The following is a 259,618-nucleotide window of genomic DNA, read 5'->3' as shown; positions in this document are numbered from 1 at the left end:
ATGCAAGGCGAATAACTCCATCACACCTTAAAGGTTCTTTTGTGCTCGGTCCCACCCCTCTCCCCTCCTCCCACAGCTAGAGAAACAATGTTTACCTTTTTGCCTTGTACTTTTGTCTATTGTAGAATTTCATAGGAATAGGAAATACTATGTACTCTTTTTGTATCTCCGTTTGCTTTTCACCTTTGGGCTTTTGTGATTCCGATCGTTTTCTTTTGTTAGTGGGTAGAATTTCCCAGTAGCCATTCTTTCAGCCTGGCTTAATTTGTGTTTTTGTTATGAATGAAAATGATTATATTTTCTTTTCTTATTAATTTATTCTTGTTACATCTCAATGGTTATCCCATCCCTTGTATCCTCCCATTCTTCCCTCCCACTCAGTTTCCCCTTATTCCCTTCCCCTATGACTGTTCCTGAGGGGGATTACCTCCCCCTGTATATGCTCATAGGGTATCAAGTCTCTTCTTGGTAAATGATTATATTTTCATGCGGTTTTTTTTTTTTGGGGGGGTGTTTGTTTGTTTGTTTGTTTGTTGAGGCAGGGTTTCCCTGGGTAGCCCTGGCTGTCCTGGACTTGCTTTGTAGACCAGGCTGGCTAGGAACTCACAGCGATCCCCCTGCCTCTGCTTCCCCAGTGCTGAGATTAAAGGCGTGGGCCACCATGCCCAGTTATATTTTTATGTGTTTAGGGACCGGTTTTTGCTGTTGTTCGGTTTTGGTTTTTCGAGACAGGGTTTCTCTGTGTAACCACTCTGGCTCTCCTGAACTTGCTTTGTAGACCAGGTTGGCCACGAACTCTCAGCGATCCGCCTGCCTCTGCTTACCCAGTGCTGGGATTAAAGGCAAGGGTCACAACTGCCCAGTTTAAGGACCAGTTTAGTGTGTGTGTGTGTGTGTGTGTGTGTGTGTGTGTGTGTGTGTGTGTGTGTGTTGCTGGAGACCAACCCAAATGTAGGCTCAATTTCCTTAACAATTACACTTTATTATGAACTTATTAAATGAGCATACCTCCCTTATAACCTGGCTAGCCTAAACAAGAGGAAAAGAAGATTAAAGAAAACAATGAAACTTTCTGGGTATCAGTTCCTAGGAAGGATTCTCCTGGCATTGTCAGCAAGATTTCAGCAGACCAGCAATTCAATGAAAGTTGCTGCTGGAACCCAGAGCCTTCGCTGGAGCGGTTCTCTCAAGGAATGACTCAAAGCGGAGCAATGAACAGCCAAACAATACCAACTCCCCCAAAGCCCTGCCTCTTGTTTTGGATATATATATATATATATATATATGCACATCCATCCATCCATCCATGCATACATATAGAGTCTGTTCAAGGTTGTTTTTCAGCTGGCAACAATCAAGCTCCCCCAGGAAGTGGTTCAACTTCTAAGTGCATAAGCATCACCTGTTCTCTCACAAGTCTGTTTCCCATCCCACACTTGGGATCATAACAAAAATGGGTTTATCTCTCCTTCACCCAAGACTTTTTTTTTTTTTTTTTTGGTTTTGCCAGACAGGGTTTCTCTGTGTAGCTCAGGGTATCCTGGACTCACTCTGTAGACCAGGCTGGCCTGGAACTCACAGAGATCCATCTGCCTCTGCCTCCCGAGTGCTGGGATTAAAGGTGTGCGCCACTACACCCGGCTGCAATACTGCTTTTGATTCACTGTTTTCCCTGGTAAAGACAACAGCAATGGCTTCTATTTAGCGTTTCCAACCATAATAGCCTTCACTCTTTGCTGCAGAACCAATGTGGGAATTTTGCCAACTTCTAAATATACCCATCCCAATTATATGTTCTAGGACTGGGAAAATAACCACAGGGTGAGTTCTGAGACCCACTGGACCTACTGTGAGTCAGACTTCAGTCAAAAAAAAATCCATTAATCACCTGACCTCGATAAGTGCCTACTTTAACTGGAAGGGCACAGTGTTGCTTGGGGTCTCCTGGAATCATCATCAGTTCAGAACCAGTATCCAAAAGACCCCAGAAAATCTGACTGTTTCCTTTCCTGCAGTGTACAGTTACTCTTGTAACCCTCTGGAGAAAGACTAGAAAAAGGCTAACAGTAAAATTCTATGGTATTTTATCAAGGTCCTTCCTCAGGGAACCTGGCTGTCCCTTCATTCAAGGAGTTCTGAGTCTGAAAACTGGCTCAAGCCTGGAAATTGGTTCATAAACCAAGATTTCCTTTTGCCATTATTCAATGAAGCCTTTTATTTGTTTGAGAAATTTCCCACATATACAGATACAACAAAAATGCAATAGGTTTATCTATTTCATGGCATGATTGATTAGCCAGTACCAAAGGTTCATACGAGCTGTGCCACCATGATATTCACTTTGCCTGTGCTGCTCGTTGCAGGTCGGGCCATCATGGACATTGCCTCGTCTGTGCTGCCCACTATGATACTACAATCATCTTGCCTTTGGCGATCCAGTGCTGCCAACTGGCTCCTGATACCTCGGGACCCAATTAAACCCGCTGCATTTAATTCATCCAATGGAGCAGCAGAGTCTCCTACCTCAGCATCTGACACGAAGGAAGGGGATGTGTCTTACAATGTGTGGGTATCCACCTCACCATTTTATGTCTAGTGAATGGTGCCAGGCGCAGTGGTGCACGCCTGTAATCCCAGCACTCGGGAGACAAACAAACAAACAAACAAAGAATTCATGATGGGCATGCCATCTGGGCTTTCCCTTGTGGAAGATTAGGTTTTACAGAGAAATTAGCAATATAATTTCACTGAGTCCTAAAATCCATTACTTGATGCTAAGCTAAGGGATAACAGGGCATCCAACTCCTTTTCAGTCAGATATCTTTTTGCAGTTATTGTATCCTTTTGGGGTTTTGTTTGTTTGTTTGTTTGTTTGTTTGTTTCTTTCCAGACAGGGTTTCTCTGTGTAGTCTTGGCTGTCCTGGACTCACTCTGTAGACCAGGCTGGCCTCAAACTCAGCAATTCACCCGCCTCTGCTTCCCAAGTTCTGGGATTAAAGGTGTGCACCGCCGCCGCCGCCGCCGCCACCACCACCACCACCACCCGGCTTGTTTTGGTTTTTCCAAACAGGGTTTCTCTGTGTAGCCTTGGCTGTCCTGGACTCACTCTGTAGACCAGGCTGGCCTCGAACTCACAGAGATCCACCTGCCTCTGCCTCCCGAGTGCTGGGATTAAAGGCGTGCGCCACCACGCCAGGCTAAAACCGTTTCTTAATAAACTCCAATTTTTCCAGGTGGTGGTATACGCCTGTAATCCCAGCACTCAGGGGGCAAAGACAGGTGGGTCCCTGTGAGTTGGAGGCCAGGCTGGTGTACAAAGCAAGTCCAGGGCAGCCAGGGCCACACAGAGAAACCCTATCTGGAAACCTTCCTCCCCCCCAAAAAAATTACCATGGGTGGTGGTTATTTACAGGATCAAGAGCCTCTTATCTGTGGCCACCACTGAAGAAAATGTCTCTCACTCCTACCAGCCGTCATGAACTGCCTAAGCTCCTCAGAGATGGTAGAGGCTTATGTTCAAGAGACCTCCCCACTAGCAACAGTTAACTGCCTACAAATCCTTAGGCTTGGGAAAAGTGGTGACACACGGTTTTATCCTGAAGCTGTGGTTGACCTCAAACCTCCAGAGGTCTGTCTAGCTAACCTCCTGAGTGTCTACAAAAGTGAGCCAGCAGACCTAGCCTCATCATTTTCAAAACTGTGGCCGGGCGGTGGTGGTGCACGCTTTTAATCCCAGCACTTGGGAGGCAGAGGCTGGTGGATTGCTGTGAGTTCGAGGCTAGCTTGGTCTACAAAGTGAGTCCAGGACAGTCAAGGCTACACAGAGAGACCCTGTCTCGAAAAACCAAAATAAATAAATAAATAAAATAAAAACTGTATGTGTTGGGGGGGGGGCGGCGCTGGAGAGATGGCTCAGTGGTTAGGGGCACTGTCTGCTCTTCTAAAGGACCTGGGTTCAATTCCCAGCCACCACATGGCTGCTCACGACAGTCTGTAATTCCAGTTCTAAAGGCTCTGGCACCCTCAAGCTAAAATAAAATTAAATAAAAAAATTTTTTAAATCTGTGTGTGTGCGTGTATGTGTATAACACACCTTTAATCCCAGCACTTTGGAGACAGAAAAAGGCAGATCTGTGAGTTCAAGGCCAGCCTGGTCTACAGAGAGTTCCAGGACAGCCAGGGCTACACAGAGAAACCCTGTTTCAGAAAACCAGAAAAACAAAACAATGAAAGACAAACAAAAAGTTGTGTGGGCAGGAGTGGAAGAGTTGGGTCAGCTGTTAGGCTGTTGCTCAGCTGGGCGTGGTTGTGGATGCCTTTAATCACAGTACTCAGGAGGCAGAAGCAAGCAGAGCTCTGTGAGTTCCAGGACAGCTTGTTCCAGGATAGCCTGGGCTGCATAGAGAAACCCAGGTTTTAGTCCCAAGCCCCACATGTAGCTCACAACTGTCTAGAACTCCAGTCCCAGGGGATCTGATGTCGTTTTGATGTCAGAGGGCACCCAACGTGCATATGGTGCACGTACATACATGGCAGCCAAATTCTCATATACACAAAATAATAAATAGCTGTGTGTAGTGACGCATCTCCATCACTTGGGAGGCAGAGGCAGGTAGATCTGGAAGTTTGAGCCTAGCTTCATCTACAGACTGAATTCCAGGCCAGCCAGAACTCTATAGTGAGATCTTGTCTCAAAAACCTTTCCTCTGGGCTGGAGAGATGGCTCAGAGGTTAAGAGCACTGGCTGCTCTTCCAGAGATCATGAGTTCAATTCTCAGCAACCACATGGTGGCTCACAATCATCTGTAATGTGATCTAGTGCCCTCTTCTGGCCTGCAGGTGTACATGCAGCTGTATACATAATTAATAAATAAATATTTTTTAAAACCCTTTCCTCTAACAAAAGTTACCATTTTTATCATTTTTGAAGGTGAAAATTAGCAGCATTAAGTACATTTGCAATGCTTAGCTATACCCACTATACTATATATCTGCTGAACTTTTTCTTTTAGTATCCCAAACAGAAATTGTACCCTTCAAACAAGCTATCATCCTGAACTCCCAGCCTCTGGTAACCTCTGTTATACTTTCTATCTTTGTAAATTGCATATTCTAGATACCTCACCTATGTGTATTTTTTAAAGATTTACCTATTTATGCCAGGTGGTGGGGGCACACGCCTTTAATCCCAGTACTCGGGAGGCAGAGGCAGGCAGATCTCTGGGAGTTCAAGGCCAGCATGGTCTACAAACTGAGTCTAGGACAGCCAAGGCTACACAGAAAAACCGTCTTGAAACGCCCCCCCAAAAAAGATTTACCTATTTATTATTATTTACACAATATCCTACCCACATGTATGCAGCACGCCAGAAGAGGACACCAGATCACATTATAGATGGTTGTGAGCCACCATGTGGTTGCTGGGAATTGAACTCAGGACCTTTAGAAGAGCAGTCAGTCTTCCTACCCTCTGAGCCAGCTCTCCGGCCCCACATAAGTGTATTATACAGTGTATGCCCTGTGTCTAGGTCACATCACTTGAAAGAAACAGGGCAATCACCATGCTCACTTTGTTTCTCACTTGTCAGGGATCACTTACCTAATCCTGTTGTCTGGTTTGGTTGTGAGCTGTAGCCTTTAGTGGCTTGAATATTGTGGGTTTTTTTTTTAAAGATTTTTTTATTATGTGTACAGTGCTCTACCTGTATGTAGTGCCTACACACCTGAAGTGGGCACCAGATCTCACTATAGATGGCTGTGAGCCACCATGTGGTTGCTGGGAATTGAACTCAGGACCTCTGGAGGAGCAAACAGTGCTCTTAACCTCTGAGCCATCTCTCCAGGCCCCGCCCCCCCTTTTTTTGTTGTTTTTGTTTTTTTGAGACAGGGTTTCTCTGTGTAGCCTTGACTGTCCTAGACTCACTTTTGTTGACCAGACTGACCTCGAACTCACAGAGATCCACCTGTCTCTGCTTCCTGAGTGCTGGGGTCAAAGGTGTGTGCCACCAGCGCCCGGCCATCATCTCATCTTAATCATAAAAATACTTGCTTTTAAATCATCTCCTAGGCCCAGTTCATTTCTCCTGATGTTCCCCTCTTTTCTCCTCATGGCGCCATCCTGTCCTTCCTCTTATCTCTACACTTGAATTCATATCAGAAGGTTACTAACGTTTGGAACATTTGCCACGAGCTCAGTTTTGCAATATTACCAGCTTAAAGTCAGAAAACAAGATATGCTAGGATCTGTGCTCTCCAAGAGGGTAGCATTCACAAAGAGGTGGCAACAGGGTATCAAATATGAGGCTAACCTGGGCTATAATATATGGAGAGACCCAGCTGGGGCTACGGGTTCAGTTGGTAGAATGCTTGCCTGGAATATATGGGTTCCATCCCCAGCCTTGTATAAGCTGAATGTGGTGACACGCCCTGTGGGGCTGAGTTTTTCTATCTTGAAACGTATGCTTCGACATATCTTTATAGATCGGTTGTTCTGGAGTTTTAGAGACAAATCCTATGCTATGTAGCCCTGTAGGAGCGGGGCCTGGAACTGGCTGTGTTGAACATGCTCACCTCAAAGTTGTGATCCTGCTGCTGCTGCTGCTGCTGCACAAGCTCTTAGATTACAGATGTGCGCTCCTATGCCTTGCTCCGTTTGTTTTCCTCCTTCCCCTCTTCTTCTTCTTCTTCTTCTTTTTTTTTTTGTAGCCTGTACTGGCCTCAAACTCACAGAGATTCATCTGCCCATGTTTCTCAAGCATCAGGATGAAAAATATATACCAACATGCCTTTGTTCTTTATTTTCATAATTATCTCTGTTTTTCTTTAGTGTAGGGATGCTTTGTACGGCAAGTATGCTGTGTGCATGCAGTGCCCTAGAAGGCCAGAAGAGGGCATCCAATCCCCTGGAACCAGAGTTCCAGATGCTTGTGAGCCACCATGAAGGGCCTGGAAATCTGGGAATTGAACCTACTAGGTTCTATGTAAGTGCTCTTTACAGCTGAGCTATCTTTCTAGAGCCCATTTTATTTTTTTTTAAAAGATTTATTTATTGTATATGAGTGCTTTATCTGCAGAAGAGGGCATCAGATCACATTATAGATGGGTTGTGAGCCACCATGTGGTTGCTGGGAATTGAACTCAGGAGCTCTGGAAGAGCAGGTGGCGCTCTTAACCACTGAGTCATCTCTCCAGCCCCCTATTTTATTGTTATAATATCACTGTTTTGTTGCATTTTTTTGTTTGGTTTTTCTAGACAGGGCTTCTCTGTGTAACCTTGGTTGTCCTGGACTCACTTTGTAGACCAGGCTGGCCTTGAACTCACAGAGATCTTGCCTGTCTCTGCCTCCAGAGTGCTGGGATTACAGGCATGTGCCACCATGCCTGGCTTGTTTTCTTTCTTTTTCTTTTGATTTAGGAGATACAGTTTCTGCGTGTGTAGTCCTGGGTGTCCTGGACTTACTCTGTAGACCAGGTTAGCCTTGAACTCAGAGATCCACATGTCTCTGCCTCCTCAGTGCTTGGATTAAAGGCATGTGCCAACCACAGCCTGGCAACATCACTGTTTTTGAGATAAGGTCTCACACAGCCCAGACTGGCTTCAGGCTTGCAATGTACTAGAGGTGAAAACTGACCTTCTGATCTGGTGTTTGTTTTACCCAGCTGGCTACTTTTTGTTGTCGTATTATTGTGCGTGGGTTATATGAGAACACCTTGTCATGGCCCACGTGTAATGTCAAAAGACAACTCCAAGGAGTTTTTCTCTACTTCCACCCTTATGTGAGTTCAAAGGATAGAAGATGGTCAGGTTCGGTGGCAAATGCTTTTACCACTGTGCTGAGCCATTATCACCTACCCACTGAAGTCTTTTTTTTTTTTTAAGATTTATTTATGTATTATTATGTATATAGTGCTCTGCTTGCAGGTACTCCTGCAAGCCAGAAGAGGGCGCCATATCACATTACAGATGGTTATGAGCTACCATGTGGTTGCTGGGAATTGAACTCAGGACTTCTGGGCGCTCTTAACCACTGAGCCATCTCTCCAGCCCCCCCCCCCCCACTGAAGTCTTGAGACAAAAAGCTCACACTATACCACAGCCTAGCCTTGAACTCTGTCTGACTATCTCTCTGCCTCAACCTCAGGAGTGCTGGACATGGTACAGCATGTCTAATTTGGTGTGGGACCCTTACCATTCTCGCTTCAGCCTCCTAAGTACCATGTTTACTCTCCTGCAGGATGATGCAGTAACCAGGACTGGCCATTCATAGGGGCTGGTCTGTTGGTGATGTTAAGATTAAGATGCTTGTCCTGGGTCTGTCTGCAGGGGTGAGCCAGGTGTGTAATTCCACTTCTCAGGAGGCAGAGGATCCAGAATTCTAAGCTAGGTTGGACTACCTGAGACCTCGGCTTTTTCGTTTGTTTTGTTTTTGTTTTTCGAGAAAGGGTTTCTCTGGCACCCTTGGGTGTCCTGGACTCGCTTTGTAGACCAGGCTGGCCTCGAACTCACAGTGATCTGCCTGCCTCTGCCTCCCGAGAGACCTTGTCTTAAACAGGCTGCGTATGTGTATGTGTACTTACCTTCATTTACATGCCCCAGAATGTCAAACTAATGTGCTCCTTTATTTTTGTTTTGTTTTGTTTTGATGTTGTTAGGGTCTGTGTAGCCTAGGCTGTCCTTAAATTTGCAAACTCTTGCCCTTAACCTCCTCAGTGCTGGAATTCCAGGCATGGTGGCAATGCTTGCCCTCCCCACCATCCATCCCCTTTGGTCTTTGTCGGGCCACCAGCATGAACATTCACCTTTGAAGCTCTCACATACCTTATCACTGAGCCCACAGGCTGTGACTAGGTGCTGGAGGGCTAGTTGGATTTCATGTTCAGTTCTGCAAGGAGAGGACTATCCTCTCTCTCACGTCCCCATGCATAGCATTCAGGCTTGACGCACTTACATTCTGCCTGTCTAGAAAAGTTACCGATTCTCCTCCTGGCTTCTCTGACAAAGCAAATGTGAGGAAGCAGCAGCATACAGACCAATACTGCCCCCCTCCTGCCCCCCAATAAATCTGGGGGAAAGCACAGCAATTGGGCTGATGCGTGGCAGGCCCTTAGGAAGGTTTATTGCTTTTGCTTGCAGGCGGTTTCTCTCCAGGCTCTCGTTTTAACTAAAAAGTCTCGCTCTGGCCCTCTTGAAATCTGTTGTTTCTCCTAAAATTGTTCTTTCTCCTGGCCTGCAGGGGCCCTGGTCACTGCCCAGCCAAAAACAAGAACAAGAGACTCGGTGCCAAAGTTAAAAGCGCATCAAACACGCCTAGCGTTTATTATTTTAGTCACAAACCTACAGACCCCTCAGTAAAGCCTCCTTGGGGCCTGGCCCCAGCTTTTAAAGCTGGGGACCTTGGATGTAGGTGGCAGGGATGGGACTTGGTGGGGACTGGCTCTGAAACAGGGGTAGTCCCCCAAATGGAGAACTGTGTGGGTGGAGGCAGAGGTCAGGGATGACCTAGCTTCTGAGTAGGTGGGTTCAATTTAAAAAATCACATAAACAAATTAATGGTAAAATAGATTTTTGCTACCTTTCCTCCAGGCCCCTGCCTTTTAGGGGAGACTTCTATTTTTCCCTGGGCTGGGAAATGGGCTGGTCATGCCTTTGCCATTTAGTACAAGTTGAAGAGAAGTATTGGGATGGTATTTTGGGGTGCCTAGGCTGGGTCCACACTAATCCCTATCCATTTCCCCAAACTGGCCCCCAAGGCAGAAAAGGCAAGGTCTTCCCCAAAGGTGAGGGTTTAAGTCTCATCTGATCTAGGTCTAGAAATTCAAGCCACAAGATTTCAAAAATGTGTTCCCTTCCCCAAGAACGAGGTCAGCACAGGGCCTGCATAGGTCAGGTCCCAGGTTGGTCCCAGGGTAAGGCAGGGAGCTTAGGGACCGCTGCTCCCTGCTCAGTGGAATGCTTGCATGGGATGTTGCTAAGGGCCAGGGCCTGGGCCTCTACAAGGGTGATCTGAGCCTGGTGATTCCTCCATACCTGAAGTACCTGTGCTAGGCTTTTTCTACAGATAAGGGATGGGTCCCAGAGGAACAGGCTGGATCACACCCTGACTTCTGTTAATTGCCAGAGCAAGGCAGGGATAAGGAAGGGACAGGGCTTTAACCCTCCAGGGCTGAGACTTTGTCCTTTTCATACGTCTTCCACTGCCAGAAAAAAAATGGACTGGAAATTCCCAGGGAAGGAATGGAGCAGAATCCAGACATCTCCTTCCCTTGGGAAACCTGTCCCTTAGTGGCCAGGGGCGTAACATTATCCTGCCTCCCTCCCTAGGCAGGAACGAGTGGGGCCTGGGGCAAGGATGTGTTGTTGCTCAAGAGACAACTGAGTTTCCACAGCTGTCTCCTGCTTTCTCCCTCAGAAATACTGGGCAGGGCGGTTCCTTTGGGAAAGGGGCGGGGCCTCACCTGATTGCTCCTCCTTGCCTATCACAGGGGTGGGGCCTGATTGGAACTTGGTTTCCCCCAGAGTTCCTGGACTGGGCAGTCTCACAGGAGGGTAGGGAAAAAGGCAGGGGGGTTCTCATCCAGGCTTTCCTCCTTCCCTGGGTGGGGAAGTCCAAGGGGGGGGGGAAGAGCGAGACCTGATCAGGACTCCTCCTCCATGCTGAAGCTGCTGCGCCTGCTGCTGGCCTTGGAGACAGCCGGGGATACTGAAGAAAGCAGGGGGTCAGAGGTAGCCCGCAGTGGAGACAGGGCTCCCCCTGACAGTCCTCCCACCACCCCCTCCTCCTCCATCAGAATGTCCTCTAGGCCCAGGTGGAAGGGGTCCCCCAGATCCCCCAAGTGCTCGCTGGGAAAATGCAGGTCCAGAAGGGCATCCGAGGGCGGTGCAGGAGGCTGCTGCTGAGGAGCACTCTGGGTAGGTCCCCCTGATACATGGAACGTTGTGCTTGGCCTGCCCTCCTCCTCAATGTCCAGCTGCTCTGCCTTGAGGCTGTCAGAGATTGAACTAGTGGCTAGGGAGAGCAGTCCTGGGGTAGGGGGTACCGGCAGACCATGGATCTGGGCCTGCAGCTCTAGCTCCTGCAAAAAGGAAAAGGTAGGTACAAAGTAAGATGAGGTTCAAAGGCCCTCCTAGGTAGAGAAGGGTATTCACGTAAAAGGGCAGGGTACAGCTGGGCGTGGTGGGGTGGCGCACGCCTTTAATCCCAACCTTTAATCCAGAGGCAGAGGCAGGCAGATCTCTGTGAGTTCGAGGTCAGCCTGGTCTACAAAGCTAGTCCAGGACAGTCAAGGCTACACAGAGAGACCTTGCCTAGAAAAGCCAAACCAATAAATAAATAAATAAATAAATAAATAAATAAATAAATAAGAAAAGAAAGAAAGGAAAAGAAAAACACCAGCACTGGGGAGGCAGAGACAGGTGGATTGCTGTGAGTTCGAGGCCAGCCTGGTCTAAAAAGCGAGTCCAGGACAGCCCAGGCTACACAGAGAAACCCTGTCTCAGAAAAAGAAAAACAAAAAAAAAGGGCAAGCAACTAGGTTCCAATGCAGCCTCTGGCCCTCTCTATTTGCAATATTTCATGTTTACTCTCTGAGCTCCAGAGACCCAGTCTCCCCATCTGTAAAATGGTAAAATAATGCTGGGTCATCTCACATGGCTGTTTCTGGGAATTAAATAAGTTAATAGGTGGGGGCTGGAGAGATGGTTCAGCAATTAAGAGCACTTTTCTGCTCTTCCAGAGGTCATGAGTTCAATTCCCAGCAACCACATGGTGGCTCATATCCATCTACAATGAGATCTGCTGCCCTCTTCTAGTGTACAGGCCTATATCTAGGCAGAATGCTGTATACATTATAAATAAATAAATAAATAAGTTTAAAATGAGTTAATAGGCATACAGCTTTTTTTTTCTTTTGAGACAAGGTTTCTCTGTGTAGCCTTGGTTGTCCTGGACTCACTATGTAGACCAGGCTAGCCTCGAACTCAGTGATCTGCCTGCCTCTGACTCCCTGGGATTAAAGGCGTGTGCCACTGTGCTCAGCAGGGCACACAGCTCTTTTTACAGTATACTGGACAAGATAAGTGCCATGCATGCTAGCAAATACTCATACTACTTTTTATTTAGAGACTCTTCCTCTCTTTTTTTCCTTAGATAACTCACTACATAGCTCTGGCCATCCTGGAACTCACTATGCAGACTAGGCTAGCCTTGAATTCAGAGATATGCCCTTCCTCTGCCTCCCTGCGATCAAACGAATGTGCAGGCACACCCAGATAAGACTCTTTGTCTATTTCTAAAGACTCATTTTTGTATGTATAAGTGCTTTGCCTGCATGTACGTGCATCATGTGCGCCGTGAATGTGGATGCAAGGAAAGGGCATCAGATCTCCTGGAACTGCAGTTACAGAGTGTTGTTGAATGTTGTAGATGCTTTAAAAAAAATCAAACAGCCAGGCGGTGGTGGCACACGCCTTTAATCTCAGTAGAGGGAGGTGGATCTCTGTGACTTGGAGGCCAGCCTGGTCTACTGAGTGAGTTCCATCCAGGACACTCAAGACTACAGAGAAAAACCCTGTATTAAACACCAAAAGCCGCCAGCACTCTGGAGGCAGAGGCAGGTGGATCGCTGTGAGTTCGAGGCCAGCCTGGTCTACAAATCGAGACTAGGACAGCCAAGGCTAAACAAAGAAACCCTGTCTCGAAAACCAAAAACAAACAAACAAAAAATCAAAAGCCATGGCCGCGTGTGGTGGCCCATGCCTTTAATCCCAGCACTTGGATCTCTGGGAGTTCAAGGACTGCCTGGTGGACAAAGCGTGTCCAGGACAGAGAGGGCTGTTACACAGAGAAACCCTGTCTCAAAAACAAGACAAACAATAACAACAACCAAAGCAAAAAAAAACCAAAAAAAAAAAACCCCAAAAAAAAAAACCCAAAAGCCCTGTAATCCAAGACAGGCAAGGCTACACAGAGAAACCCTGCCTCGGGAAAAAAAAAAAAAAAAAAAACACAAGCCAGGCAGTGGTGGCGCACGAGGCAGAGGCAAGCGGATTGCTGTGAGTTCAAGGCCAAGGCCAGCCTGCTCTGCAAAGTTAGTCCAGGACAGCCAAGGCTACACAGAGAAACTTTGTCTTGAAAAACCAAAAAAAAAAAAAAAAAAAAAAAAAAAAGACAACCCCCCCAGCTCCCCCTTACCCCAACAGCCAGGCATGGTGCGGCATGCCTTTAACCCCAGCACTTGAAGAGATAGGCAGGCCGATCTCTGTGAGTTTAAGGCCAGCCTAGTCTACAAAGAGTCCAGGACAGCCAAGGCTACAGAGAGAAACCCTATCTCGAAAAACAAACAAATAAAAAAAAATCCTCTGGAAGAGCAGCCAGTGAGCCATCTGTTTCTCATTTCTAGTTTTTAATGACCGAGGCTGGCCCTGGCCCTCCGTTCTACCTGCCTGTGCCTCCTGAATGGCAGGGTTTAAAGGCGCAGGAGCCCACCATGACAGATGTCCTTACCACTCCTGTTAATGCTGTGCTAATTACTTATCTCCACCATCATTTGAATTGGGTTGCCTAAAGGGAAAGCTGGCCAGTTCTTTCTTCGCCTCCACCTGCAGGAAGTTACTTCTAGTCATCCTTCCCATTTGCTGCCCCCACACCTGAATTCGGAGCTGCAGGCTTCGGTTGGCTTGCTCCAGGGATCGCTGCCGGCTCTCCAGGTCTTTGGAGCGTTGCTGTTCCTTCTGTAACTTGCGGATGTAATCCACAGATGCCTTCAGGATGGTGCCCTTGTTCCAACGCATCTCCCTGTGGAGCCCAAGAGGGAAGGGCAGGGAAAAGGCCGAGTGCTGCATATGAAGTCTCTGGGGGGTTGGGGGGGGGCTGTACCAGGTAGGCTACCTGACCACATGTCAGAACTTGAGGTAAATCAAAGGGTTAGAATGCTTACAAAATCCAAAAAAAAAAACCAAACCCCTATGCTTGCAATCTTCCAGTGGTGGCCGTTATACCCCGAAACCTGGAAGCCCTACATCTTCTGGCCTCTCAGTGTTAACATGAGAAACTATTTTCATCTCGGCTCCTGTACTCAGATACAACCCTGCACCTTAGAGCAGCGCCCCGCCCCCCCGCCCCCCAACATGTGGCCTCCTTAATCTTGTCTACTCCTGCTCTGCACACGGCACTTTTGTCTTCATCATTCTAACACCCTCTCATCTCCCTTCTGTGGTCCCCCCCGCCCCCCCCCGCCTCCTTTTCTGTGTATGGGTGTTTTGCTTGCATGTATGTATGTGCACCCTGCCTGATGCCCACGGAGGTCAGAAAAGGGTAACGGATCCCCTGGAACTGGAGTCAGAGGCACTAGACCCAAAGCCAGGGCTTCTGGAACAGCGGTCAGTGCTGTCAACCACTAAGCCACCCCTCGGTTCCCCTGTGGTTTGGGCTGCTGTTTGGAGGCTGCTCACACTTAGATCCTCCTGCCTCAAGACTGCTGAGTGCTAGGATGATAGGCAGACACCGCCATGCCCAGTTCCCTTCTGTTCTTTATGTTCCACAACCCCCATTAAAACATGTATCATGGATTTTCTTGGTCTTAACTGTCTACTTGCCCCAACGAAAGCATCAGACCCAAGAGGATAAGGGTATTTTTCTTTTTTGTCCCCTCTGATGCCCTCAGAGCCTAGCAGAGTACCTGGGACGAAGCAAAAAACCCAACCACTAACCCCCCCCCCCGAGGCATCAAAAGTGCTAAATGAATAGAACACTTGTGTTTGTGTTCCACGGGGTGCAGATAGGGCAAACATTGCTCATTCAAAAGTTGAGGCTCTATAGTCCTCCAGCTAAGAAAAGATAGAGAGCTCTTTTGGGGGGGGGGGAAGAGGTATTGTTTTTTTGATGCAGAGTCTCACTCTGTAGCCCAGGATAGCCTTGAACTTACTATGTAGCCCAGGCTGGTCTTGAACTCATGGCAAGCCTCCTGCCCCAGCCTCCCCAGTGCTGTGATTACAGGTATGAGCCTCGGCATCCAGCTCAGAGAACTTTTGTCTGGGCAAGACTACATGGCAGACACACCAAGGAATAACTTTCCTAGTTCAGTGTGCTCGGTCCACCTCCCATTGGCCTGGGGTCCCCAGCCCAGACTCACGGATCATTGGACTTGGGGATGAGGGTGCCCAGCTCTTTGATCCTATCGTTAATGTTGAATCGCCTGCGTCGTTCAACTTTCAAGAGACGGGGAGAAAAAGAAAAGAGTAGGAAAAGAGTCATCAATGGGTGAAGAAAGAGGGAGAACAGGGGTGCTGGGAGGCTCCCCATGGAAGGTGGCCCTTGAAGCAAGGAGCACGGCAGGGCTGTGTGGCAGGTGGGCAAGTGCACCTGCTCACGGGCTTACTTAGGTTGTGATTGTCTTTCTTCTGTCGCTCCTTCAAAAGGGCCTTTGCCTCGGTTTCTGGAAGAGAGTGAGGGTGGATATCAGGGCCTCTGGGTAGAGGAAGCGGAGTCCCTGCAGATGCAGAGGTAGGGGCTAGTGGGAGAGGGGACAGAAGGTGCGACTTTCTTAGAGATGGGCTCTTGCTTTGTTGTCCAGGCTGGCCTTGAACACCTGACTTAAGCCTTCTCAAGTCTCCAAATTAGCTGCAAACTACAAAGGTTGGCCACAGAGCCAGACTTGGAGTGATTAAAAAAAAAAAAAAAAAGGATTTGTTTTTATTTTCTGTGTATGGATGTTTGGTCTTCATGTGTGAATGCACACCATGTGTGTGCCTGGTATCCAAGGAACTCAGAAGAGGGCATAGGAGCCCCTGGAAACCAAATAACAGAGAGTTATGAGCCACCATGTGGTTGCTGGGAATCAAACCCAGGACAGCTGGAAGAGCAGCAAGTGTTTTTAACTGCTGAGCCATCTCTCCAGTCCCTTTGTCATCATTGTCATCCTCATCCTCATCATCTTCTGGTGCTGCTTCTCTTTAACTTCCTTCTCCTCCTCTTCTTCTTTCTCTTCTTCCTTCTTTTCGTCTTCTCATCTGTCGTCGTCGTCTTCTTTTTTTTTTTTTTTTAAGACAGGGTCTCAATATGTAGCCCATACTGGCCTTAAACCTTCCAAGTGCTGGGAGCACAATCATGCCCCACCATACCTGTTGACTCTTTTTAAAAACGTCTCGAGGCAGGCATGGTAGTTCATGCCTGTCATCCCAGCATTGTGAAGGAGAGACAGGAAAATCGCTCCAAGTTCAGTGCCAGCCTGGGCTATATAAGGGAGTTCCAGAGTTGGGCATTCGGGCATAGCTCTGTAATTTCAGCACTCGGGAAGCCAAGGCAAGAGGGCTGCTGGGAATTTGAGGTCAGCCTAGGCTACAGAGTGAAACTGTGTTTCAAAAAAATAAACAAAATGTCTCTCTTTGCTATTTTTTTTTTTAATGAAACTATGGTGGCACGGGCCTTCTGTTATACTCAGTATAAGAGGAAGTCAGAGAAAACGAGGTGAAAGTAGGACCAAGGGCCATATGAGGAAAAAAACAAAAAAAAGGGGGGGGGGGGGAGGAAGCAGTTGGCTTTGTTTCTCTTCTCTGTGGTGATTGGCAAGGGACCTAGGGTCTTGCAGACACGGAGCTACACTCCCAGCCCCAGCCACGACCTGTTTCTGAAAGGCTCAAACCCTCTGCCTAGAACTAGGTCTAGCCCCAGACCTGACAGTGACAGGGCTTGGCTCAGGGACAGAGTGGGGTAAAGGGCCAAGAGCCTAGCACTTACCAGAGAGCTCCCGTTTGATGTTCGGTAGCTCAGCTGGACAGGAATTGCTGACAGTGATAGCCGGCGTGGCCACTCCCTGACCGCTGTACACATCAAGCAGGTTTCCTGACACAGGCAGCTGTGGACAGCAAAGGCATACAACAGCCTCCTCAAATTCAGGCCCCTGACCCTCATGTATTAAAAGCCAGAGCCCAGCCCAGCCAGGTGTGGTGGCGCATGCCTTTAATCCTAGCACTTGAGAGGCAGAGGCAGGTGGATCGCTGTGAGTTCAAAGCCAGCCTGGTCTACAAAGTGAGTCCAAGACAGCCAGGGCTACACAGAGAAACCCTATCTCCAAAAAAAAAAAAAAAAAAAAAAAAAGAAAAGAAAAGAAAAGAAAAGAAAAAAGCAGCAGGCAGATAGATCACTGTGAGTTCGAGGCCAGCCTGGTCTACAGAGTGAGTCCAGGACAACCAAGGATACACAGAGAAACCCTGTCTCGAAAAAACAGCAACAACAAACAAAACAAAACAAAACAAGCCACAGCCCTCTAAGACAGGCGCAATGGTACACGCCTATAATCCCAGCACTCAGGGAGGCAGAGGCAGGCGGATCTCTGAGTTTGAGGCCAGCCTGGTCTACAAAGTGAGTCCAGGACAGCCAGGGCTACACAGAGAAACCCTGTATCAAAAAACTAACAAAACAAAACCAAAATGAATTAAAAAAAAAAAAAAAAGGCGCCAGCCCCTCTAATACAGGGCCAAAGGATTCCAGGCCTTCCCTCTGCCTTCAGGGAAGTTTCATGTTGTACTTAATTAACAGCAGGAACCAGAACCAAGTGAACTCTCCCTGGTTTGTGGGAACTAAGGTCCACCCACCCAGCCACTCAAATTATCTCAGTAGCCTCTGAAGCCCTTCCCTAAAACTCCAAGGCTGCCTCGGAAAAGAAGAATGCTGGTGGTGGTGGGGGGGGAAGTCACAAGTCTGAGGTCTCTGTCAGTTGAGACCTGACATTCCAGGCTGTTAGCTGTTCCCAGCACAGCATTCCAAAGCAGCATTCTTGGAACATTGCAACTGAAGCTTCTCAGACCTAGGTAAGCTATCGTGGCAACACAACACCATCCCAAGTCTGGCTTTCTAGAGAGTTCCAGCCTAATCCCCAGCCCTTTAGTAATGATCCCTTCTTTAAAAACCATGAACTCCTACTGATCATTGACCCAGGTCTTGACTCCGCGCCTACTCACACGTTCTGCTATCTCGGGATCTCTCGTCTAACTGTTTCCCAGCCAGTTGCTGCTTTTCCAGCAGCCTAATTTGGGTCTCGCTCTCACTATCCTGGTTACGGTCTGGTACAACAAACACACTTGTAGAGCGGGGCACCCTGTCCTAGCCTTTGATGAGCTGCCATCCTCTGAAACCCTCTGAGGCTTTCAGATCTGGCTTGCGCACCCTCTAGTTGTGTCCAAACCAGTGAAGTTTTGATAAAGGGGAACTTTTTTTGTGTGTGCCTGGCACTGAGAATAGAACTTAGGACCTCACACATTCTAGGCAACTCTACTTAGCTTCACCCCTAGCCCCGCCCCCCCCCAACTTCTACCATTCCCCTACAAGGTTCTATCCTTTTGGTCCGTCGGGAAAAGCTATGCAGTAACTTGCCAAAGCAAGTCAGGAGAGTCTCTGAATGCTCCAGACTCAGACTGTTATAATGGCAGATCTCTTGCGCTGGCAAGTTGCAACCACTCTTTACAAGGATCCATCCAGCCTCTTCCCCCCCAAATTCATTGCAAGGGGCTTGGTCCATTCTGACCGCGTGTTATAAGCAAAGTCTTTGGTTCTGATTAGTACACTACTACCCTGTGGTACCCAAATCTCTCGGGATGTTCAAACTGCTACATGACTTCCATCTCTTACTACTTAGCAGAGCACAACCCGGGTGCCCAGGTACTACTCTAAACTCCCCATAGTATATATACCCTAAGTTTACCAGGGCCACCTCTCCGTGAAGTCCGACAACGGCCCAAGGGCAGCAGTGGCCTAAGCTCCTTTCTCACTATAAGGCCTTTCTCTCTACCTTAGTACAATGTATGGCAAGGGTCACTCATAAACACACAACAGCCGGTGTGGGTGTGGTCTTAGTGACAGAGGAATGCCATAACTTTCAGACCACCTCCCTTCTTAGGGCCTCACCGTGCTGGGGAGCTGCAGCCCTGCGGTGCCTCCGGGAAGATAGCTGAGCATCTCATCGTTGTAACTGGACTCCAGGCTAATGATCTCATCAATGACATCATCAATCTGGGGGAAGAAGTAAATACTGTACAGGATTAGAAGAATTGGAAGGGGGAGGCTGGGGGTGGGAGCAGCTTAATGGTAGAATTGCTGCTGGCCCTAGCAATGTGCAAGGCCCTGGATTCCAGTCCCAGCACCACAAGCATTCACACACACACACACACACACACACACACACACACACACACGCCCGCCCGCGCGCGCGCCGCAAACGGAGCAGTAATAAACAACTGGACAGACGGACAGACGGACGGACGGACGGACAGACAGACGGACGGACAGACGGACGGACGGACAGACGGACGGACGGACGGAGGGAGGGCGTAAGATTATCTACAACCTCTTACCTCCTTCTCGGAGCTGGATCCGATGGTGAGTAGCGCCATGGGGCTGTTAGGAGCACTGCCTGTGGGGCCGCTGGCGTGGGCCGTTTCAGGGGCAGGAAGCGGCTGAGCAGTGGCAGGCCCTGGTGGCGGGGTAAGAGCCTGGGAAGCCAGCTTGGGTCCAAGCGTGGTAGATAAATACTGTTTCACTTGCTGCCGGCGAGCTTGCTGCAGGTGGTAGCGTGTGGGGTTCTCCAGGTGGGTCTGAACCTGTGAAATAAAAGACAGCGGGGAAGGAGAGCGACACACGCAGAAGCTCAGAGGAGTAACTCTGAGCCTTAGCCCCGTAACTCGCCGATTTTTAGGCACGAGCGGACAAACGGGACCTGAAATTTGAGAAGATCTCCAAAGTATTAGTCCATCTCCCCGAGACCCCAAAACCTCTTTCCCCAGAAAAACCTTTTAGCGCCTCCAAAATCCAATCACCTTGTCGGAGACCTCAGGGATTTAGTCCTCGCTCAGTCTCTGACACCACCCAACAGAATCAGGAACTAACTCACTTACACCTCCCCCTGTACGCCTCCCCCTGTACGCCTCCCCCCCCCCCCCCGTACGCCTCCCAGGTATGCCTCCCAGGTACGCCTCCCAGGTACGCCAGAAAGCACAGGGGGTACAACCGCACATCATTAAACACTACCACGAACTGTCCTTAGACCCACCTGAACCCTGTCTAAAAGCCAGTGGGACCCCAGGCCACCCCTTAGCTCCTAGAACTACCTCTCAGCCACTGCTTGCAGCGCTTCTAGGTCTGTGCTTACCTTCAGCACCTCTCTGGGCACCTGAGCAGGGGGTGGACGGTTCAGCGCGTGGCCACCAGCAGATACACCAATCACAGAGATGGCTGGTGAGGCAGGTGCAGGATTGGGGAAGGGAGCGGCCGCTGCCTGTTCCCGCCTCTCACGCCTCTCCTGTTCCTGGGCCTGGGCTCTCATAAGCTGCTGACGCAGCAGGACCCGTGATGATGACGATGATGACATGGCAGGGGTCCGGGAGCCCCCTGCAGAAGACGATGCAGAGTGTGTAGCTGGGGTGGTTGGTGTGGCCTGCAGTGATATTGGGAGGCTGTGGAACGGGAGATACGGGGCCACAGGTAAGCTACAAGTCTCTTTTCAAGCCTAAGGGTCTGAGAGTGCTGGACGAGAGCCAGAAACAGGCTGTGGTCTCGGAACAGAGACCACAGTGTGTGGGTGGGAGACAGAGGTACCAGGCCTGGATGTGGGGGCTCAGGAGCCGCCGGGACCAGACATTATTCCATCAACAGAGAGAGGTCACAGTCTGGCCAGTTCCTCGAGGGGAAATAGATTGTAGCCCTCGGCTTTAATGGTGAAACCTCGGTTTTAAGTAGTGTGTGCGCAGAGAGTGTGCGCAGGTGCCGGAGAAGTTTTTCCTGACTAAGAAGGTGAGCTCAAGTGGAACTGAAGCTGAAGGGTGACCCGTGAACCCCAAGGGTTGGTAAGACTAATCGGGAGCTCCTGGAGGTGGACATGGAGCTCCGGCGACGCTCCAGACTCCATTTCCTCCCTGGCCGGGATTCTGCTGCTAGCAGCTAGTTAGTCTTGAAAAATCTCAGAGGTTTCACAATCCTCTCTCTTCCTGCCCCTCTTCCCAGGTCCCCTCCCCTCTCTTAGAGCCCAGGCCGATGACTCAGCACATTTAGGCTTCCACCCACTAGCCTGGACGCTCCCGGGCTGAGGGGGGGGGTGTGGGTGGGTTTACCAGGTGTGAGAGGGCTGAGCAGGGGCTGCACGGCCCCACCCACAGGAGGGCGGGAGTTTAGGAAGGCCACGCCTATCCGGGTAGCCAGGTTTCCAAGAGGATCTGTTGTCTGAATTCGAGTTGGGAGGCAAGAAGACAAGAGGACCGGCAAGCCAGAGAGACACCCTGACTTGTCCACCTGGCTTCCTCCTTCGTGCCTCTAATTTCAGCACCCGGGAAACCTAGGCTACTGAGAAGGGGAGAAGGGGTTGGCTGGGCTCGCCGGGCCCCCCAGCAAGTGGGGAGGAGGACTGGTAGAAGGGTCAGCTAGGCCAGTCCTACCTGGAGCGGAGGGGTAGGGGCTGGCTTTTGAGCTCGTAGAAACTGTCAGGGTCTAGGATGTTTTCTAATTCGATGTCAGCAACAATCCCAGATTCCGGAAGCAAAGAATTCAGGCTGAGGGTGGGAGGGAGGAAGGAGTGGTGATCAGTGACCTCCGGGAGCTCTTAATACCCTCCCTTCCCCAGCCACTGAGGCGGGCTCAGACCCAGAAGGGCACTGCCACGAAGCCGTCCCAGGTCCTTTCTTCCTACTCCATACTGCTACCCACAGGCTCTTAAGGGGCAGAACAATAAAAATGCTTGAAACCCAACTCCCTCCCTCAGAACAATCACAATAACCTGGAGGTTTTTTTTTGGGGGGGGGTGACAAGGACTTTGGGAATGGCAATTCACTTTGTATAAGGATTCCAGGCTTGGCATTCAGAGTTCGCCCAGCCCCCACACCCCCTACTGTTTTGCGGACAGCTGAAAGTGAACCCACAGTCAGTACACTTACATACCGAGCAAGTGAGGGCACCCCTCAGCCCAACAGCCCATTGTAATAGAAACCGAATGCATCACAAAGAGACCTGGGCTCCTTGGTTCCCTTGGCATCAGGACTTAACACTTTGCAAATGAATTCTTCCAGCCCCAGCCAGAGTTCAGAGGCCACTGATAGCCACCCAAATAGAAGCATGGAAACAGGGTGGGTCCCCTCACTCCACCAGTGAGCATCCTCAAGAGACTCTGAGGGCATCATCGGCCTTGCAGGAGGAGCATCTTTCTTAGCTAGAAGAAACTGCCCAGCCTCCTCCTCCTACTTTTTAGATAGATCTAACAACACACACCTGTTTTCAGTATCAACAGCCACTGGCATACAAAACAAGCCATACCTGGGATAAAGAAGGCTGAGACCAGCCTAGACTACATAAACGGACTTTATCTCAAATTCAAAAACAAAAAACAAAAACCCACAGGAGCTGGGGCTTGCACTGCAGCAACAAAACAAAACAACATCCCTCCCCTTCAACTGTGCCCACTACTGTGATGAGCCAGGTTGCTAGAAGCAATCGAAGACAGTTCTCCTCAGTCCTCCCTGTTGAGTATAAAAGACCCTAGAGGCCAGGCAAAAAAACCACACAGGAGGGTGAATATGCATCCTTGCTGGAGGTGTTATAGCTCAGTGGTACAGCACTTGCCTAGCAAGTATGAAGCACTGGGTTCCACCCGCCGCATCTCCAAATAATATGCACCCTTGAATTTAGGCAAGTTTAAGATCCATAGAGCTTGTGACTCCTCTTGGTTAAAAAAAAAAAGTCTCTCCCCGCCCCAACGATGGTCTTCCTTCCTCTCCTGGCCCACAGATGGGGCTCTAAAACCACCCAGGAAGTTGGGAAGAGGAAGCTCGGAGAGTAGCTGAGTTCAGCACAACCCCTCCCATACTCACGCACCAGTGCACATAAGTTGGAAAGGACGGGTGTTGGGGAGGACAGGGATATGGACAGGCAAGAGCCGAAGCTTCAGAGCAAGGGCGGTGGGCGTGAGGATGAGGAGGAACGGAGGACCCACCCAGACGGGGATGGTGCAGTCGGTACTCACTCCAGCTCTATAGACTGATTCAAGATTACACCCGGGAACTGAGAGACAGGCTTGGGAGGGCGAAATAAAAGGAAGAGCGGGTGTGTGGGTAAGGAGTGGGCAGGGTTGGCTGACAGGCTAGGGTGAGTGGCAGCGGAAACAAGACCCTCCCCTGGGTTCCCAAATAAGGTTTGAGGCCTCTCTCTCCTCCCCACACCCCGGCCCCCCGCAACCCCGCGCCTAAAAGTGAACTGTAGCTTTCCAGTCTGCCCCGCCGCCTCACATTTTAAGCACCTACTCCACGAGGCAATCGGGGTTTCCACAATGCCGGTGTTTTTCTACACAGACGCGGGGTGGGGAGGGAGATGGAGGGTGGCACCAGTGCCATGACCGGGCCCATCAAGTTGTTTCGCTCGATTATTCACACGCACACTGTTGGCATATCCGAGACCTTTCCCTAACCCCCTCCAAATTCATGTTATCCCCAAACACGGCACCGGGTACAAGGAGTCACTAGGTGCCCCAAATAGCACCTCTGCCTCCCAGGATCCTTTTTCCCCACACTGAAGGGGGGGGACCCCAAGATTTCCTTAAAATCAGTGCCTCACCTAACAGTGAAATTCATCTTCTGCTACCGACTCAACAATTCCAAATTCTGCTTCTAACCAGTTTCCCAAGTTAAACTACCTCAGACCAGTTTCTGTATACTCCACAACCGGCCCCGCTAGACCCAGTAAAGAGCCCCCCATATATGACTCCCAGCTTTAGTCTAAGCGGGTCAGCACCAGATATCTGAGGTGCCCACCCAAGATGGGGCACCCCGACGTCCTTCAAGCATAGGCCAAAAGTCTCCAAACCCAATCTGGGGTCCCCAATGTCCTGAGATGAGTTCCCAGGGAACCTCAGCTGTCATTCCCGGCCCCAGGTGGTCCCGCACCTGAGCAGCTGGGCCGAGTCGGCTGGCCTGCGCTCTTCCAACAGCACGAACACGGCTCGAGGGCCCTCCTCGCTAGTCTCTACGCCGTCCCGAGCTGGCTCGGCTGCATGAGACATGACGCCCGGCCCCGGGCGAGCCCTGCCAGGCCGGTCGGGCCTTGGCCCGGTCCCCCTAACAAAATAAGAGTCCCCCTCCCCCCACTCGCCACTGCCTCCTCCGTTAAGCCATGGAGCTAGCTCTGCGCGGGCGGGCGGCGTCGGGAAGATGGGATGGGCCGTGAGTCATCACCCGCCCTGAACGGACCGACACCCCCCAACCTAACCCCGAACGACCGCTCGCCTCCCCCTCGTCCTCTTCCCCCTCCTCCCCAGGCTGGGGAAACTCCACAGGAAGTGACCACACTGGGGATGGAAGTCTGGTTGGGCCATACCTCCTAAGCAAGGCAGCCAATTGCTGCGGGGAGATTCGAGGGCCCGCCCTAAGCCACGACTTGTAGGCGTAGGAAACACCGGGTTTGGCCCTCCCTTTGAAGAAGGGACCCTTTAGGCCACGCCCCGGGTGTCGGAAGCAAATAGGCGAGAAGTGATTTGGCTGAGACACGCCTTTATTTTTGCGTAGCTTCCTGAGCCACACCCCCTCTCCTCAATTTATCCACACCATCCTTCTATTCCCCCCGCCCCAGCCCCAACCCCCAACCCCCAGCAAGATATTAAGCCGGGTCTTGGGGTTTCTGCGCCTGCGTGGAAAGTATCCACGGCGAGCTTTTAGAGGAACCGTGCGGGCTCTTAGCCCTGGGTCATCCCAGACCGCGCGCACTCCAACTTCTCAGTACCCACGTCTTCTCAAGCCACGCTGTGACTGAGGCCGAAGCAAGAACTTTCCTAGAAGGTGGTGCTGAAACTTGCCCTTTCGCTGTCCGCAGTCCAGCCACGGAGTTGGTCTTCTTGAGAGAGCTCAGCCTGTTTTGTTATCTAAAGTATTTATTGTACTGTGCTCATTATACTACGCAATAGATGGTTAATGAATCTTTTGACCAATGGATGAATGCGTGGACGGGAGGTAATTAGATCTGGTTTCCAGTGAATGACTTCTGTAATCATAAAGAACTATTTGAACAATGCAGAGGACCTGCTCCACTCCACGCCTCCACTTTCCTGCCCTGTCAAACGGGGGGCCATGATGTGCGTTGGCAGAGTTATGAGGAGCTATTGATAAATGGTGAAAAAAAAATCTAGCCAGCTGTTTTGCATACAATAAATCCCCGCCCCAAATTAATTGATTTTGCTCATTTGTTCACTTGGTTCAACATTTAGGAGGTGCCTGTATGTGGCAAATAAATGCCGGGTGGCATAGACACAGCAGTTCCATCCATACCCTTCAGGTACATAACATATATAGCTCACAAACCACCTGAGCCCACCACTTCCGCTTCCTGCTTCCCAACGTTTGCAAGACCATCAGTTGGATCACCACGAGAAACTTCATTAAAGCAGGTGTGGGAGCGTGGTGGGATAAGTCTGTAATCACAGTATGAGGGGAGAGAAATCCAGAAGGAGTGGATGCTCAGTGCTACCCAGTGAGTTGCAGAATGGTCTGAGATACAGCAGTCCTCAAAGAAAAAGACAAGAAAGCTCAAAGCTCACTGTGCTTGCACTTGGTGATACTGCTAATCTCACTTCCCAGGTACCTCACTTGGTACTGAAAACTTGCACATTTCTGCACACACATACCATCTCACAATGGGGACTTTCTACTGAAGGAAAATTATGGGGGCTGGAGAGATGGCTCAGAGGTTAAGAGCACTGACTGCTCTTCCAAAGGTCATGAGTTCAATTCCGAGCAACCACATGGTGGCTCACAACCATCTTTGAAGATTTTGCTTTGCTTTGTTTGAGACAGGATCCACTTTTGTAGCCCCAGCTGGCCTGGAACTCACTATATTAAAACCACATTGGCCTTGAATTCACAGAGATCTGCCTACCCCTGCCTCCCCAGAACTGGGATTGAAGGCTATGCCACATCACCACTACTCTAGGCTACTATTTTTAAATACATACTTATTTATTTATTTATTTATTTATTTATTTATTTATTGTATATGTGTGTATGCAAGAGCAAGCAAAAGTCAGAAGAGGGCACTGGATGTCCTGAAACTGGAGTTTCAGGTGACTATAAGCCTTCATGTGGATTCTGAGAATCAGAGCCTGGGTCCTCTACAAGAGCAGCAAATGCTTCTAACCACTGGTTGACTTCTCCATCTTTTATTATTATTATTCCCTTAGATATATATAATTTCTGTGTGTGAGTGTTTTCCCTGCATATGGGTATGTGTACTGCACGCATGCCTAGTGCTAGAACCTAAGTCCTCTGGAAGACAAAGCATGTTCTTAACTGCTAAACCATCTTCTCCAACCCCAAGAAGAAACATTGTAATTTTTTTTCCCCCAAGACAGGGTTTCTCTGTGTAGCCTTCCTTGGCTGTCCTGGACTCACTTTGTAGACCAGGCTGGCCTAGAACTCCCAGTGATCCACCTGCCTCTGCCTCCCAAATGCTGGGAATAACAGGCGTGCGCCACCGTGCCAAGCTCTATGTGTCTTGAAACAGTCAATCTGAACACTATGCCAGGCATAGTGGTGCACTTCTACAATCCCAGCACTCAGGAGGACCAGCCAGGTGGAGCAGCAGTTTGAGGTCAACCTAGCTTGCAGAGCAGTGTCCTGTTGCAAGAGTTCCTTATGCTGGCCTCAGTGGACATAGATGCAGGCAAAACACCCAGTCACATAAACTCAGGAGGCAGAGGCAAGTAGATGTCTGTAAGTTCAAGACCAGCCTGGTCTACAAAGTGAGTCCAGGACAGCCAGGGCTACACAGAGAGAAACTGTGTCATAAAACAAAACAAAAACAAAAAAACAAAACAGTGGACATCTCTTTTGTTTTCTTAAAAAATATTGGAACAGGGGCTGTAGAGATGGCTCAGAGGTTAAGAGCACTGTCTGCTCTTCCAGAGGTCCTGAGTTCAATTCCCAGCAACCACATGGTGGCTCACAACCATCTATAGTGAAATCTGGTGCGCTGTACTGGCCTGCAGGTGTACATGCAGGCAGAATACTGTGTACATAATAATAAATTTTAAAATATTAGAACACAATTTTAGGGGGAGGGAGAGAAAAAGTAGAGTCAAGGTCTCACTACATAACTCTGGCTGTCCTAGAACTTGTATTTAGACCAGGCTGGCCTTGAACTCATAGAGAGCCACCTACCCACTGTCTTCTCAGTGCTCAGATCATGCCTCTCTAGGACAGTTTTTGAAGAATACGCTTAAAGAAAAAAGTAACATCGGAGCCAGACGGTGGTGGCACATGCCTTGGGAGACAGAAGCAGGCAGATCTCTGTAATTTGAGGGCAGCCTGATCTACAAAGAGAGTCCAGGACAGGCAAGACTACACAGAGAAACCCTGTCTCAAAAAAACAAAACAATGGTCTGCAAAGCGAGTCCAGGACAGCCAAGGCTACACAGAGAAACCCTGTCTCGAAAAACCAAAAACAAACAAACAAAAAAAACAAAAAAGAGCCGGGCATGGTGGTGCATGCCTTTAATCCCAGCACTCCGGCCAGCACTCCAGAGGCAGAGGCAGGTGGATTGTTGTGAGTTTGAGGCCAGCCTGGTCTACAAAGCGAGTCCAGGACAGCCAGGGCCACACAGGGAGACCCTGTCGCGGGAAGAAAAAAAAAAAGGAACATGGGGCCTTGTGTGTGAAGGCTGCTAAAAGTAGCCTCCTTGGGAGTGCATGTAGCCTGTTGCCTATACAGGTTGCCCTAAGAGACCTTAGAGACAATTTTGCCACTGGATATTCATGTTTCTGATGTCAATGGCTGCCCAGTGAATGCAGGACCTCTGCAAGAACAGACAGGCTCTTAACCTCTGAGCCAGCTCTCCAGCCTGAGTAATAGACCTTACATCCAGTCTGGAAAAAGAAAAGGAAAAAGAGCCTGGCAATAGTGGTGGCAGTGGCAGCAGCAGCAGCACTCACCTGTAATCCCAGCACTCAGGTGGCAGAGGCAGGTGGATCTCTGAGTTGGAGGCCAGCCTGGTCTACACAGCAAGTTCCAGGACAAGCGAAGGCTACACAGAGAAACCATGCCTCGAAAACCCAACTAACCAAAACAAAAAAACCCAAAATAAAATAAAATAAAAAATAAAGCATAACATTAAAAAAAAAAGATGTAAAGAAAAGCAACAAGGCCAGGCATGGTGGCGCACGCCTTTAATCCCAGCACTCGGGAGGCACAGGCAGGTGGATCTCTGTGAGTTCGTGGCCAGCCTGGCCCACAGAGTGAGTCCAGGACAGCCAAGGCTACACAGAGAAACTGTGTCTCAGAAAAGCAAAACAAAACAAACAAAAAAACAAAACAAAACAAAAAGCCTGGCTGAGCATAGTGGCACATGCCTGTAATCTCAGCATTCCCAGCACTCGGGAGGCAGAGGCAAGCAGATTGCTTTGAGTTAGAGGCCAGCCTGGTCTACAAAGTGAGTCCAGGACAGCTAGGGCTACACAGAGAAATCCTGTCTTGAAAAAACAAAAATAGCCGGGCATAGCCGGGCATGGTGGCGCACGCCTTTAATCCCAGCACTCGGGAGGCAGAGGCAGGTGGATCGCTGTGAGTTCAAAGACAGCCTGGTCTACAAAGGGAGTCCAGGACAGCCAAGTCCAGGACAGCCAAGGCCACACAGCGAAACCCTGTCTCAAAAAACCAAAAAAAAAAAAAAAAAAAAGCCCGGCATGGTGGCGCACACCTTTAATCCCAGCACTCGGAAGGCAGAGGCAGGCAGATCTCTGTGAGTTTGAGGCCAGCCTGGTCTACAAAGCGAGTCTAGGACAGCCAAGGCTACACAGAGAAACCCTATTGTTTTAAAAACCCCATCTCAGAAAAAGAAAGAAAGAAAAAGAAAATATGCAATAGCCCAACGATGGTGGCACAAACCTTTACCGTATTTTTCAGATCATAAGACCCACACAGTTTTTAGAGCAGTAAAACAAGAAAAACAGTAAAAATAGCAATTGGACCATAAGGTGAATCTTTTTTTTTCTTGGTTTTTGAAGACAGAGTTTCTCTGTGTGTAGTCTTGGCTGTACTCGCTTTGTAGACCAGGCTGGCCTCGAACTCACAGAGATCTGCCTGCCTCTGCCTCCTAAATGTTGGGATTAAAGGCGTGTGCCACCACGCCTGGCCTTTATCTCTTTTTTTGAGATAGGGTCTCACTATGTATACCTGGCCTGGAACTAATAATAGATCCTCCTGCCTCTGCGTCCTCAATGGACTAGAGATGGTGTCATCACACTCTGCTGCTTTTGAAAAAATATTTATTTTTATTTAGTGTGTGTGTGTGTGTGTGTGTGTGTGTGTGTGTGTGTGTGTTGTATGTGTTTTTGTGTGCAAGCTCAGAGGAGAACTTGAAGGACTCAGTTCTCTCCTTCTACCTTTCTGTGGATTCAGGGGATTGAACTCAGGTCTTCAGGCTTGGTGGCGAGGGCTGTCAGTCACCAGTCACTGACCCATCCTACTTGCCCTCATGAGTGTCATATAACAAAGGAGGGAGCAAGTGGGAGTGTGAGCTCGAGAAGGACTTTGCAGATGTGACGAAACGGCAGGGTTGCTTTGTTTATTTAATGTGTTTGCTTGTTTGTTCGAGACAGAGTCTTACTGCACAGCGCTGGCTGGAACACTCTGTAGACCAGGTTGGCCTCAGACTTTCAGAGATCTCCTTATCTCTGCCTTTCCAGGGCTGGGATTGGAGGTGTGCAGTCCCACACCTGCTTTAGAGAAATCAGGCTCTTGCTATGTTACCAGGGCGGCCTTCAACTCCTGTGCTTAAGAGATCTATACCAGTGGACTGGAGAGATGGCTCAGAGGTTAAGGACATTGATTGCTCCTCCAGAGGTCCTGAGTTCAATTCCCAACAACCACATGGCAGCTCACAACCATCTATAATATGATCTGTTGCCCTCTTCTGACCTGCAGGTGTAAATGCAGGCAGAGCACTGTATACATAATAATAAATAAATAAATTATTTTTCTTTAAGAGAGAGAGAGAGAGAGAGAGAGAGAGAGAGAGAGAGAGAGAGAGAGAGAGAGAGAGATCGAGATCTATACCATCAGTCTCCTGAGTACCTAGGACTAAAGGCATACACCAGCACTCCTAGGCTCTAAGTGAGGGCTTTGAAATGTGGAGATTATTCTGGTTTATCCAAGTAGACCTTAATTGTAGCCACAAGTGTTCTTATGAAAAGTAGGTGAAGCATGCCTGACTGACAGACAGGGTGGAAGTAATGCGAGAGGTGGTGGGGGCGGGGCTACAAGCCATGGGGTGGCAGCCGCCGCCTGAAGCTGAAGAGACAAAGACTACATTTCTCTTACAGAAGTCTAGGAAATCTGCTTTGGTGACACCTTGATTTTGGCTCAGTGAAACTGATTTTAGACTTCTAGGTCCCAGAACTGTGAAAGAACAGATTTCTACGAACACTCAGGAGGCAGAGGCAGGAGGATCTCTGTGAGTTCAAGGCCAATCTGGTCTACAAAGAGAGTCGAGGACAGCCAAGGCTAACACAGAGAAATCTTGTCTCTATTACACAACAAACAAAAGCAAAGAACAGATTTTCACATTTCTGTTGTCTTAAACCACCAAGTTAATAGTGACGGGTCATAGCCGGGCGTAGTGGTGCACGCCTTTAACCCCAGCACTTGGGAGGCAGAGGCAGGCAGATTACTGTGAGTTTGAGGCCAGCCTGGTCTACGAAAGCAAGTCCAGGAGTGGGGGTGGAGTTGGAGGCTACCGTAGGGCACTTGGATATGCTTGGGAGTCAGTGGTGGAAAATTAAGATCATAATTGGGGACTACTGGAAAGTACTTGGGTGTTGTTGGAACATCAAAGGGATGTGGGGTCACTGGAGCATGGTTTGAGAACAGTTGGGAGAGTGGGACTGTCAAAGTAGCATTAGGAGATGCTTAGTGTGGCTGGGGGGTAGTTGGGGATTCTTTGGGCCTCATGAAGATGGTACAGTTGAGAAAAAGTGGTTTTAGGGTTTAAAGTTTTTCAGTGTGAGCCGGGTATAGTGGCACACGCCTATAATCCCAGCACTCGGGAGGCAAAAGCAGGTAGATAGCTGTGAGTTCGAGGCCAGCCTGGTCTACAAAGTGAGTCCAGGACAGCCAAGGCTGTTATCCAGAGAAACCTTGTCTCAAAATAACAACAACAACAACAAAAAACCAAACCAAACAAACCAAAATACCCCCAAACAACCTCTGTGTATGTGTATGTGTGTATGTGAATGTGTGAGGCCTCAGGGCAGTGGGGGGGATGGGGGGGCAAGGGGGGGGACACAGAGACAGAGACAGAGACAGAGAGAGGCGTTCAGATGACAGCTTGTGGACTGTTGTTGCTTTTCTTTCTAGCATGTGGGTTCCAGGGCTAGAACAGTGTCACTGACCACTGACCCTTTTTCTTTTGTTCTTTTAGGACAGTGCTTCTCAGCCTTTCTAATGCTGCAGCCCTTTAACACTGGGCCTCATGTTGTGGTGACCCCAAACCAGAACATTATTCCGTTGCTACTTCATAACTGTAATTTTGCTACTGTTATGAATTGATTTTTTGTTTTGTTTTGTTTTAGTTTTAGTCTTTCTTTCTTTCTTTCTTTCTTTCTTTCTTTCTTTCTTTCTTTCTTTCTTTTTTCTTCGAGACAGGGTTTATGTTATCTTAGCTGTCCTGGACTCGCTTTGTAGACCAGGCTGGCCTTGAACTTACAGCAATCCGCCTGCCTCTGCCTCCTGAGTGCTGGGATTAAAGGCATGTGCCACCACACCTGGCTCTTGTTTTTCTTTAAGACAGGGTTTCTCTGTGTAGCCTTGCCTATCTTGGACTCACTTTGTAGACCAGGCTGGTACTGTTATGAATTGTAATATAAATAGCTGTTGTTTTTGTTTTGGGTTTTTGATTTTTCAAAACGGGGTTTCTCTGTGTAGCCTTGGCTATCCTGGACTTGATTTGTAGACCAGGCTGGCCTCGAACTCACAGACATCCCCCTGCCTCTGCTTCTAAGTGCTGGAATTAAAGGGGTGCACCACCGTGTCCAGCATAATATAAATTGATGTGCAAGACATCTGATATATGACCCAGCCAAAGGGGTCGAGACCCATAGATTGAGAACCACTGTTTCAGCCAGGTGTGGTGGCGCATGCCTTTAACCCCAGCACTCGGGAGGCAGAGGCAGGTGGATCTCTGTGAGTTCGAGGCCAGCCTGGTCTACAAAGTGAGTCCAGGACAGCTAAGGCTACATAGAGAAACCCTGTCTCGAAAAACCAAAAAAAAAAAAAAAGAAAAGAAAAAGAAAAAGAAAAAGAAAGAAAGAAAGAAAGAACCACTGTTTTAAGACACTGTCATATTTGCCTAGGCTCTTTCAAACTTGCTATGTAGCCAAGGACAGCTATATAGCAAGACTCCCTCTGCCTCTGTCTCCCAGCTGCTAGAATTACAGACATGTGCTGCTATGCTCTACTCTTTTTAAAAAGAGGATGAGTCAGCCGCGCGGTGGTGGCGCACACCTTTAATCCCAGCACTTGGGAGGCAGAGGTAGGCGGATCGCTGTGAGTTTGAGGCCAGCCTGGTCTACAAAGTGAGTCCAGGACAGCCAAGGCTAAGGCTACACAGAGAGACTCTGTCTCGAAAAACCAAAAAAAAAAAAAAAAAAAGAGGAGGAGTCTTACTGCCTTTCCCAGGCTGGCCTCAAACCTCTGGGCTTAAGGATCTGTCTTAATTACTATGGGTATCCTATACTTGTCATTGCTTTCTTTCTTTCTTTCTTTTCTTTTTGTTTTATTTTGTTGTTGTTGTTGTTTTGTTTTTTGAGACAGGTTTTCTCTGTGTAGCCTTGACTATCCTGGACTCCCTTTGTAGACACGGCTGGCCTCGAACTCAGGTCGATCTGCCTGCCTCAGCCTCCCCAGTGCTAGGATTAAAGGCGTGGGCCACCACACCTGGCCCTTGTCATTGCTTTCATGTGAGCTGATAGAGGGACGTTTAAGGGTGCAGTGGGCCACTGGAGGTAGTTCTGGAGTAAAGATGAGGCTGTGGGAGGGCAGTTTAGTAGTGACTGAAAGTTAATGGAGTTGGTTGGGAGTATGACTGACGGTTGATGGGTGTGGTGTGGGGGTGTTGTTTAGGAACTTGTTCTGAAGTTTAGATTTCAGGGAGTTATTCTGATTTGTAGCTGTAAGCTAATAGCGAGTGATTTGGGGAACAATTAATAGATCTTTAACTAGGCGCACCCCTTTAATCCCAGAGGCACGCAGATCTCTGTGAGTTCTACGGTAGCCTGGTCTACAAAGTGAGTCCAGGACAGCCAAGGCTATACAGAGAAACCCTGTCTCAAAAAACAAACAAACAAATAAACAAACAAAAAGAACAAAGAACAGACTACTTTTTTTGTTTTGTTTTGTTGTTTTTTAGAGACGGGGTCTCTCTGTGTAGCCTTGGCTATCCTGGACTCACTTTGTAAACCAAGCTGGCCTCGAATTCACAGCGATCCACCTGCCTCTGCCTCCCAAGTGCTGGGATTAAAGGCGTGCGCCACCACGCCCAGCAGAACAGACTACTTTTTTAAAAAATTATTATGTAAACAATATTCTGCCTGCATGTACACCTGCACACCAGAAGAGGGCACCAGATCTCATTACAGATGGGTGTGAGCCACCATGTGGTTGCTGGGAATTGAACTCAGGACCTCTGGAAGTGCACCCAGTGCTCTTAACCTCTGAGCCATCTCTCTAGCCCAATAGACTACTTTTTACACGGTACATTATGTATAAACCTTTAAAATCTATGCTGTGGTAAAAGCACTCTTGGGAGGTGGAGGCAGAAGCGTCACAGAGTTCAGGCTAGCCTGGGATACTGTGTGAGACCATATCTCACAAACTGATCACCACCACCCAAAACTTTACACTAAAATAAACATTAAAACACCTATAGGCAGGGCTGGAGAGATGGCACAAGCTGCTCTTCCAGATGATCCGAGTTCAATTCCTAGCACTCCCATGACAGCTCACAACTGTCTGTAACTCCTGTTCCAGGGATTGGACATCCTCATATAGACATGTGTGCAACACCAGTGTAGATAAAACAAAAACAAAAACAAAAAGCATCTACAGGTGGGGCTGGGGTGAGGGCTGTGGTGGCAGTGCAGGCTTTTAATCCCAGCACTCAGGAGGCAGAGACAGGAGGATCACTGTGAATTCAAAACCAGCCTGGTCTACAAAGTGAGTCCAGGCCAACCAGGGCTATTACACAGAGAAACCCTGTCTCAAAACAACAACAACAACAACATCAACATCTGTTAAGAACAAACAAACAACCCCCCTAAATCTACATATTGGAGCTAGAGAGATGACTCCATAGTTAAGAGCACTTGCTGTTCTTATAGAGAACCCACATGGTGGCTCATAGCCGTGTATATCTCCAATTCTCAGGACGCTGATGCCCTCTTCTGGCGTCCACAGTCACTGAAGGAATGTGGTACACACATATACATACATGCAGGTGCAACACTCATGCACATAAATAAAAATAAATATTAAAAATCTACATATTACAGCCGGGCATGGTAGCACACGCCTTTAATCCCAGCACTAGGGAGGCAGAAGGCAGGTGGATCTCTGTGAGTTCGAGGCCAGCCTGGTCTACAAAGTGAGTCCAGGACAGCCAAAGCTACACAGAGAAACCCCGTCTCAACAAAACCAAAAAAATAAACAAACAAATAAATAAAAATCTACATATTACATTTACATAAAATGATAACATAAGGAAATCTATAGACAGTTGGATTTGTGGTTGTGTAAGCGTGGGAATGGGACCTTACTGGGATGGTGGAGGCAAAGTTGATTTTGATTTCTTCTTGTTTTCTTTTGGATTTTCATGTATGAGTGTTTTGCCTGCATGTATGCGTAAGCACTACTTAGATGGACTGCCATGTGAGTGCTAGGAGCCAAAGTCTGTCCTCTTGGAATAGCAAGAGCAGCCACTGTTCTTTTTTTTTCTTTTGTTTTTTTGAGACAGGGTTTCTCTCCATAGCCTTAACTGTCCTGGACTTGCTTTGTAGGCCAGGCTGCCCTCGAACTCACAGTGATCCGCCTGCCTCTGCCTCCCAAGTGCTGGGATTAAAGGGGTGCGCTACCACATCACTGTTCTTTTTTGGTTTGTTTTTTTTTTTTTGTTTTGGTTTTGGTTTTTTGGTTTTTTTTTTTGTTTTTCCAGACAGGGTTTCTCTGTGTAACAGCCTTGGCTGTCCTGGACTCACTTTGTAGACCAGGCTGGCCTCGAACTCACAGAGATCCACGTGTCTCTGCTTTCTGAGTGCTGGGATTACAGGCACCTGCCCATGCCTGGCTTCCAGCCATTGTTCTTTTTTTTGAGACAGGGTTTCTCTGTGTAGCCTTGGCTGTCCTGGACTCACTTTGTAGACCAGGCTGGCCTCGAACTCACAGGGATCCGCCTGCCTCTGCCTCCCAAGTGCTGGGAATAGGGCTTCCTCAAGATCCAGCTATTCCACTCCTTGGAATATACCCAGAAGATGCTCCAGCACACAGCAAGAAAATTTGCTCAACCATGTTCATAGCAGCCTTATTCATAATAGCCAGAACATGGAAACAGCCTAAGTGTCCCTCAATAGAAGAATGGATAAAGAAACTGTGGTACATATACACTATGGAATACTATTCAGCTATTAAAAACAAGGAATTCCCGAAATTTGTGGATAAATGGATTGAGCTAGAAATGATCATAATGAGTGAGTTAACCCAGAAGCAGAAAGACTCAAATGGTATATACTCACTTATATCTGCATATTAGCCCAAGGGGCATGTCCCACGAAAGCCTTCACTTACCAGGAAACTGAGACAGAGGGGAGGACATTCTAGTGGGACTCTAGATGAGAGAATCATGGGAGAATGGCAAAGTAGAAGGATCCAGAGGGTCCTAGAAGCCTACAAGTAGAACATTATGATAGGCAGATTTGGGCTCAGGGGTCCCGCTAAAACTAAGGCACCAGCCAAGGACAATACAGGCGGTAAACCTTAAACCCCTACCCAGATCTAGACAATGGACAGAACACTCTCCACAGTAGAGTGGAGAGTGGGATATTACTTTCTCACATATTCTGGTGCCTCACCTTTGACCATGTCCCCTGGTGGCACTCAGAGGAAGTTACCAAGAAGAGACTTGATACCCTATGAACATATACAAGGGGAGGTAATCCCCCTCAGGAACAGTCATAGGGGAGGGGAATAAGGGGAAAATGGGAGGGAGGGAAGAATGGGAGGATACAAGGGATAGGATAACCATTGAGATGTAACATGAATAAATTAATAAAGGAGAAAAAAATAAAGGCGTGCGCCACCTCGCCTGGCTCATTGTTCTTTTTTTTTTTTTTTTTAAAGATTTATTGCCAGGTGGTGGTGCCTTTCCCAGCACTCGGGAGGGAGGCAGAGGCAGGTGGATCGCTGTGAGTTCGAGGCCAGCCTGGTCTACAGATAAAATCCAGGACAGCCAAGGCTACACAGAGAAACCTTGTCTCGGAAAAAAAAAAGATTTATTTGTTTATAATGTATACAGTTTTGTTTTGTTTTTTTACCTGCCTGTTCCCCTGCACACCAGAAGAGGGCACCAGATCTCATTCTAGATGGCTGTGAGCCACCATGTGTTTGCTGGGAATTGAACTCAGGACCTCAGGAAGAACAGTCAGTGATCTCAACCTCTCAGCCATCTCCCTAGCCCCCAGCCACTGTTCTCAATCATCTGTGCCATCTCTCTAGCCTCATGGATCGGGAGCTGGATATCATCCTTGGTCATACAGCGATGTCCAGGCCAACCTGGGCCACATAAAGTTGTTTCAAAAAAAAATAAGGAAGAGGCCAGGGATATAGCTCAGGAGATGGAGGCAGGAGGATCAGAACTTCAAGACGATCTTCGACTACTTAGAGTTGAGGATCAGCCTGTACCCCCATGGGATCTCATTCCCCAAATAAACAAGCCAAGCACAACAGAACAGAAAAAAACAAAACACACACACACATACACACACACACACACACACACAACGAAGGAAGTTTTGTACATATAGCATGGTCTGTTACTAGAAGGTGGTTTGTTGGTGGGGTGTCCATGGAGCACGGTTTGCAGTTAAACAGGTGACAGTTGGAAGCAATTTGAGGTGTAGCTGGAGCCTACATTGAATGTAGCTGGTTTTTCACTTACAATGAATTTAAGATTTAGGAGTGGGGGGCTAGAGCGATGGCTCAGAGGTTAAGAGCACTGATTGCTCTTCCAAACGTCCTGAGTTCAATTCCCAGCAACCATATGGTGGCTCACAGCCATCTATAATGTGATCTGGTGCCCTCTTCTGGTGGCATGTGTACATGCAGGCAGAGCACTGTATACTTAATTAATAAATTAATTTTAAAAAAGATTTAGGACTGATATCTGGAGTTCAGCATTTTTCTCATTGATAGAGCACTTGTGTATTATGTATGAGGCTCTGGGTTTTGGAAATCCCTGGGACTGCAAATGAATGAGTGAATAATATAACTGCTGTTTAGAAGTTATTGGCTCCAAGGGTCAATTGAGGATGGTGAAAGAGGAATGACTTGGAAGTTAATGGAAGGCAGTTTATTCGTGCAGACTTGAATTTTGCTGAAGAACAGATTGTGGGCTCTGCCTGGGATTAACAGTTGGGGGGAACTTTAAGAAGTGATTTGGGGAGTGCAACTCAGATGTAAAGAGTCATCTGGAGGCCGCTGGAGTGTAACTTGAAGCACACACTCCAACGCTGTGCTAAGAAAAACAATTGCGCATGCAGTTTTGACAGCCATGGAGGGTAACTTGCCGGTCTAGCCTAGGGCCAACAAATGATTTCTGCATGCTGGATCAATAGAGTTGTGTGCTGGTGCAGGTCAATGACAGCAAAGAATGCCTGAGAGGTGCTGCTTGGGATCAAGACAATACTTTGGAGATATAATTTGGAGGCTGATGGAAGGTCGTTTGGGGAAGCATCTAGGAGATGTCAGTGGGAGTCGAGGGCTGCAAAAAAGCCTTACGGATAGCATTTGGGATACTGTCTTGGGAAAGAGTGACTAGGAGTCAGGAGATCAGGGCGGCTCACCTAGGGGGCGTGGCTTAGGGCTCTGCCGCCCAAAAAAGCGCGTGCGCACGCGCTCCCGGTTTCATCTTCGTTCCAGGCGCTCCCAAAGCAGGGGGGTGGGGGGGGAAGAAAAAAAAAATCAAGACTCAAACTGGCGCCTGCGCACTTCGTCTCTGCCGCTGCTGTGGTCTCGCGCCCCGCCCCCTCGTCCTCCAGCCCCTTAGGTTCGCGCTCAGCAGCGGAGATGGCTGTGTAGCCACGAACGGACGTCCAGAGTTAAAGGTGAGGGGCGCGGGGCCGCCGCACCTCTCCCACCATCCAGGGGTTCCCCCCATCTGCCCCTGAAGGCTAAGGGTTGTGCGTGTGGTCGAACGCGGCCCAGAGGTAGGGAGCAGAAGGCGAGGAAGCGCGCGCCCAGGGACGAGCGGGAGCACTGCGAGGGAAGGCGCGCCACTGCTAGGGAAGGCGCGCCCACTAGATCCCTGTCTGCTTCTACCGACCCCACCTGCGTGGCATTGAGAGGACCCTAGGTGAGTAACGGTTCCGGCTAGAAGAAGGGTGGGGACAGGGCGGGAGGAGGCCTGGAAACGCCCACAAGGATGGCCCTGCGTGCGCACCTATACCCTCTGACCCTATGCCCCCATCCTTGACCCCTGTCTGACCTGAGGACATCCCTTTTAAACCCCAAAGTCCTGGCAACCTTGGCCCAGAACCTTCAGCCCTATCCCTGATCTAACTATATTTTGGCGTGGTGTGATCTTGAACCCCTTCTTTGTCCGCCAAGCCCATTGCTGATCCCCAACCCCATCCAGGTTTGTCTTTGGTCCAGATCCTTGTGTGACCCTATCCTATCTCTGAAGCTGTTGTTTTGATGCCCAACAACTAACTCCGGTTCTGATCTGATGCTTGACCACACTGTTCTCAAAATGCTTATCCAGTCTCTGAATCCCTTCCAATGAAAGGTTCTGACTCTATAACCCTAATTTGTTCAGTTCTATCCTCATTGCTGAGTCTGACTTCTGTACCCCCCTGTACTGTGCCCCACCACCACCACCACCACTCTTGCTCTCTGTCATGGCTCACTCCTTTTATACATCCCCTTCTGTCTCCTGCAGTTTCCCCCTTTCTCTCACATCACCACCTCATGCCCGTCTTCATTCTGTCCTGGTCTTTTCCTGTCCCTGACCTCCACTTGAACCTGCCTTTTTCCCTCCCTTGATCCCTGCCTCGGCTTATCCCAGTCTTGGCTTCTATTGTTCTATACTGTTTGTCTCCTTGTACTTTTTCTTCTCTTCAGAATCTTAGTCTTTTTTTTTTACTCCCTCAGTATCTTGTCTTGGCTCTATTATCCTTTTTAGGCAGGATCTGTTGATGCAGCCTTGACTGTCCTGGAACTTGCTATGTAGTCCATGGTGGCCTCAAATTTGTGATGTGATGCTCTTGCCTCTGGCTCCTGAGGGCTGGGAATATAGGCATGTCCCTCCACCATGCCCGCTCTTTGTTTTTAGACAGGGTCTCAACTATGTAGCCCAGGCTGGCCTGGAATTTGCAGTCATTCTGTCTGCACCTCCAGACAGAAGTAACCCACTGTACGTGGCCCCTGCTTTGCCTCTTAATCTCCATCCTATAATGACTTTTCTATTTTCTGCCCTGCCACTCATTCTTGTCCTAACCTCCTATACACACCCCCAAACCAGGCCCCCTGTTTTACCTGTTGTTGTAACCTTCCAATTTGTTCAGTCCTTCCTAACATCCATTTCCCATCCCCTTTGCTCTCTGAATCCCTTTATACCTTGCCTCAGCACTTGAAGGCTCTCTGTTGTCCCCAGGGCTCCTAAAGTATGTTCCTTATACTGCCTTTTACGGGCACAGGTAGGCTTGTGTCCTCTTTGTGGCAGGTGGAGTTTTTGTAAGGGACCCCCACCCCTTCCCCCATCTCCATCCTAATGATCTCACTCGGAGCTTGCGGTTCTCTTACTGCCCAGGAGTGCATGGAAATGTCCCTACACCCTTTGCTCTCCCCAAATGTGAAAGAACACCCTAAATTATTCATTGCCTCCTGGGAGTCTGAGAGGTCTGGATCCTGTTTCCAGCCCTTCTGTATTGGGGGCTGGACCGTGTTGGGTGTTGGGGGCTATGGAGGTTGAAAAGATATTAGGTTAAGAGACACAGGCTATGTATGAATCTTTGAAGTCTTATTATCTGCCTCACCTAAATTGGATCCCAGGGCTATGATCTCTGAGAACAAAACAAAACAAAACATTTGTAGGTCAGAGACTTCAGGACTTGGTAGGGATGGGATGAGAGGAGGGGTGTGTCCCTTTCTCTCATGAAGTTATCAGTGAACATTTTGGTGCTAAACCCATCCCATCCATAGGGGTCTCCTTGTGAGTGTGTTGTATGTAGGGGCATAGGCAGTGGCTGTTGCTGGATGTTGTTAGCATCAGGCACATTCAGCCTGGTCGTGCCATGAACATGTATCTCTAGTTATGCAAGAAGCAAATATGGGAGGGTCGCTTGAGCCCAGAAGTCCTTGGTCAGGGAATAACAAGGCCCACTATTTATCTATTTGGCAGGGTCTCACTATGTAGTCCTAGTTGGCCTAGAACTCACTATATAGACCAGGTTGGCCTTGAACTCACAGAGATCCACCTGCCTCTGCCTCCTGAGGGCTGGGATTAAAGGTGTGTGCTACCTGGCAAGTGCTAGGGTTACAGGCATGCACTACTGTGCCCAGTTTACACACACACACACACACACACACACTATATATATATATATATATATATATATATATATATATATATATACTATATATATGCTGTTCTGACTACATATTTGCCTGAACACCAGAAGAGGGCACCAGGTTTTATTACAGATGGCTGTGAGCCACCATGTGGTTGCTGGGAATTGAACTCAGGACCTCTGGAAGAGCAGACAGTGCTCTAAACCTCTGAGCCATCTCTCCAGCCCCCACTCATATTTTTTGACAAAATAAAGTATAATAGCTGGGCGGTGGTGGCACATACCTTTAATCCCAGTACGTGGGAGGCAGAGGCAGGTGGATCTCTGTGAGTTCGAGGCCAGCCTGGTCTACAAAGCGAGTCCAGGACAGCCAGGGTAACACAGAGAAATCCTGTCTCAAAACACAAAACAAAACAAAACAAAACAAAAAACTCCAAACAACACCATATTAATAGATAGATAGAAAATAACATCACAGCCAGGCATGGTGGTGCACACCTTTAATCCCAGCACTTGGGAGGCAGAGGTGGACAAAACAAACCAACAGAAGGAAAAGAGCCCAAGAGAAAGCACAAGACTCAGAGACCCACCCATTCATACACTCAGCAATCCCATAAAAATACTAAACTGAGAGGCAGGTGGATCACTGTGAGTTCGAGGCCAGCCTGGTCTACAGAGTGAGTCCAGGACAGCCAAGGCTACACAGAGAAACCCTACCTTGAAAAAAAATGAACGAATAAATAAAGAAAGAAAGAAAGCGTGGGAAGACAAGCCAGGTGCTGGCATGCCTTTAATCCCAGCACTGGAGAAACAGAGGCAGGCAGATCTCTGAGTTTGAGGCCAGCCTGGTCTACAGAGTGAGTTCCAGGGCAGCCAGAGATACACAGTGAGACCCTGTTCAGAGAAAACACAAATGATAAACACACAAAATGGGCCAGGGATATAGCTGGGTAAGGCTCCAAGTTTCATCCCTCCTGCTGTGGAGAGAGTAAATAAAAACTCAGGCTCATCCAGTAGTAACAATAGGATGAGATTCCTCTGTGGTCCAAATCCTTGATTTTGAGGATAAACATGGATAACAGGAAGATGCTACTGTGTTAGTCTCACAGAACGGTGAGTTTGAATAAGGAATGTCAGACTCATTTTATTTTTTAAAGATTTATTTATTTATTATACATATGGTACCTTGCCTGCATGTGTACCTGGCTGCCAGAAGAGGGCACCAGATCCCATTATATATGGCTGGGAGCCACCCTGTGGTTACTGGGAATTGAACTCAGGACCTCCTGAACAGCAGTCAGTGCTTTTAACCTCTGAGCCATCTCTCCAGCCCAGGACCCATTTTATTTATCCAAAACATTTATATAGATCTACTACCCACTCAGGTCACTCCCAGTCCCTATCTATTTCGTAGGAAAGTTATGAGTGAAGAGGACTTCTAGGAGCTCAGACAGGGAAAAGTCCTAAGTTATCTGAAGGTATTTTGTCTCTGCAGTTTATATGGGAAGATGGGTTCAGGTGCTAAGCGATAATGACTGGCTACAAACTACGTTCAGGGCCTAGGGATATTGTTCAGAAGTAGATACCCGGCCACACGTGCTTCATCACTAGCCAACACTGATTCTTTTCATCAGCTAGAGTTGGAGCAATGTATCTGAAATGTAATTGATTCCTGCATTGTTGTTGGGCTTTTTTGTTTCTCTCTCTCTCTCTCTCTTTTTTTTTTTTTTAAAACAAGACAGGGTTTCTCTGTGTAGCCTTGGCTGTCCTGGACTCACTTTGTAGACCAGGCTGGCCTTGAACTCACAGCGATCCGCCTCCCTCTGCCTCCCGAGTGCTGGGATTAAAGGTGTGCGCCACCACGCCCCCGCACTTCTCTCTCTTTTTTGAAACAGAGTTTCACTATGGAGCCCAGACTGGCTTGGAACTCTTTTTATTTATTTATATATTTTTTGATTTTTTAAAGACAGGAGTCCTCTGTGTAGCCTTGGCTGTCCTGAACTCACTTTGTAGACCAGGCTGACCTCGAACTCAAAACGATCCACCTACCTCTGCCTCCCAAGTGCTGGGATCACAGACATGTGCCACCACATCCGGCTAAGGCTTGGAACTCTTGATCCTCCTCTTTTATCCTCCCTGATGCTGGATTACAGGCATGCATCATCCCTATCCCAGTTGGTGCACTTTAAAATCAAAATTTATTTACTTTTATTTTATCTACGTTGCTGTTCTGCCTGCATGTATGGCTGTGTGAGGGTGTCAGATTCCCTGGAACTGGAATTAGACAGTTGTGAGCTCCCATGTCGGTGCTGAGAATTGAACCCCGGTCCTTTGGAAGAGTAGTCCTCAGCCTTAAGTGCTGAGCCAGCTCTCTAGCCCCATTTTTAATGATGAGTTAGACAATAGGGGTGGGGGGACACACCTGTTTCAAATATGTCTACTTGTGGCAAGGAAGGCGAATTTAGAGGCTGAGGTAGCAGCTCTGTCTATCTCCAGTGCATCTGAATAGGTTTAGTTCTTTGTAGAAAACTTTTATGTAAATTTGTGCAAATTTTAATGTTTATTTCATATGTGGAAGTCAGGGACGCTTGTGCTTGTGTGTATAAGTTTCAGAACTCAGCTGGCTGCTTTTGTTTTTTGTTTTTTTTGTTTTGTTTTTTGAGACAGGGTTTTTCTGTGTAGCCTTGGCTGTCCTGGACTTGCTTTGTAGACCAGGCTGGCCTTGAACTCACAGTTATCTTCCTGCCTTTGCCTCCCAGTGCTGAGATTAATGACGTGGGCTGAGCCACAGACCCTGCAAACTAGAGACATTGTATCCGGCTTTAACATGAGTTCTGGGGATCCCAACTTACATTTGCCAGGCTTCTTCCATGCTGAGACACTTCCGGTTCTTCATTTTGGATAGTGAGAATTCAGACAATGTGCCCCGAGAAAAGACAAACCAAAGCAAAAAGCAAACATCTGTTTCAGATTGATTCAGTGCCGCTTAATAAACTGGCTCTGTCTCAAAAGCAAGCACCCAAACATATCCATTTGATTTACTGGGGAGGACTAGTCATGATTATGACAGTACTGATACCCAGCCAGTTGCTGTGTCCTAGCAAGCTTTAAGTGAATGAAGTCAGTAGCTTGCAACAGCTCTGTGAGCATGCCAGGTGTGGTGGCGCACGCCTTTAATCCCAGCACTTGGAAGGCAGAGGCAGGCGGATCTCTGTGAGTTCGAGACCAGCGTGGTCTACAGGTCTACAGAGTGAGTCCAGGACAGCCAGAGCTACACAGAGAAACCGTGTCTCAAAAAACTAAAACCAAAACAAAGAAACAAACAAACAAACAAAGACTCTATAATTGTCTGTTAGTTGTTTTTTTTTTTTTTTGGTTTTTTGAGACAAGGTTTGGCTATTCTGGAGGCTGGCCTTGAACTCACAGAGATCCGCCTGCCACTGCCTCCTTGAGCGCTGGTATTAAAGGTCACCATGCCTGGCAACTAGGTTGTTTTATAATTTAACATTGAGGACTCTGAGTCCCTGTAATGTTCCCACCACTACCTCAGTTTCCCTCTTTAACAGATGAGGACATAGAGGGACAGAAAAGTGAGTTTTCTAAGCAGTCATATAGCCAGTAAGTGACAGTAGAATTACACACTTGACTCACCATTTACTGTCTGTGCAGGGTCCATGTATAAACATACATGGGCTTAGACCATCTTCTTGTCTGTTTAAACTGCGGGGCTAGGGCTGTAGCCAGTGGGAGAGAGCTTGCTTAGCATACACAAGGTCCTGGGTTCAATTTCCAGGACTGAGAAAAGAAAATCATGAATGGGACAATGATCTTGTAGGTGACTCAGCCCTACTTGTCTACTTGGCCCAGGAATTTTTCCCACTTTCTCCTAAAGTAGTTTACTTCGGTAGATTTATTATATATATATATTGGGTTTGTGGAGACAGGATTTCTCTATGTAGCTCTGGCTGTCCTGGAACTCACTTTGTAGACCAGGCTGGCCTCAAACTAAGAGATCGCCCCTGCCTCTGCCTCCCAAGTGCTAGGATTAAAGGAAGGTGTGTGCCATCATAGCCCAGCATTAATATTTATTTTTATTTATGTGTACGTATCTATGTCAGTGTTTGTGACATGTGTACTGGTAGCCACAGATGCCAGAAAAGGGTGTTGGGTTCCCTAGAGCTGGAGTTGAAGGTGGTTGGAAACCACCTGATATGGGCACTGGGCATCAAAGCCCAGTCCTCCAGAAGAGCAGCCTGTGCTCTTCATCACGTTCATCTTTCAAGCATCATATTTTTTGTTCTCTAAAAACAAGCAAGCAAGCAAACAAACGAACAAACAAAATTGTTGGGGCTGGAGAGATGGCTCAACAATTAAAAACACTGGTTCCTCTTCCAGAGGAACCATAATAAATTCCCAAAATCCACATGATGGTTCACAACCATCTTTTGCTCCAGTCTTGGGGGGGGGGTCTGTTGCCCTCTTCTGGCCTCTACAGGCACTGCAGGTACATGGTATCCAGACATACATCCTGGACCCTCATACACATACTATAAGAATGATAAACTGAAGGCAGGCAGTGGTGGCTCATGCCTTTAATCCCAGCACTTGGGAGGCAGAGGCAGGCAGATCGCTGTGAGTTCGAGGCCAGCCTGGTCTACAGAGTGAGTCCAGGACAGCCAAGGCTACACAGAGAGACTCTCTTGAAAAAACAAACCAAACCAAATGAAACAAAACAAAACAAAAACCAAAAAATAAACCAAACAACAACAACAACAAAATCCCACCCCCAAAAAAAACAACAAAAAGAATGATAAACTGGGCATGATGGCATATGCCTCTTTAGTCCCAGAATTTGAGAGGCAGAGGCAGGCATATTTCTAAGAGCCTGAGACTATCATGGTCTGTGCAGTGAGTTCCAGGACACCTAAGGCTATATAGTGAGACCCTTTCTCAAAAAAAGAAAAAGAAAAAAAAAGAGGGGGAGCTGGAGAGATGGCTCAGAGGTTAAGAGCATCGTCTGCTCTTCCGAAGGTCCCGAGTTCAATTCCCAGTAACCACATGGTGGCTCACAACCACCTGTAATGAGATCCGGTGCCTTCTTGTGGTGGGCAGGCACACGTGTGGGCAGAATACTATATAAATAATAAATAAATCTTTAAAAAAAGAAAAAAAAAGTAAACAGGGCAAGGCGGTGTATGCCTTTAATCCCAGCACTGGAAAGGCAGAGGCAGGCAGCTCTCCAGCCTGGTCTACAAAACGAGTGAGTCCAGGATAGCCAAGGCTGTTACACAGAGAAACCCTGCCTCAGAAAAAAGAAAGTAAATAAATAAAATCTTAAATTTTTAAAAAAGAAGCCAGGCGTGGTGGCGCACGCCTTTTAATCCCAGCACTCAGGAGGCAGAGGCAGGTGGATCGCTGTGAGTTCGAGGCCAGCCTGGTCTACAAAGTGAGTCCAGGACAGCCAAGGCTACACAGAGAGACCCTGTCTCGAAAAACCAAAAAAAAATTTTTTTAAAGATTTAATTTTCAAGTGTGTGTGTGTGTGTGTGTGTGTGTGTGTGTGTGTGTGTGTGTGTATGCGCGCATGCGCACACTTGCATGCAAAGGTACCCTTAGAGGCAAGAGGGTTTTAGAACCTCTGAAACTGGAGTTAGAGGAAGTTATGAACCACTTGACATAGATGCTTGGAACCGAACTCAGGTCCTCTGGAAGAACAGTATAGATTCTTTAACTATTGAGCCATCTCTTCATCTCCAAATTTGTTGTTCTTTTATGAATGGTCATTAGTGATTTGGTGTGAGTTACATGTACTATGAAATCCCTTCTAAAGTTTTTTTGGCCTCTGTTGTCTATTTTGTCCGTTTTACAGCTGAGGTAACTTCAACCCGGAGGCTCCATCAGCATGATTTTCTCATCTCTCTTGTCCCTGTTTATAACCATCCATTTTTCCCAGCGTGCTTGGCGGCCTGTGAAGGGAGAGAGGGAGGCCATGGCCAAGAGGACAGTCCCCACCAGTATATAGCTAGCTGCTCATCTGCCTGCTGCTTGCCTTCACACTGGCACCCCAAAAGGGGGGAAAAGGGAGGAAAGAGACAAAAGGGTCCTTTGTGCTCCCCACCATATCATAAGCAGGAAGAACGGTGGGCAGCAGGGGCAGCAGTTCTTCGTAGCATGTGACTGAGGGGCCTTTTTTCTAGGTTCTCCTGCCCAGCGTGAGGGGGAACACCCCTGACAGCCCTCCTCCCTGTTGTAGGCTCAGGTTTGGGTTCTGAGGGCACAAAGTAGACTGTCTTACCTGGAGGACAGGATGTTTAGTATGTGCCGGGGACATGCTCCGAGCCCAGATAGGGCTGTGTTTGAGGGACATTATAGGGACTCAAGAGTTGTCAATTTCCTTGTCTGGTGTAAAGCTTGATTCTAGGCCAGAAAGGTAACGGGGGGTGGGGGGGCAGGGGGGCAGGGAGGGAGTAGGGAAGGCTATGGCAGGAGAAAGAAGGCTGAGCCATCTTCTTTCTCCTTTTGGGAGTAGGCACTGGCTAGTCCGAGATCCAGTCCTAGCATTCTGATTTTTTTTTTTTTGCATGGTGGTGGTGGTGGCGGCGGTGGCAGTGTGGTTTGATTTTTGGAGACAGGGTTTCTTTGTATAGCCTTGGCTGTCCTAGACTCACTCTGTAGACCAGGCTGGCCTCGAACTCATAGACATCCGCCTGCCTCTGCCTCCTGAATGCTGACATGAAAGGAAGTTTTGCCACCACCGCCCGGTTCCTTCTTCCGCTTTGACATCGTTGTGTGCTCACTCAGGCCTCTTTACCTTGCCAAGCCTTGGCCTTCGCATCTGTAGCCTGCTTCAGAGGGTGCTATGTCTGTGCCATCCATCCCCTCGGGTTTCTGAAAGGGCATAACTTAGGGTCTACTTACTAGTATTTCCTTCCGGACTGTGGAAAGTGGTAGTGTCTTGAGATCTGGGCTCTCCTTAGAAAGGGTAGCTTCTCTCTGCAACATAGAAAACCATTATCTTAATTATGGGAGAAATTGCCCCAAGACCTTCTCTTATCCCTGCCTTGCTCTGGGAGGGGCTTGGAGACTATGATTCACCCTCTTCAGGGTAAAACAACAACAACAACAACAACAACAACAACAACAACCCAGGTGTGTGTGTGCGCGCACGCGCGCGCCTACCTGTGTGCATGCACACACACTACAGTTTCCTAGCCCCATACCTCCCCTCCCCAGGTGCTACCTTGTATAGGCAGGCTCCAGTGGCCTGAGGATCTGGGCAGAAGGACAGGCAGTGGCTCCTCCCACAACTCTTTTCCAATTCTCTCCCGAGGTGTCTGCAGCCAGGAGAGAGTTCTATGCTTTCTTCTGGGCCCCCTGAGGCCCCTGGCCCCCTGAGATTGCCTTTCCAGGGGGTGGCCCTAGCTCTGGAAGCAGGCAGGTAAGGGTTAAAAGGTATGGACCAGCCCAGTTCCTGTCCAGGTAGGTTGGGCTTTTACCTAGTGGGAAGCAGCCAGGACAGCAGTCACTGCTGCTCAAGGCTACTGCCAGGAAAGCTAGGGCCTGGATGAGACAACTATTGTTTTTGAGATTTTCGAGGCTGCCGTACAGTTACTCTGGCATTGGTGAGTACTTGGGACCCGTGGGCCAGGGCTGTGAGACAGTGAAGGCACAGGAACTGAGGGCTGAGGGAGACTGGACTGAAGTTCTCTTTCAGAGACCCTGGTCTGAGGAGAAGGTACCCCGACAGGATATAGGGTGTGATAGGAGGGGTGGTGTTCAGTACAGGAGGGGCTGGGGAGCACGGCAAGTCCCCACAAGGCCATTTTCCTCTCTTGATGCAAAGCAGTTCTTGCTTGGAAATGGAGGAGGAGGGATGGGGCAGAGAGACTCATCTTCCGGCTTCCCAGGCCCTCGCCCTGGCTTCCTCTCCCCTTTTCAGAGCAGCCTCTTTCTCAGGACTAGTGCGTCAGAAAAGACTAGCTGAACTATTTAGAACCTACTGTTGTTCGGACCCCTGTGTCCACTTTTTGCCTCCATTTGTTCACCCTGAGTGATACAAGTGGGTGTGCTGTATGTTTGGGGGGAGCCCTGGGGAGCGGTCCACACTGTGTGTACATTTGCTCAAGTGGCGGGCGGGCGGCAGAATGTGGAAATGGGGCTCTCATTGACAGGGTTGGAGTGCCACCCAGGTGAAGTATCTTGGTTGTAAACAGTCATTACGGCCAGGAATTTTTCTCAGCTATGGTGTCAGAAGGGCAGACCTGAAAAACCTGCTGGGCCTGCCGCTGTGTGTGTGTGTGTGTGTGTGTGTGTGTGTGTGTGTGTGTGTGTGTGTGTGTCCCCACATGTGCCCTCTGGAGCTCTTTTGCTGCAGCCTATCCCTACAACAGGATGATAGGACAAGGCCCTGGGGTTGATGGGAGGGTCTCAGAGGTTTGTGTGATGCAGGAATTGTGGAAGATTGCCTTCTGATGCTCTCTGCTTGGTGTCAGGTGGCCCTAAATCCCAAGGCAAGTGTGCAGAGCATAAAAATAGGAGCAAAGGTCCCTGAGTCAGGTATGGAGGTGTGGGGCGTTGATCCATGTCTAGCCGGCCCAGTGACCCAATGACTCATGCCCTCACTATGTCCCTGAGGTCAGGCTGACAGGGTGGAGTTGGGGTTCCCGTCTGGACCCTGTGTTGCCTTCCAGGATGCTCTTAATTTTTTCTAACGAAAAATTGAGGCGCTGTGATGTGGCCCATGAGACTAATGTCGGTAAATGGGGTAAATGGTCCCAAGGGCGGAGGAGTTAGGTTCCTGTTGGGGTGGAGGGGCGCAGCCAGGTCTTGTGAAAGTTTTCGAAACGAAAATAGTTCTGGGAAGGGAGGAGTTCCAGGGGCTGAGGGACAGAGGAGGCTGGGACATCAAAGAAGCCCTACCATGCTGGAGGTGCTGGACTTGTGGGGACCTCTGCAGGTGGGATTGCCTCACCATTGATACTGAGGCTAGACCATGAGTCCTTTGAGGGAGGGGTACAGACCCTGTAGGACAGGCAGGAAGACTACAGAGAACCTGGGGGTTACCTTATAGGCAGTTTGAGCACACCCCGTGGGGGGAAAATGGGGAAGGAGCTTATAACCAGACTTCCTTGGTTGCCCGGATCTTCTCCAGCACATCATGGCAAGCCGTGAGTGTCAAGATAGGTTAAAATGAGAACGCTGTTGGTACGTGGGGGTGGGGGTGAGTTAGGCCTTCCTGGTCACCTGCCTTGGAGGCTTAGGACAGGTGGCAGGAGGTGATGTCACCTGGTTGCCCAGCTGGGGACTGAACAGGATGTGGGAGGGAGGGAATAAACTCCAGAGAAGCAGCAGAAGGAGGGCGGGCAGCTAGCCAGAGCAGGCTCCATGGGCAGCCCGGGCTTCTGGGGACCCGAGCAAGAGGCAGGTACTGTGTTTTCTATGGCTGCGGGTGGTGCTTCTTGAGCAGCCCGGCAGGGTCACCTCTGTATGCTAGTCTCAGTCTAGGGCGGGCGGGAGGGAAGAGGGCCGGAGGGACCCTGGGGCAAAGGCAGCAGGGTGGACTAGGGACAGATATAGAGGAGGCTCGGCCCTTGGTGTCTGTCTCAGCTAGCTTGCATTTATTGCCTCATCCCTTGTTCAAGCAGCTACTATACTGTGTGTAACAAGGTTTGGGGTGCTAGAGCTACTGAGACACTGGGGTAGACATGTCCTGTCCAAATGGCAGGACAGGGATGTCCAGTCCCTTGGTCAACAGCACTTGCAGGAGGCCACCTCTGAAAGGGACATCTAAGCCCCAAGAAAGCCCTAGACCTTGCTAGTGTCTCCTTGGAATCCTAGAATGTGGGAGGCTAAGGCAGGAGGATTGCCATGAGTTCGAGACCAGCTCGGGCTACACAGTGACTCTGCAGGCCAGCCTAGGCTATAGAGTGAGACTCTGGGTCAAAAACCAAAGCAGCGCCTTACGGAGAAGTGAGAAACAAGACTCGGGTGGTAAGAGGCTGAAAACTGCGCCCCAGACTGCGGCCAGAGCCTGGGCAAAGGCCTAAAGCCGTGACCGAGGCGCTCCAGAGGAAATTGTTGGGCTTGGAGCTGTTTTCATGAGGGAGTGCATAGGACCAGAGGGGGTGCTTCTAGGATATGCCCTTTACGGGGAACTTATTTCACCTCTGTGTGCTTTCCACCCCTCTGTGGAGCTCCTGCCTGAGGGCTTCAAAGAGTCATTGTGACTTAGCAGGTAAGTGTTCCAGGCACCCAAGGCTGGCTAAGTGCTCAACTGTTGTTATCCCTCATTAAATCTGTGCCATTAATTCTCTCCCTAGGTGAGACTCCTGGCTGTGACCTATGGGCCTCTGAGGAGGCGTTGTAAGTCTGCCCAGCGTCCCACTTACTGTGGTAACAGTCAATGGGAAGGGAACCAAGGTACCAGGCCAAGTGGGTCCACACATTGACACAGAATCTGAGCAGGCAGGCCAGGTAGGCGGGCGGGGCCCAGGGTGCTATTATATTCCTAGCTGGAGCATGGGAAGTGGGGGGGGGGGGCTGGGCTAGGGACCTGGGGATGCTGTAGGGTATCTTTCCTTAATGCCTTCTGTGCTGCTGCAACCCCTGCCAGGCTTTGTGGAGCCATCAGCCACAAGGTCCAAACAGTCCAAGGATGGAAGTCAAAGGTCAGCTGATCAGCTCTCCTACCTTCAATGCCCCAGGTCAGTTTGGTGGCTGCTTCCATTTCCTGCTGCCCCCTCCCTGCCCCCCAGCCCAGTCTCCATGTGCCTGTTTGGGAAGGGTTGGTCCCTGCCCCCACAGTTGCTCCAGGATGTCCTAGCTGTCCTGATCTTTGCTCCTTTGTACAGCTGCCCTGTTTGGAGAGGCTACCCCCCAGGTGAAGTCAGAGCGTCTTCGAGGGCTGCTTGACCGCCAGCGGGCCCTGCAAGAGGCCCTGAGCCTGAAGCTTCAAGAGCTTAGGAAAGTGTGTCTGCAGGAGGCGGTGAGGGCATGACCCCGGGACTATGAGGCCAGAGGGGTTGGGGTCGGCCAGGGTGCCCAGGCGGGCATGCTGCAGTGATGGGTGCCTATACACTTGTCTGGGCGTAAGTAGTTTTTTGTCACTCTGAATGTGGCGATTCTGATCCATCGTCATGTGTGAGAATTAAAAACCTCCCAAGCCCCCCAAGAGGGAAAACTCTGCAAAAGTGGGCAAGAAAGTCCATCCTAACTGATGTAGGGTAAATTTTTTTTCCTTCCCTTCGCTCGTCCATCTATCCACCTATTCATCTGGTGGGGTTTTTTTTTTTTTTTTGCTACAGGGTCTCACTCTGTAGCCCAGGCTGGCCTAGACCTCACACCATAGCTTAGGATAGTCTCTGGCCCGTGCCTCAGCCTCCCAAGAACTGGAAGTGTAGGCATGACCCACCACGCCCAACTGTTGGCTCTGATTTTACCCTTCTTAGTGTGGGTGTCCACATACTTGGCCTGAGATAATAATAGGGTTCAGGGGCCAGCCGGGGTAGTAGCCCCGTTGGCCACAGAAGCATAAGGACCTGAGGATTCAACTCATAGAACCTATGTGAGAAAGAAAAGCCAGGTGTGGTAGCAGGCTCTTGTAATCCTCATGCTGGGGAAGTGGAGACCAGGTGGTTTCCCTGGGCCTTGCTGACCTGCCAGGCTAGCCCAGTCAGTAAGTTCCCAGCTAGCAAGAGAGGAACCTGGTCTCAGGGTGGGGGTGAGGGGCGGGGTAGAGGGGACAAGGTAGGTGGCATCCTGAGGAACAACAGCCAAGTTTGCCCCGCCTCCTCTGAGAGACAGCGTTTCTCTGTGTAACCCTGGCTGGCCTGGACTCACTTTGTAGACCAGGCTGGCCTCGGACTCACAGCCATCCGCCTGCCTCTGCCTCCCTGAGTCCTGGGATTAAAGGCGTGCACTACCACACCCAGATTGTTTAAGAAGGCCAAGCTCCTTGGGAGGTATAGTTTCTGAGACCTTTACTACTTTATGCCATCCATCCAACTAACCCTTGTAGTCTCTGTGTCCGTCCCCTCCAGGAGCTAACTGGTCAGCTGCCCCCTGAGTGCCCTCTGGAGCCTGGGGAAAGACCTCAGTTGGTACGCCGGAGGCCCCCCACTGCACGTGCCTACCCTCCCCCACACCCAAACCCAGCACATCACTCCTTGTGTCCTGCTGAGGTGAGCAGTTGGGTGTGGAGAGCAAGATGGTGCTGGTGAGGGGCAGGGACAAGCAAGGGCAGAAAGAATGAGGCTTATGGCCAGGGGAGGGAAAAGCTAAGGAGGGAAAGGGTTTGAACAGGTGGGTTCCCCCATGTGATATTGGATGATCCCAGCTCTGTCAAGACAGACTTCCAGTCCCTAGGCCCAGCTCCTCACCCTGTCCCCTGAGGATGGGTGAGCTCCTTCCATAGGTAAACAGGCCTGCCCCTAGGAAGAACAGACCCCACTTCCAGTGTAGATGGGCTCTGGCAACTTCCCGGTACTACTATGCCTAGTCGTTTCTATTTATTTAGCTCTGTCCCACCCTCTTGGGTTGTGTAGGAACTGGCTCTTGAGGCCCTGGAGCGTGAGGTGTCAGTACAACAGCAGATTGCAGCTGCTGCCCGCCGCCTGGCCCTGGCCCCTGATCTCAGTGGGGAGCAGAGACGTCGCCGGCGCCAGGTACAGGTTGATGCACTTCGAAGGCTGCATGAGCTGGAGGAGCAGCTCAGGGACTTCCGGGCCCGTCTTGGCCTCCCAGCGCTCCAGCCACTGCCAGGGGCTGCAGGAGCAGTTGTCAATGCCCACTGCCTGGGTACACGCCTGGCTCAGCTCAGCCAAGGTAAGCCAGCTCCCAGCGTCTCTCCAGTGAGGAAAAATGGGCCTGGGAATGGACTGTGGCTGATGCCTGTGGGAGGGGTGGAAGGCAGACAAGTGAGCAACACTGAAGGGACTCCCCCCATCAAGGAGAGTTGTAATAGCCTGACTTGAGGTTCTAAGAAGGCTGGAACAGCAGGCAACAGGAAGATGAATACTCAAGCTCCTGGTAGTCTTGATTTTAGGTAACAGTGGATATTCTTTTTGTGTGTGTGGTTTTTCTTTTCTTTTCTTTTTCTTTTCTTTTTCTGTTTTTTTGAGACAGGATTTCCCTGTGTAGCCTTGGCTGTGGCTGTCCTGGACTCAACTTTATAGACCAGGTTGGCCTCGAACTCACAGCCTGCCTCTGCCTCCCGAGTGCTGGGATTAAAGGCATAGTGCCACGATGCCCGGAACTCGCTTTGTAGGCCAGGCTGGCCTTGAACTCATAGAGATCCACCTGCCTCTGCCTCCCAAATTCTGGGATTAAAGACATGCGTCACCACCACCCAGCTTGTTTTTTGTTTTTTCAGAAGATTTATTCATATTTATTTAGATATATGTATTCTTATATGAATTTATGTTTACCACATGCACACAGGCGCTTATGGAGGATAAGGGCTTTAGAAGCATTGGAACTGGAGTTGTAGACTATTGTGAGATGCCTAATGTGGGGACTGAACCCAGGTCCTCCGCAAGGGAAGCGACTGCTCTTAACCACTGAGCCATCTCTCCAGGACCCTGTTATGGTTTTACTTTTTATTTTTTAATTTTTAAATTTATTCTTATTTTACATGCACTGGTGTTTGCTTGCATATTTATCTGTGTGAGGGGTGTCAGATCCCCTGGAACTGGAGTTATATAGACAGTTGTCAGCTGCCATGTGGGTACTGGGAATTGAACTCAGGTCTTCTGGAAGAGCAGCCAGTAAATGCTCTTCATTGCTGAGCCATCTCTCCGGCTGACTTTTACTTTTTATTTCAAAACAGGATTTTGGTAAGTTGTCCAGGCTGGCCCTGAACTACCTGTACAGTCCACAATGGCCTTGAACTTGTGGCACATACACACACACACACACACACACACACACACACACACACACACACCACTTCATGAAGCCTCTTACATAGCTGGTTTTATAGGCCTGTGTCTGGCAAAGATGTGATTCTTGGGGAGGGGTCAGAGGCAGGAGGCAGGAGGCAGGCTCCATAGAGATGCCTATCCAGTGGTGTAAAAGGATGGATCCCATACTTTGGAGTAACAGGCTGCTTCTTCCTTTCTCACCTGTAGAGGATGTAGTTCTGCACTCGGAGAGCAGCTCCCTCTCAGAGTCAGGGGCCAGCCACGATAACGGTGAGAACTAACCCGGAGCCCCTCCTACTTTAGCTCCCCTTTAGCCACGCCCATGTCCCCATCGCTGCCTTCCCTGCCCCTAGACCCTACAGGTCAGCCTTTACACTACCCTTTTGCCTTGTTTCATCCTTCAGTTTGCTTAATCCTGTCCCAGCACATGCCCCTCCCCTTGAAACTTGCCCCCCCCCCCCGCCCGGTCCCTTCTGGGCCATCTCTTGTTGAATTTTACCTTATTTTCCTTACCCCAGAGGAGCCTCATAGCTGCTTCCCTCTAACGGAGCGCCCCTCACCACCAAAGGCCTGGGACCAGTTTCGGGCAGTATCTGGGGGGAGCCCCGAGCCGCGAGCCCCATGGAAACCACCCCCATCAGATATTTATGGGGACCTGAAGAGCCGGCGCAACTCAGTGGCCAGCCCCACCAGGTAAAGAAGAATTGTGTTTTCCCTTTTCCCGGGACCAGGAGTGGGATCCTGAGCCTGGGTTGGCAGGAGGGCCCACTGGTGGATGCAGTTTCTAACCTGGGTCCCGATGTGGGCCTGCCATCTTTGTCTAGCCCCACACGCTCGCTGCCCAGGAGTGCCTCCAGTTTTGAGGGGCGAAGTGTACCTGCCACCCCTGTCCTCACCCGGGGCACTGGCCCCCGGCTCTGCAAGTAAGGGGACTCTTGAGGGTGGGTCTGAGTGTCAGAGGAGGAAACCGTTAGTTCTAACTGTAGTTGTTGACTACAAAGGACTGAAGGATGCGGGACATGGGCAGCTGGCCTTTGAAATGATGGAGTGGGAGTTGGAGGCAGAGGCATGAGAGTGTGGGCTTTCCTGTGCTTTCTTGCATAAGTCGTTTTCTTTCCTCATTTGTGGGGTGTAATATCTGCCTTTGAAAGACACAGGTAGAGTGCATGTCGGGTAGCATGGACCAATGGCTACTGTCTGCTAATAGCCTCTGTGCTGGATAGCAAACTCCTTCAACCATCCTAAGAGCCCTCTGGGGAGACACTATTATTTGCATTTTATAAATGTAGAACCTGAAGAGCAGAAAGGTTAATTAGGTAATGTGAGAGTAAACCGAAGCTCGGATGTTTGAACCCATGCAAAATGTTGGGCTCTAGAGTTAGCCTCGAGACACTATGCGGTAATGTGTCTTAAATGCTTCAACGCCTGTTTTTCCCACGCTGTGAACAGAAGGCCTTGCTGTTTGAGGGCCTCCGTTCTGTGCGTGGTGGGGTGATCGTTTGGGGATGGGACATAGATACTGTGGGTTAGAGCTCAGCAAGGCAGAAAGCCTAGAACTTCCTTCAGGAGGCACCACGGAGCCACAAGGATAGCCTTAGCAGGAGACTAGGTGCTCCGGTAACAGACTTGCCTCTGTGTGTCCTTCCGAAGCCAGTGCCTCCATCCCAGGAAACACTGACATCACCCTCAGAGCTTGCAGCCCTCTCCCGGTGCACATCACCACACCTTACCCTCCAGCCTCCCTGTGTGGGACTGGACCTCACTGGCTCATTACTTGTACTACCGAATACCTACACCTACACAACGTCTAAATTCCCCATCCCATTTTAGAGCTAGTGGAGGAGGTTCAGAGAGAGAGAGAGAGAGAGAGAGAGAGAGAGAGAGAGGCGGAGAGAGACGGGACAGTCAGGGAACTTACCATCTGTCTTCTTTGTCTGACCTTGCTCTTGTTACCTCACCTCTGCTCTCCAGACCCGAAGGCCTTCATTCTCGCCAGTGGTCCGGTAGTCAGGACTCCCAGATGGGCTTCCCTCGGCCTGACCCTTCTTCGGATCGGGCCTCCCTCTTCGCAGCTCGCACCCGCCGCAGTAATAGCTCTGAGGCCCTGCTGGTGGACCGGGCAGCTGCTGGGGGAACTGGATCTCCACCTGCTCCCCTGGCTCCCCCTGCTTCTGGTCCCCCAGTTTGCAAGAGCAGTGAGGTGCTGTATGAGCGCCCCCAACCAGTCCCCTCCTTCTCTTCCCGTACTGCTGGTCCCCCAGACCCTCCTCGGGCTGCCAGGCCCAGCTCAGCTGCCCCTGCATCCCGTGGGGCTCCCCGGCTCCCACCTGTGTGTGGAGACTTCCTCTTGGACTATTCGTTGGACCGGGGCTTGCCCCGCGGTGCTGGTGGGGCAGGTTGGGGGGAGCTGCTGGCTGCTCCTGAAGTCCCAGGACCTATTTCCCGCAGAGATGGGCTCCTTGCCATGCTTCCGGGTCCTCCGCCCATATATGTAGCTGACGGCAGCAGCCCCCTCCTCCGCAGCAAGGACCCCACCAGCCGTGCCGTCCGTTCCAAGCCCTGTGGCCTGCCCCCAGAAGCTGTGGAGGGTCTGGACGTGCATCCAAACCCATTGCTCTGGATGCCCCCACCCACCCGGATACCTCCAGGTGGTGAACGAGGTGGCCACAAGAACCTTGCCCTGGAGGGGCTGCGGGACTGGTACATCCGGAATTCGGGACTGGCCGTGGGTCCCCAGCGCCGGCCAATGCTGCCGCATGTGGGCTCAACACACGCACCCTTCCTCCATGCCCGCTGCTATGAGGTGGGCCAGACACTGTACGGCCCTCCCAGCCAGGCACCGCTTCCGCACTCGAGGAGTTTCACAGCACCCCCTGTCTCCGGCAGGTATGGGGGTGCTTTTACTGATGGGTAGGGGTATTGAGTCAAGTGCTGAAGGTATCCTGACCAGGGAGTACTTTGTCACCAGAGCTGCTGAGTGGGACCACAAGGAAATTAGCTGTAGTCTTGGCATGGGGTGGTCACTGTATCCCCCATAACCTGCATTAGTCCTCGGGGTCCTGGTGAGGAGGAGTTCGTTCCCAAGCTTGAGAAGGGTTTTTCTGTTCTCCCTAGTGTGTGACAGCTGGCGATAAGCCTTGAAGTCGGGGTGCTGGGAGGAAGGGATATGACTGCCCCCTGGCTTTCTCTTCCAAGCTCAGCCTATGCGTGAGAGCTTGAAGGCCTGTGCCTGTCTCCATGTCTTTAACAAGCTTCTCTTCCTCTCTGTGTGTGTGTCCTGTCTGTCTTTTCCTCTTTGCCATGTCTTCCCTACCTGTCTTCCGGAATTCTGCTGTCCTTTCCAAAGATACTACACGGATTTCCTGTATCCCCCGGAGCTGAGCGCTCGGTTAAGTGACCTGTCACTAGAGGGGGAGCAGTCTTCCAGCTCTGATCCCCAGACCCCAGGGACACTGGTCTGACCCTAAACCCTTTGTTGGTCTGGACATACTTCAGTCTGGGGAGCATACAGTCGACCTCGCTGAGCCCTGGGATGTGGTTGCTCTTGGTCCCCGAGGGACAACTGCCTGATCTCACAGGGCCCCTGGCTTCTTTTTGGCCCTGGAAGATGTCTGATGCCCCCCCACGCCCCCAGCTTCTCTTCTCATCCTGTGCTGGGAGACTGGAGGGCCCCAGCTAGCTTCAAAGAGGGGGATAATGGTATGGCGACTCTGCCCCTTCCTCCATTTCTGTTTACAGTTGTGATTTAGTATTCACTGTCTTTGCCCGACACTAGGTGTTTTATACAAGGGAAACTGTGAGCTCATTCCTGGTTGGGCTCATCCCTGTCCCCATGCCCAACCCATTCCATTCCAGAGCCACCGCCCTGCCTCAGCAAACTGGACCATATAGAGTCTCGGCTGGGAGACTGCTGTGAACCGAGCTCCCTGCCTCCTCCCTCTAGAGCTCTTGGACAGATGGCTTCTGTTCACATTTGGAAGGATGGAAGGCTAGGTGGGGTACCTGAAGGAGCTATTGTCTTCTGTCTCTGCCCATGGCCTCTGTGTGTGACGACCTGCCCCAATCGAGAGGCCACACAAGAGGTTGTAAAGAAGCAGAGCCATTGGATTATGTCGCATCCTGGGATGCTGCAGTGGTTAAACCTGGCAACTGGTAAACGCCAGTAAAACCCTCAGGTGACATCTGGCCACGGGCCACAGGCCACATCATGTCCTCCTTGGCAATTCCTTCTATTTACCACTTTTTAAACAAATCCACATAAGCTGTGTTTTCTATATTGTCTGTGACTTTCTGGAGCTGGGGGTTCCCCTGCCCCCTTTACCTGGTGTTAAACTTTTTTCTTTTTGTACCAATGGATCTGGGCCCAAGACACTACTCACACTGGAAGGGGATTTCTATAATAAATGTATAAACTGAACTGGATTGCTTCTTTGACCTCACCTCAGGAACTCACACCTCTAGTTAAGTCCCGATTATACATGGGTTTGGTGAGAGCAGGGACTCAAGAGTGGAACCCTGGCTTGCCTGGTACTCCATAGACCATACTGGCCTGGTATTCAGAATGCCATCTGTACTGGACAAAGGGCATGCATAGTCATGCCCAGCCAGAAACAATATTTTTACGGGAAAAAGAAACACTGGAAATAGCTTATAACAGTGTCATGTGTTTTGTTTCCTTGAAATAGATTATATGGAGCCAGGGCATAGTCCTCTTGCCTCAGCCTTCCCAGAGCTGGGATCACAGGTGTCTCCGTGTCCGGTTGCCATGTTTTGACTGTACTGGCTGCGGGACATGGGGCAGCTTCTTTGCCTCCCTGGACTTACATTCCTGGTCTACTTGTGTTTTTGTTGATTTGGTTTTTTGAGACAGGGTTTCTTTATGTGTAGCCTTGGCTGTCCTAGACTCATGTTATAGACCAGGCTGGCCTCGTACTCCCAAAAGATCCACCTGCCTCTGCCTCCACTTGTGCTGGGATTAAAGGCGTGCGCCACCACTGCCTGGCTACAAGTCCACTTGTAACAAGAGAATATCCAAAATGACAGTACACATAGCTGCCTCCCTAGGTTTTAACGCTAATTCAGAGGTAGCAGCTTTGAAGAACACAGTAGTCACTACTGCAGCACACAGGCCTAAACTCACTCAGGTAGGATCCAGCAGAACTGAAGACAGCCATTGGGTTGTTCACTGAAAAGAACAAAGACTTCACAGAGGAAGGCCAAACAAGCTTGAGATTCAAAGTATTTATTGTGACAGCAGCACTAATATATGAGCCCCTGTTCCCAGTGGGGACTATCCCTAGGCAGCCCCACACCTTGGTCCTGGATACTGAGAACACTGGGAGAAGGAAGAAAACCTCAAACAAAACAAAACAAAACAAAACAGAGTTGGAAAGAGGCTGTTGGGAATGCTGAGGGGTAGGGTCATCTGGGTTCAAGGGTCCAGTGGGGTCAAGGCTGAGGACACTTGGGAACAGTTAGGCTCAAGATTTGGCCATGTCTTAACCTGGGTTCCAAGCTGGGTGGGGTTGGAAAAAAAAATCCTTAGTCTAGAGCTCAAGATCTGAGTATGGCCTGCCTCAAGCCTTCCCTTTGAAGTAAGGGAGTATGGGAATATCTCCAGGTCTAGTTTGGAGATGGGCTGTAGACGGTCTGGCTTTAAAACTCCAGTTTCAAGGCTGGATGTAGGTGACTGAGTCTCAAATTCAGGACTGAGGAAGACTTTGGTCTCTAGGAAATAGGGACTAGGGGCTAAGAAATGACTGGAGTGAGCAGACCCAGGTGGTTTCTTGCACAGAGGGCTCTAGGCTCCGATTTTAATGGCTGGGAAAAGGCTCGGTCTTAGGTATGGGGTCGGGGTGGGGTCCTCTAGATCCAGGGTGTAGATGCCGGGTTCCTAGGATCCAGCTTCCTGTTCTTGTCCCAGTGCCTCGAGAAGCAGTCCCATTGGCGTCCTCTTTAGACCAATGCTCTCGATCTTGTTCTCAATCTTGTTTTTAAGGTTTCTCAGGCGCAGGGAAGCGTGCAGCAGGATCACTGTAGGCAATACCAAGAGTGGGTCAGGGGGGGCCTTAGCTTGCAGCCCACAATGGGGAATTCCCCCAGAAGCAGGCTACTGGAGTCCTCAAAGCCATCTATGGGGGGATGTGGCCAGGAAAGACATCCCAGTGAATTGACACTCGGACACTTTAAGGCACTTAACACTGGAAGACCTAATAATAATAATAATAATAATAATAATAATAATAATAATAATAATAAAGAGGGATGCTCCCAGAAGAGAGGGAGCAACACCAAGGAGGACACATTTAATGGAGGCATGCCTGTCCTCCAGGGTGTCTAGCCCCCTCTTAACCCAGGAACTAGTGCAGGCCAGGCCTACTGTTCCAGCATGAGATGGCCATTTCCCCAGCTGTAGCAGGGAGAAGAGAGACTCACAAAGCACCGGCAAGGTGATGCAGAGCAGGAAGGTGAAAGCGCCGCCCACGGCCCAGAGAATGAGGAGGCTAAAGGCAAGCACCGCAGCCAGGCAGGCAGCAGGGTGGCTGCGACGGCAGCGGCGCACAGCTGCACGGGTTTCAGCAGCCCACACCAGGATCCCGAGGACCACCACCACTACCAGTGCACTCAGGAGGGTGTGCAGTGGACGCATGTACCTGCAGGAACAAGAGCACTCAGCCTCACCCAATCCTGGACCCCAAGAGTTTTGTTTCCAGAATCAGCATCCCAGCACAGTCTCACCAGTCCTGTCTCCAACAAGTCCATCCTCCAAGGATTCTTTTGAACTCTCAATTCCTTGGCACTACAGTCCTATTAGATCCTCATATCATCTGCTAGAGGTCCTGGGCTCCCAACACTTCTCTGGTCTTTGACTACAGACGTGCATGCAGGATTTCTTTCTAGTATTCCGTTATCTGCTCCCACCTTCCTCTACTTGACCTTAACCCTTGCAGATCCCTCTTCCGGGCCTTCAGTCACTACATATTTCTCTTCACGGACATAGACATCTTTCAGATGTCGTTTCCCTCAAAAGGCCCCTCCACTCACTACCTTGCTTTTCATGTATAGCCACCGTCCCACAATTCTAGATTGTCTGTCCTTGGCCTTAAGCTTCCAACAGTAGGTCTTTCCTCTGGACCCAATATGAGCAGGTCCTCTACAAGCTCCCCCTGTCTTAAACCCTCCAAAGCTCCCTTAATCTGCCCCATCACTGACCCTCTTAGGTACTCTCGCATCCCCATATTAGGCCTTCCTTAAATCCGGGTCCACCTCCTAGGCCACATTCCTCTTCAGCGCCCCCACCCCCACCCTGTTGTCTTACCCAGGTTTTCCCTCCAGACCCACCCCCATCCACCCTCCTTACAACAAAGATCTGCCTCTTCCAACCCTTCCGTCCATGTCCCTCCGATCTCCCTATTCTGCCGAATTCACACTTCCCAATCTAGCATTTCCCCCTTAGGTTCCGCTCTTCTCATCCTCAAAGACCCCCCAATTCTACCCTGTGTCCCGCTTGTATCTTCAGCCAATCGCTACCTCCCTCCCTCACCCGGCCAGAGCGAGGCTGATACAGAAGCAGAGAAGGTAATTGGTTTGGTAGTAGAGGAGATTGTTGATGACGCGGTGACACCATCGCTGTGGATCCCCTGGATCAGGAGCCGCCAGGCGCGCAGACCCCAAGACAAAGTCGTCTAGGGTGCGCAGCGGTGGCAGCCGCACCTCCGACATCCTGCCGCTTGATGGACCAGCCCGAAGTGCGACGAGACTACATCACCCAGTTATCCCTAGCAGTACCGCAAGGCACGTTGGGAAACAGAGTCTAGGTAAGCTATAGCTAACAATGCCGGCATACTGCGCAGCCGCAACATGCACGTGACCAGAAACCACGCAGCATGGTAGCGTAGCAGAGGCTGCCGGGAAACCCAGCCGCCTCGCCACGCGGCGAGTAGCTCATAGCTCGAACTTCTCTTCACCCCTGGGCGGGGCACTTTGCAGGCTGTGTGTTGACTCAATGCTGAACAGACTAAAAAAGAATAGGAAGTCGAATCCCAAACTAGATTCCACTTCCTGTCAAGATCCTAGCCTAGAAGGTCGCTGCTGCTCCTGAAAAAGTATTCCCCACCAATTGAGGTCAGGTCATAAATGCCATTTAAAGGCCTTTTATTCATATACATGACAGAGATTTTCTCCTGGTAACCACTTTTTTTTTTTAATCCCCAGGTTGGATTAAGACAATCCCTTTGGGCCTCTGAATGTTTTCCAGACTAGGTGGCCCAGGGACTCTGTCCTTGGCCTTCTAGCACACAGTCACCAAAAAAGTGCGTGGAGGAGGTGAACAGTTTCTATTTAGACACAGCTGTGCTTGAAGGGAGAGCGAGAGGCCTCATTTAATGCTTGCTGGCTGGGTCCAAGGCCCTCCAGACTCAGTTTGGCCATCGGCTGCTACTGCAGGTTCCTAGTACAGCTGCCAGGGCTCTTAAAAGTCATCATCGTCACAGATGTCAAGGTACACGTCAAAGGCCTCTCTGTTGCAGTTTCCGTCAGGAGTGAAGACGTATTTGTGGAAGGTCCCATCTACGCAGATGGCTGAGGATTGAGGTGTTGCGAGAGAGGTTAGGCGATGCCCCAGCCACTTAATTCCAGTCCTCTCAGGGGTCCCACTGCGTCTACCTCCAGGCCCTTGCCCCGCCCCCGTGCCATACCCCCTTCCTAATTATGAGGTGGAGCCACACACTTCTGTTTCCTCCAGCTTCTGATGAGCCGTAAGTTCCTTTTAGGTGCCACCCTGCAGCCCTTTATCCACTTTAGTACCACAAACCAAGGCGCCGCTGTCACTCACCAATTACAGAATTGACATTCTTGGAAGTATTTCGGCCAAAGGCGCAGATGCACGCTGACTCCGCGGGCACGGTGAAGCTGGCCAGGCTCCACTGGGAGTCCACGTACTGCCCGATCATAGGTCCCACTTTGCCCACACGAGCCAGCCTGCAGGCAGCATGGGGTAAGCCCAGGCGTGGCACATGGCCAGGGGGACAGGGACAAGAGAGGATGAGGATACTCACGCAGAGCGGCGGTTAAGCCGGGTGTCTTTAAGAGCAAAGATATGCACAGTGCCCTTATCGCTGGAGGCGCAGAGGAAGGAGGAGTCGTGACTAAAGTTAATGCTGCAAGACAGAGCAATAATAAGGCCCAACAGGATGACTTGGGCTGTAAGGTCACCAGCCCACCACACACATCCTGCGCTCACCAGTACAGGGTAGCAGGGTCAGTGCCTCTTCGAAGCTCCACCAGTTTTTCCTTGGACTGGGTGTCAAAGAGACGAATAAGGGTACCTTTCTGGGAGGCTGAGGCCACTACAGTGCCTGGCTGGTTCAGGGACACACAGGCCACGTCACTCTGATGTGCATTGATGGTGAACGGAGCTGAGGAAGTACCAGGCTTTGTGCTTGCCAGATCCTGGAGTAGGAGGGAACAGTTTGGGTTTTGGGGGGTGATACGGAGGAGAGAGAGGGAACACCAGCTCAGACAGAGACAGCTCGCCCACCTCTCCACCCTTGCCCGGCGGTTGGCTCACCACAAGTTGTAGACTTCCACACTTGTGCCCAGGAAACACAAGCAGTTGCTTCTCCAGGCTTGGGCAGAGGTCACACAGCCCTAAGTTGTGAGGATAAAGCAGGGATGGGCAGGTGAAGAGGAGGCCAGGGCAAGTCTCAGAATGGACAGAGCCGGATGGCGGAGGGCCAGGCTTTAACCCTCTGTGCCATTTGCCCCACAGCAACCTCCTGGGCAGGGGCAGGCTTTGCATTAAAGCTGCACTCTCCATGGTTTGAACAGAGCCTACGTTGCCAGGAGATCCTTGGAGGCCCGGGGCTCACTGCTACCCCTCCCCATGGTCTCAGTGAGTGCTTTCTGCTGTCATGTGGGGCAGGAGGGGAGGGGAGGGGTAAGGAGCTAACTGTGGGCCTGACAGGGTTGCGTCTCTTGCGTAGAGCCCCTCCCCCAACACCCCTGAGTATGTGTCCCTTCTTTCACCTCCTCCTCTTTGCCTCTTCCACAAGCCTCACATCCTTACACCTTACACATGTAGGCCCTCTCACCCTTGGGGTTGTCCCGAGTGTCAAACTCAAACAGCTTTCGGGGATTGTCAGGGAAGGAGTACACGTAGATCCGGTTCCTCAGCACAATCACAATCCTGCAGACAGCACACAGAGCACAAGGCCGTGAGATGGCAACTGCCAGGACAGGGGGGTAACCTTACTGTGACAAACTCCTGCCCCCCACCCCCCCACCCCCCAGTCTTCATCAAGCTCACTTGTCATGGCGCATGCGCACAGCCAGCACTGGCTTGGTGAAGGTGAATTCCAGCACCAGTTTGTCCTTGGAGTCCTTGCCTTCTCGAGCATCGTCCCAGATCAGCACTGCTAAGGCAGAGGGGGTGGGTTGGCAAGGGCGTGGCTTAGGATGAGGCGACTGGGTAACACAAGGCCCCTCCCTACTCCACATGGGACCTCAACCTTCGCCTTTCACTAAATAGTCAACGTGAGCCTCACACAACATAAGCACTTATGAACAAGGGGAAGCAGGCTATCTGAATGAGACCTGATAGGCTGTGGTCATGGTGGGGGGACGGGGTCCCCTTCTGTCAGAGGTCTAGGAGAGGGGAATAGGGCAGAAGAGGGAACGAGGATGGGAATGGGGAGATACAAGAGAGGAGTTAAGGATGCAATTAAAAAAAAAACCACACGGGTGGTGGTGTCACACACCCTGTCTGAAAAAAACAAGCAAAAGAAAAAAAAAAGAAAGAAAGAAAGAAAAAAAGAAAACACATTCAGAATCATTATGCTCATTTGGAGATAAGGAAATCAAGGCTCAAATGAGCTGAATGTGATCAAAGATCTTATAGACAAGGAATAGTTAAGGACTCTCATTCTCTCCCTCTCCCCCGCCCCCTCCCTTTTGGTTTTTCCAGTCAGGGTTTCTCTGTGTAGCCTGAGTTCCGCCCTGAGTGCTGGGATTCAAGGCGTGCGCCACCACGCCCGGCTCAGATAAGGGTTTTCATACCCAGGCCCACAACTTCCCGTCTGTAATACTTCAGTCTTCAGTTCATACCCTCAGGAGATCTCTGGGATGATTTCTAGGTTTCTGTGACTAACCTATGACAACTCTTGCCATGTCGTGGTGGGATCAACAAGAAAAAACACCTGAAAACAAGATGGTACTTGAGAGTCAAGCTGAGAGGGTGTAGGAAGAGAAGAGAAGGCTCTAAGATTTGAATACCTTTTTTTTTTTTTTTTTTGGTATATCCTTGGCTGTCCTGGAACAAGCTTGTTTTCTGTCTGGCTTTCAACTCACAAAGATCCACCACGCCTGGCTCTTGAATACCTATTAATTGTGTGACCTAGGATAAGTCAATTAACTGAGCCTCAGTTTCCAATAAAAATGAAGGTAGGGAGGCTGGAGATATATAGGGCTCAGATATAGAATACTTGCTAAGCCCTGGGGTCACCCTTAGCATAACAAAAAAGGAAAGACAGGCTAATGGCATTTCCTACCACACAGAATTAGCTGGGTGTGGTAGTGCACGCCTTTAACCCCAGCACTCGGGAGGCAAAGGCAGGCAGATCTCTGTGAGTTGAGGCCAGCCTGGCCTACAAAATCCAGGACAGCCAAGGCTACACAAGACTGTGTCTCAAATTAATGTGTTTGCGTGTAAAGGGCTTAGAACAGCTATTAGGTTCCCAGTAAGGGCCCCATTGTTAGAACATGGCAAAAGAAGAGATGGGCAGTAAGTGTTTTTACAGTGCTGGGGATGGAAGCCAGGTTCCTGTGCGTACCAGGCAACTGTTCTGCCCCTGCGCTACCCCTCCAGGCCCAGCAAATGTTCCCTTTCTTCAATAAAAAGGAAAGACTAAAGCCAGGTGTGGTGGCACACATCTGTAATCCCAGCACGCTGTGAGTTTGAGACCAGCCTGGTCTACAAAGTGAGTCCAGGCAAAGTTACACAGGAAAACCCTGTCTTGAAAAACTAACCCTCCCCCTAAAAACAAAAAACAACAAAACAAAACAAAAACACACTAAATAGTGAGACTCTACCTCAATAAATTATAACAGACCAAACTTTTCAAGCTGTAAGTTAAGATCCATGACTTACAAACTGTGCCTCACCGTGGGACTCTGAGGTGCTGACAACTTCATCTGTCAGTGCCTCAGGGTGCACGTGGGAAGGGAGGAATTTGGGAAATCTGGGTCAAGTACAGGATGAAAGCACTTACCTGAGATCTCTGAGAACTTGGGGCTGCTGCCACCGCCCACCAGGGCCAGCAGGTTGGATCGGTGCAGCATCTCTACCAGGCCCACGCTGCCTACCTGCTCGTGGTCTGGACAAGGACCAGAGTGTAAGTAGAGGCAGATGCCAATGCCCACATCAGCCCTTCTGCCCGCTGCCCCCCCACTACAGCCACTCACCCAGATGCCCCTTCTCCATCAGTGGCTCCACATTATAGATCCGAACACCCGTCTCCATGGCACAGCAAAAGCAACCTAGGGACGGAAGACATCAGTCTGACTCAGAAACCTGCAGCTCATAGCCCGGTCTGACTCTTCTTTTCCCTCTTTCCCATAAAGATACAATCATGAGCTTACTTTGGTCTTGGTTGAAACGTAGGCTGGTCACACCTCGAAGTGGTTGCTGGGTCATGGTCCAAGGCTGCCTCCCTAGGCCCAAAAAAGACAGCATTGTGGAAGAGTCCTGGAGTGTCCTCTCTGAAGTCCTACACCTTCTGACCCCCAGACAATTTCTTCTTCCTCACCACTCTGTCATTCTGTTTTGAGATAGGATCTTTTTTTGGGCGGGGTTGGTTTTTCAAGACAGGGTCTCTCTGTATTAGCCCTGGCTGTCCTAGACTCGCTTTGTAGACCAGGATGGCCTCAAACTCAAGGTGATCCAGCTGCCTCTGCCTCCCAAGTGCTGGGATTAAAGGCGTGCGCCACCACGCCCGGCTTGAGATAGGATCTTGCTATGTATCCCTGGCTGTCCTGGAACTCCCTAGAAGCATAGGCTGGCCTTGAGTTCCCAGCAATCCTCTAGCCTCTACCTCCTGAGTGATGGGATTATAGGTGTGTGCCATAACGCCTGCCTTCCTCCCCATTTTGATACTTTTCCTTGCCAGACTGCAAAAACCAAAAACAAGTGGAGGCTACTTCAGAGTATCTGTTCAAACCAAGACCACTGGCCTATAATGACATGGAGTCACCACTGCCACAAACAGCAACCATTCCGAAACCTGTCAGAAAGTCATGGGGTGGGGCATATCCTGTGATCCCTCCTCACTCCCAGCCCATTCTTGACTCTAATGTGTCACATGACCTCAAACTTCGTTTTACTAGCATTTCATCGTCACGCCTACACACAACTCCACTGTCCGTAAATAGGGGCACAAGGGCTAAGGCACTTGCATCTCTGTGAGTCCCCTCCTCATGCTTTTCTAACTCTTCCCCCTCCCCAAGACAGGGTTTCTCTGTGTAGCCCTGGCTGTCCTGGACTCACTTTGTAGACGAGGCTGGCCTCGAACTCACAGAGATCTGCCTGCCTCTGTCTCCCAAGGGCTGGGATTAAAGGGGTGTGCCGCCACGTCCGGCTGCTTTTCTGCCTCCAGGACCTCTCGTTTATACCTTCCCAAGAAACACACTTTCTCCAAACTCTTCTCTCATATTGCTAACTCTGATCACTAAGGCAAGCCTGGGAAGTCCCTCCACTCCCTCTACTTAAGTCCTGAAAACGCCCTGCCATTCCTTTGACATTCGAAATTCTTCACACTTGAGGCATTCCATTCTCAGTACTCTCTTCCCATGACTCCTGAGCTGACCCAATACCACTCAGGAGCCCCCTCTCCCTACAAACTGTTCCTTTCGTTGCCACATCATCTCCTGAAGCTCCTGCCCCAGGGCACAGCTCCCCTCTAAAGACCTGCTCTCAGGACACACCACCCAACACCCGCTTAGGAACACCCCAATCTACCAATGTAGCTGCTGTCTTCCTGCTCTAGAACCTTCAGCCTCTTCCTAAACCCCACCCTCCAAGACCTCTGTCTAGGCGCACCTCTTACCCATCCCCTAAGATCTCAAATCTACATCCTCTGGCATAAGATCTGGGTCTTGCTTCTATATGAGCCATACTTTGAATAGCACTAGCTTCCAAGACCCCTTTTGAGATCTCCGATCCAGATGCCCACAGTAACCAAGAACACTTGCTGAAATGCCTCACCCTCTCCCAAAAGTCAAGTTCCTTTCCATGACAGCACCCAGCCACCCATCACCTGTCAAGACCTCTAGTAGAAACACCCACCGCATGACCCTGACCAACCCTTGGATCGTGATCCAGGTGCACGCCGCCTTTGCAGACTTGATCTTCACCCCTCCCCGACCCCTTCCCTAGCCTTTGGTGCCGCTGGCGGCACGAATTTCTGACCTCCGGGCTTTGGTGCCCGGTTCGGCTGTTTACATCAGGTCTTACTTCCGGAGGAGGAAGCCTGTGACCGGAAGTGACTCGTCCTGGGCAGAAAACCTCGCCACGGTTTTCTTCGCCCAGTTCGGGGACCTGTGGAGCATCCCGAGCAATAGTAGAGTCCTCCAAGGGAAGTTCCGGAAGGAGAATGAGGGCCGATTGAGGGACTGGAGGCACAAGAGACAGCCTAAAGGCAGGACTATCTGATGGAACCCGGAAGAGAGGACCTGCCCCTCCCTAAACGGAAGCAGGCCAAGTGTTGAGCTCGTTACTCCGCCGAGAGATAGAGGGGTGAACCTCCCAGGCTAACGAGTTAGTCCTCTGAGTTGGGCTAGAGTGGCTGTCAGATGTTTGTTTACTTTGTGGCTCTGGGCCGGGCGTGGTGGCGCACACCTTTAATCCCAGCACTTGGGAGGCAGAGGCGGATGGCTATCTGAGTTCAGAGGCCAGCCTGGTCTATAACACGAGTCCAGTACAGCCAAGAGCCAAGGCTACATAGAGAAACCCTGTCTCGAAAAACAAAAACCAAATACCTTGTGGTTCTGGAAGTTCCTAGCAGGAGGATAAAAGAGCTTGAAAATTGAGTTCTCTTTGGGCGCGGGAAGATGCAGTGGGATTTTAGTGTGTGTGAGTGTCTCCTAAATGCTGAGATTAAAGGCGTGCACGGCCACCCCCGGCTGGGATTTTACTTTCTTTTCCCCACCCCATCCCTAGCTCTGTTTATTTACAAAATGATAAATACGTTTTACGGTAAAACATGAGTCCTCCGGGCATTTTTGCGCACACCTGTAGTCCTAATACTTGGCTAGCAAGAGGAATAGGAGTTCAGGGTTATCTTGTGCTACATGAGAGCCTGCCTTTTTAAAAATGGCACAAGTGGAGAAAGCTTATCATAGAAACACAAAAGGCCCCAAATTACACTCTGGGAACATTAGAGTTTTGAGGTAAGTATATATGCATGTACAGTTGTGAAAAACAATAAATGATTTGGGCCTGATTGCTGAGACAGGATCCAAGATCGGAGAATTTGCGCCACCCTCGGTTAAAAAAAATCCATAAAAGGAAAAAGAACAGAGGCCATCTTGCATTTACCATAACCAGTTAAGGCTCTGGTTTTGTTTGCTTTTTTTTTTAATATTTAATTTTAATTTATGTGCATTAGTGTGAGGGTATCAGATCTTTTGGAACATGAGTTATAGACAGTTGTGAGCTGAGCTGTCATGTGGGTGCTGGGAATTGAACCCAGGTCCTTTGGAAGAGTAGACTGTGCTCTTAACCACTGAGCCATCTCCTCAGTCCCTTGTTTGCTTTTTTAGTGCTTTATTTTATTTTATTTTTTGTTTTTATTTTATGTGCATTGATGTTTTGCCCACATGTATGTCTGTGTGAAGGTGTCAGGTGCCCTGGAACTGAGATTACAGACAGCTGTGAGTGGGTGCCATGTGGGTGCTGGGAATTGAGCCCTCTAGGAAGAGTAACTAGTGTTCTTAACTGCTGAGCTATCTCTCCAGGCCTGAAATTCTGTTTTTTATTTTTCCCTTAATCAACTGCAATGTGTTATCCTTCACTGTTTTTTGTGTTGTTGTTGTTCATTTTTAGCACAGGCTAGAGCCAAACTCTATGTATCACAGAATTGGGACTTGCTGGCAGGTGGGCATCCATGTAAGAACTAACCAGATCTGACCTGCTTAGCTACCAAGATCAAACCAGGTTGAGCAGTTCAGGGAGGCAGGACCATAGATTGTCACTACTTCTTTTTTTGCGGGGGGGGGGGGGTTCGAGACAGGGTCTCTCTGTGTAGCCATGGCTGTCCCGGACTCGCTTTGTAGACCAGGCTGGCCTGGAACTCACAGCGATCCACCTGCCCCTGCCTCCTGAGTGCTGGGATTAAAGGTGTGTGCCACCACGCCCAGCCTGTCACTACTTCTTACTGTTTTGTTTTTTTTGAGATAGGGTTTCTCTGTGTAGTAGCCCTGGCTGTCCTGGAACTCACTTTATAGACCAGGCTGGCCTGGAAATCAGAGACCCACCTGCCTCTGCCTTCCCCCCAAATCAGAGTTGGGAGGAAGGAAATGTCTCCATGATGGCTGGGCCAGTGATACGTTCATGCTGGGTCACTGCTTGTTGCCTCTCTTCAGCCTTGCATCCACAGGCAAGCTGCTGAATCCTTCTGAGCCCTGGCTGCCTAATCTATCAAATGCATGTCAAACAACAGTCCAACACTCTCTTTCTTTTATTTCTTCTATCTTGAACAGTGTGTGTGTGTGTGTGTGTGTGTGTGTGTGTGTGTGTGTGTGTACCTGTATATGTATATGTGTGGGGACCTGAGGTTGACATTAGGAACTATTCTAAGTCACTCCTGTATTGTGTTCATTGAAGTGAAAGATACCAGGCCAAATTTAATGCTTTATTAATGAAAGGAGAAGTATTGGCTCTGGACCCTAAATAATACTATATAAATAATAATAATAAATAAAGGAGATTTATTTACCCCAGATGGGCAAAGGCCAGGAATAAAAGGCAGCCAGATAGAGGAGGAGGGAGAAGGGGAAGGGAGAAGGGGAGGGGAAGGAGGGGTATTTGCCCTGGAGGGACAAAGGACCACCTGTGGATAGAGGAGACACATGTCGCCCAGATTCAAATGTTGGTTTATAAAGGTACAAGGGGAAACCCTTTGTTAGGACAAGGGGACTTTTTGGTTGTTGTTGTTTTTGAGACAGGGTTTCTCTGTGTAATCCTAGCTGTCCCGGACTCGCTTTGTAGACCAGGCTGGCCTCGAACTCACAGCGATCCACCTTCCTCTGCCTCCCAAATGCTGGGATTAAAGGCGTGTGCCACCATACCCAGTTTGACAAGGGACTTTTGATGGCTGGATTTTAACGCCTTGTTTTTGTTTTTCTAGACAAGGTTTCCTTTTGTTGTTGTTGTTTGTTTGTTTTGTATTTGGTTTCTCTGTGTAGCCTTGGCTGTCCTAGACTTGCTTTGTAGACCAGGCTGGCCTCGAACTCACAGTGTTCTGCCTGCCTCTGCCTCCTGAGTGCTGGGATTAAAGGCGTCCGCCACCACCGCCTGGCTCAATTTTGACATTTTTGACAGTTTCGTTTATATGATGAATGTTAGTTGCTCAATCCCTTCCTCATGTCCCTCTCTCTCTTGCTGGAACCCCTTTCCTCAACAAGTCCCCCTTCTACTTCCAGGTCTTCTTTGTGTGTGTGTGTGTGTGTGTGTATGTGTGTGTGTGTGTGTGTGTATGTGTGTGTGTGTGTGTGCATAGACTCTACCGATCTAGACTTTCTTACCTGAATAGGGGTGAGAGACGACTTGCCAAGGGCAACTTATCAGTGTCTATATCACTGGAGCAAACCACATCCCTCCTCCCCAACCAGTTAATTGCCGGAAAGGAGGCCTAGTGCCCCTTCTCCTGCTCATGAGGAGATGCTGAGGAGCTCACCTGTGCCAGTCCTATGCAGATGAGCACAGCTTCAGTTATGAGCGCACAGGCAATGTCCTGCGCAGGAGACATCTTTCAGACAGGTCTCCCCATTCTCTGACTCTCACGCTCTTCCTGCCTCTTCTTCCTTGATGCTTCCTGAGTCTTGGAGGAGGTGATACCGCAGTCCCGTTTTGGGCCAAGCACGCCACCATCACTTCTCCACCAGCTGTGGGGTCTGCATACGAAGCTGCTTGGAGGGAAGCTGGGAATGGCAGTGACCTCAGCTGGCTGAACTGTGGGCAAGCTTAGTTCTCCTTTGAGGCCTTAAACTCCTGATCCTCATGCTGCCGAAACAGGAGGAAAAATAAGAAGGCTTGGGAAAGAAAAAAAGCCCTTTTAGGGGCTGGAGAGATACTTGGTGGTTAAGACACTTGCTGCTAGCCGGGCAGTGGTGGTGCACACCTTTAATCCCAGCACTCGGGGAGGCAGAGGCAGGTGGATCCCTGTGAGTTCAAGGCCAATCTGGTCTACAAAGTGAGTCCAGGACAGCCAAGGCTACACAGAGAGACCCTGTCTTGAAAAAACAAAAACAAACAAACAAAGAAACACAAAGGGCTGGAGAGATGGCTCAGAGTTAAGAGTGCTGCCTGCTCTTCCAAAGGTCCTGAGTTCAATTCCCAGCAACCACATGGTGGCTCACAACCATCTATAATGAGATCTGGTGCCCTTTCATATACAATAAATAAATAAAATAAAAACCACAAAAAAGTCTTTTTTTAAAAATTGGTTTTTCGAGACAGGGTTTCTCTGTGTAGCCTTGGCTGTCCTGGACTCACTTTGTAGACCAGGCTGGCCTCGAACTCACATGGATCCGCCTGCCTCTGCCTCCTGAGCGCTGGGATTAAAGGTGTGCGCCACCACCGCCCGGCTTCACACACAAAAGTCTTAAACACAACTTCAGGCTGAGAGATGGCTCAGCAGTTAAGACTGCTTGTTTTAGCTGGCCGTGGTGGCACATGCCTTTAATCCCAGCACTTGGGATTAAAAACTAAAGGGGCAAAAAAAGGGGGGGGGGGCTGGTGATATAAACAGTAGTAGAGATTTTGTGTTAGCACGGGACAGGAACTAACTTCAATATCCAGTCATATAAAACAGTGAAACCAAAACAAATTTTGTTTTAGGTATTGACATATTTTTTCAGATTTATTTTATGCTTATGCATGAATGTCTGCATGTATATACGTGCACCGTATGCATGCCTAGTGCCTTCAGAGCTAAGAAGGGGTCAGATCCCCTTGAACTGGGGTTACAGATGGTTGTGAGCCACTATGTGGATGCTGGGAAGAGAACTCATCCTCTGAAAGAGCAACAAATACTCACCCCAACCATGTTTTGAGACAGAGGTTCACTGTGTTATCTTAGCTGTCCAGGAATGGCTTTGTAGACGAGGCTGGCCTTGAACTCACAGCGATCCACTTGCCTCTCCCTCCCAGTGGAATTAGTTTGTATCTATCTAGCTGTCAAGTTATTATTTATTTACTTCACATCCCAATTGCAGCTCTCCTTCCCTCCTCCCAGTCCCTCCCTCTCACCTCATCTCCCCTCCCCTTCTCCTCAGAAAAGGGGAGGCCTACCACGGATCAGTTTTACCACCATGCTTATACTTAGTTTATGTGTATGGGTGTTTCGTTGGCACGTATGTGTGTGCACCATGTGCATGCACTGCTAGAGTAAAGAGGGTGAGGGTGCCACTTTGTCGGCTTAGTGAGTTCCAGGCCAGCCAAGCATACATAATAAAACCTTGTTTCAAACGACCACCACCAGCAACAAAAATCTGTTAAATAATTAAGCTGATGGAAAGGCACCTGGAGCTGGTGCAGCCCATTCTCTACGAATTCATGGCTTCCTGTGCAGAGTGAAAGAGGTCTGACACAACCAGGCATGGTGGCGCACGCCTTTAATCCCAGCACTCAGGAGGCAGAGGCAGGTGGATCTCTTTATGAGTGAGGCCAGCCTGGTCTACGAAGCAAGTCCAGGACAGCCAAGGCTACACAGAGAAACCCTGTCTTGAAAAAAAAAACCAACCAAACAAAAACGAGGGCGGACGCCAGAAAGCGTTTGCTTAAACTGAAGTGTCATATCTTCTCCTTGAATGAATGTTTTAAGGCTAAAAAAAAAAAAACAAACCAAAAAAACCGTGGCTCAGTCAGAGAGGCAGAGGCAGGCAGATCTCTGAGTTCGAAGCCAAGCCTGGTCTACAAAGCAGTCCAGGACGGCCAAGGCTACACAGAGTTTTTGTCTCAAAAAACCAAAGGGGGAGTAAAAAAAAAAAAAACCCTAGGTATGTTGTCCTATGCCTTTAATTTCAGCACTCCAGGAACAAGGGAGGGTGGATCTCTGAGAATTTCAGTTCAACCTGGATAATTAAGGAGTAACCAGCCAGAGATAAATGATTTTTTTTTTTTTGGTTTTTAGTTGTTTTCTTTTCCTCTTGGAGACATGGTTTCTCTGTGTAGCCTTGGCTGTCCTGGACTTGCTTTGTAGACCAGGCTGGCCTCGAACTCACAAAGATTCTCTTGCCTCTGCCTCCAGGAGCCTGAGATTAATGGTGTGTGTCACTGTGCCCCACTTAAAAATATATTTTTAAAAGATTTATTTATAATGTATACAGTGCTCTGCCTGCATGTTCACCTGCGCACCAGGAGAGGGCACCAGATCTCATTATAGATGGTTGTGAGCCACCATGTGGTTGCTGGGAATTGAACTCAGGATCTCTGGAAGAGCAGTCAGTGCTCTTAACCTCCGAGCCATCTTTCCAGTAGCCCCCCCCTTTTTAAAAATATTCAAAAAATATTTTAAAGAGTTAAAAACAATCTAATGGCCTCCTGTTTCTCCTGGCCCCTACCCAGGAGGTACAGGAGGCTTTTACTGACCATTTGTTTACTTATCTATAATTTACAATTATTAATATTGAGAAATTGTGGAAGGGGAGTGCTTTCAGATCATGTCAACTATCCCGTCCCAGCTTCCTAAGTATTACAATCACAGGTTTAAGGACCTGACCCAACACATCTTCTGATAGTACTCTACAGAAACCATAAAGCAGTGGGTCTCAACCTGTGGGTCGCAACGCTTTGGCAGCAATCTCCAACCCCCGCCCCAGACAGGGTTTCTCTGTGTAGACCTGGCCGTCCTGGAGCTCACTCTGTAGACCAGGCTGGCCTCGAACTCACAGGGATCCACCTGCCTCTGCCTCTGCCTCCTGAATGCTGGGATTAAAGGCGTGCGCCACCACATCCAGCAGCAAAAGTCTTATCACCAAAATACTTACATTATGATTCACAACAGCAAATTTACAGGTATGAAGTAGCAATGAAATGATTTTATGGTTTGGGGTTCACCGTATGTGTAGTAAAGGGCCCCAGCATTAGCAAGGTTGAGAACCACTGCACATGTGGAATGCCCTAGAATAGCCTAAGGTTGCACCTCCTCCTAAGCCTTCTGTCGTGAAGTACGCCCACTGGGCCCCCGCTAAGAACCTAACTGTCAGAATTGGGCCTTTATCCCCTCAGAACCCTGTCTTTGCTAACCCCAGTAAATGGGCTGACTTTTTAAAAAATAAGCGGCACATCAATTTACCAGAACTCTTGGCCTCCCCTCCTGCCAGCAGAGGGCGCCCATCCACTAGAGTCTGGAGCTCCCGGAGTTTAAGCCTATGCAGGCTCTAGGTCCCCAGCCAGGGAGAATGCTCCAGATTCCACATTTCGAAGACCTAGAGATGTTCCTCAAGATGGCAGGAGTGGCCACGCATGATGTCTCATGCTTATAATTCCAGCACAGGAAACAGAGAGACATTTAGCCAGGCATGGCTACACATGGAAGCTGGGCATGATGGCTCAAGCTACAAACCCAGCATTTAGGAGATGGAGTCAGAAAGGATCGACAGTTCCAGGCCAGTCTCAGTTATATAGCAAGGGCAAGGCAAGCTGGACTTCATTGAGACCCTGTTGAAAAAAAAAAGGGGGGGGGGGGTTGTTGGGCTGGAGAAATGGCTTAGCAGTTCCCGAGCATTGGTTCCTCTATCAGAGGGCTCTGGTTTCAGTCCCAGCACCAAGGAATCTTCCAATTGCCTATAACGTTGGTTCCAGGGCATCCAGTGACCTAGTTTCTCAGCGAGTTCGAGGACAGCCAGGGCTAAAACGGAGAAACCCTGTCTCGAAAAGCCTAAATAAATAATTTTTAAACAAAAGAAGAAAAAAGCGAGTCGGGCCCAGGAAATTGGACCCGGTCCTTCGGAAGAACAATCAGTGCTCTTAAGTGCTGAGCCATCTCTCTAGCCCTTATTGTTATTATTTTTGGTATTCCTTTTCTTCTGGAGGAAGGCAGGGCCAAGACAGGGTCTTACTATGCCGTTCTGGATGACCTAAAATTCACTATATAGACCAGGATATCCTGAAACTCACAGAGATCTGCCTGCCTCTGTTTTCCGAGTGCTGGGATTAAAGGCGTGGACCACTATGACCGGCTTCGATTTTTTGTTTTTTTGTTTTTCAAAACAAAGTTTCTCTGTGCAACAGACCTGGCTGTATTCGAATCCGCCTGCCTCTGCTTCCTGAGTGCTGAGATTAAAGGAGTGCGCCATCGCCCCCCCCCCCCGGCCCTGGGTGGGCTATTACTTGTTATTTTTATGGAACATCTGAGTAACGTCCAGTACGCCCCAAATCCCCTTCCCACCCCCGTCGGGCCCCGCTGTAAGCCCAGCGCTCAGCAGGTCAGGCGGGAGGATCTCCCTGACTTTTAGGCCAATCAGGCCAGTGCAGTATGTTCGAAACCAGCCTGGACCCTGTCTCAAAAATAAGAACCAGGTCGCCACACTAAGTCTTCCCTCTCACGCAGCTTTGTGGTCTCGGGACCTGTCCACGGTAAGAATTTGTGCATCCATTCGCAAACCTGCGACGCCAGCACCGCCCACACCACCGCGCGGGACCCGAGGGGGGGCGGGCTGGGAGCGGCGCGGCGGCCCTGACGGAACCACGTGGTGTTGGGGGGGGGGATCGGGAGCGGAGCCGCCCCCCGGGCTCGCGCCACCATCTTGGGCGGTCCCACTTGCCCACGGCGGAGGGGTGAGGAAAACGGCGAAGCGGCTTCTGTCCCCAAACGGCCACCGTCCCCAGACCCCGTGCTGGCCCGCCCTAGAATACCAGCCTCTGGCGGATGGCAGGGTGGAGTCGCCGGAAGCCCCCTTCCCTCCCACCACGTCCGCCCGCTTCCCGACCCCTCTAATCCTCCCGTGTGGAACCGGCTCCCACGGCTGTCGCGCTCGCCATTGGCCGAGGAGCTGCGCCGGTGGCTCTGATTGGCCCCTGGCCGGGTCCCTTCCTTTCCGGGGCTGCCGGGCCCTGGGAACAACGTGGCTCCGCCTCCATCCTTGCGCCAGGCCCCGCTTCGAGGCATGCGCAGTGCGTGTAGCTAGTGACTGGGCGGGTTGCCAAAGCCAGGCTTTAGGGACTTTGGGTCGTGGGTTCAAATACCTCCCCGGTCTGTAAAATTTGGTCTTGGATAAAAGGTCAGCAGAGGGTATTTGTTTACTGTCTGAGATTAGTAGATCGGACATCAGGCTATGGGGCTCACTGTAACCATTTTTTGAGGTAACACATTCAAAGTTATCAATGCAGCCGGGCAGTGGTGGCGCACGCCTTTAATCTCAGCACTGGGGAGGCAGAGGCAGGTGTATCACTGTGAGTTCGAGGCCAGCCTGATCTACAATGTGAGTCCAGGACAGCCAAGGCTACACAGAGAAACCCTGTATCGAAAAACAAACAACAAGCCGGGCATGGTGGCACATGCCTTTAATCCCAGCACTCGGGAGGCAGAGGCAGGTGGATCTCTGTGAGTTTGAGGCCAGCCTGGTCTACAAAATCGAGTCCAGGACAACCAAGGCTACACAGAGAGACCCTGCCTCGAAAAACCTTTTTTTAAAAAAGGAAAAGAAAAACAAGAGCCGGGCGTGGTGGCGCACGCCTTTAATCCCAGCACTCGGGAGGCAGAGGCAGGCGGATCGCTGTGAGTTCAAGGCCAGCCTGGTCTACAAAGTGAGTCCAGGACAGCCAAGGCTACACAGAGAGACCCTGTCTCGAAAAACCAAAAAAAAGAAAAAAAGAAAAAAAAAGAAAAAAGAAAAAAAAAAAAACAAAAAACAAAAACAAACAACAAAAAGTTATCAATGCTATTGTGTGTGTAGTGGAATACACCTTTACTCCCAGCAATTAGGGAGGCAGAGGCAGGCTGATATTTTTAGTTCAGGGTCATCTTGGTCTATAGTTCCAAGCCAAACAGGTGCACGGTGTTAGAAACAAACAATAAATAATCTCAGCCTTACCCAAAGGGAACATTCAAATGTAAAGTAGCTAGGCAAGGTATTTTTTTTTTAAAAAGCTTTATTTTATGTATATGAGTGCTCTGCTTGAGAAGAGAGCCCCAGATCTCATTATAGATAGCTGTGAGCCACCATGTGGTTGTAAGAAATTGAACTCAGGGCCTTTGGAAGAGCAGCCAGGTCTCTTAACCTCAGAACCACCTCTCCAGCCCTAGGCAATGTAATTCTTTGGAGGAGAGGCTGTAAAGGAGTTCTAGAACACAAACCTGGAACAACATAACTACTCCGTATACTTAATAAATATTTTTTTAAAAAAGAAGGGAAAACGACAGATCAATTTATTTGATGAACACAGATGCAAAAATTCCAAGGCAGCATGGTGGAAGCCAGCCACAGGGCCCATGTTACCATCCAGGGCTATTCAGGCACCCAGTCTGTGCTGCAGCCTGAAACCATGTTGATGTCTGTGGGCCATACTGATTTTAGTGGCTTGCATTGCCATCGGAGGTCCATGGTGATGTCTGGCACATGCTGCTGCAAAGGGCTGTCTGGACCCATGGTCCTACTGCAGCCAGGGTCTGTGTTGATGTCCATGGCCCACGTTACCACTGAAGGCCATGGGGATGTGTTCTGGGCTGCCACCTTAAGGTAAGCTGACATCTGAGGGCCATACTGGCCTGAGTGGCTTGTGCTGCCACCCAAAGCCATGTTGTCTGAGGTCTGGGCTGCATCCAAGGGCCTTACCTTGGTCCTATTGCAGCCTCGGGCCATGTTCATTGTCTGTTCTGTCATTAGAAATCTTGTGGGGGGGCCATGATCTGTGCTCCCACTGATTATGAAGAACATCGAGGCTACTTTTGCTGTGATACTGATTACTACAGACACATAGTTGAGAGGGACATAGAAGGCTTCTGTGACAGTCCCTAATCCTTCCCCTACCCCTTCCAAAGCAATAGACTAGACAAGATCCCACCAAAGTCTTTTTTTTTTTCAAGACAAGACAGGGTTTCTCTGTGTAGCCTTGGCTGTCCTGGACTCACTTTGTAGACCAGGTTGGCCTCAAACTCACAGTGATCCGCCTGCCTCTGCCTCCTGAGTGCTGGAATTAAAGGCGTGCGCCACCATCGCCCGGCTCCAAAGTAAGTCTTTTGCCTGCACGTACACTTGCAGCTCAGAAGAGGGCATCAGATCACATTATAGATGTTTGCGAACCACCATGTGGTTGCTGGGAATTGAACTCAGGACCTCTGGAGGAGCAGTCAGTGCCCTTAACCTCTGAGCCACATCTGAGCCATCTCTCCAGCCTCCTCCAAAGTAAGTCTTAAATGACCCTTTAAAAAAAATGTATGATTGGGCCGGGCGTGGTGGCGCACGCCTTTAATCCCAGCACTCGGGAGGCAGAGGCAGGTGGATCGCTGTGAGTTCGAGGCCAGCCTGGTCTACAGAGTAAGTTCCTGGACAGCCAGGGCTAAAACAGAGAAGCCCTGTCTTAGGGGGAAAAAAAAGATTAAGATGCTGAAGTCAGCTCTCCACAATTGATGGCGTCTGGCCGAGGGGCAGGCCACCCCTCCCCCATGCTCCAGTGAGTATACAGATAACACAAAATTGGCTTAGGTATTTTTGGTCTATATTTATTTATTTACTTATTTATTTATTATTACTTTTTTATGGGGTCACAAGGTTGGGGGCCAGCCATGGAAGGTAGGAGATATGAGTGTAATCAGGTGAATGAAGTTATATTCCCAGAGAACCAATAAAAATGTTATGTTAAAAAAATTCCTAACAAAACGCTTATAAACTGAATTCAGGAACACATTCAGAAGAATACACATTACAACCAAGTGGGCTTCATTCATCCCAGAAAGGCAAAGTTGTTTCAACATACATAAACCAGTAAATGGAATACATCATATAAACAAACTTGAGGTCAGAAACCACATTAATTATTTCAGTTGATGCTGAAAACCCATTTGACAAAGTTCAACATAGTTTTATAATAAAAGCTCTGGAAACTGTAGGAATAGATGGAAAAGACATCAAAATGGTAAAGGCTATATACAAGAAACCTATAGCCAACATTATAAACAGGACACAGTGAGCATTTCCTCTAAAATCAGGAATGAGGTAGGGAAGAATCCCCACTCTCCCTTATTTTACTTGATACAGTGTCGAAGTCTTAGCTATATCAATTAAACCAGAGAGAGACATAAAGGGATGGTAGGAAGGGGAAAAGCCACATCATCCTTATTTCTGTTTTTGAGACAAGTTCTTACTAGGTAGCCCTGGCTGTCCTGGAACCTGTGATGTAGACCAGGCTGGCTCCACACTCATAGAGATCTGTCTGCCTGCTTCTGCCTTCTGAATACTAGGATCAAAGGTGCGTGCATTGTACATTTCCTGGTTTGTTTTTTTTTAAGTTTTTGAAGAAAGGGTCTTTCAGTGAAGCTCAGACTATCCTGGGACTCATGGAAATCTTCCTGTTTCAGCATCTCAAGTACCAGCTTACAGATACGGGCCACCACACTCGGTGACTCGTGTCTTTTTATGTCTGTTCATTTTGGCTCAGTTTGCCTTTGTTCAACAGAGACAGCGGTTTCTTTTTTCCCATGGTGGTCCTGGGAATGGAAGCAGGCCCTAGCCACATTTACCTGTATCATCACGGCTGGGGGGTTTGATTCTTTACAGTGTATGCCATAGGTTCACACATTAGGTATTTTTACCTGTGGCCCAGATCTAAGTCAAATACCATTTATTGCACGAATGACTTACGCTTCAGGGATGATTTAGAAATAATTGTGTCTAAGGCCCTGACTTCTCTTGTTGAGTTTTATCTCAGGCCACCAAGCAGGAAAAAGGCTCAGGATTCTTAACTGGATGAGTCAGAAGTACCTTTTAACTTCTAGGCCAATGTTTTGGGACTGAAAGTGACTGGCTTCTTTATAAATTAGAACTAGCCCATCCCATTTGTGGGCCTAAGTCCCCATTTCTCTTCGGGGTATCAGCAGCTCACAGACATTCCTGGAGGTCTGCCCTGGACCAAGGATGCAACAGATGACCCTACTAGAGTTGTCAATGGGAGCAGCAGTCAGTTTTTCCTTACTCAAACAACTAAATTATAAGGCAGGAAAAGTCTAATTTGGTTCAGGTTTGGCGGTTCTAAGTCCTGACTTAAGGACTCTCTGCCAGGTCTTTATTTTTTAAAGGTCAGAAGTACGTGCTACTAGGATAACCCTGGGCAAGAATCCTTTATGACATGGGCATACGGGCTGGAGAGATGCTCAGTGGTTAAGAGTGCTTGCTGCTCTTCCAGAGGACCCAAGTTTGGTTCCCAGGCCCCATGTTGGGCAGCTTAAATTGCCTATACCTTCCAGGGGGACTCAACACTCATGGTCTCTGAAAAGCATTTGTACTCACAATCATAAACCCTCACACTGACACGCACACACACACAAACATATATAATTAAAAATACAATAAATCTTTATAAAAAAAAAAGAGCTATGGCCTTCAAAGGCCTTTCAAGATCCAAACTGAGGAAGCTGTTCTGAGATGCGGCACTGGAGATTTGTATAGTGTTTGTCTGGGGACAGAGTCCATAGTTTCTATGTTCTTAGAGCGAGCTCTATATTGAATGGGTAATTGAACTTGTCCTGCACCCTCAGCATGGAAATGAGGCTAAGAAATGAAGTATTTCCACCTCAGGCATCTCAGTTCCCACCTGCATTCGCAGCTCGAGAACTGGTTTTGATGTTATCTTTCCACTATTTAAAATGGTTTTCTACTATACTATAAATTTTGGTAAATAGCCTGGTCTATCTACTCAGGTCCCTGAACTTGCACTTCAAAGGAGAACAGAACAATCTCCCCATCTTCTCCATGGCATCTGCTATAGATTGCTATACAGCCAGTGACAGTCTGAGTGATGGTCCACATGTCAGTCTTCATCCGAGTCACTGGGGCCCACGTACTGGCAGATGGCGTCATAGTGGAGCTCCACCACCCGATTCTCTCTCCTAAGTTGTACCAAAGCCCGACTCTGCATTCTGTCCCGACTCAGAAGAAGTCCCACCTGAGGAGGGATGGGATAGAGTCAGCCCGGCTCCTCAGTGCTCCCCAGACTCTCGTTGCCAGGCATGGCACTCACCTTTCCAGCATGTGGTCCCAGCACCACCATCACTCGGTGGCCCTCTCCCTTGGGAACCAGGGTCTCCAGCATGTTTTCTCTCACACCTGCAGATGAGGGCAAGGGGAATGAGGCCACGTCCTGTCAGGAGGCTGTCCTAGACCCTGAGTGGATAGATGGAGTCCTATTCTACCTATTTCACAGGTCTAGGAGGCCACAGAAGTAACCGCCGCACAGGAGCAGTTTCCCACAGAACTGTTTACTCGGCATGTTCTTAGCCTGCCCTGCAGAGTGAGCTCAGCACACTCCTTCCTGTAAACGGAGCAGTTTTGGCGGGGACAGATAGTCATTTTCATGCTAACTGACATAGAAAATAGATAGGGCTTAGGTAATCCCTCTCAAGGAACTATCTGCTCTCAAAGAGCCTTGCAAAGAGCCTGAATCCAGCCGGGCGTGGTGGCGCACGCCTTTTAATCCCAGCACTCAGGAGGCAGAGGCAGGCAGATCGCTGTGAGTTCGAGGCCAGCCTGGTCTACAAAGCGAGTCCAGGACAGCCAAGGCTACACAGAGAAACCCTGTCTCAAAAAAACAAAACAAAACAAAGACCCTGAACCCTGCCAACTTCCTAGCTCTTGGCCTCAGGTACCACTCTTTTCTTTCAGTTTTGTTATTTTGTTGTTTGATTGTTTTTGAGACAGGGTTTCTCTGTGTAGCCCTGGCTGTCCTGGACTCGCTTTGTAGACCAGGCTGGCCTTGAACTCACAGTGATCCGCCTGCCTCTGCCTCTTCAGTGCTGGGATTAGTTTTGAGCCACCATGTGGTTGCTGGGAATTGAACTTGATTGAGTCCTCTGGAAGAGACCCTTTCTTTTTTTTTTTTTAAACATTTATTTATTTATTTATTACTATGTACACAGTGCTCTGCCTCCATGTACACCTGCAGGCCAGAAGAGGGTATCAGATCACATTATAGATGGTTGTGAGGCACCATGTGGTTGCTGGGAATTGAACTCAGGACCTCTGGAACAGCAGGCAGTGCTCTTAACCTCTGAGCCATCTCTCCAGCCCCGAGACCCTTTCCTTATCATCCTCTAGGACAGGGACATCCCAGGTACAGTGGCCCACACTTACCTTCCAGAACTCGGCCTTCATCTGTCCGACATACACAAGTATCTGGGCTCAGGACATCTTCAATTGTCATCTAGAGAGATGAGCAGGAGGAAGTACGATGTTAGAAAGTTAAAGAGCCCAGTCCCTAGGTGAGGAAGGGGACTGACTCAGGCTGTGGGCTTCATACCTTGGTGTTGTAATAGCGGCCACCCTTGTGCACTTTGTCAATGAAGCGCACACGTAAGTCCCTGTGCAGCCAGTGCTTGTTCTTCGGGGCCGCTTTCTCACTCTTGGCCACAGGTCCATCCTGTCTGTGGAGAAAGCCAGCACCTGGTTTAGCTTTTGTCGCAGCCATGTTGCAGCCAGCCTATCGTTAAAAGCCATGCTGTAAAACCCACCCCTACTCATGTTTCCAACTCTTTCTATACCCCACCTTGTCTTGGAAGTTTCCCTGACTGCTTGAGCCACCCACACGTTGCCTTCTTCTGCAAGGCCAGAGGCCCAGGCTCCTACCGGTCTGGAGGGTGTTCCCGCTTCCTCTCTGAATCCTTGTGCCTCTTCTTTGAGTCCTCCTGATTCTGGAGGGCCTTCAGTGACAAGGCTGTTCCACTTGTTCTGTTGTGCTGCTCTGTGGAAGTTTTGCTCCCGTGCCCTGTTTAAGGGGGCATAGGGAGAGCAGGAAGAAAGGCTCGCTGTCTCACTGGCATTTCCTCTCAAGGGCCACTGTCCTGCCAAAGGCCCCATTCCCTCTCCACCTCCTTCAGGAAGTTCCTCTCAACCACCCAGCCACAGTGGAGACGCCCGAGCCAACAGCCTAGCGTTCCTAACAGAGTGGAAGAGCTGCCCCCCCACCACAACCACTACGGCTCTGTCTGCCTCTCCTTTGCTCACACCCCAACCCTACTCTCATATTTCACAAAGGAGAGACCATCACCTCAGGACCTCCTGGGGGTGGGAACTGGTTTCCAGCCCCATTTCTTGCTGCTTACAGAGGATGAAGATGGGGAGGGTATTAGATCAGGCTAGGTGAGGCAAGGCATGGCTCCTTGCTGGAGCCCACTCAGCATTGTCAAGGCTCTGGATTCTAACCTTAGCACCACCAAACACAAAAATGAATAAACCCCTCTTGCCCCTTCTCATCCCTGACCTCTGACTGGGAGTCACACACAGCCCGTCCTCCCTACAGATCTGGAGAGAGCCTGCCTGTCGCCATGCTTCTCGAAGTCTCCAGCTAGAGGATCTCACCTGGCTGTGAGGCGTGGCTGTCGAACTCCTTCTGGGAAACAGGCCGCAGGCAATACTCACTAACAGTCACAACACAGTTGCCTGCCGCCAGCCGAACCATGGCCCGGACATTGTCAGGATCAAGGCCTTCTATCTAAGGAGGAGGTAGGGATAAGGCAGAGGGTGAATGGCTGCCACTGCTAGGCCCCAAATGTCCTGCCTCCAACAGGTTTGACCTCCTTCTGTCTCTCCCACGCTCACCACGCTGTGACCTTTTCATTTGTTTTGCTTTGCTTTTGAATAGTTCTCAGCTACGTAATCCTGGCTGGCCTCTAACTCAAGAGATCCACCAGTCTCTGAGTGCTGTGATTCAAGTTGTACACCACCACGCCCAAATGCATGATGGCTAGGACGGTGCATGGTACTTTTGTCTCCTCTCCTAAACAATGACTCCTGAAAAGTGGGACCGCGCACTGTGTTCGTGTGCCTCCCTTAGCCACATGTAAAATGAAGACCTGTGTATATATGTATTGTACATACATGTACTTACTGTTTGTATGGCGTGTGCATGTGTATGGAGGACTGAAGTCGACATCAGGTGTCTTCCTTGAATGTTTATCACTGTTTACTTTTTCCTCCCCATGCCCTTTTTTTTTTTTTTTAACAGACAGGGTTTCTCTGTGTAGCCCTGGCTGCCCTGGACTCGCTTTGTAGACTAGGCTGGCCTTGAACTCACAGGGATCTGCCTGGCTCTGCCTCCCGAGTGCTGGATTTAAAGGTGTGCGCCACCACACCTGGCTTCCTTTTTTTTTTTTTTTTTTTTTTTGCTTTTTAGAGACTTTGTAGCTAGCCCTGGTTGGCCTGGAACTCACTATATTACCAGGCCAGCTTTAAAGTTACAGAGATCTGCCTTAATTCTTTGAAATTTTAATTTATGTGTGCACGTATTTTGCCTGCATGTATGTCTTGGCACACCATGTCATGTACATGCCTGGTACGTGCGGAGCCCAGGAGAGGGTGCTGATGTCCTGGGACTGGAGTTGCACAGCTGTGAGCTGCAATGCAGATGTTGGAAATTGAACTCAGGTCCTTTAGAAGAGCAGCCAGTATTCTTAACCGCTGAGCCATCTCTCCAGCCCCCAGCATCTTTTTTAGAGACAGTGATCCTGGAGCTCATTGATTCAGCTATGCTGGCTGTCCAATGAGCTCCAGAGATCTGCCTAGAGTCTCTACTGCCCGGTTCTGGGTTACAGATGTATCTGTGTCCAGCTTTTATGTGACTGCTAGGGATCCAAACTCATGTCCTCATGCTTGCACACTAGTCAGTCACTTTATACCCAGAGACATCTCCCTGGATCTCAGTTTTTTCAAGATAGGGTCCAGGCTAGACCTAATATTTGTCATATAGCCCAGGCTGGCTTTAAACTTGCAGCAAGTTTCCTGTTTGAGCTTCCTAGGTACTAGGAAGTTTTGTGGAAGTTGTGGGATGTGGCATTTTCTCCCTTTTGGTTGATAACTGAGGCTCAAAAAGGCCCTGCAAACCATTTTGGAGCACCCACTGAAGCAGGGAGCCAGGCAGGCCTGCAGGACTAGGACTTAGAGGGCAGGAGAGACAGCTTAGCAGTTAAGACAAATATCGCTCTAGCAGACCTGAGCTTGGTTCCCAGCACCCATACCAGAGAGCTCACAACTACTAGAAAGAGATTCTCTGTGTAGCCTTGGCTGTGCTGGACTCGCTTTGTAGATCAGGCTGGCCTTGAACTCACAGCGATCCGCCTGCCTCTGCCTCCCAAGTGCTGAGATTAAAGGCGTGAGTCACCATTGCCCGGCTAATTCTGATATTCTCAGAAGCATGCCAGAATAAATGGAGGAAAACTAAACCAGAAAAGCTCCTTTTTAAAAACAAAACAAAACAAAACACAACAGGGTTTCTCTGTATAATAGCCTTGGCTGTCCTGGACTCACTTTGTAGACCAGGTTGGCCTTAAACTCTCAGAGATCTGCCTGCCTCTGCCTCTCTGAGTGCTGGGATGTGTGTGCCATTGTACCAGGTTAGAAAAGCTCTTAAATAAAACTGCCAGAGAGTGTTAAAAAAAAAAACACCAACTTTTTTTTGCTATGTTTCTGTGTCTGCATGTACATAAAGGCTCAAAGTTGGTATCAGGTGTCTTCCTCGATGGCTCTGCCCTGGAGCTGGCCAGTCCAGCCTTCTCTAGCAGCTGGATTGCTCTGGGGACTTTATCACTTCCTCCTGAATACTGGAACTAGGTAAACCAAGCAGGTCTTGAATTTGTCATCTCCCTGCCTCAATTTCTGGAGTGTTGGGATTACAGGCATGTACCAGCTCCTGGCTTGACTGGCAGCCTTTCTGGCCTTCAAATTCGTCTCCCCTGCTACCTGACATGGCTTTGGGAATGTGGTTTCTTACCTTCCCATAGAGGCCCCGGTGAGGGCCCGAAAGGACGAGCACAGCTCCTCCAGGCACCAACCCTTGCGGCTGGTCTTCCTTCTCTCGGCCCCCACGCTTCTTCTTCTCTCGGTCCCCATGTGGTCTTGGCGGGTGGTGAGAGGCACTGGAGGCCAAGGCCTGGGCTTCCATCAGGTTGGCACCCAGCCCTAAGCCCTTGGGTCTTAGAGAGTTGATCCTGGGCTTCACTACCCTGCAGAGAAGATCACAGGCTTATGCGGGTACAAATCTTCAGCACACCCTGCCGGCATGCAAGCCCACCTCCGAAATACTTAGTTTAAATGTCTTTATTTACTTGTGTATGCTTATGCACCGCGATGCACATGTGAAAACCGGAGGCTGACTTGTGGGAGTCTACTCTCTCTCAACCACACGAATCCTGAGGTCGACAGGTTTACAGGCCCTCACCTGCCCAGCCATCACCAGCTCCACATCTAGATTTAGACTACCATTTCTAATATCGTTTTTCTGAGCTATAAAAATGCCGTTTTCTTTTCTTGTGGTGCTAGGGGTCGAATATAAGGCCTCAATGCATACTCTACCACTGAGTTACACTTTTAACCCCCTCACCCCCCATAGCAATTTCATTTCTTTCAACTGCACTAACTTGTCTATGTACTAGCTATTGTATCCTATCCATAAGTGCCAAAGGTAGGTCCATATAAACAAATATACCAATATCTTCACAGAAGAAACCCTATGATCTGTGACAGAGCAAGGAGAACAGCACAGAATGTCAAATACCAATCACAACCATATCTGGGTACCAAAGGACTCTGGAATTCTTTGAGATTTACAAGTGCAAAGGGATTTTGCTTTGGAGTTCTAGGGATGGAACTCTGGACCTTTCACATGCTAGGCAAGCCTGTATCACAGGGCTACACACCAGCCCAACAAAGGGATTATCAGTCTATGAAATAAGAGTCAAGATGCTTAGTTTCTCCTTACTAGGGACTAAACCCTACCACTTAACCCTTGCAACAAGCCTGTGAGGTCAGTACTACCGCCTGCATTCTTTTGCAATAACAAGGCTTGAACCTACGGTCAGTGGTTTAAAACCAGAGTTTGAAAGAGTACTGGGCCACTACTGAGCTGGTGAGGAGGATAATGTCGTCCCTCACCACCTGGATGGTTCTAGGGGTCCTGTTTATAGCCACAGTCCCCCCCATCCCCCCCAAACTCACTGACTGAAAGTATTGCCGATGCCCTTGTCCGGTTTCCATCCCATGCCCTGCAGCAAGGCCAGCGCGTAGGCCTCCACAGGGACTGTCTCATAGTCGGCTTCCTCTGGCACCTATTGGTCAGGCAGGAGAAGGAAGTCAGGCTTCGCTTGGGATGGGCCCTCTGTCTGCAGGACATGTGCTGCCAGCCACGCCGTGACTTTCTACAGCGGTGACTTCTTCTCTCACCGCTCCTCACTTTGCTCCTCTACCCCTCCGTTCTTCAATAACAACAAAACCCTTTGAGACTGATCTTCCTCTCTGTGTGTGAGTGCTTTGCTCACATACATGCATGGCTGCCATGCGTGCTGTGCCTGCTTTCAGTAGAGGCCAGAAGCAAGTGCTGGCTGCCCTGAAAGAATGTGAGCCTTGTGGGTGCTGGGATGGAAGCCAGGCTCTCTCCAGGAGCAACAAGTGCTCTGAACTGAGCCATTGCTATAGGACCCCCGCTCCCCAGTGTTTGTTGGAGACAGGATCTCACTATGTAGTTCTGGCTGTCCTGGACCTCTCTATGTTTACCAGACAGGCTAGCATCAAAGTCACAGCGCTCTGCCTGCCTCTGCCTCTTAAGTACTGAGATTAAAGGTGTGCGCCACCACTGCACCCAGATTCAACAAGTATTTATAAAGAACCTATTATAGAGACAGCATAGTGGTCAAGAGGCATGGTGCACATACAAACATGTAGGCAAAAGTCATACACATGAAATAAAAATAAACATGCCTTAATTTTTTTTAAAAGAACCTATTCTGTGGAGAATGCTATTCTGTATTTTAGGTGCTGAAAGCAAGGAACTAATAAAATAGAAAACCTCGGTGGGGCTTATGTTCTAACTGTCAAGGCATATAATGTATCAGGTCCTGAAAAAACACGACATAGCAGGTGATGATACATTTTATAAAGAAAAATAAAGCACTACTGTGCCCAGGGGCACTGTCCAGTAGTCCCAGCCATGTATGAGGTGAGTGTAACTTCAACCCAAGAACAACAAACCAGCCTGGGCAACATGGGGAGACTGCCATCTTAAAATCAAAACCAAAAAACTGCCTAAAGGAGTGGCAAAGAGAGCGGGGTTCCACTGATACGACATTTAATCGGGTAAATGAGAGAGGGGATGAGAAGAAGAGCGCTCCAAACAGCCTCAGGTGGAAAAAGAAAGGCTCACTGGGCCAGGAGGCACACGCCATATTTGGGGAGTTGGACAGCATATACCCATCAGCTCAAGGCCAGCCACAGCTACACAGTGAGAGCCTGTCTCAAAACAAAACCAACCAACTAACCAACCAAGGCCTAGGGGTAAGGTAAGACTTTGCATATATGATAAGCACCATGAAAATCAACATGATTGAAATGGAGAGGTGGAAGCAGAGATGGTAAGAAATTAATGAGGAGCCATGGTGGCGCACGCCTATAATCCCAACACTCAAGAGGGGCAGGTGGATCGCTGTGAGTTCGAGGCCAGCCCGGTCTACAGAGTGAGTCCAGGGCAGCCAGGGCTACACAGAGAAACCCTGTCTCGAAAAACCAAATCCGACCAACCAACCAAAGGGAGCACCCACTCTGATCTTCCTTCTCTCACCAGCTCCTAAGCATGCTTCCAGGCCTCGCTCCTGCCACTTCCATCAGGGCCCTTCCCACCTGTTTGCTTTCCTCCTCAGCCTCACTTACTAGTCATTTTGGGGTATGGCAGCCAGCGGGGCCCTGGTTACAACCTCTGTCTGCTCATGATTTCCCCCCCAAGTCCATCCCGCCCCGCTCCATGGCTCAGAAGGGCCCTTTTGATCTGGCCCCCAAGGCAAGACCCCTCATTCATTCCAATCCAATAATACCGGCTTCTTTCATTCTTTTTTTCTCCCCCCACAGCAGATAGGGTTTCTCTGTGTAGCCTTGGCTGTTCTAGCTTTGTAGACCAGACTGGCCTCGAACTCACAGAGATCCACCTGCCTCCCGAGTGCTAGGACCACGACCAGCTAATGCTGGTTTCATTGGTGTTCATCAAGCACTGCAGGCTAAAAAAGAACAAAGAAAGGAAGAAAGAAGAAAAGAGGAAACAAACAAATGTGGCTCCAAATACTGTGCAGCCTTATAGCATTTGTACTTCCCATCTACTTCATTGTCCACCTCATTCAGATAATCCCAGAATTCAAGCACTTTAAAAAAAAACCACACATTCAAAGCCGGGCGTGGTGGCGCATGCCTTTAATCCCAGCACTCGGGAGGCAGAGGCAGGCGGATCGCTGTGAGTTCGAGGCCAGCCTGGTCTACAAAGCGAGTCCAGGACAGCCAAGGCTACACAGAGAAACCCTGTCTCGAAAAACCAAAAAAACAAAACAAAACAAAAAAACACATCCACGCGGTCCCTGCTATGTGCAAGGCGGCGAGGAAGACAGGGGACAGGGAATGGTGCGGGAGGGAGGCAAAGGGTCAGCTCACTGGCTCAGCCTGGGCATCGCTGTCTGTTCCTTCCCCTTTCTGCATCATGGGGATAGTGAGCGTGGGGTCAACACCTGCATTCTCCCTCTCCTCCAGTGACTTCTTGGATTCTAAGGAAGAATGGGAGGAATCAATGAGGCCACACCCTCTCCTTCCAACAGCTTTCCCTTCTAGCCGCACTGGGGCACAGCAAAGGGGGGGAGGAGACTTCACTTACCCTCAATGAGTTCCTTCACAGCCAGGGACAACACACCATCGGACATCAACCCAGTGCTACTTTCTGAGGATGGCTTAGGGTTCTTGGACAGTGGTTGTCTTCGAGAGCCATCCTGAATCAATGGGATGGCCAGTTCCTTCGGGGCTTCTGTGGGGTTCACACTGATGTGGATAGAGCAAAAAGGTTGAGAAAGTAGTCATATTAGAAAGTAGACCCGGGTGTGCTGGAGCACGCCTGTAATCCCAGCACTCAGGGAGGCAGAGGCAGGCGGATCTCTGTGAGTTCGAGGCCAGCCTGGTCTACAAAGTGAGTCTAGGACAGCCAAGGCTACACAGAGAGACCATGTCTCAAAAAAAAAAAACAAAACAAAACCAAAAAACAAAAAAACAAAGTAAGTAGAACTATCAGCCAGGCAGTGGTAGCACAGGCCTGTAATCCCAGCCCTTGGGAGGCAAACGCAGGTGGGATCTCTGAGTTCAAGGCCAGCCTGGTCTACAGACTGTGTGCCAGGACAGCCAGGGCCACACAGAGAAACCCTGCCTCAAACAAACAAACAAACAACAAATAGATATCAAGAAAGAAAGAATAGAACTGGGCTGGTGGTGCACGCCTTTAATTCCAGCTCTTGGGAGGCAGAGGCAGGTGGATCCCTGTGAGTTCGAGGCCAGCCTGGTCTACAATGCCAAGGACAGCCAGGGATACATACAGAGAAACTCTTTCTTGAAAATCCAAAACAAAAAAACCAAACACCTACCCCCCCCCAAAAAAAGAATAAATATCAATGTCTGTCACTATGAACCACGCATGTCCCACAGGTTATTTTTCACAGGTCCCCCCATTTTGGTTTTTTTTTTGTGGGGGGGCACTATCTCACAATGTAGCCCAGGCTGGTGTTCTAACCTCTCAGTCCTCTTGGTGCAACCTCCTAGTGCTGGAATGACAAACACTAATTCTCTCTCTTCCGGTCCCGAGCTGTAAATGTCTCCTGTGAATCACTCATAGATTCTCCACCAGAATGCCCTAAAATCACCATCTTTATTCCAGATTCTCCCCAGCTCCAAGGTGGCAAACTGCCTTCTGGACAGCCAGCTTCTGTAAGTCCCGCATTCAGGCTGCCTTTCTTAATTATACTGATGATGGCCTCCCTAGAGCTGAATTTGCCTTTCTCCAAATTGGAGATAACTCCACCATTTCAGTTGAGACACAGAGTCCTGACATTCTGCCTCCTTTCTGTGTCTCAAAAAACAAACAAACAAACAAACAAACAAACAAAAAACCGCACAAGTCCTCAAGTCCCAGCGACTTTCTCTCTGAGGAATCTGTACCTCTGGTCATTAGACCATTTCACCCACATCTCTGACAAACCTCCCTCTTCTTGCCCTCATTTTTTCTTCCTGCTTATTATGATTTTTTAAATATAGGCTCTCATATAGCCCCGGCTAGCGTTCTACTTTTGATCCGCCTGCACCAGCCTCCCAGAAGTTCCCATTATAGGCATTAGCCGCCACTCTTCGATACCTCCATAAATTTTTTCTTTTGGTTTTTTTTGAGACAGGGTCTCTCTGTGTAGCCTTGGCTGTCCTGGACTCGCTTTGTAGACCGGGCTGGCCTCGAACTCACAGAGACCCGCCTGCCTCTGTCTCCCGAGTGCTGGGATTCAAGGAGTGCGCCACCACCGCCCGGCTTCCTCCATAAATTTCCTGAGGCTGTGTTTCAGGCTTTCCAGGCCACTGTCATCAGGACAAACTACTGCCCTCCCGCTTACTCTCACCGCACCGATTTCCAAAACATGAAAGACCCGGCGTGTCACCTATGCAGCTCTCTCCCTTCCACGCTCTTCAGGAAATCTTTCTGCTCTGAGACCGGTCCTTCGCTGTCTCTGGGGTCTGCTAGTCGCCTCCGGGAGGACGTGCGAGTGAAACAGAAAGAAATCGGGGCTGTTGACGCGCCAGCCGGCTTCACATTTTCTGGGTCCGCCATCTTGTCTCGATTCCCAGGGAAACGCACTGCTTGCTGGGAAGTTTAGTTTAGTTCAAGTCGCTAGGGGCGGGCCAAGGAGCGCAAGAACAACCTATCCCATAAAGCAATGCCTCAAGGACAGGCGCCTTGAAGACGTGGGAAACCACTTAACCCGCCTTTAACGTCATCAGAACGTGCCGCACCAAGCATTCTGGGAAATGCAGTTCTCAGTGATATACCAATGAAGGAAGGATTGATTCGGTTCTTCCTAGGTATTCAAACCTTTTAGATTCAGTTCTGGGGATCCGATACCCTCTTCCGACCTCCGCAGGCACCATGCTCGCACGCGATGCACATACATAAACGCAGACAAAATGTTTATATACACAAAATAAAATAAAAGTTGTTTGACAAGTGCGTAATAAGCATTCACAATGTGTGACTTACTGTGCATTACTGATGTAGGAAGTGTCCCTAAGGTGAAAAATCAGGACTGTGCCATGGATGTGGTTCAATTTGCAGTGCTGGTAATTTTACTTGACTTAGGGCCTTGCCTAGGCAAGCATTGTACCACTAAAATCTATTCCTTTAATTTCTTTTTTCTTTTTTGTTGTTTTTGTGTTTCAAGACCACGTTTCTTTGTGTAACTATCTACTCTTTCAAATTCCTACTCCGCTTTTTAGACAAGATCTCCTTGTAAGCTCTGAGTAGACGAGAACTCACAAAAATTTGCCTGCTTCTGCCTCCCTCCTATGTGCTGGGATTAAAGGCATGTGCCACCACTCCCAGCTAACACTACGCTTTTTTTTCTTTTTTTCTTTTTGTTTTTCGAGACAGGGTTTCTCTGTGTAGCCTTGGCTGTCCTGGACTCACTTTGTAGACCAGGCTGGCCTCGAACTTACAGTGATCCACCTGCCTCTGCCTCTTGAGTGCTGGCATTAAATAGTGTGTTCTTTAAAATAACTGAGCTATGCCGGGCATGGTGGCACACGCCTTTAATACCAGCACTCGGGAGGCAGAGACAGGTGGATCTCTGTGAATTCGAGGCCAGCCTGGTCTAGAAAGAGAGTCCAGGACAGCCAAGGGTAAACCAAGAAACCATGACTTGAAGAAGGAAAAAAAAAAAAAAAGAACATAATGTCAATATGCGTTGGTATGATGACTTCTTTATTTTTTTATTTTTATTTTTGGTTTTTCGAGACAGGGTTTCTCTGTGTAGCCTTGGCTGTCCTGGACTCACGTGGTAGACCAGGCTGGCCTCGAACTCAGAGATCCTCCTGCCTCTGCCTCCCTAGTGCTGGTATTTAAGGCGTGAGCCACCATGCCTGGCTGATGACTTCTTATAATTAGTCTGAGGTTATGAGTTTGGGATAAGAATTTCAGAGATGGGGCTGGAGAGACTGTTAAGTGGTTGAGAGCACTTGTTGCTCTCACAGAGGACGAGGTTCAATTCCCAGCACCACACGGTGACTCATAAGCATCCTAATTCCAATTCTAGGAGATACAATGTCCTCTTCTGAGCTCCACTAGCTCCAGACGCATACATGGTACACGTGCATACTAATTACACATATAAAATTAAATTTTAAAAGAATTTCACTAGCTGGGCAGTGGTGGCACACACCCTTAATCCCAGCACTTGGGAGGCAGAGGCAAGCAGATTGCTGTGAGTTGGAGGCCAGCCTGGTCTACAAAAAAGAGTTCAGGCCAGCCAAGGCTACACAGAGACATCCTGTTTCGAACAAAATAAAACAAAACAAAGCAAATTTTAATGATGACATGCTCTTCTTATCATGAATCAGCATTATTTCAAAATTAATATGTTTTACTACTTTTTTTTGGATTAAAAAAACCACAACTTTTTTGGAGACAGGATCTCTTTTAGCCTAGGTTGGCCTTGAACTCATTATATAGCTGAGGCTTACCTTGAACTCTTGGTTCTTCTGTGTCCAATAGTGAGATTATAAACATGCATCACCAGGCCCCAATCCTGAACTATTTTTTGGTGGTTGCTAATGAGCTTTACTTATTTGCCCAACATGTGAACACTGCAAATACCTGAACACTACACTCTCTAAACATGTACAATTATCATGTAACACCTAAAATCAAAAGTAAATAAACTAACCTTACTAAAAAAAGTATTGCTTTGATTTTGATCCTAAAATTAATCACTTTTTCATTTTGTTTTATTTTTTATTTCTTTGTTTTTTTCAAGGCAGGGTTTCCTCTGGGTAGCCTTGGCTGCCCTGGACTCACTCTGTAGACCAGGCTGGCCTTGAACTCACATTGGTTCACCTGCCTCTGCCTTGAGAGTGCTGAGATCACAGTCGTGCACCACCACACCCAGCGACCTTTTTCTTTTTCTTGAAGACACTGGTTCTTACTATATTTGTCCAATTTGGCTTGGAGCGCCTAGGCTCAATTTGTTCGCTCAGCCTTCTGTGTTGTTTGGACTATAGGTGGCGCCACTTCACTACCCTGATTGTTTTTTTTTTTTTACTTCTACCAGTGCTTACATGGATGATTGAAAGATGGTATCTGATTATTCTCAATGATGGTCATTGTCTTTGAGGTAACTTGTCACAGCTGAAGTGCTACCTACTTCCAGAGGCAGCCTAGGCAAAAAGAGCAAGCTTCCTTCTTCATGTTCTTCTTCTTTTTTTTTAAGATTTATTTATTCTTTATACAGTGTTCTGCCCACATGTGCACCTGCCCCCCACAAGAAGGCACTGGATCTCATTATAGATGGTCGTTAGCCACCATGTGGTTGCTGGGAATTGAACTCAGGACCTCTGGAAGAGCAGTCAGTGCTCTTAACCTCTGAGCCATCTCTCCAGCCCTTTCTTCATGTTCTTTATATAAATTGCCAGCAGAAGGTGGGGCCCAGAATAAAGGTGAATCTTCCCATCTCAAAGATCAGGATTAGAAGAAGGTGGTCTTCCTACTTCAAATGATTTAAGAAACACCCCCCTCGGGAGGTGGTAGCTGACACCTTTAATCCCAGCACTCAGGAGGCAGAGGCAGGCAGATCTCTGTGAGTTCCAGGCCAGCCTGGTCTACAGAGTGAGTCTAGGACAGCCAAGGTGACACAGAGAAACCCTGTCTCCAAAAACAAACAAACAAAACAAAACATTAAAAAAAAAACAAAACAAAAAAACCCAAAAACCCAAGTGCTCACAAGTGTAGCCAGCTGCTTGTGCTTGAGTTAATTCCAGATGTGCTTAAGTTGAGAAATAAGGACAGCCATCACACAGGGGACCAGATACTGTCTTCTGGCTTCCCTTCCAGCCACCAGGCACACAATTAGTGCAAAACATCCATACATATAAAATGCTTTTAAAATTTATTTTTTTATGGTAAGTGAAGACTTTCATGGGACATATCTCTTGGGCTAGTGTCCAGATATAAGTGAGTATATACCCTTTGCCTCTTTCTGCTTCTGGGTTAATTCACTCATTATGATCATTTCTAGTTACCAGGGAAGTGGGACAGAGGGGAGGACATCCTATTGGGACTCTAGGTGAGAGAACCATGGGAGAATGGGGAAATAGAAGGATCCAGAGGGTCCTAGAAACCTACAAGAAGAACATTATGATGGGCAGATCTGGGCCCAGGGGTCTGGTTCAAACTATGGCACCAGCCAAGGACAATACAGGCCGTAAACTTCGAACCCCTACCTAGATCTAGCCAATGGACAGGACATTCTTCACAGTTGAGTGGAGAGTGAGGTATGACTTTCACACGAACTCTGGTGCCCCATATTTGACCATGTCCCCTGGATAGGGAGGCCTGGTGGCACTCAGAGGAAAATAGCAGGCTACCAAGAAGAGACTTGATACCCTATGAGCATATACAGAGGGAAGAAGTCCCCCTCAGGCACAGTCATAGGAGAGGGGAGTAAGGGGAAAATGGGAGGGAGGGAGGAATGGGAGGATACAAGGGATGGGATAACAATTGAGATGTAATATGAATAAATTAATAAAATAAAAAAATAAAAAAGTAAATTTATAGCCAATTGCGGTGGTGCATGTTTTTAATCCCAGCACTTGGGAGGCAGAGGCAGGTGGATCACTGTGAGGTCAAGGCCAGCCTGGTCTACAAAGTGAGTCCAGGACAGCCGAGGCTACACAGAGAAACCGTGTCTCGAAAAAAAGGTATTTATTTATTTATTTATTTATTTATTGTCTTCTGACACAGATTGCTTTTGTGGTCCAGGCTGCCCTCCAACTTTTGATAATTCTCCCAGCTGAGTTTCTGAGGGCTGGGGTTACAGGCTTGCACCAGCATACGTGACTATCTGAGTCTTGTGCATTCAGGGCTCCTGCTGGATTTCCAGCCTGGCCAGGTCCTGGACCTTCTTTGCACTCCCATCCTCTTCCATCACTCTTCTCCGGCATCATGAACCACTGCAGAACAGCTCCCCCAAATAATCAAGGTTTTCATGCCTTAGGGGCATTAGCATTCACCATTCTAGAACCTCTGCCTTGGAATAGGCCATTATCCAAGCTACTAATGTCCTTCAGAGTCCAGCCTGAAGTCCAGTCTGGAGTAGCAATAGAGACCAGGGAAGCCTTTGCCAGGTCCCATGTCAAATTAGCATTCTCCTTTCAGCTTCCCCGCCCCCTTCTGTGGGTGTGTCTTTCTTTCTTTCTATATCTTCTTTGCATTCTTACTTTATTTGTTGTTTGTTTGCTCACATCCGGGTCACTTACACTAGTTAACTCTCTCAGCACTGCTGCTAGATACTCCTCAAAGCTCCTCCTCTTTCTTCCTTTACTTTTTTGTTGTTCTTGTTTTTCTTCTTTTTCTTTTTCTTTCTTTCTTTCTTTTGAGACAGGGTCTCACCTGGGACTCATTACGTAACATAACCTGGCATGGAAATTGCACTGATTTTCCTGCCTGAGCCTCCCCAGGGCTAGGTTTACAGGTGTGAGTGAGGCACAGTTCCTAGCTGCTCCCTCCTCCTCCTCCTCCTCCTCCTCCTCCTCCTCCTCCTCCTCTTTTGGTTTTTTGAGACAGGGTCTCTGTGTAGCCTTGGCCGTTCTGTAGACCAGGGTGGCCTCGAACTCACAGAGATCTGCCTGCCTGTGCCTCCCGAGTGCTGGGATTAAAGGCATGTGGCAGTGGCACCATACCTAGCTTGCTCCCTCTTCTTAAGAAATAATCCTGGGTCAGCTATTTGAACTTCCTGACCCTAGTAATACCCAGACCCCCTCCCTCAAACCGTACCCAGGAACAACTCTGGAGGAGGTTTTAGCTCCTGAATATCTAGGCTAGCCCTCTAACTTCTAACTGTCACCCCAATTCTCATATTTCTTTTTAATTAATTAATTAATTAATTAATTAATTATGAATGCTCTATTTGCATGTACACCTGCCCACCAGAAGAGGGCATCGGATCACATTATAGATGGTTGTGAGCCACCATGTGGCTGTCAGGAATTGAACTCAGGACCTCTAGAAGAGCAGTGAGTGCTCTTTATTTTTCTCCTAGACAGGGTTTTTCTGTGTGTACCCTTGGCTGTCCTGGATTCCCTTTGTAGACCAGGCTGGCCTCAAACTCACAGAGATCTACCTGCCTCTGCCTCCTGAGTGCTGGTATTCAAGGCATGTGCCACCACGCCTGTCACACAGTGCTCTTAACTTCTGAGCCATCTCTCCAGCCCCAAATTCTCATATTTCAAGCTCTGACCATAACGCAGTCAAAGCCACTAAACTACACTGGCATTTCAAGCCAAGTACCCACCCCTGTCACATTTCCAGGTTCTACCTCTCAGAAATTACATTTGAAGCATCTCTCCCTTTAAAAAAATCTATCTATCTATCTATCTATCTATCTATCTATCTATCTATCTATCATGTGTATATGGATGTGTGCATGTGTATCTTCATAGGCATATGCCACAATATGTGTATTCTCCTTCTTCTGCCTTCTGAGTCCTGGCAACCAAACTCAGGTCGCCAGGCTTGGTGGCAAGTGCCTTTTGTGGTTTAGCCATCTTGCTGCTCACACTTTCTTCTTTAAAAAAATATTAATTTGTTTGTTTATTTATTGTGTATGAGTGCCTTATCTGCAGAAGAGGGCGTCAGATCACATTATAGATGGCTGTGAGCCACCATGTGGTTGCTGGGAATTCAACCCAGGACCTTTGGAAGAGCAGGCGGTGCTCTTAACCACTGAGCCATCTCTCCAGCCCGAAGCTCACTATCTTGCTCAGGCTGGTCTTGAACTCAGGAACCTCCTGATTCATCCTCCCAAGTGCTGAGATAATAGGAGAGTGGGCACAACACAGGACTCTGAAGCTACACTGGCCTGATTACCATGCAGAGCAGCGCCCCCAACAGATTACTCTCCTCCTCTTTCTGCCCCGGCTCCAGTTTATGTGACAGGGATCTCATTGTAACCCAGGCTGCCTTGGAACTAGGGGCAATCTTCCTGCAACAGCTTTTTTGAGGATTAGAATCACAGCTTTGAGCATCCAGCTCGACAAATAATTCTGAGGATTCTCCTATCACAGAAACCCTAAAGGAATATGTGGAATACACTAGGATAACCCCAAGGTCTTGCCACTTTAAAGCCCCGCCCCCAAGCCTTTTCTTCTCCCTTGGCCGCATCTCGGGACCTAACAACCCTGGCCTTTCATTTACTGAATCCCCCTCCACTCTGACCCAAGCCCAGGAGAGGTTCTGATCCCCGTGACGGTGCTTCTCTGAGGCTTGGGTGCAACACAGCGTCTAACAGCATGTTGGCCCCTAAAACCTGTGACCACCAGACAGCAGGTGGGCAAGGCATGCAGTAGAGCCGGAAGCTACTGGGGGCTGGATTGGCCTCCTGCTCTGAAGCGTGCTCACTTAGCAAGCACAATACTAGGGGTTCAGTCTCTAAAACTGGATACAACTGGGTGTATTGGGTGCACTGGTATTGCGTGTAATGCTGCCACTCAAGATGCACAGGCAGAGGGGTCAGAAGGTCTTCCTCAGCTATTACAGTAAGTTGGAGGACAGCCTGGGCAGTATGAAATGTCTCCCAAAAAGTCCTGGACAAGCAGGGCGTGGTGGCACACACATTTAATCCCAGCACTTGGGAAGCACAGGCAGGCAGATCTCTGTGAGTTCGAGGCCAGCCTGGTCTACAGATTGAGTCCAGGACAGCCAAGGCTACACAGAGAAACCCTGTCTTGAAAAACCAAAAAAAGCCGGGCGTGGTGGCGCACGCCTTTAATCCCAGCACTCGGGAGGCAGAGGTAGGCGGATCGCTGTGAGTTCGAGGCCAGCCTGGTCTACAAAGGGAGTCCAGGACGGCCAAGGCTACACAGAGAGACCCTGTCTCGAAAAACCAAAAAAAAAAAAAAAAAAAAAAAAAGAAGAAGGAAAAAAAAAAAGAAAAACCAGAAAAAAAAAAGCCGGGTGTGGTGGCGCATGCCTATAATCCCAGCACTCGGGAGGCAGAGGCAAGTGGATCGCTGTGAGTTAGAGGCCAGCCTGGTCTACAAAGCGGGTCCAGGACAGCCAAGGCTACACAGAGAAACCCTGTCTCGAAAAAAAAAAAAGTCCTGGACAACTTTAAGATTCAGTGAATTCTTTCTGGAGCTCCTTCTTTGTCCCTTAATAACTAGAGATGTCAGGTTTCTGTCATCATGTCTTGGGGAACCTGCTTCTCCCAGATATTCCCAGAAAACAGGGTCCATCTACCTCCATCCTCTCCAAGTCTGGGAATCTCTGAGTTACCCTTCAGATGGATTTTGTTTTGTTTCCTTTTGTTTTCCAAGACAGGGTTTCTCTGTGTGGCCTTGGCTGTCCTGGAACTAGCTCTGTAGACCAGGCTGGCCTTGAACTTTGACATGTACCTGTCTCTGCCACCCTAGTGCTGAGATTAAAGGATTAAAGGATTAAAGGAGTGTGCCACCATACCTGGCTCCTTCAGATTTTTTTTTTTTTTTTTTGGTTTTTCAAGACAGGGTCTCTCTCTGTGTAACCCTGGCTGTCCTGGACTCGCTTTGTAGACCAGGCTGGCCTCGAATTTACAGCGATTCACCTGCCTCTGCCTCCCGAGTGCTGGGTTAAAGGCGTACGCCACCACGCCCTGCTTGTCCAGGACTTTTTGGGAGACATTTCATACTGCCCAGGCTGTCCTCCAACTTACTTAATAAGCCTTGCTTACCCAGCCCCGGAAGTTCCCTAAAAAGCCCGCCCCCCCCCCACCTGCAAACCAGAATATTTCCAGATTTTCCCTCCACAGAATCCCTGAGGCCCTCAGTTTTTTCACCAATCCACTCTAGACCTTACATGCCCTGACAACCAGAGTGACCTGGGCAGGCCTCTCCCTGAATTATCCATCTCCCAGAAGATTCCCTAGAGCCTGTTCCCCATCCTCTCTGGTCTTGTGAAGCATCCCTTCGGCTTGGGGTGGGTTCTGGTGTGGTTAAGAGGCCTGGAGCTCAGCAGCTGATGCTGGACAGCTGCCCTTGCCTTTGTTGCTTGGCCAACAGAACCGCTCTATCAGCACCTGTAGGACAGAAAAGGTGATAGCATACAGATCTTGGCAGGGGTGGGAGGGGACATGTAGGAACCAGGCCCAACTGGGCTGCCTGCCTGTCTTGCTGTTTCATATCCTGTTTCTAGCAGCTTCCATGTCTGTGTTTATCTTGGTTAGTTTGGTCATGTTTACTGCTCTGAGAACGCGCCCCTCCCTTCCTTGAGACTTTTCCTCCTGTGTGCAATCACCTCTTGAGGGATTTCACCTGGGAGGAGGATTCCTGTTTTGCTGCCTATAAGAAGGCTCTTTGGAACACTGAAGGAAAACGAGAATAATAAACTGTTGCCGCGGCTGCTGCTGCGGCTGCTGCTCTCTTAGCATGAAGGACCCGCTGTGTTAGTGTGTGTGTGTGTGTGTGCATGAGTTAAATCCGCAGTTCCTCGCCCTCGACTCGGTACCGCGGTGGCATGGGCGCCACAGGGACAGATCCTTTTCTTTCCCTGGCCCACATAGTTACCTCCTCTGCTCATCATAGGCACTTGGCTACATGGCTAGTAGTCTACCCAGTGGACATATGACTACCTGTACCATGTTTTGAGCATGTTTAGAGCAATCACCTGGTGGTCTAATTAGATCTAGACACTGAGGCTGCCCTGTTGCATGCCCAGCATCGGAACCCATGGCCTACTTGGCTAGCAGCAAGGAGAGCTGGGTGAGAGCCAGGAATATTGGGACTTATTTAGCCTCAGGTGCTGCCCCCATTAACTGAGGAGCCTGGATTAGGCTCCTCTTTCCACTGTTTTTCCAGGCACCGGAAGCAGGATTTGGGATACAGAGAAGTTAGAGCACACGCTGAGCTTTGACAAGCAAAGATTGGTGTGTAAAATTGGAGACCAGGCTTATTAGGACATTCTGCAACTTCCACTAGATCCTTGTATATGGTAGGCACTTAGTAAATGTTTGCTTACCACGGTCTCAACTTGGGAATTGGGATGATATGGTAGGGTTGGGCTGGGGAGTAGCCTTGGAGTTTAGGAGGCCACCAGATGTTCAGGAGTCTTGAGCATCATGGGGCTGGAGGATTCAAAAAGGAAGTAGGGCAGGTCCCCGGAAGAATAAGGTAATAGTAGTGACCCAGAAGCTCCGAAGGCACTGGGGTGGGATAAAATATCACCAGTGGAGGAACAAGTACCCTTCACAGAGCTGCAGGAAGATGGCCTGACCAGTGCTGGAGAGATGGCTCAGAGGTTAAGAGCACTGTTTGTTCTTCCAGAGGTCCTGAGTTCAATTCTCAGTAACTACATGGTGGCTTATAATCATCCATACTGAGATCTGCTGGCCTCTTCTGGTGTGCAGGCATATATGTAGTCAGAACACTATATATATGTGCAGAAAATAAATAAATCTTAAAAAAAGAAAGATCAGGCATTGTGGCACTCACCTGTAATCCCAGCACTCGGGAGGCAGAGGCAGGTGGATCGTTGCAAGTTTGAGGCCAGTTTGGTCTACAAAATGAGTCCAGGATAGGCAAGGCTATACAGAGAAACCTTGTCTCAAAATACAAAACAAGAGCTGGGCATGGTGGGGCATGCCTTTAATCCCAGCACTTGGGAAGCAGAGGCAGGTGGATCACTGTGAGTTCAAAGCCAGCCTATTCTACAAAGCGAGTCCAGGACAGCCAAGATAACATAGAGAAAAACCAAAGAACAAACAAACAAGAAACCAAACCAAACCAAAAATATGACCTACGACAATAACTAGGAGTCTCAGAGGCTCATAGACCTGCTCAGGACATCAGCACCAAAGAACTATGCTGGGCTTTGTCAGCTTACACCCATGGGCCAGCGACTATTTCATTATATGGCATGGACAGATTGTGTCCCAACATGAGCCATCTCTCCATATTTTGGTTGAAATATTAAGGCCTAGGTGATGCATAGAGCTCTCCAAAGGATTTGTAGAAAGTACTAATGATGCCTGGGCTAGTGAGCTAGCTCAGTTGCTCAGACATCTGGCGACTAGCCTGACAACCTGAGTTTGGTGGGAGAAACCGGAACTCACAGTTTTCCTCTGAACTCATGCTTGCTATGTATGGCATGTATACCAGACCTCTCACCCCGCCACACAAATGATTTTAAAATTGTAGAATTGCTGGCGTAGAGAGGGATGAGCTATTTTTACTATATTTTATTTGTGTTTGTATGTGAATATGTGTGGAGGTCAGAGGACAACTGGCAGGATTCAGTTCTCTCCTTAAATCACGTAGGTCACAGGACTATAACTCAGGGCCTGTGCCTTGGCAGCAATTGCCTTTATCCCAAGAGATATGTTGTTGACCCCCTTATAAGAGCACCCAGCTCTTTAAGATTTTATTTTAATTTTTATTTATTTATTTATTTATTTATTTATTTTTGGTTTTTCGAGACAGGGTCTCTCTGTGTTAGCATTGGCTGTCCTGGACTCACTTTTTAGACTAGGCTGACCTCGAACTCACAGAGATCAGCCCGCCTCTGCCTCCCAAGTGCTGGGATTAAAGGCGTGCGCCACCACACCCGGCTTATTTTAATTTTTAAAAAGATTTTATTTATTTATTACGTATACAGTGTTTTGCCTGCATGTACATCTGCAGGCCAGAACAGGACATCAGATAACATTACAGAGGGTTGTGAGCCAATATGTGCATGCTGGGAATTGAACTCAGGACCTTAGGAAGAGTAGCCAGTGCCTTTAACCTCTGAGCCATGTCTCCAGCCCTTTACTTTTAATTCTTTGCATGTGTATGTATGTGCCTATGTATGGGTACATGCATGTGAGTACAGATGCTTGAAGAGATCAAAAGCATCAGATCCCATGGAGTTGGAGTGACAGATGTTGTAAGCTGCCTGGCATGGATGCTGGGAACTGAACTCAGGTCCTCTTCAAGACCAACAAGTGGCTTTTTTTGGCGGGGGGTGGGGGGGTGGGGGGCGGGGTTGAGACAGGGTCTCTCTGTGTAGCCTTGGCTGTTCTGGACTCACTTTGTAGACCAGGCTGGCCTCAAACTCATAGCATCCTCCTGCCTTTGCCTCCCAAGTGCTGGGATTAAAGGTGTGTACCACCATGCCCTGCTGAAACACATCTTTTGATAAGCTCGCCTACATCCATGTAGAGGACTCTTAATTCAGATCATGGCTGTTCTGGCAAGAGATCACATCCAAAGATCTTCTAGGTCTATGTGATCCAGCTGGAATACAAACATGCTTTTAATCCAGGAGACAGAGGCAAACAGATCTAAGTTCAAGCTCAGCCTGGTATAGAGCAAGTATCAGGTAAACAAAAGCCTAGGTATCAAGTATCAGGTAAACAAAAGCCTTTAATTCGAAACGAAGGTAAAGTTAGTTTGTAGAGGGAAGCACCCATATTTGAAAGTGATGTCTAATTGAATGGCAGAAAAGGTGACCAATCAGAGAAGATTGGACAGAACAGGATACCAACTGTCACGATAAGATTGAGGACTCTACTTAAAAGAGGCAGTTTTTTAAAAAAGGATTTATTATTTATTTATTATCATGTACACAGTGATCTGCCTGCACATCCACCTGCAGGCCAGAAGAGGGCACCAGATCACATTATAGATGGTTGTGAGCCACCATGTGGTTTCTGGGAATTGAACTCAGGACCTCTGGAGGAGCAGTCAGTGCCCTTAACCTCTGAGCCATCTCTCCAGCCCCAAAAGGGGCAGTTTTACAGAGAGAGCAGGCAGTTTTTACCAGGATGGTAATAGAGAGATGGGTTGCAGAGAGAGAGAGAGAGAGAGAGAGAGAGAGAGAGAGAGAGAGAGAGAGAGAGAGAGAGAGAGAGAACACAAACACTGAGGTGAAGACGGAATGAGCCAGAAAAATAAGAAGAAGCCGGAAGATTAGAGCAGATTGCTGTGTTAGTCAGAGGCCACGCAGAGCAATTCAGAGGCCAAGAGAGAAGCCAGATGGAATAAGTCAGCTGAGAGAGGAGTTTGAGCCAAAACAGTTGAACCAGCTAGCCCAGAGCTCAGAAAAAACAAGTAATGGTGAGCTTATTAAGCAGTAAGTCTCAGAGGCTGAGAATATTCTAGGCCTAGGTTAGCACAAGGAGGCAGTAAGCCTCCCAGACACCAATTACACCAGAAGAATAGAAGTTACTTTTACATATCCCTGACTTTCTTCCAACAAGCCCTGTGGTCAAATGACCTTGAACTCCTGATACTCCTGTTTGACCTTCTGAAGTAGCCAAGACACAGGGCGACGACACCACAGTCAACATTGAAGTTTTGCTTGTTGTTTGAGACAGGGTCTCACCATGTGGCTTTGGCTGGCCAGGAGCTCTCTATGTAGACCAGGCTGGCCTCGAACTCACAGAGATCCGCCTGCCTCTGCCTCCCTGAGTGCTGGGATTACTGGCTTGTGCCACTGTGCCCGGATAACATTTTAAAAGATTTATTTATTTATTTATTATACAGTATTCTGCCCACGTGTGTGCCAGCACTCCAGAAGAGGGCACCAGATCTCATTACAGATGGTTGGGAGCCACCATGTGGTTGTTGGGACCTGAACTCAGGACCTTTGGAAGAATAGACAGTGCCCTTAACCTCTGAGCCATCTGTCCAGCCCCCGGATAACATTTTAAAACTATATGTCTTAGGCTTTAAAGTTTCTCTGAGTGGAACTGAGTCTCACTGAGTTACGCAGGCTGCCCTCCAACCCCAAATCCTTCGGCCACAGTTGCCTATACGCTACAATGATAGGTGTGTGCATCACCATATCCCCCCCACTGCATGGACACACCAGTCTGTGCTTTTACCTCCTAATGGCCTTTTGGGTTTGGTTCCAGTTTGAGGTTATCAACTGATGCTGTGAACTGAATTGCATGGCCCTCCCCTACTCGTTAAGGCTCTAACCCCCAAGTGACTGTCTGCAGATAGGGTCTTAGGAGGTATATGAGGCTAACTGGTTAGGAGGGAAGGGCTTTAATCAGATTGCCTGTAACCTGATAAGAGGAGGAGAAGCTCGGCGTGGTGGCGCACGCCTTTAATCCCAGCACTCGGGAGGCAGAGGCAGGTGGATCTCTGTGAGTTCGAGGCCAGCCTGGTCTACAAAGCGAGTCTAGGACAGCCAAGGCTACACAGAGAAACCCTGTCTCAGAAAAGCAAACAAACAAACAAAAAAAGAGGAAGAGAAACTCTCTCTCTCTCTCTCTCTCTCTCTCTCTCTCTCTCTCTCTCTCTCTCTCTCGCACACACACATGCACACGCGCACACACACACACACACACACACACACACACACACACACACACACACACACACTTCTACTCTCTCTACTGAGTATGAGGGGGACAGCTAGAAAGCAGTTACCTGCAAACCAAGAAGAAAACGATCATCCACGACCAAATCGGCCAGCATCTTCATCTTTCATTTTCCAGGCTCCAGAACAAAAGGAAACCGATCTGTGTCGTTTCAGCCACCCACTCCATAATATTTTGTTATGGTTGCCCCAGGGGAAGCTGACAAGAAAACAAAGGCTTCATAAACACTCATACCCAAGTCTTTATGGAGAGTGTGCATCCTTTTAGATAAGGTCAGAAGTGAAATGGGTGGATCATACGTGTGTGTTTAATTCGTTTTCTTTCTGATTGTTTATTGTTTAACTTTTAAAAATATTGGCAAGTTGTTTTCTAAAGTTAGCATGCCATTTTTACACTTCCAGCAGTCTATTTCCTGCATATCTTGTTTAACAATCGGTATACATGGCTTTTCAGTTTTAACTAGTGCCCAGTTAGGAGGAGCAGAGGTGCCTGGGGCAGAGCAAGGCCAAACTCTGGCTTTACAGGCTCCCGCAAACAGGCCTCCTTGTTTGCGGCCAGGTAGGTCACCTCTCGGGTCTGGGCACCAGGCCTGGGACTGGCCAGACAACAGCCAAGTCCAAGCCTGGGCTAGGAGCCAGGTGAGCGCGCCCCTGTGCTAAAACCTAGTCACTGGACTGCCCTGAGTCCACCAGGCACAGCACGGGCCATGGACTCTCGAGCTGGAAACACTGCAGACCCTAGAGGGAGCCGAAGAGGTACTGTTAGGGGTGGAGAAGAGAGAAAGGCAATGTGACAGTCTAGGCCACCCTGGTCTTGCCTCTGGGCTCCTAATCACTTCCACCCCACAAGTGGTAAACATCAGCCTTAGCGCTCAGGCAGCCCCGGCAGCAGTCAGGGGCCCAGCAATGGAAACCGTTTCAGGTCCCCTTACCCCACAGTCTCAAGGCTGTGTGTGTGCGTGAGTGTGTGTGAGTGGCTGAGGGCACATTGGAAACCTGAGTCTGGGGAGCAGAGTCTGGAGGCATCTGCTGAGCCCAGGCAGGGAGGGAATTAGGTGGGTGGGCTGGGCATTTGAGGAGGGGGAATCTGGAGATGCTAGCGCCCTGAAGGAACACTGGGCCTTTAAGGGAACTCTTGGGTGTAGCGGGGGATGGGCTAGTATACTGGAGGTGAAATTGGGGGCTTCAGGGTTGCTAGGGTGCGGGGGGGGGGGGGGGAGAGGGAGAAGGAAAAACAGGATTTCTGGAGACATTGTGAAAGTTTGGCGTATAGTGTTACTAGGGGACAGTGTGATGAGCTCCAAAGAAATAAATTGCTGGATTCTCAGAGGTGTCCAGGTCTGTTGCTGTCAAATGGCTACCTTCGGGGACTTTATGGGGCAAAGCAGCGGGCAGCGCACACACCTGTGACGGTCGGGGTGGGGTGAGTCCCTGAAGAGGAGAGAACTGTCGGCCAGGTCTGAACTAGTGGCTAGGCATCTCTGGAAATCTGGAGGAGGCATTTCTAGGTCTTTGGACCTAAGAATCGCTCAGGTCGGGGTTCCGCTGCTCTACTTCCAAGATGATTTGTCTCCTTCTCCTTGGTAGGAGGTGGCTTACCCGGGGCCAGGGGCCCCCGCGCTCGGCAGCTCCTGGAGCGCTTGGATGCGCGCCCCCTAGCGGCGCGAGCCGCAGCGGACTTGTCAGCGTTAGTACGGAAGGCGGGTGCCACACTGCGCCTGCGCCACACGGAGGGTAGGTGAAAGGACTTGGTAGGGCTGGGCTGGAGGGGCTGGGCTTCCAGCTAGAAGGCCAGGCGCCGTTTAGGGATTTCGCTGGGAAGGGTTGGGAGCGAGAGAGACTTCATGAACAAGAGTGTATTCCTTTAGGGCTATTGTGATAGATGAGTTTCAGAACATTTGTGGAAAGTTCTGGGCTGGATGGTTATTAAAGTCAGCGGAACTTGGCGTTTGCAACCTTGAACACTCTAGCTACCTGCAAAACATACACACACACACACACACACACACACACACACACACACACACACACACGTGTAGGAGGTGGCAGAATTGGGAACAAGAGAGAGTTAAGAGTAACTTAGTGGGGCCTGAGTGGTGGTGGTGCACACCTGTAATCCCAGCACTGGAGAGACAGAAGCAGGAGGATCTCTGTGAGTTCAAGGCCAGCCTGGTCTACAAAGGGAGTTCCAGGTCAGCCAGGCAGAGTTACACAGAGAGACCCTGTCTCAAAAAAAACAAAAAAACAAAAACAAAAAAACCCAAAAAAACCATGCAACCAAACAACCAAAAAGAATGCATAATGGAAGTAAGGATGATTTCAATACATGTTATAATGTGTGAAACTGTACCAAATGCCATTTCCAAAGAGGAGACACTTAGAGAGAGGTGATGAGTTCTTTACAAAGAGGTGAGTCTGAAATGCCAATTTAAGTGTGGAAGCTCTGAACACATTAGAGGCAGGTTTTTGCTTGTTTTCTTCTGTGTGTGTGTTTAAAGGTTTGACTTTAATTTAATTTAATTTTACAGACAGGGTCTCTCTATGTAGCCCTGGCTGTCCCAGAACTCACTATGTAGATCAGGTTGGCTTAGAGGTCAAAGATCCGTCTGACTCTGCCTCCTAAGTGCTGGGATTTTTTTCTCTTTTCTTTCTTTTTCTTTTTCTTTTTCTTTTTCTTTTTCTTTTTCTTTTTGTTTTTTGTTTTTTTTTTTTTTTAAGACAAGGTTTCTCTGTGTATCCTTGGCTGTTCTGGACTCCCTTTGTAGACCAGGCTGGCCTCGAACTCACAAAGATCCTCCTGACTCTGACTCCTGAGTGCTGGGATTAAAGGAGTGTGCCACCACGCCTGGCCAATTTATTTATTTTCGTGTGTGTGTGTGTGTGTGTGTGTGTGTGTGTGTGTGTGTATATACATGAGTGTATGAAATCTACCTGGAGCTGCAGCTTCAGGCAGTTGTGAACTGCCATGTGTGTGCTAGGAATTGAACTCTAGCTTTTGGCAGGAATAGTAGGAACTCTTTTTTTTAAAAAAATAAACTTTATGTACATTGGTGTATTTGCTTGCATGTATGTCTATGTGATGGTGTCAGTTCCCCTGGGACAGGAGTTATAGACAGTTGTAAGCTTCCATGTGGGTGCTGGGAATTGAACCCAGGTCATTGGAAAGAACAGTCAGCGCTCTTAACTGATGAGCCATCTTATTAACTGACTCTTAACCATCTCCCCCATCTCTTGCTTGGTTTCATGAGATGCACTCTCATGATGGAGACAACATTGGTCTCAGATTGGAGCCAAAGTTGAGCCTCAGCTTCTCTAATGCTGGGATTAATTAATCTTCTGCTGTGGGTGGATCTTGACATGTGAGAAATGAAATGAATTTTGTAGGCGAATTAGAGGTTATGGTCTAGATTCTCAGAAACCAAATCTTGGGATGGCAAACTTCCTAGAAGGCCTCAGGTGGGTTGTTTTTTGTTTTGTTTTGTTTTTGTTTTTCGAGACAGGGTCTCTCTGTGTTAGCCCTGGCTGTCCTGGACTCATTTTGTAGACCAGGCTGTCCTTGAACTCACAGTGATCCACCAGCCTCTGTCTCCCGAGTGCTGGGATTAAAGGTGTGTGCCACCACGCCCAGCTTTTTTGTTTTGCTTTGTTTTTTAAAGATTTATTTATTTATTATTATGTATACAGAGCTCTCCCTGCATGTACATCTGTAGGCCAGAGGAAGGCATCAGATCACATTATAGATGGCTGTGAGCCACCATATGGTTGCTGGGACCAAACTCCGGATGTGGCACATGCTAGGAAGTCCCATTACCGCTAAGCTACACCCTCATTTAGGGTGTTATTCAATACATGCAGCCTAGGTGTTGTTAACATCTGGAAAGAAGATATGGAGGGTTATTATAATGGAGAGAGCACAGGATTACTTAAGAAAGAGTGGGAGTTATTTCTGTAGGCTCAGCCTTAAAGATTACTAGGGGTGAAATAAATAGTGAGTGAGTCTGTGTGAGTTGTACAGAGTAGGCAAACAGGTAAGGTTTAAATGTCAATCCAGGGGGCTGGAAAGATAGCGTTCAGTGGTTGAGAGTACTGGCTGCTTATACAGAAGAACCAGGTTCGATTCCCAGCACATACACATAGTGGCTCACAGTGTAAATCCAGTTCCAGGGCATCTGACACCAGGTACACATGTGATAGACAGACATACATACAAGCAAAACACCTATAAAATAAAGTAAAAATCATTTTTAAAAAGTTAACCCAGGGGTCCTAAGTTGTTTCCCTGTCATATCTTTTTTTTCCTTTTTCTTTTTTTCTTTTTTTTTTGTTTTTCGAGACAAGGTCTCTTAGTGTTAGCCTTGGCTATCCTGGACTTGCTTTGTAGACTAGGCTGGCCTCGAACTCACAGAGATCCACTTGCCTCTGTCTCCCAAGTCCTGGGATTAAAGGTGTGCGCCACACATCTTTTGATATCCCTCTTTGTCTCTTGCATATCTTAGCTGCTAGTGTTCCGGATTCTGCAGATATAGAAGTCACAGACAGTCGCTTGCCTCGTGCCACTCCTGTGGAACATCGACCCCAGGTACTCAATCCTGTGTTATCCCTTTGCTTTTATTGGGTTTTATTTTATTTTATTATCTTTTGATTTTTCGAGACAGGATTTCTCGGTGTAGCCTTGGCTGTCCTAGATTCTCTTTGTAGACCAGGCTGGCCTCGAACTCACAGCAATTTGCCTGCCTCTGCCTCCTGAGTGCTGGGATTAAAGGCATAAACCACCGGGTGTAGTGGCACACACCTGTAATCCCAGCACTCGGGAGGCAGAGGCAGGCAGATCACTGTGAGTTCAAGGCCAGCCTGGTCTACAAAGTGAGTCCAGGACAGCCAAGGCTATCACAGAGAAACCCTGTCTTGAAACACAAAACAAAACAAAATAAAGAAAATAAAAGAAAAGAGAAGAGAGAAAAAAAGGCATGAACTATCATGCCCAGCTCTTTTGTTGGGTTTTAGACAGGGTATCCTCTGTAGCCCAGGCTGGCCTGGAACTTGATAGGTAGACTAGGCTGTCTCTCAATCTCATGGTAATTCCTCTGCCTTAAGACTTTCCAATGCTAGGATTACAGATGTACACTTCCTACACTGTGCTGGCTAGTTTTATATCAACTTGACATAAGCTATAGTATCTGAAAAGAAGGAACCTCAATTGAGGAAATGCCTCCATATGCTCTGGCTGCATATGCAGGCTTTTAAAAGAGATTTGGGATTTTTAAAGAATCTGAATATTTTAAAGAAACTGAAAATTTAATGTGTTTGAATATGTAAAGACTATGGGACTTTTAAAGTTATGATCTTTCTTTCCTTTCCTTTTCTTTTCCTTCTTCTTCCTTTTTCTTTTCTTTCTTTCTTTTTTTTTTTTTTTTTTTGGTTTTTTGAGACAGGGTTTTACTGTGTAGCCTTGTCTGTCTTGGACTCACTTTGTAGACCAGGCTGGCCTCAAACTCACAGAGATCTGCCTGCCTCTGCCAACTGAGTCCTGGGATTAAAGGTGTGCACCACCATACCCGGCTGTTATTCGTGTTTTATTCATTTTTATTTTTTGTGTTTTTTTGAGACAGGTTTTCTCTGTGTAGTCTTGGCTGGCCCGGAATTACTTGTGGACCAGGTTGGCCTCGAACTCATAGCGAGCCAACTGCCTCTGCCTTTCTGAGAGCTGGAGTTAAAGGCATTTTAATGTGTGATATTGGGGATGAATAAGAAAGGAGAGCCGGGCAGTGGTGGTGCATGCCTTTGATCCCAGCACTGGGGAGGAGAGGCAGGTGGATTCCTGTGAGTTCGAGGCCAGCCTGGTCTACAAAGTGAGTCCAGGATGTCTTATTATAGCAAAACTAACCCTGACTAAGACACACACCCAGCTAATTTATATACTTTTGCCCTTATTCCAGCATCGAAGGTCTGAGCCTCTGGGTACATGTATGGAGCCACCTACAGTAGCCCAAAAAAAGGCAAGCTATGCTTTGAAACTACCCCAAGCCACTGGCCGATTTTCTGTGGAGCTGGTCCGAGGTCCTGCAGGCTTTGGTCTCACTTTAAGTGGAGGCCGAGGAGTATCTGAGGATGCTCCATTGGCCGTGCGTGGACTACTGAAGGATGGGCCAGCACAGCGATGTGGTCGTTTGCAGGTCAGTCCTAAGCAACAGTCCGTTCACAGATATCGTCCCTTTCCTTGTCAAGTGGTCTCTATCTGCCCTTCATATACTGCTGTGTTCTTTTTGCAGGCTGGTGATCTTGTGCTTCGTATCAATGGAGAGGCAACACAGGGCCTCACTCATGCCCAGGTGGTGGAGCGGATTCGCACTGGAGGCCCCCGCCTTTGCCTGGTACTCCAGCGGCCTCAAGGGATGGATGCTAGTAGGACTGAGGAGGTTGGAGGACAGCTGAAGAGAGGTGAGGTGGTGGATTTCCTGGGGAAGAGAGGCAGAGATCAGAGAGGGGAGCGGGAAGCACAGAGAATGAAAAGGCTGGATTCTGGGTAGAAAGGGTTTGATGGTCTCAGTGGGGAGTATGGAGGTCCAGTGTCTGGATGGGGTTATATAGATTTCACAAAAATCTCGGACAGGGAATGGGCTCTTCCCAGAATAAGAATGCGAGGATGCTTTTGAGGTCCTAGGAAAGGAAGGAGAAGCTGGGTTTTTTTTTTCCAGAAGAAAAAGTCCTTTATTTTTAAAAATTGTTTATTTATTTATTTTGTTTTTTTCTTTCTTTTTTTAAAGATTTATTTATTTATTATTATGTGTACACTGCTCTGCCTGCATGTACACCTGCAGGCCAGAAGAGGGTGTCAAATTTCATTATGGATGGTTATGAGCCACCATGTGGGTGCTGGGATTTGAACTCAGGGCCTCTGGAATAGCAGTCAGTGCTCTTAACCTCTGAGCCATCTCACCAGCTCCTATTTTTGTTTTGTTTTGTTTTGTTTTTTTCGAGACAGGTTTTCTCTGTGTAGCCCTGCTGTCCTGGACTCACTCTATAGACCTGGGCTTAGCTCAAACTCAGAGAGATCTGCCTGCCTCCACCTCCCCAGAGCTGGGTTTGAAGGCGTGAGCCACCACTGCCTGGCTCAGAAGACAAAGTCTTAGTCTTTTTTTTTTTTTTTTTTTTTTTTTTTTTTGGTTTTTCGAGTCAGGGTCTCTTTGTAGCCTTGGCTGTTCTGGACTCACTTTGTAGACCAGGCTGGCCTCGAACTCACAGCGATCCGCCCAACTCTGCCTCCCGAGTGCTGGGATTAAAGGCGTGCGCCACCACGCCCGGCCCAAAGTCTTAGTCTTTAGAGAAGGCAGCATGAGGTCTTAATAGGAAAATGGGGTAAGAAGGGTTGAGAGCCTGGGGACCCTGCTGTCTGAGATGCACTGCATGCATAGGCATCTGAGAAGCCATGTGGGATCCCATCTCCCAGATACTCCCTTGTAGAGTGGAAGGACTTTACGTGTGAGAAACAAATAAACGGGGCTGGCAAGACAGCTCAGTAGATAAAGAAAGGTGTTCGCCGCCAAGCCTCAGGACGTGAGTTCGATCCCTGGGAGGAGAGACTGGATCCCGTTCAAGTTATCCTGTAACCTTGCATACATGCGCCCTCCCCTGCCCCCCGCCCCCCCCCCCGGGCCCCGTTTAAGAACTGATCAGTAAGTGAAAGGAACCAAAGGAGGAGAGGTGAGAGAGAGAGGAGATTCTGGAATCTCACATGGGCCAATGTCAGGGTTTGATTCGTGTGGTACTTGTCCTGGATTGAGGGTGGATCTGGAGCTGGGGAGTGTAGAGAGGTTTGTGAGGGAGTGGCACCTCTGGGCCTTGAGGAGAACTTTCCCTAAGGGCTTTTCGGACCACTTTACATTCCCCGCTCCAGCCACTCAATCTTGGCTATCTCCAGATCGCAGCCCAGATCCTAGGGGAAGCAGGATGACGAAGTCTCGCAGCACCATTTCCCCAGTTCACCACCGGCCCAAGACCCGGCCCAGTCCGGAACCTACTCCAGAGGCTGTAGGTGTTGGCCACGCGCTTCACGCAGCGGAGCACCCCGCAGAAGACCTGGACGACCGTATCCCTGGTACCCCTGGACCCTGGCTGGTGCCCAGCGAGGACCGGCTCTCACGGGCTTTAGGGGCTCGGGGTGGGGGCGCGCAGCTTGTTCAGGAGATGGCAGCTGGAAGGCGGAGGCACTGAGCACCAACAGACAGCTCTGTGGTCACTCGGTGGGTGAAGTCCCACCTGGTTCAAACTTTTCCCTTACAGCTTTAACTTGATCTAGTGCCCTCCCACTACACACTGCACAGTGGACTGGTCCCCACCCCTTCAAGACGCCAGTGGTATGGCCCTCCCAAGAGCCCAGAGCGCTGGCACCCCACCGCCCCCACCCGCTGCGTGCTTGCAGCTTCTCCTGGTTCCTTCCCGGCCGGGCCGGGAGGTAATAAAATAGCTGGATCCAGTCCTAACTTGCCAGGTGCTCTAGGCAGGGTGAGGCTTCTCAGTCCACTCTGGAGGGGAGGGGTGGGTTGAGCTGGTTTCGATGATGCTGCGCTTCCTTCATGCCACCAGCTGGATCCTTATTTCAGCTTGTTCCCCAACTTTGCTTTGCTTTGCTAACCCCTGCACTTCGCCCCGTCCATTCATTTCACTTCTGGAGTGCGCACGTTATTGCATTTGGCGTGGGGAAGGCAGAAGTGGGCCTGCTGTGGGGGTGCCCCGGTAGGCTCAGGGTTCCCGCATGGAATCCTTCAGACCCTCAGCCGACAACAAGATAAACACATCTTAGAAGCCTGGCGCCTTCCTCCACCCAGAATCTGTGGTGTCCCACTTCCGGCTTGAAAAACTAGCTTTAACTGGCTCGTAGACTGCTACCTTAGGGGCGCAGGGCTGGGGCCCTGGGATCCCACTTAGAGACGGAGCGGGGAAGTTGTGAGTCAGCGCCCAGGGTGGGCCAGGCTAAAAAGGGCTGGTCGAAGTCTTTAGGCCACGCCTCCTCCCTTTCCTTAGATGGTGATCAACTGCACTGGGCCGTCCTGGTCTGGAAGAGTCTAGAGATTCCTCTCCACCCGGGGAGTTGAGTCGTACTGTCAAATGCTTATATGGAAAGTAAACTCCAACTCGAGTAGCTACAAAGCAGGCGCGGGCCAATGCTACAAATGTCCAGTCACCTTGCTGTTAACCACATCCTGAACACTTAGTCCCATCCCCCAAAGAGGGAAGTTGTGGTCTTAAGCAGGCAACTTTCGCCCCTATGAGGAGGATGGGGTGGAGTGGGGTGGGGTGGGGTGTGGGGGGGGGCGGGGGGGGAAGAAATGACAGGACGAGAGTCTCAGGTGGCACTGGGGGTGGGGCCGACTGCCAAAGCAAACAGGACAGCTAGCCACTGGGGTAGAAAGTCGTGAACACTTCAAGTGTTGCTGTGTGGGTGGGTGACTTCCAGCTACTCATGACTCAGAAATCAGGAAAGGGTTCTAGCACACAATTCCTAAACTGTCACACCCAGGGGACTAATATAGTAAACCCCAGCCACCATTTGCTTTGTTTAGCCTCACCCTGCTAAGTCGCTTTAATGGAGTGTTTCTTTTTATCTCGTTAGCCCACCTACCCAACAGCTCTCATAGATCCTTTCACAAAGGATGCAAGTGAGGCCCAGAGATGGCAAATCGATCAGAGGGGAGAGCTCAAAGCAACAGTAGGTAGAGCTTGGTTTGGGAGCCATGTATCTTAATCTCGGCCATATTTGGCAACTACCAGGTGACCCTCACCTGTATACCTGCTCTAGAATAGTTCTGTGGTGACGCCAGGAAGGAAGGCAAAGCTATATGTTTGTGTAGCTAGTATAGTGAAAGCATACCAATGTCAGACAAGAACGACAAGGATCCATAAAAGAGAACTTCCAAGAGAAGTGAGAGAAAGAGTTTTAAGGGCTGGAGAGATAGCTCAGTGGATTTGGAGCACCGACTGCTCTTCCAGAGGTCCTGAGTTCAGTTCCCAGCGACCACATGGTGGCTCACAACCATCTGTAATGTGATCTGATGTGCACGGTATACAGAATAAATAAACAAATAAACAAACAAATAAATAAAAGAGTTTTAAAAGGAGGTTATGGCTGGAGAGTGAGTAGGCCTGGAATTTCTCCACATGGAAAGCCGAAACAAGAGAATCACACGTTCTAAGCCAGCCCAAGCGCCACAGTGAGAGACTGTCTCAAACAACAACCGACCAAACAAAAGGACAGGCTAGTGGGGGTGGGGTGGGGGTGGGTGGCGCAAGTCTTTAATCCCAGCACTTGGGGAGCTGGGTGAGTTCGAGGCCAGCCTGGTCTACAAAGTGAGTCCAAGACAGCTAAAGCTACACAGAGAAACCCTGTCTTGAAACAAACCAACCAACAGTAACTCGTGGGTTCTACTGGGGGATGGGGGGGGCGCTGCTGGCCTGGGTTGCAGACAAAGCTTTTGAAATGGAACCTGAAAGGACCAGAAGCCAAACAAATGAAAAGCTGGGCCAGCAGGGCACCCATAGCAATGGGAGCCGCCAGTACAGAGTCTGAGCTGTCATGTTCCACAGGTCAGGGATTTCTCACTGCTTGAATGCATGCGCTCAACTCTGGGAAAAAAATGTCTCACCCTTTCCAGTGCTCGTTCTTTCAACAATGGCTATTGTAAAAGGGAGCCCTGTCCTTAATTTGGAAGGGACCTGGGTTTGGGGTAGGGCCAGGTGGGACCTTAAGTTGGAATTCTGGCCTTCCAATGACTTCTTTATACTTGAGGTGAGTATAAAGCCAACACACTGGGGTCGGAGGTATCCTGATTTTGGGTAACCAGGCACATGCCTCAGAGTGAGACACCAACACGGCCAGGAGAAATTAATTGCTCAAGGACACATTGCAAAAACCGTCAACTTTCTTAGGCAAAATTACATTGCACCCGTTCCTTACCTTGCCCAGCTCTCAGCCAAAAAAACGTATGCTTTCTCCAGTTCTGCAGCCAAAGCTAAAGCTGGTTTGGCCTCTCTTCTCAGACCCAGGAAACTGAGGTCCAGCACTTAGGCTGAAGACTTCCCTGGCATTCCACAGCACAGAGGAAGCAGCCACCGGCTGCCTGGGCTCTAAGCAGATTGGTCGTATTCACAACTGTTCACCAGGATGATCACCAAGTCCTGTTCTCCCTCGGTCTTTGCACCATTATTTCTATTTTTTTCTTTCTTTTTTTTTTCTTTTTGGTTTTTTCGAGACAGGGTTTCTCTGTGTAGCCTTGGCTGTCTTGGATTCCCTTTGTAGACCAGGCTGGCCTCGAACTCAAAGTAATCTGCCTGCCTCTGCCTCCCGAGTGCTGGGATTAAAGGCGTGCACCACCCCCCACCCCCACCCCCACCCCCGGCCGCACTATCATTTCTAACCAAAGCCTTGCAAACTTTGGAAACTGACCGCACTGTCACCATCTCACTTTGGTACCATTTGACTACACAACCTGACTGACCTAATCAGGAACGATTTTCTATCTTTATTCATCCCACTTATTGTGAACGTTTACACCATTGCTGGAGGTAATTAAGTTTTAATACCCGCAGATCCGGTCGAGAGGGTTAGGTAATATACTGTAAGTCAGTGGTTCTCAACCTTCCTAATGCTGTGACCCTTTAATACAGTCCCTCATGTTGTGGTGACCCCCAACCATAAAGATTTTTCTCAATTGCTATTTCATAACTGTAGCTTTGGCTGCTGTTACAAAACGTAATATAAACATCTGTGTTTTCTGATGGTTTTAGGCAACTCCTGTGAAAGGCTCACTCGACACCAAATAGGTTGGGACCCACACAGGTGGAGAACCACTGCTATACACGCAAAGGGAGAACCACTGCTATACACGCAAAGGGAAAACTTTCTAAAATTCAAAGCACTCCGAATTCAGGAAACATACCTGGCTTCGAGAATTTTGGGTTTAAACAGGGCCTCGGCCACTTTTTCAGCTAATGAAATTGAGTCATTCTGTGGCTTCTTGGCCTGTTGGCTAAGATCAAGTGTAGGAAATCGAGTCACTCCCTTCCAAAGCCAGATTCCCTCCGTAGCACTTTTGCATTAAAAAAAAAAAAAGTCAAGGGTCTCTAGCTTATTGCTCCTGGTACTCGAACTGCCAGGCATCTCGAAGATAGGGCTGTGGGCGGGGACCCGTATAGTCTTAGGCCTGAGGGCAATGGGGGCTTCCGGGGCGGCAGCCACCTGGCCCGGCCCCCTCCGGCCCCGCCCGCTTCAGCTAGGCGCGGTGATTCATTCCCTCCTTTGCCCGGGGGCTCCCTTCCCGGCCAGACTGCGGGACAGGCGACTGGGTGTGCAGCAACCTCGAACCCGTGAGCCAGAGAGCAGAGCTTCTTTTGCGTCCGGGGGGACTCCAGCACACACCATGGCGGACTCTGAGCGCCTCTCAGCCCCGGGCTGCTGGTTAGCCTGCACCAGCTTTTCGCGCACCAGAAAGGGAATCCTCCTGTTTGCTGAGATTGTGAGTGTTCCCGGCCGGGGCCGGAGGGTGGGCAGAGGCCGAGAGTGTGCAGGCTGGACCACTCGGTACTAGACTGTTCGGGGTTGAGGTAGGCACGTGGCCCCGCTGGTTAGCGATGGGGTGCAAATGGGTGAGTTCGTGGAGGAGGATCGAAGCCAAGATGCAGGGCGTTCGGTAGGGGTATGGGCGAAGTAGTGGAGAGCTGGTGGTGCACTGGTGAGGCGAATAATCTATAACTGACGTTGCGGGGCTCGGTGTGTGTGTGTGTGTGTTCCTAGTGGACGGAGAGAAGGGGGTCCCCGGGAGTGGGAGCCTCTCGTGGCAGGGCGTGGCTAGGTTGGGCACTGGCTGGCGGGCTGGCAGTGCGCCCAAAGGCGGGGCCTGGTGGGGTGGGGTAGAGCTAGTCCCCTGGGGTAGGGTGCTCCACCCTTAGCCAGTTCTTCCTTGCCCGTTTGGGGCTGGATGGGAGACCCTTCGCTGTCTTTGGATGGTTATAGGGAACCTTGGTTTTCCATCGCCCTCGAAGTGGGCCCTGCCTTTGGGTCAGTTACAAAAGAAGTGCGGCCCCTTTAACGGAGCCCTGCCCTTTTAGTGTCAGTCTCACCTCTTCCCAAAGGGGTTGCCTGGGGAACCGCACGTCCCTCCCCTAAAGGCATGGACGCTGGCGCCAGCAGCGCTCACAAAACACCTGGCAGGGCCACTCCCCTCGGGGAAAGGGGAACTGAAGCACATAATTCTCCTCTTTTCTTACTGGGTGACCCTGGGCAAGCCACTAAACCTCTCTGTGACTCACTTTTCTCCTGTATAAAACTGAATAGCACCTAGCTCGTTAGATTGTTGTGACCTTTAAGGGAAATAAGACTTGTAAAGGTCTTAGACAATGCTTGGAGAGCAGTGAGCATGCGAGAAATGTTGAGCAATTATTGTGTGTCATTTTCTCGCTCCTGTTTTTTTTTTTTGGGGGGGAGGAATTTTTCTCTTCACCTCCCACCCCACCTTCCCCAGATGGCACCTCTCTGCTGAGTGGGTGGAGCCTAGGGTCTTGCACTTGCTAGTCAAATGCTCAGCCACTGAGCTACATCTCCAGTCTTGGAAAGTGGATTTCATTTTTTCCCCCCTGATGGACATTTGAGTTTGAGATCCTTCTTTTTCTTTCTTTCTTTCTTTTTTTCTTTTTGATTTTTTGAGACAGGGTCGCTCTGTGTTAGCCCTGGCTGTCCTAGATTCCCTTTGTAGACCAGGCTGGCCTCGAAGTCACAGTGATCTGCCTGCCTCTGCCTCCTGAGTGCTGGGATTAAAGGCGTGTGCCACCATTTTAAAGATTTATTTATTTAACTATGTATACACTATTCTAACTATATGTATGCCTGGACACCAGAAGAGGGCACCAGATCTGATTCTAGATGGCTGTGCGCCATCATGTAGGTGCTGGGAATTGAACCTCTGGAGGAGCAGCCAGTACTCTTAACCTCTGAGCCATCTCTCCAGCCCCTAAACCCACACTCTTAAGCCGTGGCTGACTGAGGTCCGTTGTTTTCCTCTCAGATACTGTGCCTGGTGATTTTAATCTGCTTCAGTGCATCTACTTCAGCGTACTCAACCCTGTCAGTGTTTGAGATGATTTTTGCTGCTGTCCTCTTTGTCTTCTACATGTGTGACCTGCACTCCAGGATATCATTCATCAACTGGCCTTGGACTGTGAGAAAAGGGCCGGCCTTTGCCGAGGCCGGGCAGGGGTTGGGAAGTTGGAAGGTTCTAGAGAACTCTGGATGCCACAATCACCTTTTTCTTTGTCCGCCTCACAGGACTTCTTCCGGTCCCTCATAGCAGCCATCCTCTACCTGATCACCTCCATTGTTGTCCTCGTAGAAGAAAGAGGCAGCTCCAAAATCGTCGCTGGGGTAAGGGCCCAAGAAGCAGATTCAAAGCACGGAAAGAAGAGATTGGGGAATCCAGGGCCTTCTGAAGGCCTCTGTGCGGTGCATCAGGCCGAAGTTGCTTTCAGTGCTTGCAGCAAAGCTGGCCCCAGCACTGATTTTTCTTTCTTTTTGGTTTTTCAAGACAGGGTTTCTCTGTGTAGCCTTGGCTGTCCTGGACTCACTTTGTAGACCAGGCTGGCCTCGAACTCACAGAGACCCACCTGCCTCTGCCTCCCGAGTGCTGGGATTACAGGCGTGCGCCACCACTGCCCGGCTTCCAGCACTGATTTTTATCTACTAAGGTCATTGGCTGTAAAACACTGTCCCTTGCCAGACATAGACCTTTGTGAGGAGACGAAGGCAGCCCCTTTGTCAACGTGGTAGGTTACCGTCTGCTCGACCTTTGCCTCCAGTGTAGTAAGAAGCAGTCCCTCTATACACATGAGGCCATGCCGGAAGACGTGCTGTGCTGACAGGCACTGGGGAGGTAGTAAGACTGACTAATACTGACGTAGCAAGTACTCAGGCTCCTGGCCTTTTCCTAGGCTTCTCTGGCTGCTTAGTGAGTCTCGAGTCACTAACCTGCATGGTTAGTGTAGGTCCCTGGAGGTAAATTCAAAGACAGAAAACCTGTGTGGGTGCAAACCTTTTGCTCCTGTCTTCCCAGGTACTGGGCCTACTTGCTACAGTGCTCTTTGGCTATGATGCGTATTTCACCTTCCCTTTAAAGCAGCAAAGACATACAGCGGCCCCCACTGGTAAGTGTGTGTGTGTCTGTGTGTCTGTGTACGTGTACTTGTACACTTGTGTGCACACTGAGAGCACAAAAAAGAAAAAGGGCCCAGCAATGGTGGCAAATATCTTTAATCCCAGCACTCAGGTGGCAGAGGCCTCTGACTTTAAGGCCAGCTTGGTCTACAGAGTGAGTTCCAGGACAGCCTGAAGTACATAGTGAGAACCCGTCTCAAAACATGTCAACAAGGGCTAGAGAGATGAATTAGAGGTTAAGAGCACCATCTGCTCTTCTTAAGGTCCCGAGTTCAATTCCCAGCAATCACATGGTGGCTCATGACCATCTGTAATGAGATCCCTTGCCTTTTTGTGGTGGGCAGGCGCACATGCGGGCAGAACACTATATAAATAATAAATAAATATTTTATTTATTTATTTTTGGTTTTTTGATACAGGGTTTCTCCATGTAGGTTTAGCTGTCCTGGACTCTCTTTGCACACCAGGCTGGCCTTGAACTCACAGTGATCGACCTGTCTCTGCCTCCCAAGTGCTGGGATTAAAGGCGTGCACCACTACGCCCGGCTCATAAATAAATATTTAAAAAAGTAAACAAATGAGAAAACTTCTTTTTGGTTTTTCGAGACAAGGTTTCTCTATGTAGCCCTGGCTGTCCTAGACGCGCTATGTAGACCAAGCTGGCCTTGAACTTGCAACGATCCACCTGCCTCTGCCTCCCGGGTGCTGGGATTAAAGGCGTGTGCCACCATGCCCAGCATGAAACAAGAAAACTTTAATCTCATGCCTTTAATCCCAGCACGTGGGAGGCAGACATAGGTGCATCTCTGTGAGTCAAGGTTAGGGTTAGGGTTAGGTCGAGGCCAGCCTAATCTATAGAGTGAGCTCCAGGACAGCCAGGATTGTTACACAGAGAAACCCTGTCTTGAAAAACCAAAAAGAGAGAAAAAAAGAGAAGAAACATAAAAAAAGAAATAGGATATGACTAGGGAAGGATATGGCTGCCAAACAACTCTGTCCCTTACTGATTCTTTTTTTAAAAAAAGATTTATTTATTTATTATTTATACAATATTCTGCCCAATGTGTGCCTGCACACCAGACAAGGGCACCAGATCTCATTGTAGAAGGTTGTGAGCCACCATGTGGTTGCTGGGAATTGAACTCAGGACCTTTGAAAGAACAGACAGTGCTCTTAACCTCTAAGCCATCTCTCCAGCCCCTGATTCTTTTAAAAAAAGATTTATTTATTTATTTGTTTGTAAAAAGATTTATTTATTTATGTGTACACTGCTCTGCCTGCATGTATACCTGCAGGCCAGAAGAGGGCACCAGATCCCACTATAGATGGTTGTGAGCCACCATGTGGTTGCTGGGAATTGAACTCATGACCTCTGGAAGAGCAGCCAGTGCTCTTAACCTCTGAGTCATATCTTCAGCACCCTCCTTATTGATTCTTAATACCATTTGTGCCAGTAAATGTCATAAGTTTGTCAGCATTCTTGTTTGTAAAAATGGGCATGTGGGAGCTGGTCAGCACTCAGAAGGCAGAAGCAGGTGGATCTCTATGAATTCGAGGCCAACCTGGTCTACAAAGAGAGTTACAGAACAGCCATGGCTGTTACACAGAGAAACTCTGTCTTGAACCCCCCCTCCCCCACCAAAAAGAGCATGTAGACTCATCAATTCTTTCTTTCTTTCTCTCTCCTGCAGACCCCACAGATGGACCATGATCCTCTGTCTCTGCTACCTGCCAAAAATAGCTCCTCCATCAAAAACTTCCTCCTGCCTGGTGTGGTGGTGCACGCCTTTAATCCAAGCACTCAAGAGGCAGAGGCAGATGGATCTGTGTGAGTTCGAGGCCAGGGCTACACAGTGAGATCCTGTCTCAAAAAATACCTCTTCCTGTTTCTACAACACTCCCAGCCAATTCTCTGACCCCCCCATTGAAAGTGCTTAGGGTACAAGAAATTGAACCTAGGCAAGCACTCTCCACTGAGTTATATATTCCTGTAAAAGTGCCTTTTTTGGGGAAGTTTTGTCTTCCAGCCTGCCAATCAACCTTCCTGGGTGTGGTCACCTTTATGGGGGTACTTAGGCCCCCCCTTTTGCTCTGCAGTACCAGCAGCTGACATGAGTTCTGCTTGAACCATATTCCCCACATAAGCTACAAAACGAGTGACCCACTACAAATAACCTTTTTCTCTGTGTGGGGTGAGCTGTGAAGGGCTAAGTAAATAATAAAAATATTGTTAAAGTCTATAATGGATACATTAATATTTTTTTTTTTGTGTGGATCAAATGTATGTTAGCACCAGGAGCAAAGAAGCCAGGCCGGGTTTTTAACAACTATTACATTGCTTCACTAATACAAACGGAGGAAAGACCAAGTGGAGAAGGGCACTCTGACTTGATTTTGGGCAGTCTTAATTCACACTAACTTTAGAAGGGTAGAGTTCCTTCTAAGGCTGCCTTCCTTCAAGCCACAGTGCAGTTCTTGTCTCTGGTCTGGCGAGGCATCCCAGGGTGAGATGTCTGGACAAATGGTGGCGCTGGGGTTTCAGCGGCAGGGTCCTGGACAGTCCTGGGCCTGCACAGGTGAGGCGGCAGGGGGATGCGTTCCCCTAGGAAGAAGCCGTCATCCTCAGAGGACTCTGAACTGGGGCTAGAGGGTGAGCTGGAACAAGACCCTGAATCTGAACCCGATCCCAAGTCACATCGGTGGTGGCCATGTCGGCTAGGATGGTGGTGGTGGTGCTGGTGGCTCCCACGGCGGTGCCGTCTCCGCCGGCGGCGGCAGCGGCGGTGGCGGTGGCAGCTGGGGGCCCCGGGTGGGGGACTTCGTGGCCTGCGGCGCTGGGCTGGAGGTGCACTGAGGGTCCGACGTGGGCCTCCTTCAGACACCAGAGGGTCTCGGAAGCTGACACGCGGGGTACTCTGGCGACCAAAGGTGTTATCTGGGGCCAGGGCCGGATGGCCAGAGGATTCTGTGGGTGGCTCAGGAGCACTTCGGAGCCCCAGCTCAGGCATAGAGTGGCGGTGGGGGGCCCCTCTCAGAAAGCGGGAGGGCTCGTCAGGGCCTGCAGCTAGAAAAAAAAAAAAAGAAAGAAAAATGGAAGACTGCCTGTATCTGTCTGGCCCTTACCTGAGGGAAGACCTGGGAGTACCTTCTTCCCCCTTCTGGGACTGGGAAGTGGAGCAGGGGGTCAGAGGTGGGCTACCCCAAAGTTTGAGTCTTGCTGTAGGCTTTGGGTGGAGACAAGGGTAGGAAGTAAAATTGCATGAGTAGGAGAGGCTCGGTATATGGCTTGTGGTCCAGAAATGGGGTGATGGATTGGCCAGAAGGGGGCATATCAAGGGCTGGCGTATATTTGCTTTGAGATAGACTGGAGGGGGAAGCCTGGGTGCTGCGGGTAGAGGGTGACCATTTGGAGGAAGTGAGGGTAGTAGTTGGGCTCAAGATAGGAAGACTTGAGGTGTGTTATTGGCTCTGCAGGTGCAGGCCACACCCAGGGTTCAGCAGACAGGCGAAGTTGAAACGGTGTGACGAAGAAGGCTGGGCCTAGCAATCTGGCGAGGCAGGATGCTCTTGGGCAAGGCTGAGCAGCCCAGGAAAGGCAGGGTGAAGGCGGGGCTTACCAGGCTCTGCCTTGGTGCAGGTGCCTTTGCTGGCTGTCTCTGATGTGCCCTCTACAGTTGAGAAAGAAGCCGTGGAAGCTGTGAGCGGTGCGGTGACAGTGCCGGCGCTCCAGCTGCGGCGGCCAGGCCCTGGAGCTGTGGTCTCCGTTCCGAGGCTGCAGGCTCGGGAGCAAAAGATGAGGCCTCGGCGGGGAAGGAAAGGGCGGCCCAACAGGGCTCGACCGCAGCGGCTACAGCAGAAGCAGCGATCTGAAGCGTGCCAGTGTTGGCCCTCATAAGCCATCTGGCCCTGGTCCAGGCCTGTGGAGGACCAACACGAAGTGGGAAAACTGAGGCAGTACTCACAGACTACCCTTCCTAAATGTGCTCTTTCTTAAGAAGAGGTGGGGGGTTTGAGGTAGGGGGTACCCTGGTTTTCCTCCCCACTCCCAGAAAGGGACCTTTCTCTGGAGAAAGCTAATACCATGAGATTTGGCCCTCAACTTCCTTATCTCCTGGAGAGGGGCTGGCAGTGGTACCCTCTCTTTCTTTCCTAGGATGCTCATTTAAAGACCATAGATGGGCACCGGGCTCTGATATGTGGTCATTAGGGGTGCCAGTCAGCATTAGCTAGAAGGCAAAAGGATGGCTAGACCTGAAAAGAAATGTGGAGAGTGGGGGCGGGACTTAGGTGGGACGTGGAGTTGGTGGGAAAGAAGCCAGTTTAAGAAGGTGGGGTGTCCTAGAAGGTAGGATGAGGGAGGAAATGGGAAAAGAAGAGAGAGTTTGGAATCAGAGGGTGCTCTGCAGGTGCATTTAGCTGTCTAGTGGGGGGGGGGACTCATGTCTACGTGGGCCTTAGAAAGCATACGGGAGTATATATAGCTCAGTGGCAGAAAGTCTGTTGCATCTGTTGTGCCCTGGCCCTGAGGCCCATCTCTAGCACCAAAGGAAGGGAGGAGGAGGAAGAGGAGGAGGAGGAGGAGGAGGAGGAGGAGGAGGAGGAGGAGGAGAGAGAGAGAGAGAGAGAGAGAGAGAGAGAGAGAGAGAGAGAGAGAGAGAGAGAGAAGGTGAGTAGGGCCATGGCCTGGCTGCTCATGCATCTCTCTCCTGTCCCCGTCCCGGTCACCCACCGATGTGTTCCCCACAGCCATCACAGTACTCCGCATGACGGGCCTCATAGCAGGCGCAGCAGTGGGGGCGGCTCTGACGCATGACATAGCGCTGTCCTCCTAAGGATGCTTCGCACTCGAAACAGCAGAAGTGACCCATGTGCCAGTGTCGGCCCTCGGCCTCCGTACATTCAGGGGAGAAGATGATCTGCGGGGCACAGATCCCCTGGGGCTGTCAGAAGAGCTGCGCCCCGCCCCCCTGCCCCCCCGCCCCCTCCCCCCCCCCCCCCGGCTCTGTCCACCCTCCATTCCCTCCTCTGGCCGTGGGAGGCACAAACCTCATCACAGGCTTGGCAGCGAGGGCGCAGGCATTCAGCATGGTGGCGCCCACAGTAGACTTTGCCGGCGTGATAGAAGTAGATGAGGTCAACCAGCAGCTCCTGGCATGTGGTACACACGAAGCACTGAGGGTGCCAACAGGCACCGAGGCCTGCGCGACTGGCGAAGACTGCAATGTCTCCACCTCCGATCTGCTTTCCACACTGCCAAATGACAGGCACATCACAGCCGCCAAGATAGTCAGATGGATGGGGTCAGCCAAGCATGTGACGACTTGGGCCTCTCCCATGGTGAAGCTTTGTGTGTGTGTGTGTGTGTGTGTGTGTGTGTGTGTGTGTGTGTGTGTGTATTTTTTTTATGACAGGGTCTCATGGAGCCCAGGGTGTTTCTCAATTTAATATACAGCTATGGCTGGCCTCGAACCCCTGATTCTCCAGTAACTAGCTCCACCTACGGGATACATTTCAGATAGTTATTACTCACAAGGAGGAGAGGGGCCACATAAGAGACTGACCCGGCTCGTGTGAAAACAACAAACACATGTCATAATGTGGTTGCTGGGAATTGAACTCAGGACCTCTGGAAGAGCAGTTGGTGCTCTTAACCACTGAGCTATCTCTCCAGCCCCAGGTTGGATCTTAAGAACAGGTCCTGGGGCTGGAGAGATGGCTTAGCTCAGAGGATAAGAGCATTGTCTGCCCTTCCAAAGGTCCTGAGTTCAATTCCCAGCCAACCATGTGGTGGCTCACAACCATCTCTAATGAGATCTGGTGTCTGCAGGCACATATGCACGCAGAGTACTGTATAAATAATAAATAAATCTTAAAAAAAAAAAGAACAAGTCCTCATCACAAGAAGACTGAAGGGAGAGTCGCTGCTCCATGTCCTCTGCATGGAGGAGAGGAAACCACAGATATATTCGTCAAGACTTTAGAGACCAATTAGACCCATGAGTGGTATCTACAGGACAAGTTCTATTCATCTGAGAGCCCTTGAGGCACCCCAGTGGGTTTTAAGCTGTAGGCCTCAGGGCCTTCACGCACTGAGACCCCTGTAGCTCACCTCCTCGCAGATGGCCCCTGTAATGGTCACTGGGAAGATTCGAACAGTGCCCCGTCCCAGATTCTCCCGTTTCCTCTGCTGGCTGAAGGCCCGCAGCTCTTTCTTCTCCTCCTCTTCCAGGGCCGTGCAGTACTGTGCCTGGGGTGGGGTTGGGGCGGGGTTGGGGCGGGGGAGGGTTGGTGGGGGGGAGAAGGAATCTTCTAGACTTCGTCCATGCTCACAGAGTTTACTTCTAGGCCATTGCATAAATGCTGCCTCCTACTGGAAATACCAGTTCCTCATCTCTTTTCTCAAGGCTCAGCTAAGTTTGGTCAATAGGGGGGGGGGTGTTCCCCTTCCGGTTCCTGCTTCTCCAGCCCTTTCCCTTTGGCTCAGCTCCCTTTTCCTTAGCTGACCCCTGCCCATTTCCTTCCAGGTGCCCTGAGTTTGGGCAGGCTGGGCCCCACCCCTGGAATGCCCACGCTGTCTGTCTTCGCCATTCCTCACCTCACTGTCATGAGGGGGCAGCTGGTGCAGCAGTTGTTTTATCCTGTATTTTTCCCCAGGACTGTTGACATAGGGGACCTTGTCCTCTGGAAGGCAACTGAAAAATTGGTAAACCTGGGAGGACATGGAAGGGTGAGAGAAAACAATTACAGTTGGGGTGAGCCAGGATGCAGTGAGGTCATGGGGTCCCTGGTTCTATTGGAAACTGAAAAATCATCCGAAGGCCACTCCTCCCGACGCTGTCCTTGTACCCAAAGCTCCTGAATGACTGAAGGGACCCATAGGGAAACCCTCTAAGCCTTTAGAGCAAAACTTCTCAAAAGAGTTGTGAGCATTCCTAGGCACCCCGCTTCCTCTGCTCACATTGTGTCTTGATCCAACTCCAGCCAGGCTTCTGGCCCTGGCCACCTGCAAGGCTGGTTAAGGTCACTGGGGATGTCTGCCTTGTAGGAATCATTGTTCAGGCCTTGGGTCCTCATTCGTCAGACCATCATTAGTCCAGGCCCTGAAATCAGTTTCTTCCTTTGGCCGCCAGAATACCATAGGCCTGGCTTCCTTCCTTCCTTCCTTCCTTCCTTGCTGGCTCTTTTTCTCATCCTTTAAACTGCTCCTCAACTATTGGACATCCGCACACAGGATGATTATAGTGCTTAGTCCTTGGTCCTCTTGCGTCTGTCTAGACCCGCCTTCTTAGAAATTGCATTTACCTTCTTGACTATCGTCATGTCATCATCTGTTGGCTAAGGTGCCATGCCTCTCTCCACGTCCTACGTAATGTGGCTATCTAACTAGCATCACCAACTCTTATTGAAACTTGCTTTTAGTTGGCTTTCTCTCCGCCCGCCCCCCCCCCCACGAGACAGGGTTTCTCTGTGTAGCCTTGGCTGTCCTGGACTTGCATTGTAGACCAGGCTGGCCTCAAACTCGCAGAGATCCACCTGCCTCTGCTTCCTGAGTGCTGGGATTAAAGGTGTTGCGCCACCACTGCCTGGTTTGGCTTTCTTTTTCTCTCTCTTTCCCTTCCATTTCCTTTCTGAGATTCGGGGGGCGGGGGGTTGTCTCAATATGTAGTTCTTGCTGGTTTGGACCTTGCTATTTAGGTCAGGCTGGCCTTAGCCACCTGAGTGCTGGGATTACAGGCATGCACTACCATGTCTGGTTTGCTTTGCCTTTTTTCTATTTTGGTTTTTGTTTTTTCAAGACAGGGTCTCTCTGTGTAGCCTTGGCTGTCCTGGACTCGCATTGTAGACCAGGCTGGCCTCAAACTCACAGTGATCCGTCTGCCTCTGCCTCCTGAGTGCTGGGATTAAAGGCGTGCGCCGCCACCACCACCTCATGGTTTAATTTCTTTTCTTAAAGACTGGGACTTGTTGTATAGTCCAGGCTGGGCTCAGGTCACATAGTGAGTTCCGAGTCAATCAAGCGATACAGAGCCCTGTCTCAGAAAATCCTCCCCAAACAACGGAGAACTGTTGCTTAGTATGTGGGAAGGCCCAGTGTTCTAGTCCTAGCACTGTCTATATTTCCAAAAGCCAAGCCTCACTCCGCTTCCTACTCACCAGTCCTGTTACCGCCCCCCCCCACCCCCACTACTCCAGGCTGTTAAAGCAGCCAGATAAACTGTTATATAACAGGACAAGTCACGTGCCTCTGCTTCCCACAACCCTTTGGAGCCTCTCCCCTTATTCGGAGCAAAGTTCCCTCTGTGACCCCCAGTTCCTCTGACCTTTCCTGCCAGCACTTTCACTCTGTTCCCTCTGCTCCTGACACACTGGTGTCCTCACTTTTCCTCACACACATGTGCCAAGCACATTCCGCCCGTACCTTGGCATTTCTACTTACTTTGCCTGGGCTGTGCCAACCTCGGATTTCTGTAAGGCTCATTTCATCCTATTCAGGGCAGCCCAGACAGGCCTTGCCAGGGCATTCTATTTATAATCCTGGCTTCCCACCAGTTTTTCTTTTTTATTCCATAGCCCTTATGCCACCTGATGCACAATCATCCTTTCCAACTTGAGGTTTAACTAGCCAAAGGTATTTTTTAAAAGATCCATATGAACTGAACACATCTAGACAGAGATTTTTTTTTCTGAGATAGGGTCTCTCTCTCTGTGACCCTGGTTGTCCTAGAACTCACTTTGTAGACCAGGCTGGCCTGGAACTCACAGAGATCCATCTGCCTCTGCCTCCTGATTGCTGGGATTAAAGGGGTGCGCCACTACTACCCAGCAACATACAGATTTTTTTCTTGCCTTTATAGCTTTTTTTTTAAAGATAGAGTCTGTGAGTTTGAGGCCAGCCTGGTCTACAAAGTGAGCCTAGGACAGCCTAGGGGTGTTATATAGAGAAACCCTGTCTCAAAATAAAATAAAATATAAATATAAATAAATAAAAAGATAGGGTCTTACTATTACCCGTGGTGCTGGCCTGGTATTCTCTCTGTATACCACACAGCCTTGAATCTGTGGTAGTCCTCCTGCTTCAGCCTTTCCAGGGCTGGGATTATAGGCATGCATCACCACATCCAGCTAATATTCTTCCTGACAATACCCCCCCCCTCGTGCTGGGCTTGCATCCAAGGCTTTGCGCATGCTAGGCATGTTCTTCCCAACAGAGCAACAAATCCCAGCCCAGAACTGATACAACTACTTATCTGGTGCTTACGGGGTATCAGGTGTTATAATCTAGAGAAGATTTAAAGTGTATGGGAAGATGTTTGTCGGTTATATACAAAAACAGTATGGCATTTCCCATAAGGTGTAGGTTATATACAAGTACTATGCAATTTTATATAAGAGACACACCTTTTTGGATTTTGGTATTCCCATGTGGAAAAAATAAGTGCCAGCATGTGTGTGCGTGCATGTATGTTTTGGCACAGGGGTTAAAACCCAGGGTTGTATGCATGCTAGGGCAAATGGTCTATCCCTAAGCCCCATCCCAGCCTCTGTTTTACAATTTCTTTACCGTCCCCAGTACCTAGAAGTGTCTGACATATGGCAAATGCTTAGTACAAGTCGACAGAATGCATCACTAGTGATGTGATGGACGAAGTGATGAGATGAAGCCTGGAGGGAAGGATAGACTAGGAACGGGGCTGGAGAGATGGGTCGGTGGTCAAAAGTGCTCTCCTGCTCATCCAAAGAGCTGGAATTCCGTTCCCAGCACATACATGACACCTGACAACCTCTATAACTCCACTTCCAATGGATCTGATACCCTCTTCTGGCCTCTTCAGGCACCTGTACACACCTGGTACACACACACACACACACACACACACACACACACACACACACACACGCACACATTTTTAAAAAAGAAAAAAAAAAAAGAAACGGAATGAAAAGTCAACAAGACCCAGAGAAACTGGCTCAGTGACCACTCAGACCAGAGAGACACTGGTATTTGGACCACACCCCAGCATTACTCCAGAACTAGGTTTGCACTCAAAATGCATATGTGCCTGTATATGTGTGCACCCGTTGGTGAATGAGAGTGGGTGGCCAGCCTTTGGTCACCTGCTCCGGCTTAAGGCCAGGGGGTACCCAGGCATACTCCTCGGAGGCACAGCCTGAGTCGTCATCAGAAATGGAGTGGCGCTGGAAGTCCGAGACGAGTCGGCACATGATGCGTTCTAGGTCCACAGGCACAGTGTGCACTGCATGCTCCTCCCGTGGGCATTTGCAGTGCTGGCAGATCTTTCTGTGAGAGCCAGGAGAGGAGTCAATTACTAAGGGAGTTGGTCCACCCAGATCCCTAGGCAGCCCAGGTCCAACTAAAGGGCAGGACATGTAGATTGACACCAAAGGGCTCTGAGCTGAAACAGAGCTCTGTGCCTGAGGCCAGGGCTGACAGGAGCTGACTTTGCTTGTGACCAGGCCATGGGACACTGGCTGTGCCAGGATCAGCTTCTGGCTGATGACAGGTCTGGAAAACAGGGGCCCAGAGGACTGGGGGGTTGGGCTGCCGATATTCAGGACGGGATGTAAAGGGGTGGGGCTTCGTCTGAAGGACATTGCCTAACTGTTACAGCTCTGGTACTTGGGTCAGATTCTCTGGGCAATAGGCCTGAGAGGGGTTGGACTCTGGGGGTGAGACTGGTATCAGAAGTCAAGGGATTTCCACAGGCGAAAGATTCTGTGCTCTGTGGGGTTAACTACTCCTGAAGGCAGATCTCTTGCTTGTGTGTAGGGGGACTGGGGACATGGCTGTGAGTCGTGGGCCTAAGGGCTCTTAGATTTTGGGTTCGAGGCTCCAGTAGGAGAGAACACTGGGTCTGGGAGAAAAGTTCTGAGGCTAAGAAGAGGTCTGGGAGGAGGTCTGTGGATGGGGCTAGAAGACCACTCTAGAGACGGGACTCAGACTTTGGAGAAGACTTTTGGGGTCAGGGTTGTGGAACTCCTGGGAACAGGTCCCCAGGGAATGAGTCATGGGGGCGGGGCCCTGGAATGGGTTTAGAGGCTCCTTTCCCAACTGTGTTCTCTGGGGGCGGAGCTCAAGCCTGGGGGGCGGGTCTCTGATAAAAAGGCCTGGGTCACTTACCTCCAACCGTGCAGCAGGAAGCCTGGGCACTGTTCCCTGCAGGAATTGCAAGGCTGGCCTCGAGCAGGGTCCTCTGCCTGTGGAGGCTGTAGTGCAAAGAAAAATAGGGTGTAGGAGTGGGGAGGGAGAAAGCAAGGCTTGCTCCTCCGCTCCCAGGCTCAGAACCGCAGGCTGGGGCCTGTCTCCCTGGGGGCAGCGCTGGGCAGGCTGAGACCGCGCCTTGAGCGCGGGGGAGGAAGAACCAACCAAACCAGAGGCAGGGCAGCTGAGAGACCACTTTCCTGTATGTTCCTTTTCCAGGGAATTCCCCTGTCTGGGCTGGTATGTCCTTTTCTAGTTCTCAGGTTTGTCAGAGCAGAGTCCCTAAATCTGGGCATTTCCTCTCAAGTCTCCCTTCAAGATCCAGGGTGCCAGCAGCACTCCAGTTCCACAGGGTAGGCCTCTGCGAACTCATCTTCCCCTGAGATCCCTCAGGAACTCTGCCCTTCCCTTAGAAGTTCTGATGCCCCTCCCCCAAACCCTGTCTCTATCTCTCCTACCTGAGGAATTAAGCAGTATCTTTAGGACCACCGGATGTCCCTGTTCCACCCGGAAAGCCCTAGCCCAAGAAATCTTTGCCTTTACTCCTCATATTTTAAGCTACTCTCTTCTTTGGTGTAGGCTCCACTTTCCTTGATTAGAGACCTTTCAAAGGAAGAGAGACACTCTCCTTTGTAGGAAGTCAGCTCCCAGCCTCCGATGAAAGCCTGGAAATCTCTGATCATGATTCTTAGTTCATTGACTCTTGGTACCCACAGGTGAAGGATCCCCACTCTCTACAGAGCCCCAATGAATGAGGGCCCTTATTCAGAAACCCAGGACGTTTCGCCTCTGCTCAACCCCAAATCTCAAGGACCCTATTCTTTTCATCTTTAGGGTTAATTCACAGGAAAGGGGGAGACCCCAAATTGCAACGGTGATAAAAGTTTTGAGATGTGTTCAGGACTTGAGCCACCGTATCTACACGTTTCTGCGTCCACAGCGCTTCAGTCCCGGAGCCCAAGTCTGGGAAAGCTGGGGAAGGGAGTTCCCAGACCCTCCTTGGGATGCCTCCCCTCTGTCCCAGTCCCGGTGCCCTGCCCCTTCGCCGGGATCTCAGTTTACCCCTGACCCCCACCACTGCCCTGAACCCTGCTCACCGCACGCCCGGAGCGGCGCCTCCGGGACCCACGCGCGAACATGGCGCGCCTTAGACAAGAGGCATGCCCAGCTGGGTCAGGCGAATGGAGTCGGCTGCCACGGCGCGTCGGGCCTGGCAGCTCTGTTCCGTAAACTTGACTCCGGGGTGGGAGGAGCACGACTCGTAAGGCCCGCCCCCTCCCGGGCCTGTAGTGTCGAAGTCACGCCGGTGCCCTTATCTAAAAGTTGAGTGAGTACCTTGTTGGAAAGCCTGCGGTTGGAGGCTTCTTCCCGGGCCTAGAGCCAGAGCGGGGTGTCAGAAGGCTGAGCCTTCAGTGTCTCTCAGTGCCACAACGGCCTTTAGGGTTTGAAAGCTGGAAGCGGGCGGGGTTGGACGTGGAGTCATGATGCGAGTTGTAGGCTAGAGTGCTTGTTTGGACGAATAGTGTCAATTTATCTTGAAAGCTTTGTGTGGGGGGAGGGCGGGGGCCGAAGCCCCCTCTAGGTCCCTTTCCAGATTCTCTTTTCCTGGGATGAATGTTACAAGAATGATTCCAATGTCATCTTCAGGCCTACCTGGGGTTCTGTGGCCCTCAGCGTCCTGCTAGGCCTAATCCATTTTCAGGGCCACAACTGAGTTTATGTGGAAGAGACTAAAGTCACTGGCCAAGTTCCAGGCCATCCCATGCAGCCATTGTACTCCCAGCCTCCAACCTCAGCCCCAAAAAAGTAGGTTTTAAGTCTTCCTTCCTGTTCACCTATTTTTTTCCCCCCTGTGGCCAGGTAGATCTCTGCCTTTTCTGAGGTCACTTCCAGAGCTGGGTTTCTTTCCTGCTCTAGGCATCTCTGGGCCTTGGGGCTAGGAAGGGGTCAAGTATCAGCAACTACAACTCAGAACTCAGGCGCCCAAGTGGAGTCTTTAATTAGGCATGAGGCAGCCACGGTCAGACAGGCCTTTCATCTTGGGCGCCCAGGAACTCCTCTTTCTGCTCACCCCAACCCCATTACACACAACCCTGTCACTTCCTGTGGCTAGTCCAGAGAAAAGGGGTGGGGGTGGGGGAGTTGTTTATTCATCAGTTAATCAGCCTCCCTGGTTTACCTGCTGAGGCTGAGGCCAGGGAAACGAGATAGATACCACAGAGACCTGAAGGGTTTGGAAACAAAGAAACAAGGGGTAGCGTAGGATGAGGTCTTGAGGAGTCTCCTTGGTTGAGGAGACCTTTCGGATCGGAGGGGAAACCTTCATTGGGGCCGGGAAGGGCGGTTGCTAAGGGATCAGCCTGAGGACCACACCCCAAAAGGGCCTGATGGCCAGCAATGGGACAGCCAACGGTTCGAACCCAGAGTGAGACTCAGAGCACTTTGTATAGTCAAGGCCTCGGCGAACTGCTGCTGGGGTCTGAGCATCCTCTAGTCTCCTTTTCCCATTGCCTCCTCACCCTTCTCCACCCTCCAAAAAAAAGACACACTGAGAAATCAGAGCCGGGTGGTGGACTACTAGGTGGTTGAGGAGTTTATTTGGGAGAGGGAGTTGTCTCATATTTGTTCTTCCTCGGGGAGGGGGGTGGGGTGTCTTCAAACAATACCGAAGGGCACAGGAAAAGTAGGGGGTCTGGAGGGGAAGAGGGAAGGGCCACAGTCAGACAAAATGGCAACACACGATCACAGGCACTACCAACATCACAGACACAGCAGAGGGTACAGGATCGGGGCTCCAGACCCAGCCTCCAAAGTATTCCGGGACAGATGGGAGTGTGTAGAGGGAGAGGGTGGAGAAAGGGGGAAGGTGGTGGGCCATCCCGACAGACCTGCAGATTCTGCCTTCTGATTATCTAGCTGTCTCCTGAGGGGGTGAGCAAGGGACATTTCTCTCCGGATGGCACCCCTCACCCTCTAAACCAACAATCCTTGGCTCTTCCTAGGTTACCTCACTTCCCAGGGGCCAGGAGTATTCCCTCTTACACTTAGCACAACTCATCTCACAGGTCCTAACCATGGCCTCCCACACCAAGTGCTCAAGCCTACTTACTGCTCAAACTCCACTCAAGTGAAAACCATATTTTCTTTTCTGCCCCATTACAGAATGGGCGTCCCTTTCTAAAACCCCCACACATTCCTCACACTCCTCATAGGCCTGTCTGGAATCCTGACGAGGACCTAGTTCCAGCTTAGATCATTCCTGAATGCCATTTCTATCCTTGCTCAAGCTCTTTGGAATCAAGCTCAAACTCCTGAATGTTCCAAGACACACACACACCCCTTCCAGAGATGCTGGACCCGCCCCAGGCCCCGCCCACTCTGAAGCCCACGGCGCGAAAGCCACGCCCCTCCTAGGACCACGCCCTCGGGCCCTTTCTTGCCCTATTCCAGCATGCTGTCGGGGACACGCTTTCCTTTTAGGCTCCACATCCTGCGTGTCTGGAACTCAACTCTCACTCTCGGCTGACTGACTAGTCCTCTCTCTCCGCAGCCCCTTTTCTCTCCGTCTGTTTCAGCCAAGCCTCCACCCAATCTGCTCTTCTACTCTTGGGGTTGGATTCCCATCCAAGCTTCTGCTCAGGTGCTGCTGGAGGAACCAAGGTCAGGGTTAGGAGGAGCAGAGGGAGAGAAAAAGGGAAGGGAAAAAGTCACATCGACCCACTCCATGCAGCCAAGGTCTGGGTCCCTTCCTGTCCCCTTTCTAGAGCCCCCTTACCTCAAAGGACAGGGCTGGGGAACAGATAGGGGCTGAGGAATGCAAGGTCAGGGTTAGGGAGGAGCCCACTCAGGACTGGGCCCCTAGTGCATGGAGAAGTGGGTGAGGGTAAGGCTCAGACAGATAAATAGATATTTATATATAATATATATATATATAAACAGCAAAGACAGTTAGGGTCTCCTGGGTTGAGGGGTGGAGACCGAGGGTATAGGGATGGGAAGGAGGGCAGGCCTTTCTTGAGCTCTTGCCCACCCGTGGGGTCTTCGTGGGCTTCACTGACCTGTAGAGAGAAAAAACACAGAAAGGAGAACGGGTCCAGATGAGGGTGGGTACCCTCAGGAAGGGACCGTGCTACTATGCTTATTCTTCTGCCTGGCATGTTTTCTTCTTCCTTCCTTCCTTCCCTTTTCTCTTTTGGTTTGTTGTAACAGGGTTTCCCTGTGTAGCCCTGGCTGTCCTGGAATCACTTTGTAGACCAGGCTGGCCTCGAACTCACAGCAATCCGCCTGCCTCTGTCACCCTGAGTACTGGGATTAAAGGCGTGCGCCACCACGCCTGGCTATGTCTTCTTCTCTAACAGGTCTAGACTTAGCCTCATCCTAGCTCCTCTCATTGGTACAGTCTTCTCAACCTTGTTCGAACTGGGTACCAAAGGAACAATTAAGGTCCCCTCTCCTAAACCAAAAAGCCAGTATTGTTCTAGTCGCTGTTGGAAATCCATGTTGAGCCTGGTGGTGGTAGTTCAGCATGCCAGAGGCAGGCAGATCTCTGAGTTCAAGGCCAGCCTGGTCTGCAGAATGAGTTCCAGGACCGCCAGAGCTACACAGAGAAGCCTTGTCTCAGAAACCAAACCAAACCAAACCAAACCAAACCAAACCAAACCAATAAGTAAATAAAATCCATATTAAGCAAAACAAGTAGCCCTATCTTTGCAAGGCTTACATTATATCGGGGGTGGGGGGGGTGGGGGGTGGGGGGCAGGTTTTATACAATGAGCATGGCATATTAGTGTGTTATCTAATGTAAGATGACAATAGGCCAGGCATGGTGGTGCACACCTTTAATCCCAGAACTTGGGAGACAGAGGCAGGTGGTCTCTATGAGTTCAAAGCCAGCCTGATCTACACAGTGAGTTCCAGGACATCCAAGGCTATAGAGAGAGACCCTGCCACCCCCCCAAAAAAAACCAAACAAAAAACCACCACCAACAACAAAAAACTAAGTGAGGCTAGAGAGATGGCTCAGAAGTTAAGAGTGCTTGCTGCCCTTTTTTTCTGGAGGACCCATATTTGGCTCCCAGAACCCATAGTTACAACCATCTGTACCTTCAGCTCCATGGAATCTGACCCTTCTCCTGATCTCCATGGACATTTGAGCTCATATGCACATACTTATAGACATACACATACTGAGATAAAAACAGAATCTTTAAAACAATGCTCCAAAGTGATGTGTGTATAGCACAAACAAGTCTTAGTTATACTTCCAATCAAGTGGCATACAGTCGCAAACCATAGCAATTACACACCGGGATAAGGAAAACCACAGGGTATGCTGAGAGAGGGGAAAAAGGAGGATTTGTTTTAGACTGATAATCACTGATATGGAGTTGGTGGGAGATGCCTGTGATCCCCGAATTTAGGAGGCAGATACAGGAGAAAAACAAATTTGAGACCAGCTTGGGTTATATAATGGAACCCTAACTCAGACAAAAAGCAAAACAGGGAGGTAGAGGCATGACCCCCTGGTTGTGTTCAAGAGCATCCTTAGCTATATGAGCTCCAAGCTAGCCTTGGCTACAGGAAGCCTTGTCTCAACAACAAAGCCAGGTGTGGTGGTACAGCCTAGAGATCCCAGCCTCATGGGAGATGGAGACAGGAATATTGTGAGTTGATAGCCAGCCTGGGCTACAGAATGAGTTCCAAATTAATCCGGGCAACTTAGTAAAACTCTGTCTTAAGGTAGAGGACGGCTATATAGCTCCGTGGTAGAGCACTTGTTTAACGTGCAGGAGGCCTGAGTTTAGTTCTCAGTACTTGTAAAACAAAACAACTCTTCTGACAAACAAATAAAATGAATGAATGAATGAATCAATTAATCAAACAAACAAACAAACAAAAAACCAAAAGCCAAAAACCTCATTGTGTGAGTGACCAAATGGCTAGGTAATAATGTGTATGTGTAAAACTCTAGGGAGAAGCAAGTTCAAAGGCCCTGAGGTAGAACTGGCACCGTGCCAGGTCCCGGCCATTTTTGACTGAAAGAGTATGGTAGGAGGTGATGGTCAGAGTAAATAGCTGTGGGATAGCTGAGACAGTGCTGCACAGGCGGGCCGGTGACCACACTGAAATAGTCTTGCCTTTAAGTGACTACAACTGACTTCTGAGTACAGGACAGCACTTGCTGAATGGAGGAGGACAGTGGACTAGCAGAATCCTTGTGGATGCTGTGGGGTAGACCAGGTGATACACGGGGATGAATGAGGTGCTCGTGAAGAGGTCTGAGGAAGAGAATTGTGAAAAATGAAAAGGCCGAAGATAATTTGAAAAGAGGAACCAGGAACCCTGTCTCAAAAAAAAAAACAAAAAAAAAACCCAAAACCAAAACCAAAAAAAACAAACAAAAAAAAAAACCAAAAAAAACCCAAAAAACCAACCCACACAAAAAACAAAAACAAACAAACAACAACAAAAAAAAAAAAGGAAAAGAAAACAGGAACCAACAAAATGCTCTCTCTGTGTGGCCTGGAAATTGCCTTGTGAATCAGGCAGGCCATGAACTCACAGAGACCCGTCTGTCTCTGCCTCTCCAGGTGCTGAGATTAAAAGGCATGTGCCATCACCGCCGGGCCAAAGATATTTTGATGAGTTAATGCGGGATGCTTCAGATGCCTCACGATCTTGGGTCGTTCACTACCAAATCTACTTCCACCTAGGTGTTGCTATCTTCTCTCTGTTTAAGACAGGATGTGGCAGATAGATCCAGCAGGACTCTGAGAACTTGCAGTCCCTGTGCCTCTGCCTCTCAAGTGCTGGGATTTTATACGTGCTCCTTCACGCCAGGAATTCAGGCATTCTTTTTTTTTTTTTTTTTTTAGGCTTAAGGAGAAGGCTTACGCCCCTCCCCATTTCCTCATTTGAAATTCCAAACCATCTCTTTCACTACAAGGGTTAAGGAGCGGTAGCAGATCCACTATCCTGATCCGGTACTGGTGACCTTCAATACCCACCATATATACCTTCCCGCAATTGGCGTTCTCTCCGACAGGTAAACCAATCATTTCGAAGACCCACCTCCCCGTCCCTGTCTGAAAACCTACACTACTTCGGTGATTCTCCACTGCGCAACTGCTGCTACACTCCTTTCATTGGATATTCTGAGCACTGCTCCTGCCTCTTCCTTCTTCTGCTCTCCTTCTCATTGGCTACTTTTCCGTGTTCAACCTTTTTTTTTTTTTTAAAAATTCTGCCTCTCTATTGGTTCCTTCAAACTTCACTTCTTGGACCCTCCCTGCCACATCCGCCCATCTGTCACTCACCAGATTACATCTGATTGGAGAAGGAGGTGGGCGCGCCCTGTGGGCCGTAGCCTTGCTGCCCATAGTCGCCCTGAGGCCCATAGCCACCGCCACCGCCACCGGCTGGCTGTCCGTAGTCGGGTTGGTAACCACCCTGAGGCCCATAGGAATCCTGGGGACCATATCCTCCGGGACCCTGTCCATAGCCCGCATCGCCGTAGGCATCCCCAGGTGCTGGTTGCTTTTCCGGGGCGCCTGGAGGTGCGCGCATGAATGGGGCGGCCCAGCCTGTCTCTTTGAACACGAACCATAGGTTGCCAACCCAGAGCACCAGGTTCAGGAAGCCAAACACCTGCAGGGAGACATGACCAAAGCTGTTGTCTCTCACCCCGGCAGCCCCAGGGACTTTGAGGCTGAGCCAGCAGGAATGAGCATTTTTAGGGCATAAACTCTGTGATTAGCAATGTTCAGAAAAATTTGGGAGTGGGGCATTTGTTAGGATTCAGATTCCTTAGGATGGCGAACTTCTATCAGTGATTACACGTGCAAGTATTTATTGAGCTTGGTGGCCCATATCTGTAATTCTAGAGAGCTGGAGACAGGACGATCAATTCAAGGCTAGCCTTTTTTTTTGAGAGAGGATTTCTCTGTGTAGCCCTGGCTGTCCTAGACTTCTCTCTGTTGACCAGGCTGACCTGACCTCATAGAGATCCACTTGTCTGTGCCTCCTGAGAGTGCTGGGATAAAAGGTGTGTGCCACCACTGCCTGGCAATTCAATGCTAGTTTTAGGCCCGATGTATCGTGTATATTTTACAAAATATAGTAAATTTAAAATATATAACTATACATTTTAAAGAAAAAAAAAGAAATAGACATCACTAATTCACGCATATATAAATGTATGTATATACAAATTAGCACAAAATGCATATGTATAAAACTTAGAAATGAGCCAGGCGGTGGCGGTGCACGTCTTTAATCCCAGCACTACGGAGGCAGAAACAGATGGATGGATGTGAGTTCGAGGCCAGCCTGGTCTACAAAGTGAGTCCAGGACTACCAGAGCTACACAGTGAAATCTTGTCTTTGAAAAACAAACCAAACCAAAACCAAAACCAAAAAAACTTAGAAATGTGCATGTATAAAAAAATATATATTTTTGTTTGGTGAGAGAGTCATGTAAAAAAAAATTTTTGGGGGGGCTGGAGAGATGGTTCAGTAGTTAAGAGCACTGACTGCTCTTGCAGAGGTCCTGAGTTCAATTCCCAGCACCACATGGTGGCTCACAACCATCTATAATGTGATTGGATGCATACTGTATACATAATAAATAAAATTTTAAAAAAATTGAGTCTGTCTAAAAACAGGTTAGTGGCCAGCCTTTTCCCTGTAAAAAAAATTTTTTTTTGAGACAGGGTCTCTCTGTGTAGCCTGGGCTGTCCTGGACTCTCTTTGTAGACCAGGCTGGCCTTGAACTCACGGAGATCCACCTGCCTCTGCCTCCTGAGTGCTGGGATTAAAGGCGTGCGCCACCACGCCCGGCTGAGACAGAGTCTCTTTATGTAGTTCTGGTTGACCTGGAACTCATTCTGTAGACCAGGCTGGTCTCAAACTCACAGAGATCCACCTGCCTGTGCTTCTCAAATGCTCTCTGTGGTTGTTGAGACAGGGTTTTACTCTGGAGCTCGGCAGTCCTGGAGCTCAGTAGGCTGGCCTCTGCCTTCCAAGTGATAGGATTTAAGGATTTAGGAATTTTTTTTTCTGAGACAGGGTCTCTCTGTGTTAGCCTTGGCTATCCTGGACTCACTTTGTAGCCCAGGCTGGCCTCGAACTCACATCGATCTGCCCGCCTCTGCCTCCCAAGTGCTGGGATTAAAGGCGTGCGCCACCACGCCCGGCTGGGTTTAGGAATTGAACTCCCATCCTCAGGAAAAGCAATAAGTTGAGTCATCTCTCTAGCCCCTCTTTGATTTATTTTTTTAAACAAATATTCTTGGCTTTATTTTTATTAAATTCATTTAGTGTGTGTGTGTGTGTGTGTGTGTGTGTGTGTGTAGGTTTCCCTGAATCATTTCACTAACCCCTGTTTGCTTTTTATTTGTTTTGTTTGCTTTTGAGGCAGAGTCTTGTCATTTATCCAAGGATGACTTGGAGCTCACTATGTCGGCTAGTCTGCCTTTAAATCAGTCCCGGGGATAGGGAGTAGGCTCAGAGGTTAAGATGATCTAGGTTGAATTCCCAGCACCTACAAAGGTGGCTCACAGTCGCCTGTAGGTGGCTCACAGTCACCTGTAGGTGACTCACAGTCGCCTGTAGGTGGCTCACAGACGCCCTTTTCTTAACCTCTACAGGCACCAAGAATGCAAGTGGTATATATACGTACATATAAGCAAAACACTCATACACATAAAAAGATATGCATCTTTTAAAAAGTAGTCTTTTAAGTACTAGGCTTATAGGTGTGTATTAACATCCCTGGCTCTAAATATATGCCTTTTTAAAAGATAGGGTCTTATTCTTCAGCTTTGGCTGTCCTGGAACTCTCTTTGTAGACCAGGCTGGCCTAAAACTCACAGAGATTCACCTACCTCTGCTCCCAAATGCTGAGATTAAAGACATGTGCCACCATGCCTAGCTAAGTATATGCTATTAAATAAAAACAATTTAAACATTAAAAATAAATATATGGAACTTACATAAAATATTTAAAAACAAAATGCTATATGTTATTTACTATATGTTACACCCTCTTCTGAGCACCTTTATTAGCTAAAGTTCCATGTTTCAGCTAGGCGTGGTGGCACACGCCTTTGATTCCAGCACTCAAGAGACAGAGGCAGGTGGATCACTGTGAGGTTGAGGCCAGCCTGGCCACAGAGCAAGTCCCAGGACAGCCAAGGTTGTGGAGGAAAACCCTGTCTCAGAAAAAAAATCCACGTTTGTACAGGAGGTAATACCTACATTTTATTTTATTCTTTTTTTTTTGAGACAGTCTTGAAATGTTGCCCAGGCTGGCCCAGAACTCTTGAGCTCAAGTGACCAATCTTCTGTCTCCACTTGTTGGGTAGCAGAGACTACAGACACACACCACTCCACCCAGTTGATATCCCCGTTCTATTTATTTTTTAAAGCATATTTAGTTTAGCCCTTCTGAGGTAAGGGCTCACTCTATAGCCTGGGTTGTCCTGCAAGTCACTATGGAGCCCAGGCTAGCCTCACACTCTTAGCAATCTTCCTACCTCAGCTCCCTACAATCTAGAACCATAGGCATATAGCTACACTTGGGCTGATATCTCCATTTTATTTTTTTTTTTTTTTTGGTTTTTCGAGACAGGGTTTCTCTGTGTAGCCCTGGCTGTCCTGGACTCACTTTGTAGACCAGGCTGGCCTCGAACTCACAGCGATCCACCTGCCTCTGCCTCCCGAGTGCTGGGATTAAAGGCGTGCGCCACCACGCCCGGCTCATTTTATTTCATTTTTAAAGATCTTTTTATTTATTTATTTAAAGATCTTTAAATTTCATTTCATGTGTATAAGTGTTTTGCCCACATGTGTGCACGTGTACCGTCTGCATACCTGGTCCTCAAGATGATCAGAAGAGGGCGCGGATCCCTTGGAAGGAGAATTATCGGGGGTCTGGAGCCAATGCGTGGTGCTAGGAACTGAACCTAGATCCTCAGCATGAGCAAGCAGCAAGTGTTGCCTACTCCCCAAACCCATGCCCCACCCCCAGCCCACACAGTGTGTCTCTGTGTGTAGCCTTGGCTGTCCTGGAGCTAGCGCTACAGACCAGGCTGGCTTCAAACTCAGAGATCCGCCTGCCTCTGCCTCGCAAGTGCTGGGACTAAAGATGTGCACTACTACTGCCTGGCTGAGCAGCAAGTGCTCTTTTTTTTGTTTTTTTGTTTTTTGTTTTTTGAGACAGGGTTTCTCTGTGTAGCCTTGGCTGCCCTAGACTCGCTTTTTTGTAGTCCAGGCTGACCTCGAACTCACAGCGATCCACCTGCCTCAGCAAGTGCTCTTAAAGGTTGAGCTGTGTCTCCAACCCTTGCTATGTCCATTATTATTATTTTTTTGAGATAAGGTTTTTCTGTGTTAGCCTTGGCTGCCCTGGACTCACTTTGTAGACCAGGCTGGCCTGGCAGTCACAGCGATCCGCCTGCTTCTGCCTCCCAAGTGCTGGGATTAAAGGTGTGTGCCACCACGCCTGGCTTGTTATGTCCATTTTAAAGCCAAGCTCAGAGAGGCTAAATTACTCAAGATAACACAATCAGCAAGTGTCAGGAAAGAAGAGTTCAAATCTTTGCATCTGTAACATGAATATAGGATGTAATCTGTGTTAGGTTGTTTCCTAAGCACCTTGTGCGTTGTAAATTCAGTGAATAACCAAGTTTGGAGCAGGACCTATCATTAGCCTTCAATTTAGGTACTCAAAATGATCCCTGACTGGCCTGTCACTAGCTGAAGGTCACAGGGTTTACTGAGCGACAGTTCCTATGTTTAGACCGTTTCTTGCCAGTAGGGGGCGCCCAAGTAGGAAAACATTTCAGGGTAGTCTTTTCTTTTGCACTTAAGGAAATAAGTCCTAAAAGGATACAGAGTTTCAAGAGACTTGACGTGACTGGGCTGGGTCTAGTTGTCCCAGCGTAATCTGAAAGGCCTCGAGTTCCTTTCAGTATGTGGTATTCCAGTGATTATAACTGGTTCAACCTTTTGTTGGCATTCCTCCTCCTGGGAGCCCCATGGATCGCCTGGCTCTCCTCTCATTCCCTGTCCCTACCATGTCCCCGTGCCAGACTGTGTCTCCCAGCTTTTCTCTTCCAGCCCAGCCAGCTTCCCAGAGCTTACCACTGAGGTGTTGAGTCCCGAAGTCACAGGGTCCCTTAGTTCCTTGCATGTGACCCCTGTCTGGCGGCACACACCCATCTCCTTGATAATGTTCTCTGGGTCTGTGGCCATCTTCACATCCGACAGGCCTTTGGCCCAGGCAGATGAGCTAACTAGCCACATGAAGGCGAACACCGCTGTGGCCAGAAAGTCCTAGGCAAGAGTGAAGACGGTGTCATTGTGAAGGGACTGCTTCACGCTCAGCCCGCCCCCCCCCCCCCCCCCCCGCCCCAAGCCCCTTCAGGTCACAAGCTTTGGTGGGAGGCGTCCTCTAGAAGAGGCCTGCCTCTCCCCTGCCTTTGCAGCTCCGAAGCTCACAGTCTTTTCACCTGAAGGTCTCAGCTTGAGCTTCCGTGATGTGTATGATGATACCGAGGCTGTGGGAGTGTGCTAGTGATGTGTGGGTGCGGATGCTGAAGGAGGAACTAATTCTGTGGGATGTTTCTGAATCTGTGAGAAATGTGTCTTACCGCTCTTATTTGCATGTGGGAATAGGTGTCATTTGATGTCTGGGATGAGGGTGTGAGAATCTCTCCGTGTAGGAATCAGTGTCTGTGTGGCAGGGTGACATGCATGACTGTCACAGTAACCTCGGGACTCCTTCCATTGATCTAGTCTGGGTGGATGTGTGAGAGATGGTAGGGTCAGGTTGCAGCCGGTCTGGTGTTCTTTGTAGCCTCTGAGCATGGCTCCCATGAGTCTATGACTCCGTGAGCTAGATGCCCGACATTGAGTCATGGAGACAGTAGCGGGAGCAGCAGTGTTGGGCTGCTTGGGTTTGGGCCTGTCTGGGACTTTGTTTGGGCCTCTGAGCCAAATGAGCTGGGTCCCTGTGGACTCACAAGGTCGGTCATTGCATGCAGTCAGCTGCGGCAACTCACCATCATGGGCCCTTTGTTGTTCTCTCGGTATTTGTTCTGCAGGAAGATGTAGGTGGCCAGGGCCCCCATGGAATACAGGAAGGCAAACACAGCCACGGTGACAAAGAATTCAGCTGATGAGGAGTAGTCCCCAACTAGGAAGACCTTTTCGGTCCCCCCTTTGCAGGTGGGCGCATCAAAGTACACTTGGTGCAGCCTGCAGAGAGAGGTGTGTAGGTGTGGCCCAAACTCTAAGACTCTCTCCCTCTCTCCCCTTCCCAGCCAAGGCTATCCCAGGTTGTTTTGAGGTCCCAGGAAGAGGAGGAGATGACCATGCACAGAACACTTGCAATGTACCACTGGTTGCTGAAAGCATCCTGCTAAGATATGTGGTATCCCTCCCTCACTGCCCCCCAGGTACTCCTACCTCTTGAGTTAGTTCATCCTAGAAACTGGCAGGCGTTTTTTCTACCCTAGAGCCTTTTGGCTAAGATGAAGTGTAGGAATGCTCTTCCTTTAAGATGGCATCATGCCTTATTCTCCCAGCTCCTACAAACATTACTTATCTATCACCTTCTCATTAAAGAGTTCCTGCATTTCAGTTTAAAAACATTTTTGGTGGTGGGGGGGGGCAGGCATGGTGGTGCATGCATTTGATCCCAGTACTTGGGAGGTAGAGTCAGGCAGATCGCTGTGAGTTCGAAGCCAGCCTGGTCTACAAAGCGAGTCCAGGACAGCCAAGGCTACACAGAGAGACCCTGTCTCAAAAACAAAACAAAACAAAACAAAACAACAACAAAAAACCACCAACCAACCAAACCAACCAACCATTTTTTTTGTATTGATGAATAAAAATCGGACCTTATGTGTATGCGTGTGTGTGTGTGTGTGTGTGTGTGTGTGTGTGTGTGTGTGTGTGTGTGTGTGTGTATGCTGGGCAAATTGCATGTGTGTGCAGGTATACAATTTGTTGGTGTGTATGCAGTCTCACAGACTTGTGACAGCCAGTATTTAACTCATGAATTCTTCCTCAGGTGCCAATCCACCGCCCTTTTTGAAACAGGGTCTCTCTCTCTCTCTCTCTCTCTCTCTCTCTCTCTCTCTCTGTCTCTCTCTGTCTCTCTGTCTCTCTTTCTCAATTACCCTAAGCTGGCTGGTCAGGGAGCCCCAGGGAGCCCAGCATGAGCCATTGTGACAGCTTTGCTTAACGGGGCTTCTGGGCTGGAAGCTCAAGTCCACGTACCTGTAAGGCAAGTACCTTACTGACAGAACTGTCTCCCAGCCCTAGGTTTGGGTTTTGCTTTTTTTTTTTAATCTTGATTTTTCCCCCCTGTATCTAAGAGGTGGCAGGGCTTATTCTCCTTTTTCCTTTACGGACAGATCCCAGGGGTCTGGAACAGGGCTGGCACCTATTAGTTTCTCAAGCCGTGTTTTTGGGGTGGAATGCACAGAGATGGGAACAGGTTCAGGGAAGTGCGTTTGCTTGTATGAAGTCATGCAGCTACTAGAGGCAGGACAGCACGTCTGTATGAATCTGGTCTCCCCTTAAATCGTACTGCTTTGTTTTTTCTATGTTCCGCTTTAGGTATCTGAGAGGAAAAAAAAAATGTATGTGTGGCTGAGAAGCCAAACAGCTAAGAAATAGGAAACGACTCTTGAAACAGGATGTGTGAGGGACAGTCTGGGAAGGTGCTCTGAGGCAAAAGCCTTCTCCGTGCTGGGATGTGGGAGTGGGCGGAATGGAACTGGACTGAGGGCCCGCAGCTCTGCCCTTAGGTTGGAGATAGGATCCTGGGACTGAGCAAATAGAATTGGTAGCCTTGTTTGCAGAGGTCCCAAGCGTGGAATGTGCTGGAGGGCTTTTGTGACCTTGTGAATTCCCAAAAGGCTGGCTCTTGTGATATCAACTACCCCTCACTGCCCCTCCCCCACAGTGTATGTGTCTCCTCCTCCTCCTCCTCCTCCTCCTCCTCCTCCTCCTCCTCCTCCTCCTCCTCCAAGGTACTGGGGATGGAACGCACAGAGAGCTAGACAAGTCCTTTGCCACTGAGCTACACCCTCAGCCTCCCTGGCTTGTGTGAACCTGGGCACTCCTGGCTGCTCTCTTCCAGGCCATCCTGCCCTACCATCTCCTGTTTCTATCATTACTCAGGACCTGAGCTGGCTTCCCTCTCCCTACTGTGTGACACCTTGGGCCTCCATTTACCCTTGGTGTTCCCCAACTCCCAGGTCTCAACTCTTCCCCCCAAGTTCCTAACTCTGTTTTTTTTTTTTTTTTTGGTTTTTCGAGACAAGGTTTCTCTGTGTAGCCTTGACTGTCCTGGACTCACTTTGTAGACCAGGCTGGCCTTGAACTCACAGCAATCGGTCTGCCTCTGCCTCCTGAGTGCTGGGATTAAAGGCGTGCGCCACCACGCCCGGCAAATTCCTAACTCTGAATTCTTATACTTAATAAGCTTATACAGAGCACTTCTTGTGTCCTGGATGGAGTGCTTTAACAAGTATAGACTTCGTGAAGATGCCCCATCACCCGTGGCCCATCAGTATTTTCTCTCTTTACAAGTAAGGAACTTAAGACTCAAACTGTTCAGTAGTCAAGGCGAGTCAAATGAAACTGTGGGTCTGTCTCTCAATCCTTAAGAGACACTAGCTCTTGTAGCTTGCTCTTACTCATGTGCAACTAGCACTCAGCATAGTGTCTGGTACACAGTGGGGACTCAGTAGATATCAGGAATGTCTGATTTGGTCCTGTGATTTCCTATCTATACAGTTTCCTGACTCTTTTCTAGCAAAGCTCTTGCACGAGGCTATGCTTTTAGTCTTTGTCCGCATCTGCATTAACTTTTTTTTTTATTTGTTCTAATATAGACCTATGACGATAGGGCGATTGGTCTGCTTTAGTCCCTGTTAGACCCCAGCACTTTGAGAAGGAAACAATATTTCACTAGCATTATTTTAAAACACATTTTTAAAATCGCATTTTTACATATTTGGTGTGTGCATGCCTGTGTGTGAAGGTGCATGTGTGTCACAGCTCATGTATGGGGGTCAGAGAATAATTTGCAGAGAATCTGTTCTTCCTGCCACACGTGACGTAGGGAAGGGATTAAACTCAGGTTGTCGGGCTCAGTGGCAACGGCCTTTATCTGCTGAGTACCCCTTATTTTGATATAGGATCTCACTTTGTATCCAAGGGTGGCCTGGAACTCAACACATCTTTTTTTTTTTTTTTGCGTAGCCTCCCAAAGGCTGAGATTACAAGTATTTACCAGCATGCCCAGCAACTAACACTAATTGAGCATTTACTGCTTCAAGGTGTACACACATGGAGTGCTCTCTCGTGCATTCTCTCTCTCTCTAACAGCACCCCCCCGGAACCCAGGGCCTTGCCAATGCTGTACATGTACAAGCTCTCTACCACTGATTAGAGCCCCAGCGCTGTCATTTATGTATGAACCTTACTTATTTCCTGTCTTCTATTCCTCCCCTTTGCCAGCATATAGCCAGAGAGAGATGACACCCTGTGTCCGTCTTGCACACCACATTGTCATAGGCAGCTGGAGCAGTGCCAGGTCCACAGCAAGTGTTCAGTGCTTGGGCAGTGGTCCCAGTGGCTGTGGCCTCCGAGGTGTGAGCGCTGTGCAAAGGTCACTGGAAAGGACTGCCCAGCCCCACCCTGCCCTTGCTTCTCCCAGGTCTCAGGATACCAGAGCGGGGGGGGGGGGGCACACCTGAAGGGGTACTCAAATTCAACTTCGATGTTGAGGGCACTCTCCGTCTTGTTGGCACACTCCACGCTCAGCCGAAGCTCTCCGTCGTAGCTGCCGCATGTAGCAAAGGCGAAGATGGCAAAGACCTTGGGTAGCAGGGAGGTGGATGGCTGTAGTGAGCCTGTATGCATGTGGGAGGGAGTGCCCTCCTCTGGACAGATTGAGGGGGGGCCCCCCACACAGACAGTAGCAGATGGAGAGGTCCCCACCCCCACCCCCTAATCAGGGCTCATCGGGTCCTAGCACAAGCTGATTACAGGGGTGTGGCTGTTTCTCTTTCCAAGTGTCTCTGTTTTTTACCTGTAGGTGCTCTGGCTTCTCCTTCTCTCTCTCTTACCCCCTCCTCCCCTCCCGTCCCCTCCTCTCTCCCTTCCTCTTTTTCTCTTCTGTCTTCTCCATTTCCTTTCCCTCTCACTGTCCTCTCTGTCTCTCTGTATCTCTCGGCTTTTATGCATGCTCTCCCCCCCCGCCCCGCCCCCGCCCCATTCTCTTCTTTTCCTATGTGTGTGCCTGTGTGTCTCTGCATGGCTGTTTCTTGGTCAGCTTATCTGTTCTGCTGTGTCTGTCACGTGACCTCCATGTCTCTGTCTCCCCTGTGCCTATTTTCGGTATGTATGTTGCTGCGTTCTCTTTTCTCTTTTCAGTGCCACTATATCCGTGTGTTCTCTCTTCCGGCACGTTTTCCCGCGTCACGGACTGTCCTCTGGCTCCCATGTCTTCTTCTTAGCCATTTCCATTGCTACCACTTCCTGCCTCTCATTCTCCAAGTCTCCTTCACTGTCTCTGGATTTTTTTCTGGTTTTGCAGCGCTCTCTCTCTCTCTCTCTCTCTCTCTCTCTCTCTCTCTCTCTCTCTCAGCAGTCGGCTTCAGGCTCCACCTCCCATTCCTCCCTCCTTTAGTTCAAGAGAGGAGGTAGGACGTCACAATCTGTCACTCCAAAACAGGGGTACCCTTGGCCTTCTGTGACGTCATAGCCTATCTGTTCCCTGTCCTTAAACCCCTGGGACCTTACTCTGGAGCCCAATTCCCCCACCTCCACCCACTCCAGTCCTCTGTACACCTCTGCTCTTCTCCATCCCATTACCCCCCTCTCTCCTTGCATTTCCCCCATGCCACAACCCGGAGCACACTCACCCACTGCAGCACCTTCACGAAGCCAAGGGGCTCCTTGACCACCCGGAACTGACCCCCAGCCACCAGCTGAGGAGAAAAACAGTGGGAAGGGGGAAGGGTTGTGGGGAACAGAGATGGAGGTGAGGGGCCAGGCTGCGAGGCAATGATCCCTGGGGATAGGACATGTGACGCTCCGGGAGTAGGTGACATATGGAGAGGGAGCGAGGAGGCAAAAAATGACACTTTGGGGAAGGACTAAACATCAGGGTCTCAGAAAACCCCCCAGGGTTCAGGAGTGGTGGAGTGTGAGGTGATGAGTCACGTGGCAGAGGAGGTTGGGTGTAGAAAATAGATGGGGTCCAGACTAGTTGCGGAAGGAAGGTCTGAACTGCTTAAAGGTGAATCAGATAGGGGGAAAGGTTGAGTGGAAGAAGATAGGGTTCATAAAAATGGGGGAGGGAACGTTGGATGATGAAGGTGAGTCACAACAGCATAGGGGAGAGGTCTGCAGCGCTAAAGGTGAATCAGATGATGGTGGTTGTGTCTGAGGAAATGGAGAGGGGTCGCTACTGGTTAGGGAGGGAGCCGATTCTGAGGTGATGAAGAAGAGGGAGATGGCGGAGATGGTCTCTTAAGGTGGGAGGGAGCTGGGGCATGGATTTACTGGGAATGCGCTGGGAACGAGGAGGCTGGGGGGTTTTGGAGAGGCAAAATCGGATCGTCTCCCCCTAGATCTGCTTCGGGGGGGGGGGAAAGGGTGGTCATCTACCGGGGTTCATTCTCTTTGGGAGGGGCGGGTGCCAGCCCTCCCCCACCCCGCCTCCACACCTTCTGTCGCTCTATTTCCTAGCTCGTCTGCAGCCCCCCAAGTCTTCTTTTCATTCTCCCCCTCTCCTCCTGCACCCCTTTGCCCTCTTCCCGAGACCTGAGCTTCCCTTTCTCCCCTCCAGGTCGACGGTTCTTATGGGGCATCTGGCGGCCCCCTCTGCGGCAGTGAGGACAGCCCTCGCTGCGGCAAAGGGCGCACTCTTTTTCTCCATTTCCCTTCCTCCCCGCGCCTGCTGCAGACCCCTGACTCCAGCCCCAGCCCCCGAGACCACATCTCGGCTACCCTGGCCACCACCTTTCAGGGTCGGAGGGCCAAAAGCACCCATGTTCCAGCAGCGCCGGGCTCTGTCCACGGTGCTGGAGCACGTACCTGATTCACCACGTCCATGTCTGCCAGCAGCAGCATCAGCAATGCAGGGGGCGGAAGGTGCCTGCTAGCAAGGGCGGGCGCGGGGCGCGGCGGGGGCGGCGCGCGATCGTCGGAACAGCCCAGTCGGCAGCAGCCCCGCCCCTCGCACCCTGTCTCCCTTTTGCTCCAGCGCCTGCGCACCATGCATCCCCCCTCCCCAGCTCGCCTGCCTGCGGCCATTCCATCCAGAAGGCTGGAGGCTGTGGATCTCAGAGTGCAGGGTCCTTTCAGAAAACAAAGGTAGCTCTGCAAATAGGAGGACCACTCAGTTTTATGGTATGACATTTTGCCAAGTCTAGGGCCGTGTTAAGTGTGTTCAATCATTTAATCCCCATGTAGCAGCGACTATTAGTCCTGTTTTTACAGATGAGGAAAATGAGTCTCCAGAGATTAAGTGACTTGCACAAGGTCACACAGCTAGTAATCGGCAGTGCTCAGAGTCTCTGCAGTTTAAATGTCTCCACAGTTTAAGGACAGTTACAGGTCTAGAGGGTTCCTTTTGGAAAAAATCTGCATTTTAACCACATCCCCAAACTCTGACCACCTCCTTAAATTTTCTCCTTTTCTTGGTCAGTTATTGCCTACTGTGTACCTTCCGTCTGTTTATTCCTTGTCCTTCCTTTTGAAATACATGTATTTTTGTGTGTTGGCTCTCTTTCTTTTAGAAATACATTTATTTAGTATTGCGAGGTGGGGGGCGGGGAGAGGACCGCTACAGTACAGGTGTGGCGATGAGTGGTCAACTTGCCAGGGTGGATGCTCTCTTCTCGCTGTGTGGGTCCTGCTATCTCTTAGTTCATGACAGGAAAACGAGGCCCATCAAGGTCAGTAATGATTTCCATGTTACAAAATCCAAGGGAGAAAATATAGTTGAGATTAATGAGATGGTCAAGCTCATACTAAGAAACACATATAAAAATCATTAAGCTAGATGGGCGGTGGTGGCACACGCTTTTAATCCCAGGACTCGGGAGGCAGAGGCAGGAGGATTGCTGTGGGTTCAAGGCCAGCCTGGTCTACAAAGGGAGTCCAGGACAGCCAGGACGGTTACACAGAGAAGCCCCATCTTGACAAAACAAATAATCAAATAAACAAATAAACAAAAAAAATCACTAAGCTACTAAGTGCTAACCTATGACTCAAGTACATCATCTTACATAGGTAATAAAAGATAACACAGAGGAAAAGAACGCCATTTTATACCCCTCTATTGTTTGAATTTGGAAACACTTGAATGGATATCATTCATCTATCTGTATCTATCTACCTATCTATTTTTAAGATAAGAATTCATGTAGCCCGTCTGGCCTTGACCTCCATGTGCAACTGAGGATGACCTTACATTCCTTATCCTCTTTCCTCTACTTCCCAGATGTTGGAATTATAAGCATGTACCCTCATACTAGCTCTGGCTATTTTATTCAAGACAGGGTTTCTCTGTATAACGCTGGCTGTCAGGGAGCTCTCTCTGTAGACCAAGCTGGCCTCAAGCTAACAGAGGTCCTCCTGCCTCTGCCTCCCGAGTGCTGGGACTAAAGGTGTGGGCCACTGCTGCTCAGCTGACTCTGGCTTTTATGCCTCTTTTACATTTAACTATTTACTGTGTGTATGTGTGGGTGCACAAATATAAGTCAGAAGACAGCTTGAGGGAGTCAGTTTTTTCCACCATGCGGGTCCTGGGGACCCAACTCAAATCTTCAGGCTTGGCAATCACTTTTACCTTCTGAGCTATCTTCCTAGCCCCTTTAATCAATCAATCTGTCAATCAATCAATCAATTAATTTTGAGACAGCATCTCTGTGTAACTCTGGCTGTCCTTAAACTCACTATGTAGACTATACTGGCCTCAGACTTACAGAGATCTGCCTGCCTCTGCCTCCTGAGTGCTGGGATTAAAGGTGTGTGCTATCTTTGCCTGGCCCAGTATTTATTTTTTAAAACACAAGAATATAAGTAGATACTTCCAAGTTGTTTGAGTTTTAGCTCTCAGTTGCTTGAATCTCATTTCTAATATTTAGTCATGTTTGATCTTGGGCACGAAAAATGTTTTAAAATATTATGTGCTTGAGTGTACTCATTAGAAAAGATAACCAAGTATAATCCACTTAGCACAGGGATCAAGGCATGGTTCGTCTTACTACCTTAGAAGACTGACTTCTCATCATTTCCCTTGTTACCTTCCCTGGCTTAGGTAGCCATCATTTCTTCCAAGTTTAGCATCTCCAGTCTCCTCCCCTCCAGTCTGTTTTCAGCATACCACCAGAGCATCTGTTTAAAATGCGTAGGTAACTATGTCACTACCTTACTCAACCCTTTCCTATTGTTCCCCATGCTTTTAGAGATAAAAACCAGACATCTGGAGCCTGTCACTCAAGACTGTGTTATCTGGCCTCCAACCTTAGTTCCCAGTTGTCTGTCTTTACTCTGCTCTCCTCCTAACTTTATCTTTCCTCATGCATCAGCTCAACCATCCCAAGCCTTTGTTTCAAGGCCCAGTGTAACTGAGTAGTTAAAAGTCCCATCTTTGATTGTAGCTCCCCTCCATCCTGGCCTGGCTGACCCAAAAGATATACACAAGAACCCCCTGATTCGAGAGTGAGGAGGGATCTATTTCACAGCCCTCCTCGGTGGTGGTCCTATTTGGCATCATTTGTTATACTACCTCGAGTTCCTTTGGAGTGGAGCTGAGTTCCCCTTTCGACAACTCTTGTCATATGTCTCAGCCACCTTAGTTTGCCCCGAGGGAAGCCAGCAAGGTACCTGGTACACACGAAATGCCTGATAAGCTTCCCCTGAATGAATGACACCCCAAAGGCAGAGCAAATAGCAGCAAGAGGAGCTCAGGCGCCTGTGTGGGAATCAAGTGACTCTCTGTCAAGTGTTTCAGGAGGATCCAGGGGGCTTGGAATGGGTCCCATGGAGCTAGAAGCTCCTTTGTTTATCATCACCTACATTTTGTACCAATGGGAGAAACTTACAATACTATTTTTATATCCCTGAAATTCTTTTTTTTTGGTTTTTTTTTTTTTTTTGGTTTTTTGAGACAGGGTCTCTCTGTGTAGCCTTGGCTGTCCTGGACTCACTTTGTAGACCAGGCTGGCCTCGAACTCACAGCGATACGCCTGCCTCTGCCTCCCAGGTGCTGGGATTAAAGGCGTGCGCCACCACGCCCGGCTATCCCTGAAATTCTTTGTGGTTTTTTTTTTGTTTGTTTGATTGTTTGGTTTTTGTTTTCTAAATTTGAACCCTTTTGTTTTATTTTTTTATTATTAAATATGTTTGGATTTTTTTTTTGAGACAAGGTTTCTCTGTGTAGCCTTGGCTGTCCTGGACTCACACTATAGATAAGGTTGGCTTCAAACTCACAGAGATCTGCCTGCCTCTGTCTCCCTGAATGCTGAAATTATAGGCATCGGCCATGGCGCCGCCCGGCTCCCTGAAATTCTTGATGCTGTGAGGAGACACGTCTGCTTACGCCACCAGGTCAACTCCAACCTCTAAACCTTTGCTCTGTCAAGACTCTTCTACAGTTTGCCCTTCTTTCCACTGACCTAATTGACCCCTTGTGACGTCTGTGCCTTCCGTTTCTACCCAGACGTCCAGTATCTGTTCTTTTCCCTTCCTCCTATCTGCCCAATGGCCTCCTTCCCCCACCTCCACTCTGTCTCCAGCTTTTTTTGGCTTCTGTCTCTTTTTCCTCCTCCTCCCTCCTTCCCTGACGCTGAATAATCAGGCCTAGCTGTCCTGGTTTCTGGAAATACTCATGTGTGGGCAGTGGCTCAGGGATGCAATAACGGATGGATAGAAACTGTTAGGCTGCCCCAGCCTGCCAGTACAAAGACACTAAAATCCAGCAGTGTGTGGTCCACGCTTGCCTCCCTCTGGGGGGTGGGGGGAGGAAGGGCAGGAAGTTTATTGAACAGTGGACGAGGGGTAAGAATTCAGAGAGCGTGCACACAGGCCATCTCATCTCCCAAGTCCTCCTCATCAAAGCGGGAGAGAACGGAGTCTTCATCACTGTAGAGGGGGGTGCTTCTCTGTGCCAGCAGGTCATTGGCAGCGCTGTCCATCTCGTCCAGCGTCAGGTGACATGCATCTGCAATCTCCTGTTTGGCCAGGGCCACAAATCGTGGGTCTTGGGCAAAGAGACCTAGGCCTTCAGAGATGAGCACCTGGCAGGGGAGGGGGTGGGGGAGAGAATGTGTTTTCAAGTAGGATTAGTGTTGATCAATGGCATAATGTGCCCAGAGTGGTCACTCTGAATAAATGATGTGCATTCAGCACGCAGGGGGACAGGGTCAAGTACAGTATGCCAAGAAGAGAAATGTCTACATGCTCAACCCCTTGTCCTCCTTTCCAAGCTCCCGCTTCTTTTCCATTCTGCCCCAGCCCTTTTCCCCAAGCCCCATCTGGACTCACAGCCTCCACCAAACTGTCGGCACTTCCTCTCTTGCGGTGGCTGGGATCTGATGGAGCTCCAGGCACTTGCAAGCAGGTGAAGGTACGCAGTGGCCCGCCGAGTTTGCCAAGGTATCCTCCCCCCACTGTGCCTTCCTCCACCAACAACAGGGGGGCATATAGCAGGCGACCCTTCTGAGGAGGAGCTGCCCAGGAGCCCTGAGTCAGAATAAATAAACATCAGAGGGGCAAGGATTGGCAAGGCCTACGATTCGCTCTTGTGTGTTCTGTCTTTCTCTAAGATACATGACTGGAGTCACACTGAATGGGTGTAAATTGAAGGCGAATTGGATGGCTTCTTTATTTGTGGAGCTCAAACCCGGGCTTATAAACATGCTAGGCTGATGATCCATTAATAAGCTCCATCCCTAGCTCCAGACTTGAGTTTATGTCAGAGTACAGAAAGTCTCTGTGTAGATTATGTGCCATCCGTCCGTCCGTCCGTCCGTCCGTCCATCCATCCATCCATCCATCCATCCATCCATCGATCCATCTACCTATCTATCTGTCTGTCTATCTATCTGTCTGTCTATCTATCTATCTATCTATCTATCTATCTATCTATCTATCTGAGACAGGGCCTTACTCTATTATCAAGGCCTGTAGACTATGTTGGCCTCTAATTTTCAGCAATCCTCCTATGACAGCCCCACAAAGACTGGGATTATAGGCATGAACCATCCCATCTAGATGTTTTGGTTCTTTTGAAACAGAGTCTTATGTGGCCCGGGCTAGCTTCAACTCCATACGCAGCAGAGAATAGCTGTGACACGCCTGATCTTCCTCTGCTTCCCTCCCAAGTGATAGGATTACAGGTACATGCTATCAGAGCTGACTCAAAAGCCTGGCTTTAAATGTCAATTGTGGGGGACTGGAGAGGTGAAGGAGCAGCTCAAAGCACTTTCTGCACGATCCTGGGGACTAGAGTTCAGATCCAAGCACCCGTGGAACAATCCAGGCTTCCCATGCATGCCTGTAACCCTGACTTGGTCCAAGGGAAGCAGAGGCAGAAGGGTCGCCGAGCATTGCTGGCTTCCTGCCTAGCCAAGAAAATGGGAGCCATAGGTTCAGGGAAAGACCCTACTTCAAAGTAATAGGTGGCAAGTGATGGAGGAAGGCACTGACACCCTCTTCTGGACTCAGCACACCCCCATGGGTAAGTGTATACACACACACACACACACACACACACACACACACACACACACACACTTAATTAAATAGTAAATATTTTTGAAAATGTTGGTTGTGCCGCTTACTAGCTATGTGATCACTGGTAGGTAAACTCTGAGCCTCAGTCTCCTCCTGGGAAGAGAGTGAGGCCAGTTCATAAGTACAGTGGGGATTGTGTGTATTTCTTCAACTGCCCTGTTCTTCAGAAGGCCCTGAAATGTAGTATGTTTGTACATTTCAGCCTAAGATGCATATCCCTGAAGGCCACAGCATCCCTTTTCCTCACCTGAGCCCTGCCTGGTCCTGAGGTCCGTCCACGATGGTAGGTGCCTGGGATGGGTAAATCTTCACAACTGCCCTGGCGTTGCAGACACTGGATGGTGAAGGAGGGCTTCCGACCTGCTGGGCAGAGAACAGTGGCAATTCCTCCCCTGTTCTGTTCTATTAGCCCTTAGATTTCCGGAGGCTCCATTTTGCTCTGGACCCCCTTACCTGCGGGGGTGGGGGGCAGCAAACGTCGCCGTGGTGCATGGTGCCCATTTACGTGTCTCTGGGACCAGTGAGGTGGCAAAAGGACTGGGTTTGAGGGAGTCTCTGCCTGCTCATCCAAATAGGGGGTCCTGCAAGAGAAGGCAGAGCTGGAAGTAAACTCAGGTCTGGGATTCAGAGCTGGGGTACCAACACTCCTGCCCTCCCTTGCATGGCCCATGTGGTGCAGCCACGGTACCAGTCAGGGACTTCCTGTTCTTCATTCTGATTGTCCTGCCCTTGAATTCCCTTGAGCTGAGTAGTTCCTTCTTCTAGGATCGTGACCATGGGAACCCCAGAGCTTCTCCTGGGGAAGAGATGTTTATTAGTTAGACTAGGTCCTAACGTGCGCCCCAATATATGACCCCAGGCTTCTTGGTCCTCTCACTCCATGCATGCCCCACACCCTATACAAACACTAGGATTTACAATTATTTTTAGACAGGGTCTTACTATGTAGTCCTGGCTGTCCTGGGCTCACTCTGTAGGCCAGGCTGCCTTTGATGGCACAGAGATCCTCCTGCCTCTGCCTCCAGAGTGCTGAGATTAAAGGTGTGTGCCACCCATAGTTGATTTGCAGTAATCTTTTGCACTGCGTTTTTCATATTTTCTTGGTATTCTCTTTTTTCATAGCTCTCTCGACACACTCTACTTGAGTCCTTGATTTGTCTTTGCCTTTTTTCTTTGAGACAGGGTTTCTCTGTGTCCTAGAACTTTTTCTGTAGAACAGGCTGGCCTACCACTCAGAGATTGACCTGCCTCTGCCTCCTGAGTGCTGTGATTAAAGGCCCGTGTCACAGTCACCTGGCCACTTTTTTTTTAAACAAACAAACAGGGTCTCAAATTCTCTAATATCCAAGGACAGCCTTGAACTTTGGATCTTCCCCTCACACCTCTCAAGTCCACCACATATGACTCTCACTTGAGGCCTTGAAACACATCTTTCCTTTCCAAATTTCTTCTTGAAGGCTGCTGGCCCTTCTCCCATGTCATCCAATACAGTGTCTAGTTTTTCTCCATTCTCACAACCTTTCCCAGATGCTTGACCATACCTGTGGGCTTGGGATCCAGCCTGGAGCACACTGGGCTGCCTGGAGTCGGAAGCCACTCCATCATCATCGCTAGGCCCAGTTGAGAGAGAATCTTGGTGTTTCTCCCTGACAGGTAGAGACACTGAAATCCTGGAGCTCCATCGAGACTGGGGCTGGGAGTCTATGGAGTCCTGAGGAGAGTCACTTGGCTTAGTGTATCATCAATGTAACGGCTGAGTTACTTGATCAGTGTTTCCCTTACTGGTCCACGGGGACCAACACTCCCTAAGGGCAGAATCTGGTCTTGTTTTCCAACAGCCAGTGATAGGTATTGAATAGTTTTCCATTGTAGAGGAGGCTTCTACTCCCCAGAGACAGTATGGAATTCACTTAGGGGTCTGAGGGAGCATTTTACAGTCAGGAGTTTTGAGGGGAGTAGAAACTTGTCCCTACTTTGTGTGTTTCTGGATTGTTCTCAGGTTCCTCCTCTTCCTCCTCCCGGCCCACTGCCTCTTCTTCTTCTTCCTCGGTGTCATAGGTGAGGGCCTGCCGGATCTCAGGACCCAGGTCCTGTAGGCTCCTTAGACCCACCTGTGGGGATGGATGGAAAAAAAATAGGAAAATTGGTAGCTTGTGGTCTAAAGTGCCCCTCTGTGAGCTGGCACACTCATGCAAAAGTGTGTGTGCCAGGGCTTGGAAATGCCCTTGACCCTCTGTGAGGCCTCGGTCTCTGTTTCTTCCTCTGTGACCTGAGAGCAACAGGGCGGTCTGCCTCTACACACATGACCACACCACGTCCTGTCCTTCAGACCTGAAGGGCAGAGGATGTGTTCGTTGGGGCCTCTGTTCCTAGTAGCCCTTTTTCTTTCCTTCTCCGGAATTTTCGGAAATAATCTTGGATCAGAAATGTGGCATAGAATTTGCCCACAGTGACCTCCTCCTCTGGGACAAGAAAAGAGGGGCAAAGTTACACAAGGGTCCTCTACACTGCTACTGCCTCTGGGTAGACAGTTATGGGGGCTGCGGGTGGACAGCTCACCATCTGGAGGGGGGATGACCTCATCCAACAATTTCTGTTTTATCCGCTTCCAGATCTTTTTGATGACCATCCGAAGCTCCTGGTTGGCTTGATCCAGGTTGCCTGCAATGCAGGAGAGCATGGGGAAGGGGAAATAGAAGTGTGGAAGTTGCTTCTCATTGCTGCTGGTGAGGGGGGCGGGTGCGGGGGGAGCTTTGCTGTGATGCTTCAATGAAAGCTTTCCACCATGCCTATCAGAAAAGGTGTGGAAACAGGCCTGGAGAAGCCAAAGTCAGCCATTTTGAGGTTCAGAGTTAGGAGATGCATGTCTGCCATATTTTGGGGGGGGGAGGAGTGTGAGACAGGGTTTCCTTTGTGTAGTCTTGGCTGTCTTGGAACTCACTCTGTAGACCAGGCTGACCTCAAACTCAGAGATCCACCTGCCTCTGCCTCTGGAGTGCTGGGGTTAAAGATGTGCGCCACCATGCCTGGCCTATGTCTCGTCAGTCTTTGCATTTGCTCCCTGAACCCTCCCTAGGGACCCTTTCACTCGGGTTCCTCCCTTCCCCCACACCTTCTGTCTTGATCTTCAGGGATGTCCGCACCAGGGCAAAGAGTGTAGCGTTGAATGTCACTGTTCCATCTGAGTTGAGGGGCACATTCATTGCCACAAGTCTCTATAAACATCAGATACATGGAATCCACTCTTGGAAAATGTTAGGTATACTCTGAATGCCCAGGGCAGAAAACTTTGTGGATGTAGTCCTATACCCATCCCTACCAAAGACAAGTCCCTTTCCCTTCCCATAAAGGATAGAGCTTTCTTGGAGAGTCAAAAGGTGAGTGGGTGGGCAGACGCACAGACCTTGCAGGCCACTCGGTGTGGGCACAGCTTTCCGAATCCCAGTGGGGGCTGGATGCGTCTGAGCAGGGCAACCACATCCAGGTGCTTGATGCGGCCCCTGGGGCAGTTGGAATCAACAATGCTCCTTTAGGTCTTTCTTAAGCCCCACCCCTAGCAAATCATTACCTCCCTTACCAAGACTTCAAAGCTTTTCAGGGAAGAGCACAGACGGAGAGGCCAGAGGATGGGGTAGTAGAAACCTCTACTGATGGGTGATGGAAGGTGCGGATCTGAAGTTCTGGGACTAGGGGACCACGGAGGGCAGTGCATTATCCCTGGGATTCTATGTAAGAAGTTAGAGAGTATACTTGGCTCCAGGGTCATATTCAGACCAGATCCTCTTGAATTCATCAAGGTGGTGGGGGCCCAGGATAGACCAATCTCTGGTTAGATAATCAAAGTTATCCATGATCACAGCCACAAAGAGATTTATGATCTGTGGGTCAATGAGCAAGCAGAGTTAAGAAAAGGAACAGAGCTGGGTTGGGGGCTGGATAGGACCTGGGGTGATCTTATATGGTCACTGGGTCACCAGCTTCTTTGTTGATCTTATTGTTGGGACAGCTCTCTCAAGATCTGGGCTGCCCAGTTCATTTGGACATCTCTGAACCACACATGGCCAACCCCTATAGCAATGATAGTGACTATGGGGGAAATGGTTCTTACCAGAAAGGCACAGAGCATGAAGAAGCTGATAAAATAGGCAATGGCAAAACTGCTACCACAGGTAAATTCCTCGCCTGGGCCAAAGTCAGACTCAGGGTCACACCGATTTCCAGGAAGGCTGGCAAGCATTATCTCTTGCCATGCCTCACCAGTAGCACACCTGGGGAAGGGCACACAGGGTGGGATTCTGGAGGAGAGGCTATAAAGTCATGTCAGGTATAGGTGGGAAGGGTCAAGGGGAAGGAGGGGATGACCTGCTTCTCACCAGCAGCTACACTTTATATTTAGTCTCTCTCTCTGTCAGTCTCTCTCTCTCTCTCTCTCTCTCTCTCTCTCTCTCTCTCTCTCTGTGTGTGTGTGTGTGTGTGTGTGAGAGAGAGAGAGAGAGAGAGAGAGAGAGAGAGAGAGAGAAAGAGAGAGACAGAGACACAGACAGAGGGAGAGAGGGAGAGAGAGAGAGATTGAGAGAGAGAGAGATTGAGAGAGAGAGAGAGAGAGAGAGAGAGAGAGAGAGAGAGAGAGAGAGAGAGAGAGAGAGAACAACCTGTGGGAGTCTTGTTTTATCATGTGGATTCTGGGAATTGAACTCAGGTTGCCAGGCTTGGCAGCAAATGCCTTTCCTTGCTGAACCATCTCACCAGCTTCCATTTCAACACTTCAACAACTAGTACGATCAGTTCTAGAATGTTCCTTACAGACAAAGGCACTGTGGACTAAAGAGGGGGTGCATATTATAGCCAGAAAAAGAATGACTTAGGCTGGAATATTTTGAAAGACTCCCTCAGATCACAGCCAGAAAAAGGCCTCTGCTAAATGGAGCTCAGGCTGCCCTGATATTTACATAGCTTAGGTATCTTGGGGCCCAGAGAGGGTGGGTAGGTACTTTAGGTACCTGGGGAGCAATGTAGCAGGAAAGTGGGAATTTATCACCTGAACAGAAGCAGCACAGCTTGTGGAAAGGTCTGGAAATTGTTGTTTCGATTTATCTGTGTGCCGTCCTGAAGAGCCACCTTGCCAAACATCTATAGACATACAGAGGCTGTGGCTGTGGAGTGAACCTGTGCTCCTACGAGTTCCCACCCACTTCACACTTCCTAAAACCTAAAGGATCCTCATAATCGTGAAAGAAGTTACTAACGAGTCCATTTTACACATGCGGACTTACCCAGGGCCATCTAGCTTGTCTATCTTTATGCCCCTCCATCCCCATGAGAGGGCTGTTCCTACCAAGTCTCTCAGACAGAAGGGTTCCAGAGGAGTATTCTCTAGGGTCTCCACTCACCTGCATGCCAATGACTGCATAGATGAAGAATATCATTGCTATGAGAAGGGCCACATAGGGTAAGGCCTGGGAGAATAGGAAAGGGACACATATTTCAGGAGCAGTCAGAGAACTATAAATCCCAGAATGCACTCCTCTCTCACAGCACTGGGCTGCTGGGAGATGTAGTTTACCCTCAAAGTTACCTGGATTACATGTGTCTCCCAATGTGAACACAATATTAAATAGAATAGAGTAAAGTCGGCGAAGCAAGAGGCATGTCAGGAATTAAGAGCCCAGAGAAAGAGAGAAAGTGGGGAAAGGTAGGATGGACATGGTATGGCAGACTGGGAACTGTAGTTCTGAGTCGGGGAATTACCTGGAAAGACTTGATGAATGTCCAGAGCAGTGTGCGGATCCCCTCACCCTTACTGAGAAGCTTGACCAGCCTCATGACTCGGAAGAGGCGAAAGAATGTGATAGATATGCGGGAGCTGTCCTCTGAACTCTGGAGTTAGGGATGCAGTGGAGGTGCTTAATTTGCATCAGCTCTAGCAACTTATTTTCCTCATTCCTTGGCCCTCCCAATTCCCAAATCTCTCAGAACTCAGGCCCAAGAGTGGCCAGGGAGCATTCCTAAGGACTCTTGGGCTGGGAGGGATGGTTGAAAAAAATATTCCTGTTAGGAGTGAGACGCTACCTCGCCAAGATGGCCTCCATTCTGGTGGGGCATATGGTCAAAACAGAGGTGATAAAGGAGATGATGTAATCGTATACCCAAATGGGTAAGAGAAAATGATGGTGCATACCCAGGGAACAGTGGGGAAGGTTATACGGTAGTAGATCAAGATGGTTGTGGACAAAGTTTAAATGAGGCGCAGGTAAAGGAGATTGAGGAGCAAAGACATTGAAGGAAACCATGGAGCCCAAGTGTCATGGAAACGAGAAACAATGGATGATCATTGGAGACATCAGTGATGCAGAAATGCAATTGACAGCATTGCCAGTCAGGGTTATTACCATTTAGTACCCATTGGATGACATGATGGAGCCAATGATACAATCAGGTGTGGTAACGGAGCCAGTATAGGAGATGATGGAGTTGGTGGAGAAAATGGAGCCAGAGAGATGATGGAGCCAGAGCAGGAGTCAATGGAGATGATGGAGCCATTGGAGTGGGGGTAGAGACAATGAAAGAGATAACAGAAATAATAAGGGAGGTATTTTAAGAGGGAGCAGAGCCCACGGGGGTAGGCTACAAAATGAAATAAGGAAGCTGGCTAGAGGGAGGAGTACTTTCGATCTAGAACGAGGAGTGCTCAATCTGCTCGACTGGGGAGGATGTGAGTGGAAGAAGGCTCCGGGGAGAGGGTAGAAGGATTAGCACAAAGTCCAGTTCTCACATTGACTTCTGTGACGGCAATGTCCACCACACTCCCCACTACAATAAGGGCATCGAACGTATTCCAGGCATCGGCAAAGTAATGCTGCAGACAACAGGAGGAAAGCAGTGTGCTGTGTTCTCTTAGCCATCAGACCAGGGTAGGGGACCAGTAGTGGATAAATGGTATTGAGGAGGCAGGGCCTGGCTTGGACCACAGATGGCCTGTACCTGGGTCCCTCTCACTCCTTAGTCTTATGACTACTTGGTTGCTACCCTCACTCCCATACTGGGCTATGGAATATGCTTCCTCCCCAAGGAGTTTATTCATAGGGCATGGGTCTAGGGCATACCTTGGGTTTGAAGGCGATGATTTTGAGCACCATCTCAATGGTGAAGAGGCCAGTAAAGACCATGTTGAGGATGTCCATGGCATAGTTAAAGGGAGCAGTCTGCTCGTAGTGCTATGGGAAAATCAGATTGGGACACAGCCTAAGACAGAGACACCCTACACACAAACACGTAGTCCTTGGACTGAGCCTGGGGACATGGAAACACTGTCTGACAAAACTGTTTGCATTGTTTATCTCTTGTTATGGACACTGCAAAGCCAGGTTCTGGATTCTCAAAGTGTCTTGCATTAAGGCAAGGATCACTCTGGGAATGGAGCATCAGTCAACATACATCTCCTGCTGGTTGACAGCATCTGTGAAAAATATTTTTATTTCATTAAAATATGCAAGAAATGGTGCTTGGTGCAACGTTCTTTCTTTCTTTTTCTTTTTTCTTTTTCCCTTTTGTTTTTTGAGACAGAGTTTCTCTATGTAGCCCTGACTGTCCTGGACTCACTTTGGAGACCAGTCTGGCCTCAAACTCACAGAGATCCATCTGCCCCTGCCTCCTGAGTGCTGGGATTACAGGTGTGCACCACCATGCTTGACAACTTTCTTTCTTTCTTCCAAGAAAGGGTTTCTTTGTGTATTCCTGGCTGTTCTGGACTCATTTTGTAGACCAGGCTGACCTTGAACTCACACCATCCACCTGCCTCTGCTTTCTGAGTAACTTTCTTTCTTTTATTCCTCTTGAGCATGGTATTAATGTCTAGAGTAGTTAGCTGCTCTGTGAACCAACTTACAGCATAATGGTGCAGCAGGAAGATGCACAGAGCCTGGGTGACTGAGCAACAATCAGAAGACAACCTACCTCAGTGTTCCTCAACATTTGAGGTAAATAAGCAGACTACACTGACCTCTAGGGTGTACAACCCTGCTCATCTTAGAATCTGAGTCTGGAGTGCATTCTATAGTTTGGGACAGCTTGCAACAGGCATGGGCCATTGTTTTCACATCTCAGCATCTTTAAAAGCAGAACACAGTTTTCGGCTGTAGATCTGAAGGAAAGTTACAAATGTCATGCTAACTTAAGGCTCTGTCAGTTAGGCAGATGTGGCGGGTAGGGTGGTTCCTTATGCATTCCTAATACCACTCAAGGGATTGCGTGAAAAGAACGAATGTCTGGCAATGGGCAAGATGGAGGGTACAGACCTGCATGGCTAGGGCAACCGTGTTGAGCAGGATGAGCAGAAACATGAGGTACTCAAAGGCAGCAGAGTTCACAGCGGCCCACACGCGGTACTGATGTGGATTCTTGGGGATGTATCGGCGGAGTGGCTGGGCTTTGAGGGCATATTCCACACACTGGCGCTGCACAGTGGTATAGAACATGAGTGAGCAGGGGAGGTTCTCAAGGCAAGGAGAGACAAGGTTGGTGGCCGTGGGTGAGGAATAAGAGGCTACCTGGTTCTTGTCCAGCTCACAGTTTTGGTATTCCTGCTCTCCCTGGGCACGGAAGGTGATGATAACAAAGCCCACGAAGATGTTCATCATGAAGAAGGCGATGATGATGATGTAGACAATGAAGAATACTGATATCTCCACATGGTAATTGTAGATAGGGCCCTCGTCTTCCGCGTGCGCATCTATGGCTTTGTAGAGCAGCCTGTGGGAGACAGTGGGAGGTAGAGATAAAGTTGTGTGGGAAGGGAGGGGGGATCCTAGCCCCTTCCAACTTCCTCTCAGGCTACTTATCATACTCCCCCCCCAAATCTCCTGTCTGACATACCAAAGCCCCCTAACTTTACAACCTAATCACTTCAACTTCTTTTTTTTTTAAAAAGATTTATTTATTATGTATACTGTGTACATTATACAGATGGTTGTGAGCCACCATGTGGTTGCTGGGAGTTGAACTCAGGACCCGGAAGAGCAGTCAGTGCTCTTAACCGCTGAGCCATCTCTCCAACCCCGTCACTTGGAACTTCTATACACCCACAAAGTAACCCCCACAAGGCCTTTAAAGGGTCTTAAATCTTTGGGGTTTGTTTTGTTTTGTTTTGTTTGAGACAGGGTCTCAGTGTAGTCTTGGCTATCCTGGAACTCCACTACGGAGACCAGGATGGCATATCTTTTGTCCCAGATACCTCAAAGTTTTAGAGACTCCTATACAGCCCCCCAAAGATTCCTAGCCAGACTTTCAGTGATCTTTCAAAATCCCCTACATTTCTGCAGACCTCTCATCCCCTTATATAGTTTCCTGGAGCAAAACTCCTAAAGATCTTGGAACCTTGTCCCATGGTCTTGAATGCTCTGCTCTGCTCAGTTCACCTCAGAAATCTCTAAGAAGTCTTTTGTAGCTCTCTGTTAACTTCTGGATCCTATCTCCTCAACGGGTCCTCTTTGAACCCCCATACTCAACCTTTGTAATGCTCACCTAGTCTTTTTTAGACTGTCACCTATTCCTTTAGAGACCTTTCCCCAATTTCTAGAGACCTTTCTCCAGGTCCCAATAAATCCCCAGCAAGGTCTGGGAAATCTCCACTCAGTTTTCTAACACACTCACCAGTCTCTAGAGAGCTACACCCAACTGGATGTGGAGGCCCAAACCTGAATCTCAGCACTCAAGGATGAGGGAGGAGGAACATCAGTTTGAGGTCAAAGTGGGCTACATGGTAAGACCCTAACTTAAGAAAATAGGGGGTAGGGATGTAGCTTAATGGTATATAATTTGCTTAACATATACAAAACCTGGGTTCAGCCGGGCAGTGGTGGCACACGCCTTTAATCTCAGCACTTGAGAGGCAGAGGCAGGTGGATCGCTGTGAGTTCGAGGCCAGCCTGGTGTACAAAGTGAGTCCAGGACAGCCAAAACTACACAGAGAAACCCTGTCTCGAAAAACTTAAAAAACAAAAAACAAAAAAACCTGGGTTTAATTCTCAAGCATTGAAAGGAAATAGGACAGAAAGAAAACCATATCTAGTCATTAGACTTTCATTAAATTCTCAAGATACACTCCCATCCATTCCCAGGTGATCCTAGACAATTATCTAGAATTGCCTGCCTTGTTTCCTGTCATCCTCCCCCGCCCCTCCCCGCCCCCCCCCCCCCCCCCCCCGCCAAGGCCCTGCCCCTCACGCAGGCCAGCCTTCAAAGGTAGAGACAGTGAATAGGGCCATCATGGCTGAAAGGACGTTGTCAAAGTTGAAATCACTGTTGACCCAGAGCCGTTCTCGGACCAAGGGCCGTGACACATCTCCATCAGGGTAGATGAGGAAGGAGCCCCTGTGGATGTTGTAGACAGATTAGACGAGGGAGGAAAAATAGAGAGCTGTGGCAAAGGGTCTAGGGTCTTTGTTATGGATGTAGCAGGGCACAGTGGTGTACCTAGACAGCTTGGGTTCAAATCCTGCCCTTTGATTTCCTGGCTGCGTTAGTGTAAGCCTTCAGTTTCTGTCTATGAGAATTTTGCTTTCACTGTCTATCTAAAAAAGAAGGGTACTAATGGAATCTATCTCCCATTTGTTACAAGGATTAACTAAATCCATAAATGACTGTTAATCATGAAGGTGCACACGTATGTAATCTCATTACTTGTGAGGCGGAGTTAGGAAGATGTTAGCACGTTTGAAGCCAGCTTGGTCTATGTAATTTCCAGATCAGACAGTGCTACACACTGAGACCATGTCTCACAATATAAACAAACAAACAAACACATACACAAATAAACAAATCAAGTCAGGCATATGGACACATGCTTATAATCCCAGAAACTTGGGTGACAGAAGGCAAAACCTTGTGAGTTTAAGACTATTTTGAGAGTTTTAAGGCTAGCTTGAAACGTATTGAGACCAAGGCTCAAAACACATACAGGGACCAGCGGAATGGCTCAGTGGATAAAGGTCCTTGGTTTTAACCTGATGATCTGAGCTCAGTCTCAGAATACATATGGTGGAAGGAAAAAAACCAAATCCCCTAAGTTCTTCTCTGAACTCCACATGTGCAGTGGCATGCATACTCCCCATAGGAATAAATATGTGAATGCAAAACAACAACAATAACAGGCAAGACTAATTTTCACCATTGTCATTAAGTATGTTTTTTTTTTTGCATTAAGTATTTTTGTCATTGGGGGAAAGTAGTTCTCCGAGTGGCCAAAGTTTCTCAGTACTGACTCTATACCAGGCACTGTGCTGGCTCACCATGCAGGTCCTTTACTGCATATACATATTCCACGCACTGACTATCTCTTCCTTTTAACAGCTCTGTGAACCAGCAACTATTTTTTTTATCCCCACTTTTCACTTGAGCTAATGGGGACTCAGCAAAGTGAATAAAGGCCTTCAAGCCTCATGAAGTCGGGTTTGATTCAGGGACTCCTGGCTTCGTGGTTTTTGCTTGAAACCACTTAGGTCTATAAACATCTTTAGGTAGAAGCTGGCCTCTGAGCAGGAAATTGCAAGGGATTCTGGGCTGGCATGTAGGTAAGGCTGAAGATTGTGGGGGAAGGTTATGGGGGGATCTTTGAGGGCTTGCTGAGCTATGAGGGCCTCTACAATTACCAGGGGAGTCCTGGGGGTATATCTTGGGGGCCTTTAGGGAAGTTTGAGGGTCTTGGGAACTTTTAGGAAAGCAGACATGTCTATGGTTCTTGGTAAGAGGCTGGAAGTGGCCTCAGAGACCTTCGAGAGAGCTGGATTTCTCTCTGTGATTTGGGAGGGGTTCTGGATTCCGTAGAGGGCAAGGTGTGAAACACTCACTTGCATTCTTTCAGGGTGTGTTTGGCCTCATCAGTGCAGCTGTAGAATTTTCCCTGTGGGGAGGAAATCTGTCAAACAGGTTCACCTTTCACCCTTTACCACCTTTACCACCGCCCCCCCCCACCTCTCTCTGGGTCTCCCCCACCTTGAAGAGCTGAACTCCAATACAGGCGAACATGAACTGCAGGAGGGTGGTGACGATCATGATGTTTCCGATGGTCCGGATGGCCACGAACACACACTGCACCACATGCTGCAGGGGCGTGTGTGGTTGAAACTCAGAGACGTGCGGTTGGGAAGATAGGATCAAAAGGCAGTGTTGTGGGCTAGCATGCGTGGATATCAAGAAGGAATAAGTGCTTTCTAGGCAAGGATATGTAGTCACGTATCAAGAATGTGAATCAGCACAATGTGGCTATTGGTATAGTCACATGGGAGGAGCATGGCTCAGACCATATGGCCAGTTGTCAGGAATACATGGTTATACATGGGTTCAGGCTGAATGGTGATGTCTTTGTACAAATAGTTGGATCAATGATCCTGACCTGAGTCCTGGGTCCTGTGGGTTTGAGTGAGCCGGGCTTACCTTGAGTCCCTTGGCCCTGTTGATGGCTCTGAGAGGCCGCAGGACTCGGAGTACTCGGAGGATCTTCACAACTGAGATGGCACTGGAGCTGGGGAGTGGGAGGTTTTCAGGCCCCAATTAGGGCTTGGTCCCCATTGTGGAAGGAGTGGGAAGGGCAGGGGGAGGGGGTCACTCACTGGATGCCGAAGGAGATGAGGGACACACTGACCACAAGCAGATCCAACAGATTGAACCAGCTACGGCAGAAAGAGCCTCGGTGCAGGAAGGCCCCAAACACTGTCATCTGGGGATCAGATGAGATCGGATTAGACCTAAGACCCGAGGATAGCTGGTGAGTAGGAGGGGAGAAAGGCCAGAGATATGTGGTAGGGGTGGGCAGAGGATGTATTGGGGGAAACCAAGGGTATGGTTGGGGGGGGGGGTCCAGTAATCACCTTTAGTAGAATCTCCACAGTGAAAATGGAGGTGAAGGCATAATCGAAGTATCCCAGAATCTGGGAAAGTGAGAAAGATGAAGAACACTGTCATAACTAAAGGGGATTGGTGTGTGTGTGTGTGTGTGTGTGTGTGTGTGTGTGTGTGTGTGTGTGTCTTTTCATCTATCTATCTATCTATCTGTCTGTCTGTCTACCTATCTATTTATCATCTTTCTTTCTTTCTTTCTTTCTGTCTGTCTGTCTGTCTTTCTTAGACAAAGGCTCACTCTGCAGCCTAAGATGGCCTCAGAGTTGCAGTAATCTTCCTGTATCAGCCTCCCAGGTACTAGAAATCCAGGCAGCTACCCACACAAGCTTGTGTGCGAACCTCTCAGTGTAAGGCTTGCTCTCCCTCCTTCCCTCTCAGCATCAGGAGGGAAAAGGTTTGGTTGGGCAGTTGAGATGAGTGAGGGCTCAGATTTAGACTCCTGTCTCTACCCAGCTATGGAAATGCCCTTGGCCAATTTAACCTGAGCACAGATTTCTCCCCCACCCCCAGTCAAATCCTGATCCTGATTCCTTGCCCCACACTTCTCCGAGTGATGGCACTGTATCCTACACCATTACGGATCCTCTTTCCCAGCCCAGTGAGGAGTCTTCTCTTGGTCTCTACTCTCGCTCTCTAGATTTCTGCCCAGGAGAATGTCCCTGTGAGTTCCTCCTAGCCCTCAGCCGTGGGCTCACGTGGTTGCGGAAGGAGTGGGCGCGGATGGGGTCCTCAGCAGCTAGGGACACACTACTGAGGATGATGAACACCAGGATGAGGCTCGTGAAGATATGATGATGTATGAGAGTGTGGCAGGCTTTCCGAAGTCTGGGGAGTAGAGAAAAGACAATGATTAGAAACCATGACCGGCGTTTACTGGGGGCTCCAAAGGGATCCATCTGTGCCCCCATGGCCTTCTGGGTAGTTCTGGGGCTCTCCACCTGGCCAGCCCCTGTTGCCCTGCCCTACTGCCACTTCTGGCACTCACGGGTTGGTTTGGCTGAGGCAGAAGAAGGCACTGCCTTCAGGGATGGGTACCACCTTCTCCTTGGGTACAACTTCCTGCAAGAGTTCCACATGCCCCGCACCACCTTCCTCCTCTTCCTCCTCTTCCTCTTCCTCCTCTTCCTCCACACCTGGTGCTGGGAATAGAGCAAAAAGGAAAATTGGCTGAGAAAAAAAATCAAGGGAAAGCTCCTGGAACTGTGCTTGACACAGGACGAATTCCTCTCATTTCCTGCCCCGAAGGTCATCTCCTTGGGGAAGGGATCTTCCATCTGTTTTGCTGAATGTGGTATGCCCAGCTCTTAGAACAGTGCCTGGGGACAGAGAGAGAGCCTGCTGCATTTGCTCGATGGGTGTTATATGTGCACCCAATTTGATAACAAAGGCTCTGCGAAGGCCCACATTTCTCTTGCTTAACCTTGGTGTCTCAAATGTTGCTGGCTACACACCACGCCCATTCATTCATCTAAGACTAATTCTTTTTGCAGTGCTTTAAGATTGTACATAGGGCCTTGCACATGCTATGCAAGCATTCCACCACTGAGGTATAGTCCTAGTCCATATTTATTTATTTACTTGGTTTTTGAGATAGTGGCTAGTGTCTGCATTTGCCACCTTTCCCAAGTGTTAAGACTAAAGGCATGAGCCACTATGTCTATTGCGTTCAGGATGACATTGGAAGTGTCTGCTGGCCAGAGAGGATTTTTGTCATGGGTCAGGAGTTCTCTGCCTGGGCTCTCTTTCCTAGTCTCTATGTCTCTTCCATCTGATCTGCCCACTTGCCTGCTCCTTCACTCTTTGTAGCCTCTGCTTCCTCATTCTCTCCACCAGGTACCTGGAGACAAGAAGACAGGACTCATCAGCTGGGGGAGAGACACCCGAAGATGGACACAGAGGAGGCATGGAGGAGACAGGTCAATGTGGAAACGGACTGACAGAAGATGAAATTACAGGCATGCACACATTCATAGGTATGGGTGGTAGGGAGAGGTATAGACAAGTTATTTTGTTTAAGATTTGTTTGTTTATTTTGTTTGTTTTTTTGAGACAGGGTTTCTCTGTGTAGCCTAGGCTGTCCTGGACTCACTTTGTAGACCAGGCTGGCCTCGAACTCACAGAGATCCACCTGTCTCTGCCTCCTGAATGCTGGGATGAAAGGCATGCGCCACCACCACTTGGCCAACGATGTCTTTTTATTATTTAATTATTATATATTTATTACTTCATTATCATTTTATTATTTTAAATTATGTGTATCTCTGTATGGGTATGTGTGTGTGTGAATGCAAGTGACCTTCAAGGCCAGAGGCCTCAGATCTCCGAGACTTGGAGTGGCAGATAGTTGTGATCTGCTTGACATGAGTCTGAGAACCAAACTTAGGTCTTTTAGAAGAGCAGCAAGGACTCTTAACTGCTGAGCCATCTCTCCAGCTTCCCTACCCCCTTTTAAAGAGAAGACGTCACTCTATAGCTCCAGTTGCCAGGAACACAGCAGACCAGACTAATTTGAACCCTGCAGAGACTCCCCAGCTTCCGCTTCCCACACGCTGGGGTCAAAGGTGTGCGTCACCACACCCAGACTTCAAACTCACCGGCACTCTGGTTTCCTGTGGAGGGTTTCCTTCACTGCTCTTCTCTCTGGTCAAGAAAGTAAGGATTGATTGCTGCAGGCAGTAACATTTGGATAAGCCTGGGGTGGGCACGGCTGTCAGGCAGACCTTGCTTGGGGCTTCCTGTTTCTCTTCTCAGTGCCTAGAGTCTATGCCCACAGTACCCAGAAGGAGGCCTGGGAAATCCTAATACTCCCGTGCCTCTCTCTACCAAGAGCAAAAGGGAAACAAAAAAATCTCATCTTGGCCCAGAATGTCCCCAGTCTGGACCTTTTATTTCTCCCAACATCCAATCCCATTTCCTGCTGTTCTCTCTCCTGCATTCTTACCTCCCTGATAGCTTTTGTTTGCTTGTTCATAGTGCTGGGAGTGGAAACCAGAACTTGAAACAGATACATTTTCTTCCTCTAAGCTATGTCTCAAAGCCTGGTGTTTTGTTGTGGATATGTTAACACCACCACCACTTAAAAGGAGCAATCGTACTGAACTCCTGCGCATTCTCAGTATGGAGCCCGGGTTGGCCTTGAACTTGTTATCCTCCAGCCTCAGCCTTCCAAGTGCTGGGAATACAGATATGGACCTCCAGGCTTGATTTCATTTTCACTATTGCTTTGTTCTGTTTTCTGCTCCCTCACTACTTAGTACTAACACCATGTTTTCGTTGGAGACAGTACATGGCTTGACTGGAACTCACTATGTAGACCAGGAGGGTCTCTAACTTGGAGGTACAAAGCTGCCTCCGAGAGCTGGAATCAAAGGTGTGCACCAGAGCACCTGGCTCGCCAACATATTCTTAAAATTAAATATCTATGCTCTTGCAATTTGCTTGCTTTCCTCAACTACAAACAGTGAGGACTCTGTCTGCCTCAATCCATGCTGTCTTTCTAGCATTTGCAGTAGGGCCTACCTAGCACAGAGTGTGCGCTCAATAAATGCACTAAATGTGTGTTGAATGGATGGATTAATGAGGCCTGTGTCTGGAGCTAGGCATCCCCAGCGCGCACACACACACACACACACACACACACACACACACACACACACACACACACAAGGCCTGTGGAATGTGTGTTTGTGAGCTCCAAATCAGAGATCTTAGGGAAAAGCCATCTCGGAGATAGACCCAGAGCTCACCTGCCCTTGTCTTTGGCAGTGCCTGCATCCCCGCTGGCTAGATTGTCCACAGCAATGGCGAGAAACACGTTCAGCAGGATGTCTGGAGTGAGCTCAGGTTGCCAAGACGGGGAAGTAGCCTGCCTGTGGGCTTCTCAGCACCCCCATCCCCTGCCACCCTCCCATCTAACCTCACCCTGCTTTATACAGTCCCCCAAAGCTCTGAGGATACAGTTGCCACAGATGAAGAGGATGATGAAATAAACACACACCAGCATCCCTGGGAAGAAGGGACCACCATAGGCCATGATCCCATCATACATGACCACGTTCCAATCCTCACCGGTCAGGATCTAGGGGATAAGAAGCCACCAGAAAGTTCGTGGGGCTTCCTATAACTCCACACCCTACCATCATGTACACAGCTCAGGGTCTCCAGGCCATACCTGAAAGACAGTGAGGAGGGCTTGGGGGAACGTGTCAAAGGTGCTTCTCTTGGTCTGGGTCTGGTCAAAGTTGAACTTGCCCCCAAACAGCTGCATGCCAAGCAAGGAGAAGATGATGATAAAGAGAAAAAGGAGAAGCAACAAGGATGCGATGGACTTCATGGAATTGAGCAGGGATGCGACCAGATTGCTCAGGGATGCCCAGTGCCTGAAACAGAGATAGAAAGCACAGAGTTCACATTTGGTCCCCTGTAGAGTCAGGAGCCAGGCAGGCCTCCGACTTGGGATGCACTGGGGCAGATGGGGTTAAAATAGGCTGTGGTGCCAAAGTTGGGAGTGATTTTTGGAATTGAAGTGTATTAAGAGTTAGAAAGGAGGGGACTCCTAAATTTGGATTAAGGTGGAATTTGGAGGTGGAATTAGGGTGAAGGTATAGATAGAATTGGGGTTCATGTTGGGACTGGGATGAATTGGGCATGGGGCCATGGTGATTTGGGGTTGGGGGAGTTGGGAGAAGGTTATGGCTGAAGGTTGGTATAGGAAAGGAGGTGAGAGGATCTTGGGGCCAGGGAGAGCAGCAAATGGGGTTGCAGTTGGTGAAAGAGGAGTAGAGACGCATCAGAGAATTGAGAATCGCCTTGTGGTGGTTGGTGCTCAGTGATGGAGCTCAGGCTGGGAGCTAGGGCGCAGGTGGGAGATTGGGTTGGGCTTGGGATTTGAGAGTGGACCAGTGGATGACAGGTTTGGGATTAGAGAAGGTGCTATGGCTGGGATGGAGAATGAGCATGGAGACGGGCCTGGGGGGTCAGGTGGGGACATGGGATGGAGGCAGAGGAGGCACTATTCCTGGGTGACTCTCCTCTCCAGGAGGGTAGGAATTTATGCTTCCTTTGCTTTCCCTAGGACCTAGAAGGTCAGCATGCAGCCACAGGTGCTCAGTGGATGTTTACTAAATGAAGGAGGCTGACGAGATTGTCTTCAGAGCTGGGGTGTGGAGTTGGGGCTGCATTTTGGGCCCCAAGCATACATACATACCTGGTGACCTTGAAGATCCTGAGGAGGCGCACACATCGGAGCACCGAGATGCCGAGAGGTTGCATGGCCCCGACTTCCACCAAAGTGGTTTCTAGGATACCCCCACAGACCACGAAGCAGTCAAAGCGGTTGAAAAAGGAGGCGACATAGACAGAAGGGCCCAGACCATACAGCTTGAGAAGCATCTCCACGGTGAAGAGGCAGAGCAGTACTTTGTTGGCGTACTCTGTTGGGGGGGGGGAGAGCAGTAGGTGAGCTTCCCATGTGGGAAGCCAGGGGCTTTGGTGTGATCTTGGGGTAGCAGAGAGCAGGCCAGGTGTGGGCTATGGTTTGATTGGGGTTAGGGATGGGATGCATTTGTAGGTCAGAGCAAGTTAGGGTTGGAGCTGGGGTAGAGGTTCGAGTTGAGGTAGGGGCCAGAGTCAGCCTTTGTGAGTCAAAGACGATTCCAATTCCAATGGTGTAATTAGCAGCTAGGATTTATTATTTAAAAAATTAAAAAAAAAAGATTTATGTCTTACGTTTTTGGTTCTGGGACTGGAACCCAGGGCCTCACACATGTACTTTACCGCTGAGCTACACCCCAGCTCTAAGCCTAGGATTCCTTTGGGACTGGTTTGGGGCGGGGCTAAAAACAGGACCAGTGACAAAAATTTGGTTGAGATGGTAAGGAATATTAACAACTGATACTTGCAGTGGGCCAAACAATATTCTAAGCACTTTACAGTTGAGCTCATTAAATATTCCCAACTGCTCCATGTCATGGGTATTTTTTATCATCTCCATTTGTGCATGGGGAAACTGAGGCACAGAAGGGTTAACTTGTCCAGACAGTAAGGTGTTAAGAGTAGGGATTCTAGCTGGGCGAGGTGGTGCACTTGGGAGGCAGAGGCAGGCAGATCTCTGAGTTTGAAGCCAGCCTGGTCTACAAAGCAAGTCTAGGACAGCCAGGGCTACACAGAGAAACCCTGTCTTGAAAAGAAAAAAAAAGGCAAACAAACAGTAACAACAACAACAACAACAACAAAAAGTAGGGATTCTGATTCCTGCTCTGTCCCTGGGAAGCTGAGAACTGGGCTTAGTTGCTTGACATCAGCGCCATGGTGACGAGGACCCGTGACCTGAACACTTAGGTAAAGTTTGGGTTTGAACAGTTGAAACACTGAGACTAGATCTTGACACGCATAGCAGGTGCCACATAAGTGTGGTTTGCAGGGTGGACTAGGATAGGTTAAGGTTTCTGCACTTAGCTGGATTGGAAGGCAGTGTCTGGGAGGGGGGTCAAAGGCTCTCTAGAGAGGCTGCGTTTGAACTTCTGGGGTGGAGGGAACTGGCAGGCTGAGGCACACCTTGGGTCTGGGTGAGCCACACAGGCTGTCCATGATGCTCTGAAGCGATGGTCAACGTGTTGAGGAAGACGAGCAGCAGTACAGCCCAGTAGCAGGCAGTGGACTTGACAGCCCTGCGGCAGCGTGCACGGAGACCCCGGTTGGCTCTGCGGAAGTGGCGGCTGGGCGGAGAAGAGCTTCTTACAGCACTGAGGTAGCCTACGTCTGCGCGCGGTGTTAGGTCGGGGAGCCCAGAAGTCTCATGGGCCTTGGAGGTGGGCCAGTCTCAAAGGCATGGGGCCAAAAGGTTGCACAACTTTCACCACTTACCAGACCTTGGTTTTCATGATCTTGTTTCTAGAAATAATTGGAAAGGGAGGGGGGTGTCGTTAGGAGGTGAGAGGGAATCGGCAGCTGTGACTGGAGGTCAGGGGCTGAGGTCAAGTTTTGAAGCTAAAGTCAAGATGAGGTGGGGGCTCTGGGCTACTTAGGGATTAAGGCCTGGAATCCCTCACAAGCATCGGGTACAGCTGGCCATGGTCCCCTCCTCTTCATCCTCATCTCCTGGGGTGTCTGTTATGGAGCCAGTGTCACTGGCTGGGAGGCTGGCTGTGGACAAAGAGAGGATAGAGGTTAAGACCCCAAAGACTCTAGGTCCCACTTTAGGGTTTTCCCTCTGTCCCTTAGTTCTGCCCCGCTCCTTGCTGGAGTGGTCCTCACCATGGCTGCTGGTGGAGTGTGTGGAGCGGGTGGAGTGGCTGAACCATCGCAGTCGACCGCGCCTTCTATTGGTCAGCTCCGATAGTTGTGGCCCTGTGGGGATAGATCCGACTGGTAAGATTGGCCTGGAAGCAGTATTTGGGTCAGGTCTAGGTGACAAGGTGCTAGTTGGAGTCTTTGTGTTTGAGTCTGGGTTGAGATTCTGTGTCCTGAGCCAGATTTGGGGCAAAGGCTAGGGTGGCTGCAGGCTTGGTCTGGCTCTCAGGAGGACAATCACTGCTGGGGTAGGAACGAAGCTGGGCCAGAACTGAGTTGCCTACGATGGCCAGCCCGTCCCTCTTCAGCAAAAGAAGCCAAGTTGCCGTCTACAGAGGGGTCATGAAGGTCTAAGTCCTCGGCCTGTGTGATCCAGTCCAGGTAGCCCCGAAGGTCCTCTTCCATCTGTTGTTTCTCCCGAAGCTTCTGAAAGTCACCTCGTGCTTTTGCCTTTTCTCTTTCCTTGGAGAACTCCCTGGAGGGAGAGAGGAAAAGACTACATAAGGTTACATCTCAATAACCTTGTCTTTACCATGCCAGCCACCATAGCCTTCTAATTGTTCCTTGGATATTTCAAGAACATTCTAGCCTCCACGCCTTTGCACTGGCTGTGGCTGTTCCTATAACTTAGAATATTATCAACACCTTCACAAGAGGTCTTTCTTGATATTTATTTATTTATTTATTTATCAATTGATTGAATGTTGTTGCTTTAGAGACAGGGTTTCTCTGTGTAGCCCTGGCTGTCCTGGACTCTCTTTGTAGACCACGCTGGCCTTGAACTCACAGCGATCCGTCTGTCTCTGCCTCCAGAGTGCTGGGATTACAGGCGTGCTACTGCCCGGCCGGTTCTCTCTTTCTCCCATGTGGGTCTTGGGTATTGAACTTAAGTTAGTGAACTTGGCAATAGCCATCTTTATTCACACAGCCAAGTTGCTGGCCTCTGATTATTATTATTATTATTTACATATTTTTGGCTATAAGATCTCATGTACTGTAGGCTGATTTTGAACTTACCAAACAGTCCAGGCTGATCTTGAACTTGTTATGTAGTCAAAATGACTCTCCTGATTCTGTCTCCTAACTGTTGGAATGCCAGGTGTATGTTCCAGGCCTGGATTGCTTATATTTTTTTGAGATAGTGTCTCATCACTAGCTCAGGGACTCCCCAAATTTATAATCTTTTCTGCCTCTTGGTGTTGGGTACAGATATGCACCATGACAGCTCTGATGTTCCCATTTCTTTATTTTTAAAAAGTATTGCTGGGCATGTTGGTGCACGCCTTTAATCCCAGCATTCTGGAGGAGGCAGAGGCAGGCGGATCGCTGTGAGTTCAAGGCCAGCCTGGTCTACAAAGCGAGTCCAGGATACACAGAGAAACCTTGTCTTGAAAAAAAAGTATTAGGCCAGGTGATAGTGGCACACAACTTTAGTCCCAGCACTTGGGAGGCAGAGTCCAGCTTGATCTACAGGGAGAGAGTCCAGGACAGCCATGGCTACACAGGAGAAGCCCTGTCTTGAAAAATGAAAAAGATAAAAAATTATTATGTATGTGACCCTGCCTTAATATATGATATCATTTGCATGCAGAAGAGGGAATTTGTTCCCCCAGCACTTATGTTACACGTGGTTGTGACCTGTCATGTGGGTGCTGGAAACTGAGCCTGGATCTTCTGCAAGCACTCTTTGTTTTTATTTTTTGAGACAGGGTTTCTCTTGTAGCCCTGGAGCTCCTGGACCCCACTGTGTAGACCAGGTTGGCTTCAAACCCACGAGATCGATCTTCCTGCCTCTGCTTCCTAAGTGCTGGGATTAAAGACGTGAACCACAGTGCCCATCTTCCTCAAGCATTCTTTTTTTGTTTTTGTTTTCAAGAGAGGGTTTCTTTATGCTTTCTTGGCTGTCCTGAACTCACTCTGTAGACCAGGCTGGCCTTGAACTCACAGTGATCCACCTGCTTCTGCCTCCAGAGTGCTGGGATTAAAGGCATGCGCCACCAAGCCACGCTCCCCAAGCATTCTTTACTGAGCTATCTCCCCAGCCACAGATGTGGGTATTGTTAATTGCAACATATCCCTGTTCCTCTTTATTTTTCTTTCCTTTTCACAGTGTACAGTGTGTGTGTGTGTGCTGTACTTACATTTACTAATCATGTTTTGTTATTATTTGTATCTTCCTATGAAAATGCAATACCCGAGAAACCAGGGATTTTTGTTTCTTGTCTCATTTCTCTAACAATGTCTGCCACAGTGTAGATGTTTAAGGTTGAATGACTGAAGGAAGCCATCAGATTATTTAAGTGTTGCCCAGCCCAGCTCAGATGCGGGTTTTGAAAGATGCCTAGGAATTTGGCAGCACAAAAGGGCAGGGGGGTGGGTGGGATTATAGGGGAAAATATCCAGGCTTCTCACCCACTTAGGACTCCAAGCACAAGGTTGAGGACAAAGAAGGACCCAAAGATGACGAGGCTCACAAAGTACACCCAAGGTAGTTCATACCCCATAGCATCCTGCATCTGGAGAGAGAACATATTTCCCTCATAACATGCAGACAGGGCAACCTGAACTGGGGAGGAAGGGCAGCAGGTGCAGCCTCCAAGCCGTGTGAGGACTTGTTCACCTCACCCAGTAGAGGACGTCTGTCCAGCCTTCCATGGTAATACACTGGAACACAGTTAGCATGGCAAAGAAAAAATTGTCAAAGTTCGTGATGCCTCCATTGGGTCCCGGCCAGCGCCCGCGGCACTCAGTCTGGTTCAGTGTGCATGAACGCCCAGAGCCAGAAGATGCACAGGGGGAAGGGTCCTCCTCTGCCTCCATATCTGCAGGAAAATTGGAGTCCGGGACTATGTGAAGCAAGTCACACCCTAGTTCCTGCCACTCTGCAGCCCCACCCTCATAGGAAGTTTGTTTCAATGCCCCAGATACATTGAAGGCAAAAGTAACCCTAGGTCTCTCTGCTGGGGTCAAACCACTGAAAGTGGTAAATCTTTCCACCAAGGGTCTGGCAAGAGTGAATGTGCATGAACCTGGGGCCAGAGTCTTGTGAAGATGAGGAAAAGACGGGGAAGAAAAGGCTTGGGTGGGCGGAAATCTACATAACCGCCTAAGGGCGAGTTGTGGAGTCTGCGGTATTAAATGCCTGTAGGCAGACTGTGCCTGTGGATGGAGTCTTGTGATACCTGCCCAAGCCATTATTGAGGGAGGGGCTGTATTCTGGGATTTACGGCGGAGTCTTGAATACAGGGGTGGGGTTTGCCGATACAGGGGTAGAACTCGAGCCCAGCCACTGAGTCTTGCAAAACTCAGTGGGCTTTCTAGCTGCAAGAGGGGACCCAGAAGTGAAGGCAGGGGCGTGCCCTGCCCTGTGAAAGGGTGCTGGCTGACCAGATCCTAGGAAGTAGCACGTCTTGTGCATGCGTCCGAGGAACAGCTCGAGTCCGATGATGGCGTAAATTATAATGACGAAGAGCACCAGCAGGGCGATGTGTAGCAGCGGCACCAGCGCCTTCATGATGGAATTGAGCACTATGTGCAGGCCTGGGGCGGGGAGGGGCTGGCTCAGCGCATTCGCCCTCAGCCTGGCGCCCTACCTCCTACTCGGCGTTGGGGGACATATACTTACTCGGGACCCCAGACACCAGCCTTAGTGGCCGTAGCACCCTAAATGCCCGCAGTGCCTTCACATCGAAGCCTCCCGGCTTTCCTCCAGTATGCGGGGCATCGCCTGGCCGCCCAGGTCCCTGCTCCAGCAGCACGCTGAACAGCCTGATGGGGGAGCATGGAATAAGGGGCGGGGGGCAGAGCCAAGCCTTTGGCTCCTGCCCGTTTTCCTCCTTTTTCTTTAGAAAAGCACAAGTCTCTGTAACTGGAAGCGCGAATGGTTTTACATATGTTAATATTCCTGATTCTAGCTGACAAATAGGGGCTATCTGAAGCAGTATCTTCCCGAGCCCCAGAATTCAGAGGATTGTGAACTAGGGTGGGGTGCCCCTCCCCTGCAGACGCGCACCCCACTACGACGATGATGAAGTCGAGTAGGTTCCAACCGTTGCGAATGTAGGCGCTGGGATGGAGTACCAGCCCGTAGGCCACGATCTTGAGGACCGTCTCCACGGTGAAAATCACGAGGAACACGTATTCTACCTGTTCCTGAGGGCGGAGCCAGGGGCGGGGCGTGAAGGCCGGGACTTCTTTGAGATCAGACCCGGTGGGTGTGGGCACAGGTTAAGGTTGCTTTTTCCAGGACAGAGAGTGGGGTAGGGTAGGCCCAGGAGGCGTGGGGTCTGGCTGGGTGGCTTAGGCTGTAGCTCTAAAGGAAAGGGAAGTCTGGCTGGGGATGGGGTAGGCCTCACCAAGTTGTGGTTAGCAGTGTTGGAGTCGTCCTCAGGGAACGGGATATATACCCCCAATGCCACGCAGTTGGCAAAGATGGTCAGGAGGATGAGAATATCAAAAGGCCTCAGGTGAACACACAGTTAAGGACCCGGGAAGCGTGACATTGAAAAGCCCACATTCCCTCGGTGCCCTCTCCACCCGGTGCTGACTCTAGACTTCAAGGTTCTGACATTCTCAGCCCTGCCCTGCCCAAGGCCTTAACTTTGATTCCTCCCTCTCAACTATATCATCATCATCATCATCATCATTATATTATTATTATTATTATTATTATTATTATTATTATTATTATTATTATTATTATTATTATTATTTTGAGAAGTCTCATGTAGCTCGGGCTGGTCTCAAACCCCAAACTTGCTGTGCTATATACTCGAAGGTTCCCTTCAATTTCTGGTCCTGCTTCTACCTTCTGAAGGAAAGGATCACCACAGGTGTGTACCTCCCTTCCCAGTTTATGGGGTACAGGGGATTGAGCCCCATGGCTTTGTGTATGCTAGATAAACACTCTACCGACTGAGCTCCATTTACACTTGACTTTTTTTTTTTTTTGAAACACGAGCGTGCTTTGTAGCCCAGGCTGTCCTTGAATTTTCAGCTCTCCAGTCCCAGCTTCCTGAGTTATGGGATTATAGGCATATGCAAGCAGGGCCATCTTAGTGCTTGACTCTTGATCTTGGTGATCTTCGTCTCTCTGGACTTTCTCTCTGTTCTCTCTCTCTCCCTCTCTCTCTAATTTGCGATGCTTTGGATTAAACTCTGGGCATCTAATACACCAAAGAAATGCTCTACCACTGAGCTACACTTCCACCCCAGAAATCACACCCCCCCGCCCCCCGCCGCTGCCGGCAACATTTGATCCTTGGTCTCTTGTCATCTCAGCTCTCTTCCATTCCAGGCCTGACTTAATTCTTGACTCTTCCCAGACCCCAGTGATCCTTACCCCCGAGCCTCCCAGGATACTTCCACTCCACAATGCTGATGCAGGAGCGCCGAAGGGGATTGTTTAGGGTGAGGCAGAAGAGTGCTCGAGGGGATCTCTGGGCACTGGCCACAGCCACAGTCTTGTGTTTGTTGTGCTGGGTCCTTCGTCTTGGGGTCCCCAGGCCTGATGCACCACTGGTCTCAGTCCCCGCGGCTGGAGGCCCAGGACACAGTCCCCATTCAGGACCAGGCCCTGTGCCATTGGCTGGGCTGGCCTCTGGGGTGGTGTCTGTGTGGAGAAAGAATCAGGGAAGAGACGGCATGGAGTCGTCATAGCAACTTCTTGTCCAATCCCATCCTTCTGTTTGAAGGGGAAGTACATGTAAAACTATGGCGAAGCGGAGCATGCTTGGGTTCTGGGTTGAGGGTTAGCAATCAATGTTGGAATTAAGTTTTGGGTGGAGGGCATTTGGCAGAGGAATGGAGGTAAGAATGTTTCCAAGGCACTGGAGAGATGGCTCAGTGGTTAAGGGCACTGACTGCTCTTCCAGAGGTCCTGGGTTCAATTCCCAGCAGCCACATGGTGGCTCACAGCCATCTATAATGTGATCTGATGTCCTGTTCTGACCTGCAGGTGTACACGCAGGCAGAGCACTGTATACATAATAATAAATAACTAAAAAAAAGAATGTTTCCAAGCGAGGTAGGACTTACCTGGATGATCCCAATGCTGTGCAGCTCAACCTCGGGTCAAAGTTGAGCAGTGGGTTTTGGGTCAGAGTGGGTCTAGCCTTGATTGATAGAGGCAAGAATGGAGTTTGGTCGAGGTCTTATTTAGGGTTGCAGGTGGGTATTTGAATGAGTTGGGCTTGGAATGAGAACCAAAGCGAGGGCTACTTTTGGAGGAGGCTTTGCAGTTTGCATGGGGGTTTTCAGCGTGCAGTTTCAAGACTCTGCTGCTTGGTTTCAGCTTCTGGGAAGGGTAGTAGGTTGGCCTGGTTACGATGCCCAGCTTTGAAGGGAATAAGCTGTCTGAATTCAAATTCTGACTACTATTTAGAAGTTGCGTACTGCCTTGAGTAAATTATGGGATTACCCTGGAGCCTCCATTTTCTTATATGCATAATGGGAAAAGATAATAATAGTCCCCTACATTATAAGGATGTTGTGAGGAGTAAATTGATATCAGTAGTCACAAGAACATCTAGCATGTGGTATTGTTATGATTTCAAAATGAGGAGGGAAATGAAAGTGTTAGGAATGTGATGAAGTCAAACCAAGGCGATCGGACTCTGGAGCCTTCTCAGCTCACAACAGCATCAGCTGGATGTTCTTGCTCTGTATTCATTTTGTATTTATAAAAGGGTCTGTTCAGCCTGGACAGGTGACTCGGTGGCTAAGAGCACGTGGTGCTCTTCCAAAGGACATGCGTTTGGTTCCTAGCACCCACACGGCAGCTCATTGTCTCCTGTAACTCCAGTTCTAAGGGATCTGATACCCTTTTCTTACGTCTGCTGGCACTGCCCACACATAGCACCCACACATAGACTCAGGCACATAGCTATACTATAGCTATATAAAAATAGATTAAGAACAAATTTGGGAAAAGGGTCTGTGCTGTTTCTGGACAGCCAGGGAAATCACTCCAGTAGCAGTACCGGTGCCTAGAGGTTGCATGACCTTCAAGTTCACAATAAAGTTTGTAGTCACTATGAGGTCTGTATTCTGATGTCCCATGTGGTGGAGGCAGGGGATTGTCTTCTGGAAGGTTTAGATTAAGGTTTAGTGTGAGGCCGGATTTGCAGTTAGAGTGAGTGCAGGGTCAGGATGGAGTCTGGATTTCATTTGGGAACTAAGGCTCTGAATAAAAGTTGGGGGTTTGAATACAAATAAGCAAAACACTATGAATATAACATTTATATAATTCCTAATTGTCTCATGGTCCTTCTTGCTGTATGTAGTTTATTGTATATATGCATAATAATATAAATGCGTATGAAAAAGTAAAAATATAATAAAAGCAAACAACAACAAACAAAATAAGAAAGAAAGAAAGGAATGAAGGAAGAAAGAAAAGGCTATGAATAAAGCCTATGAGCTACTGGGGGAAGCACATAGGCTAGGTTGTGGTGCATCTGAGATCAGGTGGCAAAGACGCTCTAGTAAGGGGTGGTTAGGCAGGAAGAGGGTGATGACACTCTAGTTCCCCAGAGCCTCTCCATGAGTAGGGTCCAGGTGGGCTGTGGGTGGGTGAGAGGGTGAGGGTAGACCAGAGCCAGTGTGACTCCAAGGGTCTTCAGGGGTAGCTGGCTGCTCTCACCTTTCCCGCCTTCAGATTCCGACATCCTCCTCTGGAGATGCAAAGGCCATCTGCACACAGTCCCCCCCCCCCTTCCAGACTTAGAGAGATTAAGGTCACGGGGCGGGGAATAATAGTGTCAGCTGGGAGGGTGACCAAGGGAGCAAATGGGATATTTGTGTGGCTGGGATCAGCAAGAGAAAAGGCACTGATTAAGTGGTTAGCAAACAGATACCTGTACTAAGCAGGCAGAAACAAAAATAAGAAAAAAAAAATGCTGTGATTTTCCAGTAGCATATAACAGTTGATGTACATAGGAAGAACCTGGTATGCGCATTATTTCTATGAAAAATGAGTCAAATATTAAATATCAAAGGGATGTAAAATGGAGTAATATATAACATTTTGTGATGATGTAAAATTTCCCTAAAGTGATCTGTTTGGCATATTGCATTGGCTATACCAAACAAAATCTCAGAATTTTTTTCTTTGTCTTTTTTTTCAATTGACAATTTTTGAGATATGAAGGATCAAAACCAGCCAAAACCTTTCTGGAAAAGAACAAGATGGGAGAACTTGCCATAGCTGATATCAAGGTTCATTATATATTCACAGTAATTAAACACAGAACACAGCCAGGGGTGGTGGTATAAGCTTTTAATCCCAGTACTTGGGAGAAAGAGAAGTATTATCATTACAATTTTGAGGCCAGCCTGAACTACGTTGCAAGATTAAACCAAACCAAGACAGGACAGGGTATAAAAAACAGAGTATAGCTCAGAAACTGAGCCATGTTCATGATGACTCTGTGTGTGTGTGTGTGTGTGTGTGTGTGTGTGTTTATGACAAATGTTAACACTACTGGATAGTAGAAACAAAATAGGCTTGGTCAATAAGTAATGATTTCATAGATATTTGCTGTGTCAATATTCATTGGATTGCACACGGATGTATAGCATATTAAAATGGCCTGTTTATTTTATTTTAGGTTTTTCGAGACAGGGTTTCTCTGTGTAGTCTTGGCTGTCCTGGACTCTCTTTGTAGATCAGGCTGACTGACTTCAAACATCACCTGGCTTGTGCCTCCCTGAGTGCTGGGATTACAGGCGTGTGCCACTGCGCCAGGCTGGTTTTGTTTGTTTGTTTGTTTGTTTTTTGTTTTTTTTTGTTTTTGAGACAGGGTTTCTCTGTGTAGCCCTGGCTGTCCTGGACTCACTTTGTAGACCAGGCTGTCCTCGAACTCACAGTGATCCTGCTGCCTCTGCTGGGATTAAAGGCGTGTACCATCACCCACCCCCCTGGCAAAAAGGTCCATTTATTGATTGTATGAACCTAAATATAACTGACAGCTCTTTCTCTCACTTTTTTCTTCCTTTCTTCGGAGGTAGTCTTGCTTTGTAGCCCAACCTATGCTCGAAACAGGTTACAGGTGTTTGCCACGGCGCCTGGTTTCATAATTCTGTTTTTCTGTTTCTCTCTCTCTCTCTCTCTCTCTCTCTCTCTCTCTCTCTCTCTCTCTCTCTCTCTCTCTCATTTATTGTGTGTGCAGGGGCCAGTGGTACCGTTGCACATGTGTGGATGTCAGGACAATTTGTAGGAGTCCATTCTCTTTTTCTGCCATGTGGGTCCCAGGGCTTGAACTCAAGTTTGTCAGGGTTGGTGGCAAGCAGCTTTGTGCGATGAACCATTTTACTGACCCAGTAAATAGGTTTATTTATTTAAAATCTATTGTTTGTTTGTGTTCGTGAGGGTACATGTGTCACAGTGCACCCGTGGAATCCAGACGCTTTTGTTTGTTTGTTTGTTTGTTTCAGGATAGGGATTCTCTGTGTAGCCTTGGCTGTCCAGGAATCGCTTTGTAGATCAGGCAGGCTGGCATCGAACTCACAGATATCCACCTGCCTCTGCTTCCCAGAGTGTTGGGATTACAGGCGTGCGCCACCACGCCTGGCCTTGACTCCAGACTCTTAACACATTTCTAGCCTTTCACCATGTGGATCTCAGGGCTAGAACTCAGGTTGTGGGGACTACTTCGCCAGTAGTAGCAATTATGTTTTAGCCCTAGGAAGTAGGTATTATCAAATTTCTCGTTTTACAGATGAGAAAAGCAAGACACAGTGGGACAGTTACTTTGTACATTTATAGGTTTTTATAACTTGGAGATGAACGTATGACTTCCCCCCCCCCACGCCCCCGGCCACCTCACCCCCCTCGCCAGACAGGGTTTCTCAGTGTTAGCCTTGGCTGTCCTGGACTCACTTTGTAGACCAGGCTGATGAACGTGTCTTTAAATGAATCTTTTCTCTGTCAGGTCTCTCAGCTCCCAGCACAATTCCTTTTCCCATGGACGAGTCTACAGGACTGCACGAGAAAGAACTACAGCTTCCAGCATCCATTGCATGCTCAGCGCTGAGTGTGCACATTCACACCCCGCCTCCAGGCACCCTTGCCGGCGCCGCGCTCACTCTCCGAACTACAGTTCCCAATGGTCTTCGCGAGGCACGTGATGCTCTGTCCTCCCTGGGCGCGGAGAGCAGTTACTATAGCGCTGCTCCACTTTCTCTGATCTGGTCCTAGACTCAACCCCGGAGTTAGAATTAACTCCACCATGGAGGAGGCTGACCGAATCCTCATCCATTCCTTGCGCCAGGCTGGCACGTAAGTACGCCACCCCCACTCCCTTCCAACTGCTCACATCCGGGACTCCAATACCTAGGACCCCATTACCCGGGAACCTTAAAATCGAGACCTTGACACCCAAAGGCCCCAACTTACAAGAATCCTAAGCCACCTCCTACACCCTAACACCACCGATCTGCCAAACCCTTTGATCTGGACTTTTGGTGAACCTAGGGGACTCACTCACCTTACAAGCCTGGACTCTCAGGAACTGAGACCTGAAATATGTGGTCTGGGCACTAAATACATTTGGACTTGGGCACTAATATCATAGGGCTGTAAGCCACCTGCAACTCTGAGATCCAGGAAGCGGATACTACAGGAGGAGTCTGGCACTCAGTCGCTCCAGGATCCCTGAGACTGGCTAACTGAGGATCTTCAGACTTCAAGTCCTGAAGAACACCAGGGCCCTAAATTCTGACAGTAGCAGCACCTGGTAGCACAGACAAGCAAGGAACCCACCGTTTGAGGGCCCTAAAAGTTCTGGATGCCAAAGTTTAGGATGTCTGTGTTTTGTTTCTCTTCAGGGACCCTGAGACTTCTGAAAACCCCAGGCTCTTACTGTATAGTTGCTCCAAACCCTCATAGATCTAGGAGGCCTTGCTATGCAAAGAACACAATGTCTTGGGGCCCAGAAATATGGAGAGCATGCTGCTTGGGTTATTTTCACCTTTGCAGATCCCAGAGGTTTGAAGCTTTGAAGTGCAGGGGAGTTTGACACTTTTCTGAACTCAGGTCCCCTGTATTCACTGAGGTTTTAGGACCAAGTAGAAGTCACAGTCACTAACACAAGAGTCTGTTTGAAGCTTAGGTTGTTCCCTGGCCCCGCCCAGATTCTAGAACTTCTCCCTCTAGAAGGCTGTACTTTGTTTTCTGCTGTTTCCCCCTTTAGGGCAATCCCCCCAGAAGTGCAGACTTTACGAGCCTTCACCACGGAGCTGGTTGTAGAGGCTGTGGTCCGATGCCTTCGAGTGATCAGTCCAACAGTGGGCTCTGGCCTCAGTCACTTGCTACCACCAGCCATGTCTGCCCGGTTCCGCCTGGCTATGAGCCTGGCTCAGGCCTGCATGGTGAGTGCCCTCTTCCCACTTCTACACAGTCTTCCTTCCTTTTTCACAGAGTCACCAAGTTCTTTGACACTCTTGCCTTCCTCTCTGCCCCTCTTTGTAGCTTAGCAGTCATTAATGGATAGAGCTGCTGCCTCTGTCACCAGACTGCGTGACTGGTTCAGACCTTACCTAGTTCTACTCAAACCTGTTGTGTGACCCTTACCGTTCCATGCCTGTGTCCTTATCTGTGAAACGCAGCTGATAAAAGGAAGGTTGTGTGTGTGGCTTAAGTGAGCTGCTTCGTTTAACACTTGGACTACCTTTAGCACTCACCGTTTAAGCTTGGCATCAAGATCTCACCGCACTGTCATATAGTAGCCGGGTGCCGATTTATTAGGGTTGAAGAAAGACCTCGATTGGGGTCACATCACTCCTAAAGAAAGCTCTGATTAGCTCTTTCCAGATCACGTGGCCATCCTCTAGGACACTGCGGGTAGCTGCTGTTTCATCCCTTGGAATTTGGAAAGGAATGGTTACCCAGAGGAGGCTGTTCTGTCTAAGGAAAGTGTTATCTGTTGTGTTGTATTGTGTCCTTCACAGTTCCCAAACTGCTGCTCTAGTAAAGCAGCCCCCCCCCCCCGCACCCTCCCCTCGCCCCTCCATTTCAGAGCTGTGTCCAGCTACTGTGGCCAAGAGCAGGGAGTTCTGCCTTTTCTTGTAGCTCATTGTCTCCGTGACTTTGGGCTCGCCTTCTCATCCTTTGGTCCTCAGTTTCTGTCTGTGTCGAATGTGTGTGGAAGGTAATCTGAATCAGGCTGTAGCTCAGTTTTAGAGTGTGTCCTTCATATGGATAAGGTCTTGGGTCCGGTGTCCAGCATGGAAAAGGCAACACCTAAGTTGCTATAGGAATAGCTGCTTGCATACTATGGCTTGCGGGTATTCCAGCAGCCTGTGGCTGTGGAGTGAGTGTAGACACTCCATAGCTAAGTCTATGGTAGTAGGTCAGCAGAGTAGCCCGTGAGAAGTTCCTTGCAGATCAAAGGGGATAGACCTTCACAGTTGTGTGCCTTGGGCCAATGTTTATGCAGTTTTGGTCTGAGCAGTAGCCCCGTTGGCTCTGCCTAGCTAGCTCCTTACTCTCAGGTTTACCCAGCTGTCAGGAGTTCTCATAGCCTTCTGTCTAGAACTCTTGGTAGCCCCATGAAACTATCAGTCTATCACTGTTCTGGGGCTACGTTTGGGAAGAGGCCTTCTAAGAGGGCGGCTGCATCTTCTACTGGGCACGGAGTATACTCAGTGGGGAGCACCAAGGTGGTGGGGTGAGGCTCTCTCTGATGCTCCCTTCTCACTGCTGTCTGCCTCTGGATACTGTGGCTCATGGTGATCTCAGTGTGGGGCAGAGGACCTGGGGACTAAGGGGTTACATGTGATTGTCTGGCTCACCTGCCATGGTTGCCAGCACAGAAAGAAAGGCTCTCCTGTAGAGGAATGTTAATTCAGAACATGGCTGCTCTGAAAGAGATCACATCCAAAGACCCTCTAGGTCTGTGTGATCTGGCTGGAATACAAGACACGCCGTTAATCCAGGAGACAGAGGCCAGCAGATCTGAATTCAAGGCCAGCCTGGTATAGAGCAAATATCAGGTAATGAAAACCTTATGTCCAGGCATGGTGGTCCATGCACCCATGTTTGAAAGCGATGTCTAGTTGAGTGGCAGAAAAAAGTGACAACCGAGAAAAAGATTTGACAGAATAGGATCCGCCCAACTCTCACAAGAAGAGAGAGGAAAAGGGAGCTACTTAAGGGGGCAGCACAGAGACTGAGGGAGGGAGGAGGCAGTTTGACCTGGGGACTTTTACAAAGAGAAGTTGAACTAGACACAGGCGAAGACAGAACGAGCCAGAGGATGAGAAGGAGCCAGAAGATTAGAGCAGAGTGCTGGTGTTAGTCAGAGGCTGAGCAGAGCAATGCAGAGGCCAAGAGAGAAGCCAGATTGAGTACATTAGCTGGGAGAGGAGTTTGAGCCAGAATAGCTGAGTTGAACCAGCCAGCCCAGAGCTCAGAAAGAACTAGAAAGGGTGAGCTTATTCACCAGGAAGTCTCAGAGGCTGAAAACATTCTAGGCCTGGGTTAGATTGTATGGAGGCTAGAAGCTTCCGGGAGTAGGCCTAGGTTAGCAGAAGGAGGCAGTGAGCCTCCCAGACAATAAATGAACCAGGAGAATAAAAATTACTTTTACATATGGTGCTCAATGTGGTTGGTAAGGAAGCCCAACAGGATTGAAGAAGAAGAAAGCCCACAAATGTTGTAGAAGCAGAGGCCATCTGACAGAAAGCTGCAGAGGAGAAATTTGCCTGGGGTCATCTTCAGTTCTTTGAGTTCAGCTGGATGCCCAGAGAGACTGTGGGGACCTCAGAGCTCCCAGCCCAGGGCCAGGAACAACGCAGGAGCCTCTGAGACAGTAAATCACAGTAAGCGCACCCCAAAAGACAATTTTAATTATATAGACAGTCTTTTCCTACATTAAAAATGAGAAACTCCATTTCAGACCCTTTGAGAACAAGGGTAAGAGTTGAAGGGGTACAGATGTTACTTGAACAAGCCATTGCAGTTATGACGTCTGGAGTAAACCCCTCTCTACTGTCTTTTCTTTTTCTTTTTTTTGGTTTTTCGAGACAGGGTTTCTCTGTGTAGCCTTGGCTGTCCTGCACTCGCATTGTAGACCAGGCTGGCCTCGAACTCACAGAGATCCACCTGCTTCTGCTTTCCGAGTGCTGGGATTAAAGGCGTGCGCCACCACACCTGGCCTTCTCTATTGTCAACTGCAATCTTTATATTTTTTTCTCTCAAAAAAGATTGAAAAAATAGCTATATAACAAGAAATATTAGCTATGATAATACAAAGGCTTGAGAGACAAGAGGCAGAGAAACTAAGAGAACAGAAAATTCTTAATTGTGAACCTATGGTACATAATAAAATTGAGAACCAAGGTAGACAACCCATTGATAATGGACAAGAAGCCTGGCTTGCTGGAGAGAAGCCCAGCTCACTGGCATGGAGCTGGGCATGGAATGAGAGTGCCTAACTGTCTAGTTCATGTGTAGATTCATAAAGATTTAATTTCTGTAAACAGTAAGTGGGAATAAGATTAGCTGAAAGATACTGGATGCTGGGGAAAAAACCTACTGAACTATATCAACCTATGCACTTTAACATCAAATGGAACTCAGGGATTATGTTGGGGAAGAGGTTCTGCCTCTATTTCCATAGGTGATGAAAGACTATAGGTTGCATCAAAATTGATAAAGCTCAATCCTAAGAAGGGACTGGAGAGATGGTTCAGAGGGTAAGAGCACTGACTACTTCCAAAGGTCATGAGTTCAATTCCCAGCAATCACATGGTGGCTCACAACCATCTATAACGAAATCTGTATACATAATAAATAAAATAATCTTAAAAAAAAGATCAATCCTAAGAAGAGAAGCTTCCAAAAGAGAGGCATGACTCAAGGAAGAGATGCAGAAAGCAGATCGCCCTGCATGATGCAGCTTCACAAACCAGCTGAAGAGGGACAGATAGTTCCTCAGACTGGCAGACTGAAGACCTTGATGCTGAAATGCACTGTTGCTAAAGGGCAGATCACCAGGGCTGCAGTTATGGAGGATCATCGCATCAGTGGCCGAGTAGTGGATTTTCATAAGGACATTCGGACTATTAAAGTTGTGGGATTTATAGTTGTTTCTATTGTAAATGCTAAACCGTGTACAGCTTTTAGCTTAAACAGAATGGGGGACGTTGTAGAGGCATTTTAATTCAGAACATGGCTGCTCTGACAAGAGATCACATCCAAAGACCTTCTAGGTCTATGTGATCCTGGTTGGAATACAAACACACCTTTAATCCAGGAGACAGAGGCAAGCAGATCTGAGTTCAAGGCCAGCCTGCTATAGAGCAAATATCAGGTAAAGAAAACCTTAGGTCCAGGCATGGTGGTCCATGCCTTTAATCCCAGAGGAAGGTAAAGTTAGTTTGTAGAAGGAAGCACGCATGTTTGAAAGTGATGTCTAATTAAGTGGCAGAAAAAGAAAGTGACAAATCAGAGAAGATTTGACAGGAGAGGATACACCCAACTCTCACAAGAAGAGAGAGGAAAGGGAAGCTACTTATGGGAGCAAGAGAACAGAGAAGGAGAGAGAAGGTAGTTTTACCAGGAGAGTTTTACAGAGAGGTTGAGTTAGACACAGGTGAAGACCAAACGAGCCAGAGAGGGAGAAGGAGCCAAAAGATTAGGAAAGATTGCTGGAGTTAGTCGGAGGCCAAGCAGAGCAATTCAGAGGCCGAGAGAGAAGCCAGATTGAGTAAGTCAGCTGGGATGGTATCCATTTCTGTACCTTTGTACCTCTCTGTTTTGGCAGCTGTCACTCTATAACAGCTGTCTTCGTCAGTGTTCTATCGCTGCGAAGAGACACCGTGACCAGAGCGACTCTTATCATAACTGGGGCCTGCCTTACAGTTTCATGGTGGGCAGCATGGTGACAATGCAGGCAGACATGGTAGATGGGAGTTCTACATCTGGGCCCCATGGCAGCAGGAAGAGAGAGAGAGAGAGAGAGAGAGAGAGAGAGAGAGAGAGAGAGAGAGAGAGAGAGAGAGAGAGACAGACAGACAGACAGACAGACAGACAGACAGACAGACAGACAGATAGACAGACTCTGGACATGGATGGCATGGGCTTCTGAAACCTCAAAGCCCACCTCCAGTGAAACACTTCCTCCAACAAGGTCACACCTCGTAATCCTTTCAAATAGTACCACTCCCTGATGACCAAGCCTTCAAATCTATGAGCCTGTGAAGCTGTTATTCAAACCACCACCACAACAGCCCACTCCTGGAATGAATTTCCATATCAGTCACAACTCTTTGATTGGCAGATGTCAGAAAAAAAGACTCTAAATAATGTAGCAGAGAGGCCAGTTGTTTTGATACTTGTGTGGCCATGATCCTTTGATGGAACTTATATTGTGACAGAACACGTGGATACATAGCATATTGCTGCTTTTTTTGTTTGTGTTTTGAGACAGGGTTTCTCTGTGTAGCCTTGGCTGTCCTGGACTTTGTAGACCAGGCTGGCCTCGAACTCACAGCAATCCGCCTGCCTTTGCCTTCTGAGTGCTGGGGTTAAAGGTGAGCGCCACCATTGGGGCTTTTGAGTCAATACTCTGTGCCAGGCACTATGGTAACATGCTGATAACCCATTTAAGTTTTGTGACAACTGTCTGAGATAAGTACTTTTAGTATCTTTAAAAAAAATTTAAACGTTTTTGTTTAGATTTATTTTGTATTTTTTGCATGTGAGTGCTTTGCCTGCATGTATGTGTGTGTATATATATGCATATATATACACATACATACATACACACACACACACACACACACACACACACACACACACACACACACACACACCATTTGTGTGCCTGGTGCTGGTGGATATCAGAAGAGGGCATCACCCCCCTGGAACCGAAGTTACAGACAGTTGTGCGCTACTATGTGGGTGCTGGGAATTGAACCCAGGTCCTTTGGACAAGCAGCCAGTGCTCCTAACCACTGAGCCATCTCTCTAGCCACTGGTATACTTTCTTTTACATGACAAAAGGGAAGAACCTCTGTATTGTCTTGGCTTGAGCTCATACAGTTGGTAAGAGGAAGGGCTTGAGTTTGAATCCAGGAAGTTTGTTTTCAGTGTCTGGAACTCTTAAGAGTCTTTTCTTCCTGGCTGTGTGTTTGCTGATTTTTTTTTTTTGCCTGTTGTTGTTGTTGTTGATGATGATGATGATGATTTTGTTGCTGCTAGGGATCGAATCCAGGGACTTGCTCATATTAAACAAGCACTCTGAGCCACATCCCCAGTTCTGTTTATTTTTTAGGCACTACTTATATAATAGATCGGGTCATGATTTTTAAAGGCTCTGGATACTGTTTTCCTAAGCTGTCAATGTTCTTTTGACTCTGTTAACTATAGTTTTCCTAAAGTTGTTTCTTTCTTTTCTCACAGGCAGAAATCTTGTGGTTTTTATGGCCTTTGATTGCGAGTCATAGTTAGTAATGCTAAGCTTTCTTTTTGTTGTTTTTGTTTTTTTTTTTTTTGAGACAGGGTTTCTCTGTGTATCCCTAGCTGTCCTGGAACTTGCTCTGTAGACCAGGCTGGCCTCGAACTCACAGATTTGCCCCCTCTGCCTCCTAAGTGCTGATCAAAGGTGTGCACCACTACTGTCTGGCAGCAAGCCTGCTGAGCTTTAATGTCTTTTCTCTATTTTGTAATACTGATCGTGATGCCTTTGTGGCTGTCACTGGGGCTTGGCTGCCTTGGGGATGCAGGGGGAAAGTGGGAGGGCGAAGGCTGGTGAGTCAGAGCAGATGTGGCCGTCACGGGGCCTCCAGAGCAGGAGGCTCTTCCCTCCTTTGCATATGGGGGGTCTGCCTTTTTACCCTCAGCATCATTATGTGGATATACTTGCTAACCCCCAGGATCTGGGATATCCCTTGGAGCTTGGCTATCAGAACTTCCTCTATCCCAGTGAACCCGACCTCCGAGACCTGCTTCTGTTCTTGGCTGAGCGGCTACCTTCCGATGCCTCTGAGGATGCAGACCAGCCTGCAGGTATGGGGTCCTGCAGGACTGGGGAATGGACTGTATTCCCAGGGTGATAGGGGCTGAGAGAAGTAGCAGGAAGGGTAGGGGGTGGGGCAAGGCGTATCTTCAGGAGAACTGGGTTAGAGGTCAGAGAGCAGGTGGATCCAAGGAAAGTGGCATTAGGCTAGGGAATGCATTCCCCAACTTACCTCCCGTACCCCCCTCCTCACTCACCCCACCCTTATCATATGGGTGTTCTTGGTGGTCTCCAAATGTGCCAGGCAAAATCTAGCCTCAGGGTCTTTGGGTTCCTGGATTATTCTTCCCTCAGAAATCGTCATAGTCAGCTAGCTCCCTACCATGTAAATCCAACCCATGGGCCATGTGCTGCTCAAGAGAGCTATGGACGCCACCCAAGCCAAACCTGTAAACTTGCTTCAGATGTTAGGAGGTGGCTTCTGTTGTTAACGTCAGCAAGGCCTTTCTCTGGCAGGGTGGTTGAAACATTCCAGACTCCTTTACCACTCTTCCTGTCGCCTGCTTACAACAGATGGTCCTAATGGTCCTTATTCATGACGGTTCTTTTCTGTTATCTTGTTGACCCGTGGAGGTGGGGAACTTTATCACTTTGTTTTCCTGAGGTGGTGCTTAACCGGGTTGGGTAACCCGTACCTACCTAGTTTAAGCTCCTAAGAGTTGACTGACTGAGGCTGCTAGTTGAATCCATCTGCGTCTGGAGGTGAGGGATCAGGTGCTAATGGCTGGCTTCCCAGTGCTTTCAGATTGGTGGCATGTCATTCCTTCTCTACCTTCCCCCCACCTTCCCCTCATGCTCCCCTCCCCCATCCCATAGGTGACTCGGCTATTTTCCTTCGGGCCATTGGGAGCCAAATCCGGGACCAGCTGGCCCTGCCCTGGGTCCCACCTCTCCTTCGAACTCCCAAGCTGCAGCGCCTTCAGGTGGGATGTCCACCTCCTATCCGTCGGGACTTGTCTCCTCCTTGCCTTCTTTGTCCTCATCCATTTGCTCAGGTTGTTGGTCCCTTTTACCATGGCCTCCTTCTGGAGGCCCTGACTCTGCTCTCCCCACAGGGCTCAGCCCTCCAGCAGCCATTCCACTCCAGCAGGTTGCTTTTGCCAGAACTGAGTTCCAGAGGAGGTGAGGCTGCGCTTGTGTGGATCTAAGTGAGGAGGGGGAGGTGTGTGTGTGTGTGTGTGTGTGTGTGTGTGTGTGTGTGTGTGTGTGTGTGAGAACATTGGTGTGTCGGGGCAGCTGGCTGACACTTTTTCTGCCTTCAGAGCCACGGGAGTTCCAGGCAAGTCCCCTGCTGCTACCAGCCCCGACACAGGTGCCCCAGCTTGTGGGGAGGGCGGCCTCCCTCCTCGAACATCATGCCATCCAGCTCTGCCAACATGTGAGCAGAGACTGCCCAGGAGATGAAGACCGGGGGCGCTGGGCATCCCGCCTCCCATCCCAGGTACCACCAGCATTCAGCCATCCTCCCAAGGCTCCTGCTTCCGGTGGCTCCTCTCGGTTCTCTGCATCTCATTTTCCTCACTCTTCCTTTTCTCATTGCGTCTCCTTCTGTGTGCACCTGGTGCCCTGCCTGAAAGCATGGATAAGAAGGACGGCGGGGGGGGGGGGGGGCTAGGTGGGGGGGTGGAGAGATGGCTCAGAGGTTAAGAACACTTGTCTGTTCTTCCTAAAGTCCTGAGTTCAATTCCCAGCAACCACATGGTGGCTCACAACCGTCTATAATGAGATCTGGTGCCCTCTTCTAGTGTGCAGGCACACATGTGGGCAAAATATTAAAAAAATAAAAAAAAAAGAAGAAGAAGGATGGAACCTGCACTAAGTCCTTCCCCAGTGCCTGCTTTCCCATTCTGAAAACTGGAGGAGTGGGGGAGTGATCTCGCGTGAATTTTTCATGGGACTGTTGGGAGTGTTCCCTGTGGGGACTGGGGCGCGTCCCCCAGCCTTTCACTTTGTCTCTGTCTCAGCCTTTGTCATCGAGCCTCATGGCTTCCGGCTCTAGGTGTGCGCACCATCTCCTCTTGTTACTGTCACGTCTGCTCTGTACTTTCCCTGCCCCTCTTTCTGAACCTTTCTGTCTCCGCATTTGTAGACTGCATCTTTTTCTCTGTTCACTGTTGCCTGCTTCCTCTTGCCCTTTGCCCACCTCCTCATCGTCTCTCTCCATGTCCGGATCTGTCCCCTCTTCCCCGTACCTACCTCTCAGCCTGTCTCTTCCCATCTTCCCCCTGTCCACTTCTGTTTTTTCTCTTTCTATCTGCCCCCCCCCCCCGCCACTCTGGTTGCCATTTGCTTACTCCTTCACTCTCACTGCTCCATCTCTGTTTTTTTGGGGGGTAGATTTGAGACAGAGTGTCACTGTGTACCCCAGGCAGGCATCAACATTTATAATCCCCTTGCCTCTGCCTCCCGAGTGCTGAGACTAAAAGCACGGACGACCACACCCCGATACTGTGTCTTCCTCATTTTTATTTTTTCGAGGCAGGGTTTCTCTGTGTAGCCTTGGCTGTCCTGGACTCACTTTTGTAGACCAGGCTGGCCTCGAACTCACAGAGATCCACCTGCCTCTGCCTCCCCGAGTGCTGGAATTAAAGGCATGCGCCACCAGGCCCAGCTGATTCCTGTCTTCTAGTCTTCTCTTCTCTTTTACCCCCCACCCCCATTAGAGCAGATCTCAGGGCTTGGGGTATAGCTCCATGGTAGACACTTACCTAGCATTCATGAGACCCTGGGTTCCATGTTCAGGATCAAATCCTAGCAAACCCAAACTGTCACATAATTTCACCTCTAAGTACTCTGACAACATGCCACTACTCACAGGAACCTTTTTTAAAAAAAATGTAATCACTATACCATTTTCATATTGAATGAGATTAATGATTTCTTAGTACCATTTAACACTGAAACCGTCTCTGGTCTTACCTCTCCTTTTCTTATTTTCCTGTGTCCTCAACTCTGAACCTTTTTTTTTTTTGCCTATAACCTTTCATTCTGTGTCTCCATTGTCCACCATCCTTTCTGTCTCTCTGTGATATGAAAGCTCCGGGCTCGCTTTTCTCTCCTCTCCCATTTTTCTGCAGGCTGAGGAGTGACTGGGTAGCGAAATGCGACTGTGGAGAAAGGCCCCTCTCTGTCCTATAGAGCTTCTAGGCCAATAGGGCAGGGACCTGCCTTGTGGGGAAGACAGGGTCCTGGGGACCAGCAGGCCCTTATGCTTTCTCCTTCCCCTGTCTGTTCTTTCCAGGAGGATCCCCGGGCTCCACAGCAACGGCTCCACAAGCAGCTGGCTGAACATCTGCGTCAAAGCTGGGGGGGCCCACTTGGAGCCCCGACACAAGTCCGAGACTTAGGAGAGATGCTACAGGCCTGGGGTGCTAGGGCTAGGACTGGCACCCCCAAAGGCTCCCGCTTCACCCATTCTGAGAAGTTTACCTTCCATCTGGTGGGTAGGCCAGAGGGGACAGGGGGTGTGCTGATGGCTTGCTTGAGGGTTGCTTTATTCATAAACAGCACTGGTATCCACACAGGTTCCCAGTGCCCACTGGGAGAGACTGGCTAGAGGGCTCCCCTAGCTTTTTGGGACTTGAGTGGGAAAAGGGCAGATAGGTGGCACTTGTGTAAGAGTGTGCAGTGCTCCCAGCAGAATGTCCATCATTCTGTGGGCTTTCCTATGGGAAATATGTTCCTTTGGAAACATCTTTCTCCTTAGACGCTCACCCAGAGGAACTTCTACCATTCTCCTGGTCATTTCATCCAGGGTGGCTATAGGGTCAGGGTGGCTATAGGGTCAGGGTGGCTATAGGGTCAGGATGGCTATAGGGCCAGGGTGGCTATAGGGTCAGGCTGGTTGTAAGGTCAGGGTGGCTACAGGGTCAGGCTGGTTGTAAGGTCAGGGTGGCTACAGGGTCAGGCTGGTTGTAAGGTCAGGGTGGCTACAGGGTCAGGCTGGTTGTAAGGTCAGGGTGGCTATAGGGTCAGGGTGGTTGTGGGGTCAGGGAGGTTATAGGGTATGGGGGTTCAGGGTTAGCAAGCATCAGGGAGCTCTCCTGGTGGTTAGCCACTCTATTCTGCAGCTACAGATGGCGATTTACTCTCCTGTAGTCACAATCTGCAAACTCAGTGGTTGAGTTGATGTGGGTACAGTGCTTGGGGGTGATTTGAGGTTTTCAGGCTCCGAGGGGCATAGGACCTTGTGTGATAGGTTACTACTTCTTCTAAACATAGGAGCCCCCGGCCCAGGCAGCCCAGGTGTCAGAAGTACCAGCTACCTCCCAGAGACCTGAACAGGTAAGGAGACTGAGACAAACATGCCTGTGCATAGGTACATAAGTGTGCGTACACACACACACACACACACACACACACACACACACACACACACACACAAGCAGGCATGCACACAGACATGCACAGTCAGCTGGGCTATGGCCTGTCTTCTGGACTTGGTAGCTCCACCTAGGCTGGCCTGTGCTTCCCAGGACACCCGGGCAGCTCAAGAGCAGGAGTTAGAGTCCCTTCGGGAGCAGCTGGCGAGTGTGAACCACAACATTGAAGAGGTTGAAGCGGACATGAAGACCCTGGGAATCAACCTTGTGCAGGTGAGGGGCCGGGGGAGGGCCTTGGGCTGGATTAGGTCAGAACTAGGGCCTTGAGAGATGACCCGTACAGGTCTCTAGATGCCATAATAGGTTATGGGGGTTCTTGGGGACCTCCGATATTCTCGAAGGTTCAGGAGAACTTGTGAAGCAAAGAAACATGTTGGCTTGATGGCTTCGTGGACCTATAGGTCTGTTAGAGGCACCTTTGGGCACTAGTCAGACTTTGTAGGGGGACATAGCAGCTATGGGCATCAGGGGAGCAAGATGGCTCTCTATGGGCAGGGCCTTGCAGGGCTTCGCAGAGCTTCTGGCTGTCGGCATGGAGCTGAAGATCCAGAGGCCTGTATTAGGTGGAGGCCTCGGAGTTACCTGTGAGGTCTTGAGCTAGGCCAGGGCTATACTGGGCTCGTGGGGGTTGTGGGCGGTGTGTAACTGGGAGCGTGGCTGTGAGTGTATACCAGGTGGAAACCGAGTGTCGACAAAGTGAACTCAGCGTGGCCGAGCAGGAGCAGGCCCTGCGCCTGAAGAGCAGGGCAGTGGAATTGCTGCCTGATGGGGCCGCCAACCTCGCCAAGCTGCAGGTGAGCTGGGATTTGGCTTGGGCCTAGAGCGGTGACCGTGGCGGGTGGATGGGATCCAGCCTGTTTTGACACAGTCCCCCCCTGACTCCTGCCAGCTCGTGGTGGAGAGTAGTGCCCAGAGGGTCATCCATTTAGCAAGTCAATGGGAGAAACACCGGGTCCCGCTTCTTGCCGAGTATCGCCACCTCAGAAAACTCCAGGATTGTAGGGAGGTAGGTGGCGGAGTCTTGGGCTCAGAGTGTGGGTGTGCTATCTCTGGGGGGGGGCGGGTGCGGGGGGAGCTGTCTCTGAGCTCTGCTCATGGGTTCCTGGCAGTTGGAATCATCTCGAAGGCTGGCCGAAATCCAGGAGCTGCACCAGAGTGTTCGAGCGGCTGCCGAGGATGCCCGCAGGAAGGAGGAGGTCTATAAGCAGCTGGTAAGGCCCATTTTAGGGCCCTGAGTTGTAAGGGTGGGTGAGCTGTGGGGCTTGGGCTCATGCGTGCCATGTTCCTGCCTAGGTGTCAGAGCTGGAGACTCTGCCAAAAGATGTGTCCCGGCTGGCCTATACCCAGCGCATCCTGGAGATTGTGGGCAACATCCGGAAGCAGAAGGAAGAGATCACTAAGGTATGTCACTGCGGTTCTGATGGCTGGCTCATGTGGGCAGACAGGCATAAGGTAGTCACATAGGGACTTTATGGTCTCCGATAGGCAGAGCTGTTCAGGCACACTCTAACACGTAATAGCCACATTCTGTCTACCCCCAGCCAGCCCAATATAATGGCACAGGCTTTGACAGCATGTAAGTGTAGGCACGTGAGTACCATCACTGACTGGCCAGCCACCCTGCCGCAGACATGGACTGATGGCTACTGTGGTTTCTGCCAGATCTTGTCGGACACAAAGGAACTTCAGAAGGAAATCAACTCTCTGTCTGGGAAGCTGGACCGGACATTTGCAGTGACCGATGAGCTTGTGTTCAAGGTATGGAGAGCAAGGCTGGCCTGGGGGAGGGTGGGGGAGAGACTGGGTATTGCCTGCCCATCTGCCTGTGGGCCAGCGTGGCCCTCTGTGAGACCTTTAGGTACACTGTTGCTTGGGCCTAGCTTTGCTCTGGGGAGGGCGAAGACAGAGTGGCTCTCTAGGGGCGTAGCGTAATGGACGAGGTGGGGAATGGCATGCTGATGTGTTTTAAGGTCCCTTCTGTCTTTCCAGGATGCTAAGAAAGATGATGCTGTTCGGAAGGCCTACAAATATCTAGCTGCCCTGCACGAGGTGAGGGCAGCCATGGCACCTGGTGGGCTGGCTGGCAAGAGAGGGCCAGCACAGATGCAAGCCTTGTGTTCTTGTTGTCTCCAGAACTGCAGCCAGCTCATCCAGACCATTGAGGACACAGGCACCATCATGAGGGAAGTCCGAGATCTGGAGGAGCAGGTGAGCTGGGGAGGAGGCTGGAGGCAGGCCAGGGGCTAGCTCCTTGTTTTACACTGAGAGTCTTTGAAGCCAGGCAACCGCCAGCCAGAGGCGCAGCCTTGCTGCCTGCTGTGCCTGGGACCCGAAACTAGCCAGTTGCCTACTCTGAGCTATTGCTTTCAGCTGGAGGCCCCTTATGGCTCCCAGACCCCTTTGCAGGAGCCGTGGCTTTAGCTGGCGGGAAGGATGTATGCAGAAGCCTGGTGATGGGAAGGAACAGGCCACTGTTACAAGGATGAGAGGGAGCAGGGAGTAGCGCAGTGGAAGGGCAGCTGGCAGGGGATGGAGAGTGGGCCCTGCAGTCTGAAGATCTGTGCATCGTGTTGTCTTAGATCGAGACAGAGATGGGCAAGAAGACCCTGAGCAACCTGGAGAAGATCTGTGAGGACTACCGAGCCCTTCGCCAGGAGAACGCTGGCCTCTTGGGCCGGGTCCGGGAGGCCTAGAGCTGTCATGGAGATCTAACCACAGGCATGAATTTCGGGGTGCTGGAGACAGGGCCCAAACAGTTGCTCTATCACTTCCTCTCACTTGGCATCCACTTTCTCCTCCTGGGACCTTAAACCCAGATGTCTGCATATCGGGGCCCATATTTGATCAGGGTGATTATCTAGCTTGACCATAGTTTATTGGATGGGTACTGGGGGCCAGGGGCCTTGGATCCCAAATAAAAGAGAAGTTCTTTCACGGTCCACGCTTAGGAATGGATTGGGGCTTGGGGTAGAGGACTGGGGTCAGTGGCAAGTGAGACATGGGGTACATTTTGGAGCATCAGTGTGTATTCATGGAGCTCAGGAGCTACAGTGGAGGGGGCTGTGTGTGCGCACACTTGTGAGTTCTTTCGAGCTGCATCTGACTTGATAGTTGGGGGGCATTGTATGAGGCTGTGTATGACCGGTTATGCCTGAGTGGTTTTCTGAGCTGTAATCCTGAAGGTTCCAGCGCTGCTGCTATGCAAGGCTCTGTGTACGCACCTATGTGTGATGGTGCCCATGGCTGTGGATGGTGTGAGTGGACGCTCCGGGGGTATGAGTTAGGGTTGCGATCATGTGAGACTGCAGGACTATACGACTTTGAGGGCACATGATTATCAAGACAGGCTCTGTGTGATTTAGGGTTTGGGTTGAGTCCAGGGGACAGTACTATGACTGTATCTTTATGGCATCCTTCCACTTGGGAGTGGCCAAGGCAGGCTATATGTATAGCTGGTTGTGAGGGCTGTTTGGCTGGAAAGCCCATCTTGGGGATAGGTTGGGGATAGGGGCTGGGATGAGATTGGTGCCCATCTCAGCCTTAAGGCACATGATATGATCCAGGAAGGCATCTGGATAGGGAGCAGAGGCCCTGACAGGCAAGACACAGCGGAAACATCTTTGCCTGCTTTTTGTTGGTATGTCCAGGACTTGCCTCCTTGGCTCCACAGCCTCAGGCTCATGTTTTGGCCCCTGTCCATCTTTTCTGGGGTTTGAGGTCAAGGGCAGGGGTTGGAGCACTTGCTGGGGCGTTGGCTCCTCTTCTTGCGAAATTCAAATTCATCTACGGTCCACACCGCTCCCTTCTCGCTTTCCACTCGCACGAAGCACTTGTGTAGGCTCAGGTTGTGGCGGATGGCATTCTGTGGGAGGAGGACCAGGACCCCCCCCAGATAAGGATGGGGTAGACAGTCATCCAGTGAGTTGATCTGACTTCCTCAGCATTGACCTGCCCCTTCCCCACATGTCTAGCCCCGGGTTAACAACCCTTGGAGCCATCCCAGCCACCACTGTGTACCAAGGTGCTCACCTTCCAGGTGGCAGGGTGGTTTCGGAAGTAGGCGAACATGCGCGTGAACCAATGGTAGATTTCATTGAGTGTCCTCTGCTTCTCTGGAGCTTCCAGGATGGCCTGGAGGTTGGAGACAGATGCAGTAAGGGGCATGCTGTCTCAGGGTTGTGCCGTAGGGGGCAGCCTACTCTAGGCTCTCTGACCTGAGATAGGTGTGTCATTGTGGGTCAAGAGAGGGGAAGGGGAGAGAATGGGGTGAGGCGTGGGGGTCAAAGGTCAAGTTAGAAGTGGGGTGGACAAAGGAAATGGGTAGGCTTTAGTGTCACAGTTTGATTTTCACTGGCCTGGCTTGTAGTACTTTGGGGGGGGGGGTTGAGGGATAGATCTGGGGTCAAAGCGATCGAGAAGGATTATGTCTTGGGCTCCTCAGAGCTGAGGTTTGTTAGTGCTTGATTCCACTCTTTGTGCAATGTAGGAGGCAAGCAACCCCCCCTCATCTCCTCCCCCGAGATGCCAGGCCCAGGGTGTCCTGCTTACCCATCGGATGAGGGTGGCATATGTGAAAGGGGGCCTCATGTTGTGGAACTTGAAATAGTCCATGTTGTGGAAGAATTCTGCAGAAGGTTGGGATAGATCAGGCCCCAGGGTCTCCTCACACCCTGCCCCACTGTTGTCTGCATGGGGAAGCCGAGGCCTGAAACTCTACTGTTAGCTCCAGGTGTGGAGGTGGGGGGGGGTCTGTGATCACACACAGGTGATGTTTACTGAGTCTCCGCCAAAAGCTGTCTCCCCAAATTAAAAGAAGTCAAGTAACTTGCTCATCAAAGGCATGCAATCAGCTCACGTGGCACAGCCAGTGTGACAACTGAAGAGTTGTGGTCCCCGGTAAATCCACAAACCCAGGCCTGACAGGTGGGAGAGGGTTAGTGGGCGTGCCTGAGTCCACCTGATTTTTCCCTTGAGGTGGGGCAGAAGGGAGAGTTCTTGGAAATTACTTAGCCAGGTCCCTCTGTCATGATGAGCACAGTCAAGTGGCAGCTGCCAAGTAGGGGAGGCACGGTTCCAGTCCCCCAAAAGACACACGGCTGGGCCTATGCATTTGTAACCATTGGGGGCTTCTAGGCCTAAGAAACTCGGGTGCAGTTTCCTCCCAGCTGCTGCTGCTGGTGGTGGTGTGGTGAGAGAAATGGGGAGCTCCTTTGGCCCCCCTGGCACCAGTTGGTATCAGGAGCTTGGGGTTGTCGCATGGTGTGCCGACTACACTGACCTGGAAAGGTGCTGTTTCCATGGCTTCCCCAGAGATGCCTCCGCACTGCAAACAGGCTGTCTGGAGGCTCCCGGGGAGCAGACCAGGCAGGAAGAACACTGCCCTGGGTGCTGGTGGCTACAATGCAGCAAGAACTCTTATCCATTGAAGCCTGAGGGGTTGGGGAAGGAATGGTGGTTGAGAGGCTTAAGCTTTTCATTTCATTTTCTCCTTGCAAACAGTATCTTGTATTTGTATTATTAAATTTGTTTGGGGACAATTTTACACATGTATTATACATACAGCTCATTTCACTTTCACCCTACCTCATCCCCCTGCTGCTTCCCTCCTGCATCTCTCTCTCTCTCTCTCTCTCTCTCTCTCTCTCTCTCTCTCTCTCTCCTTCATGTCTATTCATTTGGTTAAAAAGTAACATTATTATTATTAGAGACAGGGTATTACTATGTAGCCCCAACTGTCCTGGAACACACAGAAACTTACCTGCCTCTGCCTCCTGAGTGTCCCACCATGCCTTGCCTATTCATTTTAGTTTTGTCTTAATTTTTTTCTGAAATAGTAGCACTATATATGGCTGGCTGGCTTTATACTTTCTGTCTTAGCTCTTCCTCTGGAGGGATAGGATTATATGTATGTGCCTCCACATCTGGCTTCCATTTTTAATTATATATATATATATATATTTCCCCAGACAAGGTCTCTCTTTGCAGTCCTGGCTGTTCTGGAGCTTGATATGTAGACCAGGCTAGCCTTGAACTCAAAGAGATCTGCCTGCCTCTGCCTCCCAAGTGCTGGGATTAAAGGCGTGTGCTACCACAGCCGGCAAAAACTCAGGTCCTTGTACTTGTATGACAATTACTTTTCCCATTGAAGTTTCTCCCCAACTCTGGTTACTTGTCCTTATAAAGAGTCAGGGTCTCTCTGTGTTGGCCAGGCTGGTTTTGAACTTGAGGGTTCAAGTGATCCTCCTTCAGCCTCTCATAGAGCTAGGACTACAGCTGCACAGCACTGTGTACATTAAGGTCAGTGCTTTTGAGCAGGCCACCACCCTCTAGTCAATTGCAGGCTGTGATAAAACTTCATAAAACAGCAGGGACATCTTAATACAGCAGCAAGCTGGGGCTGGGGCTGAGCAGGGCCCGGGTTGGATCCCCTAGCATCCAACTGTGAATTTGGGAGCGTCAGCTAAATCCTGCATTAGGATGATGGTGGTGGTAGCTGCCTCGGTTGTTTTGGTTTGGTTTTTCAGGACAAGGTTCCTCTGTGTTACCCTGGCTGTCCTTGACTCACTTTGTAGACCAGGCTGGCCTTGAACTCACAGAGATCCACCTGCCTCTGGCTCCCAGAGTGCTGGGATTACAGGTGTGCACCACCATGCCCAGCTAGCTACCTCAGTTGTAATATAAGACACGAATAAGTTCCCATCGAGACTAGGCATTTGAAATGTGTTCAGTGTTCTGAGGTTATCTTGAAATTTGAACATAGGGTCCTGTGAGTTCTATAGCTGGTGTGCTGGGGTCACAGTCTGCCTTCTGTGTGTAGCTATTTCTGTTGCTTTGAAAAAGGCAGAATTGGGCTGGAGAGATGGCTCAGAGGTTAAGAGCACTGACTGCTCTTCCAAAGGTCATGAGTTCAATTCCTAGCAACCACATGTTGGCTTACAACCATCTATAACAAGATTTGTAAACATAATAAATAAATAAATCTTTAAAAAAGAAAAGAAAAGAAAAAGGCAGAATTAGGCTCCTTTGGAGGGTTTGTAAGCGGAGTCAGGGTGTCTTCAGATCTGGCATATTAAGGAGGTAGGAATGGCCTGTATAGGCCAGGGCTTGCACATAAGAAGTCAATTGGTCCTTCAGTGCTCTTCTGTTGCGTCCAGACTTGGGGTACTCACCACTGATGGGGCCTTTGCCATTGCCATCTTCCCGGCCAGGTGGGCTTGCATAGCACCCAGCTTCTCCTTTTCCAGCTCCAGCTGTGGGGATGGACACCAAAGTGAGGCCTCCACCTGGTCTTTCTTAGCCAAGTCTTTGACTGCGCTAAGGCCTTTGCTTGGAGGGCCCTCCCCCACATCCCTCTTTCCCCTCAGCCCCACCCTGCTGCGGGCATTACCTGCTGCTCCAGAGACTGCACCACTTCCCTCTGGAGGAGGCACTGCGCTTTGCCCTTCTCATCCAGAAGGTGGTCTGCTTGGCAATGCCTGAGCAAGGAGAAGAGTCCATGTAGCTGACCATGGTAGTTCAGGCCTCCTGGCTCAGTGTACCACTTAGGGACAGCCCAGACCCTTTGGGAGATTTCCCTATGCTCAGCCCCACCCCATACACACCCCGCCCCCAACTTGGCCCTGCCTTAAACACACGCTCATCACTAACTCCTGGCTTTCAGGCCTGAGCCTTAGAAAGGTGGTTTGAGGGCGGGGGTTGGCATTTCAGGTGGCAGGCACAGTCTACGCAAAGGCCTGGCTATGCAGGGCATGCATCATTTCCAAGAGTTAGCTACGATTAGCAAAATACAGAAGGGGGGTGGGGGAAGGCAGATAGAAAGCAGAGGGCAGCCAGCCAGAGTTATCTAGTGGTACAGAAGTTTGAGGGTCAATAATGTATTGTGTTTCCTGAGAGGAAGCAGGACAAAGCAGTTAGGAATGTAGGGTCTGGAAGCTGGCTTCCTGCGTTCATATACACTATTCATCCCCCAGGACCTGTGTGAGCTTGACTGGCCCTTAATTCTGTTTGGCCTTAGTTCCTGTGTGTATAAGATGAAGATACGCGTTAGCATATACCGTTATTACTATGTCTCACCATACATGGGAGGTAACCTGGGCCTAGAGAAGACCAGGAACTTGCCCAGGGTCACAGGGCCAGGGAGGGATGAGGTCTCAACCTTTAACCGCCACTTCTTATCAGCCATCGAGGGGATGGGGAGCTGAGACGCACACTCCGGATCTTTGCGCAGATGCTAGAACCCCATGGGGAGGGAGGGAGGGTCAGGCTACTCACTTGAGAAACGCTTCTGGCTCCTCAAAGACCTTCTCACAGCCAGGCCACTTGCACACTCCATTTGCCAGCAGTGGGTAGGATCCTTGCGGTGCAGCCAAAAGGTTGCTGGGGGTGAGGGAAATGGGGAGAATACGGGGTGTCAGCAGAGGAGTAGGCAGAGAAGCGGGGGGCGTTCTTCCCAGCCCTGTCAACTCACTTCTCTTTCCTGGGTGTACCTAAGCGTGGAAAGGTACAGAGTAGAGCTGGCTCCCTGGACACCCATTCCAGACTCGCCACGTTGATCTCTGTGGGTAGAGACAGGGTGCTTCTAGAGCTGCGGGCTAGGCTCTGCGGCTTGTCCCAGGCCTCTCCGCTTCCTGAGCCTTGAAGGCTCTGACCCATAGGACTCCGCTGTCCCTACAGTCCAGGGCTCTTGACTAATGATAGCGATTTGGAATTTTTGACATTCTCTGCCTTCAGGGTTCTGAGCCTGATGCTTTTTTTGAAGGTTGGCGTTTCCATGACTGGAACCTCTAGGCCTCCGTAGGCTAGCCTTCAGAAAAGTCTACATGCTATACGTTCAAAGATGGAGGACTTGGAGAGTCTGTGAGGGTGTTGTTACCAGGTGGCAGGCCAGGCCGGGCCTTGAGGGAGAAGACCCCAGCGGCAGCAGACGGTGGTGGGAGACTGATCATGGCTGGGTTGTCCAGTGGGCGCACTTGTAGCACAGGGGTCTGGGCATGGGCATCCACAGTGGACAGCTGAGGAACACATAGAGACCATAGCTCAGCTTGGCTTGGGGCTCCCACCCCCACTCCACTGTCTTGTTTGTTCCCGTTTCTTCCCAGCCCTGCTCAGACTCCATACCTGATGCATGAAGTGCGGTCTGTCCTGGAGAAGTGCCTGCAAGTGAGGCGAGGGTCCCAGTCGGGTCCCAGAGGGTGCCACCATGACTAGGGGCACAGTAGGCAGCTGGAGGGACAAGGAAGTTGCCATGAACGGCTAGCTTTTTCTTCATAGTTCCGTGTCTCATTTATCAGCTCTTCACTAAAGTCCCACATGGTAGGAACCGTGAACATAGTCCAGTGCACACATGTGGAATCGGAGGCTCATGGAGACGGAATTCATCAAGATCAAACAGTTGAAAGTGGTAGAGCTGCCCCCACCACTGTCACCGTACCTTCTTGGGCCCCAGCTATCTCCCCTTGTCACAGTGGGATGAGGACACATGGCCATGCCCATGGGATCATAATAAGGTCTCCTTTCGGGACAACGGTTGGGAGGGGTGGGGGTAGCCTTGAATCTCTGAGGCCTGGAGAGTGGGGATTTTCTTGGCCCTGCAACATCTGCATAAGTCATAGACTTGCCTGGGACCCATAAACCACTTCCTGTGCCCCAGCCAGCCCCCCTCCTGTCACATGCCTCAGTAAAGGTCGACACCTATAGGCCCAAGTACCCCACCCTGCTTGCCCCATTCTGGGCCCTGGGCCTCACCTGCAGCTGTGATGGTGGTAGGGGGTTCAAGGAGGAAGACGACGTGTGGGCCCCACCTCTCAGGTCCCGGCCTTGGAAGGTTCCCCCAGGACCCCTAGTCCCTGGAAGTTCTGAGCCCTTGGGTACTGTCTTCCAGCTTGGCAAGACTCCTGGGGATGGGCCAAGGGCCAAGGAAGGAGCCACGGGCTTGGCTGGCCTAGGGTTGGGCATTGGGTTCTTGTCAGAGGCAGGCTGTAGGGACAACAGTGGAATGGAGTCACATGTGTTCCAGCGGGGGGGGGGGTGGGGTGGTGTAAGATACCCAGCCACTTGAACCATACCGATAGCCTCTGGTCAGAGCAAGTGTTGGCTGGGACCCCAAAGGGCTCCGTAACTATAGCCCAGCTCTGGTTTGTCCTGTACACATACACCCTACCCTGATCATCAAGGACACACACACACACACACACACACACACACACACACACACACACACACACACTACACATGCCCAGCACCTCACTTGCTTGGATACACCACACAGTCTTTGCTGCTTCTGCTGGGGCTTCGCCTTCGACTCTCTTCTTCTTATTTCATCCCAGTGACTTGGGCGTGGACTCAAAAGATGCCATGAGAGGGAAGGAGGTGGGAAAATAGTAGTACTAGTGGGAAGTCCACTGCAATGGTTTAGGCGAGTACTGCTGCTGCTACCAACCTGGATAACGGCAGAGGAGCTGCTAAGAAGTGGCTGGAGTCCAAGTCTCTTTTGAAGACAGTGTCAGGAAAAGTTGCTGGAAGCGTGGATGGAGGAGATGAGAGAAAGGGTCAAGATGACTTCTAGGGTTGGGCATAAGCGGCTCTGACAAAGCAGGCATTACTAGAGATGGAGGATAGAGGAGCAGATAGAGTTGGCAGTGGCAGTCAGACATGGCTAGATGCAAAGGTAAGCTTTAGATGAACGGACAGACGTGCAGGTAGATAACTGAATTGGGGGCTGCAGAGCTCAGGGCCATGGCAGGAATTAGTTTTCTCTGGGCTTTTTGTCCTGAATGGAGTTAGCATGACAAGTGCCAGAAAAGGAGAGGGATAAGATTTCTTGATCCAGGGCCCCTGGAAACTCCTGAAGCTAGTCCTAATCTCTACCCCTCACACTTGGAAATCCTACACGACCTCTTCTTCCCTTAGCCTACCACTGCCCTCTGTTTTCCTCCTCGAAGCCCTCCATTGTGACCCAGGCCCCTCTGCTGAGCCTCCGTACTTTAACAGTCCATTAAGGGTATGGCTTTTGTTTTTTTTTCAGGATCCCATTGTTCTAGTCAGAGAGGGAACCAGATCATGAAATGACTACATAAAATTCTACCCTCATTTTAATTAAGGGTATACTCAGGTTCAGAATTCTATAATCTTGTTTGTTTGTTTTTTGTTTTTTTGAGACAGGGTTTCTCTGTGTAGCCTTGGTTGTCCTGGACTCACTTTGTAGACCAGGCTGACCTCAAGCTCACAGAGAACCGCCTGCCTCTACCTCCCCTGGGATTATAGGTGTGCACTACCACTCCTGGCTAGAATTCTATAGCCTTGTCATGGCTCGGGACCTCCAGGCTAGCCTGGAACTCATCTATAGCCAGGCTGTCCTTGAATTCTTTACCTCTCCCTTCTGAGTGCTGGGATTACAAACTACTATTTCAGGCTGATACGACCACATCTTTCTCTAGGAAGTAAGCATCCGTATCTACGGTTCACAAACTCCCTGCTCTGTGTATGCGTCATTCTTTGTTCTGTTATACTACATGCAAAGGACATACAGAGTCTAAAACAACAGCCCGGGGGAAGCAGTGACGGAGTTTGGAAGGCAATTGCATCTTCTTTCCTATTATATCATCACGGGGCTCATCAGAGCTGAGAGAGATTGATATGAGAATCTAGGCATTAAGACTGTAGTGTCTCACGGGTTAAAACATTAGCATGCAAAGAGGAGTCTGGGTCTGTACAGGCTGAGAACACGGGCTTCATAGAACAGTGATGCCGTGAGGAGCTGGAAGACTGAGTGAAGGCAGGCAGCCATGAGGTGACAGTTTTCCAAGAAAGAACAGCAAAGAAAAGCATCTGAAACTAGAAGGCCAGGAATCAACTACAGAAGGAACCAACCCTATTGACGTCCTGAGCTTGGTTTTCTAGCCTCCACAACTATAACATGATACGCCTATGCTATGTACGCCACCCAGTCCGTGACACTTCATCATGGGAGTCCAAGCAAATGTGTGTCACTTGGTGAGCAGAATTTTCCGCCATACCGGCTCACTACACATGGCTGGACCATGGTCACTTTTTGAAGCCGTCTGGATATTTGGCCAGAACTTCTAAAACAAAAAACAAAAAACAAAACCCTCCTCCCTAAATATATCTGGAACTGGTGTGACTCTGGGAAGCATCGGTCCATTCTCAGAAAAGGGGACCTGAATTGGAGATGGTCTGTCTAGTGGTGGTAGAGACCTGGAGGGCTTGGCTGCCTAGCTTCCTGCACTGTCTGTTGGGGCGTTCCTTTTTTTACTATTTCTTAGAAGCTGTATGGAGGTTGTTTCTGGGACATAGAATATATGTTCCTATCGGGGTCTACATCTGGGCCCTGTTGTCACAACCCCAAGTTGGCCAGATTTTTCTGCCATTGACGTCATGGCGGCCGGATGCATTGGGCTTCATCGGCAACAAGGAGGAAGAGAAGGGGGCAGACAACCCACCCCACAGGTTTCGTTCCGAGAACTGGCTAGTTCTATCCTGTAGCCGGATAGGCCCAGGTAGGGTGATGTGGGTGCTAGCGGATGTGGTGGGTGACGTCCATCTGGCCACCATGCAAAACCCAAATTCTGTCGATCTTGTCTTTCTTAGATGTCAGAGGGCCCAAGGTTGGACGCTTGGTGAGTGTCAGGCAGGCCTCATGGAATGTGGGACCCTTTGGGTCTTCAAATGGTATAGTAACAGACACTTAGAACCACAGGGTATCATTTCTCAAAGCTAATGGATTTCAGGATCTCATGAACACAGACTTTGTTGGGTGCCTGGGTCTACCACCTCATTGTGTGGACCAGTGTCCCAGAGTGCAAAGAAATGGGACCTGCCTAAAGCCAGGAAGCTCGAAACCTAAGGAGGCCTCTTGCTGGGGCTAGAGTGTCAGTGAGTTCTCCTCAGCTTCCTTCCTGGGGTCCATAAAGGCAGATGGATGGAAGGACCCTCTCCTGCCCTGCTCTGGGGCCTTCCTTTCTAATTTGGGACAGGAATAGGAGCCATCTTTCAAAGTTAGTACCATACAAAGCGCTGAGCAACTGGCAGTAGCTGGTAAACGGACACCTACATATTCCTCCAGCACCACTATCCTGGGACAACTTTCCCCAGCTCAGAACACTCTGCTAGAGATGGAGAGAAGAGGACAACATCTGGCCTGGGCTTCATGGAAAGAGTACATCACCAGGCTCTTTGGAAAGGCCTCAGAATAGTGGTCCCAAGGAACCCAGTACCAATTCTGAGGACACAGACTTACTGATATCTCTCCGGTCATTACTACTTTTCTCTGGTCAGCTGCGGTTTCTGGCTCCTGGGGCCCAGGGCCTCATACAGGACAGAGCTTGTGAGGCTTGGCCCCGTGCCATGATTATGGACCATCCTGCTCAAATCTGGATCCAACTTGTGAGAGGGTACAAGAGGGAATGGCACTACAGGTCTCCTGTTAACTGCCTCCTGGATAAACTGAGGCCCACAATGGGGGATATCAGAGTCAAGGTTCCCATTGGGAATTCTGAGATCTGATCTTGGGTTTAACCCGGACACAACATCTCTATGGGACTGGGAAGGGGCCTTCCTGCCCATCTCTGAGTCTCAGTGTGCTCTTCTAGACTGAGGAAAGAAGATTATGGGATGGAGGAAAGCCAGGGTCTGTCTGTCTGTCTGTCTATCTGTCTGTCTCTCTCTCTCTCTCTGTGACAGAGAGAGACAGAAACAGAGACAGAGAGAGACTGAGACAGAGAGAATATAAAGACACAGGGATGGGGAAACATAGAAGGAAAGATACAGATAGAGCTGTAGAGTGGGAGACATGAGATGGAATAGAACTAGATCACAGAGAGTGACAATGAGAGCTATTTAGATATAGTGACAGAGAACTAATGAGAAAAAGAGTGAAAAAGACAGAGAGATAGAGGATTGACCCAAATAATCACTGGCCTTTGGCAGGAGGACAAATGTTGCTAGGTGCCAGAGACACCTATGGCCGATATTGAATTGTTTTGCAAAGCAACATCAGGAAAATAGTGTGAACTTTGTATAAGAATAAATACTATGGGCCAGAACAGAGTAGAAAGCCTTGGCATAGACTTATGCATAGAGGCAACGGAATTTGTGATGAACAAATTATTAACAGATGATTCTGAGACCATTAGGGGAAACTAAAGCGATTGGGTAGAATGATCCGCCCACTTTCCCACCAGTACTCTGCCCACTTGAAATCTCACTGTCATCATATGCTCTAGACTAATTTCCAGATCCACTGAAGAGATACGTTTTAATGTCTCTCAGTGTGTGGCCTTGTGCTAGACACCTACCATAATTAATAGACACGATCCTCGGAAAGATATTCTGAGCTAGGTACGGTTGTATTCATCACAGTACATACGAGGAAATGGGGGTACAAAGAGGTTAAGTTCCAGGTTAAAATTCACACCGATGCCTTGAGGTGAGGCTAGGTTGTTCCAGACAGTCTGGCTCCAGTACCCACACTTTTGACCTCTACAGTAAATGGAAAAAATGAAGCCATAAAGGAGACTGGAAGCCAACATGGGGGAACAGTTGTCTCATTTTCAAGTGGCAAAAGACTTAAAACACAAAACCATAGACAGAAGCCACATGAGAAAAGAGTAATCTGAATACCTAAAACACACGTGCATTACAAAGCACAATAAATAGAAAAAAGCAAATGATAGCCATGCATGGTGGCACATGCCTTTAATCCCAGGACTCGGGAGGCAGAGGCAGGTGGATGGATTTCTGTGGGTTTAGGGTCAGCCTGGTCTACACAGTGAGTTTTAGGCCAGCCAGGGTTATACAGTGAGACTCTGTTTCAAAACAAAACAAAACAAAACAGAAAAGCACACAAATGGGGCTCGAGAGATGGTTCAGTGGTTAAGAGCACTGGCTGCTCTTCCAGAAGAGATAGCTTCTCATTTTCAAGTGACAAATGACTTTTAAAACCCAGGACCATAGACAGAAGCCACACAAGTGTCAGCACCCATGTAACCATCTGTAACTCAAGTCCCATGTGATCCCACATCATCTTCTGGCCTCTATGGCTGTCAGGTATGCATATGGTGCACATGCAGGCAAAACATGCCTATTCATCAAATAAGTAAATAAAAGTAAGACACACACACACACAAATGGTGAATTTGGAGGAAGTGTTTACCATATATACCTACAGTCAATAGAAAGTTGTTATCCTTTCCAAATTAAGAGCTATAGACAAATTGTAAAAAAATCATGAGAACTCTATTAGGACTAAAAACATGACCACAGAATGTTAGCTCACAAAGCACAAATGGCCAATAGTCATTAAAAGTAACCAAGAATGGAAAATTGAACAATGTAGTAAAATTTTATGATGGGGTAGGGTTAAAAATGGTAACACACACACACACACACACACACACACACACACACACTGGGCTGGAGAGATGGCTCAGCCATTAAAGGCTCATGACAAAAAAAAAATGGTAACACACACCTAAGATTTGGTTGACTAGAGACAGCATAAAATAAGACAACCTTTTGGAAGAGCAATTTGCAGAGAGAGTAAAAAACTTTAGAAATGTACATCCCTTCTTCCCCAGCCATTCCATTTTCAGGATCCAAGGAGTCAGTCATGGAGTTTTGGAATCAGAAGCAACCTGAATGTCCAACCACCAGCCCTTACTTAATTCAGGCAATCAGAATTCAAGGTCATGTGAGGGCAGTCATGGCAGACATAAAAGATCACGTGTTCATATTTTAGTATGCTACAGAGTGGTATTGATTGAATAAAGCAGGAACAAACCCAACATACAGCACGATCCTAATTTGTTTAAAAATACTAACGGCGAACAATTTACCATATAACAAGACTAAGTCAGCTTACAGAGACTAGCTCATCCTAGTCTTGAACTGCCTGCTCTCCCTGGACATGGATTCTGGGGCACAGTTACCCAGTCCTTTGCTAAACCATGGTTGACCGGGGGGATGTCTTCTCGTGACACAAGCAGAAGGTCAGTTAAAGGCTAAGACTGATCTGACAGCTCACCATCCTAGGACACACAGACCTGATGCCCAGTGCTTCAGAAATCTCCGTGCTGGATACTGGGTGGGAAAGCTGGTGAAGGGAGGGGAGCCAAGAGAGTCAGAGAGGGGGAGGGAAGAAACGGAACATGGATGGCCAGGATGGAAGAGACAGAGACAGGAATATAGTCAGATTCTGGGAAAGACGCAGACGGGGAGAGTGAGCAGTGCAGGGAGAAAGACAGAGACAGGCAAAGAAGCAGAGTGAGACAGGAAAAGAAATGGAGGACATCAGGAGGAACGAAACAAGAGAGAGTTCTAGTTTGCAGTTCGAGCTGGACAGCATTTTGAGTTGCCCAAAGCTCTGGCATTCATAGAGAGCGGCAGTTAATAGACAGACTTTAAAAAAAAATCCTGTCCACCTGTGTAGCAGTCAATGTGCTTCTTTTTGCCTACCTATCTGGCATTGAGGATGAGTGGTACAAGTTTCAAAAGTCCTTACCTGGAGTTCACAGTGCTGGGCGTTTCCAGCTGTACTGGAGGGCTCCCGACCCCCCACCCTCCGCTGCTACTGCTCTGCTACTTTCTTCAGCAGAGCTGTGTCTGGCGGGGGAGAGCAGGGACACTCACCTTGGTGAAGTGGACTGACAGAGAGGGATCAGCCTGGCTTGTGGGAAACTGCCACATTATCAAAAACAACTTTGCTTTTATACCGAGAAGAAAAAAACCACGGCGTGGAAGCCGCAGACCTCTCTCTTCTAATAATCCAATTTTTTTTTTGATGAGTGTGTGTGCTGATAATCACAGGGTGGGGGGGGGTTCTCATAGTTTTTTTTCTCTCTCTCTCTCTCTCTCGCGTTGTTTATTCTTTTCTTATGAGACTTAAACGGAAATTTTGAAATTTTGGGTTTTTTCTTTGCCCTTTACAAGTCATCTGAAAATATGATTTCTTCCCCTCACCACAGAGGTAAAAGGTATCAATGAGATAACAGGGCTCACGAGAAACCACAATTTCTTAAACAAAAATGTGTAGAGTGAGAAAAAAAAATAAGGGAAAAAAAAAAGCTCAAATCACAAAGGCATCCCAAGGCAGGTAGAGACACCATTCTGTGCATGAGGTCTCTGAGGATCACTGGGTTGCACAGAAGAAGGGCTATGAAGACATTTGGATAGGGACCCCCAAAGAGAGAGATGGAATCGTGCTTGCTTTCCAGCGGTTTCATCCTGCTTCGGGTCTCAGTTTTTCCTTCGGTAGAATTGTTATGATCACTACCATTCTTGTTGCCAATGGTTGGGAGAGCTGGGCACTCTGGAAGCCTCTCTTCCCCTAGAAGGCAAGAGGCATGTAAGGCAGTACATGAAGAAGAAAGTAGGGTGTACTCCCACCACGAATTCACAGAATCAGAGTCTCAGAATCACTGGCTCCCAGAATTGGCCAAGAGTCTCTGAGTGAGGAGGAAAGTATTTCCACACCATATTTATGCTTACGCACTCTGATCCGGCAGCCACCCACCAGGGAACAGTCCTTAATGGCCACGCAGTCATGCATCCAACATTACAAAGAGGGGCTAGGGGGAAGACAGGCTCAGCGGCAGAGGGCTTGCTTAACACACGCACAAGGCTCTGGGTTATTTCAAACATACAGACATAAAGCAGCCTAGGGTCCCTGTCCCTCCCCCCCTCCAGGAACAATATAACCAGAGCCTAATAATTCTAACCTTCTCCCCCCCACACCGGACTTTGCAACATTCTATTCTGAAAAGCCCCAGTTTCACCCAGGATTGTAGCACACACCAGTAATCAGAGCACCCGAGGGACTGAGGCAGAAGAATCAAGAGTTGAAGGCTGCCTGGACTATACAGCTAGATTCTGTCTCAAAACCCACAAACAACAAAAGGAGAGAGAAAAGCGCTCCTGTTTGCAAACGTTTAGGATACTAAATACTTGCCATAATTTTGGTAGCCAACATTTCTCTAGAATTTTCGGCGTTCCAGACACGTCTCACAAACAATTGTGTTCAATCCTCACCCTTTGAAGCCCATCTCATCATTACTGTATGGCTGTTATGTCGGTGGGGAGAGCGGAGGGGCCACCTGTCCAAGATCATGAAGATGGGAAATGGGGGGTCCTTAGCGCCGGATTCTGATGTGTCCAGCTTTCCTGATGACAACAGTGTCGGGGTTTTAAGTTCTAGGATTCAATGCCAGGGAAGTGCTGGGATTTGGAGACTCTTCCAAAGCTTGATGTGTGTGCCCTTTTAAAGGTTTTAATTCAAGATTTGGCAGCTGCATTTTCTCCATTTGGCACAGACCCGCTCCCTCCAACCACTGCTTAACACAGACCGGCCTTCACAGATTTCTCTTGACAAGGTGCAGCCAAGGCTTCCCAGCCCTTGGTGTTCTGGCACCCCGCAGAGCTCAGCTCCAGGTATCCATCTGCATGCCCACTGCAACCTCTTTGCAAGACTGGCTTCATGCCTGAGGAAGAAAAAGTAGCAGTAAGTTTTTTATTCCCATGATCCTAACCTAGTGACCAATCTCCATCTCTTGCCCTCGCCCTCATTTCCCACTTTTTTTCCTTCTCCCCTGTCTTCTAAGTCTCTCCACCCACCCCGTGCACAAAAGAGAACAGCTTTCCTCAACTTAACTCACCTTTTTGGAAAAGACAACAGTGGAACTGATGGCCTGGCTTTATAAAGACAAGAGGGGGAAAAAGTGAAGAAGAAAAAAAAAAAAAAAGACGACCTAAAAATATCAGCCAACAACAACAACAATTAAAAAAAAAAAAAACCTCAAGCCTCCCTAGCATTAGCTCAAAGCAAAACTTTCACTGGTTGGGGCTTCTGAGTTGGTGGGACACAGCTAAGAGCAAACATGGCCTGCGTGGTGGCTGGAAGCTGAGGGAGGGACGGAGGTGAGGAGGAGGGAGGTATGGAGGTGGGATGAGGTCCTCTTTGGAGGTCTGCAGGGATCCCAGGAGCTTAACAGACGTGGCTATGTGTGGGAGGGGCTAGGGGAGGGGTGAAGAGCATACCTAACAGGGAGTCCTGGGCAGCTGACTGTAGGTATTGCCTCAAAATTGATGATCCCTGTTCCATGTAGACATGGGCCCAAATAGTCCCCATATCTTCTATCTGACTGAGATGGTTCTAGTTCCCTGCCCTGGCCCCTGGCTCTTTCTGGAACAGGTACTCATTATCTCAGGCTCCGTGGTATGGTCTGCATCCTTCTTCATATCCTAGGGACCATTTCTCAGGCTCCGTGGTATGGTCTGCATCCTTCTTCATATCCTAGGGACCATTTCCCTGTTACTACCACTCTTTGAAAAAGACTGGTCAGAGAGATGGCAGGAAAAGTGAATGAGGGTAAGTGACACAGAGATTCCCAGGAGGCTACTTGAGTGGGGCCTCGGCTGTGGGAGGGTTGAGGTTACTTGAAAGCGTAAAGCCAGGGTCTCTGCAGAATTAAGGGCTGGGGGCGGTGGTGGTGGTCAGGTTGTCGAGGGTACTGTATCTCCTCTCCACTGTAACTATATCCAGTCATGTAGGATTCTGGGCAAGAGGGTTGGGAAGGCTGGGAGTTGAAGATGAATGGGTTAGGATGTAACAGGTCAGGGGGAAAAGTCCCCAGGAAAAGGGATCTTTGACAAAGATCTGGCATAGGTTAGGAAGAGGGCCATGGAGAGACCTGCAGAGCTGGGAGAGAAGGGCCAAATGCGAATGTCCTGAGGTGAGTGTGCTGGATTTGGACAGGGTCAGCAGGGAATCTGGCGTGCTTGGAGTGAAGCGAGTGCGAGGAAGAGGAGCAGGAGGTAAGGTCAGAGAGGGACTAGTTGGCTTATGCCTTGTATGACATGGTGAAGCTCTGGCTTTTCCTCAAAGTGGACAGGAAGCCAGGGGAGTGTTGGGAGCACAGGAGAGCCATTTCTGTCAGGACTCCAGAGGATTCCTTAGATGGCTGAGTGTGGAATAGGGGCTAGGAGCATGGGATGGAGACCAACCAGTAGGGGAGGCTACTGCAGTAGTTCAGGGGACTGGTATTGGCACAACTCCTGTTGGGAGAGCAGTAGTGAAAAGATGGACCTGGGATTTTAAAACATGGTGCTAGAAATAGAGTCCATACCATTGCTAGGAAGTGGTTTTACCACTTAGCTGTCCCTATTTTTACTTTTTAAACGAGGTCACACTTGTAGCTTAGGCTCTGCGCTCAGTAATCCTCCTGCCTCAATCCGAGTACTGGGATTACAGGTATACATGACCATATCTTGCTTGGGAAATGCTTTGGATAGGTAACCTGCAAGATTTGCTAATGAGACCCCCAAGCAAGACCAGGGCACAGTGGAGACCTAAAATGAGCAGATAGGATGGAGTCCCAAGATCACTTACCACTTTGAACTTTCAAATGAGAAATAAAATTCTACCTTGTTCAAACCTTCATTATTTCATTATTTTTCTGCTACTTGTAGCTGACCGTATTCATTTCATGACCCTGGACACAGAGTGGAGGAGCAGAGGGACTGTAGGGGCCAAGAGATGGTCTTCCTGTTAGGGGTGTTATGAAGGTTACAGAAAAGCATCCCCTGAACCTGGCATATGGCACACATGTAGTAAGCCCTGATAAGTAAGATAAAAATGGGGTGTGTGTGATTGAACATGCTGGCAGAATCTAGTCCATTCTCACAGGAGGCGAGATCTCAAAGGGAGGGTGAAAAGAATTCACTCGATGAAAGAAAGAGATGGGACAGCACTCTGGGCAGAGGAGACGGTCTCAACAGAGATAGGGAAAGAAAGATGGGAAAGGAAGCCACTGTGGGCTGCAAAGTGTTAAAATGCGTAAGAAGAGGACGACTCTGAACTTACATTAGCCAGTGTCTGTCAACATGCTCAATCAACACCTGGTGACATACTGTGCGCTGGGTGTAAATTAGAAAAAGCCAATCCTTCAGAAAAAAAAAGTTCTATTTCTTATTTTGTGGCTGATTTATGCAACGCTGTCAAGTCCCGAAGAACAGGACTTGCTCAATTGGGGACTCTAACAATCAAGAGCCTTCTTGGCTAGTTGCAGTGTTCACAAAAAGGCTGGGGGTTGTGTGTGGTGGTGGTGGTGGGGCAGGTAGGATATGCCCAGTATCTGATGGGAAAGCTGTTTTGTATTGGTCTCACACTAGTGTACAGTTTAGGCTTTTAGGGGCCCTGGGAATTTGTGGGGCTATGGGGGAGTCCTGAAAGGTTAGGGAGAAGGTAAATGTGACTGCCTGAATTCTGATTTTGCACTCAACCACTCAATAGATCAGGCTCAGCTATTTCTTCCATTTTAACCTACTTATTATTTGCTACTCACGCTTTCCTTCACACCACCTACACTACCACCCTTGGCTCTGTTTTCCCATCTTGCCTCTAAATTCTCCGTCCGGCTACATTCTCCAACTTCTGCATTCTCATACTGGCACTGTCCTTTGAAATCCCATAGCCTTCACCCTGGCTCCCCATCTCTTTCTCACTCCCACCTTCACTCCTCACACGCCTAAAGGCTCTTCCCCCTTACAGTCCCACCTCCGCATCTGCTCTCACACCGCCTCCCAGCCTTTCCGTCTCTCTATTGGCTAGATCCATCCTGATACCGCCCCTTGAAGCCATAGTGCCTGCTCACAAGACTCCCCATTGGTTCGTAGCAACCATTATCGTCATCCTGCCTATACGTCATTCGCGTGCAGTTCTCCATTGGCTGTTCTTTTTATCTTTCTTACGTCTCACCGCCTACGCAACCTGCGGATCTCCCAGGTTTTGGACCTCTGGGTTCGCTCCCCGCCGCCCCCATCGTCTGTACCCATCTCATCTTCCCGCTATCCACCATGCTGCTTGCGCTCAGACTTCCCTACTAACTGCCATGCTTCTGCTAGGTACATTTTTGGTCGTGCATTAACCCCACTCCGGCCTTTCCATTGATTCCGTGATCATCCCGCCTCCCACACCGCCCACGCTCAGGCATCCTCATTGGCCACTAGCTTCTCTTGCTCGTCAGTCACTCCCGTGTGGCTGTCCATTGGCTGTGGGCTGTACCTGTCTTCATCTCACCGCCCACGCTCCGCTGGAGCCCCACCCCCCCGCTCTGGCTTTCCCATTGGCTGCCCGCCTTTTCAGGCCCTGCCCCCCGCCGGTCCCACCGCCGGTGCCGTCGGTGCCGCCGCCGCCGCCGCCGCCGCCGATATGGCGCGCACGGCCCCTGTGGAGCCACCGCTGCGGCATCCCGCGCCCCCGTCGCCGGCTGCGGGAGAGCCCCGCGCCTCGGTTGAGGCGGCGGTGGCCCCGCGGAGGGTGCTGTTCGCTGACGAGGCCCTGGGGCTGCCTCTGGCGCAGCTACGCCGCTACCGGCCGTGGGGCGGGCCCGGGGCGGGCAAGATGGCGGCGGCGACCGGGCAAGATGGCGGCGGCGGCGGGGCTGATGAGGACGACGATGGCGAGGATGGGGATGAAGGGGAGGAGGAAGAGGAGGCTTGCCCCGATCCCTCGCCGCTGTGCCCCGTTCCCGCTGGCGGGGGGTTTTACCTGGTGCCCACATTTTCGTTGCCGCCCGCGCCGGGCCGTCTGGAGCGGTTGGGGCGCGTGATGGTGGAGTTGGAGGCGCTGCTGCCGCCTCCTGGAGCGGTTCCCGGGGGTTCCGGGGTGTGGGTGCCTGGGGGGCGCCCACCGGTGGTGCGCGGGTTAGTGCGCGTGCTGAACCGCTCCTTCGAGAAGGCCGTGCACGTGCGGGCCTCACACGACGGCTGGGCTACCTTCTGCGACCACCCAGCGCGCTATGTCCCACGCAGCCCGCCTGGGGCAGGAGTGGGAGGAACAGGAGCAGGAGATCCCCTCCTGGATCTGGGTCTAGGCCTGGGCCCCGGCCAGATGTCTGCCTCCTCACCCGACGACGGTGGCCGCACTGACCGTTTTGCCTTCCAGCTGCCCTTTGCTGAGGGCGCGGGCGATGGGGCGCGCCTCGACTTCGTGGTGCGCTATGTGACCCCCGAGGGCACTTTCTGGGCCAACAACCATGGCCGCAACTACACTGTCGTGCTCCGGATCGCACCCGCTCCCACACCCACTGATGCCGAAGGGCTGCCCCAGCAGCAGCAGCTGCAGCAGCTGGAGCCACAGCCTGAGTGCCAGGGTCCTGTGGAGGCTGAGGCCAGGCAGCTGAAGAGCTGCATGAAGCCGGTGAGGCGCAGGTAATGTCTGCCAGCGCCACCTCCGCCAACGCAGGGCTGGAGGTAGAATGGAGGACAAAGCATTCCATGCCAGGAGCCCCCCCCCCCCATCCCCCCAGGCCTGCTGTCCAGGACAGGCAGGAGGGTGCATTCGGTCAAAGAGTAACTGGAGGCCAAACATGTGCTAGGCACTGTTTTAAATCCTGGGGTATCATCCACTATAAAGCCCTGAACAAGACAGACACCTCCCCTCTCCTTACGCATCACGCAAGGCTCCTGTGGAAAACTGAAAAAGTAAACAAGCAGATAAGATAAATAGGGCTAAGGTTAGTGCTGAGAGGAAAACTTAAGGCTCTGGAGGGAGTGGCTGCTGTAGACGCGTTGAGGGGGAGCTCTTGTGCAGAGTCCCAGACGGTGCTAAAGAAATTATGGAAGAGCGAGTTGCTAGAAAATCGAACAGGTAGGCCTTTCCTCAGGAGCCTGGCCTTTCAAGCCAGTCCTGAGTGGGATGGAGCAGTGGCCTACAGACACGGAGGGAAGATGTAGATAGTGAGACCGGCAAGATCGGAGGTCCTGAGGTGGTTATGAGTTTGCTATGAATGGCAGCCGGTGTGCTGGAGTGGAGAGAGCATGTGGTGTGGTGTGGTGTGGTGTGGTGGACGACCCAGGGTCTCCCGATGTCGGGGTGCGGAATCTGATTCCTATCTGACATAGCAGGAAGTCAGAGTTACAGACGTAGAGAAACTGGTTGAGGAAGTGGTGGTACTTGGCTTCTTAGTTTCAACCATATCTGGCCTTGAAGTCTATGCACACTTTCTTACTGTTTCTCTGGTAGTCTGAGGTCTCCTGTAGAGGTGAGGGGATGAGGCCAGATTCTCTCCCATGGAAGCATTAGCTTTGGCAGAGGCAGAAGCGGATGAGGACTTGAAGCTCACTCTCCCGCCGCCCCCCCCCCCCCTTCCTCTCTCTCTTTGCACATCTCTTATAAACTTCAGGGACTGGGAGAAGAAAAAAAAACCATTTATATCCAGGAGACTGATAAAATGCTTTTCTAGGTCTTCTTTACCAGGGCTCTCCGTTTTCCAAGGGCAACAGCGGGGCTTGTGTCGTGTAGGTGATGCCTGGGGTCAGCTAGGATCTCTATGGAATCCTTCCGTTTTCTTGCTCTGATGAGGACCGGGAATGGGAACGGGAGTTTGCTCTTTTGGCCCTTGGAAGCTGCATGATGGAGCAGGGTGTTGTGCTTGTGCGATCTGCTGCTTGTGGTAAGGGCGGAGGCTGTGAATGCTTCTGAAAAGGGTTAGCTCTTCGCTGACGGACTAAGCGTCAAGAACTTAGATTCTGCCATCAGATTGCCAGGGCTCAGACCCTAGGCTTGCCACTTTGTAGTGTGATCTTATCCCAGTTCTTAACTGCATTGTGCCGGAAATAACTAACCATACCCTCATCTGTAAAATAGGTAATTATGGCCCGAGCTGCACGGAACGAGGAAAAGCAGTCGGGGATGAGCCTAGTTCAAAGTAGTGCCTTAGCGGTTAGTTAGCATTAATGTTTAGATGCTCCCGTACAGTCAGTCCATGGATTCCCTTCCCAAACTCAGCTTCGTTGTGTGGTCTTGTCTCAGTTTCCTCATTTGTCAGAGAGGAGTGGCGTTAGCATCGCGTGCTTGAATTGGATGCAGCGACTGTAGGCCAGGTAACTGAGGCGTAACTAGCTAGTTGGAAAAGGTACGGTGACCAGCATTTAGCGATCTTGGGTAAGAGTGGTAGATGCATTCTCCTCTGCTGTTTTGATTTCCTAGTTAATGGGGAAGTGGGGAGCTCAGAGCGATGCCTCAGCTTGCTCGAAGTCACTCAGCTAGCGAATGGCAAAACCAGGGAGGAAATGTTAGGGATGCTAGTTTCAAAGCAAATTCTGGATTCACAGCTCACAGTGTTCTTAGCTCCTTCTCCCTGCCCCCCCTTGTACTTGTCATGTGTGCTTTATGTTTTATTGAGATGTACCAAAATGGAGTGTCCTGAGCTTGAGTGCATGGCTCAGAAGATTTACACATGTGTATGCACTTGTATAAACCACCACCCAGATGAAGAGACTGAGCGATTCCAGTGCCCCCAGAATCGCCTTCAATTTCAATCACTTCTCAGCCCAGTTGGCAGTTGTGGGCGCCCTGTCTGTAAGATATGACAGATTGGGTACTGAAGTTTGGTCATTCTCAAGAGTGTGAAAGGAAGGGAACAGACAAATCAAAACCTTGCCAGGCCAAAGTGGGTGGAGGGGGTGTTTTTCTTTTAAAGTACATGGGTGGTTTTAAGGAGAAATTGAAGTAGTTCATTTAGACAATTGTTTTGGTAGCTGGCCCCATGTTTGTGGTTCCCAGTGTGACTTGAGATGTTATTTTAAGTGGGCAGATGGCTTTTTGATAGCTTCTTTATCTTCTGATCTTAGCTCTTGCAAAGGGGAGGCTGGTGTGCACTGCAAGATCAGCGATAAGGTTTTCTTTGTAGGTCGGTGGCTTTCCTAGCAAGTACAGTTCAACTTATTATTGTTTTAAGGCCTGCGTGCTGCTGCTGATTTGAAGGGCTGTTGAAGAACAGCCACCCTTTGTGATCTAGCCCTCTGGGGAAATGGCGTTGGACCTCAGGGGATGCCCTTTTCCTATCTGTGGGAGGCCTGCTATAGAGGGCTTCAGAGATGCTGGCTGCAGGCTCACTGTGCAGCTGGGCCTTGGCAAGTGGTAGCAGGAGAGAGGTTTGGCAGCCAAGAGGGTATAGTTTAGAGGCTCCAATGGCTGCCTTCCCTGGGTTGCAGGACCAGGTTTTCAGTCGCCATTAGGTTTAGAGATCACCCATCAGCAGTGTGGTTTTTTGTTGTTGTTGTTGTTTTTTGTTTTTGGTAGGGCCTGTTATGTGCTGAGCCCAGTGCTAGGAACAAGCTACAGGCTGCTTCTAAGATACCCAAGGGCTTATGGCAGAGCCAGGGGCAAGGCGTATGCGAGACCTTAAGCAAGTGACATGTGGCTGAGCCCCTTTTCTTTGCTAAGCACTTTGCACAGTGTTTTTGTATAGTCTCCTTTATTCTCAACAGTGGTTTCCAGGAGCTAGACTGCTTTGAACCCCTCTTTTCTGGGTGAGCGAAAAGGCGTTGAGTCCCCACTGCTTGGACGGATACGGGAAGGAGCCCTTCTGTTTTGTCTTGGCTTTACACTCTGAGGAGGTGTCCTGTTCCTCTTACAAAAATCTGACTGGCGCTTAAACACCTGCACTGTTCCCCAGTTTGGCCTCTGCCAGCATCTAGTCTTGCCTTTTACTAGTTTCTGTTCGAGCTCTTACTGCCACATCCCTTCTGTTGCTCCTTTTGCTTTGGGGTCATTGCTCATACTGTTTACTTCACCAAGAATGTGTGTCGTTCCCCCCCTCCCCCCGCTGCTGCCACCCCCCGCCATTCTCATATAGACCCCTCAGTTCTAAGAGGGGTTCCTTAGAGAAGTTTGTGCAGCCTAACCTCTTTTAAGTTCCCAGTTTTAGTCCTAGTACTGATCAGCACAGGCAAGTCAAGTTGCAGAGTGCCACATAGCCTAGCGCTCGAGCTCCAGGTTCTGGACCACCTTTCCGTCCTGCCCCGTGTGTCTTTCCATCCACCCTTGGCTCCTCTTTTCATGGCGTCCTTTCAAGTGCTCTTTGCATTTTGCTTCCTCAAAGTAATAGAAACCGTATGACTGGAACTCCCTACCACTTAGAGCCCCCACGTCTGAACACTGACACCCCTCGCATTGTAGGTAAGGAGGGGTCTCTTGTTCCCATCTTAGGCCAGCCCCTGTTCTTTGCTCCAGACCTTCATTTTCCGCCATTTGCTACAGAATCTGAGCTCATAAGCACCGTTTCTGTCTCGTCAGGGCTTTTTCCTGTCCTCACCTGATCCTCTCTGTTGACTTAGCCTCAGGCCAGACTCTCAGTCTTGCTTACCGAGCCACCTTGCCCTTTGCTTCTGGTCAGTACGTGATGATCACCCTTGTCCTCTTCGTGGAGAGTCACCAGCACCTGCTTTGTCTACTTGCTCACCCTACATGTTTATTAGTCTCTGGCTTTGGCCAGACTGACGGGTTTGTGGCTTTTCTTCTTGAAATGGCTGACTCTTCTGGGTCACCGCTGTCCCTGGCCTTGGGACCACATTCTACTAGTTCTCAAAATCTCTGGTCTGTCTCTTTCTCTTTGTTCTTTCAGCATCAGTTACCAAACTTGAAGGCTCGGCTGGACTGAATCCTTAGGTTTCTCAAGCTTAACTGTCCCACACAGTGTTCCCAAACAACCTCTTATTCCCTGATCACTCACAGCCTTCACTTGTTTCCTAAGCATCCTTAGGCCCTTGCTGATTCTAGTCTGTGCCAGGGCCTAGTGTTTTAGCACATTCCCTCCTTTTCTAAAGGCACTGACTTGAGTCTGTAGCGAGACCTTTATTAGGGGATAATTGGGTGGCTGCAATGCTAGACTGTAAGCTCCGTGAGGGGTAGGGACATGCTCTGCCTTGGTGACCACTGTATTCTCACAGGCCTGCCGTGGTGCATGGCACATAGTAGGTGCTCAATAAATATTTGTTGAAATAATGAGTTCGAGTATTTTTTCCAAATGCCTCCACATCAAATTCTCAGTGTCATAGTTGGGTTTCCTCACCAGTGTGTCTCCTGTCACTATCCCTGATGCACAGCTAGGCCTCAGTGGGTTCTAGGCATGCCTGTAACTGACCGGGTAGCTGAGTTTAGCAGCCTCACGAAAATGACGACAGTTGGAGCTGAAAGAGGGTGGGTTAGGGGTCATCTAAGTTGTCTGGAGAGAGGTTTCATGTGAAAGTGATGTCCCTTTGTTCTACAGAAAACCAGTAGGGCATCGTGGTGTAGGCTGTAGGCTGTAGGCTGCACACCCAAATGGCAGATCAGGGATCTGAGCCTGTGTAGGCCTGCTAGTGCTCCAGTTCAGAACTGCAGTCCCAGGCTGGCTGATAGCTCCTAGCAGCTGCCCATGGAGAGAGACAAGTTGCTCTCTTTTTCAGAGCTTCAGTTTCAGAAAGCCTCAGTCTCTTTCTGAAAGAGTTCGTTTGAAGCACTTTATTGGTGCTTTTCACGTTTCCTCGGCCCATTCAGCAACTCATTGGAGCAATACTAGCATCTGTTCCTAATTGATGAGGAGACCGGGGGCACAAGAGGTTAGGTAATTTGCCCCAGGTCACACAGCTGCTGTGTGGTAGAGCTAGGATTATTCAACTTTAAATTTTCTGGCCAATTACTGAGATGCAAGACCAGCTTGCTAGCTTCCACCAAACAGTAAAAAAGAAAAAATGGCGTAGGAAATAGCGCAGTACATTATGACATGCAGTAGAGGTAAGTATTTGGAAGAGCAACTGTTTCAGTTCTCAGTGAGTACGTGTCTGTGTCTGTATTTACTTGTGTGACTGTGCTGGGTTATGAGGTAAAATGTTTTTTTTTTCACCCTGGGCTGTGGCCATAGACGTAAAGTGTCAGATGAAAGAACCCTGAGGCATGGTTTGCTGCTCCATAGTGCACACGTACTAGAGTTGAGGCTGACACTTGGAGAAGGCAAGACAGAGCCCTACATAACTTGGTGGATTTCACAGCCTCTTCACCCCATCCTCCTCCTCCCCCAAAGCACATGGCTTACTGTGACCAGATTTCCAAGTACCTTGGAGCCAACTTTCTGAAGCCACTTACCCCCAGACAACATCATCAGGTTGTCTCTGTGGGAGCTGGGTTTTGCTATGTTTCCCTTTGGGGTTCATCACATCACCCACATTGGGCAAGCCAAGTTCTTTGTAACTTGGAGTGCTCACATAGGCCCCGGATGGTGACGGTGGTGCATTTCTCTTTGGGATTTGTTAGCCCTCATTTGTTCATTCATTCTTTATCCCTGGCAACTAATCTTTCTCTTCTGTCTTGGCTGGCCTGGGCTGGGGCCATTGCCACCACTTTCTAGAAATCTAATCCCCTGGTCTCCAGGTACTGTGTGAAGTCAAGCAGCTGTTGAGTTTCTTAATGGCAGGATGAATTTTCACACCCAATAGAGGGGTCCATTCTAGGTAAGAGGGGCTTGACTCACATTCACAAGTACTCAAATAAGGTGTCTCATTGCCCTTGAGAGATGCCACGTGGCATTTATGGGACTGGTGCCAGAAGAGCAGGTTTTATTCTTGAAAATTACAGGCCTACCGTACAGTTTTGTTCTTAATCTCCCTCCATTTTTCTAAGAATGGTTACTGATCAGTGAGTCAGTGTACGCCTAGTACTCGCTTACTTTCCTCAGTTTGGTTGCAGTCACAGCTGCTTCCAAATTTTTCCTGTGAAAGACAGTCCAAAGGTCACACACACACACAGACCCTCACACACCCCACCTGCCTACCGTTTGAGACACTGTCTTCAAAGTGGGGGTGCGTTTTGCATGTCATCAGTATGGAGTAAAGTTAGTGGGTGCAGAGACAGTTCCTTAAATCTTGTTTCTACATTCGGGAGGAGGAGAGGTTGCTGTTTGGAAGGGTACATGTTAACAGTCTCAGTTGACTTTGATGTAGTAACAAAAAGGCCCACCGTGGAGAAGATAAGCAATCGCCTCTGCCTCCTGTTTTTCTTTCCAACTCTTTGAGATTGGGAGAACAATTTGCTTGCTTCTGCTGACTTCGTGGCTTTTGAGTTGGGCTGATATTTGGAGTGGCTTCAGCTGGGGAGGAGGCGCGGCAGCTGAAGAGCTTCTCTGGGATTTAGTTCTCTTTCTTCCTCTGAGTAGAAGTCTCTTTTGCCATAGTGGCTGCTGCTTGAGTTCTCTCTTCACTCACATCTCTGCCTTAACAGAAGCTTGGTTGTCGTGCGCACGGCAGGATTGAGCCATTTGTCAGGATTAAGGCAGTTTCCAGGGCAGGCGTGTGTAGACCACTCCCTGCGAGCAAGGGCTGGCTTTCCATCCAGATGGGAGTGTTCTTGAAGATTTTTTTTTAACCTTAGGAGACCCCAGTAAGATCATTATTTTGTTTTGTTTTTTCGAGACAGCGTTTGTCTGTGCAGCCTTGACTGCCCTGGAACTAACTCTCTTTGTATCTGCCTCTGCCTCCTAGTGCTGAGACTAAAGCTGTGGGCCCAGCTTCAATAGGATGATAAAATATAAACAAAAACAAAAACGAAGTTATGTCTGCGAAGTAAAAGTCAAATGGAGCTATAGATTCAAGGACCTGGATTTTAGACCCACTGAAGAGCCTGGTTCAGGATTATGGTGATTTCTCCTGAATCCTTTGTTCTCAGCTGTGTTGTGTGGAACCTGCTGGTTGGGCTCCCAGAGTCACCTGCCTCAGGCTCTATAATATTCAGACTGAAAGGCCCCAGGGATGCATGAGCTGCAGACTGCAGGGCCCCTTCCAAAGATTCCAAACTCTGGGTCCTTCTAGGTAGTCAAAGCTTCTTCCTCCTAAGTGCTGATGGAAGGTTCTTGCTGCCACTGTCTGGTAATAGTTTAGCCATACATATTATGGAACTGTAGAAATAGTGCATATGTACATGTGTGTTATTGGTTCTTCCCTCTATTTCTAGGTAGGGCTGGAGCTTGGATGGGTACAACCATGCAGTCTCTTAATCAAACAGCATCAGCTTGTTGGTTAAAAAAAAAACCTGGGTTTTGATTCTGCCTGTACAGCCTTGAGTCATTTCCTTCGCTTCTGCTTCATCATCCATAAGATGTGGATAGCAGAACTGCCCCGTTGCAAAGGATTTATAAGGACCTTCCTCACAGTCCCCATGAGGAGTAAATCAGTGCATGTGAGGCATGTAGAGACCATTGGCTAACACCACGGTGCTCGCTGTGCATAGGCCTCCTAGTGACATTCTGTCTCTGTGAAGGTAATTCTGATTAGGTTTTTTATTTTTTCAAGATTGCATCCATCTATCTTTCTTTCTTTCTTTCTTTCTTTCTTTCTTTCTTCCTTTCTTTCTTTCTTGTGTCCACAGTATCCCCTCACTTCTTAGGAAGGAAAGGTTGTGATTGTTGCAATTCCCCTTAGCTCTCTGAATCCTGTAGTCATTGCTTCCTCCATTTGCCTAATTTGTGAACATTCGAGATGAACATTTCCGTGTTCACATGTAAGGTTAAGAACAGTTATTGCTCCATCGTTAAGTCCTACTCCTTGTGGGATCTGGCTGCAATACTTGGCGTATGCCACTCAGGGATCTAACTTGGCTGGCAGAGGCCATTACAACAATAGATTTTTTTCCCCCATTGATTTAGCTACTGGTCTGTTCCAGGCCAGCTATCTGCCTTCAGTCCTTACTACTCTTGATTCCCTATGCTTTCTATGTTGCCTACAAGGAGGTGGTGGGTCCTGGCATGCTGGGGTGGGGACCAAGGAGGGCTGGAGTAGTGAACAACAGGTCTTTCTGACTTCCTTCCCAGTCTCCATTTGCCTTCTCTCCTCCCCTCCGCTGCTTCCTGCATCCCTTGGTCTTTTCTGTCTGCCCTTCCCTAAAATGGCTTCTGTGAGTCAGGAACAAACTCAAAATAAGTGATCTAAAACTGCCTGTTGATACTTGCTTTGTCACCATAAAATAGAGGAAACAAGCTAGCTACTTACTAGGAAGGGAATGGCTACATGAATAATGTCAAGGCCATTCGATAGGACCCAATGCAGCTGTTTTTCAGTGTTTGCAAACGTCTATGAGGATGTTTCTTACTGTTTAATGGAGAAAGCCAGCTGTGACAGTAGGCTTGCAGAATCTAAATGGTTTCAGGGAAAGTCTGGGATGAACTTTTCCAAGTCGTAACAGTGGTTGCCTCTGGCTTGTATGTGATCGTCTTGTTTCCAGCATCCTTATACTTCTCTGTGTTTTATAAAGCCTCTACCGTGAGTGTGTAGGACTTTTATGATCAAGGGATTAAAAAGCAGCTCAAGGAAATAGCAGCTGTTAGGTGAAGATGGGTCACCACAGAAGCCCAGATGGTGCCCACAGATGGCAGAACTGACCTCTCAGGATGTCAGATTTACACGCTGTCTCGTCTGTCCCACAGGCCTCTTGAGGAAGAGCTGAGGATGAAGAGCATGGGTGACAATACCCTAGCGGGTAAGCATCTGGCTGGCTTTGAGACCTCTAGCCTTTTTCATACCTTCATTTGCTTTTCCAAGTGCTGGGGCTGGAACCCAGGGCCCGTGTGCCCTAGGCAAATGCTCTGCCACTGCGCTGTGTCCCTTCATCTTTCTAGTGGCCTTTTATCATTTCTTTCTTTCTTGTTTGTATAAAAAAAAAAAGACAAGGGTCACCTCTTCCTTGGGCTGTCGCAGAAAGCTTCCAATGCACACTTCCAGTTAGTTTCATAGAGGAACAGAATTAGGCGGCGGATGTGCCTGTCTTGCTTCACCACTACCCTTCTCTTCTCTCTGGCAGACCGTCCTGAAGTTCAAGAGTCAGTGGGTCCCCTGGTGGCCCCTACCCCTCTCCGTCCATGGCCCCAGATGACACTTCAGGTGAGCAGGCCCTTGCAACTTTGGTGTGAACCTCCAGCTAGGAAGCTCACAGTGTGACCACAACTGGACCTCTTGCCTATCCTAGACATGGGGGTGGCGGTTAGGGGTGAGATCACAAAACCCCGAATTTGATAGGGGTAAGGAAAGGATGAGATTATTCACTTGGGTTTACTCATTAATTAGCAAACATTTAGGGAATGCCTGTTCTGTGTTACAGACACAGGAAACCCAACACGAATGGCATCTGTATGGGGGTTACATGTTAGGGCGGACGCACAATGAAATGAGAGTTTGAATATGAGGTTATTTTAGATGAAGATGAATGCTTAGGTAAAATGGAGGGAGGGAGGGAGGGAGGGAGAGAGATGGGGGGGGAGGGGAATGGAGGGAGGGGCCTGAGAAGTAAGGATCCAGAGAAATTTGAAGGTCAGAGAGTGAGTTCCTAAGGTGGGGCCTTGACTACTGTCTGATAGAAACCGGAAGGCTTGTGTGATGGGAGCAGAGTGAAGTGAGGGGCAAGGGGGAGATGGGGGGGCGGTGCTGAGGGGTGAGGTGAGGAAAGTGGCAGGGAACAGGTTAGGTGGGGCCATGGGAGCCAAGGTGAGGCCTTAGGCCTTTTTGATGAGGTTGTGGGACACTGTTGGAGGAGGAAGCTGGTGCCCCATGATGCTGTTGGGAGGGGAGGAGGAGACACTTAAAATGCGTGTGTTTTAACTGTCATTCATAAAAACATTAAAAGTAAACGTATGTGTAAAAGCAAAGAGATTAGGATAATGAAACCACATCACGCAGCTGTAATACATCTGACACGCACCAATTCCTACTTTACTCTGTAGCCCTTTCCGTTTCCTATGGGATTATTTTGAAAAAGAGATTGAGACACCATTCAATTCTTGAATGTTATAGTTTGTTTGTCAGAAAAATAGTCACAGAACAAAACAAAGAAACCCTCCCCCATCATCACACCTCCCAAAAAGTAGCAGTATTCCATCATATCATCAATGATTGGGTTAGTGATACAATTTTCTTATAAGTGTTCCCAGGACCCAAATGAGGTGATTCATTGTATTATTTTTTTTCTTTTCTTTCTTCATATATATGCAGAAAAACCAATACATAATGTTATTAACATATAACATAATTATATATAATATATCATTATTATATTATATTGCATACAATAACATTATATATTATATATCATTGTAATTTATTATTACATTGTTTATATATATTATATTATATATATTATATTATAATATAATAATATTATAATATAATATATATGTTGGTTTTTCTGCTTAGACCTGGCTGTCCTAAAACTTGCTCCATAGACCAGGCTGACCTCAAACTCACAGATCTGACTCTGGAGTGCTAGGATTTAAGGTGGGCCCCACCACTGCCTGGCTGATGCAGTATATTTCATCAATGTGTCTCTTCACTTTTTTAATATCCCCCAGTTTCTTCACTACAGTTTGTTTACTAAACCCTGTTTGTCAGGTAGGGTTTCACGGAGTCTGAGTTTATCTGATGACATTCAGGTGAAAACACATTTATTACCCTATTTAAAAAATTTTAAATTACACCTGGGCAGTGGTGGTGCACACCTTTAATCCCAGCACTCAGGATACAAAGATAGATCTCTGTGAGTTCGGGGCCAGCCTAGTCTACAAAGCGAGTCCAGGACAGCCAGAGCTGTTACACAGAGAACAAAAACCAAAACCAAAAACAATTAAATTACATTGATTGATTGTACGTGTGTGTGTGTGTGTGTGTGTGTGTGTGTGTGTGTGTGTGTGTGTGTAGGTCAAAGGACAGTTTGTGGGAGTTCTTTCTTTCTGTTGTGTAGGTCCTGGGAATCAGACTCAGGCTGTCAGGCTTGAAGGCAAGCGTCCTTACCTACTGAGCCATTTCACTGGTCTTCTTACTCTATTTTCATTAATCTTATTTACTTTACTGTTTTATTAAATTAAATTTACTAAACCATTAATTTTTCTAAATATATTTGTTAAATGGCTATTGTTATGAAGTAGACTTAAGCAGAACTAATTCCATTAAGTTCTATTAAATTCTATCACTCTTCTTTCATTGACTGCACTTTTTCTCTAAAGAAAAGTGGTATAAATACTTAATCCCCTTCTGCTTTGTCAAATATGTTTGGATTCTAAACATGTTTGTTGCCTTGAACCTATTGCATTTGTTTATTTTGATCCTTACATTGAAGTATCTCTGGCCGAGGGAGTTTTTTTTTCCCCCCCCCGAGACAGAGTTTCTCTGTGCAGCCCTGGCTGTCCTGGAACTCACTTTGTAGACCAGGCTGGCCTTGAACTCACAGGGATCCACCTGCCTCTGCCTCTCCAGTGCTGGGATTACAGGCGTGTGCCACCAAGCCTGGACAGTTGTTTGTTTGTTTGTTTGTTTTTGTCTCCTTTTACCTATTAACCCTCCCCATTATTCTGTGAGCCTGTTCTCACATCTTACTATGGCAATATATTATGGTCCCGTACTTTGCCTGCTCCAAACCTGGAGAATGCTGTCTCTTTAAGAAGCCTTGGCTCAGGGCTGGAGAGATGGCTCAGTGGTTAAGAGCACTGGCTGCTCTTCCAGAGGTCCTGAGTTCAATTCCCAGCAACCACATGGTGGCTCACAACTGTCTGTAACTCCAACTCCAAGTGATTTGGTACCCTCACCCTCACCCTCAAGCAGGCAAAACACCAATGAGCATAAAGAGAAATCATTTTTAAGAAGCCTTGATTCTTTTTAGTGGAGACTCATGTCTAGAGATGCAGATAGGGGCTCAGTGTGACTGTTGCTACTAGACATTGTTGTCATGGACAATTAGGAAGTAAATATTACCATTTTTATTACATTTTTTTTAAATGTAGGTAGGTAGGTAGGGATTGCTTCTTTCCAACACGTGAGTCCTGGGGAATCAAACTGAGGTCAACAGGTTTGCCAGCCAGTGCTGTTACCCTCTGAGCTGGCCAGCCCACCCAGAGAGAAATATTTTTTTTTAAATGGGAGAATTCACTGGTTATCCATGGAGTGCTGACGCCCAGTGACTCACTTAGCATTAACACCTGCAAAAAGAAGTCACTTTGTATTTGCTGGAGCCTTGCTCTTTGCATATAGAAGACCAAGTCTTTGGCAGTCAGAGAATAACACAAAGTTCTTTAACATATCTTTGCTTGGAAAACTCTAGGGACTGGGTGTGGGCTATACCAGTTCTTACTGTGTCTTCTTGGTCCCTCTCCTCTTCTTTCTCTTCCCACTGTCATAATGGAAACAGGTTTCTGAAGTTACAGCCGCCAGAAACCGTCAAGAAGGTGACATCTCCAGAAGCAATCCGCCTGTGGCTTTTACAGAGGTCCTCCAGGCCCCAGCCATCAGGATTCTGCCATCTACCTGTGGACTGGGTGGCCTCCCCAGGGACCAGGCCTCAGGGCCGGATGCAAGTGATCGAGCCGCTGGCCCCTTCCTGGAACCCACTCAGCAACAGGTGGAGGCTACGTGGGAAAGCGGAGGGGGTCGAAAGGCTCCCATGGTGGGGGCGATGCCAAATGAGCCCTCTGGGGGTCTGGAGATTGTGACTGGGTTAGACGAGTTGCTTGGTGAAGACACCATTGACCAGGAGTTGGAGCAGCTCTACCTGTCTCACCTGAGCCGCTTGCGGGCTGCTGTGGCTGCAGGGGATGGCGGGGAGGGCTCTACGGATGGAGGGACCTCCCCCAGCCATCCCCTGGGCGGACTCACGGACCGTGACCTGATCTTGAAGTGGCCTGGCCCTGAGAGGGCCCTGAACAGTGCCCTGGCCGAGGAGATCACGCTGCACTATGCGCGCCTGGGGTGTGGCGTGGAGCTCATCAAGGACACTGAAGACCCTGATGACGACGGGGAGGGCGAAGAGGAGCGCTCCATCACTCCTTCTAGCCCCGAAGGAGACAGCCCCAAGGAATCGCCTCCAGAAATCCTCTCTGGGGCCCGTGCCGTTGTAGCTACTATGGGAGATGTGTGGCTTCCATGGGCTGAGGGCTCTGGAAGTGATGGTCCCCTGGTTCTGGGAACACAGGGTCAGTTCGCTGACAATCCAGAGAAAGGGGTGGGCAAGGACATCAACTCTTTGCACAGGAATAGGGTCATAGTTGGGGTGACCGGGTCCCCTGGGGAGGCTGAGGCAGAAGCCCAGATGGAGGTCCCTCCTGAGTGGGAAGACAGCTTGCTATCTATTTCCGATAAAGAGCAGGCTGCACCAGTTCTGCCAGAGCAGAGTCCTGGTCTCCTTGGTCCCTCAGGGACTGAAGTGTGTCTGTCTAGTGTAGCCAACCCTCATGGGAACTCCCAGGATGAAGAGGGTGGAAGCCTAAATCTTGAGTCCCCAAAGAGGTCTCCCACACCAGCAGCCCCTGCAGAGTGTGTGTGTGGCTTGTCTCCTCAGCTCCGAGGCCCCTTGACCCAAACTCTGGGTGTCCTGGCTGGGCTTGTCCTGGTCCCTGTGGCTTTGAACAGTGGTATGTCCCTTCTGGTGCTTGTGCTGTGCCTGTCTCTGGCCTGGTTCTCGTAGGAAACCAGCAAGAGCAGGTTTCCTCCTCTCTGGGGTCAGTCTGGAGATTTACAGTCCCTTTGTCACCCCCAGAGAGTTGAGATGAGTTCTGTGGCCTATGTAGTGTGGGACTTTGGTCCTTTGATTTTTGAGAATGCGCAACTGGAGAGAGGCCTTCCCACCTCTGACCTCTCCCTTCGGCACCAGGCTTCCTGCAGTAGTACTTGTGGAGTGGAACCAAATGGTGGATGGCGTGAGAAATTTTAGAATGGAGCAAGGCATGCCCCCCCACCCACCCCCGAGCCTGTATTTATTTTTGTATAATTCTCTGGATGAGGGAGAGTGGTCATGAGCTGGTCTTGGGGCACAATTACCCAGAGATATATTTATTAACAGCCAACCTGTGCAACCTGCTGGAGCTTTATTTTTCATTTTAATTTATATAGAGTACCTATTATTATATGCCACAATAGAGCTCTATGAGAAATGATGTGTCTTGCTGTGCTGGTCTCCTGTTTGGGCCTGAGTGTGCAGGGGTGGTCACATTCTAGGGAATGGCCGTGGTCCGTGGTGGAAGTGGAGATGGCCATGGCCGTGCCTCCTGCTGCCTCCTCAATGTGTCCTTGAGGATCTGTATCTCTTTGCCTTGTGGTCTTAATATATGTGGTCCTTTGGTCGTGCATATTTTGTCTGTGGGAAGCTGTGTCTGTGTATACGGGTGGTTGTGGTGGGAGCCAAGAGGAAGAATCTTGGCCACATGAAGTTTTGGTGTTAGTCATGTGGCTGCAGTGGTGGCTGAGGTCAACTGAACATATGGAGACATGGATTCGCCACAAGGTTTTGAGGTTACTGGAAAAAAAAAAGCAGCTTTTGACACCAGCAGGGAGACCCTCAAGCCCCCAAATGGGGGAAGGCCCCAGGAAGGAATTAATGAACTGTGAAAAATTCGTATCAGATTTGTTGTCCACAGACAGTGCATTTCTACTCCAAACAGGAAACTCAGAAGCTTTAAGAGAAAGGTTAGATACATTTATTGCATGCAAATAAAAACTCTTGGCATAGCAAAATAAAACACAATATATTTATTTACTTCCCTTTACAGCAAAACTTTCAAAAAATGGTAATTGTTTTGGTGACTTCTTTATTTAGCAGGGTCTCAGACTGGCTGGGAACTTAGTCATTCTCATGAAGCCTCTTGGCAGTGGGATTATGGGTATGTGTCAACAGATATGCCTACTGGTCCAACAGAACTTCTTAAATATTGTAGCAGTTTCCCCCATTTTTTCTATTCCTGCAATACCCCATGCTCTTCTGAAACAACTCCAATCTGTATTTTTTGTCCCCCAACTCATAAAAAACTGCTGCTGCTGTTACACCACCAGTTCAGCCCCATATCGCATCTTACATGGCCTCCTGGCAGCATTTGACAGTTGATCGTCATTTTTCTTCGTTTGGTTTCCGGGATGCCCCACTCTCCCAGTGTCCTGCATTTCACACTGGCTGTTCTCGAACAGTGCCCATCAAGTAGGTCTGTCCAGTAAGTGCCCATTGGATGGGACATACGAAGGAATATACATGTGTGTAAGGAAGTACAAAGAAGTGAGTGAGGCTACAATCTCAGCTTAGCTTCACAGATGTTGATGACTGACTGCTTCTTCTCTGGTCTGTGAACACAGAGTGAGGAGCTCACGGTCCAGTGGGGGCGGGGTGAGAGGCACAGAGAAGAAATCTCTGTGCAGCATGCTCACTGCGCTAACGATGTTAAGTAGTATGGGCTGGGGAAGGCCAGAACAGGTGCTTAGCCTAGTTGGGAACTCTGGGAGTCTTGGAGGATATGGTACCAATAGTGAGAAAGACTCCAGCACAGAGTGAAGGGGAGGAGAAAACCAGTCAGAAGAGACTTGTGGTGTGGAAGCAAAAGCCAGCCTGTGAGAAATTCAACACACCTGTTTTTCAAGGATGATGATGATCATGATTAGTTGTTTTTGAGACAGAAATTCTCTGTGAAACAGCCCTGGCTGTTCTGGAACTCGCTCTGTAGACCAGACTGGCTTCAGACTCAACAGAGAGTTTATAGATGTGTGCCACCATGCCTGGCAAGGATTTTTTTTTCTACAGCTTCTCCGTAGCCTAACTTGGTCCCCGATGGCGATCCTCCTGCCTCAAGCATTAATTGCCATGCTTGGCTTCAAGGAGGTATTCTGACTTCTCAAATATCAATGTCTAGATATCTGTAGATTTCCACTGATGTGACTGTCTTTGAGACTTGCTCTTGCTATGTAGCCCCATGTTGGCCTTGATCTGTCCATCCTTTCATCTCTTACTAACTAGGCTTACATGCCTGGCTTTGATTTGATGATTATTTATGCTAAACTGCTTGAAAATTAGACAAATTACTAACAGTATATAATTTATGAAATTTGTCCCCAGAAAGGACAGAAAAATTTAAGTAGTTTTATAACCATTGAAAAAAACCAGAAGTTTTCCTGCATAGAAACTCTGGGCCCAGATGGCTTTGCTAGTTTAAAACCCAAGGAACAAAATAACTCCATTTTCCCAAAAGTAATCCCACGATGTAGAAAAGGAGAGCATGCTCAATTCATTTAATGGGGCTTCTAGAATCTTGATGAGTTTAAAACCTGGTGAACTGAAAATGAATAGCAACATAACCATCTCATGAACACAGACAACAATGTTCTAAATTAAGTGACTGATAAGTCAAATCTATGTTTTAAAAAGCCTAAGATAGCCAGGCAGTGATGACATATGACTTTAATCCCAGCACTTGGGAGGTGGAGGCATGCCGAACTCTGTGAGTTCAGGGCCACTGTGGTCTATAGAGCAAGTTCCTGGACAGCCAGGGCGACACAGAGAAACCCTGTCTCAAAGAAAAAAAATGTCTAAGATGAACAAGCTGAGCCAGGCATAGTGATGCACACCTCTACCTGCAGTTTTCTTTAAGATGAAGCAGGATTGCAACTTTGAGGTTAGCCTCTGCTACAGAATGTGTTCAAGACCAGGCTTGGCTATATATATCAAAGCATTGTTTCAAAAAACTTGAGGGGAAAAAAGGCCATGTGGGCTTTATCTCTGATATGTCATGTATTTTAATATTTGAAAAAGCACAAATACCTCATTAGCATATTAAAAGAGAAAAACTATAAGAACTGGAGAGATGGCTCAGCAGTTAAGAGTACTTGGTGCTCTTCCAGAGGTCCTGGGTTCAACTCCTACCTAGCACCCACCTGGTGGCTCACAACCATCTGTAACCCCAGTTCTAGGGGCTCCAACCCCCTCTTCTGGCCTTCACCAGGCATACACATGGTGCACAGACATGCACGCAGGCAAAACAGCCATACACAAAAGAAATAAAAAGAAAAGTTACAGTTGTGTCAATATTTAGAGCTAGAGGAAATTCAACAACTGTGAACTTTCAAACAAATGAATTTTCTTGGCAGAAAGCTCATCTAGAAATATTGTTGATGACCTGCATACTTGGACTGAAATGTTCCATAGGATTCAACACTGGCGTGGCAACAAGGCTGCTGCTATCAATTATATTTGTACTCAAGGTCCATCACAGTAAGACATGACAAAAAAAGCAAAAAACAAACAAACAAACAAAAAACCCAAAAAACTCCAAAACATTAGAGGCCAGTGAGATGGCTCAATGGTTAAAGATACTTGCTAACCAAGCTTGATGATGTGAGTTGAATCTATGAGATCTATACGGTAGAAATAGAAACTTTCACACATAAACTGGGATCCACATCCTCCATAAATAGATATAATAAAACTTTATGAAGAAGAAGAAGAAGAAGAAGAAGAAGAAGAAGAAGAAGAAGAAGAAGAAGAAGAAGAAGACGACATTTAAGCATTGGAAACAAAGAAAAGAATTATTATTTGTAGGTTACACCATTGCGTATGCAGAAAAGCCAAAATGATCTGCAGAAGAACTTAGAATGATTAGAACAAATTTTGGAAGCCGGGTGCACTGGTGCATGCCAGCACTCAGGGAGGCAGAGGCAGGCGGATCACTGTGAGTTCGGGGCCAGCCTGGTCTACAAAGTGAGTCTAGGACAGTCAAGGCTACACAGAGAAACCCTGTCTTGAAAAACCAAAATCCAAAAGAAAAGGAATTTTATTTTGGATACAAAAATCTGTATTTAAGTTTTTTTCTTTCTTTTTCTGGCTGGGTGTGAACAAATTTTGGAAGCCGGGTGCACTGGTGCATCCCAGCACTTGGAGGCAGAGGCTGGCAGATCTCTGAGTTCAAGGCTAGCCTAGTCTGCAAAGTGAGTTCCAGGACAGCCAAGGCTACACAGAGAAACCCTGTCTCAGAGGGGACTGTAGTTCAGTTGTAGAATGCTTAACAAGTGTGAGATCCTGGCTCCATTACAAGCACCTCAAAGATACGTTTTTATATGCAGACAACAAAGACCGTTTTAATAAACCATTCATAAACAACTTAGAAAATAACAACAAGGGGCAGTATCTTTTAGGAAAAATAATACAAAACCCGATTGAAGAGTTTTAAAGACTAAAATAGATCCACATATTCATTGGAAGAATCCAGGTCATGAAGTTTGTTGGGACTCTCTAAAGCAGTGCCGCTCAACCTTCTCGATAGTTCCTTATGTTATGGTGACCCCCAACCATAAGTTTATTTTCATTGCTTCTCCATAACTGTAATTTTGCTACTGTTGTGAATTGTAATGTAAACATCTAATGTTGAGAACCACTGCTCTAAACTGTTTTGTAGGCTCATTATAAACCCAGGCACAATTTGTCAGATTGTGACAAAATCTTTTTTTCCCCCAAGACAGTGTCTCTCTCTGTGCATCCCTGGCTGTCCTGGAACTTGCTCTGTAGATCAGGCTGGCCTCAAAACTCAGAGATCCACTTGCCTCTGCCTCCTAAGTGCTAGAGTTAAAGGTGTGTATTACCACAGCCTAACTGACAAATTAATTCTTCAATGTGTATGGAATGTCAAGCTAGCCAGGCCACCCATTCTTATTTTGAAGGTACAAGAGTCAAGGCAGTGCAATGTTGTTTCAACGTGGTCTCAGGTAACACTCATATGGAGACACTGATTCAGTGATCAAGAAAAGATATGTTAGACCGTTAGGGGAATGGTGAAACTTCTTGTTTGTTTGTTTCAGAGACAGGGTTTCTCTGTGTAGACTTGACTGTCCTTTTCCGAGACAGGGTTTCTCTGTGTAGCCTTGGCTGTCCTGGATTCACTCTGTAGACCAGGCTGGTCTCGAACTCAGAGAGATCTGCCTTTCTCTGCCTCCCTGAGTGCTGGGATTAAAGGTGTGCGCCACGATGCCCAGCTGAAATGCTTAATAAATGGAACAATTGGGTATCCAGTTTGGAAGAAAGGAACTTTGATCTCTGTATCACAAAAAAGAACTCTGTGTGAATGTAAAACGCCTACATGAGAAGGAAAAGCAAATCACCTTATAATGTGACACAGAGCTTTTCTTTGCGGTTGGGGTCAAGTTTTGCATCATGTGTACCCTAACCCAGAAAGCTATCCCAAACCCCAACCACGGAAAACATCTGTTTACTCATGATAGAAAAAAGCTTTCTTCAATAAGATACAAAAAGCACTAACCATAGGTGAAAGTTATAAAACGTTATAAAATTATAAAACATTATAATGTTTGGCCTCCTGACCAAGGGACAAAAGTGGGATTGTGGGAGAAGACAACAGAAGTACCTCTAACCAATGAAGAGCTTACTCCTAGAATGTATTAAAAACTGCAAAGAGAAAAGCCAGGGCCCAAATAGGCATATCAATGAATTGTGTCATTCACAAAAATGGGATATTGTGCAATGAGAAGGAAAGATCTACAGCTGTATGATCTGGGTGACTCTCACAGCTGTGATGCTGAGTAAAAGGAGCAGAAGAAAAGATTTCACATGATTGTGAGCCATTTAAGCAAAGTTTATAAACAAGCAAAACTGGGGCATTACCCATGGCAGATAATGCAAAGAAAGGCAAGGAGATGATCACAAAGTCACGGTGCATTCCGTTGTTGGGAGGGATGGGTGTGGCTAGGAAGGAGCCTATGAGACTAATGAGGTGTCCATCATTTGATACTGTTCACTTTGGGTGTGGCTCATGGATGTACAGCTTATTTTGTTTAGCTACTAAGTTTCAAAATGTACTGAAGAGATGGCTCAGTAGTTAAAGAGTATGTGCTGCTCTTTCAGAGGGCCTGAGTTCAGTTCCCAGCACCTACATCAAACAGCTCCAGGGAAATCTGATGCCTCTGGTCTCTGTGGGCACCTGCGCTTATGTGTATTTGAGCATGCTGGTTGGAGCAGCAGGCTGAGGGCTCACACACACACACACACACACACACACACACACACACACACACACACACACACACACACACACACCCCTACACATAATTTAAAAAAATAGCAAAACAGTAAATAGTCAAAGTGCAGTGAGAAGAGGGAGCAAGGTGAAGGGCTCCTTCACGAGGCTCCCAGGAACCCCCTTTTCCTGGCCTAAGGCATGAAGTTTGGGTGCCCTGCATCCTTCCCATGCTCTCTTGGGTTCAGTCTCTTGCTTTATTTCCTGGCTGCCCCTGGAGCTTCCTCATCTCTGTTTAGGCAGCTGATGCTCTGAGGAATGGCTTAGCCTGTATCCTAAAATGGTAGTGAGGCAGGGGCTCCCATCTCCCAGGCCATGGGTGACACATGCCCATCTTGTCCTCAGGTGGTGACATTCATCTCCCCTTAGGACTCATCACTCCCTTCATTAACCAGGACGTCTAAAAGCTTGGCTTTATGACGATAAGCAAATTCTCGGTTCTGTCAGAGCCCCAGTTCTTCATTCATAAAGGGTATCTGGTACCCACTGGGCAAGGTGGTCACACACTTCGGGGTAAACTTGGAACCATAACCTTACTCACATTCATTTAGTGTAGCGTTTGATGTAGCGTAGCAGGCCTAGAATGATGAGATCCCGGACTGAATCTTCCCAGCCACCACACAACGGGTCAGTTACTTAGTTCATCCTGCCTCCCTTGGCTCAGAGTACTAAGCTCCTCCCAAGGTTTTGTGAAGTTGAAGGGACACCGCCTGCCAGCCACTGACTTACTTTTCTATTGCTCTGATAAAACGTCATGCGCAAAGCAACCTGTAGAAACAAGGCGTTCTTTTGGGATGACAGTTCCAGAGGGATAAGAGTCCATCATGCTGGGACAGCATGGCGGCGAGCACGCCGGCTGGAGCAGCAGCCTGAGGGCTCACATCTCAAGCCACAAACAGGAAGCGGAGAGAACGAGTTAACTTAAAACGGCACAGAGTCTTTTGAAACCTCAAAGCCCGCCTCCAGTGACATACTTCCTCCAGAAAGGCCACATCTTTTTTTTTTTTCCTCCCGAGACAGGGTTTCTCTGTGTAGCCTTGGCTGTCCTGGATTTGCTCTGTAGACCAGGCTGGCCTCGAACTCACAGCGATCCTCTTGCCTTTGCCTCCCATGTGCTGGGATTACAGGTGTGCACCACCACGCCCGGCTTAGGCCACTTCTTTTAATCTTCCCCAAACAACTACCAACTGGGAACCAAGAATTAAAGTGCCAGAGATTTAGGTGGGGGGGGGGGACAGCATCTCATTCAAACCACAGTAGCCACTGACTGTGACATTTGTCACAGAACAAGCTTGAGGTCAAGCTTGTCATTGTCATCCCTCACAAGAATTTACAGCTGACATCTCCATAGCAATTGCCCCCCCTAAAACCAGTGCATGCATGGATTGCGACAATGTGAGTGACATATAGGATGGAGACTTCCAGGTATGTTCCAGGCCTGGTCTGTCATGAGACACTGGGTCCCTCACACCCCTGGGGACCAGCACCTTCTCACTATCTCACCCACTGAGGCTGATGAAGGGACAGGACTGTGACATGGTAGGCTGGGTGTTTCTGACATAGATGGCCAGGAGGGAGGGAGAGGAGCAGGTAGTCACCGTTAGATTTCCGAGCCAGTCTAAAAGAGACAGGAGGCAGGAAAGAGACTAGAAACTGACCTCAACAGCCTGCACTGTTTATTTCAAACAGCAAGCAGCAGACGCAGCAGGAAAGGGGTGTGTGCTGGAGGGGAAAGGGGATGCTTGGGGCTTGTATACAAGGTTTGGAATGGGATAGTAACTGCAACTGCTGGAGCTACATGCAAGCTTGCAGCCTATCCCTCATGGAGCTGTTTGTCCAGACAAGGCCGTTTATCTTTAGAAACTGCCTTGCCCTGGCTACTAGCTTGTGGGTGATACAATAGCAGTGAGCGGGGAGGGGCTGGAATTTCAACATAGGGCCTTCATCAGGTTCTGGAGGAGTTTGGTCAACACTTCTTCCTTCCTTCCTTCCTTCCTTCCTTCCTTCCTTCCTTTCCTTCCTTATTTTTTTTTTTTGAGACAGGGTTTCACTGTGTAGCCCTGGTTGTCCTAGAACTAGCTCTGTAGACCAGGCTGGCCTCGAACTCATAGAGATCCGCCTGCCTCTGCCTCTCCAGTGCTAGGATTAATGACGGCGTGTGCCACCATTAATGAAGGCTTATTTTAACAGAGGTCTCACAGGTTTGTAGTTTGTTCTTTCAAGAGGTCCTAGGGCAGAGGTTCTTAACCTGGGGGGTCGAGTGACCCTTTCTCAGGCATCACATATCAGACATCCTGCATATCAGATATTTCCATTACGATCCATAAGAGTAGTAAAATTGTAGTTATGAAGTAGCAACAAAATCATCTAATGGTCGGGCGGGGGAGGGTCACCATAACATGAGAAACTTTTATTAGAGGCTCACAGTATCAGGAGGGTTGAGAACCAATGCTCTTGGGGGAACATTCGTTACCTTGCCTTCCCGGTGAAGCTCCCGGTAGGTCCTCGGCTCATGGTTTCTCCCTCTGTATTCTCAGCCAGTCACGGCCAGTCGAGCACAGAGTGCAAGCTGTGGTAGAAAACATGGCACAGCCAGTTGGCAGGGAGCGGATCTAGTAGAGATACCACCGTGAGCATCGCTCCCACCTTCCTCTGCTCTTCTGCCCGATGTCAGAAAAGCACACCCCAATCCCGAGCCATGCTTTTCCGACATTAAGCTCAGAAGTGTAGAGTCTCCTTTGACCACTAGCTAAGAGATGAAGAAACAGAGACCCCGGAGCTCCGTGTTCTTATCCACGCTGAGCTCACTCCACCGTGGCCTTTCCTGATGACCCTTCCCTTCTCTTCCTTGGCCAGCATCTGCATTTCTTAGTGGTCCCTGTTCTCTCTGCCCTCCGATTTCAGCCCAGCTGCCAGCTGCCTCCACCCTACAACCCCTCTGCTTTTCCATTCTGCGCGGCTGTGGTCAGGGAAGCCTGTGACCCCATGGTGGCTGGGGTCCCACAGTGAGGATGTAGTGCCATCAGGCATGGCTTGGCCCTGAACAGCACACATTATAGTGATGTCCACTTTTGCTAGGACATATCTTGTCTCCAAAAGGGCAAAGCTTCAGAGGACACAGGCGAGGGTCAAATTTTTTTTCCTTTTACATTTTTTTTATTTGAAATTTTTATCTTACAGTTCAAGTTTTATTGTGTGTGTATGTGTGCATGTACAGATGCAGGTGCCTGTTCCAGTGCATGAATCTGTGGAGGTCAGAGGTCACTGTTGGCTGTTGTCCTTTATTGCTCTCTACCTTATCCTTTTGAGGAATGTTCCATTAGTGAACCTCAAGCTTGTGGTTTTAGGCTTTGCTGAGAGCCAGAAGGCCCCTGTGACTCTCCTGTCTTTACCCTCCTCAGTGCTGGGGTGACAGGTTATACACACGACCAGACCATATGTGCATGAGGAGATTTTAACTCAGCTCTCATGATTGCACAGCAAGTGCTTTTAACCACTGAACCATCTCTTCAGACCCCAACAGTTAAATAAAAAATAAACTTTATTTATTTTGTATTATGAGTGCTTTACCTGCGTGTATGTCTGTGCACCACAAGGCATGTCTGGTGCCCACGAGGTCAGAAGAGGGCATAGCACCTGCTGAAACTGGAGTTGTGAGTCACCACCTGGGTGCTGAGAAGGGAACCCAGGGCCACTTCTCCAGCTCCCCCATGCCGTTCTGAAAATGTAAATCACAAACTCTCCAAGTCATTTTAACCAATGAACTGATGGCATGCACATAGAGAGGGCAGCTCCAAAACCAGCAACACTTTCACAGCAGGTAGCCTGACTGGAACCAAAACCCAAATTAAGAATGGAACGCTATGGCCAAGTCTAGACCCTGAAAACCTATAGGAAGCAACTGATAGTTGAAAAGATTAAAACCAGCCAGAGGTGGTGGCGCACGCCTTTAATCCCAGCACTCAGGAGGCAGAGGCAAGCGGATCGCTGTGAGTTCGAGGCCAACCTGGTCTACAAAGCGAGTCTAGGACAGTCAAGGCTACACGGAAAGACCCTGTCACAAACAAACAAACAAAAAACAACCCCCTCCCCCCCAAAAAAAAAGGAAAAAGAAAAAGGAAAAGACTAAAACCTCAGTTTAATAAGTGGGGCCGACTAGATGGTGGAGTCAACAAGAGTTGGCCCCGTTACCATAAATCAGGCTTCCTGTAACAGAGCTAATGAGCACCCTCAGACTCCTGTCTAGAAAAAGGCCAGAGTTCATCTGTCTTCTTTGGCCTTTCTAAATTACCCTACAAGGAAAGGGCTACAACAACAACAACAACAACAACAACAACAACAACAACATCTTCAAAACCCCGGGGCCTAAAAGCCCCACTCCTGTGCTGCTTTCCCACCTAAAGCAGCCAGATGGGGAGTAGGCGCTAGCTTTCAACAACAGTTCTGGACTTAGATGCATGTCTGGTTCAAGACCCCACCAGCAGACTAGAGTTGAGAGCATGGACAGCACAGAGTGCCTCTGCTGCCGTTGTCCCCATCTCCCCGATCCCAGCACACCTCGTTCCTGTGTCCACACTGTAGCAAGCCCTTTCCCACAGCTCTAGAATGCAGAACCATTGTACTTTTCCATCGCAGAGACTCGAACTCTTGCAGGCACAAGCAGCACATCTGAATAACGATCACACACAGCTCTACCGAGCCTTCTGTAGCAGGGGTTTCCAGTTCAACCATGACTCAAGCTTAAGGTAAAGAGCAAGATGAAGGTGCATGTGGGAAAATCTCCTGCAAGAAACCCTAGAGATGTGGTTCTTTTATTTTTATTCTTATTTTTTTATGGAGAAGTTTATTATAGAAGCATGGTGGGAGGAGCAGGAAAGGAGGAGGGGCGAGAGAGAGAGAGAGAGAGAGAGAGAGAGAGAGAGAGAGAGAGAGAGAGAGAGAGAGAGAGAGAGAGAGAGAGACTCTGAGACAGCAAGAAAGAACAAGAGAGAGGAAGAGAGGAACAGCTGGAGCTGTGGCTCTTAACTGCAGGGAATTTTGTCCCTACACGACACTTGGCAATTTCTAGGGAGACTTTTTTTTTTCAAGACAGGGTTTCTCTGTGTAGCCTTGGCTGTCCTGGACTCACTTTGTAGACCAGGCTGGCTTTGAACTCACAGAGATACGCCTGCCTCTGCCTCCCTGAGTGCTGGGATTAAAGGCGTGCGCCACCATACAGGCTTTTGGGAGACATTTTTATGTGTCGGAACTAGGGTGGGTCAGGGATGCTGTCAAGTATTTTATAAAGCACAAAACAGCCCTCTATTCCAAAAGATTTATCTAATCCAGATTGCCAAAAGCATTTCCAAACAGGACCGGAGTGAGAGAAGAGATAGCAGTAGGAGGAGAGTAATTAAATTAACTCCAATTCAAATTTTAATTAATTCACAAAACTAATATTGCTGGAAAGCTAGTTATGTTACAAAAGCACAGGACTAGATGGCTAACTGGGGAAAGACCCTGGTGCTATCTGAGAGAGATGAGCTGTGACCTGAAGTTTTGAAGTCTACAGCAGACTAGGCAACAGACATCCTCCCAGCCCTTTGACCTCTGCAGTGGCTTATGGGTAGCAGAAAGGTCATGCACATCTTCGCAGAGCTGCCCTCAGCTTTGCTAATCTTATTTACATGCCCCCTTCGAGGAATACCATTTAAAACCAGATTGCATGTTGGTACACAGTCCCAGAACTTGAGGGGGCAACATCTTGTCATGGAGTGCGGAGGGGCTCATGGAACCCCACTCCTCCATGAGGAGGTATGTGCACTTCGTGGTTGGCGGGGAGGGCCAGACAGTTTCCTCAGTGGTGTAGCCACTTATTAAGGCCGTGCTCCTGTAAATGCCCCTTCAACCCAGGCTTCGGTAAGAAACCCCGGTTCATCTCATTGGATCACGAGAGAGAGAGAGAGAGAGAGAGAGAGAGAGAGAGAGAGAGAGAGAGAGAGAGGGAGTTCTGAAAGTAGAAGTGGGGCTAGTTATGGAAGAGGAAGGTGCTCCCAGTGGGGGTGGGACAAGAAAGGGCAAGGGGAGCATATGATCGAGAAATATCATGTGCATGTATGAGACTGTAATAATGAAACCCATTATCACAGACAACTAATACGGCAGTAAGATAGGGAAAAGAGGGGCCCGTGGGCCATGGGATGGAGGAGGGATGGGGGGTGGGGTAGTATCTTTTCTGGGATAAATATGGACTTGGTGCTTCAAGGCAGCAGAATCACTCCTATGGGAGTATGATTGCTCCTTGGCCCGTCTTTGTTTTCCTTGGATCTCTATGCACGGCCCCGCCCTTCTCAGAGCACTGTGAGTCAGGGAGACAAAATTCATTGGCTCCTCAAGCAGGCTTAGGATAACTTTTTCTTTTCTTTTTTGTACCATGAAGCATCTCAGTTTGTATTAAAATGGTGTGTGTGTGTGTGTGTGTGTGTGTGTGTGTGTGTGTGTGTGTGTGCTTTTTCTTTCATGTATGGGCAAGAATTCTAGGGGCTAGGGATGGAATTTGTTGTTAGAGTGTTTTGCCTAGCATGCTTGAGGCCCTGGCATCAATCTCCAATAACACATACACACACACACACACACACACACACACACACACACACACACACATGCACTTATACATACTACATTACATGTGTGGAGACCAGAAGGCAATTTACACAGGCCAGATGACACCTTGTGGGTTGTCGGTTGTCTCCTTGTGGGTCCTGGGGTGGGGGGCGGGGGACTGAACTCAGGTACTCAGGTTTGGATAGTAAGCATTTTTTTTTTTTTACCCCATAAGCCATCTGACTGGTCCATCCCTTATTGCAACAACATTTTGCGTTCACTCAGCTAGGTGGCTCTAGAAAAGAGAGAAGTTATTGAGAGCCTTTCCTGAGCACTGAAAGTCAGTGTCTCAAACTCCTAACAGAGCCAGTGACAGGTAAGCACAAGGCTGTCCCGCTCAGATTTTGACGTGCGCTCTTGTCTGCTATCTAGGCATGTAGCTGGCCAGGGGCTCTGGCCTGATGCCTGCCACTCTAGATTCCTGGGATTGCTCCTCTTCGGGGTTGGGAGCCCAAGGCAGGCCATCCTTACTCTCAACCATGCACTTCTGGTTGGGGTTGCAGAGCCCTGGCTTCGTGAGCAAAGGCCAGGTTGTTTCTTGGAACAGTCTCCTGCATGTGGGTAAGTGTAGGCAGTCTTGGCCTGGCTCCTTGTGTCTAATTGCGGGGACCCTGAGGTTATGCCAGTGAGCTTACTGCTGCATTGTTTAGTTTGACCCAAATACCATCATTAGAGCCTTGAGCCGTCATTACAAGAACCAGCAGGCTGACATTTGTGTAATGTATCCCAATAGTGGCTCATGTGGTCTCAAATGATTCTCACGACTTGACCTAATTTATCACCACATTGTTTACCTTTCTACAGGATGGCTAAGCATTGTTTGATTTACATTTTTACTGTCCTAATTTAACAAAGGCGAACATTCTTGTGTGTGTGTGTGTGTGTGTGTGTGTGTGTGTGTGTGTGTGTGTGTTATTGGAGATTGATTCCAGGGCCTTAAGCATGCTAGGCAAAGCACTCTAACAACAAATTACATCCCTAACCCCTAGAATTCTTGCCCATACATGCAAATGTAGGAGAAATTCAGGGATGTCCATGCACTAGAACTGCTTGTAATAGCAACAATCTGAAAACAGCTTGATTGTAAATCACCAGGAAATGCATAAAGTAGATTACGATATGCCAACATCAGGGGCAACAACAAACCCAGGAAAAAAAACCTATTTGCAAAAGAGGCAGTACTGTAAGATTCTTTACAAATTTCCTTGGAGAAGAACGGATGGTTCAGAAGCAAACAGAACTAATCTCTAAGCACGCAGATATCTGCAGCAAGACAGTTTTAGAGAAAACAAGGATTTTAATGTGCTCAATAGAAAAAAAAAACAAATACATATTGGGGTAACTGGAAGAAGTGAGGGGGGAAGTTTGCGGTGGATATGATCAAGATGCATTGTTTACCTGTATGGAATTGTTAAAGACTAAACAAGACATTCTTCTTAAACAGAAGGAGGAAGAGAATGGGCAAATCTAATGAAAGTCCTGTTGGATTCACTTTGAGTTTTATGAAGTTCAGTAGCTGCAAGGATTCATGTAGCCGACAGTACAATGATTCAGAAATAACCCTGCACCCCCTCCCCCCAAATCTCCACTGCGTCGCCACACCTTCTTCTTTGCCCAAAGCCTCTGCAGCCCTTCCCCACTCCGCTTTCGTCTTTTTGATACCGTCTGCTACTCTTTGAGACCGCTTCACTTGGCGGGATTTTGCTGAGTTTCTTTTTCCCTTGAGTTTCATCCAAGTTGTTGGGCATAGCGATATTTCATTCTTTCGAATTCCACTGCACACAGTTTGTTTAGCCAGTTACCCACTGAAGAGCGCTTGGATGGTTTCCAGCTCCGGGCAGAGCTCGACCTCGGCTGTTTTACCTCAGCAGCTGTATACCTTGTGTTTTTTTTTTTTGTTTGTTTTTTGTTTTTTTTTTTAGACAGGCTCTCCCTCCCTGGCTCCTGAGGATCAGCAATTAGACTCTGCTGGCTCCGGGAACCCTCCGGGGCCGCCACCTTCTCACGAGTGCCCTCACAAGCTCCTACTGCTGTCCTTAGCTTTTGCTGTGGCTCATCCTCAACCTCAAGCTCGAGTGGCAAACTGCTTACCAGCTGAGCTAGCTTCCCAGACCTCTATTTTCAAACATTTCCTAAATGTATTGAAATCAAGGGAACTTAAATGACACAGAAATGACAAGCATTACAAGTGAGATGTGGTGCTGTTTGGAGGCCGAGGCAGGGGAATCATGAGCTAAAGATGAGTCTGGGTGACACAGATATTTTGAGGCCACCATGAGCTAAGATGACCCCTCTCTCAAGGCAAACCACCTTCATACAAGTCTGTATATGACAAAATGAATATAAATGATGCAATTTTATGAACATTTTCTGTTATATACATATTTATTCCTTTCTATTTTATACAGATAACCTACACATGCATCATGTTAGTTCTGGGAGAAAAAAACCCAACCAACCAAACAAAACCAACCATAGATGCTAAAAATCATCTCAAGCTGAAAAAAAAAATACTGTGGAATATGTTTCAATGGTAGTGCTCAACCTCTCATCGTTGGTTTTTGAGACAGGGTTTTTCTCTTATGCCTAGGCTGGCTTCCAACTTAAGGGGCTCATGTGATTCTCCTGCCGTAGTGTCCTCAGGAGTTGGAATTGCAAGTGCCCACTACCTCACACAGAAAGTTCCTAGTTTAATTTCATGATTTTATCACACTCCAAGTGTAACTGGACCCAGACTTAGCAGGCCCTGAGACCTTAGCACAACTGGCTCCATGATGGATGTACCGTCCAGCATGTAAAGCTCAGCATGTAGAAAGCACCACCTGCCAAAACCAAAACAAAGGCCTAATCCATCAAAGCCCACAGCTCTGGGCAAGTTTCTAAATGTACTAACTTGCTTCTCCACTTCTTTAGTTCAGCTTCTGCCTAACTGTTTTTGTTAACTGATGTATGTCAACCCAGAACATGGTTTTTGTGCTTAAAAAGCGCACCCCGAGAAGCCTCAGAGCTACAATGGGATCCCAAACACCGAATGAAGTCAACAGTCCATTAACAAAGACTTTCTATTGGCTTAAACCCATGCCTGAGCAGTCTTCTCTAGTCAATACCACACAACACAAAGCATAATTGATTTCAATTTGTGTCTCACTGTGTAGCTTGGCTGGCCCAGAACTCATAAAGATCTGCCAACAGCTGGGATTAAAAGTGTGTGTTACTACACCAAGCTTGGTTTTATTTTTAAAAAAATAATATTGGCATCATGAAACAATGGGTCATTAATAATGAAGACATTTTACATACACAGTATCTTACTGACGTTAAAAATTAATTATGATTGTTTGCTACAGTGTTTTGTTTTCAGTCTCATTTCCAGACAAGAAGCTAGCTGCACACAATTAAGTGGTCTTATTTATTATTATTATTATTATTATTATTATTATTATTGTTGTTGTTGTTGTTGTTGTTGTTGTTGTTTTTGAGACAAGGTTCCTCTGTGTAGCCCTGGCTGCCCTTGAACTTATTCTGTAAGCCAGGCAGGCCTCAAACTCAGAGAAATTTCCCTGCCTCTGCCTTCCTAGTGCTGGCATTAAAAGCATGCATCACCATGACCAGCTGGACTGGCTTTATTTTTTGTGACAGAGTCCTTCTATGTAGCCTAGATTTCTCCTGAACTCTTGATCTTCCTGTTTCATCTTCCTCAATGCTGGGATTGTGTCTCCTGGGTGTTTTTTTTTTTTTGACAGAGTTTCACTATGTAATATAGCCCTGGCTGGCTGTTCTGCAACTCACCGAGATCTACCTGCTTCTGCCTCCTGATTGTTGGGATTAAAGGCGTGTATCACCACACCTGGCCTAAGTATTTGGAAATATAAAGCTACCTTTAAAAATTAGTGAGGATTATTATTTTTTGTTGCTTCTAATCATACAGTTTGACTTATGTTTTCCTATGTAGTGTGAGTTACATTCTTGTGGAGGGCAGCATAAGGACCCTGCTACGCATGCTTTCTGGGTATGGTGGTGTATGCTTTTGATCTATAGCATTTAATGAGTTGAGGCGGTGAGCCCAAGGCCACTGCAGGCTACAGAGGGAGACTATCTCAAAAGGGAAGCAATCCCATGGGGGCCTGGTGTGCAGTGGTTACAAAGAGCATCTTCCTTGGTAGTGTGTGCCCAGCCTGTTGCATATATGGGTTGCCCTAAGGGACCTTGGAGACAAATCTCCTGGTAGTTAGTTATTCATGTCTCCAGTCTCTGCTAGCCCCAGTCTAGGTCACAGACAGGTATGTGGGTGCCTTTAGGAAGCTCCAGGGCACAGTTGTCAGGGTTTACACTGGTCAAGTCATTGTGTCCATCCACACCAAGCTGAAGAGAAGCGATATATGATTGCAGCCCTTTGTAGAGCCAAGGTCAAGTTCTCTGACCATACCTCAAAGAAGTAGAGTGTCACCCAATTTAATACAGATGGATTTGAAGACCTAGTAGCTCAGGAAAAGCTCTCTCTCTCTCTCTCTCTCTCTCTCTCTCTCTCTCTCTCTCTCTCTCTCCCTGATTTTTCGAGACAGGGTTTCTCTGTGTAGCCTTGACTATCCTGGACTCACTCTGTAGACCAGGCTGGCCTTGAATTCACAGCGATCCACCTGCCTCTGTCTCCCGAGTGCTGGGATTAAAGGCGTGCGCCACCACTGCCCGGCGAAAAAACTCTTTCTTGATGGCTGTGAGGTCAACTATGTCCCCAGTCATGCTCCCCTGGACAGGTGATGGTGGGTCCTGCATTGCTGAGGGGTCTCACTTATTCCTCACCAAATTCAGTTTAGAGGAAAGAAAAGCTGCCGTTGTGCTGAGACCATGTCACCAAAAAACTACACAAATGCCAAATCCAGCAAAGGTGAGAAGCAACCACCAGTACACTGTCACCTCACAGGCTCAGAAAACTGCTCTTTTTTGGATATTTTTTTCCTCCAATGTGTAAGAAATCATTAGTGTTTTTTATCAGCAGTTTCATTATGTGGCTTTTTTTAACAAGAAAAAAAATGGTTTTGATTTCTTTCACAGTTCGCAGTTCTCAGAAGAGACCTAATTTTGGAAATCATGTAGTCCAGGGACATTTTCAATAACAGAATGCCCTTTAGTAGATGAAGCTGCAGACATTGGCATCTTCATCCTTAGCTGTTGCCAGCATATCCTGCAACCAAAGTCACATGCCTCTCCTGTTTTCACAGTCCTCTTAATTATTGTTTTAAAACTGGAGTAGTTCTACCATTTATAACTTCTGTTTTGGGTGATAATTCTGATTACCACCTTAAAAAACAAAACAAAAAACAAAAACGAAAACAAAAAAACCCACTGCTTGAAGTTACATATTCTTCAAATTTTCTTTTTCTTTTCTTTCTTTTTTTTTTTTTTGAGCAGAATTGTGAACTGTGAAAGCAACCAAAACCAATTTTTAAAAAGCACATAATAAAATTGCTGATAAAAACACCAACGGTTTATTTCACATTGAAGGAAAAGAATATGCAAAAAAAATATATTGGGGATGGAACGTAGGGCCTCAGACATGCTAGGCGAGCACTCTACCACTAAGCTACAGCCCCAGCCCATATATTTGCTTTAAGTGATGACTTTACTAGCGGCAACAGTCTTTAAATATTAATGTGATGTTTGGGAGCCACTTGGTAGTCCTGTGTCCCAAGAGGAACAATTTAAACGGAGAAAACATGTATTTTGGCTCTTGCTTTTAGAGCTCCACTGTTTCTGGACCTTGGTTTAGTTAGAATCTTATGGCTAAAGGGTTTGTCAGGGGAAGGTTGCTCACCTCATGGTGGCCAGGAAGCAGACAGAGTGATGCTTGGATGGATGGGGACCAAACAGAGTCTTCAAAGGCTCAGCAACTTATTTCTTCTTCTAAGTAGGCCCTGCCTCCTGGCTTCCACCACAGTTCAATAATGCCATCCAATTATGATTTTATCAGTGGAGTAGTTCACTGGTTACACCAGAGCCCTCAAAATCCAATTACAAGCCAGGTGTGGTGGCATATGCCTTTAATTCCAGCACTCAAGAGGCAGAGGAAGGTGGATCGCTGTGAGTTCGAGGCCAGCCTGGTCTACAAAGCTAGTCCAGGACAGCCAAGTCTACACAGAGAAACCCTGTCTTGAAAAGGCAGGGGAAAAAGGAGGGAGGGCGAGGGGTGCTGGAGAGATGGCTCAGTGGTTAAGAGCAGTGACTGCTCTTCCAGAGGTCCTGAGTTCAATTCCCAGCAACCACATGATGATTCACAACCATCTATAATGTTATTTAATGTGCACTGTATACATAATAAATAAATCTTAAAAAAAAAGAAAAACAAAAAAAAATCCAATTACACTCCTGAAGTGCCATCAGCCATCAGCTAGGGATGAAGCTTTCAACAAACGAGCTTTGGGGGAACATTCACACCATAAGAGCAGCCAGGTGCTCTCTGCTGATTTTCTTCTGGTAAGTCATTTGGGAGCACAGGAAGAAATGTACGACTACCCCAAGATCTAGCCTCATCCAACCAGTGACAAGGTAGTTTACATTTCTGTTGCCTAGAAAAACAAAGCTAAAGTTCATCTCAAATTTCTGCTGGAAAGAAAAAAACAACCTAGTGCTGTTGTTTCATAGTCTCAAGAAATCCTAGGAACTGTCCTGCCATATTTTGATAGTGGTCTTTCTGTGAAGAAACCGGGTCACTGGAGTTTACCAAATATCTTGGATTGTGATGGTTCAGCAAAGCTGCCTTCAGAAGGCAGTTCACTAAGGTGTCCTGCATACAGTTTCGGGGATTGACTTAAAGTGGGGTGGCAAATGAAGGAAGAAATTGCAGACTCACAGATACATGGACATTGAAAAGATGGATGGGGTGCTCTGGGCTCTCAGATGAAGAAGCCACAGCACCCCCCAGAAACTCAGCATGCTTATTGTGTATACAAGTGCACTGGGAGGTAAGTTTATCACATACAGATAAGCAAAGAGGCGGAGTTATTATATACACCTGAACAAGGGGGCACGTTTAGCCAATTTCAGCAGGAGCAGTTTCTGTAGGGGAGCAGTCTTCAGACGGGAAACATCATCAGGAGAAAACTAGAGTGAACATTTTTTTCCCCCACACACTATTAACATCTACACTTGCACCCAAGGAAAGCTTTGCTCTCTCTTTGAGCCTCACCCAGGGAAGGCTCTGCCATTTCTATGGGTTTGAGACATCAGGCTCCTTGACGTGGCTGTGCCCATGTCAGCGACACACATCCACTCACATTCAGGGCTTCTTCGCCTCAGCACAGTTCACTTTCTTTTTCTTTGCCACGCCACAGGCCCTACTTCTAGAGGGCCAGTTTTCTTTCCCTTCCTGTGTGTGTATATGTTTGGAGACCGGAGGTCAAGCTCCAGTGTTGTTCTCCAGGAGCCCGGGGAGCCAGCTGTTTCCGCTTTCCAGGTACTGGGATTATAATTGTGTGCCACCATGCCTAGCTTTTTTTTATTTCACATGGGTTCTGGGGATTGAGCTATTTATTTCCTTAGCCTCTGTGCCTCTCTCCCCTGTTTCTCTGTAATGAGGGTTTAAAAAGTAGGGGAGGGGAATAAGGGGAAAATGGGAGGGAGGGAAGAATGGGAGGATACAGGGATGGGATAACCATTGAGATGTAACAAGAATAAATTAATAAAGGAGAAAAAAAAAGAAATATAACCAAAAAAAAAAAAGGGATGATGAACTGCAGGAGACTGGTTACTTTAGATAGTCCATTTGGTCTTTAGTTATTTTACTCAGTTTGTCCAGATGCTCTAGTCATGGAAGCAGGAACTTTGGGACTTTATTGGCTTCAGTTTCTTATTCGTGGAAAGTAGTGATTCCTGCATATGTAAGGGGAGGGGG

General features: G+C 49.0%; 13 protein-coding genes and 2 long non-coding RNA genes across 43 annotated transcripts; 6 read left to right on the top strand and 9 right to left on the bottom strand.

Annotated features, from left to right (window-relative positions):
• Positions 1 to 9,281: 9,281 nt before the first annotated feature.
• On the bottom strand, positions 9,282 to 24,372 carry TFE3 (transcription factor binding to IGHM enhancer 3). 7 transcript variants are annotated; one of them, XM_084789316.1, is made up of 10 exons: positions 24,342 to 24,372; positions 21,419 to 21,532; positions 20,140 to 20,378; positions 19,346 to 19,591; positions 18,900 to 19,004; positions 16,734 to 16,851; positions 15,376 to 15,432; positions 15,130 to 15,205; positions 13,646 to 13,793; positions 9,282 to 11,073 (listed from the first exon to the last, which is right to left on the bottom strand). In XM_084789316.1, the coding sequence occupies exons 3-10, from the start codon at positions 20,356 to 20,358 to the stop codon at positions 10,636 to 10,638; spliced, it is 1,407 nt and encodes a 468-aa protein (XP_084645442.1). In that variant the 5' UTR covers positions 20,359 to 20,378; positions 21,419 to 21,532; positions 24,342 to 24,372; the 3' UTR covers positions 9,282 to 10,635. The 7 variants fall into 7 exon arrangements, with proteins under 7 accessions (XP_084645442.1, XP_084645438.1, XP_084645440.1 ...); XM_084789312.1 differs by having other exon boundaries at positions 20,140 to 20,443; positions 24,342 to 24,371; XM_084789314.1 differs by having other exon boundaries at positions 20,140 to 20,424; positions 24,342 to 24,371.
• Positions 24,373 to 38,167: 13,795 nt separating this feature from the next.
• Positions 38,168 to 59,176, top strand: CCDC120 (coiled-coil domain containing 120). 12 transcript variants are annotated; one of them, XM_084788513.1, is made up of 11 exons: positions 38,168 to 38,377; positions 51,160 to 51,313; positions 51,453 to 51,543; positions 51,691 to 51,824; positions 52,879 to 53,019; positions 53,383 to 53,662; positions 54,967 to 55,029; positions 55,278 to 55,452; positions 55,584 to 55,682; positions 56,731 to 57,645; positions 58,106 to 59,176. In XM_084788513.1, exons 3-11 carry the CDS (start codon positions 51,495 to 51,497, stop codon positions 58,218 to 58,220), a joined length of 1,971 nt encoding a protein of 656 aa, XP_084644639.1. In that variant the 5' UTR covers positions 38,168 to 38,377; positions 51,160 to 51,313; positions 51,453 to 51,494; the 3' UTR covers positions 58,221 to 59,176. The 12 variants fall into 12 exon arrangements, with proteins under 12 accessions (XP_084644639.1, XP_084644634.1, XP_084644632.1 ...); XM_084788508.1 differs by lacking the exon at positions 38,168 to 38,377 and adding an exon at positions 38,384 to 38,625; XM_084788506.1 differs by lacking the exon at positions 38,168 to 38,377 and adding an exon at positions 48,129 to 48,278 and having other exon boundaries at positions 51,160 to 51,202.
• An 809-nt stretch (positions 59,177 to 59,985) lies between these two features.
• Positions 59,986 to 62,553, bottom strand: PRAF2 (PRA1 domain family member 2). Its single transcript, XM_084789310.1, has 3 exons — positions 62,303 to 62,553; positions 61,195 to 61,412; positions 59,986 to 60,792 (listed from the first exon to the last, which is right to left on the bottom strand). The coding sequence occupies exons 1-3, from the start codon at positions 62,479 to 62,481 to the stop codon at positions 60,653 to 60,655; spliced, it is 537 nt and encodes a 178-aa protein (XP_084645436.1). The 5' UTR covers positions 62,482 to 62,553; the 3' UTR covers positions 59,986 to 60,652.
• Positions 62,554 to 62,884: 331 nt separating this feature from the next.
• On the bottom strand, positions 62,885 to 69,479 carry WDR45 (WD repeat domain 45). 8 transcript variants are annotated; one of them, XM_084789304.1, is made up of 11 exons: positions 69,266 to 69,479; positions 67,396 to 67,467; positions 67,219 to 67,293; positions 67,026 to 67,130; positions 65,066 to 65,174; positions 64,851 to 64,945; positions 64,328 to 64,407; positions 64,001 to 64,209; positions 63,816 to 63,917; positions 63,593 to 63,738; positions 62,885 to 63,339 (listed from the first exon to the last, which is right to left on the bottom strand). In XM_084789304.1, exons 2-11 carry the CDS (start codon positions 67,448 to 67,450, stop codon positions 63,230 to 63,232), a joined length of 1,086 nt encoding a protein of 361 aa, XP_084645430.1. In that variant the 5' UTR covers positions 67,451 to 67,467; positions 69,266 to 69,479; the 3' UTR covers positions 62,885 to 63,229. The 8 variants fall into 8 exon arrangements, with proteins under 8 accessions (XP_084645430.1, XP_084645435.1, XP_084645431.1 ...); XM_084789309.1 differs by having other exon boundaries at positions 65,066 to 65,171; positions 69,266 to 69,421; XM_084789305.1 differs by having other exon boundaries at positions 69,221 to 69,284.
• A 13,043-nt stretch (positions 69,480 to 82,522) lies between these two features.
• Positions 82,523 to 93,966, bottom strand: GPKOW (G-patch domain and KOW motifs). The gene is made up of 11 exons (XM_084788516.1): positions 93,669 to 93,966; positions 91,859 to 92,019; positions 91,642 to 91,751; positions 89,173 to 89,282; positions 87,950 to 88,181; positions 85,543 to 85,675; positions 84,811 to 84,949; positions 84,485 to 84,608; positions 84,319 to 84,388; positions 83,210 to 83,295; positions 82,523 to 83,134 (listed from the first exon to the last, which is right to left on the bottom strand). The coding sequence occupies exons 1-11, from the start codon at positions 93,836 to 93,838 to the stop codon at positions 83,000 to 83,002; spliced, it is 1,470 nt and encodes a 489-aa protein (XP_084644642.1). The 5' UTR covers positions 93,839 to 93,966; the 3' UTR covers positions 82,523 to 82,999.
• Positions 93,967 to 101,993: 8,027 nt separating this feature from the next.
• LOC311601125 lies at positions 101,994 to 109,192 on the bottom strand. Its single transcript, XR_014780464.1, has 3 exons — positions 109,019 to 109,192; positions 107,665 to 107,813; positions 101,994 to 102,326 (listed from the first exon to the last, which is right to left on the bottom strand). It is a non-coding gene; the product is annotated as an uncharacterized lncRNA (long non-coding RNA).
• On the top strand, positions 108,263 to 116,087 carry MAGIX (MAGI family member, X-linked). 3 transcript variants are annotated; one of them, XM_084788519.1, is made up of 6 exons: positions 108,263 to 108,370; positions 109,202 to 109,348; positions 112,111 to 112,193; positions 113,551 to 113,787; positions 113,884 to 114,052; positions 115,533 to 116,087. In XM_084788519.1, exons 1-6 carry the CDS (start codon positions 108,322 to 108,324, stop codon positions 115,823 to 115,825), a joined length of 978 nt encoding a protein of 325 aa, XP_084644645.1. In that variant the 5' UTR covers positions 108,263 to 108,321; the 3' UTR covers positions 115,826 to 116,087. The 3 variants fall into 3 exon arrangements, with proteins under 3 accessions (XP_084644645.1, XP_084644647.1, XP_084644646.1); XM_084788520.1 differs by lacking the exon at positions 108,263 to 108,370 and adding an exon at positions 108,506 to 108,536; XM_084788521.1 differs by lacking the exon at positions 109,202 to 109,348 and having other exon boundaries at positions 108,267 to 108,370.
• Positions 116,088 to 119,875: 3,788 nt separating this feature from the next.
• On the top strand, positions 119,876 to 125,053 carry PLP2 (proteolipid protein 2). Of its 2 annotated transcripts, XM_084788523.1 has the most exons (5): positions 119,880 to 120,123; positions 121,669 to 121,821; positions 121,929 to 122,024; positions 122,710 to 122,800; positions 124,502 to 125,053. In XM_084788523.1, the coding sequence occupies exons 1-5, from the start codon at positions 120,028 to 120,030 to the stop codon at positions 124,519 to 124,521; spliced, it is 456 nt and encodes a 151-aa protein (XP_084644649.1). In that variant the 5' UTR covers positions 119,880 to 120,027; the 3' UTR covers positions 124,522 to 125,053. The 2 variants fall into 2 exon arrangements, with proteins under 2 accessions (XP_084644648.1, XP_084644649.1); XM_084788522.1 differs by lacking the exon at positions 122,710 to 122,800 and having other exon boundaries at positions 119,876 to 120,123.
• A 71-nt stretch (positions 125,054 to 125,124) lies between these two features.
• On the bottom strand, positions 125,125 to 135,198 carry PRICKLE3 (prickle planar cell polarity protein 3). The gene is made up of 9 exons (XM_084788517.1): positions 135,129 to 135,198; positions 133,951 to 134,036; positions 132,927 to 133,110; positions 129,406 to 129,519; positions 128,920 to 129,057; positions 127,857 to 128,060; positions 127,540 to 127,726; positions 126,428 to 126,727; positions 125,125 to 125,874 (listed from the first exon to the last, which is right to left on the bottom strand). Exons 1-9 carry the CDS (start codon positions 135,168 to 135,170, stop codon positions 125,267 to 125,269), a joined length of 1,863 nt encoding a protein of 620 aa, XP_084644643.1. The 5' UTR covers positions 135,171 to 135,198; the 3' UTR covers positions 125,125 to 125,266.
• Positions 135,199 to 136,601: 1,403 nt separating this feature from the next.
• On the bottom strand, positions 136,602 to 153,280 carry SYP (synaptophysin). The gene is made up of 7 exons (XM_084788518.1): positions 153,157 to 153,280; positions 151,980 to 152,045; positions 150,806 to 150,930; positions 147,096 to 147,291; positions 146,176 to 146,367; positions 141,348 to 141,678; positions 136,602 to 138,089 (listed from the first exon to the last, which is right to left on the bottom strand). The coding sequence occupies exons 1-6, from the start codon at positions 153,190 to 153,192 to the stop codon at positions 141,352 to 141,354; spliced, it is 942 nt and encodes a 313-aa protein (XP_084644644.1). The 5' UTR covers positions 153,193 to 153,280; the 3' UTR covers positions 136,602 to 138,089; positions 141,348 to 141,351.
• Positions 139,779 to 175,813, top strand: LOC311601124. 2 transcript variants are annotated; one of them, XR_014780463.1, is made up of 4 exons: positions 139,779 to 141,076; positions 159,068 to 159,148; positions 173,593 to 173,732; positions 175,695 to 175,813. It is a non-coding gene; the product is annotated as an uncharacterized lncRNA (long non-coding RNA). The 2 variants fall into 2 exon arrangements; XR_014780462.1 differs by lacking the exon at positions 159,068 to 159,148.
• On the bottom strand, positions 157,070 to 186,716 carry CACNA1F (calcium voltage-gated channel subunit alpha1 F; the record flags this gene model as incomplete). Its single annotated transcript, XM_084788495.1, has 48 exons — positions 157,070 to 157,367; positions 157,615 to 157,812; positions 159,113 to 159,225; positions 159,319 to 159,446; positions 159,554 to 159,661; positions 160,407 to 160,576; positions 160,839 to 160,976; positions 161,197 to 161,327; positions 161,425 to 161,526; positions 161,978 to 162,080; positions 162,269 to 162,365; positions 162,616 to 162,743; positions 162,974 to 163,133; positions 163,904 to 163,995; positions 164,256 to 164,321; positions 164,614 to 164,742; positions 164,935 to 164,955; positions 165,638 to 165,721; positions 165,969 to 166,079; positions 167,160 to 167,318; positions 167,412 to 167,613; positions 169,087 to 169,233; positions 170,709 to 170,761; positions 170,854 to 170,961; positions 171,295 to 171,382; positions 171,471 to 171,577; positions 171,729 to 171,788; positions 172,455 to 172,584; positions 172,745 to 172,898; positions 173,545 to 173,596; positions 174,354 to 174,399; positions 175,506 to 175,587; positions 175,717 to 175,837; positions 175,931 to 176,138; positions 176,966 to 177,191; positions 178,315 to 178,475; positions 178,624 to 178,650; positions 178,809 to 178,902; positions 179,014 to 179,106; positions 179,334 to 179,524; positions 181,462 to 181,565; positions 181,675 to 181,871; positions 182,437 to 182,589; positions 182,675 to 182,817; positions 183,062 to 183,201; positions 183,405 to 183,510; positions 184,411 to 184,660; positions 186,692 to 186,716. 48 exons carry the CDS (start codon positions 186,714 to 186,716, stop codon positions 157,137 to 157,139), a joined length of 5,937 nt encoding a protein of 1,978 aa, XP_084644621.1. The 3' UTR covers positions 157,070 to 157,136.
• Positions 186,717 to 189,150: 2,434 nt separating this feature from the next.
• CCDC22 (CCC complex scaffolding subunit CCDC22) lies at positions 189,151 to 204,389 on the top strand. Its single transcript, XM_084788493.1, has 17 exons — positions 189,151 to 189,328; positions 190,242 to 190,419; positions 196,930 to 197,062; positions 197,889 to 197,995; positions 198,128 to 198,194; positions 198,335 to 198,513; positions 200,314 to 200,511; positions 201,294 to 201,356; positions 201,548 to 201,667; positions 202,129 to 202,248; positions 202,344 to 202,460; positions 202,564 to 202,665; positions 202,748 to 202,855; positions 203,117 to 203,212; positions 203,444 to 203,503; positions 203,588 to 203,662; positions 204,034 to 204,389. Exons 1-17 carry the CDS (start codon positions 189,279 to 189,281, stop codon positions 204,145 to 204,147), a joined length of 1,887 nt encoding a protein of 628 aa, XP_084644619.1. The 5' UTR covers positions 189,151 to 189,278; the 3' UTR covers positions 204,148 to 204,389.
• On the bottom strand, positions 204,308 to 224,084 carry FOXP3 (forkhead box P3). The gene is made up of 15 exons (XM_084788494.1): positions 224,013 to 224,084; positions 221,888 to 221,983; positions 219,811 to 219,945; positions 218,099 to 218,795; positions 211,199 to 211,429; positions 210,572 to 210,676; positions 210,327 to 210,465; positions 209,922 to 210,009; positions 209,726 to 209,830; positions 208,842 to 208,929; positions 208,624 to 208,704; positions 206,733 to 206,883; positions 206,003 to 206,079; positions 205,484 to 205,585; positions 204,308 to 205,316 (listed from the first exon to the last, which is right to left on the bottom strand). Exons 4-15 carry the CDS (start codon positions 218,153 to 218,155, stop codon positions 205,173 to 205,175), a joined length of 1,368 nt encoding a protein of 455 aa, XP_084644620.1. The 5' UTR covers positions 218,156 to 218,795; positions 219,811 to 219,945; positions 221,888 to 221,983; positions 224,013 to 224,084; the 3' UTR covers positions 204,308 to 205,172.
• PPP1R3F (protein phosphatase 1 regulatory subunit 3F) lies at positions 223,253 to 239,376 on the top strand. The gene is made up of 4 exons (XM_084788492.1): positions 223,253 to 224,674; positions 233,701 to 233,753; positions 234,075 to 234,154; positions 237,444 to 239,376. The coding sequence occupies exons 1-4, from the start codon at positions 223,674 to 223,676 to the stop codon at positions 238,713 to 238,715; spliced, it is 2,406 nt and encodes an 801-aa protein (XP_084644618.1). The 5' UTR covers positions 223,253 to 223,673; the 3' UTR covers positions 238,716 to 239,376.
• Positions 239,377 to 259,618: the final 20,242 nt, after the last annotated feature.

This window comes from Acomys minous (genome assembly GCF_964271855.1).
Source record: "Acomys minous genome assembly, chromosome: 7".
Taxonomy (NCBI): Eukaryota; Metazoa; Chordata; class Mammalia; order Rodentia; family Muridae; genus Acomys; species Acomys minous.
Note: the sequence above shows the minus strand (reverse complement) of the source record. Positions and strands in the feature narration are given on the sequence as shown.

Excerpts from the sequence above, each read along its gene's own strand:
- PRAF2 (XM_084789310.1), bottom strand. The coding sequence starts at position 62,481 with ATGTCGGAGGTGCGGCTGCCACCGCTGCGCACCCTAGACGACTTTGTC. Across the intron at positions 61,413-62,302 it reads ATCAGCCTCGCTCTGGCCGG|GTACATGCGTCCACTGCACA; the intron begins GTGAGGGAGGGA and ends TTGTTCCTGCAG. Across the intron at positions 60,793-61,194 it reads CATCACCTTGCCGGTGCTTT|TGATCCTGCTGCACGCTTCC; the intron begins GTGAGTCTCTCT and ends TATTGCCTACAG.
- GPKOW (XM_084788516.1), bottom strand. The coding sequence starts at position 93,838 with ATGGCGGACCCAGAAAATGTGAAGCCGGCTGGCGCGTCAACAGCCCCG. Across the intron at positions 91,752-91,858 it reads TGTGAAGGAACTCATTGAGG|AATCCAAGAAGTCACTGGAG; the intron begins GTAAGTGAAGTC and ends ATTCTTCCTTAG. Across the intron at positions 84,950-85,542 it reads CAGCCACGCCTCACAGCCAG|GGCACGGGAGCAAAACTTCC; the intron begins GTGAGATCCTCT and ends CCCCTTAAACAG.
- FOXP3 (XM_084788494.1), bottom strand. The coding sequence starts at position 218,155 with ATGTGGCAGTTTCCCACAAGCCAGGCTGATCCCTCTCTGTCAGTCCAC. Across the intron at positions 210,677-211,198 it reads TACCACCATCACAGCTGCAG|CTGCCTACTGTGCCCCTAGT; the intron begins GTGAGGCCCAGG and ends TTGTCCCTCCAG. Across the intron at positions 208,930-209,725 it reads GAGCCAGAAGCGTTTCTCAA|GCATTGCCAAGCAGACCACC; the intron begins GTGAGTAGCCTG and ends CTCCTTGCTCAG.
- TFE3 (XM_084789311.1), bottom strand. The coding sequence starts at position 24,027 with ATGTCTCATGCAGCCGAGCCAGCTCGGGACGGCGTAGAGACTAGCGAG. Across the intron at positions 19,005-19,345 it reads GATCCAGCTCCGAGAAGGAG|ATTGATGATGTCATTGATGA; the intron begins GTAAGAGGTTGT and ends TTCTTCCCCCAG. Across the intron at positions 15,433-16,733 it reads CATCAAACGGGAGCTCTCTG|AAACCGAGGCAAAGGCCCTT; the intron begins GTAAGTGCTAGG and ends ACTCTCTTCCAG.
- WDR45 (XM_084789304.1), bottom strand. The coding sequence starts at position 67,450 with ATGACCCAGCAACCACTTCGAGGTGTGACCAGCCTACGTTTCAACCAA. Across the intron at positions 67,294-67,395 it reads ACGTTTCAACCAAGACCAAA|GTTGCTTTTGCTGTGCCATG; the intron begins GTAAGCTCATGA and ends TTCCGTCCCTAG. Across the intron at positions 64,210-64,327 it reads GTGGAAGTCTACAACTTGTG|GATCTGGCAAGCACAAAGCC; the intron begins GTGAGCCAACCG and ends CTCCTACTCCAG.
- MAGIX (XM_084788519.1), top strand. The coding sequence starts at position 108,322 with ATGGACTCTCGAGCTGGAAACACTGCAGACCCTAGAGGGAGCCGAAGA. Across the intron at positions 109,349-112,110 it reads GCGCCTGCGCCACACGGAGG|CTGCTAGTGTTCCGGATTCT; the intron begins GTAGGTGAAAGG and ends TGCATATCTTAG. Across the intron at positions 112,194-113,550 it reads CTGTGGAACATCGACCCCAG|CATCGAAGGTCTGAGCCTCT; the intron begins GTACTCAATCCT and ends CCCTTATTCCAG.
- PPP1R3F (XM_084788492.1), top strand. The coding sequence starts at position 223,674 with ATGGCGCGCACGGCCCCTGTGGAGCCACCGCTGCGGCATCCCGCGCCC. Across the intron at positions 224,675-233,700 it reads ATGAAGCCGGTGAGGCGCAG|GCCTCTTGAGGAAGAGCTGA; the intron begins GTAATGTCTGCC and ends TCTGTCCCACAG. Across the intron at positions 234,155-237,443 it reads GGCCCCAGATGACACTTCAG|GTTTCTGAAGTTACAGCCGC; the intron begins GTGAGCAGGCCC and ends TAATGGAAACAG.
- CCDC120 (XM_084788513.1), top strand. The coding sequence starts at position 51,495 with ATGGAAGTCAAAGGTCAGCTGATCAGCTCTCCTACCTTCAATGCCCCA. Across the intron at positions 53,663-54,966 it reads CCTGGCTCAGCTCAGCCAAG|AGGATGTAGTTCTGCACTCG; the intron begins GTAAGCCAGCTC and ends TCTCACCTGTAG. Across the intron at positions 55,030-55,277 it reads AGGGGCCAGCCACGATAACG|AGGAGCCTCATAGCTGCTTC; the intron begins GTGAGAACTAAC and ends TCCTTACCCCAG.
- CCDC22 (XM_084788493.1), top strand. The coding sequence starts at position 189,279 with ATGGAGGAGGCTGACCGAATCCTCATCCATTCCTTGCGCCAGGCTGGC. Across the intron at positions 197,996-198,127 it reads CCAAGCTGCAGCGCCTTCAG|GGCTCAGCCCTCCAGCAGCC; the intron begins GTGGGATGTCCA and ends CTCTCCCCACAG. Across the intron at positions 203,663-204,033 it reads TCCGAGATCTGGAGGAGCAG|ATCGAGACAGAGATGGGCAA; the intron begins GTGAGCTGGGGA and ends GTGTTGTCTTAG.
- SYP (XM_084788518.1), bottom strand. The coding sequence starts at position 153,192 with ATGCTGCTGCTGGCAGACATGGACGTGGTGAATCAG. Across the intron at positions 150,931-151,979 it reads TCGTGAAGGTGCTGCAGTGG|GTCTTTGCCATCTTCGCCTT; the intron begins GTGAGTGTGCTC and ends CTGCTACCCAAG. Across the intron at positions 146,368-147,095 it reads ACAACAAAGGGCCCATGATG|GACTTTCTGGCCACAGCGGT; the intron begins GTGAGTTGCCGC and ends ACTCTTGCCTAG.
- PRICKLE3 (XM_084788517.1), bottom strand. The coding sequence starts at position 135,170 with ATGTTCGCGCGTGGGTCCCGGAGGCGCCGCTCCGGGCGTGCG. Across the intron at positions 129,058-129,405 it reads TGCCCCCTCATGACAGTGAG|GCACAGTACTGCACGGCCCT; the intron begins GTGAGGAATGGC and ends ACCCCACCCCAG. Across the intron at positions 126,728-127,539 it reads TGGCTGTGGGGAACACATCG|GCCTGGACCAGGGCCAGATG; the intron begins GTGGGTGACCGG and ends GGTCCTCCACAG.
- PLP2 (XM_084788522.1), top strand. The coding sequence starts at position 120,028 with ATGGCGGACTCTGAGCGCCTCTCAGCCCCGGGCTGCTGGTTAGCCTGC. Across the intron at positions 120,124-121,668 it reads TCCTCCTGTTTGCTGAGATT|ATACTGTGCCTGGTGATTTT; the intron begins GTGAGTGTTCCC and ends TTTTCCTCTCAG. Across the intron at positions 122,025-124,501 it reads GCTCCAAAATCGTCGCTGGG|ACCCCACAGATGGACCATGA; the intron begins GTAAGGGCCCAA and ends TCTCTCCTGCAG.